The sequence below is a fragment of the Anolis sagrei genome, chromosome 4 (genome assembly GCF_037176765.1).
Source record: "Anolis sagrei isolate rAnoSag1 chromosome 4, rAnoSag1.mat, whole genome shotgun sequence".
In the NCBI taxonomy this organism is placed as follows: domain Eukaryota; kingdom Metazoa; phylum Chordata; class Lepidosauria; order Squamata; family Dactyloidae; genus Anolis; species Anolis sagrei.
Window position 1 is genome coordinate 121,821,117 of NC_090024.1, and position 288,358 is coordinate 122,109,474.

Genomic DNA, 288,358 nt, shown 5'->3' on the forward strand with positions numbered 1-288,358 from the left:
ATGTTATTAACACACTTTTTAATGCACCCATTTGCCTGGCTTTTTGTTCTGATTCTTTGTTTTGGGCATTACTTTTTGTTTGCTTCTCTTTTCTTCCATCCACAGAAAAAACTTAGATACAGGGAGAAAACAAATTTCCCTAATTCTGAAGCTGCAATGTCATTTGTTTCCTGAAAAATCTATAGATTTCAAGCTTTCACACAACACATAAACATGAGAAATTGCTGGATAAGACCATAAGCCTACTTATTCCCACATTTGCCCATAAATGCCAATGGGGACCCTACTATCTGACAGTGTCCACCTACTGATATTTCCCAGAATGTGGTAATCAGTCTGAAGTTCTCACTAAGTACCTGGAAATGGGAGATGCGTACCATGAAGCTAGAAATCTTTCCTCCTGACATCATATTGGGGTAATTTTGAGTAAGAAAAACCAAGAAAAGGGTGAATAAAATATCATTCTCGAGAAATCTCATACTATATAGCAGGAGTCCTCAAACTTTTTAAACAGAGGGCCAGCTCACAATCCCTCAAACTGTTGGAGGATCGAATTATAATTTGAAAAAAAATATGAATGAATTCCTATGCACACTGTACATATCTTATTTGTAGTGCAACAACACTTAAAAACAATACAATAATTAAAATGAAGAACGATTTTAACAAATATAAACTTATTAGTATTTCAATGGGAAGTGTGGGCCTGCTTTTGGCTGATGAGATAGGATTGTTGTTGTTGTGTGCTTTCAAGTCGTTTCAGACTTAGGTTGACCCTGAGCGAGGGCCGGGTAAATGGCCTTGGAGGGCTGTATTTGGCCCTCGGGCCTAAGTTTGAGGATCCCTGCTATATAGGAACAACATGGTTAGTCTGAATTTGGGAATCGGGTCCAAATCGTTTTAAACAGAACTTTTTTTCAAGTTTCTTTCCCTTCACTCTTTTGGAAAAGCTCTGTTACTCACTGAGTGTCTTCCTCCAGCCTGGCCAGATCATCAGCTATAGGAGCATATCATTTTGTTGCAGGTCCTCACTGATTCACCTGGTAAAAGCATATCAATTAGTATCTCCTTCATATAACCCCTTTGGATTGAGCAACTTACCTGCATGAGGCTTCCAAGAATTGCAGAAACTTTTCTAAATTGCAGTTTTAAAAAAGTAATGCATGCTACAAATTTAGTTTAGTTGTCTTGTTCAAAAAAGGCAACCCCTCAGGAAATAAAGTCAACACCAGATAGAAGAAAAGAAGCCTCCATTTTAATTCTAGAGGAAAATCAGAAGAAACTGGACTCTGAACACAAACAAATGAGACACAAGGACCCAGAAAAGAAGCTGTAACTTCTGATGAAGTTGGAGACAGTGGTAGTGAGGAGCCCGTACAAATGCCCAGAAATGTACTTCTTGGGTATATTTACTAGTATGTCACACATTGTAGTTCCTAAAAACTCCCAAATGATTGATGAGATGATACAAATGGAGAGCTCCAGGAAATTTAAACAAGCTATTGTATACAGCATCAATGTGATTTCTACTGTAAATTCTGTTCCCTGTGTATTTTCTGTAACTGGGTTCATGTAGGAAACAATTTCACACCATAGAGGTCAAATTCCTTTATGGTTGTTATTGGCTCTCTGAAGGGAGTAAGGAAATTTCCACAAGAAGGGGGCATAAAAAATGGCTGAAGATGTCAGCAAAGTCTTCATCTACTTCATATTCTCTCACACACATAGCCTTTAAAAAGAAAGGGCAAAGCAATTGTGGGTCCATGTAATCCCTTACAGCAATGTCTACATTGGTTACACTTTGGAACAGGTCAGTTCCTTAAAACTGGAGACTGAGAGGTTCGGTTATGATCATTCCTCGTTGTACTGATGGTGGGTGTTTAACTGGTAAAATCTAATTAAATGAGATGGACACATGAAGACCAAACAACAGACAAGAACACAACCCTTTCCAATGTGCAACATCTACCGTGATCCTGGGCAAAACTACATCACAAATTATACAAACTGATCTAAAATGTGCTTTTCCAATTTACACAGTTTTATTGATGAGCTGTCATCTTGATACCCTATTAAGGCAAACTGAGGGATAAAAAGGGATAAAAAGGTGTTTTAAAAAATAAATGCAAAAGTGTTTTTTTTTTCAAAACCTTAGGATTATTTTTACTCATGACAATATTCGTTAAAAATATTACATCTGCCTTTGAGAAGAGAGAGTCTCGTCTTTTTATAATATGGAAAAATAAACTCTACACGACATCCCAAATTGGCACACAGGTGCTTTAAAATAACATCCTCTCCTATTATAGTTCCTCGGGGTTACCTTGCCCCTCTCTCCCATCCCCCAATTTTGCTTAACACGCTGGACTGTATGAATGGGTATAAGACAAGAATACCTAAAAACAGTAAAATGTTTATTTCCTTAGAAAAAAAAGAGGGATTCAAACTGATTGCAATCACAACTTCCATCTGCGGTCAGCAAAGCCAATACTGAAAGCTTATTCCTCGATTGAAACAAGCAGCAAAAGAAGTGGTGTATTTTTTAAAAATACAGATTTCTGCTCCTGCATCACCATAGCCAGTATTTCCGTGACAACATGCTTTTAAATTGACAGCTTCTTCCTAGCAGAGAAACGAGGTCTGTCATGGCAAAGCATCCCATTTCCAAAGCTCAACATTGTCAGCGTTAACAGGAACTCCAGAGCCCATCACGGCTGGACTGACGGACTGGAAGAGGCTCAACTGCTCAGTTATGGAAGATTCTGTACAACACCAGCTCGGCCAACAGAAAACAGGCTAACAGCCCCAGGGAAATCCAAGGTGTCACTCAGATTTAATGTCAAAGATCCGCTGTGTTCCTGGACAAGGAAAGTGACAATCGGCAAAAAGTTTCAACCAGCAGCAGCCAAGGTAGTTCCACACAAGCCGTCCTTCCTTCCCATAGCCATGTTCATTGTATGGTCATTGAGAAACACTGTAACTGAATGGAGCATACAATGTGGAAATGATCTTTTGTTATGTAGTGCTGTTCACTTGAGAAGACTTCCAGAAAATATCTTCACTTGACCATAATCTATTTACACAGTAGTATTCCTGGTTGATCAGCAGAATTGGCACTATGTGATGTCCTCCTCTTCTGAACAGTAATCACGGCCCTTCAGAGGGAAAAAGAACATTTTTAAGATATGTTATATCTGCATTAAAATAATACACAGAAAATAAAAAATGGATATAGCTAGAGAAAACAATGGCTTCAGTTTATGCAAGCTCCATTAGGATTGTTCTGTTTGGAATACCTCCATGCAACAATGTTCTGTAAACTGCACAGCTGAAGTCACAGTATTTCCTAAGTAAACAAAGAGCAACATCTTTCAGCTTCAGCCTCACACTTTGCACCATTGGGACAATAATAACCACAGGGTTCTTGTAAGGATTCATGTGTGCAGATTTAAAGACAGCTACACATCCAATGCACTACAGGTAACCTCTATCTCAAACTCATACACAAGGCAAAGCTAAGGAAAAGTGTATTCTACAAATAAGGGCTGACCTAACTGCATTTCCCAAGTTGAACATTTGAGTCTTGCTGGGGAAGAGAGGAGATAATGCCATTGTATCCAGAAAATAGTGAATCCCACTCCCTAAGTCAATCAAGTATCCACTACCAATATAATGTGCCTTGTCCAAACTGGATGTCAGTTCATTGGCCTTCAACCAATTCATTTAACTCCAGAAACCATGTAAGCATCTCTAACGTCTAAATTGATTCTGCTAGTGATGAGACCAACGCCAATCTTCTGGTGACTACTCTCAGCACAAACACACAAGCTATATAGTGTTTTGAGAGGCTGCTGAACAAGACCATGAATCTGTTGTAGCCTCTGTGGGGCAGAGAAACAAACATTTGAAGCCATTTTCTGGAAATGGGCATTAGATAAGAGAGTTGATTCAAAACTATTTCATGATAAAATTGATGTAGTCCAAAAAACATGGTTGAAAATAGTTGTCTTCACAGGATAGTCCACAGAACATGGTTGAAAAACACTCTTCTTTGTATTGTCTGGGTTGTTGTAGGTTTTTTCGGGCTATACGGCCATGTTCTAGAGGCATTTTCTCCTGACGTTTCGCCTGCATCTATGGCAAGCATCCTCAGAGGTAGTGAGGTCTGTTGGAACTAGGAAAATGGGTTTATGTATCTGTGGAATGACCAGGGTGGGACAAAGGACTCTTGTCTGCTGGAGCTAGGTGTGAATGTTTCAACTGAGCACCTTGATTAGCATTTGATGGCCTGGCAGTGCCTGGGGCAATATCTGCTGTTTTGCTGTTGTAATTTTAGAGTTTTGGTGGTTTTTGGAGTGGTCCAGCATTTCTGTGTTCTCAAATAATATGCTGGACCACTCCAACAACCACCATATCAGACTACACAGAGAAGCCATTGAAATCCACAAGCATGTGGACAATTTCAACAGAAGGGGGGAAACCATGAACATGAACAAAATCTGGCTACCAGTATTAAAAAAACTCTAAAATTACAACAGAAAAACAACAGAGGAAACAATAAGGCACATCTAATCACCTCTCATCAAAAGATTGCCGCAGGCACTGCCAGACCATCAAATGCAAATCAAGGTGGTCAGTTGAAACATTCACACCTAGCTCCAGTAGACAAGAGTCCTTTGTCCCACCCTGCTCATTCCACAGATATATAAACCCACTTTCCTAGTTTCAATAGACCTCACTGAGGATGCTTGCCATAGATGCAGGTGAAATGTCAGGAGAAAATGCCTCTAGAACATGGCCATATAGCCCGAAAAAAACTCCAACAAGCCAACACTCGTCTTGTCTTTCTCTGAGCACAAGTTATGCCCTGGATAAACTGAGCCATCTTGCTGCCAAACCCAGACTGGAAGAAGTCTAGATATCTGTGATAACTAGGAACAGCTACACATAAAACAGCTACCACAGTTTGGAGCTTTGCCTATCTGCCAGGCTTCAAAAAGGGTATGCATTTGTGAATAGATGGTTGTTGACGCAATCCTAGGTATCCCAAAAAGAATTCCTCACTGCTTTCTCTAAGGAGGTAAGAGGGAGCCCCCGCCTACCAACTACAACACATAAGGGAGGAGAAGACACCTGTTTCCTGACCTCTTCAGTAACCTAACCTAACTTCTAGGGGATTTTTTAAAAAATTCCTTGATTTGAAATTCAGCTCTTGCTCTACTTTTTAGGCATTTTGTCAGTTTTCAGATTATTTTGTGTAGGCAGGAACAGCACTTGAAAAAGAGAGAGGCAAGAAAGAGAGCACACAGACATTGGTTAAGAAATGGAGGATACAGCCCACGCCTTCCTGAAGCATGACAAGCAGATCTTCAGCACAGCCTGTCTCTGAAAATGCAGCTACCACAGAGAAAATGGATCATGGCTGAATGCATTAATTGAATGAAGAAGCTAACATAATGTCATCTTTGAATATAGGTCACTATCATACCCCTTCATACCAATCTGTTCCACTTTGAAGTATTCCAAGGTGCAAAGTAGATTCATTTTTCACCTTTGCATCCTTGCACATGCAGAAGAAACGGGACTGAAGTAAATACTGGGACAAGAAGGAGTGAGGGGACATCTTTTAGAGGGAAGACTGATCTTTCTCCCACAGTTTGAGGTAAGTAAAGTTCCAACTTGGAACAAAGTTCCAAAGTCAAGAGTTGGATGGAGGGAGAGAAGGAGGTTTGTGGAGAAGCTATACACAGAATACTTCTCTCAAATATGAGCAGCCAATTGGGAGCCAGATAAATACTTTTATGTATCCTAAAGTCATCACAGTCAAATTTGAGTCATTATTATGTCCTGGTTTGGAATTCACCTTGAGCTTTTGGAATTCATCTTGAGCTTTTACTCTTCCTTCCAGCTTGTATATTACTTTCTTTGTGTAGGATGTACTGTACTTTGTTTAGTGTTTAATTCTGAAAACCACAGACTGCCATCAACAGCTGGCGTTAAAACTAGGGAGTGGTGATAAAAGTGGTACTGGTAGGCAAAATCCAATGTATACCCAATGAAATTGTAAGGTGTGATAAATACATCTCAGTTATTTGCATAGGTCTGCTCTAGTTGGGGATAGTAGTGAATTTAACCTATTTTTGTTTGACTAGATCTAATTTTAGGTACCAAGTAGAGAGTACCAATTGAAATGAATGGGATTTGTTAGTCACCATTTATGTAAATAAATCTCACTGATTTCAAAGTTTTGAAATCTTAGTTCACACTAAGATTTGATTTGGCCTAACCATCATCACTATCACCTAAACAACTGAAATTCAACTGCAGACTGCAGTTTAATTGCAGACTCAAACTGACTCCAGAATCTTTCCTATTTGAAAAGAAACATTTCAGGACAGGAATACTGTACACTAAGCAAGAAATGAATCATCAGCTATAAGTTAGTTCTGGTCAGGGCCATGGAAATGATGCCCACATTATGTCAATTATATAAGACTGAAACACAAATTAGATTAAGCTCTTTAAGTGTAAGCAAGTCATGATGTATTTCCTAAATGGCATATGAATAATATGAAAGAAATGGCTTGCATCTCAGACAGCATCAGACCGGCACTTGTCAGACTATTGTGCGTGATTAATATCGTCTTTGTTATTTGACATTCCGATAAGATAAATATAATCTATTTTTAAATAAATCTAAGTCCCCATATATCATTTTATTAAGTAAGTTAGTGTTTCCTCCTTTCTGTTGAAATGCTTATGGATTTCAATGGCTTTTCTGTGTAGTCTGACATGGTGGTTGTTAGAGTGGTCCAGCATATTATTTGAGAATACAGAAATGCTGGACCACTCCAACAACCACCATGTCAGACTACACAGAGAAGCCATTGAACTTACTTAATGCCATGAATGTATGGTGTAGCTGTTGGAGTGCAGAATTAAGGTGGGAAGACCTAAGTTCAAATCTCGACTCAAAGGTCCTTGGTCCTCTTTGGGCCAATCAGCTTCTCTAAAATTTATTTCACAGTTATTTCAAAAATAATTAAGGGAGTGGGAACTCTGCCATCTTAGCCTCTTAGAAGAAAGGTGAAATATAAAGAACTACAACAACAAAAAGTCCAAATATTTTCCAAAGTTATTTCCCAAACTAGATCCTATGGCTTGTTTGGACAAAAAATTCCAACCTATCAAACTAGCAAGGCATCACGCCTGGTGTGATGGGAGTTGTCATCTATAATATGTAGAGGGAACTGGTGATGGAAGTCTGTGCCTAAGCATGCAATGAAACTGGAATGTTTTCTCTTACTACCCACTCTAATTTCAGGCAACACACGTATTTTTAAAAGCTACTCAAAGAATCCTTGTAATTTGACAGATATTATGTCTTAAATAGCAAAGCTATGATCTTGAAAAGTTCCGTCTTGAAAGCTCAAAGAAACACCTAAATGCATCAGTAAATACAGACACAGTTGTCACATATTTGGTCATGACAGCAGGACACATATAGGGATCTATTGGAGGTTCAACACAGCAGCCTCTTTTGCTTCCACTCAACACAATTTTCAGAAGTTAAGAATGGTAAAAGTTCTACTGGCATACCCTTTTATTAGTTGCATCATTGTTTTAAAATGACAGATTAATAAACAAACTGACACTACAGGAATTCTCTGGGCTAAATGACTTTTTTTGTACTGTTGTAAAGCCTTCCATGGTGTGAGGCTAGAGAGGGCAAATGTCTCTAAGGCAACACAGCATCCTCAACAACAGGATCCCACTTTCTAGCTGTCACTCTAAAGGAAGCAAAAGAGGAGGACAAGGGGCTGGTTGCCATGAGTGCCACTGTTTCAAACAGTCTTGCCTTGCGCTATGGCGGAAAGCACTGAAAGACAGAGTGACTCTTTTCATGAACACATCTCCAAGGCAATGATGAAATGGCTGGTTCCTAGAGGAGTTCCAACTTCTGTTTTTCTTCCGTTCCCAGAATGGGTGGAATAAATATGTACATGTATGTGCAACCAAACATGTAACTCAAAACCCATATGCAAAGTGTTATCTTCTTTCATTTGTGCCAGATAAATAATGGATCCATCTAGACGTCTCCCACACTAGCCAAGTAGTGGCATGATGTAGAAAAAGGTCAAACTGTCCCTTTACGTCACATCCCTTACACTGGTTTATCATGTGATCACCTGTGCTGACATAGTCCTCTGAGATCAAGTATGTATTTCAACAGTGATATTCAATTTCAGTATTTGCATTTTTGAAAATAATCAGGCACCATTCTTTGGATAGGCAATCCCTCGCATCAAAGAGGCAATCCTTCAACTGGCATATACATCAACATCACAAATGGAGAGGACACAAATCAGTGTCCTCTCCTTATTGCTCACTACTCCATGCTCTTAAAGCTTACTCCAGGGAGCTGGGGAATCCTGCTTAGCATTTCACACAGGTGGCAGGGGCAAGAAGAAGACGAGTACAGGCAGTTCCCAAGTTACAAACAAGATAGGTTATGTAGGTTTGTTCTTATGTTGATTTGTAAGTTGGAACAGGTACATTTTAAAGTATAACTCCAGCCAGAAGTATGATAGATAGACAGACAGTGGTCCACGCCCTTGTTACATCCCGAATAGATTACTGCAACGCACTCTACGCGGGGTTGCCTTTGAAGACTGTTCAGAAACTTCAACTAGTCCAATGGGCGGCAGCCAGATTAATCACCGGAGCGTCATACAGGGAGCACACCACTCCTCTGCTACGTCAGCTCCACTGGCTGCCGATCCAGTTCCGAGCACAATTCAAAGTGCTGGTTTTGACCTTTAAAACCCTCTACGGCACCGGCCCAGTGTACTTATCCGAACGTATCTCCTTCTATGTCCCACCATGGAGTTTAAGATCTTCTGGGGAGGCCCTGCTCTCGGCCCCACCTTTATCACAAGTGAGGCTGGTGGGGACGAGAGACAGGGCCTTCTCAGTGGTGGCCCCTCGCCTGTGGAATTCACTCTCCGGGGAAATTAGGTAGTCAACATCCCTCCTCTCCTTCAGGAGAAATCTGAAGACATGGATATGGGACCAGGCATTTGGGTAGTCTGGCAGGGTAACAAGGTAATGATGACTAGAGTTGGAAAGGACTATGGCAATGCTAAACGGATTGACGGATTTTAGAACACGATGAACGCAGGCTATAGAGCGGTTTTAGTTGATATTGTATTGTGTTATATTGTACTGTATTAATTGTCTGTTTTTAATCTATTGTGTTATTGCTATTGCATTTTATTGTAATTGTGGGCATCGAATTGTGCCGGATGTAAGCCGCCTTGAGTCCCCGCTAGGGGGTGAGAAAGGCGGGGTAGAAATGACCGAAATAAATAATAAATAGATAGATAGATATATAGATAGGGCTAGCTTTGGATAGCATAGTGGTGTTTGTTTTGCTGTCTGTGCTCCTGTTCAGAAGATTTCACCTTATTTTCTATCCCTGTGATAATCGGATTTTGAAATTTGGCTTGTTGTGGAAACAAGAATTAGCAAAAAGCTTTTGAGGAGACACCTTTCCTCCAATGATCACTCTTCCAGGAGTGAATTTCCCTTCCGAGGGGTAGATTTTTCCCACTTTCTGTTGTCTCATCCCTGTTTGTAAATTTGTAAAGTTGTTTGTAAGCTGGATGTTTGTAACTCAGGAATTGCCTGTATAGGCTTGGATTTAAGCCTGTGAACAGACATGGGGTGGGCAGACTGCAAGTCTTGAGATCACAGAGAGGCAAAGTCTGGCCAGCAAGAAGCCAGAAGTACGATAGATAGATAGATAGATAGATAGATAGATAGATAGGGCTAGCTTTGGATAGCATAGTGGTGTTTGTTTTGCTGTCTGTGCTCCTGTTCAGAAGATTTCACCTTACTTTCTATCCCTGTGATAATTGGATTGTGAAATTTGGCTTGTTGTGCCAAACATTCATTGCACATGAATCCTCCTGCTAGTGCTCTAACCTTAATTTCAAAACTGCAGTGATTTCCAGACTGATTTTTAATGGTCTTACTGTAGATATTTTAGAGCCAGGGATGGAAAATCCACAGACAATCTTTAATCTCCCTGATTAACATGGCTCATCATATATGTGGAGATTTTTAAAGATGAATAGGAGCTGGGTTCCAATTACTTTCATCGAAGTTTGCACAAATGACTCTCCTGTGGGATCTGGTCAGATTTGTCTCTTGCTCTACCTTCCGCAGTAGCACCCAAAATCTGCTACCCGATGCAGCAGGGCTCCCTTCGGTCTCCACACATCAAAGAGCAAATTCCAGATTGTGCAGCCTGAATTCAGCCGCATTCTTTCGGAGGCTAATTAATTCACTTCAGAGAATTGTCGCCTGTAGCAACTCTCCAAGAATCCTCAATGTTTTACTCCTGTGGTTTTCTTGCATCTCATACTCAAAGTTTCTGAGGATAATATCCATGCCTTGATTTCTAAGGTCAAGCTAATTACTTGTCCTTCTGACCCAATCCCCTCTAATTGACTCTGGGGACTCTTTCCCCAAGCCTAATTGATACCATTAGAAATTCTCCATTCTCCACAGAGAATCTGCCCATGTGATTTTGGTTATGCTTTGGTGAGTCTTGTCTAAAACAAATCTATATGCTTATTAATTTTTCCTTAAATATTTATCTCCTTGATTATCTCTGAAACTCTTGCCCCCTTCTAATTTGTATAGCCTGTTACTTATTTTCTATTATATATTAACAGTGGGGTGATATTACCATGCAAAGGCCAGGACTCTAATCCTGTGGTAAGGTATTGGATCCTATCTCTTCTGTCACGCATGGTCAGAAAATAGGAGTGAATGTGTGGTATCAGATATATCTGACAGAAGCCAACTTAAGAAACTAAATTAATGACCTGAGAATTCAAATTCCCTTTCCTTTTCTCCAACACTCCTCCCTCCCTTTCTTTCCTTCCCTCCCTTCCCTTCTTCCCTTCCTTTTGCTCCTCCCCTTGCCAGCTTCATCCTCCTTTCTTAAATCTACAGTGTAGATGCACCCAAAATCACCCCTTCCACACTGCCATGTAAAATCCAGATTATCTGCTTAGGACTGGATTATATGGCTGTGTAGACACACACGGATGGATATTGGATCACTGGTTGATTATATATAATATATAATTACAATGCTTTATATATTATTATTATTATTATGTATATTGCTATATATTATATTATATTATATTATGATATTATATATATATATTATTGTTATATATATTACTATATAATATAATGTTACTACTATATATTACTATATTAAATAGACTCACAGAATAGAGTTAGAAGGGACTCTACTATGGTACTGGGGGAGAGCAGACAGGAAGGAAGGAGACAAGAAAGGAGGGAGGGAAAAGGGAAGGAACGAAGGAGGGAAAGGGGGAAGGAAGGAAAGAGAGAAGGAGGGAGGGAAGGAAGGAAGGAAGGACGGAAGGAGAGAAGGAAAGAAAGAGGTACCGAAGGAAGAAGATAAAGTAGAAAGGGGAAAAGGGGGGAAGGAAAGGCAGGAAAGAGGTAAAGAAGGAAGGAAGGAGAAAAGGAAATAAAAAATGAAAGAAGGAAGGAAACAGGGAGGGAAGAAAGGAGACAAAGGAAGAAGTAGAGAAAGGGGGAGGTAAGGAAGGAAAGAGAGAAGGAAGGATGAAACCAAAGAGCAAAATAAGGAATGAAAGAAAGAGATAGAGAAGGGAGAAAGGAGAGAAAGGGGAAAGGGAAGGGGAAGAAAAAGCGGGGAAGGAATAGGTAGGTACCTCTCTTTCATAATTGTCCAGATATCTACCTCTACTTCAAAAAGTCTTACTATAGGCCATAGCAACGTGTGGCAGGGCACAGCTAGTATATTATGTTATATTATATTATATTACATGATATTATATTATTAGAATAGCACAGGAGACAAGATGGAACTATCCTCTGTCCCCACCCGCCTTCACTCTGGCCCAGAGCGACAGTTGGTGCTGGGGGGGTGGGGAGCCCCCAACTGATGCCATATGCAGGAGACAAGATGAAACTGTCCCCTGGTCTCCCCTCTCTTCACTCTGGCCCAGAACTGGGTCTATGTACCTGGTACCATATACAGTGGTAGCTTTTATCCTTGAGCTGTAACTATATTGAATTCAATGATTTCACATTGATGTGGCATTGGGGGCTATGTGATGATGGTTGGAACATGGAGGGATGGGTGTTTTGTTTTTGTAGTGTGTCCTGGGGAGGGCATTTAATTTTGTTGTACAGTGTACAATGACAATAAAGTTATTCTATTCTATTCCATTCAGTGGGGTGTGAACCTAGTATCAAACATAACTGCTTGTTCCCAAATAAATCATAGCCATGTGTATGTGGTCTAACTTGCCATCTATGTAGATACCTTTTATACAACATGCAAAAATCTACAGATACTGTGACTTCTGTTGGGCGAGTGGGCTTATCAACAAAATGCCCTCCTCATAAATGCACAGCAGAGTAACTTATTAGCAGCAGCGTGACCTAGCACCAGTAGCCCACAGTGATAAAACGAACAAAACCACACAGACCAATGTTACATCTTCCTTAAGAGGTTTTTCTTTATAACAAAATAATATGGTTGCACTATTTACAAGAACGAGGTTTCCATGACACAAATAAAGTTCAATCTTCACACAGGAACTTCACACACAAGGCCTTTTCATACAGAGGCCTACTAACCCTGAGACCTATTCTCCCACCGAGGCATCCTCTCACACAGGCTTCTCTCAGACTGAGGTGTTATTTCAAACAGGCTTCTCGTAGACTACATAGGGACCACCAAACGCAGCATTGCCCAAACACGAACCAAGGAACATGAAAGGCACTGCAGACTACTTCAACCAGAGAAGTCAGCCATAGCAGAGCACCTTATGAACCAGCCTGGACACAGCATATTATTTGAGGACACAGAAATGCTGGACCACTCTCACAACCACCATGTCAGACTACACAGAGAAGCCATTGAAATCCACAAGCATGTGGACAATTTCAACAGAAAGGAGGAGACCATGAAAAAGAACAAAATCTGGCTACCAGTATTTAAAAACTTTCATTTCTAATTATATATACACAAATATTCCAAAATAAACATCTAACAATAATAGCAACAAAGTATTGTTTACATTAAAAGATTTTCTAAATGAAAGACATGCCTACTGTAAATCAAAAAGGTTCACATGTCCCAATAAGTGAGCGATACTGTTAAGCAAGATGGCGCAGAGTGAAACACCCTGATAACGTCGATCCGTGGGTTGCTTACTATGATCTTCTAAAAACTAAGAATCCTAAACAGTTTGAAGGTCAAGGCATGTTAACAAGATAATTTTGCTGACTTCTACGAAAGGGAGTGACATTTTATCTAAGCTAACTTGAAACCCTGTTTAATTATTTTATCAGAAGACTTGGCGTTTCTCTTGAGTTGTTTTTCTATGTCCCAATAAGTCACATTACATAGCTATTGCATTTCTTCTAAAGCAGTGTTTCTCAAACTCTGCTCCTCCAGGTGTTTTGAACTTCAAGCTCCCACAATTCGTACCAGCTGGTAAGATGGCTGGGATTTCTGGGAGTTGAAGTCCAAAACACCTAAGAGGAGTAGAGTTTGAGAAATACTCTTCTAAAGCAGGTTCTCAACCTTTGGCTCTTCTCCAGGTGTTTTGGACTTCAACTTCCAGAAATCCCAGCCATCTTACCAGTTGTTAGGAATTGTGGGAACTGAAGTCTAAAACACATGTAGGACCAAATATTGAGAACCACTGTTCTAAAGGATTTATACATCACCTTTAATCCTGTTTAAGATTTTGGGGTAGTATATCACTGGCTCCATCACAGTATAAATATTATTCATTACAACTCATAAAATATTTTCTTATTAATTCTTACCTTTTCAATTTTCTCATCCAGCATTCTGAAGAATTCTTGTTGGCTTTCAGAGATGTGCATGCTAAAACAGAGAGAGAAGTGATTTTTAAAATTTGACACAATAGAATACAAAAACACACCTATGTCAAGCTTTAGTAGGACAGGCAACTGTCAGGTGCCAGGGGCTTAAGTGTTTTTATTTTTTTATTTTTTTACAGTTATTAAGCTTTATCTGAAATAAATTTGTTTTGGAAAGCTGAGGACAAATGTTTGGGGATCGATGGTTCCGAGGACTAACTGTGTTATAAGTCCTATACTTTTTCCATCCATGATTAGCCTACCATTTATGAAAAAAAAGGAAATACAGATTGTTGTAGGTTTTTTCCGGCTATGTGGCCATGTTCTAGAGGCATTCTCTCCTGACGTTTCGCCTCTATCTATGGCAAGCATCCTCAGAGGTAGTGAGGTCTGTTGGAACTAGGAAAAAGGGTTTATATATCTGTAGAATGACAAAGGTGGGACAAAGACTCTTGTCTGCTGGAGCTAGGTGTGAATGTTTCAACTGAGCACCTTGACTAGCATTTGATGGCCTGGCGAAACGTCAGGGGAGAATGCCTCTAGAATATGGCCATATAGCCCGAAAAAACCTACAACAACCCAGTGATTCTGGCCATGAAAATCTTCAACAATACATCGATGTACAGATTCTGGTGCAGTGCTGGTTATGAAAAGATCAGCAAACTATTCCCATATCACAGTTAATATCTCTCCTTAGAATGATAAATGAGCAAAAAAGAATGCCAAATTAATTATCCCCCACCCCTTTCAGCTTCTCTTGAAAACCAGTAGTTTTCTTATCTAACTTAAGAGGAGAGTATCACTCTTAAATTTGAAAAACATTATTTGATGGAAGCGAGAATTAAGGTTTTATTTACATTTTATACTGTTTTAGTATGTTTCATTAATAGATTTCAAAAGTGCTTATTACAGTGTTTGCAAAACAAAGTGATTGATTATTAGAAAAAAGTATTCACAGCTGAAAGCATTTAATCATTCATTACTGCTGTTTAAACAGAGGGGCAGAAGGAGACATCGCTCTCTCAGTTCCTATTCCCTTGGTGAAAGATATCAGCAGTGAAGATATAAAAGCATAGGAGAGAGAGAAGCAACAAACCAGGGGTCCTCAAACTACGGCCCGTGGGCCAGATCCGCCCCCCCGAGGGCATTTATCCGGCCCGCAGGGTGTGGAGAAGCTGCAGGCAATGCGGCCCCAAAGCTGCACCACCTGCTGCCTCCCCGCCTTCTCCTGGCTTCAGGACGAGGGGAGACCCTGTCCTGAAGCTGGGAGAAGGCAAGGCCGGCCTGGGGAGAAGGCAGGCGGTGCGGGCCCAAAGCCGTGCTGTCTGCAGCCTCTCCCGCCTTCTCCTGGCTTCAGGACGAGGGGAGACCCCATCCCGAAGCCGGGAGAAGGCAGGGCCGGCCTAGGGAGAAGGCAGGCGGCATGGGTCATGGGCGTTCTGTGTGGGTCATGGGCATTCTGTGTGGGAAGTTTGGCCCAGTTCTATCACTGGTGGGGTTCAGAATGCTCTGATTGTTGGTGAACTATAAATCCCAATAACTACAACTCCCAAATGTGAATGTCTATTTTCCCCAAACTCTACTTGTGCTCACAATTGAGCATATTGAGTATTTGTGCCAAGTTTAGTCCAGATCCATCATTGTTTGAGTCCACAGTGCTCTCTGGATGTAGGTGAACTACAACTCCAAAACTCAAGGTCAATGCCTATCAAACCCTTCCAGTATTTTCTGTTGGACATGGGAGTTTGTGTGCCAAGTTTAGTTGAATTCCATAATTAATGGAGTTCAGAATGCTCTTTGATTGTAGGTGAACTATAAATCCCATCTCCTAAATGACAAAATCAACCCTCCCCCAACCCCACCATCATTCACATGTCGGCGTATCAGATATTTGTGCCAAATTGGTCCAGTGAATGAAATACCTTCTGTATTTAAGATATTTACATTACAGTTCATAACAGGAGCAGAACTACAGTTCTGAAGTAGCAACAAAAATAATTTTATGGTTGGGGGTCATCACAACATGAGTAACTGTATTAAGGGGAAGGTTGAGAACCACTGATCTATGGCAAGCATCCTCAGAGGTTGTTAGGTGACAACAATCCTATCTCTACAGCCAAAAGCAGGCCCACACTTCCCATTGAAATACTAATAAGCTTATATCTGTTAAAATTGTTCTTTATTTATTGTATTGTTTTAAAGGGTTTTTTTGCACTACAAATAAGATACGTGCAGTGTGCATAGGTATTCATTCATGTTTTTTTTTCACATTATAATCTGGCCCTCCAACAGTTTGAGGGACCGTGACTTGGCCCTCTGTTTAAAAAGTTTGAGGACCCCTGGTGTAGTGCATTATCCATGCTCCCAAATGTGTTTGTGGGCCTTTCTACGTACTCCAGTGCATTCTATGGTATACTTCCGGCCCAAGAGTAGTCAAAATAAAGAGTTCAGTATTATCTACACCAGGGGTCCTCAAACTAAGGCCCGAGGGCCAGATACGGCCCTCTAAGGTCATTTACCCAGCCCTCGCTCGGGGTCAGCCTAAGTCTGAAATGACTTAAAAGCTCACAACAACAACAACAACAACAACAATCCTTTCTCATCAGCCCACACTTCCCATCAAAATACTAATAAGTTATATTGGTTAAAATTGTTCTTCATTTTAATTATTGTATTGTTTTTAAGTGTTTTTTTTTGCATGCAAAGAAGCATGTGCAGTGTGCATAGGAATTCATTCATGCTTTTTTCAAATTATAATCTGGCCCTCCAACAGTTTGAGGGACTGTGACCTGGCCCTCTGTTGAAAAAGTTTGAGGACCCCCTGCAACAAACAGTACTACCATTTAAAGCCACATTACCTTACCCCACCGATGGATGACATTTAAGTTTGCTCTGGAGCAAACTTCAACACTTTTTATGCTGGCTATACTGCAACTGCAAACTCGAAACGATTTCCCAACCCCAAAGTGTGGGGTGTGTCTAGAAGCCAGCAGCAGTCAACATCTACTCAAATCCATTTAAGAAACATATTCCAGTCATTAGTACTTATAACAGAACTTATGCATTCTGAAAATGGTAGAAAAGGCTAGTCAGTCTAGAGGTAGGTTGGAAGTATGGCTTCTACGTGTTGTTAATTTGTATGAGATGATGCTTCATTCTTACCACAACTTTTAGATTTGCAACTTGAACATTGGGCTAGATTCACTGGGAGGGAAATGATATTCCTTTGGGGAGATCACTGGGGGAAGTGGGGGGGTCAAAGTACTTGGGGTAGGGCCAGCTCATGGACCTACTATACTGCCTCACCTCCCTGGAAGAAATGGGTGTCACACAGTGGGGATGTGCTGTCATCCTGTTAGTCTTTCCCCCAGCAGATTATGGGTGGATGTCACTGGAGGGCAGGCAAGTCAGTTGATGTTTAGATCCATGCCCTATGCTGTGCCAAGGCTCTACCAGCTGCAACCAATAAAGCTGAAGCTGTTTTAACTATGTTATCTCTTATGTGTGCCCTTTCATACAAAGCCTCCTTTGCATGGCAAACCCAGCAATAACATCTATATTAATAATCAACTCCTTCATGGAAAAGTATTTGGAATATAAATTAAGAAGAAAACAGATTTGGCTGGCATCTTCAGTTTGAGAAATAGTCATCTGCAAACACTCCAGTTGCAACTGCTGAGTTGGATGGTGAAAAATTATGCAGGAAAGTGTACAAAACGTATGCTAGGCAGCACCCATTTTAAAGTTATCTGTTTGTCTTTCTGCAACCAGGTTTTTTATTTGTCTTTTAAAAATAAGCCCTATGCACTGATGAAGCTGTTGAAGTTGGGGAAAGGACGATATGATGGATGCCAGCCCATAGCACAGGTGCCACAACTGCGAAAAATGAGACCTTGTGGAAAGCCTGGGCAGGACCAGGAACCTGGTGTGAAACCTATGGCAGCATCAGATTTCCAATGCTGCAACCTCTTTAATGCTTGCTGCTTGACCCCCAGTCTAGCTGACTAAAACCACCCTAAGACACGGGCAGGTTGCCCCTGTGGCACAGTGCAGCACTATTTCATATTTTAGTCTTGAATCCTGCCATTCTTGGCACTTCAACATGTTAGAAATGAAAATAAAGACTCTACTGTGCTTTTAAGAGCTCTATTTCCCAAGTACTACGACTATTACTACACTTTTCTGAAAGAAAGCCAGAAGTAATATTTATTTTACAGTTATCTGTCACTGGTCTGAAAGCCAAAGTGTCTTCTCTTTTGGCCCAAGGCACAGTAAAAAAAATCAAGCTCCAAATGAAGTGTCAATGGGAGCCTGTGGACTGGCAGGCTACACACGTCAATGAATGCTCTTTTTCATGTATTTGTATTTATCTAGATGCACAATTGACAAAGTTAATTAGTACAAACTACAGTTTGGAGGTTCTCCCCTTTCCAGGGATTGTTTTATTGCACTTGTTTTGACTGGTCAATTGTCTTTTATTTAATCTCCCTCCCCCCCCCCCCCCCCCCAACAAAATTTTTTTAACCCATCAAGTTGCCTAAAAGGGATCCTTAACACCAAGACTTCAAACTACAATACAAAACACCAAGAATACAATATCTGGCAATTTGGAAACACTAGGTGACTGGGCCAAACACCAGTATTTAAGAGTGCAAAGCTGACATGATTTACATTACAACGAAAAGCAAAGGTAGCCATGTTGTCTGAAAGACTTAAGATTTACAGTTTTATCCTTAAAGGTGCTTCTGTAGAGTTCAGTCTTTGCAGAATACCTCTTTACACTACACTACCCATTAGTTTCTCCTTCCCCTCCTTGCCTTGCCTGTACTTTTTCTTTCCAGACAGAAGGTCAGATCATTTCTTTCCATTAACAACACGATGCTATGAGGCCCAGGTCAGTGAGACTGTGTTTCACTGTAGTGTGCAGGATTGGAAAAATACTATTATTAGTAGCTGGCAAAGTGCTGGCAGTGCATTATGTGTAGTACAGGATGAAGGCAGCAGACCCTGCCACAGGGCGGAAAGGGGGAACATGAAAGCTGAACATGCAGAGCAAGGTCAGATGTTTCTACAAAGTCAGAGGATACAGAAGATGTTCTCACTATTTTATGTGTATACATTTATTGGGTTAGTTGTTTCTTTCTTCTTTATTCAAGTTATACTCTCCCTTTCTCTCAAAATAAGACCCAAATCTACTTTTTAGGAGGGCTGTTGTGGAACGTTAAATAGAGTTAATCACACTGCAACATAACACAGGTTATTCGTATACGATCATATAGTGTATGTTTAACTGCTTACTTTTCTCACCATGATTCAGAGTTGACAATAATTAGTTTAATTAACAGAATGTACTGCTGAAGTTCTTTGTGGGAATCAAATAGGTGCAAAGTGTGACATTGTTCACAGATTTCACGCTCCTGAATATCTTAGTATTCTTTTTTTTTTAAAGTAATTTATAAGACTGAAAATATGCTCAAATTGATCAATGTGCTTTTGTCTAAGAAACATTGATTTCCAGTTGTTGTGGGCAGCTCATATCTTGGATTCTTCTAATGGTTAACAGAGTAGAATAAATTATGCAAAAGTTATGCATAGTGTAGTGGTTTGAATGCTGGACTATGATTTAGGAGACCTTGAGTGAGTCACACACTTTCAGCTTCTGCAAATTCCATAATAGGTTCACCTTAGGGTCATGATAAATCTTAAAATAAATTAGAAACCAAAGTGGAATATACTACAAAGTGATGCAATGTAGAGCACTCATGCTCAGAGTTCTAGCTAATGATGCTTTCTTCAATCATACATACTACTTTTTCTCTGTTCCCCGCCCTACAATGAACACAGTTGCTGAAATTCCTCAAATCACATTGCATTGTTTATAAGGCTTCTGTCATTGATTTTGTTTCTTAATATCCATTTCTGAAAACCTGAGGGTTGCCCCTAAGTTTATGGTCACTTCTGTACTTGTTTCTAAGTATTTCCACTAAGTATTAGCACTCACAGTCTAATTTCAATATTAGATATAGTGATGATAAAGAAGACAACACAAATATTGGAATATTTGACAAATCTTGTGAAATAACTGATTTTTGAGACATTAGCAAATACAGGGTGAGGCAGCATAACTTCCTTTATTTAAATGTGCGCCATTCAGTCGGTTGAAGATGTAGAAGAGCGCTAGTGGTCTCGTTCGAGAGGTGGGAGTATAAAGTTTTGTCCTGACACAGTTCAGTCGCCGCCATCATGTGTTGGAACAGTGAGGAGCATGCTTTTGCTGCTGAGGCCTACTTTTCGAACGGATTTGGAGTGGCTGGCCTGCTCACCGGACTTGGCCCCTTGTGATTTTTTTCTATGGGGTTTTTTGAAATCCCGTGTTTATGTGAACCGTCCAAGGACCCTACAAGATTTGAAGACCAACATCCAGGAAAAATCTGCCAACATAAAGCCTGCTATGCTGGCACGAGTCATGACAAACGCCAGAAATCGGTTTACTCAGTGTATGGAGAATGGAGAACATCACCTACCTAATTTGATCTTTAAAACCACGTAAAACAAAACTTTAGGTATGTGCCTACATTATATAAAAAAAATCTGATTCATACAATGGGTTTTATTAAGTTTCGGAAAAAGGAAGTTATGCTGCCTCACCCTGTATTAGTGTGGCTTGTTTCTCAGTGGCATGTTAGCAACCAAACAGACTGAGAGAATGAAACCTTTGACACGAAACTTTTATTTTAGATTAAATAAAAATCATAGTCAAATACTCATAAGGGAGGAAGAATTTCCAAGGTATTTGTTTTTAGGCAGTCATCTCAATTAATGGAGAGCCTGAATTCTCATCCAGTTATTAGTACTGTCATGTTTACACATGTAGAGCACATTTTTTTGGTGGGACTGTATACTCTTTCAAACACAAACTTCTTCACAGAGAAGAGAACAGTGGAAGCAAAGGGAAAGGGGATCAGGGAATGAATGTGGATAATTCCAGTTATACATACTCAAGCTTCCTCCCATAAATTCCACTGCATAACTCTGCAAGGGCCATGCAGAGAATGGTTAATGTGAAAGACTGTGGACTAGCAGTGCCTTCCATGATCACAGCAACACTTTTGTCATTTACTCCTAACCCTTCTCCATGAGGACTGAATTCTCTTCCAGGGAAAAAATCACCAATATTTTGGACTTGCCTGGAGGCAGCTGATCATTTTTACAGGAAAGCTCTTTCTTTTTAAAGAAATGATCATAATAACCTGGCTAGCACAGTCCAGCTGGGCAGACCTTGTGCCCCAACATCTCCTTTTCAGATCTTACAAAATGCAGAGCAACAGAGATATATGTTTTTGATATGCCATTTATACAAGGTGATGTAGCACTTTCACAGCAGCTGATATACTTCTTGACATGCAGACTATGACAGGCACAGCCAAAATACCCACCAGACAGCCTGCTTGTCCGATCATGTCATCTAAGGCAACAGCAATAAAACCTCTCAAATTCATGTCTGCATCCACATCTCTCTAGGGGCCAGTACAAATCAGCTTTGTACACAAAACATAGCTTCATTTTTAGGAAGATTAATTATGGGAAGGCAGTAAATAATTAGCAAGGGATGTTTGAAAATGATAAACCTGTGATACTAAATATCAGCCAAGTACCATTATTCTAGTTCATTAAATCGTTATCATTATTATAATTCTTTGGAAGGCGAGGGACAGCAGTAAATAGAAATACAGAGAAGAGGAAAGATATGCACTACAAAACCACTATAATTAGCTTATATGCTAATAATATTTGGTTCCTGGACAAAGGGTGAGCTTCAATAAAATCTTGAGGATTTAAAAATAATGAAATGCATTGTAACAAGATGCAGGATTGCTTAAAATAAGCCTCTTGGGATCCTTTCCATTCCTGTCATTCTGTACTTTAGGGTCTCTGTAAGCGGGTGATCAGTTGTGGGATGCCCTGAGGCAATGCTTTTTTAAGGTTTGACAAAAGACTGCTGACAGCCAGCAGTGTTCAGGTGAATGTGCCCCACTGGGAACTCAGCTGGGTCAAGAAGGCAAGGGGACTGGATGAAATGACTCATGCTTATTCCGCCCAGCAATTGAGTTGTGGGAGCAGCTAGGTCTGTATATAGGAGGAAACAAAAGGATAAAACCACAGCTTTTGGGAAGACAGAAGTGCAAACAAGACTAGAGTGAGAAGAGGTAAGAAAGGTGGATTTGGGGAGCTCTGAAAGTACCAAACATCCCCTTTCCCCACTGCCCCAACCAATCTGATGCGGGAGCATAAGAGGGATGTTTACAACATGAACCTCCAACCTGAAGGCAGCCTGAGGTAACTGGGGTGTTGTAAGTTTTTCAGGCTGTATGGCCATGATTCAGAAGGATTCTCTCCTGACATTTCACCTGCATCTAGGGCAGGCATCCCCAGAGGTGGTGAAGTGTAAGTAAGCCACAAATCACAACATGCCAATCAACCTCCCCATAACCTTAGACAAAGGAGGACAAAAAAGGAGTAACTACTTGAAACCCTGGAGTTCTCAGTATTCAGAGAAACAGCATGTGGAAGGTATAACAGTTTCATCAGCATTCTCCCCTGGTGCCAAGGTAGCCAAAGATCTGTAACCCTTTTGACATCAATAGTTGTTAGAAAAAGGAGCCATGTAGACCCAAAGCCCTATTATGTTTAGTATTCAGTTAAAAGGACACACCACAAAGCTCTGCCAGAAGCATGTCCAAGGTCCAGTTTGAGAACTCTACCTTCTTACATAGTTTTGGCAAGCAGTCATTCCTGTAACTTACCTAAAGGTAGAATCAGCGCTGGAAAAATATACACATGCTGAACTTCTGCACAATAGGATAATTGTGAGATACAAATCAGCTCATTTCAAAATATGAAAGTTATATACTGAAAGGGAATGCAGAATATCAATTGGCTTTACCATTCATTCTGCTATGGAGCAAAAAATATCTTGGGGCTGGGGTAGAAGGAAAAATTGTTCCTCTCTCTGATGGTTTTTCATCATCACAGTATGTCTTCCTAGGAAATCAAACTCAGCATACAATTTTGTCCACTTGGACTCAGAAGTACACATGCATAAAAATCACACTGTGTTCAAATATACAAAGGATCGCAGCCTACACTGCATAGGGCAAAAACTTCAAATGTTTTATAGGTGAAGGGAAGTAAACTGCCTCCCCTTTCAGCTAAATAGCTCAGTTGCAACAGCTCACATATTCTAAACCTATATTTTAGAGTTAATCCACTAAACCTCATACTGTGGGATACATTCTATCCATGTCCATCTGTGGGTATAATGTTGCAGAAAACACAAAAGCACAAAACACATAATATGTAATATTATAATACACTCTGGGTTTTAACATGCTGGGAATTTATTTGTACAAACCCAGTGCAAACATTGCATCTAAACACAGAAGTCTGGCTGGGCCGGAACATTATCTGGGCATAATATCTACAGCTAGTTATGCTATCATGCTGTTCTGTTACTTTGGTTGTTACTGAAAGGTTAAGCGGGTAGATAACTATTGGCTAACATGTCAACTAGATGAATCACCATCTACTTTCAGAACATGAAACAGCTTCCATTCAGCTGTCATCACACTTGAGGTTTTAAACAGCCGTTCAAACAGATCTCAGGAACTAGCAGATATAACGCAAAGTCATGATCTTAATCACTGATGATTTAGTACACAAACTGCTGCCTAAGCTTGCAAACAGAATTTACAGACAATTCTCTGATTTCTGACCCCACCTCAAGTTACAGAAACAGATGTAACTGATTATTATCAATTCAAACATCATGAAAGCATAGTTAGCACACATCCTGGTTTGCAATCCTTCATCAGACCATGGGCCATTCATACTACATAATTATAACACTATGGTTTCACTTTAACTGCCATGATTCTGTCCTGTGGAATCCTAGGGTTTGTAGTTTGATCGGAGGAACCGCATCCCTAAACTGTCAGTCCCAGAATTCCAGTTGAAGTTGAATCTGGCACGATAGTTCTTTGTGGGCCCCATGACTTTTAATTGGTGATTATTTATCTGAAAGGCTTCTTTCATACTTTACTTGAAAGAAATCAGTCAAAGTGGCCAACAAACTAAACAGTACAATAACCATTTACTATAATAACTATAGAAAATATAATGGCTAATTTTAAATGAGACAAAATAAATGGGAAACAATCATAAGGGTTGTTAAAACCAGCATTTTTAGCATGGCATAATGTCAGTGAGTTTATGGGTGAAAGGAGAAGAAAAAGGAAAACTGAAGGGAAATGCCTCTTTTGGGGTAGAGAGACCTATGAAAAATATTTTTAAAAGAGGAGACTTACTTTGCTCTAGGTTGATGTACTAATCCCGGAAGCTCTTTATTATTCTTAAGTCTTACATGGGTACTGGCACTTTTTTCCTGGGGAAGTAAAAGAGAACACGTCAGAGGACAGAAAGACAGATACAATTTATCAGAGTGTTTAAAAATTGAACATTAATTTCTCATTACAATTTCTCAGTAAAGAAGCTATATATAAGTAAAATCTTTAAAACACTGTTTAAGTGCGTCATGCTGAACACAAATAGAGTGCTGTACTGTTGGAAAATTTTGTTTGAACATATTGTAAAAAGGGCTACATTAAACATAGTCTCTCTTTCATAAAATCTAAAATTACTACAATTCTCTATCTCTTAAGAAAGACTAACACTGGTTGGTATCTTGCTGGCAACTGCTGAGAAGATTGGTTCCCCCTTCCTCCTTCCCACAGCCAACAAAACTCTGGGAATCATGGAATTGGAAGAGACCATATGGGCCTTCACATCCAATCTCCCGCCACGCAGCAAAAGCACAATTAAAACATCCCGACAGAGGGCCATCCAGCCTCTGTTTAAAAGCCTCCAAAGTAGGAGCTTGCACCAGACTCTGAGGTAGAGAGTTCCACTGTTGAACAGCTTTTACAGTCAGGAAGTTCTTCCTAGTGTTTATGTGAAATCTCCTTTCCTGTAACTTGAACCCATTGGTCTCCAAATCCTTGTCTCCGGGGACACAGAAAATGAGATCCTTTAAGATACTGATAACAAGAAATTCAAGTAAATAATATTAGGTGCAGGAATTAAAAATTCTATTCCTACACCCCAAACTATCCACTACACAGGCTCAGTTGGCTTTAAATACCAAGTAACATGGAGACACCTCTTCCAAGGTAACAAATGAACAAACTTGTAGATTTTTAACAAAAGTTATGCCTAGAATCATTTTTTTTACTTGTACCCCTACTTTGTGAGAATCTTTCTTAGGTTGGGTCATGGAAGATAGCCAACCTTCACATAGTCCTGTACCTAAAACACTTTCTGTTGTTATTGTTGCTATTACTGCACGGCAAAGCAATATCTCATGTGAAACCCCCACTGTTTGTGTACTACAGACAGACTGACCATGTCAGCAAAAATTACGGTGTTCTTTTTATTTTTATTTTTACATTTACAAGTTCAAAATCTGGGTAGTCTCACAGCTAATGGAGAATTACAATTAATCATTGTAATTATTGGCTTCCTGTCAGTGGCCAACACCTTCAGGGGATTCAAAACCACAGGTTGAGTATCAGCAAGCCTGGCTTTAGTTCAAAGCTATCAGTCTTGCCAGGCCTTTCCACTCATTCTTCAATAGTACTATAAAAAACCTCTGAATAAGGGATGCAGCCCATCTGCTGAGTTCTCTTTATCCCATGGGGCAACTTTTAATTTTGCTTTGTCATATGTATTTCTGGGTAGAGTTTTGTTTTGTTTTTGCCTACACGCACGATAAGCAGATACCACTGTCAAATTGAGAGGAGAGGACAGAGAGGCACACTGAATGTTAATGAGACTTGAAGGGGCAGACTGTAGCGTGAGGGTAGAGAACCGGAGGTATCCAGTCAGCATCTATTCACACATGCCTCTGTCGTGTCTTTTGATTGCCTCTATTGTGCATTTTGATTTCAATTATATTTGCACTGTTATCCAACTGGGAGTGGGCTGCATGCTCCCTGTCTACTCCCCTTTAAATGTAGTCTCATTAAATGTAGTCCCATTAAAAGCTAACCTGTGTTTCTTCTTAAACTAAAATCTGAAAACTGCATAAAACCAAATTCTAGATTATAAGATTCCTGGGTAGCTTTAATTACATTTAAGATTGATGCAAATGAAATGATTTGCCATGGCTGGACACATTGTGTTTATACCTCAATAAAAGCTATATCTTTTAATGAGTACACTCATTAAAAAGTCCACAATAAACGTTGAGCCTGCAAACATTTTACAGGATGCAAATAGGTATTTGCAGACCTCTGCCTTTTTTCCAGCAGCCTCTCCTACTTTTCTGTGTGGACATAATTTTCCATCCCTGTTCTTGTAGGCCATTCACCAGCCTATATTCAATCCCTTCATATCTACTAACTATAGGTTTAGTGCTTAAATACAAGGCTCCTCCACACAAATCCTACGTCTATACTGGCCTTCACGAATCCAAATTGGTCTGTCTTACTTATCTCCACAGTTTACCTGCTAGATAAGTTAAACTGAAAGACGTCACTGAACTGGACAAAGTCTCCAAGCGAATTTTATGATTAAGCAGTGGGTTAACTGGGATTAATAAGATGCAGATAATTCAGTGCAAGCATCAATACAAAACAAGGCTAAGGAAACTTGTCCATGGCTTGACTGGACATAAACAATGATTTATACTCCACCAGTAAATGTAAGTAAAAGAATGAATTCTGCTATGATACGATGTGATGTCAAAATTGGGTGGTGGTTGGATATTAAATGTCATAACAGAGTAACAGGAGTGATTGAATATGGAAATACCATTCATCTTAAATCATCATTTGCCTATTTTGAAAATTCAAATCATGGTTTATATCTAAACACTGGGTAGCACAAATTACGGTTTGGCATGAGGCTTTGCAAAATATCTGAATTGGATGTGCACAGCACTATCCATAGGCTGCTATAGACAGAATTAAGAAAAACAAATAAAAATTTAACTGAGCAACTTACAATTGTGCTGTTTAGGAGCATATAAGCCAACCTTTCATTTATTTTCCATCTATTACTCAGCAGGAGTAATAAGAAGCAAGAGAAGAATTTAATGACACAAATAAAGCTCCACCTAATAAAGTTTAAGTCCACTAATTTTTAAGCTGACAGGTCACACTGTTTATGCAGTCATAATTTACCACAAGTGTGCATTCATATAAAGTTCGAAGGCTCACTCTCATAAAAATGACTTTTCCCTCTCTCCAGACAGTATTCCTAAGTATAAAAAATATGGTGAATTCATTACAACTTCTGTCTAGTTTCAGCTCTCAAAAGGATTTGTCCTTCCTTCAAAAATGTTTTAGAGAATATAAACAAGAATTCTTCCAAAGGTTCCTGACTTGTAGAATTTCAATCTCAAGCCTCAAAATATTACAAATTTTCAAAAACAAAGAATGAGATGTGAGATATGAAAGCAATGCTGTTTTGAAAAATTGAAAGACAAATGGAAAGTATTGAATTTCTTTAACTCTCATCATTGGTTCTAAGCATCTGTGATAAATGTGACCGACAGTGGTATAAGGTTTGAGATGCCATACTTTTTACATTCCTTGCTTCAGAAGTGTATGAAATTTTACTGTCTTCTATTGGATGCAAGGATCATTGGAGAACATTGGCTAGAGCACTGGACATCCAGATCAATATCTGTACTTTAGTATGAAAGCCATTCTGTAGTTTTAATCTGGCAACAATCCTTCACTCTAACCTATCTCTCAGAAGATAAAGGACAGTACAGTGTTAAACCAAACGAATAACAAAAAATAGGTCTAAACTGGTTTTCCCAGAAACGCTTTCTAGAAAAATGACTGGATTTCTTGTTCACATCATCTATGCCATAATTATTTTCTACTAAACCTGATGGAACATCTGGGAATCCTAATACAGATTGATTTCATGCATAAATTAAACAAACTTTTAAAAGCCAACAAATGTGTGTGTGGGGGGGGAGGTGGAACACTGCTTGGTCACCATCTTCCATGTTTGGTTAATTTAACACATCATAAATCTGTCCAGAGAACTACACCACACAGTGGGCGCATTTAGCAACAACATGCAGCTGCTGCGTGTATACATATACACATAATGATGCAAATAATTTTGAACGTGTCATTGACATTTAGTCACACTGAAATGCATCAAGCAGAAATAACGGATTCTCTCCCAGGCCACTCCAGTAAAATGACATTTTCCTCTATTCTACAGGTGAGCAAGCTGTTGCTGAATCACAACTTCCATCAACCCTGCCAGGAAAAGGAATGCTGGAAGCTGCAATCCAAAAGTATCTGGAGAACCACATTTTACCCAAACTTGCTCTGTCAATGGACTATACTTATTTCCAATCTCAACCACAAAAGAGATTAGTCAAGCTTCAAAAGATTGCTCAGGCATATCCAGGGAGATATGATGCCAGAAATTTGGGCTATCTCCATTGAAGCTGTGGAGATCCGCTGGGGCAGACCAGCTCAAGCTGAATAACTGAACCGGGTGTGTGTGCCCATGTGCTCAGGAATGTGGGCTGCTGGTGGTCCTTTGGAGGTTCAAGGGAGGTCATGGGGATGAAGTCCGTTTCAGTTCATCTGGCCTTCTGTCCTTGGGAAAAGGGTGGGGTTGGGAGTCCTCAACAACAGGTATGCCCTCTTGATTTCAACAGGGTAAAGACAAGTCCACAGTTGCTGAGTGTTAACACTCTGGTTCATACAACATGCAGAATGAAGTTAAAGAAGCCACACACTCATCATGTTTACAATAAACATCCAAGACTCTGCTGTGATATTAAAACCATAGATAAGCACTGCATGCATGAAACTTGGGTTCCTTCTCTCCTCCTCCCAGGTGACTACAAAGAAGACTGCTTAGATTTCAAATTCATTATATTCCACACAAAAATATAGGTAGCAGTAATGATGATTTAAAGGGGAAATGGCAAGTTTATTAACTACATTTACAGATTGCCTTATTTCATTAAACCATAGTTAACACCTATCACAGTTTTTCTTAATTTAGATATAACAAGTAGCTGTGATTAGTTAAAATTATCTGAAAAAGCTGCCAGCCTTTTGTTCATAGCCATACCAAAAGAGGAGATAGAATATTGGACTGGATGGCCCATGAGGTCTCTTCCAACTTTATTTATTTATTTATTTATTTATTTATTATTCAAACTTATATGCCGCCACTCCCCTGGGGCTTGGAGTGGCTTACAAAAACAGGCTAAAATTGAACACAATTTAAAAACAATTTAAAACCATTTAAAACCAGCAATATCAAGACAGAGTGCATAAACCAGAGCTTCGTTGCTCAATAAGATCTGAGTTCCTGTTATGTATAAATACAACCGTATTCCAAACTTAACTAGGTTTCTTTTGAAGTAAGTTCCAGTGGGTTCACCAGGGCTGTGTATACTCACAATTGCAGCCACTGTGGCATGACGTAACATAATAAGCAAAAGATTTAAACAATTCTCACTTTAACCTTTATTCTTAGAATAGTGAGCTTGAAAAACATGCACATTATTATTATTATTATTTATGCGCTTGTATACCGCTAATATCTCAGCCTAAGTCGGCGACTCATTGCGGTTTACAACAACTAAAAAGTTTAAAACAATTAAAAAACAGTATTCAATTTAAAACATGAAACACATATACAATACAAATTATTGGGCCACCAATAATAATCCCATGCATCTCGTAACTAAAATCACAATCCAAAATTCGTCGTCCATGATTACCAGTCCTTTAGTCATCAAAATTCGTTGCAACGGATTAACCAAATGCTTGTTTAAACATCCATGTCTTCAGTCTCTTCCGAAACACCATCAGCGAGGAGGCTGATCGTACCTCTATAGGGAGAGTGTTCCAAAGCCAAGGGGCCACCACAGAGAAGGCCCTGTCTCTCATTCCCGCCAGCTGCACTTGTGAAGCCGGCGGGATAGAGAGCAGGGACTCTCCAGAAGATCTTAGGGTCCTGGTGGGCTGATAGGCTGAGATACGTTCGGATAGATAAGTTGGGCCAGAACCGTTTAGGGAACTGTTCCTGACATTTTAGTTAGGAGAAAGGTTCAACAACAACAACAACAACAACAACACTTTATTTGTACCCCGCTACCATCTCCCCAAGGGACTCTGTGCGGCTTACATGAGGCCGAGCCCAAACACACAATACAAGCAATAATCACAACAATACAAGCAATTAAAATAAAACATAAACATATAACATTATCAATAAGACAACATACAATTAAAACTATGGGAAGGCCAAATGTAAAATTAAAATTGGAAATAGTGCTGAACATGGATGAACAGGTGATTGTGGTGTTTGTGGAGAGACATATGGGCAGACCTAAAAAGTATGAAGTGCTTTAGAGGCACAAAGTGCTATGGGATCATTAATTTGTCCCTAGAGATGAACTCTGCCCAATAAGATGTATGGGCGAGTGGTACTCAGGATTCATAAGAAATATGTTTCCTTGAAGATTCAGAGCAAGGTCCATATAGTCTAGCAACAAAACTAATGCCTCTGGAAAGTTAAACAAACAAATAAAGGCCTAAAACTATTGAATAGTCACTCTTTATTTTCAGGGTTGAGATTCACAACTGGCATATTTTCATGAAGGTTAAACTGGATTATTTCTAATTTTTAAAATAAAGTTTTAAACAAATAAACAAAAAAGTATGACCTGTGGGGTCTCAACAGTGAGTGGGTTCACAATGAAAAAAAATTACTTCCACGGTTCCCATCTCCACTGCTGCTTCTGTTATATCTATCTGTTCAGATCATCATTTTCTTTTACTATGATGTCCCACCGACTATCCAAAGAGACCAAACACAAAACAAACATAACTCCTGCACAGTCTATAAAACTTGCTATGAGACATTAAAACCAAAGACAACTTTTAAAAAGGCCAGTGTTTTCTGACTGTCATGCTTACAATCCCTAGCAAACTGGCATTTATATAAAAAGGCAGATAAAATAAGATACTACCTAACACAAATGAAGGCAGTTGAAGTCAATTTGTAGTAAGGGCAATGTTTCTTGTACTGTGAATATTTCAAAGCAATCATCATAAAATGATCAGTATTTTTTATGATGCTGAAGCTATTCATTAAAAGCAGTAAATTAGGCTCAACCATATTGCAAATCAACGTAATACTTCACAAACTTGTCTAATCCTCAGGTGGGTTTTAAAACTATCACCTCATCTTGACAATCAAATTCATAAGCAAAATGTACTCCTTTCACCTGTCCTAGACTCACTGCCAATCTCCTTCATTAAAATGGCTGGAGATAATTCACAACATGGCTTTAAAAGATTTAATTAAGTTCAGATACATGCTGTTCAAGGAAGCTATAATTCTGGGCTCAATATTTGTATATTATGATTAAATACATAGTGTTTCCTGTGATCTTTTCAGAACATTTTAACACACATATACACACACCTCTGTTATTTGAAGATTACTCGTATACGAGCTAAAGCCAACATCAAAGCCAAAGTGATTATATTTGCAGGATGTGTTAATTATCCTTTCCCTGCACCAGGGCAGCTTCACGCTGTAAGAATTTCAAAGAATTAACAGGCAGCGGCAACTGTGTGGCCAGGTGCTACAAGCAGAATAGCAGCCATCAGTTTTGCTATAATTAAGTATCCACTGGTGCATTCCCTACCAGTGGATTTCAAAGAAGCTTTTATGAACACCGTTCCAAACAATTCTTTTTCTTCTATTATAAGATATCGTGCAATTGACTAAATGATTTACAATGATCTTACTAAATGTCACTCGCGTCACCAAAGTACTGCACTGATAGTCCCTGATATTAAAAAGCCCTCCACAGATGATGACATTTGTGATTTTCCATTAGGGATTTCTCCTATAGATATCTACGACAGCAATCATTTTGTTTTCCTAAGTGTCTTGCAACAAGTATTGTTACACACCACCTAGTTGTTTACAACTTTTGGGGACCGTAAGGTAACCCTATCCCAGGGTTTATCAGCAAAATGTTTGGCTTGCCCATGTCACTCAGTGTAAATTTGAACACTGGTGCTCAAAAAATCACTACACCATGCTACTTTCAACATCAGATATAGACAACAAAATTTGTGTGGAAAATTGTTGTCCATTTGAGAATCAAGCTAACTACAAAATTCTCACCGAGTGTCTGAGCTCCACTTCACTTTACTTCATTTCTTAATTAGTCGCTCTCCACCAAGGTGCTCCGAGCGACTTGCAATTTAAAATAGCATTTACACAATATAAAAACATTCAACATAAAAACATACAGTGACTATTTGGCAAATTAGATCTGATCACTTTACTTAAATGCACAACCAAATAGCCTATTATACTCCAGTTATTCCATTTCCAAATATATTTTTGTAAAGAACTTTCTACAGATCCCTTTTTTACCCTGTAGTTTTTGTATTGACAGTATGTAACTTCAGGTGCTGAACACAATGATGGTGGGTCCTTGGTATCTGCTGGAGCATGTTTTCAGGCTCTTTCATGGATACCAACACCCATGGAAGCTCAAGTACAGTTATTACATTCTAACAGATGACCAACCAGTGTCTGTTAAAAAGCCTACGGGGAAGTAGACTCCTCCACACCACTGAAATAAAGTATTCCACTATCGAACAGCTCTAATGTTTAAGTGGAATCTCTGTTCCTGTAGCTTGAATCCATTGCTCTGCGTCCGATTTTGGTACATCATTATATACAATGACATAGTAAAATCATGTCCCTTTGTAAAAGGTTTGCTTTTTGGATTCTCTAAATATATTTCCAAGTTGTGGACGGTTGAATCTGTGGATACAGAACTTATGGATATGGGTGGGGGCTGACTGTAGTCTCTAAGAATATAATAACAATCACGGATGAATGTGCTAACGTTCAGCAACAAAGCAAGTCAGGCTCAGCTTGACCCACAACTGTTCCTTTGCTCCCTCAAAGGTGATGACCTATCAGGTGTCCTGTATAAATATTTCAACAGCTATAAAAGTTTTATCAATAATTTACACACTATATTGTGGCAGGAGTCTTCAAACAAACATTACACCAGGGAATTTTGTTCACTCTAAAAACATAGCCTTTCTTTACTGCAGAAAATTAGGTCCCCCTCATGTTACACTCTCAAAGGTCAACTGCAGAGCAAAGGACGTATGAAGCCAGATCATTCGTTCACCCTGCCGGGCACTCTCTTCGCACTTAAAGGGAACGGCACTCTCAAACACAGGCAAAAAGGGGCACTTTGCCAGACCTTCACTTTTCAGTGATGCAGAGACGCAGTGTGTGCCCCGTCTGAATGCAAAACACTTTCACAGAGCTCCAGACTCTCCCTCTCTAATACAAATTACTTATTTATTTAAATATTCATATCCCACCTGATATCAAAAGATCTCAGGCAGAGAAAATTTGCTCAACAATCTTCAGCATGGCAGGCCAAACTCTCAGTTATTTTCCTTGTAGCTTTAGCATTACATAAATATTTTTTTAAAAAAAACCTATTAATAACAGGATTATCCAAATATAGATATACTGCCCCATTTACCACTACAGCCCTTTCTTAATTTGTACAGAAACAGTCATTTTGTGCTAGTAATGAAATCACCAAATGGCAGAAACATATCTATTGTATGCAGGCCGCATCCTTCTTTTCCTGCCGGTGCAGGCAGTACAATGCAGCCAGAGAACATTGATTATGCTGCAAGCATAAAACAAACAGGATGTAGAGGCATTTGGGAGTGGGAGAATGCATGTAGATTATCATGTGGCTCGACAATTTGACTGGAATTAGACATTGTTTCTCTAACTGACAGGCACATAAATATGTGCGCACAGGCATCATCACAGCTATTATTAAAATATTTCAATGTCCTTCTATAAACAAGGCCACTGGGAAAGATTGATACTTTGACAAGAGTTCAAACCCTTTTCAATACAATCGTGGTAGGCAGTGATTATTTTACGGTATGGATGGCGTCACATAGATGCCAGTACACAAAACCCTGACACAAGTCAATAGGCTTTGGCACTGCTCCATTATTGATGCACATTTCCCCTAGGCTCCTAAAAAATACATTTCATGATCTGCCATGAGCAGGGCTCTACTCTCCCGCTCCTTTTTTTCTTAAAAAAGAAGAATACCACCTAATTGAGGCACTTCAGGCAATAATGAAAGCCTGGACAGTTCATTTTACTAGGTGCTTCAAAACGATTGCCTAGAGCATCAGAGTCCTGCAACACAAAAACCAGTTGAAAATATGGTTTATGGTTGCATTCAAACAACTGGGAAATAAGCAATTCCACAGCTCTCTTTGCCCTCTGATCAGACCATGGTTTCAATTACAAGCGAAATAAAGAATGGTTTACTCGTTTCAAAAACAGGAAACAGATTGGTAGTGTTCATAAGACAAATGGTTTGTGTGCCTTTTGTGTGCTGAAAATATTAGAAGGCCTAATGAAAAGGAAAACAATAACAATAGAAGCACTCCTAAATAAAGGAATAAAAAAATCCCTATCAATTCCCATTCACCAACCTTTTGAGGAAAATGACACTATCTGCTATTATTTACAGACAAACAGCAGTGCTTTAAGTTAAATCTTTCACATGAATCTTTTAAAACCACTTAATATTTATCAGATCCTTTGGGTGAATAATACATGATGAAGGAAGCCAAACCATTTGTGTCCTTGAGTCAGATTCTCTTCAGAGGGAAGAAGTCCAAAGACAATGGGGGCTCCACAGGGAATTTCCCTGAGCAAGGAATGAACAATTTGTGTTCCACAACACTTTACACTTCATTAGCACATTTTCCTTCATAGTCTCAGAGGAATTTACAAACGATAATGAATTGAGCCTCTTAGATCGAGGAAGATTTAAGTCATGATTGTTCATCACTTACAGCAGGCACTAACTCTAGTTCAGAGCTGCAGTTAACATTTGGAACCACCTTTTGGAATAAAATACTAGCAATTTCACAATCCGTTGAACTCCTGGGGTAACAGCAGAAGAAACAGCAACAACAACCCTTGCTTCATGGACCTTTCCCAAAGCATCCCAACTAAAACCTTCATGAAATATTGTAATCTTCTGGGATCTGTAGGAGGAAAGGGAGCAATAGACAAACAAACAATTATCCCCTGTATTCTGTCCAGTAAAGTACTCATTTGGTGGCTATATACCCTATATATTAATATTTAAGTGTAGAAAATTTATCCCAAAAAATCAACCCCCAGAGCCTGGGATTATTTATCCATGGATCACTGTGAATACAGTACTGTAGTTCTTATTTTAAAAAGCTTGGTCCATCCCAGGCTTTTTGAAAAGCTGAGTGAAAAAAATGGGAACACTAGGGATGGCTGGCCCCATAAGAGAGCACTGGTGCTCTCCCCACTCCATGGGTCTTATAAAAATCCATACTTTTGGCCCAAAAACCTGCCCTTGACTTTTACATGAGGTTGACTTATATAAAAGTGTAAGTCCCAAGGCTTTACACCTGATCATATCAAAACTGCAGCGTCTGTCCTCAGCCAAATATAAAACTTGAGTTCAAGTGTTACAAAGAGACAACCACATCAAGAAGAAGAGCAGTGGAGACTGGTAGCACTGTAAAGTATAACCCATTTCTAACCATATCAAGTGTTTTTGTGACCTACAGAACACTTCAGGTGCACAACATGGTACTGTATTTTCCGGTGTATAACACAACTTTTAAACCCTGGAATATCCTCTCAGAAGTTGGGGGTCATCTTATACACCGAGTATGGATCTTCCCTCCTTCTCTTCCTCCCTTCGCAGGGCGGGAGAAGTAGGCAGAGGAGGCAGCGGCTTTTCCTCCTCCTCTCTGTTGCCCAGTGGCTCCCAGCCTCGCGTCGTCTCCTCCTCCTCTGCCACATTGCCAGCAGAGGTGGGCATGGAGCGGAGGACCCCCTCAGCCTGGGAGCCTGGGGAGCCAAGCAGCACCAGAGGGGCGCAGCACCAGCAGGCAGCTGCCCTGCTCCAGCGGGAGGGCAGCTGCCCGCCTCTCTCACCCCCACTTCCCTGAGTGGTGCGGCCTGAGGAGGAAGAGGGAGGGAGGAGGGAGGGGTGGAGGAGGAGGTGTAGGAAGGGAGGGCTTAGGGAGGAGTGGCAGGCTGCATTACGAAGGAGACAATGGTGGCCCGCTGAGCTGTCCCCGCTGCCAGAAGCCTGGTGTTGGCTCTGCCTCGCCATGAGCCTCCCACAGGAGATGGCCCTCAAGCCCGGAGCGAAGACAGCTTTGTGGAAAGGACGTTGGAAGAGGGATAGTCTTATACGGCAAATATATCCCAAACTCTACATTTTAAATGGAAAAGTTGGGGATCGTCTTACACATCTAGTCATCTAATATATCGGAAAAATATGGTATCAGGAATTTCAGGTATATATAATATATAGAAAGATGATTGCAGGGGAGTGGGGTGTGGGATTGTCGGCCTTTAGGTCAAGAGGGAAATTAAGTGCAAAAGTACTAACAATGGCAATTAGATTATTAACACTGGCTGTTCAGAAAACTGTTACTGACAATAGAAACACTAGACACTAGATAAGCCAATTAACATATATAGTGTGAACCATCTTGCTCCAAAGGTCAACAGACTGGGAACTTCCTAATGTATTTTATCTCTGCAGGCTCTTTATCTCTCCTATTTTTCTTTAACGCCCCCTCCCCCACCCCCCGTTTTCTCCTTCTCCTTCTTCTTCCCCTTCCCAATGGCTACTTTAAGGTAAGTGCCAGAATCAAATAATGGATGAAAAGTTGAATTTAGAGTACAACACTGTTATTTACCAGATGAAGCCTCCTTTGCTTAATTTCATAAAACCTCTCTTTTAATTCTGAAATTAGAATTTACTTTTTACCATGCTGTTTGTAATTTATAGCTTTTACATGGCAAACAGCCAGCTGAATGAAAACAAACAAAGTACAGACAATGTGGGAACTTTTTAGCAAGGCTCTCCTACCTAACTGCCAATCATTTGCAAATAAAAAGAAGCAGACATACATTTGTAAAACTTAATCTACAACCATCATCAATACATCAGCCCTGTCCTCTACTGTACAATGATCAAAATAATCTTGGCTCTAAAAATTACTACTACTATATATGCAAAGCCTATCTACCTGCAAATAAGTTAACCTTTTTTGATATCTGCATGAGCCACATGTGAAGATGAAACACACCCCATGACACTCTCCATATATTGCTGTCCTCAAACTAGGGCCCTCTGCTAAAGAGGTACCTTAAAAAACCCAGCTAAACCAGACAGACCCTGCCCTTGTCTAAGAAAGATATTTTTTATTTCATGTAAATTCTATAATGACAAGTTCATGATTACAAACCTCTAGGAAAAACCGGATAGAGGTGATATACGTCACATTAGTTAAATCAGATTAACTCTATCAGACTATATATGGCCTACCAATGTCAACACACTGAAATGATTTATCTCTTCAATTATATAAACATTTGGATGGGCAAAGATTAAAGGCTGATTTCAGATGTAGGTTTAAAAATGTTAGACTGTCTCTCAGAACAACATTTTACGCTTTCAAAGCCTTTAAAGGGAACTGATGAACACCAGACATGAGATCTTATTTCTAGATCCTCACTCTGCCTTTTCATTCTACACACACTGGAAAATAATTAGTGTGTTTTCCTTCAGTGCTTCTTCTCATCTCTCTCTCTCTCTCTCTCTGCTTCTACACCAAACTTCCAATGAATTCTTATATTAGTCTTGAATGCCTCTCAAACTAAAATTAGCACCACAAACATCTAGTAACCTATTTAAACATGACACTCAACATGAAAAATCATTATTATTGGGAACCATTACAGAAATGCATTCAGGCGTAACCAAGCCTGCATCATAACCAGGCTATCAAGAAGGGAAGCTGCAAATATTGATTACTTTTTGTGTATATGTTTGTACGGCTTAGTATGTGCATCACAAAATAATCTGAAAACAACATGCTGTCCATTAGAACCATGAGACTGTTTACACCTACCATCCCTCGCTACTGACTCTGTTGGCTAGGGCTGACAGGTGCCAACAAACACCAGAGGACCTAATGTTTTTCAGTAATACTTGTTTGAGTTGTGCTCTAATCGTAAAGAGAAAAGACATGGCAGGGTACAAAGTCCCACCAAAACTGCAGCCATAGGAGTATGCAAAAGAAATATTTTATCTTACAAACCCCTGCATACAGAAAAAAAATGAGGAAAATATTTTATGTTAAAAAAAAGTTTCTAAATACAAACGCATATTATATAAATATACAAACACATATTATATAAAGCCTTGTGGATACTCTGATGTCTGACACAAGGAGACAACTGGGGTATCCTTTCACACTAAAATCGGCCCTTCACATTTGCAGTTTTGACATTTATGGATTTGATTAAAATGCTCTCTCTAGGAATCTCTAAGTCCTCCAATGTAATTCTATACTTTCTAGGAGAAGAGCTGTACAGGACAGCCAGGAAATTCCTAAAGAGGTGCTCTCTTTCAGGTAAAAAAATTAAATGTAATTCATGTATTTGTGGTTTTTCACTTTCACAGGGGTCCTGTGGCCCTAACCCCAGCAAATGTGAGGTCTGAGCATACATTAAATTATAATACTGTGATTCCAGTTTAACTATCCTCATTTCATCCAATAGAATCTTGGGATTTGCCATTTATAGAGGAATATTTAGAATTCTCAGTCAGAGGGCTCATGCTGAGAGTTCACCATATTACAAAAGCTAGTATTTCATAGGACATTGCCATTGCAGTTTAAATGAAATGATAGTGTGTTCATAAGCATAATCAGATAGATATCTTTGCCCCTCACTGCAACATCGTGTTCTTTAATACGTTCATGTTTCTTTGCTGATAAAATCATTTGCCTTTTATCTAGGACTGATTCTACTTGTACTTACAATTCTACCTTGACAAGAGTGGACTTTATTTTTAAATTCTGGCATGTTAAAATGTAGGGTGGTAAGACAAAAAAGAGATTGTGGACAAGCATTCTGGGGTAATCCATATACCTCATTCACAAGGAACCTTTGATTTTCCTGATGATTTTGAGCTGCAACCCTAAATGTCTCATTCAAAAGCAGGGATGGGGAACTTTTTGTCTTCTAGATAATTTTGAGTTTCAACTCCGAAAAGCTCCAGCCAGTAAAACCAATAGTAACCGATTACGGGAGTTGTAGTCTAAATCATCAGAAAGGCCAGAGGTTTCCACCGTCCATTCCATACTCAGCCAGCACAGGGGATTCTTGGAACTGTAGGTTTTTTTTTTAAAGCAATACACAATCCGTGCACCCCATTCTTCATAGCACTACTAGTTGTGGCATTCTTAGTATTCCCATGACTAACAAAGCCTCATATAACATGAATATAACTTCCACCCTAGACAGTGCCTGGGAAGACAGAAAAAACTTCATGAATCAGAAAATGAGCTACACAGATTTAGAAATGTCTATTTGAATAACCAAAGAGAACATAAATCAAAGCAAAGCTTCTGAGACTTTTTTGCTCAGGAAAATCACAAGCAGCCATGAAAAAAGGATGGTGAGGCGTCAGAAGAAGCTGACAGCATTTTATACATCACCACGAATCCAGTCATTTTGCTGGAAGGCTTGGGTCATTTATTTCCTGGAGATATAAAATTAAGTGTTAAAAATGACACTGACAAAACGGCTTAAAATGATGGTGGGGAGATTTAAAGGATCTTCCCTTTGCATCTGGGAATTATTCAAACAATGTGTCCATAGTTCTAAAGTATTTGCTTTATAATATTTGTTTCACCATGTAGGCTGTAATTGCTCCCCCAGTTGGTTCCTCACAAATTATTTTGATTTCCCAGATTCTCCTGCCAGCAGTTGCAAGGGAACGTGCTATAGCTGCATACTTTTGAAAGCGAAATGCTGCCCCACTTAGGAATGGTTATGGTTTAGATTAAGCTTTTAACCTATATTTGGATTCAGCTTATTAGATTGATACAAAAAAGTACATCAATATGTTTTTGAAAACACACGACTACCCAGTTCAGGATTAGATTTGCTTTAGAACACAAAGGACAAATTGCAATCTTTTTATTCCTAGTCAGGAATGACAAAAACATTACCTCTGAAAATTCAGGAGTGTTGCACATTTATCAGACATGTTTAAGATTACATTTTTAATTTATGTTGTATTTCACTTGCCTAAAATTTATCATTTCCATTCAATATCAAAAGATATCACTAAAGTAATAAAACAGAATCTGGTTTACAAAAAAATAATTTTTCCTCACTCCTGCAGACTTTAAATCAACAACAAGGTAAATCACTGGCAACAAGATTCAGTACTATAGCTGGAATATATTTTTGTCCCATTCTTAATTGTAACTCAAAATGAAATTTCATATTCCATCCATAGAACTAGAATTAGTAGAAACAGGGGCTGCTCCATTTCTTGGTGCCACAAGAGCAGAGGTTCCCAAACTTATTTGGCCTATTCTTCCCTTTCAGGAAAAAAAACCAACTAGAAATCTAACTTCTTTAAGCAAACAAACAGAAATATACAGTAGCAATTTTGCATTTTTATGTATCTATATTTCTACTTGCATCCTAAACGTATTAAATAAAGATATCACAGTAACTAAGACACCTTGAAACTTGAAATCCTACAGTTATCTATTAAAACCAACCATAGTAATTGAGCCCTTGGTGGCATAATGGGTTAAACCCTTGTGCCAGCAGGACTGCTGACCGAAAGGGCAGTGGTTCAAATCCAGGGAGTAGGGAGAGCGCCCGTCTGTCAGCTCCAGCTTCTCATGCAGAACATGTGATGGTAAAACTGCGACCGTACCTTGGGAAGTCTGATCTGGCAACAGTGGTCCATGCTCTTGTTACATCCCAAATAGATTACTGCAATGCACTCTTCGTGGGGCCTGCCTTTGAAGACTGTTCAGAAACTTCAACTAGTCCAACGAGCTGCAGCCAGATTACTAACTGGAGCACACCATCCCCTTGTTGTGTCAGCTCCACTGGCTGCCGATCCACTTCTGAACTCAATTCAAAGTGCTAGTTTTGACCTATAAAACTCTATATGGTTCTGGCCCAGTTTACTTGTCCGAACGCGTCTCCCACTACATCCCGAATTGCAGTTTAAGATTAGCCGGGGAGACCCTGCTCTCACTCCCGCCAGCATTGCAAATACGTCTGGCGGGGATGAAAGAAAGGGTCTTCTCGGCTGTAGCCCCCTGCCTGTGGAACTTGCTTCCCAACGAGGTAAGATCGGCTTCATTCCTCCTGTTTGTTTTTTTTTTTGAAGAAGAAGAAACTGAATTTGTGGTTCTGGGACTTTTGGACAGCAGGCATAAATAGCGCTTTGGATATGGAATTTGACTGGAATGGTGATATGGCGGTTAATACTGTTTTTATTGATTTAATTAATGTTCTATTTATTGTTTTAATTGTTGTTACATTGCTTTTTTATATTTAATGGCATCAAATTGTGCCAAATGTAAGCCGTCCTGAGTCCCCCTTCGAGGGTTGAGAAGGACGGGGTAGAAATGCTGGAAATAAATGAATAAAGCATCTGGGTGTCCTTGGGCAACGTCCTTGCAATTCTCTCACACCAGAAGTGACTTGCAGTTTCTGAAATCACTCCTGTCACAAAAAAACAAAACAAAAAAAAACCATAGTAATATTCACATTACACACACAAAAGGAGAAGACCAAAAGGAGAAGACACACAAAAGGAGAAGACAAAATAGGAAACAGAGGGAGGATAAACTGTATGAGTTTGCTTGTTGATCAGGTGGAAAAAAATTTCTTCTCCTGAACCATGCTTCTATTTTCCAGAAAGACTCCAACACAGACATAAGAAAATGAAGGCCCATGCCCATTTCTGCTACGTGCAGATAACAGGAAAGTACCTGATGCATAAAAAAGGACTATTTCTATTACAGAGAAATTTCAACTTACATCTGGAACACAATGAAAATGAATCCTAAAAGATTAGGGGATCATCTGCAGAGCTAAAATTACCCTGAGGCTTACAGTTTAATATCAGTAAATTCAAGGCTCTCCTGAATCCTTTTTCCACCCCTCGAGCAGTTCTCCCATCCAAGAACACACCCTTAAATACCGGGCTTTGTTTCAGATGTTTCAGAACCAGATTAGATCAGGCACACTCAAGACCAGAAAAGGCCCATGGTTTTGATCTCTTTTGTCTCCTGCCTGTTCATGTTCCTGTCTTCAAGGGATAAACTTTTTTTCTGCTCCTGAAAATAACTGCCTGTACTTGCTGCATACCATGAAGCATGCTCAACATCCATGGGTATGTGAAAAGGAGGAGACAACTTCCATATTGTAGAAGGAAGAACCATTAAAAATGAATTAAAGCTTTTTACTGAGCAAAGCAATTTAGAGTGGAATAACTATGCCACTTCAATTAGGATCACAAAAACACTTCAGGTTACACATCCAGTGAAGTGGGGAGAATGTTGCACTTGATTCATCTGGCTTCATTTCCCAGCTTAAGCAGAGTCCTAACCTCGATCAACAGTCTCTGCTTTCCCTTTATTAAAATGGGGATAAAATGTGATTTGACTGACAGGGTACTTGAACAAGACAAAGCATAAACAACATCTACCCTGTTGATTAATTCAATCATCCTCTGCCTTACCCTGTTGAGACATACTTCCCTTTAGTCAAGGTCATATGAAATAATCAAAATCATGCATCATGAGCTCTGGGGGCAATGCTGCCCATTCTTCCATTAAAAACTCAAGAATATCCTAGAATCACATTTCCCCCTGCACATACAACTTTCCCTGCTCTTTCATTTATGGAGGTAATTGTGTTTAACATTCATAGGCTCTCACTTGTGGCCAAGGATGATTGTCTTCCAAGGGTAGAGTCTTGGAGGTGGGCTACCCTTGAAGACAGCCCGGAAACTACAACTTGTCCAATGTTCGGCAGCCAGATTAATAACTGGGGCGACCTACAGGGAGCGCTCTACTCCTCTGTTTAAGAAGCTCCACTGGCTGCCGTTTATTTTCCGGTCCCAATTCAAGGTGCAGGTTATCACCTATAAAGCCCTAAACAGTTTGGGACCCGCATACCTTTGTGACTGCATCTCCCTCCATGAACCACCTCGAGCCTTCCGATCTTCCGAGGAGGCCCTTCTCTCGCCCCTGCCAGTTTCTCAAGCTCACCTAGTGAGTACAAGGGAGAGAGCCTTTTCCGCTGTGACTCCCTGATTCTGGAACTCACTGCCTGGAGAAATTAGGAAAGCCCCTTCCCTAGAAATTATTAAGAAGAACCTTAAAACCTGGCTCTTCCGCTGTGCCTTTGATGAGTAGGTATATAATCCCATATGACTGCTCAGCTGCAAAGTTCTGTTATTGGAGTATACGTCCCCACCTCATGGGAAAGCTTGATGAGCTATCATGAGCCCGCTATAATGAGCCCGCCTCCGTAAATTATCTGCTTCTCTCTTTTATTCTATGATTCCTGTTATTAGAGGTTTGTTAATGTCCAGTTTCATTTCATAGAATCATAGAATCAAAGAGTTGGAAGAAACCTCATGGGCCATCCAGTCCAACCCCCTGCCAAGAAGCAGGAATATTGCATTCAAATCACCCCTGACAGATGGCCATCCAGCCTCTGTTTAAAAGCTTCCAAAGAAGAAGCCTCCACCACACTCCGGGGCAGAGAGTTCCACTGCTGAACGGCTCTCACAGTCAGGAAGTTCTTCCTCATGTTCAGGTGGAATCTCCTTTCTAGTAGTTTGAAGCCATTGTTTCGCGTCCTAGTCTCCAGAGAAGCAGAAAACAAGCTTGCTCCCTCCTCCCTGTGGCTTCCTTTCACATATTTATACATGGCTATCATATCTCCTTCTCTTCTTCAGGCTAAATATGCCCAGCTCCTTAAGCCACTCCTCATAGGGCTTGTTCTCCAGACCCTTGATCATTTTAGTCGCCCTCCTCTGGACATATTCCAAGTTGTCAATATCTCTCTTGAACTGTGGTGCCCAGAATTGGACAAAATATTCCAGGTGTGGTCTAACCAAAGCGGAATAGAGGGGTAGCATTACTTCCCTAGATCTAGACACTATGCTCCTACTGATGCAGGCCAAAATCCCATTGGCTTTTTTTTTTGCTGCCACATCACATTGTTGGCTCATGTTTAACTTGTTGTCCACGAGGACTCCAAGATCTTTTTCACATGTACTGCTCTCGAGCCAGGCATTGTCCCCCATTCCTTATCTTCGCATTTCGTTTTTCCTGCCAAAGTGGAGTATCTTGCATTTGTCACTGTTGAACTTCATTTTGTTAGTTTGAGCTTCCCCAGAAACATAACAAATGTGTGTATGCACTTGAAGTCTAAACATGGTATGCTGTGTATCAAAGGATGTGGATTATAATTCACAAATACTTCAACCAGAAGGCATATCAATCATAAAGGTGCTGCAAGGTTCTTTGTTGTTTTGCAGATGAGTAAATAAAACAAAAATATTTGAAAACCCTAAAGGATATGCAATCTGGTCTGTGGCTGGTTCCATTCCTCAGAACATTTTCTTTGTGCCTTTTTTACATTCTAGATAAGATAGTGTTAAAGGAAGGGCCAAAATACCTTTAATGGGGGCTCATATGTAAGGAGGAAAGAGTCTTTTTTTCAATAAGCCTCACTACACTTTTATGCAAAAGAGACCTGAAAAACTGAGTTCTCATTGGCTAAGCCATCAACTATTAGCAGAAACATGTGCTTCTTAGAGTAGCCAATGCGCTGCCAATCCCCATAAGCACTATATATTCCCCACTGATGAGAAATGAGGTCAACCTAACGATTTAGTTAGGTTGACCTCATTCGAGAAGACAGGGCTCTGAAGGACACTGAGGATTCTGCAGGCTGATACTTTCTCTTTCAGTACTGCAGTATTAAAGAGGGAAAGTAGCTGCTCAAAGGTGCTCTCATCCACAGAATCCCTAGCCTGTTTGGGAACACAGTTTTCCTAAACCTTACAGTTATCAGAGGAGCATTCCTGATGTCTGTAATCATGTTTTCCTACACAGCATACTCTTTATACCTATGTTGATCCCACAGAAAAAATAGCAAGTTGCCTCTATAACAGCCTTCCCCACCCAGCATCCTTTAAGAAGCATAGTCCAATGCACATAGCAGATGCTGGGATTGGGAAGGTTGCTCTGTACGATAAATTAATGCTCAAAGCAAACCTTTCGGTTATATGGATGTCTTTTTCAAAAATAAGAAGAAAATGTTATAGGTTGGCTCTCTCTCTCCAATCAATTATTTCACCTTCAGAAGTTGGAGCTGCCTGAAGTTGAGGCAACCTATCATGCAGGGGCATGCCTTGTACTTCTGGAAGCACAGAAAGATGCACTGAATCCATGAAGATTGGTACCAAGGTCTTTACAGATTCAATACAAATAGATTGACCTGCCTGAGCCAAAAGATGTGGCCGAAGAGATGGGAACTTGGAGTGAGGGCGATTCATAATCTGTCAACTTCTTTTTCTTATGACACTTCAAAAACAAATAAAAGACATTTTATGACACAAAGTTTCTGAGATCTGCCCTTTTGAAGGAGCTTACAAAACCCTAGAAGGCACAGCCAAAAGGTTTATTATCTTGAGAGATACAGTCCAGCTCTCAGAGGGATGCATCAATAGGGTGAGCTGGAGGAGAGGAAAATGAATACTGAAAAGCTGCTAAATGGATTGAAGTAAGCATTGTCTTCTGCCTACATCATCAGTTGGGAGGCCCCTCCTCGCTCTGGCACCAACTGCTGCTCTGGCCAGAGTGAAGACAGAGGGGAGCAGAAGACATTTCCATCTTGTCTTTACTAATAATATAATATAACATATTGTATATACATATAATATTTATAATATTATAATGTAATACAATATAATACTAGTGATAATAATACAATATTATAATTATAATTATATATTTACATTACATGTAATATTACTAATAATATTACAATATAATGGTATAGTGCAATATTATCAGTATTATATATCTCTCTATATATAATGGTTCCTGTCGTAATGAGTGGCTTAAAAACAAAAGAACTACTGGGCCAATACCCACCAAATTTGGCAACAAAACTCCTCACCATACAAGGTGTGACCATCAATAATAAAAAACAAAAGAAAGAACTTACAAATCTTAAAAAAGGAGAAGATGCCACTGGGCATGCGTACAGGGAGGGGGAGTGTGCGCGCTCGCACACACAGGGCAGCTCCATGTGGTGGAGCCTGTGCTGGCAACGGCCTGGAGTCAGCCTTGGCTCCTCGAGGTTCTGCAGCAGGAAGGCATTCACCAGCCTGACCAAGGCAGCTGGAGGCAGAGAAACCTCTTCTTCCTCCTTCTCCCTCCTGCCTCGGGGGTAGGGATTGGAAATAAGTATGCCGAAGAAAGAGGAGGAGGAGGAGGAGGTCCGATTTAGCAGCAGGCTGCTGAAAAATCTTCTCTGATAATTTTTGGCTATTCAATTATTCCACATTTGACACCAGCCTTCCTTTGAATCCCTTGTTAATACTTGGTTGAGAGACAATGTTAACTCTTTGTATTCCTTACCACAGACAACCCGGTGAAATTAATGGGATTCCTATAAGTCAATAGGTGACCTGAAGGCACACACACACAGTGTTAATTATGAAACTTTAAAATTATGGTTTCACTGCAGATTTGATTTGTATTTTATTGCAAAGTAATGGAGTGGTTAGTTCATCTTTTGGTGTAATGAGAAGAAATGTGACATAAAAATGCCCTATTTCTTCAATTTTAAGGCACACTTTTTCAAATATAAACATCTCTAAAAATGGGGCGTGTTTTAGAATTATGGGTATGTGCACACACACACATATATTCTGTTGGTAGTACGGAAAGTAGTGCAAGCCTTACAATCAATGACATCTTAGAACTGACATTTCTTGGTTCTCATCTACAGACCACTGCAAATAGAGAAATGTTCAAAGAAACAAAATAACAGGGTTATTTTTGCATAGTACTTAGCTTGATATATTGTTACACACTTCTTATAGAGGGTTCATCAACTTTATTTTGGATTCATCTTATTGATTGTTTATAAGTATATAGTGTAATATCAGATAATATGACAAAGTTCCTGCAAAATCAATATGTGCTGCCTATTTTAAAATGCTTCCCTATAGCAGAAAACAAAGTTTATCTGTCAAGTAGCGTGAAATTAGCAAGCGAAAAGAACAAAAGGTGCATCTACTGACAACACTGTTGACATATAGACCCTTTTAACTGTCTGGCATTCACAACAGGTCACAGGAGCTCCCAGCTATAGAAAGATTTTTGACTGCAATGTAACTACCTAACAAAACATTTTTCCAAGAACAGGATGTTTTAAAGACAAAGTTAGACATGACAGAAAATCATGACTTCAAAAACAACATCCCTATGTTGTGCTTCTCCAATTCTTCTTCTTACAGTACATATACACTGTAAGATATGCCACACAACAGATATCACATGACACATCTGCTTTATGACGTTTTGAAGGGAGAGAAAGGGAACTGTAATAGAAAGCTGTTGCATTTGAGCATCACTCAGTGATAGTCATAACACATAACATCTGGCTCCGAATTAAGTAGATGGATTTTGTAGAACATATGGCCCAAAACCATAATCTTTATCCTAATCCTAGCTACAGAACAATATCACCTAAAAATAGTTCTAACACCAATTCATTTTTGTGTGTGCTCTATTTGTTTATGTGTGTTCATTATATTGCTGTGGTGAAGTGATTCAATCAGGGAACTCGTAGCCCCGAGTTTACAGGATCTCAGTAGGGTTGTTGATGACCAGGTCTCTTGAAGGGCTCTGATTTATAGAATCATCAAAAGTCAAAGTTGACTTGATGGTAAAAAAACAACAACAAAAATCTTGTAACAACAACTATAATGTTATTACTACTTCACAAAGAAATTAAAGACATGTGAAAATGGGGTGCTGGAAGCTCAGGTTGAGGGAACAGCATTCTTAAGGTTACACTGGGGAGGGATTTGGACCATACAAATTAGAATCATAGAATCACAGAGTTCGATTGCCATTAGTCTTTCAGTCACTAGAGTGAAAGACGCAGTTAAATTTTATTTTGGAGTGTTATGTGGCTTCCAGGCTGTATGGCCCTGTTCTAGCAGCATTTTCTCCTAACACTTCATCTGCATCTGTGGCTGGCATCTTCAGAGAATCTGAAGATACCAGCCACAGATGCAGGCAAAATGTTAGGAGAAAATGCTGCTAGAACAGGGCCATACAGCCTGGAAGCCACACAATATTCCAGTGATTCCGGCAGTGAATGCATTCGACAATTATTTTAGTTTATTGATTGGTATCAGGAGTGTCAAACCCACTTTCACCAAGGGCCACATCAGTTTTATGGTTGCCTTCAAAGGGCTGTTTATAACTAAAACTCTATAAATGTAACTATGTTGTCCAGGCATTGAAAGCCTTGTGGACCTCATGCTTGTCATCCACCACAAAATAATATGTTAAAAACATAAAACAAAGATGAAAACACCAATACTAACAAAATGTAAAAAGAAAAGTATTGCTTAAAATTGACCAAGAAGCGTGCCAGAGGTAGGTTTTTAATTATATTTTGTATTCTGACCATTTGTTTAGCTGTCAAATCTCTTCCAGCAGGCCATTTCACAGTCTAGGAGAGGCCAAAGCGAATAAGCTTGATATACCTCTAACTCCAGAGGAAAGCACCTCTGTCTTACCTGGATCCAGCTTCAAGTTATTTTTCTTCATTCTTTATCTCCTCCAGGCATTCATTTAGAGGAGACATACTATCCTTAGCTAAGTCATTTTTGAAAGCTTGAAATGATAGCATGCCTTGACCTCTGAACAAGAATGACATGCAGATTTGTGAAGTGTTTCACACACACACATAGCCTTTATTGGCATACAACAACAAAATCATAACACATGTATATACAACAAGAGGAAGTCACATTACAACAAGAGGAGGTCACAAATCTGCTCAATTCCACTCAAATGTGATGTCCAGTAAAGGATTTCCCAAGAAAAATTACTATAATCCAGAGATTCCTGAGCCTGTCATCACCTGCCTTGCTGTGAGAATTCCCATGTGTTGGTTCTCCATATGTGCCTTCTCAGATCTGTGATCTTCAGATTCCCCTATAACAATTTCCAGTGGAATCTGAAAATGTTAGCATCTGAGAAGGCGAGCATGGAGAACAAATAAACATTAATATTGGGAAATATCAAGATAAGTTATCACATCAAGCACATTTTCTGCCTACACATATATACAATGTAGGCAGAAAATTTTCCTGATAATCTATCTTGATATTTTAACATTATTCCAACATTGCTTAACAATCCTGCTGTGGCAGAACATCTACTACTGAGCTTGAACTGCTAAGGGAGAAGAATAGTTTGCCCCTGAACAAGGATGACATGCAGATTCACAGAGTGTTTCATGTTTACAAGGACAACAAATGAAACAATATTAAAGGCCCCAACTATGATATAAAATGTATAACAATGTTCTAACTAGAGTAGGCTTGTCATATCTGTGTACTCAGGATCCACAGATTCAATCCACTGTGGATTTAAAGTAGAAGAAGCCAGAAGTCCCTACATCAGTCTCTTCTTGTATTTAGTATTGACAAACTGGAACGTGTCCAGAGGAGGGCGACTAAAATGATCAAAGGTCTGGAGCTGCTTAAAGAACTGGGTCTGCTTAGCCTGAAGAAGAGAAGGTTGAGAGGAGACATGATAGCCATGTATAAATATGTGAAAGGATGTCATAAGGAGGAGAGAGCAAGCTTGTTGTCTGCTGCCTTGGAGAGTAGGACTCAGAGCAATGACTTCAAATTACAGGAAAGGAGATTCCACTTGGACAAGAACTTCCTGACTGTAAGAACTGTTCAGCAGTGGAAGTCTCTGCCTTAGAGTGTGGTGGGAACTCCTTCCTTGGAGACTTTTAAGCAGAAGGTGGATGGCCATCTTTCGGGGGTGCTTTGAGTGTGCTTTTCCTGTATAGCAGGGGGTTCAACTAGAAATGTATTTTTCCATTATTTTATGATTCTAATAAATACTAATAAATATTATCTCCCCATTTAACTGTTTGCTCATTTCTTTGCAAGACAGAAGCAGACTGTTGGCATGCTCACTGCAGGTGGAAGAGCGTGGAATTGGTAGCCAGGTTTGCTACTGCCAAGCCTTTCACTCTGCAGGGATGGGTCGCATCCCAATGCAAACTATTTTCTCCTGCTGCTTCATCACAATTCTGCGTCAGCTATGACAGAAAACAGTGTTTTACCTTCAGGAGAAACACTGCAGCTGTGGGGATGTCTTTCCCCACAAGCTCTGAGATTTCCCCCCCCCCCCCATCTCCCTATATCCCACGAAGAGGGGAGCAGGTACGTAGCATGCAATCCCAACTTAAATCCATCTCTCCCACACATGATATTCTCTCCCAACATCCCATCTCCAAGAATGAACACTTGACACTCAGAACATGCTGCTTTCTCCACTGCTACCCTATGCTATTTGATTAACAGGGACTTGAGCATTCCATTTTTTTCTATCTGTGCAGGGTCCTGAAATTGAATCCCAGTGGATCTCAAACCAATGAGTTTTAGTAGTTATTGGTAATAAGTTACCTTTTTGGTAATGCGAACCTAATGGAGCTATAATTCAGGAATGGAGCAACAAGAAAGGAATGATGTGACTTAAATGACACAATCAAGCACATTTTCTAGCTACTTTTGAAAGTAGCTTTTTAAGGCACTTTCAAAGGAATATTTTTAGGTTTTGTGCCATTTGCTTATCAATTTTCAAGTTATTTTATTTGAAAAGTAACAAAAGAACAAGACAAGACGCACAAGACATAACACAACGGGTTCCTCTCCAGTGACTGTGTATTGATAGCAAATTGTTTAAAAATTTTCTATACTTTTTTTACTAGATCAGCTGGTGGAATTTAAGACACAAGTGAAGACCTATCTCTTCTGGCAGACTTACCTAGATAGTTTTAATGATGAATTTTAAACTTCAGTTCTATATCTAATTTTTGTTTTGCTATTATTAAATCAGTATGTATGCATACTCAAGTATACATATGTATGCAGCAACGGGGCCAAGAAGGCAGGCTTTTATTTGTGTGTGCTGTGGATTACACATTCTCCATCCTCGTTATTCCTTGGAGCATTTTTTTTATTTCCTCTTTAACTGTTCATTAAGCATCATGTCATCACTAACATTAACTCCCATTAGAACTATCAAGGGTTAAAGAAAACTGAAAACAACCCTTCAAACCATAGCATCAAATACTTAGCAGAATGAAATCCCTAGCTAGTTTACTCTGTAGCCAATATTGGGGTGGACATCATGCTTTAAAATGGTTAAAGCAAAAAGATGGGAATACATTATCCAAACAAGGTGGGATTTGGCAATGGAACACAAGGGTTTGAATGCCGCTCATTACCTAATATATATTTAAATATATATTTAAAAATTTGTCAGGATTGATGGTGATTTCCAGCTGTGTTTTAATTAGAAACAAATATAATATCAGATTAGGGTGCAGTGTAGGGGAGACGAGGATAGTTGATGCATATATCTATGGCTGAGCTACGTTGGTTTTAATTTGATAAATTCCTATATATTTGTATTCTATTTTAATAGGACCAGACATATGTTGTATGTTGTGTTTGCACTGTCTGTTTTTGATAAGGCCAACTGGCTAATCAATAAAATTGTTGTTGTTGTTTAGAAACAAATATAGGGGGCATAGAAGGACAATTGACAATTCCCAGCAAGTAACCCAATACTTCTGCACACACCTACAAATTATCTCATTTTGAAGCTATCTGCAAAAAAAATTTTTTTTAAAAAAAGCCCTATTGCTACCACTCTCCGTCACAAAGATATCTCAGAATCCAGAGAAAGTATATGGAAAGCAGTGCTTTGCTAGGCTTATAAAAAGTCCATCACGTTCTCTAACATCAATCTGATCTCCAAGTCCTGATTAAACATTTGATATATAATCAACTAGCTGGACAGGGTTAATATTTGCTCTGCCTGTATAAAGGAATAAAAATCACTCTTCATTGATTTTTGCTTAAAACATGATGAACATGTTAAAACATTTACCTTGAAATAATGGATCAATTCACATTTGCTTTACCAAATTTCTACTCCTAACAAGCAATCATTTGTGCTGCAAGGTAAGTTATCAGCGCCACCCACAATTCTGTAGCACAGAGATTTTTTCCATTACAAGTCCTGCTCAGGAAAGGAACTATGATATATGGGGGTGGTAAAATACGTTTATAGTACTTGGAAATACAACTTGCTTATATAAGAATGAAATTCAGCGACTGAGGACTCTGAAGAACAGTTTACACAAAGCCAGGTCATGGCATGACTGATGGTTAAAGGCCCTTTCTTGGAACTTGAATTGGGGAATCTCACAGTCACAAAACAACATTTAGGCAAGCAAGTTCTACAACTCCGACGGGAAATCATCCAAATCAACCCAACAAGTTATGACAAAAAAATGGTGGCTGGGCTGTGAGTGAAGAAGGCCCTGTATTTTCATTCTGGTTTTATTCCCCACTTTGAAAATGCTTTGAGCCCAATCAGTATGTTTACAGTGAGGATTTCCTGAACTAGAGTAGTTAGCATTAAAGCACCGAGGCTTTTAACTCAAGAGTAAAATGAGGCATGATAGAAGTGCATAAAAGTATCCATTTAGGCAAGGTGTAGAATCAAACTGTCTCTTGGCCAAGGTGGCTAGGGCTGCTGGGACCTACACTTCAACACCACTAGGGAGTTGTGCCTACCTCTGATGTAGAGAAAAATTCTTCCTTTGCACAATACATAAGAATGTGAAGTCATCCAGTAAAGTGTAGTATTCAAGGACAGAAAAAGAAAACTCACACAATTAGACTTCTTACCACAAAAATGTATCACTTGTCAACTTGGACAACTTTGAAAGGGGAATTGGAAAAGATTTCATGCAATACTTTTTAGTCACAATGGGTATACATTTTCTCCAGTACTGGAGGCACAGGAGCACTGCAATCAGTTGTTCAAGATCAGGAATAGGAATGTGCAATTGTCATACTAATCACATGCTTGTAAGTTCTATGAAGGCAACTGGTTAGCTGCTGTGCCAGGACCTGCCTTTGTCCTGCTTCAGCTTGGCTCAGGGCCCTTCCACATAGCCTTATATCCCAGAATATCAAAGCAGAAAATCCCACAATATCTGCTTTGAACTGGGTTACCTGAGTCCACACTCAGATAATGTGGGATTTTCCACCTTGATATATATTCTGCAATATAAGGCTGTGTGGAAGGGCCCTCATTCTTATGTTTGTAATGGTTCTTGGGTCAATACCATGAAAATCAAGGAAGCTGGAGCAGAGATTAGCAGGTTGTCCCACTCAGTGTACTCAAACACTTGCCAGCTAATGTGAGAGGTGGGTAAAGGGGGAAAGATTTGTAGTTGACCTGGCAGAGGTGGCAGATGAACAATGACAGCAAAAACAACTGAAATGTTTCATAATATCTTTTTACAGCGAGACTACCAGGCTCACGATAAGTGTGTGCATATATATGTGAGCCAATAAGACAGAGCAAGCATGCAACCTAGTCCCATTCGCCCCAGAAGCGAATGGTTTGTGAAGTAGTCAAATAATAATGCTCGAGCCATGAGGAGAGGCAGGTAAAATAATAATAATAATAATAATAATAATAATAATAATAATATGTTCTTACACCATCAGATGCATTATAATTGTATACTAGAATTCTATGAGTACTAAGACATGTCCTAAGCTATTTGGAAAGTGAGTTTATTTATTTGTGCATCTTCTGGTAAACCTGAACTGGCTGGGAATCTAATGCTATTATTCTTTTCTTGCCAGTGATATTTTGCTTCAAAGCATCAAAAAGAAGGATCTGAGAAGGGGAGTTCCCATTACAGCTTCTCTTACCACCTTATCCTGGTTCCTCAAAGGAAGTTCTTCATCTTGGGGTTCAGAATGCGTGGATAAGGATGGAATCAGATCCATTTAAGCAACCCACTGAAACATCATGGACAACTTAGAAGTACCTGAGAATAGCCTTTTGCAAGACCATTGAGGGATGCCATGTTAAACACAGCATAACTGAGAATGATAAGGCAACCAAATCATGTTGTTGTTGTTCATGCTGTTGTTGTTCAGTCATTTCTGACTCTTCGTGACCTCATGGACCAGTCCACACCAGAGCTCCCTGTTGGCTGTCACCACCCCAGCTCCTTCAAGGTCAATCCAGTTACTTCAAGGATACCATCCATCCATCTTGCCCTTGGTCAGCCCCCCTTCCCCTTTCCTTCCATTTCCCACAGCATCATTGTCTTCTCTAACCTTTCCTGTCTTCTCATGAGGTGGCCAAAGTACTTCATCTTGGCCTCTACTATCCTTCCCTCCAATGAGTAGTCGGGCTTTATTTCCTGAAGTATGGAATGGTTGGATCTTCTCGTGGTCCAAGGCACTCTCAGAACTTTCCTCCAGCACCACAGTTCAAAAGCATCTATCTTCCTTCGCTCAGCCTTCCCTAAGGCCCAGCTCTCACATCCGTAGGTGACTATGGGGAATACCATTGCTTTAACTATGTGGATCTTCATTGCCAGTGTGATGTCTCTACTCTTCACTATTTTATCGAGATTGGCCATTGCTCTCCTCCCAAGAAGTAAGCATTTCCTGATTTCCTGGCTGCAGTCTGCGTCTGCAGTAATCTTTGCACCTAGAAATACAAAGTCTGACACGGTCTCCATGTTTTCTCCCTCTATTTCCCAGTTCTCAATCATAATAGACTGCAATTTCACAAACGGGAGACAAACAAAGAGCTCAGTGTAAACAGGTACAAATATTAGATTTTTACCTCTCTAAAATGAGAAATACACTAAAAACAGAAGCTAATTACAAATGTGGTGTGTTCAACATCACTTAAAAGCACCACTGGTAAGTGTTTACAAATAAGGAGTGTCCTGGCTGCAATACAACACACCTCTTTTGTCCCTCCTGAAAATATCATGTCTTCTCTATCACACTGTCTTCTCTATCGCACTGAAAGTGCAATAGAGAAGAAGCAACTGTTCTTTGTCTCTAATGGGTTTCCCTTCCCACCTGACTGGTTTTCTTGGTTTCAACTACTGCCACCATCCCTACACTGCATATATGTCCACTCCATGTGCATAAAAGATAAAAGCCTCCATGTTAAATGGGGGGAACCCCTAAAACAACAATTACACTTAATTGAAAAAAGAAAGAGAATCTGTTTTCATTCTACAGCTCAATAATGTTTTCAACTTTAGAACAACAATTTAGTCCACATACTTCTGCCAAGCAAATAGAATAATGATTCTGGAAAAGAATCCTAGGTCCTCTGTCTACCATCACTGTGGTTTCAGGAATTTAAAGAAATGGTCCATGTTGAACACACCATGTGCGAAGCAGTGAAGTGCTGAAGTTCCCTACAAAAACACTTTGCTATGGTGGGGACAGCTGCACAATGCATATTGTAATGCCCAGAAACCTAGCCACCATTTTGTCCCTTCCCTTCATGGATTGAGGAAGCTTACAAAGAGGTGCTGGGATGCTGTTCAGCAAAAGCTACAACAGCTGGTGTTAAGGAAAACCTTCTGTTAACCCCCTCTCCATACTGAGCCCTGAGCAATTCCTTCTGCTACGTAAATGGAAATATATAATTAGTAACACTGTCAGTTTGTGACAATCAAACGTCATGGAAAAAATGATGAGAAATCTAGACATATGGACCTCAGAGAATGTCAACAGCAGCAGATGCCTCAGCTCATAAACAGATGCCCATCACACTGCCTTAAAAAAAAGGGGGGGGGGCAAAACAACAATGCTACTTAATTTGAGAGAAAGAGAAGCTGGTCACTTCTTTTTTCCCTTGTCATCAACTCTCACTCCAATTTCCCAATCTTTCCTTTTTGTCATGATACACCCATTTTCCTCTCCCTGAAATGTCCTCAATTCATTTAAAACTTAAGAGGAAACAAAGAGTAATATTAACAAGTACTAAAAAAAATACCAGCAACCAATAATTATATTGCCACAAAGAATCAAGCCTTCTTCATCTTATGGCTCTTTCCTCTTTACCATTGCAAGGAAGAGTAAGGTGGATGAAAGAATCAAGAGACTATTTCACTTGATTCCACTGAGCCACCTTGAATTGGCACAATCCAGTCCTTGGTGCTGAATGGATGGTAGATTTCAGGCAACATGTGCTAATGGTAGCAATGGCTATCTCTGGCTTTCAGGAGAAGGCAAAATTGTACATGACATAACATTTGTCCTAAGTTAACCTGCTACCAATCCAGTCAGCAAGTTTACAGAGGAGTGGGAAGGAGTGCTATCAAGCAGCAACATTAGACACCCAGGTCAACCTTGCACACATTGCTGTCCATAAAAAAATCTTATTCCTCAGCAAGCAATCCACCTGAGGTCTTGGAAGAATTCTGAAAAGCTAGGAACTCCAACAGTCTAAATAAACTGCTTAAAAAGTGGCCACCAAGATCAGCAGCTAATGTCTTTCCTAGCATTTGTGGCAGGAGAACTGAAATATAAAAACAGACCAGGAGTCTGCTAGAAAATCAAGAACATAAAAAAATATTTAATATGATATTGATAAAGCCATGGAACTGATTTTTAACACCACACAAAACAAAATGTATACATTATGGAGAAATACGTCAAAATTTGAAAAATCCATTCTAGAACTTACACAATTATTTGCACGTGGATTGACTATAAAATTTATTAAAATAACCTTATTTGTAGAAATGGAAAATGAGTAATTTTTAGGCTTTAATTTTAAGGTGTCTGTTACAACACACTGAAGGCAATGACAGGAAAGGATATGACCTGGAGATGTTTTTGGATTTATTCTAGCAGAAGAAATTAGGAGGCAGCAACTGTTTAAAAATACAGCATCAGTTTCTATCCCCTGTGACCTTTGATGTCCTCATTTTAAATTCTATTCAGGAACCTAGTTCAATGTCAGTCTCTGTGATAATGATCTCCCTATGGCAAACATAAATGTACTAAGTACTATATGAATGGCAACCCACATGAGATGAGCTATTTATTTGTATGTATGTGCAATTTGTTCAATGATGGCCCCTCCAAAAAGGAGGTGGCTATATCTTTTGGAACTTTTTCAGAGCACTGTGGACTTGCTCGCAAACTCCCAAAGTGAAGATCTTTAACTCAGACTGAATGCCTAAGCAAAACACAACTATTGTAATATGTCTATTATGTTCCTTTCTGTTTTCATTATCAGCTGCATCCTATCTGTGTAATGGTGATGAAGGGGTTTAAAGTGGCACTATATTATGTTGTTGTTGTTCATTCGTTCAGTCGTCTCCGACTCTTCGTGACCTCATGGACCAGCCCACGCCAGAGCTCCCTGTCGGCCGTCACCACCCCCAGCTCCTTCAAGGTCAGTCCAGTCACTTCAAGGATGCCATCCATCCATCTTGCCCTTGGTCGGCCCCTCTTCCTTTTGCCTTCCACTTTCCCCAGCATAATTGTCTTCTCTAGGCTTTGCTGTCTCCTCATGATGTGGCCAAAGTACTTCAACTTTGTCTCTAGTATCCTTCCCTCCAGTGAGCAGTTGGGCTTTATTTCCTGGAGGATGGACTGGTTGGATCTTCTCGCAGTCCAAGGCACTCTCAGAACTTTCCTCCAACACCACAGCTCAAAAGCATCGATCTTCCTTTGCTCAGCCTTCCCTAAGGTCCAGCTTTCACATCCGTAGGTTACTACAGGCAATACCATGGCTTTGACTAGGCGGATCTTTGTTGCCAGTCTGATGTCTCTACTCTTTACTCTTTTATCGAGACCGGACATTGCTCTCCTCCCAAGAAGTAAGCGTCTTCTGATTTCCTGGCTACAGTCTGCATCTGCAGTAATCTTTGTGCACTATATTATAGAGAATTGTAATTCATAAACCATTTCTCAAAGAAAGCCCAATTGAAGCTCTCAGACAGACTGTTTATACTATCATTGTAGGTTTGAAAAACAAAATCTATACGGTAATACAAAGAACACACAACTAACCAATCTAGCCTCTATAGGAAAGACAAATGTCAAGCTATATAAATACTATATCAATCTCATTTTATCTTTCTCAGAGGTAACATTTTATGCAGAAATACCATTTGTACTCCAATTAAACTAGCACTGGTTTCAGAATGTTAAATAAGATGTTATGGTGACATTTCTGTGAATGTACTACACTATTGTCGAACTAAAACAGTGAGTTCTTTCAAAAGTGGTGATAAATGGGTCTTTATAACTGGATAAATACCTTATTTACACCAAGCTTGTGCCCACAGGTTAAAAGAAGAGAAAGAGACATTTCCAGCCAGAGTTCTGCTAGGTCCTTCCAGAAGTGATTCATCTAGCCATGACCTTCACTTGTTTCCAGACACAGGAGAAACACAACAAGGGCCTGTAGCTACAGTGGGAATGAAATGAAAGCACTGCCCCTTAAATAGAATTATGTACCTCCAAAGGAATGTTTTAGTTAGTCCCCAAATATCTTGCATGGCCCATGACGTAAAACCTCAAATGAACATATATAAATACAGTTAAAGCAGCCAAAGAAAAAGAGACAGCACAGTTACTAGTTGACTATGGACACAGAAAATATAGGCACTCTAGCTGTAAATTGTGTTCAATATCTCATTATCTGCAATGCTAGACACTGGGGGACTAAAGGGAAATTCTGGGGGGGGGGGGGGGGAGGGTATTTAAAAGGCAATGCCCTTGTTCTCTATGTTTGTTATACCATGAGGCAAAAATGTATGTGTGAGAAGACAATCTTGAAAGACAAGCATAGATTTATTCTAACTGTGTTTAGGCTCAGATGTTTCAAAAGAAAGAAGTCTTCTGGCATGTTTCTGAGACCCAAGACAGCATCAAGGAAACTGTCCGCCATTTCTCTGCATGCCTTAAAGCAGCATGTCATCCAAAATAGACCTCATGTTTCCCCAGGCTTGAACAGAGGGCTGAGTTTCCCTGAATTTCTGTTCTTTATGTTCTTTCCAGTGGTAACTCAACAATGAGAGAACAGCAGTAGCCATAGGTGAAAAGCAAAAGCCTATGCTACTATTCTACAAGAAACATAGAAACATATTCTCAAAAGCAACATATGCCCCCAAATGAAATGGAAATAACGATTGTTTTTCTTCCTGTGTGCCTTATTTTAGCATGAACACTCAGGAGAAGGAGTGTGTTCAACCACCAGTGTTCAACATCCCATTGTGAATTAATTCTGATGAATCTGAATTTTACTGTTATAGAAGAGGGAGGAAAGCTTCTCTAATTCACTTCTACTAAAAATACACAATTTTATAAATCTCTGTAGTCTCTCTCCACAATCACTGCTTTTCTGCATTAAAATGTCCTGGAAAATGCAACCTTTTCTCAAGGAAAAGTTCTCCAGTGGATTTGAATATAATTTTCTCCACATTTTCCAGATAGGATGAGCAGATTACTACCCATTATTTCAAATGCGGCTGCTCTCTAAGTATACACAAACTGAAACTAGCAAGTTTTTTCATTCACTTTCTAAGTAAATCTCTAGCAGCCTGATACACTTTCTTATTAGAAATCTGAATCTTCACAAATAACTTACCACTGCAGTAATTTCTTGCTCCATTACCTGGGTACATTTTTAGAAGTGTGCCCATCTACAAAAACTGCCTTCCACATACATATCAATACAAGTCCAACAATGCATTAAGATCGGGGTGGACAACTGTGGAAGGCTAGGGGGGCATATAATGCCCCCCCCCCAAGAGAACTTGCAGTGCTGCACCCCTACTGCACCTGCTTTCCTAAAAGAAATCAAACCGTTTCCGTCTTCAAATGCCCTTTAAGGGCTATGGGGACATTTTGGGTCTTCCTGGTCTATATATGTCCTGGGCATGCTTTTTTTGTTCTTTTAACAAAAGAGCATGTGAAAACTTCCAGTGCTTTAAAACGGTCTCTCCTGGGCCACTTTAAATAGGCTTGGGAGCTCAAAACATAGTGGCTGGAAATGCCCTGTGCATTGAGGGTGGCAGCAAGTTGGACAAACTTCAGTCATTCTTCATATAGAATTGCTGCTCAAGAAATATATTCAATAACAACATGCCCAACAACAAAACACTGGTGCAGCCATCACTCAAAGCCTCATCTACAGGTTGAAAAAACAAGTTTCCCAGAGTTTTCATATAGCAGGTTCCCAAATGACTTAAAGCTACAAAACTGTTCTGATTTATTTGAATGTGATAGAAGGAAGGCTAAAAGAAGAATCATTTTAACCACATCCCCAGGCTCTACCTTTTAAAAATCTGATTGATCTTAACATTTTCCTATGTTCTAATTACAGAACAACACACACCTTTTTCCTGCAAAACATAAATTAACTCAGATTCCCAGAGGGAAAATGAGTCCTCTCCTGTCCTTTTTGAGTTGGCAAAGAGAAACTAGAAAAGTTGAATCAAAACCACTTTCTTCTTACAGTAGTATTTTTCAAGCTGTCATTTGAAGAAACCTGGGACTTTTTATCAAAGCTCTCCCTCCAAGGTTCCTTAATAAGACAACTAGTAAATGTGGTCAAACTCTCCGGAAATATAGTCAATATTATCCACAATCCAATTTCCTACTATAGAGAGGTTCGGGTGCATTCAATATTGCATACCTTCGTAACACAAGACAATTGTAAAGTCAGGTGATAGGTTACTACCTTGCATGAAATACTATTTTAAAGAAGCAATCTGTCAACTGCATGTAATGCATTAGCTGCTACTATGCGAAGGCAAATATTTTCGTAACATATTACTAGGGGGGAGTAACACTTGGAAAATACAAATATGACCCAAATGCCTCCCAAATGCTCTCTAAAATAAATGTTTCAGGAATGATGGGTAAGCATTATTGATTAGGTTCAAAAAGTACTATTATCCAGTCATAACATTTCTTTCTTGAATGGCTATGGATACCCACATTACAGACTTAAACTGGCATAACAGTTTAAACCCAGGATCCTGGGACCTATAGCTCTCTGTGTTGTGTTACAGATCTCTGATAGAAAAATCTCAGTAACTATAATTCTTAGCATTCTTTGGGCATAGTTATTACAGACTGGCATAAAACCAATTGGAGAGTTTCTGTACTTTAATGGTTGTATAGAGGCAGGAATTCCAGCAGGTTGCAACAGTATTTCACTCTAACAACCCTAAATATAAATCATCATCATCATCATCATCATCATCATCATCATCATTATCCTTTAATTACTTATTAATCGCTCTCCATCCGAGATGCTCTAGGTGATTTACAAGCTAAATTGTAAAAGACAAAAATACATACATACAGAAATTAATGATTAATATAGATCAAATGTTCTAGTAAAAAGCCAGGTCTTAAGTGCTAGAGTAAAAGGCCCTAAGTCACACATGGCTCTCATATAGGGAAGCAAGGAATTCCATAAGGCAGGGGCAGAAATAGAAAAAGCCCTGCGTCTGGTACTTTCCAAGTGCACTTCTCTAGGACCCAGTATATAGAGTAAGTTGCGTTGGGCTGGTCGTTGCGACCTCCAATGAAGGGAGAAGGAGTGACGTTCCCTAAGGTACGATGGACCCTGGCCGTAAAGAATTTTAAAGGTCAGAACTAGCATCTTATACAGACCACGGTAATCAGTTGGAAGCCAATGTAAATGCTGTAGCACTGGTGCTATATGGCATTTCATGAGCGTTCTTGTGAGTTACCTGGCTGCCGCATTCCGAACAATACGGAGATTTCGGGTTGTAGACATCGGAAGGCCAACATACAAGGTGTTGCAATAGTCTAGCCTAGATGTGACCGTGGCATAGATGACTGTTGCCAGAGCCTCATCAGATAGGTAGAGTGCCAATTGCCTCGTTTGTTGTAGATGGAAAAAGGCCTGTTTGCTGGCAGCAGCGACCTGAGTTTCCATTGTCAACTGCAAATCCAAAACGACACCTAAGCTCTTAACAGTGGATGATGGAGATAGGGCGGCACAATCGAAGGTGGGTAACGGATGAGTCAGACCTGTTGGGCGGCCATGCCAGAGAATGTCAGTCTTTGCCAGGTTCACCTTCAGTTTACTAGCACGTAGCCAGTTCGACAGAGCTTCCAGACATAAGGTGAAGTTGTCTGGTATTGATGTTGCTCCAGGCTCCAAGTGCAGAAGGAGTTGAGTGTCATCCGCATATTGGTAGCAGTTCAGGCCGAAACTCCGGACCAAACTAGCAAGAGGTCTAACGTAGATGTTGAAGAGAAGAAGGGGGGAGAATTGTCCCTTGAGTTGAACCAATTAAGGGCCTGACGGCGAACTCCGGACATGGCAAGATGGTGAATCATTAGATCGTAGTTAACGGTGTCAAACACTGCGGTAAGGTCGAGAAGTACCAGTAGCATAAATACAATACATCTCTTGTATCCACAAGACCAATATCTGTGATATCCATTTCCAACAAAATATGTTTTCTTTAGCCATTTTCTAGTTCCTCCAGAGCAACCCTATGGTATTTTTGGGCTAGAAGCTCTTCGTTTCAATAGGTTTCATTATAATCCGTAGTTTCCTTGTGATATTAAGGAACATAGTCCCAGCAGATATTGGCGTCAACCTGTATGCAATGCAGGTATATCCTGGGTGATATTAACCATGGAAAATAATACTGAAAGCACATGCTGAACTAGTTTTAATTAGTGTTACATGGTTTAATTTGTACATTTTGGCATTTGTATACACTTACATTTTATAATTTTTTGAATTCAAGTTTCCGCTTTCAAAATTTCAGAAAATATGGCCCATTTGCTTTCAAAGAATCTTTATAAAAAATTAAAAAAACTGGAAGTCATGAGTCATGGCAAGCTTAATTTTGCATTCTTTCTGTTGGACAGAAAACTGCAGGACAGCCAGAGCCCTGTCAGTATGCAACTCAGGATAAAAAGAGGATAACACAAGGCATAAAACCCAAATAACAACAACAACAAAAATTGTTTAAACATTGCCACATACAATTCTCCACTGTAACCACAAGATACATCTTTAAGTTTCCAATTTTGCACTCTTTAAAATGCAGTGTGGGAACTCAGAGAGTAAATAATGACAGACATCTACTTAAAAGTAGGTAGTTTCCCTCTCAAAAGGCAGTAAATGTTGCTAACAGCTCCTTTGAGCACAAACACATTCATCATGAGCCAAGCAGCATTACCACTTGCAAAGGGGCTGAATACAAATGCCCATTCTACTGGAGCACACTCCACGGTGCCAAGAGTGGGATAATTCATCGAGACAAGCAGGCAAGGTAACATTTTGCACTTTCCCTCTGAGCTATAAATAGTGGTGGCATTTTCAAGACAGCTCTTCTCCGGTACACTAAGTGTTCTACCTACTTTAAATTTCATTACAGACGCAAAAAATGAAGTTGTTACATTAGTAATAACATTCATCCCTTACCAAGTTTTCCTGGTTTCTGGCAGCAATTTTCTGATCATCCTCCCCTCCGTTTTTCATGTATTTGACTTCTTCCACAGGTTTGATTCTATACTCATCTGAGGATCAAGTAGAAAACAAGATACATGTAAGAACACTTAGGATACATGCATGGCCTAGCAAATAAAAGTGCAAATGGCTAATTTTTTAAAAAACTTTTTAAAGTGCAAAAATATTTTAATAATATTTTGTAGTATTGGAGGGATGTTGCCTGGGTGTCTGATGAGCTGCTACCCCCTGCTTTTATCCCTTCTTTCTCGTTCCCTCCCCTCAACTCTTTTCCCCTCTCCTTTCTCTTCTTCCTTTTGCTTTCTTCTCCCTCTATTCCTTCTCCACTCCTTTCTTTCTCTTCTTCCTTCCCCTCCCATCCCCTTTTCCCCTTCTCCAGCTATGAGAGAGCCCACCTCCGTTCCTCTGCATATCACATTTCTTTCCCAGTGATGTAACAAAAGCCAAAAGATAATCCAGTGACATCACAGAGGGATACTTCACCTAGCAACAGCCTTTGTAGTAAAGACAGACAGGTAGACAGGCATACTTTGATATTTATATATACAGATTGTTGCAGAAGTGAATCACAATTAGTGCTAGAATATCTAAAGCCTACTTACAAAATTACACAGATCACAGAAATGTGTGTTAAGGAGCTGCCAACACAAGGTCTCCACTTTGGAATGTACAAGAGTAATAGGAGGAAAAATCTATAACACAGTAACTTTAAAGAAAAAGGAGAGTTAAGGTCAGCCACTACAAGCAATGTGTTTACATCTAAAACAGAACCCACCACTCTGCTTCCCCCTAGGTAGGAAGAGCCTAAAGCCCAAGTTTAGTGACTTATAAAAACTTAACTTAAAGTGACTGGAGTGACCAAATCAATAATAGCCTTTGAGTAAACATTTATTGGGTTGACTACATGGCAAGTGGACTTCATGCCAACCTACTCCCCCAACTAATCATATTATGAATATAATACACTTCATGTTGCTAAATTATCAAAATACTTTTCTATCTTCTATGTTACCCTGTTTTTCTTAAAATTTCCACTTTTTCTACACACAAACCCTCCCGAATAACTCATTCAATCTCTGTTTAGAGACTCATATGGGGCTCTCTCTTTTTTGTCCTTTCATGATCAAGTAGACATTTTTGTTTATGCAGGCCTTTGGCAGGCAACTAATTTGGGGCAAAATTGAAAATAAGAAAGTGAAGGAAGTGACCGAGGATTAATGCATCAGAATTAATGCAGCTTGAAACCAGTGCGATGGGAATCATACAAGTTGTCATTTCACTAGGACTTTAGCTTTCTTTGCAAAATAGTGCACCTGATCTGCCAAACTACAAATCCCTGACTCTATAGCACTAGACAAAGCAGTCCAACCAATCCAATCCAATAAGCCTTTATTGGCATATACATAGCAAAGAGGTATAAAATACAGTACAAATCATAGAAAAGGGAACTTCACATTTGCTACACATTCAGTTTACAGACTTCATTCAGGAATCTTGCCACTGAAAGGCAGCCGTTAAAATCTTGACAATTTAAAAGCATAATTACTTTGTCTGAGTCGCTGTAGTTTTTCAAGGAATCTATAATGTGTGGTAGTAAGCTAAATCTTAGATCCTGCTAAAGTGGGCAGTGCAGAAGAATATGCAGGATGGAATCCAGCTGTCTTGTGCTACATGGACAAAACCTCTTATTGCTTGATAGGCCGTTGAGTCTTCATCTATGGAGCGAAGATGGCATGATATTAAATCTAGCCAGCATGTAGGCTCTCCTGTAAGAGGCGTTAGTGAGCACTGCAATATAAAAGGCTGGGGTTCCCTGTATGAATGGAATTGCCATGTTCATAGGTGAACAGGATTTATTGGCCAAGTATAGTAGACAAAGCAGTCAAAATGGAGCAATGTGCATTAATTCTACAGTGTAGATACATCCTCGAAGATGAAACAGCTGCTTTCACAGCATGATGATTTCACCAGCATTTTGTGACAATTACATGACCTTCTAATGCATTAATGGATGGCATTGTCTATACCAGGGGTCCTCAAACTTTTTAAACAGAGGGCCAGGTCATAGTCCCTCAAATTGTTGGAGGGCAGGATTATAATTTGGGGAAAAAATGAATGAATTCCTATGCACACTGTACATATCTTATTTGTAGTGCCAAAAGCACTTGAAAACAATACAATAATTAAAATAAAGAACAATTTTAACAAATATAAACTCATTAGTATTTAAATGGGAAGTGTGGGCCTGCTTTTGCCTGATGAGATAGGATTGTTGTTGTTGTTGTGTGCTTTCAAGTTATTTCAGACTTAGGTTGACCCTGAGTGAGGGCCATATCTGGCCCCCGGGCCTTAGTTTGAGGACCCCTAGTCTATACCTTTATGAAATTTCTCTTGTACTGAAAAGATTTTTGTTGGTCAGACTGTGAAAATAAGTTTAATGTGCAATCAAAATGAAGAATCACTTGTCAGAGGTATCTGAGTTCCTGGCTGAGAAAACAGAAGTGTCTCCCAGGTAATTTAACTGTCAATGTTAAGAGAAATATCTGACTAATTATGACCTTACAGTAGTGTTAAGACGAATCATAGCATGGATAAAATATCTCTCTTGGAACTGGCACATTGCCTTTTAGATTCAAGAACTGAGCTTTTATGAGCCCAAAAAAACATTGTTGCAGTTTAAGTTCAGACATGCACAACTCACAGTTGGTCCAATTATTCAAATGCCTTTCAATGTGGATCTCATTGTCTGTCTATGAGAGTGGCTGCCCACCTGAGATACGCATATTGAATGTGATATTAAATAACTGTATGTTAGAGAAAAGACATGTAAAGTTTGTATTGCAAGCTACACTTCTGACATAATTAGCACCTCTATTATAATGTGATGCAATAAAATAAAGATTGCTCTCAATTGATACAGTCAGGGCCCACACAGTCTAGAACTTAATTTTTCACAATTTTTAGCCACCTGCCACCAAAAAGAACAGAAGGAGAGTCTAAATGGAATTTACAATCTCCACTATTTGTCTTCAATGACTCTGAAGGGAAAATGTGATGAAATGACAGCAATGCCATATAGCTGGTAATTTAATGGTGGACAGTAATTTAAAGCACGGTATTGCCCAGTGAACGTGCTTTGCTGAAACTGCCTCCCAACTTTGGTTACAAAGAATGCTTCAGCTGGATAAATTGTCTATCTCTAAGAAAGCATATGTGGAAGCAGGGTATATGTGACAATAATGCTGCAAACAAGACATCACTGTGATAGTTATGGGGGGAGGGGGGGAAAGAAAGACAGGACACTCTATTTGCGTAATGCCTTCCCACTGGAGCTCCAATTGGTCCTAATTCTGGCACTAGGTTGAAAGGAGGCTACTTCATAAAATAGCATAATTTCTTCCAAAATGTACATACATGCAGTTTTGAACTCTTCTAATCTTGTTAGCCTGTTTTAATTTGTTAAATTGCCTAATATGCATTGTCGAAGGTTTTCAAGGCCGGAATCATTGGGTTGTTGTACATTATTCGAGCTATGTCCTAGAAGCATCCTCTCCATATTGTAGAAGCATTCTCTCCTAACGTTTCGCCATAGATGCAGGCGAAACGTCAGGAGATAATGCTTCTATTATATGGCCATATAGCCTGAAAAATCTACAACAACCCATTGCCTAATGTAGTTTGAGATTGTTTAAATAACTTGGTTTTCAATTTTAAAGACTTTTTATAGTCTTTAATGGATTTTAATTGAGATTGCCTTGACATCATGTGATATGGGGCACTTTAAAATAACCCTAATGCCACCCGAAGACTGGCATTACTGTACAGGTTTTGGTGGACATCTGGCATGAAGGTCCTGCTTTGACATTTACTAGAACCCTGGAAACCACTTACCAGGATGGTAGAAAACAGAGGCTAATATAGTCTAAGCCAGTAGTTCTCAACCTGTGGGTACCCAGATGTTTTGGCTTTCAACTCGCAGAAATCCTAACAGCTGGTAAACTGGCTTGGATTTCTGGGAGTTGTAGGCCAAAACACCTGGGACCTACAGATAGAGAACCACTGGCCTAAGTAATATGTGAAGTGTTGGGCATCATTGTTTTTCCCTTAAGCTCTGCAACATCCTGGTTGGAAATTAAACAAATTATTTTCCTATCATCATCATGTTTTCATTTGTTCAGCTTTCTTTTCAAATTATCTGTTTCCCTTTCCATCACATGGGAGACATTCTCCTCCCCTATTTTCTTTTACTTGAAGAAATCCTTTGAGTTTGTTCTTGCGAAAATACTTTTTAATACAAGATCATTAAATAGGATTTCTTCTATTTTATATTATTCTATAATACAATTTATAAGTACAGATACCTCTCAATTCAAAAGTTAATTCTGAACATTGTTTTAAATTTTTTTACCGTTCTTTCCTTCTTGGTTCTAAAGATCGTGGATTTTACACTGGCCATCTCAGTTCCTCCCTCCAAAATGACATAATTCTTATCTTTGCAAGAAGACAATGTGGAACCCCCCATGTTAAATATCATGGTTTTATACATCTCTACATGGGGAACTAAAAAAAGAAGTTAATTACCAATCGACTTAAGAAGTGAGGGAAAACCCACACTTTATAAACGGCAAAATACCTGGAACCTACCATATGAGCTTGCATCATGTGATGGGCTCCATAGGTAGCTGTTTCTTAAATGTGTAGAAACACTTATTTTATTGCATGTGATCAAGTCCTAAGACTGATGGAAATATGCTAAGAAAATGTTCCTATGCAATTGTTCAACTCAAAAAATTGTGATCAGAACCACTTCTGAGTATTCCTCTCCTAATACATTTTTATAAAATCCATGGGCTTGTCATGAATTGACAGGCAACTTGAAGACACATAGACCCAGGCACTCCAAAACAAATCTAACAAATCCTTTCTGTTTCATTCACATACACAATTCATATTGGTTCCCCCTCTTCTATAGCAAGGGGAGTGGAAGAATCGTCCTGACAAGCGGAGTGCCGCAGGGTTCCGTCCTGGGCCCGGTCCTGTTCAACATCTTTATTAATGACTTAGATGAAGGGCTAGAAGGCATGATCATCAAGTTTGCAGACGACACCAAATTGGGAGGGATAGCCAATAGTCCAGAGGACAGGAGCAGAATTCAAAACGATCTTGACAGATTAGAGAGATGGGCCAAAACTAACAAAATGAAGTTCAACAGTGACAAATGCAAGATACTCCACTTTGGCAGAAAAAATGAAATGCAAAGATACAGAATGGGGGACGCCTGGCTCGAGAGCAGTACGTGTGAAAAAGATCTTGGAGTCCTCGTGGACAACAAGTTAAACATGAGCCAACAATGTGATGTGGCGGCAAAAAAAGCCAATGGGATTTTGGCCTGCATCAATAGGAGCATAGTGTCTAGATCTAAGGAAGTAATGCTACCCCTCTATTCTGCTTTGGTTAGACCACATCTGGAATATTGTGTCCAATTCTGGGCACCACAATTCAAGAGAGATATTGACAAGCTGGAATGTGTCCAGAGGAGGGCGACCAAAATGATCAAGGGTCTGGAGAACAAGCCCTATGAGGAGCGGCTTAGGGAACTGGGCATGTTTAGCCTGAAGAAGAGAAGGCTGAGAGGAGATATGATAGCCATGTATAAATATGTGAGAGGAAGCCACAGGGAGGAGGGAGCAAGCTTGTTTTCTGCTTCCTTGGAGACTAGGACGCGGAACAATGGCTTCAAACTACAAGAGAGGAGATTCCATCTGAACATTAGGAAGAACTTCCTGACTGTGAGAGCCGTTCAGCAGTGGAACTCTCTGCCCCGGAGTGTGGTGGAGGCTCCTTCTTTGGAAGCTTTTAAGCAGAGGCTGGATGGCCATCTGTCAGGGGTGATTTGAATACAATATTCCTGCTTCTTGGCAGGGGGTTGGACTGGATGGCCCATGAGGTCTCTTCCAACTCTTTGATTCTATGATTCTATGATTCCTTAGGACTTTTGCAGAACTTCAATTTACCCAGAGACCTACCAGTTTAGATTTGTATTTACTTTCATTCCTGTTCTAATTCCAAAGTCTTTCAGTATCAGACCTGATCAGATGGACCTCCAATATAGGGATTTATATCACCTCTGAACATGAAGGAAGGTCCCAATAAACCTAGTCCTCAAGAATTTAAAAACAATCTGAGCTACCAGGAAATTGAATTGCAATTTTCCTGCTTCTTAGCAGGGGGTTGGACTGAATGGCCCATGAGGTCTCTTCCAACTCGATGATTCGATGATTCTACATGCATTTTTCAATGGACTACACAACATATGCATTCTTCAATGGACTACACAACAACTGGGGGTTTGTTTATAACGTAATAATTGTTTACATGCTATAGTTGCTGGCTAATGCAGAAAATGCCATGCATGGTTTTGAAGGTGACATTCGAACATGTTCTTATCCTCATAAATTTAAACAAAACATGTGCTGAACTGTTCCAACTCAATTTTCAACCATATTTCGGCATGCATTAATTTTACATTTCTTTCCTGTTTATACATTTATTTTCCATCTTTCTCATTTAATTCAAGGTGCGCAGAATATATCACACTCGGTTTCTGACTTACAACCAATTATTCAAATGCAATTAAAAAAAATACATTTAGACCTTTCTTTAATGAGAAAAAACTGAAACCATAACAAATGTTCAGCACCTTTTTTCTAATATTATTATTCACCATTTAGAACAGCTACAAGCTGCAATTCAAAACATAAAGCAATCTGTTTGATATCAAACACATACTTTATTGCAAGATAGACTGAAATAGCCACAACATTTAACATAAAAATGTATCATATGGTGTATCAAAGGAAAACTAAACACTTTCCCTTTGCTGGATAAGGCCAAAAATCTGCTTAGCTTTGTGTTCTACCCCTAGCGGTCAGTGATCTTTTAGACTTTAATAATCTCACAAGAAAAGCAGAGTGTGAGTGCGATTGTGATTCTTAACAGAAGTTATACATTGGATACACACAAGCACCCAAGTGAAGTCTCAATTCTGCCACACACCAAATGGGCAGTCTTCAACTAGAGTTGAGCAAAATCAACACCCATGAATCACCTTCCTGTAAATCAGAATATCTCACCCCTACATCTGCACCTACTGAAGCAGAAAAACTCTTATTTTGATCTACTTCCAGGGTTGTGCATACAGCAGGTGAGGTTGCAGAAAATTGCACCTTTACTTTTGCTAGCGGTGACATCATCTCTATTTGTCTAGTTTAGGCTTATCCCTGGACCTGCAATCTAGGGTCAGCAACAGTGGACACAAAAGCAAAAAAGATCAGATATTATTAGTATGTGCATCCAAATTCTAAGTGCTAAATGTGGAAACTGGAGAGGGGTGAATGGATGCCAATTTGAAAAAAAAGTTTGGAAGTAAAGAAGAAGAGCTATAGACCTCCCTTTTGTATTTATGAAAGTAATCCCACAATTATCACACCAGCAAATACTGTTGACTAGAGAGACATTCCAAGTTCAAATTTTATTTCAGACTAGCCGTCCCCTGCCACACGTTGCTGTGGCCCAGTCTGTGTATGCGCATATATGTGTGTGTGTGTGTGTGGTTTTGTACATGCGTTGTAATGTAATTTTTGTTTTTTGGGCCTTTAAGTCTCTTCTGCTGTGTTTTTCAGTATTTTTATGAGTGATGGTCACTCGTTGGCCTGATAGGTATATTGTGTCCAAATTTGGTCTCAATTCATCCAGTGGTTTTTGAGTTATGTTAATCCCATAAATGAACATTACATTTTTATTTATAGATGAGAGCTTCTTAGGGTCCTTCCACACAGCCATATAACCCAGACATCAAGGTAAAAATCCCACAATATCTGCTTTGAACTGGGTTATCTGAGACCACACTGCCATATATTCCAGTTCAAAGCAGAAAATGTGCAATTTTATTCAGCTGTGTGGAAGGGCCCTTGGATGGTCTTACAGGACTGCTTTAAGCCCTGAAGTGCAATCCTATGGCCACAGAAGAGTATTCCAAACTTACAGGTAAGTTCACCCATGACATGTGATGATGAAGAGGCATGGTGGAGATTGGAGATGGGTCACTGATCCACTAGATCAGAGCTTTCCAAACATTTTGGGAGGGTGACACATTGTTTAGACATGCATCACTTCACAACACAGTAATTCAATTTTACTAGAAAACCAGAGGTTGAATGAAACCCCTTATAATTATAATGTTTATTTATACCCTACTTTTTCTCTCTACAAGGAGACTCGAAGCAGCTTACATTAAAAGCATTTCAATACAATTTAAAATCTTGGAGCGCTGTTATCTTCCTGCAGAAGCGGTACCTATTGATCTACTCATATTTGCATGTTTCTGAACTGCTATGTTGGCAGAAGCTGGGGATAACAGCAGGAGCTCGCCCTGCTCCCCGGATTTGAACTGGTCAGCAAGTTCAGCAGCTCAGTGATTTAACCCACTGTACCACCAGGGATTAAACATAATTGGTATTTTAAAATTCAGTTAAAATTCATAAAAATGTATTCAAAACTAAAAACCACAGCACCCCCTGACTTGATCATAGAAACCTTCTTCTTTAAAAGTTGGCCTGAACAAAAAGCTTTTAATCTACTGTCAGAAGGACAGCAAAGAGTGAACCATTCTTGAAATACAGATAGATAAATAAATTGTAGTAATAAAATGTATGGGGACTCAACATATCTCATGAAAATTTTTCATTTACATTTTTAAAAATATATGATGTATTGCTTATTTCACACAGACTGAGAGGTTTCTCGTTACATTCATGTGACACACCTACACACTGCAGCTGACACACTTGTGTGTCATGACATACTGGAAAGCTCTGCACTAGATCTTCAACCTCCAACCATGTTCACAACAAAAAGAATGATTCAAATCAGTTTTGGTCTAAATTAATTCATGCCCACTTTGGAAGATGTTTTTGGAGAAATGCTATGGGAAGGGTTTTGTTTTTTTTACAACACCATAGGATAGAGTGGGGGAAGGGTAGTAACACATAGCTCAGCTGTTATTGCCATCCTTCCTGGAATAGTACAGCACAACTCTTTCTGGACTGTGCTCTTACACAGGCCAAAATGTGTGAAGTGCCTTGAATGCTCTAAAGTCCTTCTTATATTCTTAGCACTATTTATTCCGATGTACTGGATAAACAAGGCAGTCAATTAAAAAGGGCTACCGGTATTTGCAAGATATTGTACAATTTTCTGCTCTATTTAGTTAACTGATGGGCAAAACACAGAACATAGGACAATATCTTTATACAGAAACGACACCAAGAAGCATTTTTAAAACAAGAAGAAAAGGGCACTTTGCTGACTCCACTTTACTGTTTCTGCCATAAAACAAAACAGCCGTAGAGTGACACAATGAACCCAAGTATAGAAAAGCAATAAAGGTACCAGATGTATTATGACTGCATACAAAATGTATCTCCCCAACATTATTTCATAAAACAGATAATAATCTTAAAAGTAAACAATGATTAAGGAAGTAAAGTTTGTAAAAAAGATAGTCCAGCCACATTATATGCAAGTGTGTGTAGGTGCTAGACAAAGGTCTCACAACAATACTACAGGTAAATAAAGTTTCCCATCTGGGAACAGCCATTCGACCACACAAAGCTACCATGGCAACATAATGAAGAAGCACAGCATTCATTAATAATAGTCTCTGTGATAAATGAGCATATCAGCATGAACCACTGAAATAATTACAAGGGAAGGAAACATGGCAAGAAAGCAATGTGAGGAACAGTTACAGCACAATGTGGATTGCTAAAGAAAGGCATAGACAATGAATAAAGAAAGGAAGACCTTGAATACACCTACTGAGTCTTAATAATCCACCAAAATGCACCTGAAAGTAGTAACTTTTTCACAGACACAGAATTAGCTAAATGTTATAAAACTAGAAGTCAAAGAGTTAAAGAATTAATCTATTAGGACACCCAGAGAATTCCAGCAATTGTAAATTTTAGAAAAAAGAATGCAGGGTCTATTCTATGGTGGTAGCCTAAATGTTTTTCAATACCAATTTCCATAATCCCTCATCACAGGCAAAAAAATCACATAGGCTATCACAAGACATAGGGGCTAATGGGAACTTCAAGTTAAAATTATCTGAATGGCATCAGTTTAGAGGAAATGTTGGTCTCGTCTCTACCAGAAGCTTTATAGACCACCGTGTCAGATTTCTTGGTCCCCCTTGGACTTCATAGTAATCCCAGCACATTATTTTAGTTTAACTAAACCACACATGCTACTTAAGTATGTGCTTTCACTTTGTGGTCCTTTCAAAACATGAAATTGCACAATCAATTATATTTCTTGATTACATGCATGGCCCTGAAAATCATGCACTACTAATATGATTCCTACCTTCAGGGCATTGCTCCTGAAACAGCTGCCTTGTTGGAAAACTATTACAGGTTCCACAACGAAGACCCATTTATTGAGCAAACTCTTCAGGCAGCACAGAGCATTGTGTCCTCCATCTCTGAAGCCAAGAAAGAACGGTGGATCAAGCTGATAACAGAAGTCAACATGGGCAGGAGCAGCCAGAAGGCTTGAAGGCTGCTAAGACGGTTGAGCAATTACCCCTCACAAACTAATACCCATGCCAACACAAAGGCAGATCAGATAGTACACCAACTCTTGAAGAATGGGAAACCCAACCTTGCCACCAAAGTAGGAAAGAAACCAATAGCCAGACAAACCAGAGATTGAGAACAACAACCTTCATGAACCCTTTACATCTACTGAATTGGACATAGCTCTCAATAAATGTAAAAATGGCAAAGCAGCTGGCCTGGATGATCTACGGATGGAACAAATCAAGAACTTTGGTCCAAAAGCAAGGTGCTGGCTGCTGGAACTGATAAACAACTGCACTGCATCCTGCCAGATCCCCAAAATCTGGAGGAATGCAAGAATCATAGCCATTTTGAAGCCAGGCAAAGACCGTAATGATCCAAAAAGCTATAGACCAATCTCCCTGTTGTGCCACCTCTACAAAGTTCTGGAGAGACTTATTTGGCATAGAATCATGAAAAAATAGACCCATGTCTGATACCACAGCAAGCTGGCTTCAGGAAAGGCAAAAGCTGCACATCGCAAGTGCTGAACCTGACTCAGCACCTAGAAAGGCAGCAGATCACAGGAGCTGTCTTCATAGATCTGTCAGCAGCTTATGATACTGTAAACCACCGCTTCCTCCTGAGAAAAATGTATAATATCACAAAGGACTACAATCTCACCCACCTCATAGGAAACCTGCTACAAATCAGGAGGTTTTTTGTTGAGTTCCAGGGCCAGAGAAGCAGATGGCGGAAACAGAAGAACGGCCTGCCTCAGGGGAGCGTGCTTGCTCCATCCATGTCTTAATCATCTTAATCGTCTTAATCGTAAATGATCGTCTTAATCATTTACACAAATGACCAGCCACTGCCAGAAGGGACAGAGAGCTTTATCTATGCTGATGATCATGCCATTACTGCTCAAGCAGGGAGCTTTGAGATGGTTGAACAGAAGCTCTCCGAAGCTCTAGGTGCCCTTACCGCCTACTACAGGGAAAACCAGCTGATCCCCAACCCATCTAAAACACAGATATGTGCTTTTCACCTTAAGAACAGACAAGAATCCCGAGCTCTGAGGATTACCTGGGAAGGAATCCCACTGGAGCATTGCAGAGCACCCAAATACCTGAGAGTCACTCTGGACTGTGCTCTGACCTACAAGAAGCACTGCCTAAATATCAAGCAAAAAGTGGGTGCTAGAAACAATATCATACAAACTGGCACAACCTGGGGATCAAAACCAGACACAGTGAAGACATCTGCCCTTGCGCTATGCTACTCTGCTGCTGAGTATGCATGCCCAGTGTGGAACACATCTCACCACGCTAAAACAGTGGATGTGGCTCTTAATGAGACATGCCACATTATTATGGGGTGTCTGCGCCCTACACCACTGGAGAAATTACACTGTCTAGCCGGTATTGCACCACCTGACATCTGCTGAGAAGTAGCAGCCAATAGTGAAAGGACCAAGGCAGCGACATCTACAACTCATCCCTTGTTTGGGTATCAGCCAGAACGTCAACGACTTAAATCAAGAAATAGTTTTCTAAGATCTACAGAGACACTCGCTGGAACACCCCAGCAAGCAAAAGTCCAAATGTGGCAGGCTCAAACCCAGAACCTTAATCAATGGCTGATACCAAATGAGAGACCCCCTCCTGGGCACACAGAAAACTGGGCGACTTGGAAGGCGCTGAACAGACTGCACTCTGGCACCACGAGATGCAGAGCCAATCTTAAGAAATGGGGCTACAAAGTGGAATCCATGACATGCGAGTGTGGAGAAGAGCAAACCACTGACCACCTGCTGCAATGCAACTTGAGCCCTGCTACATGCACAATGGAGGACGTCCTTGCGGCAACACCAGAGGCACTCCAAGTGGCCAGATACTGGTCAAAGGACATTTAATTACCAAACTTGCAAACCTTGTGTTTTGTCAGTTTGTTTGTTTTGTTTAAAATATAATACAACCGTCTGGTTGCTCCTGACATGATAAATAAAAAAATAAAAGTAAATCAGACCCCTCTCTGGCAGTTATGTGGAGATCGTCTTAATCAATTACTTACACATTGCAGCATTACATATAAATCTAAAATATGGCAATCTTGACTATGGAGAAATTCCAAGGACCAGAAATGTATTGAGAAGGACCACAGTCCAGACTTACCTAGGAGAAAAATCTACTTTAAAATAAACAGTGTACAGTTTTTTCTATAAAGATGCTGCCCAAACCAAGGCTATTTTAGGAAACCATAAAAGCTCAGACTATTTTCCTATCACATTATACAGTATTTCCTCAATCATTATTGATTCTTCCAATTGTGTTTGTTCACCGAATGTACAATCGAAGGGCCCATGTTAATGACATTGGCTGGTTTCCCAGACATTCCTCTGCATAACAGTTTTCTATCCTGCCTTTTACACAGATAAGCAACTTTTAGATTTCTGACTTCTAACATGCAGAATTCAAAATGGCAAATCATACTGTATTTTCCAGGGCCCCCTGGTAGTGCAGTGGGCTAAACTGCTGAGCTGCTGAACATGCTCACTGAAAGGTTAGTGGTTTGAATCCAGGAAGCGGGGTAAGCTCCCGTGGTTACGCCAAGCTTCTGCCAACCTAGCAGTTTAAAAACATGCAAATTCTGCGGAAAGGTAACTGTGCTCCATGCAGTCATGCTGGCCACATGACCTTGGAGGTGTGAACGGACAATGCAGGCTCTTCAGCTTAGAAATGAGGGTGAACACCACCACCTCAGAGTTGGACACAATTAGACTTAATGTCAGGGGAAACCCTTACCTTTACTTTAATGTATTTTCCATAATATCTTGCTCTTTATTAGGGCCAAATAAACAAAACTTTAGGAGATATTTCATCATTTATTAAGCAATAACAAGGGGAAGTATATTTTATTGTGCACCTTACAATGCATTTTCATACAACAAATGTACAGAATAGGGGAAAAGGTTTCACAGAGGATAGACTTTGCTCTCTATTAATCACAAGTTGCAGAACTCATAAGCAAGGAATCCACCTCTATTGGAGCATGCAAGTAATCAGTGAGTGTATGTGTGTCAAGTGTAAAATAAGATGCATGAAGCTGATTGGTCAGGCCATGGCTGGGGAGATGGCAGATTCTGGGACTTTTGGATATTGTTACATTTTTACTCAGGCTTGAGCTATGCAGGTGCAAGGAGAGACAGATTGAAGAGTGAAGCAGAGAGAGACAGAGTTTGGAGTGTACTCTCGCTCCATGAACTGCTGAAGGTGTTTATCCACATGGACAGTGAAAGATCATTTTAAACCTCTCATAAAAGGGCATTATGTGAGTTGATGCAACTGATCACATTGTACATATGTTGTTCTGAACTAAGAAGAGTAAACTACTTGTTCTTTACTGTTCACCTGCGTGGCATATTTTCTTTCTCTGGCAAGGCAATGTGTGGGCTGATAAAACGTGAACTACACGTGGTTTATTTTACATTATGCCACAATCTCTGGCAAGCCTCTTCCAATGTTTCTGGCAATGCGTGTTTACAGAATTCCTTGCTTCCTCTAGTGCATGTTGCAGAACATGCTTCCTCTAGTGCATGTTGCAGTTCTCAACTGTTTTGGCCTACAACTCCTTGAAATCCCAGCCAGTTTACCAGCTGTTAGGATTTCTGGGAGTTGAAGGCCAAAACATCTGGGGACCCACAGGTTGAGAACCACTGCTCTGTTGTGTACATCAACCACTGTTGATGTACATCTGAACTTAATGTACATGTATATTGTTTAATAGCTCATACTGTGTTCAGAAGGCAATTTTTTCTTAATATAAAACCAGGAAATGGTAAAGCTGGTCAACCTATTTTGTGGCTGCCTCACTTACCAAAGGGCTGACAGGCATGGCTACCTTGATTTTCACCTGGCTGTGATGATTTTTGTGGTGAGCTGGGCTAATGTCAGTCTTAGAAAAAAATGGATGTAGCATGAAACCACAATGGGTGGAGCTAGAGAAGAACATACTTACTGTACAAGCTTTTAAAAATAATTTCAGATAGTTAAACTAAAAACCAAATAACAGACCTTCCAAACAATCAAAACCGAACATTATAATAGTGCTCTAAGCCATGATGTGCAAACAAAAGAACAGCCACAGAATCATACTGTTGCTATAAATCCCCCATCTTCCATTGAACAGAGAAGACAGCCTACTTGTTTATAGTGAAAAAGAAAAGATGGACAGATAACTAATGTGGCTGTAAAACCATCTGACTTCTTTTTCCTCAGGTATTAAAACCAGTCAAATGCTTGTTTTCATAAACTAAACAGGAAATCATTTTCATTTTGATGAATATCATAAAAAAAGATTTTGCAGCATAGCAGCTTCTTGTGTAGAAAGAAGGCAATTGTGACCAAAAATTGATAGATAACACAAGAGCCAGCTGTGGCTTTCTTTTTACCTATGAGATCTGCTGACTTGAACTGACTTGCCTGAAACATAATGCCTAGTGAGTGGTTGGGAACAGTGTGCATGCCCTCAATCTGGAGGAAGTGTGCCGCTGGAGTCTTGTGAGTGTACTCCAGGCTGGGCTACACATCAGACACAATGTTGGAGGCAACTAACTTTTACTGAATTTCACATAACTTCAATCAGTCTTTCTTTATTACTGCCATAGAGCAGCATAAGGAGATTGGGGTGCAGTCTGATTTAGCCTAGATTTTAATTAGTTAAAATCTAGGCTAAAAACTAAAATGTAAAGGTATATTAAAAAGCTAAAACACAAAAGGGAAATCTAGAGGGAAAAACTGGAGGGAGAGGTAGGAGCATTTAGGGAATATGATGGAGCATAAGAAGGGGGGTTACAGTCAGACACAGGCCTAGGAAACTAAGGGATGGAAGCAATATACAAACACACACACAATTCTCTGATAAGTTAGAATGCTAGTTTATGGTATCAGTCATCACCTGGCAGATTTTAATTGCTGCTGCGCCAAACTTGACAACGTTATGATTGTAACCGTTGGTATCTAACAGTAACAGGGGGGTGTAAAATTGTCCTAACTTCAATGTGGTCTCTGCCTCATCCCCCTTTCTGCCTCTCTATTAGTCTACAGTCAGAGGAAAGATTTGGCATAATGGGATTTCAGGATACTGAGGATCTTTGAATCCTTGTGTACAACAACTGTGATCATTCATCATGGCTAGCTTCACTTCTGAGTTTGGCTTGCTTACTTATCCCTTTTAATGGCAAATCCAAATAATTACATGAAGTACAGGTTGAATATCCTGTATCCAAAGTACTTAAGAGCAGAAGTGTTTTGGTTTTAGATTTTGTATTATTCTGTTTAAAATACTGGAATATATGTATTTGCATGTATGCACATAATTAGGTATTCTAAACACAAATTTATTCCAAGTATCATATATAGATAAGCCGAAGGCAATTTTATAGAGGACTTTAAATAAATTTGTGAATTAAATAAACATGGAACCACCAGGAAGAAAAGGTATCACGAACTCAGCCATCTATTGTTTCAAATTCTGCAGCACTTCAGAATTTTAGATAACGGATGCTCAATCAGGACAAACTGGACTAAGTGTAAATGTTTATTTTGGATCAAAGTATTCTTTCTTTCTTTTATATACAGAGTGTTCAAAATCTTTGTTAAGGTATGTAGAAAACTGGGTGAGTTTTTGTGAAGATCGGCACCAAGTTTACTGCAGATATATGTGTGTGAAAAAAGAAAGAATCCACATGCAGGTACATTGCATGTGTTAATAAAGGCAAGGGAGGTGGATCCAAAATTATGTTTCAGACAGCATTTAATTAATTAATTAATTAATTAATTAATTAATGATACCAAGTATGGATCGTCGATGTTGCAATCCCAAGCGACAGCAGGATTGTAGAAAAACAACTGGAAAAGCTGACACGATACAAGGATTTAAAGATCGAACTGCAAAGACTCTGGCACAAGCCAGTAAGGGGGTCCCAGTGGTGATCGGTACACTGGGTGCAGTGCCTAAAGACATTGGCCTTCACTTAAACACAATCGGCACTGACAAAATTATCATCTGTCAGCTGCAAAAGGCCACTCTACTGGGATCTGCACACATTATTCGCCGATACATTACATAGTTCTAGACACTTGGGAAGTGTCCGACGTATAATCCAACACAACAGCCAGCAGAGTGATCTTGTTTGCTGTGTTTCAAATAATAATAAACTGTATTTGTATAGCACTCATATCTCCCTGAAGGGACTCAGAGTGTTTTCCAACATGTAAGGCAAATATTAAGTTGCCAAAAAAGAAAACCATACAGACAAATTATATCAAGACAAGCACATCAGACAATATAAAACAACCAAATTTAACTTAAACAACATTTGGGACTCCAGAGATAAGGCAGATAAAGTTCATTTGCACCAGCATACCTAGCAGCACCAATGTAATACTACAATTTCCATGCAATAATAATAATAATAATAATAATAATAATAATACTTATTATTATTATTTGTAAAACTGAAAAATTAAAGGAACTAATTTCCTGAAGCAGATGAACTCAGTGAAGCAATCCAAATTATTTCTTTAATTACAACATACACATTGGTAAGGGAGAATTTAACATCAGCAGTTTACATCTTCCAGGTGAAGAGTCAAACCACTGAACACATGAGCCTGTTTGCAAATTTATAAAACTGTGAACAATGGAAATATAATTTCAGACAATTGAATAAAGGATAGCTCTAATCTAGGCTGCTGTCCATACGAAGTGTTCCAAGTCTTTGCTTCAAGGGCAAAGCTCTACCAATAACACAGACTTTGCCAGAGGCTGAGGCTTTATCACTAGTGGTCAGATTTGTTTAGAGAGAAGCTGGATATTGTTGGATTAACTGCTGTTGCTCCAATCTCACAATGCCTGCTTTTGAAACACACTCCCAGATCAGCACGTGTTTCATATGTTGACTTTCGACAAAAGCCCTAGGACTTTCAGTACACTTAGCATTTTTGTCCTAGTTGGAACAGGACTACAGAGCAAAAGTTTCTCCTTGAAACAGTAAATTTGTGCAAATCTCTCTCTCTGTGTACTTCACAAACTCCAGGTAACAGCAACATCTATAACAGGAATGGCAAACATTTTTGAAAGAGGGCCACATGCCAGGCTGGGCTGGGCATGGGCAGGCGGGTGGGCAGGCTGGGCCAGGAGGGGGGATGAGGCCAAAGGCTGCAGTGGGGGGGGGGGCACCTGGAGATGTTGGCCTGAGAGGGAAGTTTCACATGTGGCCGTATTGGGCTCTCAGAAGAGCCCTGCACAGTAGCATCTGCCTGCAGGGTGCTCCTCTTTACAAGATGAAACGGCGGACCTCAGGAGAGTTCTGTATTACATTTATTCTGTTCTGTATTACATTTGGCCCTGCCACAGGTTTTAATGTGTTATTGTAAATGTTTTTTGCTTTGTTTATGAGTTTTTTTAATTGTATTGTTGTTGTTGTGTTTTACTGATGTATTTGGGCTCGGCCTCTTGTAAGCCACATCGAGTCCTTCGGAAGATGGTAGCGGGGTATAAATAAAGGATGATTATTATTATTATTATTATTATTATTATTATTATGCACATCAGAGTGTCAGGGAGGGCTGGGGCCAGGGCTATGCCACATGGCTGGGGCCCAGGCTGGGGAGTGAGGCAAGAGCCCAAGGGGCCATATCTGGCCCATAGGCCTGGGATTGCCCATGCCTGTTCTATAAGATATACCTGATATGCTTCTCTGTTATAGTTTGCTTTGCATTTATTGGGTAAAAAAGCAAACTCCAAAATGCTTGCAAAGGGAGTGTCTAGTATTTGGTTAATTAATAACCTTTCTTTGTTCTGCAACACTGGAGGAAAGGGCACACACATTTTATGGGCAGTAAACATCCCTTCTTTTTTAGGCACTTCTAAAGTTCTACTATATAGGGCAAGAAAAAAATGTGATAATCTGGAAATTGTTATTGAGTACATGGGAGCAACTACAGAGCAGTCATACAGGCAGTACTTGAGTTACAAACAACTCATAGTTAAGAACAGTGGTGAGACAACAGAAAGTGAGAAAAATCTACCCTTCGGAAGGGAATCACTCCTGAAAGAGTTATCATGGGGGAAATGTGTCTCAACTGAAGCTTTATCACCAACAAGCCAAATTTTTCAAAATCCAATTATCACAGGGACAGAAAATGAAGTGAAATCTTCTGAACAGAAAAACAAACACAATAGGGGTGTTAACCCTTCCCTGTGCTATCCAAAACAAACTATCTATCCATCTATCTATATATCGGGCTGGAGTTACACTTAAAATTTACATGTTCTGTTCTGACTTACATGCAAATTCAACTTGAAAACAAACCTACAGAACCTATCTTATTCATAACTTGGGGGCTGTCTGTAAATATGGAAATGGTAGGGTGAATCCTCTCTTTTGCCAAGAAACTCAGAATGGAATGAATTAGTCTACCATCCAAGTTATAGCAAGATATCAATCGGTTTAAATTCAGATGTAGATATAGACTAAGTATAGATAGAACTATAGAAGTGAACTGTTCATTTTCCTTAAAAATGAAGAAAGCTGTAGGGTGTCAAGTGCAGTTTTATGTACTATTATTCTAACTACTATTCTAACAACTATTAACTAGTATAGAGGCCATATCTTAAAATCTGGTCAGCAAAGCTGAAACAAATTTATGCAAACAAAATAGAGTTTTTTCAGCACAACGCTCATGTTGCGTTGTGAAATTGTTTCAGACCATTGCAAAGCCTGCAAGCTCTAAATTTAACACCCAAACTATCCTTATTTTAAGAATAATGATGGTTGCGGGGGGAGGAGATATGAATGGCAGATATACAAGACAATTCTTCGCTCACAGTTTGTCCCCATCTATTTACTACTGACAGACAACCTTCTGTGCCTTATATCATTTTCTCCTAGAAAACATTAGACACCACCACCCAGTTCTGGGTTTTGCTGTAACTCAATAGCTATTTTCAAAGACTATTTTTTTTAATTTAGAGAAGGCGGGGCTTCCAACTTAAAGGAAATGCAGCAAGTTCTATTCACTGTTCTAAGAATTTCAATAAAGAGTTAATGACATTTGGGGCCTATGTAGCTGCCCTCATCTCACCTTTTCCACAACTCATTTTGAGATCTATTTTGGTTCAAGTAGAAGACTGCCAACTAAAATAATTTAGAGCAGAAAGAGTTATTTCAGTTGAATGCAGCACAAGTAGCTTCAACCTCTTTTACAGAAAGGGTACTCTATAACAGTTTTAAGCAATAGACTTTCTTTCTTCCATATATGCATCCATTAAGCAATATTTGCCCTCACTGCCAATGTTTCCAGAAATTATGTAACACTCTTTACCTCTGCAGCACAGGAGAAGGGGAGCCACACATTGCCAATTTAAAAGAGGCCAATGGCTGGAACTTATCTTTTTTCATCTATTTCTATTCACACTTCTAAACACCAGGATCTCCCCCTTTCAAATTCTGGGATAATTCTAACAGGAAAAAGCTCTAGACCTCAATAATTCTGCAAAGCTGACTTTCACACAGGTTTTTCAGCGTCAGAAACATTCCAATTAATGTTACTTTATGATGGACACAAAGCTCTATAACATAACTTTCTTGTAACGTAAATCTTTAGGATGTACAATTCACTATACCAAACACTGTTCTGTATGTCAGAAAACCAGTCACTTTTGCTGAACAAAACCTAGTGTTTAAGATGCTTTATTTTTTTTTTTCCTGACAGGGACTGTAGAAGCCAATTACATACAATTCCATTGATATGAAAACTCATTCAAAATACACATTCACCTTCAGATTCAATAATACACATTCACCTTTGGACAATATATGCTACTGCCTGTCTTCATGAAAACTTCTTGCCTCAAAACTGCCCCATGACTCCATGATGTTTAGAGCCAAGATCTTCAAAAATAGCCATGACAAAGTTATTGTACTTAATACCAATTAGAGAATTTGGATGGTAGGAAAAAATAAAAACCTGTGATATGAAGTACGTCAAAATTGTATTGCCTTTTCAGTAACAAATTATTTGATCCTGCTAATTTGTAGTATCATATTCTCTCAAACTAATGTGGTAGCCACACTCTGTGTACACAAAACCATGGAATGTCTCTTAAATAAATAACTGTTATTTGAGAAAGCTGATCTATTATTTATTCATTTAAATAATATCAGCACCAAAAATAGATTCCTGCCTCTGCAAAGTTATCCATTTGTGGGATAAGCACAGCTCTTCTAGGAGCCAATATTTACATGTTTATGGAGAAATGCTCTGTATTAATATAAATTTCTGTTTTCCTAATCTGAGAATAAATACATTCCAAAATAATAATAATAAACCATATAGTATCTGAAAATTTAAATCTTGCATTATTCCATTTTCCCACGTCATAAAATACTTCCAACAGGAAAGAAAAGCAACCTGCATCGGATTTGATGATGTAACTCTACACACCAACCCCTGCCTTCCAGATTAAGGAGAACCACACCTGATGCCAACAATTTACATTCTGCATTAAGGAGTAACTAGAACTTGCTATCTCTTGATAGTTCCTAAAATTTTAAAATGTGTATGAATATTTATGATAAAAATCATGATGTATGAGGATAGTCAATGCAGCCGCTAAGGCTGGAAACTTGGGGGGGGGGGGTCAGAGGAAGGATATTCCTGCATACCATCATCCCCATTTTCTGCTGCTCCCTTTTATTTATAACCCACCTTGCTTCCAGGCTGGAACTCAAGGTGACTTACAAAAATATAGAATACAATAAAGCATATATAGAAACATAGAAAATAAATTAAAATCTTAATCTGACACATATTAAAAACAGGACAACATCATAAAAGTCCTATTTGTTAACATCAATTTCTGAAAGTTTCAAAATGAAAGATCTTAATCTGTCACTAAAAGGAAAACAAAGCAAGAAACCTTCTCACATTCCTGATCAGGAAATTCCAAAGCGAAGTGTGGAAGCAAACACAGAGAAAGCTGAATGGACAGAGAGCTGTGCATCCCCTGTGGATATTAGAGCTAGAGCAGGCTCATAAAGGAAGATTCAGTTCTTCAAATAACTTGGGCCTGAAAACTATAGGGTTTTTTATTCCATGGTACGTATCTAAACCTGTGCAAAGAATGACAATGTGGGGGAAGATACACTTTTGATGGCCTCCATGGTTGAAGGCCAGAAGGGGCTACGTGGAGATGCACAGCATCCTGATACTACATGTAATGGACCCATAGGCTATTTAATGCCTTGACCACTCACTCTCATGCCTTTGTTGGTTTTTGCAGTGCAGCCCACCCTCCCGCTTCTCAGTGCAGCGTAGGTTTTATTGGTTGCTTTGGGGCCAGTTAGGATTTTCTCCCTTTCATTTTTTCCCCTTTTTGCCTTCCCTATACTGTATCTAGGAGACTGAGAAGATCAGTGATGAGGGTGGTGTCTATAAATAGGCTAGCAATGACAAGTCACAGGAGAAGAATTTATACTACAGTATTTTGCTTTTTTATTTTGAATCTCAACAAATTCCTTCAACATAACTATGCATTTTCAGCACTCTAGTGGATTTATTAATCACCCCAAAAGTAATGCCTGCACTATTATCTTGTTGAATGTTTCTATTAATGAGGACAATGGGCATCCTAGTTTAGTTCTTTTCTGTATCTTACATGGATTAGACAACTCTCTTTTTATTATAATTCAGGCAGATGGAGTAGAAGAAATTGACTTAAACCATATCATACAGTTATTCCCAAATGATGTCTCCTCCATTACTATAAAAAGGAAAGTCCAGTTTAAAATGTCAAACACATTCTCTGCATCCAAGAAAATAAGTGTGGCTTGCTTCTTGTTAAGAGTAGACTGTCAGTTACCAGCACCCATCGGGATTGGTAAATGCTGGATAGATGTAGTTTCTGGTTGCTTGAGAGCTACTACTAAAAATAGACCTAACTAATACAATCCCCCATACTATACCAAACCATAAGCTCTGTATTGACTTTGTACTAATATAGAAATATAATAATTAAAAACAAATGATAAATAAAGACAAATTTAATATAATGGAACATGGTTTTACTGTATTATAAAAACAGTTTTGTGACTGCAGTATGCAACTTTAGTTAACTATTTTTGCCAGCTGCTTGAGAATTCTGGTGGCTTGAATTAACTAATAGTCTACTGTATTTCCTGTAAGTACTCCCAAACATTTAATACATTTCTGATATTGTCTTTCAATTAACTCTTTTGTAAAAATCCGCACTGATCTCCATAGAAAAAATCCAGAAGAATGATTTTCAATCTACCTAAATTATTGTAAATAGTTTATAATCATTACAATCATTATTCGACAGTGATAATTGTTGTATTTGTAAGAGTCAAACGTTGGTCTCATTTGAGAAATAGGTTGCATTAGCCTCTTTATAACTGTCAGGGTACCTCCCTAGCTTGTAGAATTCAGTTCATTATCTGTTGTAGTGGGGTTAAGAGCTCTTAAAATATTGAAAACATAACAGAGGTAGTGTGCTGTATTGACATCATGCAATCAAAAGCCATTGACTTCCTCAAATATATTAAACATCTATATAAGGTAATATGTAGAAACAAGATAAGAATATAAACAATGTATGAATAAGTCAGATTCTTGAAGAACGAGCAGGGTTCAAAGAAGACAAACCTGAGTAGAGACGTTCTATGAAATGGTTAAAAACTACAAACAATGACACTCACCACCAAATACATCTCCATTCTGGTAGTTTTTCCCCTTCTGAGCTTCCTCTTCATTTTGTACAGCAGAAACATGCTTGGCTGATGCACAGCCCATACTTTCATTTAGTCAGCTCCAGCTTGACTGAGCCGCAAACCATTTCTACAGACTTGCAAACATGGTCTCTTCCCTTTTTAAAAAGAAATAATCCACCTTCCAATCTTGTTGTCCAGATACTTTTCTTCTAGCCTGTTGATATAATACAAGAGAAAATGAAAAGTCAATAGGTGTGTAAGTCAAATCACTATCACAAATGCTCTCTAAATGATATATCTGGAAAGAGCAAGCAGTCAAGAACTGCCTTTATATATAAGATCTCTTTCCCATTACATAATGACAGCATCTTGATATCATTTTAAGTTCCATGGGTGCATCCTGCAGAATTCCAGGATATGTAGTTTGGTGAGACATTTGAAATTTCTGCCAAATTATCAGACTTTTGAACACTGGGTGATTTCTAACAATTCTGTCTATATAGAATTCTCTTTGTGTTCTTGACTTGTTTGAACATACTTCAACTTTGTACAGTTTTTTTAGTCTTTGAAAAGCTTGCTGTTTATCACAGCAGTAATTACCATCCTGAGGTTTATTATCATACTTGTCGTTCTTAGAATGGCCGTGTGAGTTCCAAGAACGAAATAATGGCGGGAAAGGTTCTTTAATTATAACATGGTACAACAAACTCTGCAATCCTGAATGGACAACTTTCCTGTTATCATCATCCTTGCAAAATCAAAGGAAGAATTAGATGTATTCTAGCATGTTCTCTCAGTTCACAGAGAATGAGGGAAATGTCTTTGGGGACTAGTCGCTTCTTCACAGGAAAATGTGTAGGATAATATCCTAGAAAGTCTCCCAAAATCTTCTGCAAGGGTTTTGTGGCTCTCTGGTGGTAAATTTAGAATGGATTTTTCTAAAACTATAACTTTAAAAAAGTAGTGCTATGATGGATTTTCATAGCAGCGTATACAGAAACGAGTAGAATAAAAACTATGAGTCTGCATGACAACAATTCCAAAGCATAAATGCAGGCAAATAAAGGCATTATTTTTCAGTGAAGCAGCATTAAACAAAAGCAATGCATTTGCTAAATAAGTCACTGTTTCAATAATTGATTCTCAATTTCCAATTTCCTGTTCACTTCTCTGTGCTGTTCTGAAATACCATCTGGTTTCTAAGAAGCCATTTTTACATCAAAATAAACCAAGGAGTGGGAGAGAGATTCTCAAACCCTCATTTAACTTAAACACTAGCTTTGCACTTTTGTAACTAGGCACTTAGTAAGTAGGTGTTACGAACAGCCATGAAATAAATATAGATCAAATAAAATGTTGAATTACATAGGTCATTCTTTAAACAAGTGGCCAATTGATTTTTTTTATTTCTATCATTCATGACTAGCAGCATTTTTCTTTTCTTATTGTTGTAGGTGTAAAACTTCGATAGAAATCTCTACCACCAGCGCTATGATGTGAAATTAAAGGAAAACAAACGTTTCCACTATATGCATTCTTGATAAGAAACGGTATTCTCTAAATATCAGACAGCTGCTAATTACCAGTTTTTTTAAATAACCATCTTTGTTTTAACAGAAGCAAAGAAGCAATCTTACTGAAGAAGGATCACCACAATGAGGACTACAACCATCTTTAGAAAGAAAGAAAGAAAGAAAGAAAGAAAGAAAGAAAGAAAGAAGAATGGGAATAATGCAACACGATGCAAGCATTTCATCATATAACATATGGTGTTTGCTGTTCTCAAAAATAATTTAATACATTTCTTTCTCAACACAGATACCAACAAGCTAAACAACTGCCAACTGCTCCAACAACCACCCCATAAATTCCATGTCCAAGAAGGGATTTGAATAATCACCTTAATCCAAACCAAGGATCCTATTCACTATACCACACTGCTGAACACCAATCCTTAAGAGCAGAGGTTCTTTTAGTGTGCTCCACAGAGCCCTTGGGGCTCTGGGAAGCATATTGAGGGGCTCCGTATTTTCCTCCCCCTCCAAGTGCGTATCTCCTTTTTCCTGTTCCTCCTCCTCCAAGCTCACACAGCAGCTTTCCCGTTGCTAGCAAGGGAGGGAATGAATGTAGCCCCAGAAAGGAAGGCCTTGCACAAAAGGAGGAAGGTCCTGCTGGTGGAAAGCAAGGCCTCGCTCTGGGCTCTGTGGCCGAGCCTCCTTCCCACTCCTACCAGCAGCCACAGCAGCATTCTCTCCCATGCCTTCCTTGCTTCCAGAACCCCATTTCCCTCCCACAACTCTGGAGGCGCTTTGATTGTGCTTTTACTGCATGGAACAAGGGGGTTGGACTGGATGGCCACTGAGTTTGCTCCTATTACCACTACTACCATCATCATAATCATAATCATAATCATCATCATCATCATCACCACTACTACAAAGGCTGGATTAGATGGCCCTCTGTTGGAGGAGGTTTGAATGTGCTTTTACTGCAAGTTTATGTGTGTTGAAATTGTTCTTCATTTTAAATGTTGTATTGTTCTTTCCTTTTTTTTTTTTTTTTTGCACTGCAAAAATTGCATGGGAATTAGTTTGTGTTTTCCCCCCCAATTAGTACCATCTGCCACTGGCCAAGCCCCTCTGTCAAATTTTAAAATGCAATGCATCAAAAAGGTTGGCCATGCTTGATATATATACATTATATATAATACAAAAACATTTATTAGGGCTCCACGAGAAACTTTTGCTTCTAGCAGTGGTCTGCAAAACCCCTTTTTAAGAGTATTAAAGGAAAAACCACCTATACTATTTTCTCTGTCCTGTACATGTTCTCTTTCTCATCCACTCTCTCATTCACACACCCTTGTTCCAGTAATGTATGGCCCATAAAGAGAAGACATTTTAAAACTACAATCTTTATATTGCTGTAGTTTACAAAGACTGAATACCTAGAAGCAATACTTCCTCAGAGGAGCGTAGATGAATAAGTAATTACAAGCCCTGTGTATTTTCTCTTGTATTGTGGTCTGCTCTTGTTTTGTTTTAGATGGGCTGGACCGTTATTTTTTTCAGAATAATGGTGAATCTTTCTGGATGAAGTGTCTGAGGCAAAAATGTATTAAATATACACATGCTTCCTTCTGATGGTGTCACCCTCCAATCAAGTCTCCTCCCAAACAATACTGCAATCTAATAATTTACATTATTTATTATTATAATATTATTATTGTATGTGTTTATATCCTGCTTTATCTCTCCTGAAGGAGACTTAAAGTGGCTTGTCATAAAAGCATTAGTATACAATTTAAAATATACAAATATGCAAACTTTAAAATGGATTTAAACATAGACAATACTAAAAAAAATCTGTTTAAATCCATCAAAACATATTCAAAATTAAAAATCACAGCCCCCCTGACTTGATCTTAAAAACCTTCTTCTTTAAAAGCCTGGGCTCCAGCTTCAGTGCCAAGTCCAAACTGTGAACCTGTGCCTTCAGGGGAAGTGTAACCCCATCCAGCACAAGCTGGATCCCTATTTCCTGTTCTACCTTCTGACTAACCAGGAGTACCTCTGTCTTGTCTGGATTGTTTCAATTTGGTTGCCCTCATCCAGTCCATTACTGATGACAGGCACTGGTTTAGGGTCAGGACAGTTTCCTTGGCTGTAGTTGGAAAGGAATAGCAGAGTTGGGTGTCATCTGCATATAGGTGGCACCAAACTAGAAAATGAACTAGAATTTTTTTCATTAGTGGAACAGTGTGGCATTGTTTGAAAAAGCCCATCCTGTTTTTCTTCTTTTTATTAATATATATTAAACAAATGAATATATCAATGCTACTGGCAGAAAACAGTAACTGTGTAAAATGCAATTTCATTTCTTAAACAAGTAGTCTCTCAATACAAGTATGAAGGTAAAATTGAAGTGGTAAAGTGTATAGGTTGTTAAGGGCACCCAGAAAGCAAAAATGAACCATTTAAAACTCAAATATACATTTTGCTTAATGAAATGACCACTCTCTGTAATCCATCAGACATCAACAACTGCTTGCTTTCAGCATTTATTAAAACAAAAGAATTTACCTGTTTATCCTGGCTTTTCCCAACCATTAACTGATTAGACTGCTTCAAGCCTTGTCTTACAGGGGATTAATCTGTAATATTATTGTGTTTTTATGGTATTATAAACTGTTTCTGCATTTTGAAAAAGGAAGCAACATAGTACTTGCCATGCTAGTTTTGGATAAGTGGCTTTGCTTGGCCTACAGTAAATGCAGATATTACATTTGGAAAGGAGAAGATCACAACTTTACTGGTCTTTCCAGAAGCCCACTAAAAGTACATGGGCCAAGGGTTGGGTGGGGGGGGGGGGGGGAGCAGGGACATCTCTGGGGAGAATGCACTGGAGGAATATCAAAGGAAGAGGAATCAGATTCAGGATCTTCTGATGAAAAGGTTTATAGAGTGAATGACTCAAGAAGGCAAGAAGGAACTCTGAAAGATCTAAATTATGCACTGCATGGGTGAAAATAACACATTTGTGAGGTCACAAAGGACCATGAAGAAAAATCCAATCTTCATTTGCAAATACTGACCTTAAACCTCTATGATTTTTTAAAAAAATTCTATGAAATTGCAACCTAAATATTTTGTCATAAAACATTCAAATCAAGGTTTCTATTTCTCACTTCTCTACTAAATTACTTCCATTCCCATATATAGAGACCATGAACCAATGAGTAAAATGAATCAATTCAGCTTCTTCACTGAGCATATCATACAATTCAACAAAACCTAAAGCAGCTATTTTATCTGCCTGTGATGCACAATCATAACAAATACTACCAAATACCCCAGCCATGCTTTGAAGAGCGTATATTCAAAACAAGATGCATCTACTCTGTCAGCACAGTCCACAATAACAGTTCATTAATGTAATAATCAATACAAGCACCGATTTTCCAATCTGTTTACTGTTCTTTGTCAAAACAAATATCAATATCAATATGTTAATAATTTCATGCTAATTTTTCTACTTTATAAAAGCAAGGGCTTCCATTACACGTTTTGATAATTTACATCTAGAATATAATTTAACCATGTCTTGATGAGTCCAGGTAGTGTAAAACTTACACAACAATGACAACATAAAGGGCATAAAAAGGAAGGATGTTACCACCACAGTAAACATCACTAGAAAGATGTAAATAAATTTTACAAAGACATGGTACAATTCATATATTTTACCAAAAAAAGAGACTATTGCATTTTATCATGGTTACTAACAAACTCTTCCTGTACCTATTTAAGTACTTATACATCTACATTATTATGTGTGCTAAGGGCAACATTGTACCCTTTTAAAAAATAGATTCTAGCCCATAAATATTATGCCATAATAAAACGGATAACCCTTAAATTGGTTCTCACCCATCAGTGAAGCTGTTATTTCAGAATTTTATTCCTCAAAGAACATATCAGTCTCTAAATTTATAACAATGACAATATACTACACGCCTGCACACACACAGCTGAGCACAGTGATTGCCTTGATTTACTGCCATGAAGACACTGCTATTCATGACTGTAGTCTGTGCGTAAAATTCCACTGTACCTCCAGCACACACTGCTGCAAGGTCCTCAAACACAGATCAATGCATTGCCAGTATTCTTAAATTACTAATAAATTGCTAATATTTGTGTTATTAATTGAATGTCTAAATATCTAAAAAGCAACTCAACACCAGCAATATAATAATAATAATAATAATAATAATAATAATAATATAAGTTGTATATACCCCACCACATTATAAGCCTTTTAAATGCTAATTAGTTTTCCTACTAGGACTGCATTATGTTCACAATACCAAACATTTGAGTAAAAGACAAGCAGAGGTGAACAGAGGAGGGTACAAGTTAACTACTCACTGACTGAACCAAACTTGTGCTAATGCAATGTGCCTTATACAACCTTCAGGAGAAAAAACTGTAAGGGAGGATGAATACAGAACATAAATTAGAGCCCCTCCTCTAAATCATGCTTTTTTAAAATCATCTAGGGGCTATTAGAAAAAGGATGACTTGCAATCTAGATAAAATTTGGACAAGAAGGATTTGTAAGCTCAAAATAAATAGAAATCAGAGGAATATGCAAGCTGAGTCAGAGAGCTGGAGCAAAACCATGTGCATAATTACATACTGATGTAGCTCATGCCTAAGCCTCACCTTCTCTATTTTAAGCTCCTTTACAGGAAATGAACCAAGGGTGACAACGCTGCAATTCATTCCTCAACTATCTATGAAATAGCATATTTATGCAGGTGGTTTTCAAACTTTTTGCCTTCGGAATATCCTTTCTGCATAGATTTCTCCTTATAAGCCCTGAATGTCTGCCCTATATGCTTTCTGAGGACTAATACATTTACTTTACTGGATTAAAAAACATTTTTTCAACAGTAACCTGACCTGCTTTATAATCAATGTGAATTTTAGCTTAAAATACAGATCTCAAGCCAAAAATTTTTTCTTTTGTTAACACTGAGCCAGGAAGTTGTATTCCACATGTAGAGGGCAACGGAATGGCAACTGATGATGGAAGGGCTAATGGGTCTCATTCTCCCATCCTACATTTACACCAATCATTTTAAAATGATCTGGATACCACTATTTTTGTTAATCCAAGACAAAAAGGTATATATGAAATAAATTCAATAACAGCCTATATACTTGCAAAAGAATATATGCCCTATGCGAAAGAATGAATATGTTTAAGTCACACACTTGCGATTTTTTAAAGAAAAGAAGAACATATTCTATTGTTCTTCTGGAACTTTTATAGTAATAAGTTATTAGGAGGCATGTCACTCAACACAGTAACTGAAAACGACAGGTGCCCATGTTCAAAAAGGTTTCCGAGATGTTTGTAATGAGCTGGTTTTAAAATATGCATAATCTTTCTGTATATCATTGTCAACTATCAAGCAAAGCATTAATCTAAAATAGGGATAAAGGAGTGGCTGATCATAATGTCAGCCCAGGTCACTAAACATGTCAAGCAAGAGTTGCCTCCAAACAAAATAAAAATCTAGAGACAGGATATGTCAGCTTTAGATCCTGCAGTTTCCAAAGATACAAGCACATGTGGGCTGGATGACACAAAAGAGAACGGGCAAATTGTCTGTGCCAGCTTCTCCAAAAGCAAAAATACTGTTATAAAACAAAACGTAAAGTGCTATGATATGCAGATTGTTGTGGAACATTAAAATTGCTAGCCCCTTTGTGAAAAAAACTGAGATACAAAAACCTTATAACTCACCAGAGGAATATCTAGTCAGATTCTTGCACCCTATATTTTTTCACTTGACATGACACTCGTACTGTATGAGGCCAATTCATCCACCCTGTTATTTGCTTCTGCAACAAAATAATCCAAAATTTGTTTATTCTGGAAATAAATTGTATGCACATAATGGTGCTCACTCCCATAAATTATGTTCAGCATTGCAGCTTAGGTGTCATCTGCAGCTGTCCACATCTCTTTTGCTCTCTGAAGTATGTGCAGAGTTTTTTTTCTTTATTGTTAGCTACACCTTGCCCATTTGCAGAACCACCATGTGGTGCCATTTTCCCCATAGCAATCTTTCCCATATAAGGTTGAGTTAATCTCTCAGTCATCCTCCTTAAGGAAAATGAAGTCCAAGAATATATACATCTACATTTTCTCAATTAATCCATTAGTCCAATCTAATCAAATCTCATTCCTTCTCTCCCTCCATTTCTTCCCTCAGTATTGAAACCTGCCCTTTTCTATGAAGCATGGGAGATGGTGTCCTGAAAACTGTAATACTGTTCCATAACACACATACATGGATGGCTCTTCACTCAAATTTATGAGATGGAAAAAAAATCAGGCACATTCCACATAAAGTGGATGTCCATCTGGAAATATTTCATAGGTTGAAATGGGGCAGTTTCTTAGTTTAAAATTGGAAGCGGTCTAAAAGTACTTGGCAATTATGTTTTAATTTTGTTTTTGTAGTTTTGGTCCACAAATGTGCATTACTAAGAAATGTGTGCTTCTTCCAAAATTCAGCTCTGAGACAAAATTCATATGTACATTTCTATCGATATACATTGGAATACAGATTTTCAAAGACATAAATTAGACATAAATTAGTAGTTGGGGAAAAAAACAGAGAACATGAAACATGCCCAAGACTACATGAAACTCAAACTAAAATTGTTTGTTTCTGCATTAGAACATGTATTAACAAATCTGACTGAGATCCTGCTTCACACAGGATGTTGCATATGACTGCCACTAAATACAATTCAAAGCGTAGGAGAAAGACAGTGCTGAGAAGAGTCACTTTAATGTTCACAGATAGATAAGAATCAAGGCACCACTAATACTGTCTTCACTGTAGTTCCATTTAGCGTCAGATGTTTGCTGAGAAGAAGAACAAGAACTGCAGCCTAAGCACTAGTGCCATTTATGATATCTGAATGATGCAACTTAAGAAAGCTGGTAAATGCAGTCCAACAAAAACCAGTTTAAAGTGACAGTTCCTCCCACACATCATTCTTCAATGGAGGGTTCATCCCAGTTGACAACTATGATGCTGCTACTGATTCTAAAAACTCCTGTAAGTCCACAGGAGCAACCTGGACCTGGAAAAACCCCTAGCTGATATGAATGAGGCAAGGAGAGGCTTAATTTTTTTAAAAAGGCGCCAGTGGGAACCTCCCCCCACCCCTCCCTTGCCCTTAACTCCCAGCTTGCTGCCATGAAATAGCAAGAAGTCTGGAAGAGGCTGGTGGCCCCACAGTTCACATTTCCTTCCACCTGACCCAATTAGGATTGTCCTTTAAACCACAAATTTACCAGGAAGGAGAAGCCAAACTATCCTCTCTTCCTCTCTGCCACCATCTGCAATAGTCAAATGTTGTATATGTTATATATTTTGCATATATTTTAAATATTTGTATCCTACTTTTTCTGTTTATCTTTTAAATGGCGTATACATCACCCCAAGACTTCTACTGAAAGGCAGGCATCACAATATCTGCAACACACTGAAGTTCTTTTACTATTAAAGATGTCTCTCACCAATTACTACTATGGTCATGCCTTCCCAGAATAGGAAACCCCAAAGCACTTTGGCCCAAATGTACTTTACTAGAAATCTAGGATTGTCTGCACGCCCTATCTTCTCCAAAAATACTTATCCATTTCACCCGGTCATGCCCAGTTTTTAATTTTTTTAATCCATTACAACTGGCCCTGACACTGATTTTAAATTGTGTCATGCTGTTTAATGTCTATTGCTTGAGTTATTTATTGATGTATTGTTGTTGTGTTGTTTATTGAGGTTTTGGGTCTCGGTCTCTTGTACGCCGCACTGAGTCCTTCGGGAGATGGTAGCGGGTGATAAAGGATTATTATTATTAATAATATGTAATAATACTGAGACCTATTTGAGAAGTGACCTCAGGATACTGCTCAAGAAATTACTAAACACAATACTTTATAATACAAGAGTTATAATACAAGAGTTATTTTAGAGTTTTATAATACAAGAGTTATTGTGCAACAGAATAAATTCAACATCTCAAATTACTCAAATTACTCCTTAACTTTTAAGTCCTTCCTGTAGGCAGTAGAGGTTTAAACTACTTCTGGGGACACAGGACTATATTTCTTTTAATAAGCAAAATTGGTCAAGACATGTTGCTTTTATTTTTTCAAATATTATCGTATCATTAAAGGCAAAATGTGTAAGAAATATGGAGAGGAAAACTTGTCTACCTTCTCTCTGGCAAACTACCCAGAACCCAGTTATACGTTGAGAAGGCTCCTCGCAATTGGTAGGACAGCAAAAGCAGCTTTGCTTCAGTATTGGCAGAGAAGTACGGGAAGAAGTACCATAGCAACAACAAGAAGAGAGAGGGGAAACGTCACTTAGCAACTAGATGCGACTGACAGCAATCTGGTAGAAGACTTTCAAAATCACGTGAAGGAGGAAAGAGGATATTAACATCACCACTTTCATGTGCACATCAGAATGGGTGCTGGTTTGAATATCTAAAGGAAGAGCAAAAAATAATATGTGAGCAATGGATGTATTTGCACTTGCACACATACAAAACAGGCTATAGTCACAGAATCATCATACCAAAAAGGTGTTACAACTGGTGGTGGATTTGTTAAAGTACTAATTCCCATGCACACACTTAATTTCAAACAATTTCAGTTACTATATTCCTGTAAAATCACCATTCCTTTTCGGTTACGATCTCTACTGAAGTATCCAAAAACATGTTTCAATAAGTTCTGTAATTGTGTGTTCTCTAAATTCTGCTATTCTTAATCCTGTATAGGTTTATGCAAAATAAAATGTCTGCAGTCTGCCATCCTGCAATTCTATTATATCAAAACCCCAAAAACTTTTTTAAATCTGACTTTCATCTAGATTTATAAAAAGTTTAAAAGCCTTACTGCACTAGATTATGATTCCACTTTAACTGTCCATCATTCTATTATATGGAATTTGAAGTTTATGAAGAGAAATTTAGATTTTTCAGTCAGAGAGCATTACCACCTTCTTCAAACTACACAAGATGATGCAGAGGAAGTTGTAGAATCATAGTACTATAATTCTGTAGAGTGAAAGAACTACCACCACAGAAAATCAACACTTACGATGTTTCAATGGGATATGGCATGTTCATGAAGATTTTGGTATGCAGACTGTAGTCTTAAGGGACAAAGTAAACAATGACATGTCATTCAAACCAGTCTACCTCCTTGAGTTGACAACCATGAATAAATGTTTTTCTTCAGGGTCTGTGGATCCCAAGAAGGTCCTGAAAGATTAGACTAAACAGTGCCTTAATATTTACAAAATGTTTGCACTGGAGGAGTTATGTTGTCCAGAATTAGTAAATTAATGCACGACTTTGCAACATCTTGATCGTATTTAGTCTAGAGATTTTTCCTCCATTTTGAAAAGACAAACGAACTAAAGCAGAAAGTAAACACATCTGCATAGGAAGTGAGCAATGGAATGAACTTTCAGTGGCTAGAAATTCCAATCATAACAAGATTTCTACGGTGGGCATTGTCTTCCTTAATTGGCAGAAAAATGAACAAATTACTGGACGAGAAAAGAAGATGGAAGAACTTCACAAATACTGCAGATATGCTGCAGGACTGAAGCAAAGTGCTTTGAGTTGGAGCACACATAAATATTTAAGGATCGTACAAACTATTTTTAGGATTTTCTGATAAAACAGCAGTGCTTAAGGTTGGAAAACATCTAGAATTTAATAACTCAACAGTTCATTGTACAGGTACAAGCTAAAATAAATGCATCGATTGATAACACAGGCTTGTAAAATTTCACTTATCTGATAACCAGTGGCAAGTAAGAACTAACTTTTGGCAACCAAAACAATAAATATAAAGACCTAGTGCACTTTTTAAAAATCTCCTTTCTATTGTGAATGTGTACAAAAATAATTTGCATGGGAATTATACGCCTGTAATGTACTAAAAATAGTTATGACATAGTAATTTCTGGGTAAAATAATGCGAAACTAGTAGAAAATAAATGTGCACACACACACACACATCTCACTCCCTAAGGCTTAATTTGTTATGTTGCCTGCTTTCTCAACAGAGCTGTGATACCCAACTATGTGATTCAGTGACAGCAAAGCAAACACAAATTTGCAAAGACTTTCCAGTTACTATCTACACAAATGACTGGTCAGATTCATGTTTACTTACTCAGGAAAGGTAAAGTATCAGATTGCCCCAAACATGAAAGCTGACTAGAGGAAGACTTAAATGTAACAGTTGGTGGAAAGGAACTGTTGTTGTTAACCACTCTAAAGTTTACAATGGTTAACAGGATGACCTCCAAAGTAATCCTGTCAACAATAGCCTTCCTCTTGTCTTGCAGACTCAAGCTCATGAATGAACCACATTATGGAAGATTTTGAATATGTGTCCCTCCTCAGGAAAAACAGGAATATAGGGGGTTGTGTCTCATGGAAGATGCAGGGAAGAACCATCACTTTGGCAGAATAGGAGTGCAAACATTTCAGAAATTTTGAAGCCATGAGGTAAAGGGGTTTTAATAAAATTGAGGAAAAACAGAAATATTCAGAAAAAAATGAAAAATATAACGTTAGTACTCTTTACAGATTAAAAGACATTCTGCTACTTTAATTGCATGAAATACAATGTATATAACCCAATTTCAAATACAATTATCATGTCTGATATATTAAAAGAATGGTTTTAGTTACAAATGTTTTTTTTTAAAAAAAACATTTTTCATTACAAATTGATCTACAATGCCCTAAATTGTTTGCCTGCTTATAATGAACAGATGAAAAATCCCCAAATGAAATAGAAAAAACCATCAGCTTTAGTTGATGGCACTCCATGGTAGCAAGCAGACACAATAACCTTATTTTTACAAAAAGAGCAGAGAAAAGAAACTTGTAATGCTCTGATGATGTGCAAATTATTAAATGAAAGTCTTCATCTTACTTCGTTTTTAGAAATGATTTTCAGGAAGTGAACATGTTTTAAATATTTTATTCATCCTTTTAAAAGAAAATATTCCATGGCTCTGTAATTCCACAAAATTTCTGTTTTTGCAGAAAACTGAGAACTAGTGCTGGCTATGTTTTAAATGCGTATTTCAAAAATTGCAGTAATTTATACCATTTCCCTAAATCTCTCTAAACCTATGTTAAAATACTGTTTTAAGTTTCGTATAGTTATGTTGAAGCATTTTTTTCTTTTTAAGTGTCTATTTTTAGGATTTTTTCTCTCATCATGCATCATGTAAGAAGTCTTGGAATTATTATCCTTGACTCTTCATCTTACTCCATTCTGTTGACAAGTCATGTCAGCTCTCCCTTTGTAACACAGCAAAACCAAAAGCAAGTTCCTTTCGCTTCACTGCTACCTTGGCCCAATCTTTCTGGGCTAAAATGTTGCTTAGCCCTAATTCTAACCTTTATGTCTCTTATGATATTAACTCCTTCCTGGAGCACGTTTGGGAGGGGGGGGGGCAGACATTGTCAGACATGTGTATGGCCATTGTCTTTAGCCAATTCCATCTTATCCCACATCCAACCAGGTACACTGTGAATGCCTAAGATGTAACTGAGTTTTTATACTGCATATTCCATGAAGCTTAGGAAGTATCTTTTTATCTATGCAGCCTGAACATAATCCAAATCACCTTTCAAATCCTGAACCACACCACCACTTTGGCTCTTCAGAACTATGCCAAGGATGCCTCTATCCCTCATTTGTCAAATTCCTCCACAAATAACTTTCTGTGAAGCCTTGTAAGTAAACTTTCAGTTATCATCTCATGTTGAGACTAAGCATATTTAAACTGAAATAAACATATATTTCCCCCTAACCCTTTCTTCCAAATTTTGCCTTCTCCTGTGTAAAATCTCCAATTATGCACTTATTAGGCCAGGAACCTTCTATTTTGTTTGTTTGCATATCATGTCACAGAGTTCATACAAATGAGAAACCCTCATCTCCTTTTCCTCTGCAAATGAACAAGATACAATGAGCTTGGTATCTAATAAAGATATAGCAATGGCATTAAAGAGACAACGAAGTCCTGTTCCCACATTGTATTGTTATGATCCAATATATAGCTTCTGCTTCTGTATTTGCTTTTGTTCTCAGATATGCAAATATGTCCATAATGATGTCAATAAAAATGCTTGTGCTGGAACAAGTCATTTATTCACACATTAAAAGGCATGAAACACTGAGGATGTGGCTGCATTTTTAAGATGTTCATCACAGAGATCATAATTTAACTGCAACATATCCAGTGCCATGGAATATTATACCACTGAAATCCTCATTTAGTAAAAAGTTATAGTTTACATTTTTCAGATATATGCTCAGAGTAGGCATGCCAGTTTCACAAATAAAGTTTTAAAAACACACAAAATACTTGGAAAGGAAAAGGAAGTATTTGGTGAAAAAGTCTGGTCAATTATGTATTATATTTTGCTTACCCAAGTTTAACCATTCTGACAGTTTTAGCTATTTGGGTTTTCAAAGGTTTTCCATTTTTGGGACTGAAGAACAAAGGTCAAAAAATGACCTTATTGTATGAAATCACAGTTTTGGGGACCCATTCCTTTTTTGGACAACAACCAGAATCCACACCTGGCATGGTCACTGGACAGTCAAGAGTAAAATTTTCAAGCTCTAATCAGATATCTCCATCAGCCCTTGCAATATCTAGCAAAGCAGAAACCATACTGAACTGATAAATGCTTCTTCCAACCCAAAACAATACTGTCACTAAGTTTCCTAAACATTACGGGGGGGGGGGGGGGGGGAGAGAGAGACAAAGCTGCCACTTTTGACAGCAGCCATGAAATCTCCATTAACAGCTAATTGGAACATTAATATACTTGAAGAACATAGTTAAACTGTACACAGCGTCTTTTGTTTTGAACACAGTATTAGAACAGAAATATAGGGAAATGACTCCATAATGTTAGTTCATCACTGTTCTATTAGAGTAAAATATCACCAAATCTTATCGAAAGGAAATATAAGAAGAGAACTGGAAAAAGCTACTATTCCCTGCAAAAAGGAAGGATTAGAGACACCAATTCCCAGTTTAGAGACACCAATTCCCAGTGTTCCATGATTCTCCAATATAAACCAAAAAACCAAGAACCAAGATAGAGCTGTACAGAAACTTCACATAAAGTGTCTGTGTGAAATCCATCTAGAAGAAAAAGTGAGGAGGAAATGTGGCCAAGCTCCTCCTCCAATGTCTGTTGAGATTTCCATGCACTTCTTTGCTTTCCTTGTGTTGCAGGAAATTGCTGCAAAGGGCAGTTAAAGGGCTTGAAAGGCTGGGGGGAACCAAAGAAAGAGATTTAGCCAGCCATTTGAACGCTAGCCCTAAATGTATCATATTTAATTTTTCCATATCATGGACAAATACTAGTCACTTATTCCTAAGTGAAGAAACAAAATCTACTCTTTGTTGGGAGAATATTGCATCAGAAGTCATCTTTCCAAGCACACTCCACCCATCAAAACAAGAATTTACTTGTATTTATAAAAAATACCATGCATGCATTCAGGCACATACACAGTTTCTAACATGATTCCCACTGCCTAAGCATTCCCTCGTACTCCAATACAACCACAAAAGACAGCCCACAATGTGACTACACAAAAAGAAATATGCTTGTGTTTCAGCACTAGAAATCATTCCAAGGTTGATCCACCATTTATTCGGTAACAAAAAAGCACAGCTGATTTGCTAAGATTTTCCCCACTTTAAGGCTCAAGGAGAGTCTCAAAGAACAACTTAATCAACATGACACCTGCATGATGTTTTATGTTTAGCAGAGTAGTTATTATAAAAGGAAAACGAGTATCCATAAATATAGTGAGAAGACTGAGGGACAAGGACTCTGGTCAGCACTTTTATCACTATAAAAAAGATCCTGTTAGATAGATCTTTCATGGGGAAAAATCCTCAATGGCTCCAGGGATATTCAACCACAACCAGATGATGCTGCAGAAAACATCTTTATCTCCAGAGTACGTCCTATGTTCCTAGAAAAGGGCTGCTGCTCACTCTTTTGGCAGAAGAACTGCTGTGAGTTGCTTTGGCAGAAAGATGGGATATCAAATATATTGGGAGAAAAGATGGGATATAAAATAGAGAATCTGATGCCCTTGATGTAGTAAATTCAAAATCTTCTGCACATCCCTAACTATAAGAAGTTTAGCATACAAATTACATTCAAGATGCTTTTCTAAAAACTTACTCCTTGCTACAATGGGCAGGATATTTTTGTTCGTGTCGTATTTTGTTTCACTTGCTATTACAGTACTTCACCAAGACAACACTGCTCTCCAGTTTGAACAGCTTCAAACATAAAAAGAGGGTTTTCTTAAATAACAGTCATATTGAGTAAAATCGATCAATCAACCAAGGAGCAGGGCCTTCTCGGTGGTGGCCCCTAGCCTGTGGAATTCTCTTCCTGGGGAAATTAGGTCATCAACATCCCTCCTCTCTTTTAGAAGGAAACTAAAAACATGGATATGGGACCAGGCCTTTGGGTAATCTGGCAGACAGACAAAGGACAATGACGACTAGAATTGGATAGGATTATGACAATGTGGAATGAATTTACTAGATTGGTTTTATTAGTTAGAACATTGTATAACTGGATTGTTTTAATTATTTTATAATTATTGCTGCTATGTATTTTATCTTACTATGTGTATTGCTGGCATCAAATTGTGCCTTTTGTAAGCTGCCCTGAGTCCCCCCTCGGGGGTTGAGAAGGGCGGAGCAGAAATGCTCGAAATAATAAATAATAATATTTGTTTCACATTTCGCTATTATAGAAAACAATGGAAATATAATCCTAAATAAAAGTAAAGTAGTGGATTGAGCAATATTTCCCTTCCAAAGCATAAAACTTCCTAAAAATAAATGTTAACAGGAAAAACACAGGCTGTTTTATGTGTACACATATAAGTTATTTTTAAGGTATGTATACTGGAAGCATTCATAAATCATACTGTGTGAATACCACTACTCAAAGTACAGACAAACATATACAGTGTCCAGCACAACTGCTGGGGAATAGGGCGAGGAATGTGTGACCAAAATGTTGCTTTTTCTCTCTCAAGGAATTATACATACACCTTTCATAGTTCATCTACCAAGCCAATTAAAGTAAAACAGTTGTAAAATTGCAAATACTGCATAGTAAGATTAGGACATCATTTACAAAACCATTTTCACAGGAAAAAGTGGGGGAGAGAAAGGGGAAATCTGTGAAGGTCAGCACAGTGAAACAAGCAGATCCACAATTTAAAATCTGGCCAAAATGTTAATGAACATTTTTGAGGCAAGAGGGTCCAGAGAGAAGCAAATTTTGGGGGGGAAAAAATAGGTAACTATTTCTATTCTGGGTTGTTGTAAGCTTTTCAGGCTGTATGGCCATGTTCTGGAACATGACCACACATACCGAAAAACTTACAACAACCCAGCGATTCCAGCCATGAAAGCCTTCAACAATATATTGTTGAAATATATTTCAACAATATATTTCCACTACACTTCAGATCCAAGTGGTGACAGAAGAATCATTCCCCTGGGTCCTGCAGGCATTTTGGACTTCAGTTCCCACAATTCCTAACAGCCAGAACAGCATGGCTGTTCAGAATTGTGGGAGTTGAAGTCCAAGAACCCTCTGTCCCTCCGTCTATCTTTCTCCCTCTCTCCCTCCCTCCTCCCTCACCCCTCTCTCTCAGAAGGCTCTCAAGGCTGCTTTTCAGAGCAGCTTTGGTGGGATGTTCCTTCTGGGCTTGGCTGCCGAAGGAGGGAGAGGGAGCTGCTTTGCTACGGATGGGTGGGGCTAGGTTTTGCACATGCGTGGTAGGGTATTTTTGATTTTTTAAGAATTGTAAAGCTGTTTTCATGGTTTTGGGGATTTTTTTTCATTGTTGGTCATACCTTGCGGTATGAGAAGTTTGGAGGCCAAATTTGATGTCAGTTGGCCCCATTGTTTGTTTGTTTTTAGGCCACTAACAACGACCATTAGGTTTATATATATATAGATAAAGATTATCATTTCAAAACAAAGTTTGGCAGAAGAGTGGGGAATAATTTAAAACCCAAGACCGTATTTAACTGTGGGTGGCAGGAAAGCATTAGCAAGTAGACTAAAAGCAATATAGAAAGAGCCAATAATTGGCAGTACCAACATACTACTACTTTATAATCCTTTGTCAAAAACTCCTGTCATTCAGAAACAACAACTTAAGTCTCACTTACACCACATTCCTCCACTAGACTGCCCATAAGAAAGTCTCAATCAAGTTTCTTTCCACCGCATGCACACCTCCTCCAACATTCAGCTTGTGAGTAGGTTGCATCATAAAACTAGATGGAGTGGGAAATCAAACTACACACCAGCAAACTCCCATTCACAATCATTAAGCTTCACTGAATTAATACAGTAGAAATTACTTTGGTTGTGACTGAGAAAGCATCTGAATTCCAAAAAAACAAAAACAAATAGTACCACGAAGCTTCAAGGAATCTCAGAGAAGGGAGAGATTTTGAAAATGAGCCCAAATACTTTGATGTGCAGCACAGATTAGTAAAAAAATACCAACCTCCTCATCCTGCTCCAGAATTAATCCAGAAGGTCAGGTGACGTCAAAAGGAAAATCAACAAGTAAGAGAAAAGCCAGAAAGCTGGAAGACATGGAAATAATCCACAGGATGAGCATTCACATTGCAGAAATGTCTCTAGCAAAAAATGGGGGAAACTGGGTAGAAGAAAGAATTAAGGGGGGGGGGAGAAAAGACCCTGTGCATGTCACAAAGAGGCATATCTCCTAGGAGAACCTCACACGACAGATTCAGATCTCCAAAAATATCAGATCAGGTTTCTGGCTGGCGGTTGCCTAAATCTCGTTAATAGCCAACTTCACAGTTAATGCACATGGGGAGAACAAAAAACAAAACATGCATCTTCTCCCTTTCAATTTGGTTTAACAGAAACATGTTTTTTCTATCTGCTATTTTTTTTTAGCTTTGGGGAAGATGTTGTTATATTCCTAATTTTATTTTTGGGCACCCTCATCCAATGAGACATCATTACACCAAAGCAGCAAAACGTGTCCCTCCTAATTGCCAGGTCGGATGACTGGATCAAAGAAGGAACCAATCAAAGCCCCAGCAGCTGTCCTCCCCAGTCCAGCCAGTAGCACCACCATCCAATTTTCATTTAACCAACAGGTGCCCTTTGGGTATAATGCCTGTACAAGCCTGTCTTGAACACATTCAAAACCCATAAACAACACTGGCAGCAGCAGAGTTGCTGAAAGAAGAAACAAAGAGGTCCTGAGCTTCAACCAAAGTACATTGATTTTCAGAGTTTCTGTTTACAGCAGAAACATTTAATTCATAATATTATATGTACTTTAAGCCGTTCTAAGTTTTTGTATTGTGAGGAACATCGTTTTAAAAAGATCTAAGTACCGTAAGTATTGCCTACTTAGAACATTTCAAAACTATATGATGTAACCTAAATATTTTGGAATCGCTCATCTTCCTAATGAATGCTCAAGGCAATTTAAAGAAAAACCACAATACGTAAAAACTAAACAACATAAAAATGTGCAACACTATCTTCAGTTAGGAATTTATAGCTAGGTTATGGTTGTTTTTAGGAGATAACATTACATTTTAAATGGCTAACATTGCTTTGCAGGTACTTTTAATTAAAAATCTACAACAACCCCCCCCCCCCTCATCCCAAAGATTACTCATTAGACTAAAAAAGGGGGATTAATATTACTCACTGTTTCATTACTTCACAAAAACAACATTATTGTCCTCCTTGTTGCCCTAAATATAGTATGCTGCAAGTAAAATTCTTTGCAATGCATTATTTTCATACTGTAGACAAAACTAACAAAACGTCACAATAAAATTTTTATATTTAATATCCAAGAACGGAATCAGTCAGCAAAGGCTAATAGATTGATATGCCTTTTCTTAACCAGATAATAATGAAAGAGCAAATCTAACTTCCCCACGAAAGGAGGTTCTGTAACCACCAAATAGGTGGTCTGTCAGATGTTCTTGTCCCTTATCTTTGGTGCAACGGGATTAAAAATCAACAAGCAGCTAGGGAAGCTGTTTCTAGACAGCCTGATATGTGGCATGTCACACATTTGTCCTAGTCACACTTTTGAATGGGTGGTCCACCTGGTGGACTGATGGAGAATCAGCTAAAGATAAATACATCAATTCACCACAACCACTTAACCAAAATTCTCCCCTCCCCAGTAGCTGTACTAGATCTTTCAAAGGCAGCACACACTTCTATCTAGAGCACTCTACTATAGTCCAGTGTTGCTCTTTATACTAACTGGAAATCTGCTGGAGGTGTTTTGTTGTGGAGCTTGTGTTTTTAAACTTGTTCATAAGTGATTTGGAGACATAGGTAAATAGAGAAGTGACCAATGCACAAAGTTACTAGCATTTAAAATGTTGAGAACAAAATCAAAAAAGAAAAATATCTTCAAACCAAGGAATGTCAGTTTAAAATGGCAAATGAAGCTGAACATAATAATGTCTGCAGTGATTCACATGAGGCTATAAAAATCAATGCCACGTGATGAAATTTGGTGGTAGCAATGGCTGACCCAGAAACGGATCTTGGGAGTATGGGGAGATAAGTTTGATGAAAATGTCTACTGAGTGTGAAGGATTTTTTAAAGGAGAATTCTGCACTGGGCATAAAATGGGATTAGTTAACATTGACAAAATATTAAATCTGTGGTCTGAAAACATGGTTGCTTCACCTCCGTTTAATTCTTCAGACCAAGCACAGTAAAATACAGATGTCCTCTTTGAATTCCAGAGTTTAGAGATATCTTATGTGTTTTATAAAAATATTTTTATTAGTTCTTCCAGATATCTTTTAACTCACAGGATTAGGTAATACTGATACCCATCTTATACTGTTTAATTTTAATATAGGAAATGATTTTATTATTTTCTTTTAATGTTGTCTTATTTCTAACATGTTTTGCTATAGGCAATTTACTTTGGATTTATACAATAGCATGGTTACTTATGACACCTACAGGTTACTAGACAGGGCAATTTCTGCTAATTGAGAGAGTAGAGATCTACGTGTAGACTTCTGTTTTGCTTTGTTTGCTTTTCAGAATACTTATGTGCCATAAATGACAACTGTATGTAACTAACAGAGAGACAACTTAGTGAAATTTGCATCCATACTAGCAACTTTCATGGGCTTATCTTTTGGGTTAGCTGAAATCTTTTTGAAGAGGACTACCATAGCAATAAATATTTAAAATTTCACGTATGAATTTTCCTAAATTTGATGTACTACAATACATTTCTATTTTAGGCAAATACACCTGGAAGTACAGCATGCATCAACAAACCTAAACAGGAAGTGTGTATATAAAATACATCTCAAAACATGGAGGTGTCCAACTGATGTCTAGTTTTCTTGAATATTTTACATACTCACACATCTATGCTCACTGTTGAAAAATAACAGGCCTGATTACATGGCAAATCTATTGCACCCAATAGGCTTACTCCAAGCCATTCAATCTGCTCCACTCATGTGGACAGAGTGAGGTCTCTTTAGGCTTCTCTCAGAATTCAAGCAGCCCGTTCAAAAGGTATTCATGTATCTCTGGGTTAGAAAACTCACCAACTCACTTGTAATAACATGTTAGTGATGAGGTATCACATCAAGTAGAAGAAAGAGAAGTGCTTGCCTACTTGTCTGGAAATGTTTTCTTTTTCCAATATAGAATAATAATAATAATAATCATCATCATCATCATCTTAATTCAGAGTGCCTAGGGGGAACATTTTGGACCAAAGCAAGCGGAAAAGCCATGACCAATTCCTCCTCTACACCAGGTCAGCAATCAGGGTGGGCTGGTGTGGAGAAGGGAAAAAAGAGCATGAAGGAACAACAACCAACTTTTTTTTTCCATGATAAAATTTGACTGGTTTCAGTGGAATTTCTTTAAGGAAGATAAGAGGTGTCTCATATTGACAGTGCGGGACAATTATAAGGGTCCATTTCATCCAGCAGCATATAAGAGCTACTCTGCTCACGCTGGTGCTTTAGTCTGGGATCCTTCATTACACATCAAGGTGGCCCAACACCTCACAAGTAACGGAACAGGGAAATGAAGTGGAAGAGAATGAAAGATAGCAGAATGCCTTTAACAACTAAGAAAGGGAAAATAAATGTGCTAATCTGTAAATAAACCAGGAGTCTCAAAGAATGGTAGAATCAACATTTATCTGTGATATGACTACTTGAAAGTACTTTAAACTTATATCTGAACTTCACATGCTAACTTCAAGTTATTCATTTTCTCAAAACTTTATATGGTATACTAACACAAATGCCAATACCAGATTTATTCACCTTTTGACTTCCACAATTTCAAACTTCTTTATGCTCTTCCTAGTAAAACTGCAAGATATACTTCTCAAACAGTATAAAATACTGCACCAGAGACACAGCAGATAAGCTTTGGTACAAGCTGCAAATATACTGACATTAGTATAGGGTAGCTAAAATTAAAGTCTGTAATATTTTCTTTCTCTAGCTCAAAATTTAGTTAATTCAGAATTAGCTAGAGAAAGAAAATATTACAGGCTTTAATTTTAACGACCCTGTACTAATGTCAGTATACATATACTATCCAATGTCTTCCCGTGTGTGTGCACTGTTTCTGATTTTTAAAGTTTTTGTATTTGATTTTTGTTCTAAGTAAGAAAAGGGCCTAAATACTCAAAGGAAAAGTGCCGTCAACTATTGTTGAGTCGTATAGAAACGGTTAATTCATCTGCAGACATTCATATCAACGCAGCCTTATTTAAAACCCATACACACAGGGACAGTTTATCTATATGGTGCTTATTTGAACAATTTATTACATCTACTGGCCAACCACCAGGAATGTTGCTTTGGTAATTCTTGCACAACTGAAGAAACACTTGTGTACGTGAGAATTTCCTCACCAAAACCAATCTAATCAACATGTTTGATATATAAACCCAATGACACATCCACAAGAGCAGGAAAAAAAAAAGATTTCTCCAAGACTTTGGATATTTCTTTCAGAAATTCCTCCCATGACCTATAGCCTTATATACAGAGGGAACAGATATTAGGTGACAGTTTTCACTGATATGAAGCAGTTTGCTGATATCAAATATCTATTCTACAATGAGGCATTTGATCACCATAAAAAGATGTAAACCATAGTTTAATCTATAAATTTTATGCTCTTGTTTTCACATTTTAATGAAAACAAACTTCAGGTAACTTGAGATGTGAAGCAAGAAACTGTTGGTTCTACCATACATTTACCATCTCATGTCTTATAAATATATTGCCTTCAACCATTCTCCATTTTTGCCCTATAATTTCCTAAAAATTGGCCTGTTTTGAAAAGAAAGATAATCCATTCCTTGAACACGTTAGGTTTTTTTTCGTTTACTGTGAAGATGTTTTAAAGGCAAACGTATATTTTTTGCCCTGAACATACAGTGACAACTTGAACAAGCTACCCTTTGGACTATACTATCATTTAAGTATTGCTTGCAGTTTCTCAAGTCACGAAAGAAAAGAAAAACGTATTGCTTGCACTATTTGATTAAAAGCTTTGTTTAAATGACATTACTACACCAACTACAATGTAATGTTTTCTGACCTATATAAAAGCCAGTTATTTGCAACTGGAAGAACTATTACACGTACTGCAGAAGAGGCATAATGGCACAAAACATGCACAGATGCATGAATGTACATTATGTGAATTAATAATTTAGCAACTCTCAGCAGTACTGTTTTCCTCCACCATTAGCTGTTTATAAACTTTAATATAAGAAAGCACGGCTATCAACACGTAAGTCTTCGCAATTTTTAAAGAAAAGGCTGGAGCATTTCTAAATCAGAACATAACTCAATCACTTATGGAGTGCTTCTGCTTTTCACAGGTTTCTCCACCCATCTTATCATTGTGGCTGGAGCTGTCTCTGATGCAGTGACAACCAAGTGCTCTAAAGTCACTATGGGACTTACAGAAAAGCATACATTTTCATAAGGATGCCTGGGCATACCAGTTTGCAAGAGAATGTAATATGTGCAGACCCACAGAAACTGCATATCTGTGCTAGAGAGAGGTGAACCTTACACTCTCATTGCTTATATTGCTAAGCCTCTACTCCAAAGTACCTCTCAGCTGAAACTAGAATTATTTCTCAAGTAAAATCTCATCTTTACTGTCCTAGATTCTGTTATTTTCAATGTTAGATGCATTCATAAGTGATTTCTTGTTGTTTCTTTGCAAAAGAGTCCAGTTAATGGACACAAAGACACCGCATTTTAAGGAGCTATCTGCCTATAGAACCACAAACCTCAATTATAAAGGGTTTAAATCTGTCCACCCAGTTTATCCTCTCATTTTACAGTCCGATTTCTACTATTGTACTAAAGGATCACATGCATTTTTAATATATTAGATACAGATTGTGTCCCCATTATCTGAAACCTGGAAATTTTTTGATATGAGATTTTATTTGAATTTTGGATATCTGTATTGCATATAAAGAATGCATAAAGGATAGGGGGAAAGAGGGTTTGGTCATACACCCAGCGCATGGTGAAGTTTTTATTTTATTAATGAGTCCTGATGGAAGAAAGAGAAGTGGCGGGGGGGGGGGGGGCTCTGCTTACACAAGACTTCTCAGATGCTTCCCTGGTTATCAGCACACTTTCCACGCTTTTAAGCTAAGTAGCTAGCTGGCTTCTATGCCACCATAAGTCAGGTAGAAGGCAAGAACAGAATCATCAATCTATATGTGCTTCCAAAGAGAGCCATGTTACTCTATATTACATCTGTACATATCCATGAGGATAGAGTACTAATAGAGTTATGTCTTTAGCAGCACATGGTAACCTGAAAGCACATTAAAATGTATATGGACTTCTGTGTGCAGACTTAAAATAATATCGCAAACTCCTGTAACCCTGTACATACTATGATGAATGGATTAATATCCATTAAATATTAATATTGTGGATTAATATCCACATAAATCCATGCCAAAAATAAATTAGTCTCAAAAGGATTATTAGATTCCTTCTTCCTACCACCATCTTTTCTTTTTTTCCAAATGCTAGCTTGGGTTCCCGGTGTTGCCTGGGTTATTTGAAGAAATCATTTTTTAAAATTTTACCAAATGTATAAGGTTGTGGGTGAACTACAAGTCACATCATGCCAGGTTAACTCCCTGAAACTCCATGAGTACTTAGTTTGTCATGTTGAGAAAGTTTGCTTTAGATGCATCATCGGCAAGGTCCGTGTGCACTCTGGCTGCAGGGTAAACTACAACTCTCACTATGGTGAGACAGTCCCCTCAAACCTCTGCAGTAGCTTGAGTTACTCATGGGGGTTTCACTGTACCAAGTTTACTCCAGGGTCCATCATTGGTGGAGGTCCAAGTTTCTCTGGTTGTGAGTGGACTACAATTCCCAGAAAAGGTCAGCCCATCCCCCAACCCCTCCAGTAATCAAATTTCTGCATATCAGGTCTGTGTGCCTAGTTTGGTCCAAATCCATCGTGTTTGGGTTCAGAGTGCTCTCTGGATGTAGGTGAACTACGACTTCCCCAAATCAAGGTGAGTTTTCCCCAAAGACCGCCAGTATTTTTGCTGGTCATGGGGGGGGGGTCTGTGTGCCAAGTTAGTTCCAGGTCCATCGTTGGTCAAGTTCAGAGTGCTCTTACATTGCAGGTGAACTATACATCTAAGTACCTACAACTACTATAAATCAACGTGCATTCTCCCCAAACCTCTCAGTTCAGTTGCTGATCAATTCCTCTGTTTACTGTGTGCCATAGAAAAGAATAGGAAAGAGTTGAGCGTGAGGCAGTGGATGGGTACATGCAAATTCCACATCAATTGAGAGAGTAAGAAATACTGGGATGTCTGTGGTGGAGGAAATGCAAACTCTGGGATGAAATTGTCCCCATATGAAAGCCTTCACTTGGGTGGTGCGCAGTATCCTGTTTGTAGAGGACATTGGCAGGGCTCTTGTACATGTTCATGGCACTCACTATAACCTACAATGTTGTTGGAGGGAGAAGCCAGTGGTATCTCCTGAGCAGTGGAAGCTATAGCTGTTTGTGGAGGCAGGAGCTTGTATGTGTAAGTGGGCACTCCAGCCACATACACACATACAGTACTGATGTATGCAGTTTTGTCTAATACAAACCTTTATGAAAAGTTTCTCCTAATGCATTTTATATGTAATCTTCACATTACAAAATTCAGAGAAGTGGAAATATCAATGTAAATATAAATATCAATTCTTCAGTTTGTTTACTGTTTCAGAAAGTGCAAATTAGGTAAATGTACATGAAACTGCACAAACAATTTCTCCCTTATCTCTAACTTCAATAAATCGGTTTTTTTGGCTGCCTTGTCATTCTATACTGTGGGAAGTCAGCCTTACATAGCTTCACAAGTGATCTCTTGTATTTTCAGTTCTCTCCTAAGTAACTTTGCCTTGTTAAAAAGTCATCACGCCACCAAGCAATGCACATATCTAGGACTCCACTCTTTTTAAAAAACCCTATGGCAGGCTCTTTGTAGTCCAGATGTTGTATTACAGATCCCATTGACTCTCCATATTGATTAAGTTAGTTATGGCTGCTGGCCAATACAGTCTATAAAGACATGGAGAGCCACAAATTCCCCACCAGTGTTCTGTACTATGGCTGGAATCCCCAAAGACACAAAGATTTCGAAGCCATGGAGTGAAAGATGCCAAGCATTATGAATAAAGCTAAGAGATTTTTTACCACTGAAATTTGGACCATTTTTTTACTTTAAAAATAGGTTAAAATTATAAGTAACAATATTAAAATTCATAAAATTTAGCAGGGTCACAAAAGGAAGTAAAATAGCCACCAGTCACTTGTCTTTGAAAAAGTTTTCGGATACTTTTCAGCGATCATAAAACACCTGGATATTATATATTAACAGGCAGCTGATAACACTAAATTTTGGGAGTAAGTCTGGCATTAACTACAATAACAAAGCATTAATTGGGATTTAGGCAATGTATGCTGAAGGAAATATGCACTCATTACAGCAATGGTTTTCAAATGTTTTGTGCTTACAAAACACTTTTCATTTTTACAGACATGTCAGGAAACCCCTGCTTGCTTGCCATCAACTTCTGTCCAATGTATGTTGGCATCAGGCATTTAATTGGCAAAAAAGATTTAGTTAATAAATGGCAAACACTGCCTAATAACAATCAACTGTTTTATTTATTCACATTACTGGAACAACAGCACCAAAAATCAACCAACTGGTTTAGCACATATGCTAATTTTCAAAAATGCAGTAGATGTTATTTTAAAATACTGTATGATTATAGTATTTTAAGAAAACTTAACAGAGTTTTCCATAAAATAAAGAATGCACTGAACAATAAGTTAATCAAACAATGTAAACACAGACTAAACAAAAAAAAAGAATAAAGACAGTTGTAAAAGTAAGCTCCAACTTATCTTCAGTTCATGGAACATTTGACTGTGTTCAGATCACAAGGAACTAACAATATGTGACTGGTGAATGGTCTGGCATGCTGACCTTTGTATGCAGAAAAATTCCAAGGTATGCTAGGTCTAAGGTGTACAATATATTCCCAGATAGCACTGGCAAGAATAACTGGTCCTCAGTGTTGCCATTTTTGAGCTAAAAGTCCCACCTGAAACAGATATTTCAGATACGGTACTCCCCCACACACTACAGGAAAGAGCCAGCAAACTATTGTTTAGAGAAGCCTGTATGCCAATTCTTATCTTCTGAGAACACTCTGATAAACATCCAAAGACTCCCAAGATTTCTTGCCACTCAATGTGAGAATCACTGCTCTACAAAAATAAATTTACGGGATAGATTACATATATTTTAGTGATCCTACAGGATGTTCATGTTTTAATTTGAAATTAGGTCAATAATCTGTAGTAGCAGTTTTGAAGTATAATATGTAAAATCTTGTAGATCGAGGTGGATGAATATGACAGCAAAGAAGTACAAATTTTAAATCACCAGTCATCACAGTCTTGTCCGTCAGCCATACATTTGTCTTCATTCTGCCAATGATGATGTATAGCTGTTTGTGCTGGATGCAACAGATATCCAGCTGGCACCATGAAGGAAAGCTACAGCTTTCTCCTGAGTAGATAATTACAAAAGAGCCTAATACTACTGTCCTAAATCTCGGTGGTGGTCAGGGGAGCTTTTGCACAATTAAAACTTGTGCACCACCTGCGCCCGTACCTTGGGAAGTCTGACTTGGCCACGGTGGTCCACGTTCTGGTTACATCCCGTATAGACTACTGCAACGCTCTCTACGTGGGGTTGCCTCTGAAGACTGCCCGGAAGCTGCAACTAGTCCAACGTGCGGCAGCAAGATTACTAAAAGGTACAGGGAGCACACTACTCCTTTGCTGCATCAGCTCCACTGGCTGCCAATTAGCTTCTGAACACAATTCAAAGTGCTGGTGTTGACCTACAAAACCCTAAACGGTTCCGGCCCAGTTTACCTGTCTGAACGGATTCTCCCCTATGAACCATCAAGGTTGTTAAGATCTTCTGGAGAGGCCCTGCTCTCGGTCCCACCACTTTCGCAAACGAGAGACAGGGCCTTCTCGGTGGTGGCCCCTCGGTTGTGGAACTCTCTCCTGATGAAGATTAGATCTGCCCCTTTCCTCCTGACCTTCAGAAAGCTAGTGAAATCCTGGCTCTGGGACGTTCAGCAATTAGCTAATAACTACTGACCACACTGGCGGATTGAGATGAACATGATTTTATCTTGGCGACTTGGTTTGTGTGTTTATTCTCTTGTATTTAACTTTTTGATGTGATTATGTTTTTAACTGTATTTGTGTACTAATTTATGCTGTAAGCCGGCCTGAGTCCCTCCATAGAGGTTGAGAAGAGCGGGGTATAAAAGTTTTAAATAAATAAATAATAAAATAAATAAAACTCTTTCAGAATATATTTTTGGCAAAGTAAAATTTATAAAATTCAGAAACTCATCATGCTAGATTAAACACCTTTTTATGTGGACCCATCCATGCATTTTCCCCTAGACAGAAAAGAATAAATAAATAAATCTACAACCTAAATCTCCTAGCCACCAGATCCTGTTTGATCTTGGAAGCTAAGGGGGATCAGCTGTGGTTAGTACTTGGATGGGATACCATCAATAAAAGCCAGGTGCTGTAGGCTATATTTCAGAAGGAGGAATTGGCAAAATAATCTCTAAGGCAGTGGTTTTCAACCTGTGGGTCCCCAGATGTTTTGGCCTTCAACTCCCAGAAATCCTAACAGCTGGTGAACTGACTGAGATTTCTGGGAGTTGTAGGCCAAAACACCTGGGGACCCACAGGTTGAGAACCACTGCTCTAAGGATTCCTTGCCTAAGAAACCCCTATAAAATTAGTAAGATCCCCCTAAACTAATGGAGAACTTGAAGGCAGAAAATTAAGATTTGATTACATTCACTGCTCTCAAATTTTTCTCAGTTAACTCCAACAACTATTCATTCAAGATCATAAATACATAGACAAGATTGTGATCAATTGTCACTTTTTCTAAGAATGTCTCGGAATGGAAATTTATAAAAGGAGTTGGAAATGGGGAGGGGGAGAGGCTGAGAGAGAGAAAGGTACATACTGGTTCTATGGGATGAACATCTAACCTGAGCTTAGAGATGGAAAGGCATCTTCGGAGTACAGAAGTGCACTACAATACTTTGGTACTATTTTTTCATCACTTATAAACTTCAAACTCTCAAACTATTTTATCTTACAGAAATTATGCAGAAGGTGGAAGAACCATATGCAAACTTTGGGGGAAATACTTAAACAGAAAAACACATGGATGCCTCGTTATAAAATGCTATATTGATTCTCATGTGCTATAATAGTCCTTTAAGGTCAGATTTTCTACATAACCCTAAAGCCAAAGCAAACTCAAATCTCCTTACAGCCCCAAATATTGTACTATAATTACAGCCATTCTGACAGGTTAATGCAGACATATACTGGAAAACATGAAAAGGTTTACTGGTAGTATATCCAAGAGTAAAGGGAACATAAGACTTTTTCCTAGAATGGCTTGACAATGTTTACTTCTTTCCATTTTTTCTGATACAATCTCCAAGCAAAGTGATTAATTCATCTTCTTGTGTACTCAAGCTGCTTCCAAATGAGTATCTCATTCTCTGAACAGTTTGTCTTTTTAATTGCATAGCCAATCCAGACAATGTAAAACTTTAGTATAATCCATGTTTTGCCCAGTACTTCTATTTTTTCCATGTCTATGAAGCAATCTTAAAGTTGGGAAGACATCAATAGGAGCATAGTGTCTAGATCTAGGGAAGTAATGCTACCCACCCCTCTATTCCGCCTTGGTTAGACCACATCTGGAATGTTGTTTTCTGGGCACCACAATTTAAGAGAGATGTTGAGAAGTTGGAATGTGTCCATAGGAGGGTGTCTAAAATGATCAAGGGTCTGGACCATGTCCTATGAGGAGTAGCTTAAAGACCTGGGCATGTTTAGCCTTCAGAAGAGAAGACTGAGAGGAGACATGATGGCCATGTATAAATATGTGAGGGGAAGTCATAGAGAGGAGGGAGCAAGTTTGTTTTTTCTGCCCTGGAGACTAGAAAACGGAACAATGGCTTCAAACTAAAGCAAAGGAGATTCCACTTGAACATGAGGAAGAACTTCCTGATTATGAGAGCCGTTCAGCAGTGGAACTCTCTGCCCCGGAGTGTGGGTGGAGGCTCCTTCTTTGGAAGCTTTTAAACAGAGGCTGGATGGCCATCTGTTAGGGGTGATTTGAATGCAATATTCCTGCTTCTTGGTAGGGGGTTGGACTGGATGGCCCATGAGGTCTCTCTTCCAACTCTTTGATTCTAAGACAAAATAGTCTTGTATAGACCAATAATTGAGAGAACAGTATGTTTTGCAGTAGTTACAAACATTCAGTGATGTCCAGTCAAATGAGTTCCTTTACCATAATTGCAAATGGATATTCTGACACCAGCATACTATCTTTGCTTAGTTCCAGAAAATACCCGAGGCATAGGTTGACGTGACATTTGGCAGTAAATATTATCTTCTAATACAACTCACCAAACAGCTGCTGAGTCAGCAGGTAAAACTGAGATTTGTGGTGGCAAAGAGGGAGACAGCAGGTCAAACAGGTAAAACCCTTACAATAGCGGTACACAGCAACAATGGCTCCAGGGATCAATTTTCTGCCCCTGGGATGTTCCAGAGACTACAGTTATTACAAAAATGCCCTATAATCCCAGAACGTCTAGAAATCCTAGTTTTCAAAACTGGTGGGAGATAATCAACAGTGAATAATAGTTCAGCAACATGTTTATAAGAAGAACTGCATCTTCTAGAAGGTCTATAATGGGCAATTTATCATTTTGTTTGAACAGAAAAAGAACCATCTGGGAAATCCTGAAGGGGTCAATGGTTGCAGGAGATGACCTAGGGCAGTTTCTGCCTATTCCTGTCCTACAACCTAACCTCTTCATAGAAGCAGCAACATGCCTAAAACATTCCCAGAAACACAAGGACAGAAAAGCATTAGGAGGCAAGTGACAGAAGGGAGCAAAATTAAGTACTTTGAGTGCTTCCTAACCAGCCATTTGCTACTATAATTTATTTCCCTCCACTGCTTTCCAATTGTTCAGTGGCAGCCTAGATTACCAGACCAGTGGCCCATTCACACAGTGCTATATTCTACACTAACTACCATGGCAACATCCCACAAAATGTTGATACTTGCAATGTAGGAAGATAAATTTAGGATTCTTAGCAAAAGACCTTGAGTGACTCAGCAAACTCCAAAACCCAGAATTCCATAGATGGAATCATGGCAGTTAAAAGTGGAATAGCAGTGCTGTAATTGTACAGTGTGAATGAACCTCGGTCCTGATCTATAAGTTCATATTGCCAGTCCAAATACTGTTCATGGGAAAACTTGGAACTTGGAAATTATGATTCAGCACTTTGTTATGTTTTAATCTGTTTTATTGTTTTATATGTTTTAACAATTTATATATTTTAATTGTTTGACAATTTAATATGGTATGTTATTTGTATGATGCGGCATTGAATTTTTACCATAATTTGTAAAGCCACTCTGAGACCCCCTTGGGGTAAGAAGGGCAGGGGATAAAGTTTTTGATCACCCCACAGAATCAATAGCCTCTTCAGTTAATCCAATTTTATATTGCAAAAAATCAAGAATATGGGACTGGCAAACTTTGTCTGTTGTAAAATGTCTTAGCTTCCAATGGTCAGACATACTGCTCCTGCCACTCGCAACCCAATCAAACAGTGATGAAGTAAATAAATAAATACGTTTTCCACCATTTGCACTTTAGTCATCATCCTTCCCTTTTCAGTTCCCTGAAATCTACTCTGAATCAAAGAGCCCAGTGAGTAACAGCCCAGAGGGAGTGTTTTGGTGCAATTGTGTCAATAACCTTTATTAAAGCACCTTAATGCAGTGTTTAAATTCTTTTCCCAGCTCCAGATAAGTTAAACTAGCCATGAAGAAGAGGGTATGGATAGAAATGACCATTAAAATTGCTGATGCTATTCATACAGAGATAGGTGTGGGACGAAGGAAGAAAGTAAACAACTGTATTTCATGTTATATTCACATATTTCCAACTTTTAAAAAATCTATAGTACTCATATTTGAATACATCTTGGGAATTCAATTTCCATATATCTGTACCTTGCACAGACTTCCAAAACATAAATTGCAGGAGTTATGCTTCTCAAGCATCATAAGCTAGTCAGTCCAACATGACAAGGAACATCTCATGACCTAGATATCAGCCATTTAAGATTTCAATAGCAAATAGTGGGAAATGCACTTGTGGTTCATATCACTGTTATTCTCTTGCATTAATGTCATTGGCCATTTGGGTGCCTTCTGCATCTAAAGGTTTTGACATTAAAGTTATTATAGGATGGTACAATTACATAAGTATGTTTTCAGCACAAGGAACAGCAAAATCTGTTAGTGCTCTTTCTCAACTTTCTTTTGGCTTTAACAAACAACACTGTCTTATACATTTTTGAAACATCAAAGTTAGCAAGGAGATTTGCCAATGGATTTCTCTAACCTCCGTAAAATGTTATCTTGGAAGACTGACAATAAAAAAATGCTAGAGCAGTAAACTGTACTACCACAAACACAAAAAACTAGGAAAAAAGGACAGTGCTCACCAAAATTTTAAAAAAAACAAACGATCCTTGAATATATTTCAGGATTCAATGTTTGTTTTAAAAAAAAGCAAAAACTATTTTTGTTAACATTCATCCAGACTTCGTTACATCAGTATCTCTGTAAGAGCATTATCAATATAAGTCCTTCTTCTTTGTAGGATTTTTGGCTTTCACGTGCATAGTCAGCCTAATTAAGATGTATCAATAGCCACAATAAAAATTTATATAAAAAAAGATGTATCAATAGCCACTCACTGCACAGAATCAAAGAGCTAACAAAAAATACTCTGATACACAATCAACACACAAGGAGAATAACTGCCCTCATGCTCACCCAAATCCCCAACCCTCATCCCACAGCAAACCTTTGCTATTTTACCCATAGTGTCAAGTGACACAGTTATACCATAATCTCAATAACTCATCACACCAAGCTTCAATTACAATAAGCAATCCAAATGCACCAACAAAGTGTAACTAGAACAGCAACAAACAACTTCATGTTTAACCCATGCGTAAAATCTCAATTTCCTAAACACAGTAACAATATTCCAGCCCCTACATATAACTCCCATCAGCTGCAGCCAGCAAGGATAAGCATTGGCGGAAGCTATGATTCAGAACAACTGGAAGGCTAAAAAAGTTCCTACTTGCTCCATCACTGATGCCACAACAATTAAATCTAGCATATGTCAGTGCAACATAGATATTGTGATATCACATTAAAAATCTCATCCAAACCAAGAACCAGTTCTAGGAGTGTATGGTTGAAAAAAATGTAAACGTGTCTCTCTTTAAACAGAACACTATAGCACTGCTTAGGCTGAACGAAAGTTTCTTATAAATATCTCTGAATAGTTTGAGACCTCTTTAACATCTAACTGAAACTTAAAAGAGCCCTAAAAACTCAGTTACTATGAACAAATCCCTCCAGTTAATATTTTGCATCTTCCCTGCATTCACATATGCAGAGAGACCCTGAAAAGAAAGGAAAAGCAGGTGCAATAGTAAAAAGAAATAGAATCAAGTCCAAGAAGGGCGAAAATAGCCACACAGAGTTCTAAGTAAGAATGGACTATTGGGAGAATGAATGAACAGAGGGGCGACTCATGTGCCAGAACTGCAGAGATGAGGAAAGCTGAAAATCACGTTTAGGTTTTGAAATAATCAAGCTAGCATTTTAGGCAGGAGGCCTCCACACAACAACCAATCCTCTCTTTTCACAGACATTGCCCAGCATCCAATATGCCCATTCTTTCCGATCCACTGTGTATCAGAAAAGGCTCTCAACTCAACAAAAACAAACTTTGAACGCATCTGCCTTGGTTCTGACGTTTTGGAGCACTACATGTTGCAAAATGGTACAGCACACAGATGCTGTCTAACACCACCAAACCCCACAGTCTGTCACAAGACAGAAAGTGGAGAAGAATGGTTTCCAGCCCCTGAACATTATTGCACAATAAAACATACACCCTGCTGTGCATTGCTGCTACTACATCATGGGCTATTAAGCAAGGAACATAACATGGATTTTCAAAATAAATAATTGCATGGAGACAAACAGAAGTCATAATCTTTGTGTCACGTCACCCAGCAGCCTGTTATTCAGACACTTGCCAACACACCTATAAATTACAACTTTTAACAATACTAGTGTTTAAATCTTCTTCCCTGCCAGATTCAAAATGGAAATGTGATTTCTGACAGTTCACCCATGCCTGACTTTTCCACAAAACTAATCACAATAATTAACACACACCCCAAGGGAGATATTCTCAAATGTGGAGTCCAAAAAAAATGTGTCAACCTTATTTATGTTACTATAAAAATCCTGATGTCAGTACATATTTTTAAAGGGTAAAGTAGAAATTATGTGTGACTGGAATGGTGTGGATGGATAGGTCTTGGGCCCCATCTATACTGCAATGTAAACTCCATATTACCTGCTTTGAACTGAATTATATGGCAGTGTAGACTCATATAATCCAGTTCAAATAAAATAATCCAGATTTTATATGGTTGTGTAGATGGGGCCTGGGTTACTTTCTTCATATCACACCCTCTAAAATGCCCTCTGTGTTATTACAAACACATACAACAGACAGAAATATATGAATATCCCAAGTAATGTTTAGATTGTCTTTGGTAAACATTATCCAATCATTTATCTGTATTCTCCCTGTATTATTGCTTATACAACACTGAAATAGTACAATTATACAGCCATGGATAACTGTAATAAAATCTGATGTCGTCTCAAAAAGAAGGTTTGCAAAGAGCTACCTGTCTGGTAGTCTGTGGCAAGTATGCTTACCCTTATACCACCAGGCTAGCTTTTCAGAAACGGTTAAACATAATGGCTTTCAACTGGTAGCTTTCAAACCATTTCCCAAAAATATACTACAGGTGTCTAAATATTTCTCTTTCTACCCTGCCCTCCACCAGCTGTGTTTAAGAAATCAAATTTGACATCCAATTAATTGATTCTTACATACTTAGCCTTAGCAATAACAACCAGTATTGAAGGGTAAGGGCAGGTGACTTGAAGACACATACACACCAGGAATTGTGACCATGTTAGAATAATAACAGTACTGAACACAAAGAGCTCCCTCCACCCAAAACAGAACAGCATTTTAAATTACAGAAAGGAAGATTTAGATGAAAAAAAAAAGTAAAACCCTCACACATTGTAAGAAACTGCTCTGAACTGGGGCAAGCTCTCAAAAGTGACAGAACCTCTTCCTGGGAAGAGTTGGGATTTTCTTTTTAAAAGACAAATATGTTTTTGGGAATAATTAGGAGTACATTTCCAGCCCTAGGGGAATGGAATATATAAAAGATCCTTTCTTTTTCAGTTCTGTAGGGCTACTCCATACCTGCGTACATAATGCTAAACTGAATGTATGACCTGATTCCACCAAAAGGGTCTGCATTTCAGTCCATGTTGTGAGCCATTTCTGATCTGGAATGACTCATTTTCAAGTCACGTCCTGGAGTAGTGAAGACGGCATAAGTGAAAGAGCCCTTCCGTTAGTGTTTACTCCAAGCCGTGCACAATGGCTTTCAATTATTTGAGCAAGAGGAGAGCTCAGGCTGCCTGAGCCTCTGAGAGAAACACAAACGTCTATTATTAATTTCTAACCTCATTTTGTGGTTTTAAGAAAATGTTACACTGCCACCAGCCTGTGGGCTGGAATATCCCAATTAACTGCAGCTCATGCTTTAAGGACCAAAAAAAATTACTGGCCTTATTGGGAAAGAAAAGGGCAGAACAGACCTCTGAATACAGTGCCATCCTTTGCAAAGCAGAGGCCCATTACAAACAGCTGCAAAAAAACCCACATTGATCTGGATTATATGGCAGTGTGGACTCAGATAATCCAGTTCAAAGCAGATATTGTGGGATTTTCTGCCTTGGGTTATATTATCTGTCTTCATATTCTGGGTTATCTGGCTGTATGGCAGGGCCCTCAGAAACCACTTTTTCCTCCAATGGTACAGATAACTGGCGCAGAAAAAAAAACATCCAATCCCCCATTCTTCTTTGCCTCCAAGGCCATGCTAGACAGACTCCAAGGACTGGAGGGTTTGTACCTCTCAATGTGCGTGACTGAGGTGAGAAGCCTCCATTGCGTTTTGTAAATAAACAGAAAATCCTATTTTCTTCAGAGAGGCGAGTGGAACCTTGCAATCCACCTCATACATTTTAGTCTTCTGGGGGCAGTCTGCTCCAACCAGCCAGAACCCAACTGCCACCCAGAGGACTGTGGAATAACCTGCCGGAATATCTCCTTCAGTTAAATGAACTGTCGGAATTTAAAAACCATGTAAAAAGCTATCTCTTCCGGCAGGCCTACCCAAACAGAATTTAAACATTAATTTTAAGTTTCCTTTGTTTGATCTGTTTTGTGTGCTTTAGTATGTATTTTGTAGAGATATGTTTTGGAGTGTAATTGGTATGGACGTACGTTTTAGTGTGTGTATTTGCAGTATTTTTGCTGTGCTTTTAAACAGAGGCTGGATGGCCATCTGTCAGGGGTGCTTTGAATGCAATATTCCTGCTTCTTGGCAGGGGGTTGGACTGGATGGCCCATGAGGTCTCTTCCAACTCTTTGATTCTATGATTATGTATTTTAATTGCTTTGCAACCCACCTCAAGCCACGAGAAGAGGTGGGTAAGAAATATTATTATTATTATTATACTTGGAAGGCGCTGAACAGACTGCGCTCTGGCACCACGAGATGCAGAGCCAATCTTAAGAAATGGGGCTACAGGGTGGAATCCACGGCATGCGAGTGCGGAGAAGAACAAACCACTGACCACCTGCTGCAATGCACCCTGAGCCCTGCCACATGCACAATGGAGGACCTTCTTGCAGCAACACCAGAGGCACTCCTAGTGGCCAGATACTGGTCAAAGGTCATTTAACCAACTACCAAGTTTGCAAAATCTGTGTTGTTTTTTTAATCTCTGTGTTTGTTTTGTTCTGTTAGAAATATAATACAATGGTATGGTTGCTGATGACACGATAAATAAAAAATATTATTATTGTTATTATTATTATTATTATTAATATTTCTGCAATGGCTGGGATTATTCACCCAGCATCACAGTCAAGGGGGCAAGCTTTCTCTGACAGCCTCATTTGAGGCAGTATGGAGCGACATACAGGGAACACACCACCCCCTTGTTGTGTCAGCTTCACTGGCTACTGATCCACTTCTGAATTCAATTCAAAGTGCTGGCTTTGACCTATAAAACTCTGTATCAGTGGTTCTCAACGTAGGGTCCCCAGATGTTTTTGGCCTACAACTCCCAGAATTCCTAACAGCTGGTAAACTAGCTGGGATTTCTGGGAGTTGTAGGCCAAAAACATCTGGGGACCCCAGGTTGACACCACTTCTCTATATGGTTCTGGCCCAGCTTACTTGTCGGAGCGCATCTCCCACTACCTTGCAGTTTAGGATTATCCAGGGAAACCCTGCTCTCGCTCCCTCCAGCGTCTGGTGGGAACGAGAGACAGGGCCTTCCTGGCTGTAGCCCCCCCCCCCTCCTGCTTCCCAACGAGATAAGATCGGCTTCATCCCTCCTGTCTTTTAGGAAGAAAATGAAGTTGTGGTTCTGAGACCAGGTTTTTGTACAGCAGGCATATGGAATAGGATTTGGATATAGAATTTGACTGGAATGGTGATCCGGCGGTTAATACTGTTTTTATTGTTTTAATTAATGTTCTATTTATTGCCTTAATTGTTATACTGCTTTGTTATATTTAATGGCATCAAATTGTGCCAAATGTAAGCCATCCTGAGCTGAGAAGGACGGGTTAGAAATGCTGGAAATAAATAAAATAAATAAATATAAGCTTGGCTGCCTTTTTGCTCCTGAAAGGCATTAGGAGGAAAGGCTGAAAGGAAACGCTGATAAGCACTGGGAGGAAAGGCGGGGGTCCAATTCACCACATAAGTTCTCCTCTCCAGCCCCCCTCCCTCCCTCCCCATAAGGGACGCCTGCATGCAAACTGCCTGCATTGTTTACCTTCCCAGGCCAAACATAGCAGTGCTATATGAATGCCTAAGCCCCCCAAGATACAAATGGTGTAATTCAGGCCATTGAGATTGACGACGTAACACCAAGGGAGGGGGCAATGTAACAGGGAAATAGAAAACATCCACAGCATAGGAGAAGCCCCCCATGGCCCCTCCCCCTCCCTTTCCGGATCAGGAAAGCTGCAGCGCCCTGCTTGCGGGCTCAGCCAGGAAGGCTGCTGCTGCTGCTACTCCCCTCGGGAAGAAGGCCCTGGGAGGCCTGGCCTCGGCTCCCCTCAGCAACAGACCCCTCCCCCCCATTACACACACACACACACACAGCCCAGCGCCTCCCCTCCGTCTCCCCTTCCCGCTCACCTTCGCCAGCAGCGGGCCTGGCCCCCCGGCAGGGTTAGCCTTCCTGCCTTTCTTCCTCCTTTCCTTCCTTCCTTCCTTCCTTCCCTCTCAGGCTCCGCTTTGGTGAGGGCGGTGGGCGCGCGACTGACTGACTGACTGGCTGACTGACTGAAGAGGTGGACGGCTGGCAGGCGGGCTCTGAGGGAATCAATAGCGGGAGGAGGGAGGCAGGAGCCGCTCGCGCCGCGACCTGAGCAGAAGCTGAGCCTTCCGGAGCCAAGCCCCGCCCCCTCCCCGCCGAGGAGAAGCCACGCCCCCCTCGCGTGCGAGAGGCCCCGCCCACAACCGTTGACAGCAACCCTCCCTCCGCCCTCTTTGCCAAAATGAAAGGCGCACAACCCCAACCCCCCCCTGGATTTGAGCGAAGTGGTAGAATCCTAAGGAGGAGACACTGGACTGCACCACGGGGAGAGGGGAGGGGAATCAAGATTTGGGCGCCACCAATAAAAGGAGGCAGCCTGGACTGGGCTACGTTGCTGTGAGCTTTTCGGGCTGTATGACTATGTTTACAGTAGCATTCTCTCCTGACGTTTCGCCTGTATCTATGGCAGGCATCCACATATGTTACATATGTGGATGCTTGCCATAGATACAGGCGAAACATCAGTTGTATGTTGTATGTTATATGTTGTATGTACTTATAATATGCATGTATAACAACTTCCGTACAGTGGCCCTTATTTCTCATGCCAGTAAGGTAATGCTCAAGATCCTGCAAGGAAGACTCCAGCAATACATGGAGCGAGAGTTGCCAGATGTTCAAGCTGGGTTTAGAAAAGGCAGAGGAACGAGAGACCAAATGGCCAATATCCGCTGGATAATGGAGAAAGGCAGGGAGTTTCAGAAAAACATCTACTTCTGCTTCATTGACTATTCTAAAGCCTTTGACTGTGTGGATCATAATAAATTGTGGCAAGTTCTTGGTGGGATGGGCATACCAAGCCACCTTGTCTCTCTCCTGAGGAATCTGTACAAGGACCAAGTAGCAACAGTCAGAACTGACCACGGAACAACAGACTGGTTCAAGATTGGGAAAGGAGTACGGCAAGGCTGCATCCTCTCACCCAACCTTTTTAACTTGTATGCAGAACACATCATGTGATGTGCGGGGCTGGATGAATGCAAAGCTGGGGTGAAAATTGCTGGAAGAAACATTAACAACCTCAGATATGCAGATGACACCACCCTGATGGCCGAAAGCGAGGAGGAGCTGAGGAGCCTTCTAATCAAGGTGAAAGAGGAAAGCGCAAAAGCTGGGCTGCAGCTAAACGTCAAAAAAACCAAGATTATGGCAACAAGAATGATTGACAACTGGGAAATAGAGGGAGAAAATGTGGAGGCCGTGACAGACTTTGTATTTCTAGGGGCAAAGATTACTGCAGATGCAGACTGTGGCCAGGAAATCAGAAGACGCTTACTTCTTGGGAGGAGAGCAATGTCCAATCTCGATAAAATAGTAAAGAGTAGAGACGTCATACTGGCAACAAAGATCCGCCTAGTCAAAGCCATGGTATTCCCTGTAGTAACCTACGGATGTGAGAGCTGGACCTTAGGGAAGGCTGAGCGAAGGAAGATCGATGCTTTTGAGCTGTGGTGTTGGAGGAAAGTGCTGAGAGTGCCTTGGACTGCGAGAAGATCCAACCAGTCCATCCTCCAGGAAATAAAGCCCGACTGCTCATTGGAGGGAAGGATACTAGAGACAAAGCTGAAGTACTTTGGCCACATCATGAGGAGACAGCAAAGCTTAGAGAAGACAATTCTGCTGGGGAAAGTAGAAGGCAAAAGGAAGAGGGGTCGACCAAGGGCAAGATGGATGGATGGCATCCTTGAAGTGACTGGACTGACCTTGAAGGAGCTGGGGATGGTGACGGCCGACAGGGAGCTCTGGCATGGGCTGGTCCATGAGGTCACGAAGAGTCGGAGATGACTGAATGAATGAACAACAACATACATATCTATATAAATAAAAATGTAATGTCAAAAATAGTGTCACCTTCAAAATATTATTTTTGAAGGATAAAAGGGGTATTTATTGATGATGAAGATTTTCCCGATTTCTTGTGTGAAAAGTGTTGGAATATAATACTAATAATAATATATTATAATTATATATTTTATATTGCATGTAATATTACTAATAATATTCCAATATAATCTTATAGTTCAATATAGTAATATATAATACTGATATGGTACGTAAAAGGTAGTCCCCTGACATTAAGTCCAGTCATGTCTGACTCTGGGGTGTGGTGCTCATCTCCATTTCTAAGCCGAAGAGCCAGCGTTGTCCGTAGACACCTCCAAGGTCATGTGGCCGGCATGACTGCATGGAGCGCCGTTACCTTCCTGCCAGAGCGGTACCTATTGATCTACTCACATTTGCATGTTTTCGAACTGCTAGGTTGGCAAAAGCTAGGGCTGACAGCAGAAGCTCACGCCGCTCCCCGGAATCGAACCTGTGACCTTTCGATCAACAAGCTCAGCAGCTCAGTGCTTTAACCCACTTCGCCACCGGGGGCTCTGCTGATATGGTACTATGCTAATAATATATTGAGTTGCCTGCGGGCTGATATGGGCAGGATATGAATAATGTAGATATGTATATATCTTGTAAGCCGCATTGAGCCCCCTTTGGGGTGAGAAGGGTGGCATATAAATGTCGTAAATAAATAAATGAATAAATAAATTTTGTTGGCAATGAGGCAAGTAGGATGTATATAAACCTGTGGCCCTATATCCCAGGATTTGATCCCACGTTTTTTGTTTATCCCAGATAATCTGGCCACGTGGACTCATATAATCCAGTTTAAAGCAGAAAATTTAATTTGAATTACATGAGTTCACTCTGACCATAATGCATAACTCTCTAGTTGAGAATGTGGGTTAGGCTTTCCTAAACTGCAAATCTAGAGCACCCTACCACATCCTGTCTGATTTTGGAAGCTAAGCAAGGTCAACCTGGTTAGTACCTGGAAGAGAGACCACCATTGAGCAGGCATTCTTGGAGGTTGTAAGGTCTGTCGGAAACTAGGAAAGTGGAGTTTATATATCTGGGGAATGTGCAAGGTGGGAAATAGAACTCTTGTCTGTCTGATAGCAACACCTGTGTGGGGCCATAGCAGCACCTCTTCAGCCCTGCTGCCTTACAGTTTTTGAGCAAGGCACCTCCATGGCCCCACAGCCTTGCGACAAGAGTACTTCAACAGCCTAGCTGCCCAGCCATAGCAACACCTATTGAATGAAATCCAAAGAAAATAGCACACAAATCTGAAACAATTATATCTTGTAAACCACTCTAGGTCCCTTTCGGGGTGAGAAGGGCGGCATATAAATGTAGTAAATAAATAAATGTTAGGATATAAATATTTTAACAAATGCACAAAAGTAAACTGTAAAATGAATTAATTTTCCTAGTCAGGCCCCTTCTGCACTGCCATATAATCTAGATTATCAAAGCAAATAAATCACATTACTGGGATTGTGGCGTAGCTGGCTGAGTGTCAGCTGCATTAAGATCACTCTGACCAAAAGGTCATGAGTTCGAAACCAGCCCGGGTTGGAGTGGGTTTCCAACCAATTGTGTAGCCTGTGGTCGACCTTGGCAACCCGAAAGACAGTTGCATCTGTCAAGTAGGAAAATTAGGTACCACCTTAAAGTGTGGGGAGGCTAAATTAACTGATTTATGAGGCCATAAAGAAGACTCCAGCAAAGCATTCCAGCGGGGAAGCATGCGAGGAATGCGGAAGTGCTTCATCAGCATTGCAGATGGACGATGAAAGTGACGGCTCCCCTGGCGGCCTGAAAAAGTTAAATAGCCTCTGTGTATGTCTGTATATGTTTGTATGTCAAAAATTGGCATTGAATGTTTGCCATATATGTGTACACTGTAATCCGCCCTGAGTCCCCTGTGGAGTGAGAAGGGCAGAATATAAAAACTGTAAATAAATAAATAATAATAAATTTGCTTTGAACTGGATTATACAAGTCCCCACTGCCATATAATCCAGTTCAAAGCAGATAATTTGAGTTTTATATGGCTGTGTAGAAAGGGACTTAGAAAAGTCTTAGGCATGATTGATATCAGTGGATTCATCTGTTGGGGCTATTTCTTTTTTAAATGGAATTTCAAATATAATGCAAATATAATGTAACATCAATTCAGGTCTATGATGCAGATATATAGGAGCAAAAAGACCACATGAATTTGCCTTCTAAGTATATTGACTCCAGTTCAATAATAACTGTGTTCCTGTAACACAAGTCATAGTATGGTTTGTTGAAATTGAGCTTATTCAGATTCCATGCTACCATTGCTGTGGTTTGTTAAGTAGTCCAAAATGCAATTTGCTGTTGCTTATGACTGGGTAGTTTAAAGCACTTTGTTGTGATGTCTGAATGCACAACTCTGGCTTGTCCCTTGATTTTCTTCCCATCTATTTACTTTCAAATAGCTGTTGACATACGCGGCAGGAGAGAAACAAACAAAAATGGAAGACACAGTCCATGTTTGGTCAAGTATTATGCATTTGGTAGCTCAAGCAATAAGGCTTGGTTTATGACTTATGTAACACAAAATTGTGTCTACTGTGTTATGGGCATCGTAGAAAAGAGAAAGGTTGTCACCATTTTGCTACTGCAGGAACTGTCCAATTTTGACAGGGGCCTCCATGTATCTCTACATTGTTCAGCAAACCTGTCAAAAATGATAACACTTGCCCTGAGTCCTAAATTGGCTCTGCACCCATGCTGCTTTAATTTAGCAGTGGCATCATCCAAATTCTAATATTCTTCTCTTCAAAGCTTTAACTTTAATGGCTTTTTAAATATTCAGTGGCACCATGCATGCATATCATTCATGCGTGCACAAAAGTTTATTTTCCATTAGAACAGTGGTTCATAAATATCTTCATTCAGATGTTGGGATTTTCAGCTCCTAACGTTCCTGGGCATTGGCCATGATCAGAGCCGGCCCTAGGTAATTTTCAAGTGTAAGCAAACAGTATTTTGGCACCCCCGCTTCCTCAAGAGCTTTGCGCCCCAAAGAGAAGCATCCTCTTTGCTAAAGCAGCTGGGGGGGGGGGGGGGGGATCTGAGGCTGTTAGGAATGGTGGGAGTTGGTGTCCAAAACACTTGGAGGGAAGGTCCAAGTTGGCCCATGTCTGCTTTACCGAGAGACAACATGTACCAAAGTCAGTAGTGAAGGCCAGGGAACGTGGCCTTCCAATGTTCATCCCTCGCATGCGTGCGTGACCTCAACCACCTATGATGCCTGGATGTCAGCCGTGCGTCCAGCACGAGGTGCTAAGCCCTCACAACACACGCATGTGCACTGACCTTTTTTCCACACTTGAAATGAAGCCTGTTAGGAGTGGGGTGGTATCACTTCTCGCCAGGGGGTGGGGGTGGAGATGCTGTGTTGGCCGCCCATTTCTCTCCCCGTTGAAAGAAAGGCACCGAGGCCTTGTTACTACATAGTGGTGGGAGCCCCCGGTGGCGCAGTGGGTTAAACCCCTGTGCCGGCAGGACTGAAGAACAACAGGTCGCAGGTTCGAATCCGGGGAGAGGCGGATGAGCTCCCTCTGTCAGTTCCAGCTCCCCAAGCGGGGACATGAGAGAAGCCTCCCACAAGGATGATAAAAATATCAAATCATCCGAGCATCCCCTGAGCAACGTCCTTGCAGACGGCCAATTCTCTCACACCAGAAGCGACTTGCAGTTTCTCAAGTCTCTCCTGACACGACAAAAAAAAACAAAAACAATACATAGTGGTTATTTCTCTAAAGCACTTCTCCTGGTGTTCTTTGCGTCTTTTTTGGTGCAACAAAAGAGGGGGAACATTAGGACACGTGCCCCCCCCCCCCCCCCCATCCTTGGCAGTGGGAAGCACTGTCAATCTCTCTCTCCCTCCCTGGTGAGAAGCGTGGCAGCCATGCCCTGGCCTCTGTTTCTGGAGTCTGAAGGAGGAAAGGCCTGAAGGATGATGGCTCTCTGGGAAGAAGAACTCTGTTACTGGATTGGCTGTTGCTAGGTGAAGCGGCCCTGTGTGGAAGGGCCCACTGAATCACAGAGTTGGAAGAGACCTCGTGGGCCATCCAGTCCAACCCCTTGCCAAGAAGCAAGAAAATTGCATTCATATCACCCCTGACAGATGGCCATCCAGCCTCCCTACGCCCCTTTTTCTGATTTATGTTTTGGGCAGCATTCAGATGACAAAATACAAAGGCTAATATTTCTAGGCTGAGGGGGCCCTGCTCTCGGCCCCACCTTTATCACAAGCGAGACTGGTGGGGATGAGGGACAGGGCCTTCTCAGTGGTGGCCCCTCACCTGTGGCATGCACTCCCTGGGGAAATTAGGACATCAACATCCCTCCTCTCCTTCAGGAAGAAGCTAAAAACCTGGATGTGGGATCAGACTTTCGGGTAAGCTGGCAGATGGACAAAGACAACCAATAATGACCAAAGTAGGAAAGGACAATGACAATGCTAAATGGTTTACGGACTGGATTTGGTGAACACTGACCACAAGATGTTTTACTGCTGCTAGTATATTGTTGATTGTTTTAATTAGTGATAACTGTGATTTTATATGGTAAATTTGTGTACTGTATATTCCATTGTCTGTTGTAATTGTTAGGCATCGAATTGTGCCTTTTGTAAGCCGCCCTGAGTCCCCCCTAGGGGGTTGAGAAGGGCGGGGTATAAGCACCCCAAATAATAAATAATAATAAATAGGCTGGCCAACAAAAACACAGCCTGCAGGTAAAACTTGAGAGACGAGAAGGAACGGAAGGAAGGAAGGAAGGAAGGAAGGAAGGAAGGAAGGAAGGAAGGAGAAATGGGGGGAGGGATCAGGGATTTACTTTCAGGGCTTTCATGGGTGAAGAAAGAGAAAGCAAGCCCTGTGGTGCAAGAGAAGGAAGGAAGGAAGGGGCCGCGCTTGTCCTCCACCTCCTCCTCCTCCTCCTGAAGACATCATAGGAGAGAGCTTATCCCAGGACGGAGGCAAGGCTGCGCCGGGTATGGTAAGCCCTTACCTGTTGCTGTCCCTTTGGGGGCTGTTGCTCCTGCTCCTCCTGTGTGCCTGGAGCCCCTCAAGAGCGCCCTCAGAGTTGCGGTGCCCTACGCAAATGCGTAATTTGCCTAATGGTTCAGCCGCCTCTGGCTATGCTGACCGAGACTTTGGAGGAACTGAAGTTCAAGACACCTCAAACTCCAGAATTTGAGAACCACTGCATTAGAATGCAATGAGAAAGGGTGTCAGAAGCAACTTCTGTTCCTTTTCAATGACATTTTTAGGTAAAACCCAGCCCACACTGGTTCCATAGAGACAGGCTGCTGAGCAGCGCCATAGCTTATCGCCACTTATTATCCCTTCTCTCCTACTTCTTTTCTGCTTCCTTTCTGCACATACTGTTGGAGTGGATCTTCCTAGTAATTTATTTATTTATTTATTTATTTATTTATTTACGACATTTATATAAATATTCTTTATTGAAATTTTCATACATAAAATAAAAATAGAACGAGAAAAGGGAAAGAAAAAAAGGGAAAGGAAAAAAAAAAAAAAGGAAAAGAAAAATAAAAAATGTAAAAAAAAAAAAAAGGAAAATAAAAATAAAAAATGTTGACCTCCTGGTATCGTCGTGGAATCTTCCTTGTCAGTTCCTTTCCTACACTTTTCTTCAGATATCTTTCTTTCCCTCTTTTTATCGTATTTCAGTCTTTCTCTATCTAGTTCATATTATTATTTCTTTATTCTTGTTTTTCAAGTATTCTGTAACTTCGCTCCAGTCAGTCTCTTTCCTTTTAGTTTCCTTATTCTTTAGCAGTAAAAAGGTGAGTTTGTCTAGATTCCTGATGTCTAGCATTTTCGCTATCCATTCCTTGTCGCCCGGAATTTCTTCTTGTCTCCACATTTTAGCGTAACACATTCTCGCCGCTGTCAGTGCCAGGAAAAGGATTTTGTCTTTATCCTTATCTAGTGTTTTGTCATACATTCCTAGTAGAAGTATCTCCGGTTTTAGGGGAAGTTGTATTTTTAACATATTTTGGATTTCCTTATGTATCGCTCTCCAGTACCTTTTTGCTTTCTCGCACGTCCACCATAGGTGGAAAAAGGACCCCTCTTTACTTTTACACTTCCAGCACGTAGTGCTTGAATTGTTGTAAATCCTCCCCAATTTTTTGGGTGTCAAGTACCACCTTTGTGATATTTTGACCCAGTTCTCTCTGAGCTCCACTGCATATGTAAACTTCAACCTTTTTTTCCATATTTTTTCCCATTCTTCTCTTCTGATGTTTCTGTGTATATTTTCATTCCATCTTCTCATATAGTTTTTCTCCTCCTTCTGGTCCAGGTACCAGTCTAACAGTTTTTTGTATATTTTGGTGATTAATTTTTTGTCCGTATTCATTATACTATCCCAAAATTCATTACCCTGTGCAAATCCTAGTTTTTGGTCTAATTTAAATTTCTCCTTAATCTGCCAATAGTGAAACCATGATATATTCTTGTCCATTAAGATAAGCTCCTGTTGTTCTTTTAATTCTTTCTTACCAAGTTTATCTTTTAGAATTTCTTTATATATGGGCCAATCAGACCATCCCAGGCATCTTCTCTGTGCGGCCTCCAACGGGGAGACCCAGAGGGGTGTTTTATTGTACAGTTTAGTTTTATATTTATCCCAGACTTTTAAAATTGCGGACCTCGTGAAATGATTCCCAAAATTTTTTTCCTTTTCTTTCCCCTTGTACCAAATATATTGATGCCACCCTGCTCTTAGGTCTATCCCCTCCAGGGTTAGTAGCTTTTTTTTCCTTAACATAGTCCAATCTCTGGCCCATGTTAGTGCCGCCGCTTCGAAGTATGTTTTCAAGTCTGGGGCTGCCAGGCCGCCTTTTTCTTTTTGTTCTATTAAATTTTTGTAGTGAATTCTTGGTTTTTTGTTGTTCCAAATGTATTTCGTAATATCCCTATTCCAATTTTTAATCAGTCCCACATTCCTAATTATAGGTAAGTTCTGAAATAAAAATATCATTTTAGGTAAAATTTTCATTTTCACAGAGGCGATCCTTCCTAGTAGAGATAAGTTTGAATTTTTCCATCTGTCCAAATCTTTTTTGATTTCTTTCCATTTGTTTATATAATTATTTTGTAAAAGTTGCAGATTTTTCGCCGATATCTGAATCCCTAAGTATTTAATTTTTGGGACAATTTGAATCTTCCATTTATTTTGTATTTCTTCTTTTTCCCTTTCTCCAATATTTTTAACTATTGCTTTTGTTTTTTCCAAATTCATTTTGAATCCAGCCACCTCCCCGTAATTTTTTATTTCTTCCAGCCAGATTCCTGTCTTTTCTTTTGGATTCTCTATAACGCAGATAACATCATCTGCGAAGGCTTTATATTTGTAATCAAATCCCTGTATTCTAGCCCCCTCCAGAGTCTTTTCCTCTCTTATCCTTTTTAACAGCACTTCTAATGATAGCACAAATAATAGGGGTGATAAAGGGCATCCCTGCCTGGTTCCCTTTTCTATTTGGATCGTTTCTGTTTCATGTCCATTAATTATAATTTTGGCCTCCTGCTTATCATAAATTGCTTCCACCGCATTTTGAAAGTAGTATCCTACATCGATCTCCCTCATTAAAAATTTGAAAAAATCCCAATTGACATTATCAAATGCCTTCTCGGCATCGATCGCCATAAACATAACTTTTTTTTGATGATAAATTTCATAGTATTCAATCAGATCTATTACCGTCCTTACGTTATCTTTCTGATGCCTATTTGGTAAGAAGCCCGCTTGATCTTCATCTATATATGTTACCAAAATCTTTTTTAATCTTTCCGCCATAATACTACTAAAAATTTTATAATCCACATTAAGTAACGATATCGGACGGTAATTTTTAACATCCTCCGGGTCCGAATTTTCTTTATGAATTACTGTTATATTGGCCTGTCTCCACGAGTTTGGTATTTCTTTGTTTATTCTTGCATTGTTCATTATTTTCATCAAGTATGGTATGAGTTCTTGTTGGAATACTTTGTAGTAACCTGCTGACAGCCCGTCCGGGCCCGGTGCTTTGTTTGGTTTTAGGTTTTTTATTATTGTCTTTATCTCTGATTCTGTTATTTCTTTATTTAGTATTTCCCTTTGTTTGTCTGAGATCTTATAGATTTTTTGCTTTCCTAAGTATTGGTATATCCTTTCCCTATCAATCTTCTCGTCCTGATATAATTTCCTATAGAAGTTAAAGAATTGATTTCTAATCTCTTTTTCTTCTGTGTATATTGTATTTTTATTTTTTATCCTTGTAATATGGGCTTTCTCTCTTTTTTTCCTTAATTTATTCGCTAACCATTTTCCCGATTTATTTGCGTTCATGAAATAATTTTGCCTTATATATTTAATATGTTTTTCTTTTTCTTCCAATTCCAAATATTCTATTTGTTTGTAAATGTTTTCTAATCTATTTTTAATTTCTTTATTTTTAGAATTCTTTTTGAGATTATCTTCCTCCCTTTCTAGCTCTCTCATAATTTCCTCTCTCTTTTTCCCTTTTTGTTTATTTTTATATATTTTCTGTTGTATGAAATGGCCCCTCATTACAGCTTTACTTGCTTCCCACAGAATTGTTATATTTGTCTCTCTATTATCGTTTAGTTCGAAATACTCTTTTAATTTGTTTCTAATTCTCTCTATATCTTCCTCTCTTTTTATCAGATTCTCGTCTAGTCTCCATCTTTTTATTTTTTCTCCCAATTCTATCCTTAGCTCTAGGGGACAGTGGTCTGAGTCAATCCTTGGTCGGATTCTTAAGCTCTTAACTTTTCCTAATATTACAGTTGTTGCCCACATCATATCGATCCTCGACCAATTTTGGAATCTTGCCGAATAAAATGTGTAATCCTTTTTGTTTCCGTTTTTTAATCTCCAAATGTCTCTCAGATGTAATTTTTCCATCATTTTTACCATTGTGATCGGGAGGTTCCCTTTATCTTTAGATTTCTTTGTAATGTAGTCTGTCTTACTTCTGTCTAGATCCCTATCTATGACCCCATTGAAGTCTCCCATAATTATTAAGTGATCATATTTTTGGTCCTCTATCTTCTTTTTTAATTTCTCAGCAAATTTTATCTTGGAGTCATTGGGTGCATATATATTGCAGATTAATAGTTTCTGGTCTTGTATTTTTATAATTATCCCCAAAAATCTTCCCTCTTCATCTTTAAATACTAGCTCAGCTGGGATATCTTTGTCAACATAAGTTACCACCCCTTTCTTCTTTTCCTGTGCTGAGGCTATGAATGCTTGTCCCAAATTTTTGTTTTCTAAATATTTTATATGATCTTTCTTTATATGTGTCTCCTGTAGTGCTATAATATGAAACTTTTTCTTTTTCAGATTATAAAAAACTTTATTTCTTTTATTTGGGGAATTTAACCCATTGATGTTGTTAGAATATAGTTTTAGTTCCTTCATTGCTTATTCTCTTCTTCCCTTCTCTCTTCTTCCTTTTCTCCTCCTCCTTCTTCTTCTGGTTCTTCTCTTTCTTCCTCTATCTCTTCCTCGTTCTCCTCTATTTCTCCTTCTGCTGTCATTTCTTGTTGGGGTTCCTCTTGTTCTATGTTATTTAAATTTCGTCCATCACTATTTCTTTTTGCGGCCCTCTCCTGCTCCTCTTTCTCTCTCTCGCTCTCCTCCTTCCCTGTTTCTTCTTCTGGGTTTTTTATTTTCGGTTTACCTTTAGTTGTGTATTTGTTCTTTTCCTTTTCTTCTCTCTTTATCTTTTCTAGAAATTCTTTTGCTCTTTCTGTATTCTTGATCCAGTATCTCTGGTCTCCATAGGACGCCATCAGGCCTTCCTCTCGTTCCCATCTATATCTTATCCTTCTCTTCTTTAGCTCTTCTGTCAAAAAATTGTATTTTCTTCTTTTCGTTAGGACCGTGGTTGGGTATTCCTTTAGAATGATGATTTTTTTCCCTCTGAAGTAGACCGTTCTTCTGTTATTTGTTCTTAGTATTTCGTCTCTTGTGGATTTCTTCGCAAAATGTACCACAACATCTCGTGCCACTCTGTTTCTCGTCGCAAAGTTTGTGTTCACTCTATAAACTCTGTCTGTCTGTTCCTGCATTTCCTGATCCGTATATTCTAGGAATTCAGCTAAGATTTCGATTACCTTCTCTCTTATGTTCTCTTTTGGGTCTTCATCTACATTTCTTAATCTCAGTTGAAACTCCAATTCCTTCGCCTCCATCCTTTCGCATTTTTCTTCCAGCCTCGCCGCTTTCTGTTCTAGAGTTTTGACTTTAACTTGTAGAACTTCCTGCGTTTTCTTAATTTCTGTCTTTTCCATCTTTAGCTCTTTGAATTCTTGCTGCATTGAAGTCAATTCCTTTTTAACTCCTCCAATTTCTTCTTTTATTTCTCTTTTCAGGTCAGCTATCTGCTCTTGGGATGCTTTTTGTGCCGCATCTTGTTTCTCTTTAACTGACTTCAGTTCCGTCATCATCTTTTCTGTCATCTTCTCCAGCATGTCTTTTATTGTTTGTTCCTCTACTAAAGAGAGTCTCCTTGTATTACTTTTTACTTCCTTCTGTTCTTTCTCGCTCTTCTCGTTCCTCTCCCCTTTCTCCATTTTCTCCGCCTTGTTTCTTGTATTATACATCTTCCCAGTATTTACCTGGCACTTTGTCTTCACTGTTCCTCCTTGCTTCCTCTTCCTTAGCCTTCTTGTGTATTCTTTATCTAGTTTTTTTTTTTTTTGGGATAATAATCACAATTATTTTAGTAGCACTCCTTCTGCAAGCCTGCTTCTCTTTGGGTACCTGTTTCCCTTCTCACCTTTTACTCCTTAAGTGAGTGGGATAGATGGTTTTTTTTTTTAATTAATTAGTATATATATATATATATATATATATATTATTAGAAATCCCCGTTACTCTTCCTTGTTAATTATTATTATTGCTGGTAATTTTCACTTTTCAATTGTCCCTTTTGTTATTATTATTATTTTCTTAATAAAGTTATTATTGTTGACCCACCTTCTCTTATCCACCGCTTGTATTTTCCCAGTTCTTCTGCCGTTCTATTCTCTGTTTCTCTGTTTCCTTACACTTTGTAGTTCTTCTCTCTGTTCCTTTGGCTCCCCCTTGCTGTATCGGGGGGGTTGCGCCCCTTCCTCAGTCTATTTTAGTACTGAGTTTATTTAATTAGGCTTTCCTGGCTCCCTCCCTCTTCTTCTTGTCTCTTCTCACGATGTTTCCTGTTCACTTCCTGGTTTTCTTCCCGTTGTGGCTCTTGCAATCTCTCCAATTCTCGCGGTATTTTTTGTATCTCCTTCTCTTCCTCTTCTCGATGGCCCCCACCCTTTTCTCTCTCGTCCCTTCTCGTGATGCCTTTACGACATTTATATGCCGCCCTTCTCACCCCGAAGGGGACTCAGAGCGGCTTACAAGGTATATTATTATTATTATTATTATTAACTTTATTTGTACCCCGCGAGCATCTCCCGAAGGACTCGATGCGGCTTACACAGGCCGAAGCCACAGACACAATACAATAGAAAACATAACAAGCAATAACCAAAGCAAATTAAAACAAAACAAATCAAATCAAATCAAAATTAGCAAACGACAGTAACTATACATCAGGACATTAAAAACTGGTTCGGCCAGTGAGAGGTACAAGGTTAAAAGTGCTGAAAAGGTAGGAGGGGCGTCGGGATTAAAGTACGGTGTGCAGCAATATTAACTGTGCTAAAGTGCTATTAGGACTTAGGATGGGGTTCCTAATCCGGGAAGGCACAACGGAACAGCCAAGTTTTCAGGTTCTTTCTGAAAACTGCTAGTATAGGGGCCTGTCGGAGATCTTTTGGGAGGGCGTTCCAGAGTCGGGGGGTCGCCACGGAGAAGGCCCTGTCCCGCGTCCCCACCAACCGCGCTTGCGACGTAGGCGGGATCACGAGCAGGGCCTCCCCCGATGATCGAAGCGAGCGTGTAGGTTCGTAAATGGAGATACGGTCACGCAGGTAGGATGGTCCCAAACCGTTTAGGGCTTTATAGGTGAGCACCTGCACCTTGAATTGGGCTCGGAAGATGAAAGGCAGCCAGTGGAGCTCCTTAAACAGAGGGGTAGACCTCTCTTGATAATGAGCTCCAGTTAGCATTCTGGCTGCTGCACGTTGGACCAGCTGCAGTTTCCGAGCCGTCTTCAAGGGTAGCCCCACGTAGAGCGCATTACAGTAATCCATTCTAGAGGTGACCAAGGCGTGGACCACCCCGGCCAGATCAGCCTTCACGAGGTATGGTCGCAGTTGGCGCACGAGTCTCAGTTGCGCAAAAGCCCTCCCGGATACCGCCGACACCTGAGCCTCAAGTGTAAGCGAGGAATCCAGGAGGACACCCAAACTGCGGACCTGAGGTTTCAGGGGGAGTGTAACCCCGTCCAACACAGGTAACCACCCTATACCCCGATCCGGCTTACGATCGACCAAGAGGACCTCTGTCTTATCGGGATTGATCTTCAGCTTGTTCTTCCTCATCCAGATCGACACAGCGGCCAGGCACTTGTCTAGCACCTGAGAAGCCTCCTTGGAGTTAGGTGGAAAGGAGTAGTAGAGTTGTGTGTCATCTGCATAGAGATGGCACCCAACTCCAAAACTCCGGATGACCTCTCCCAGCGGTTTCATATAGATGTTAAAAAGCATGGGAGACAGAATAGAGCCTATTATATTAGTACAATATCAGTTTTAAATATTGCTATATTGCACTATATCAATTATACTGTAATATTATTAGTAATATTACATGTAATATAAATATATAATTATAATATCATATTATTATTAGTATTATTATTATATTGCATTATATTACAATATTATAAATATTATATGTATATACAATATATTATATATTATATTATAACATATTATTAGAATAGCACAGGAGGCAAGGTGGAACTGTCCCCTGGCCCCTCTTTCTTCACTCCGGCCCAGAGTGACAGTTGGTGCTGGGGGGAGGGATCCCCAACGGATGGCAAATGCAGGAGACAAGATGGTAAGGAAGAAAAGCAGCAGTGCAGTTTTGAACCTGCAGATTTTCCTGCTCCTACATACTCCTAGTCTTTGGGGCTGGCTACACTAGATCTAAGCAGCAAGGACCAAGTTAGAGACAGATATTGTAAGAACACAGGTGGGAGAGATTGTAAGCAGTGAGGGCTGCTTTCTTTATTTAATTCTATGCTGTATATATGAACCATAATTTTACTTCAGGCACCCCCAAGTCAAAAACTTCCAACTTGCGTATAACTCCTAGTTACAAATCGGTGACGGCACCAGCCAGCAGTGTGTGCCGGGTCTTTTGTTCAGTCATGTACATACACAGGTAATATAAATAATAGGTTAAGGCAAATATCTATCCAAGTTGCATTTAAAGTAGAACTTTAAGTGCTGTCTGGAGTTACACTTAAAAATGTACCTTAAAAATCTGGATTTTATATGGCAGTGTAGAAGGGGCCTAGGTTGTGGTGGGGGGTGGATGCACTAAGCATGTACAGTACCACCAAACCACATGGTGTTTGGTAGAATCCCTTCTTCCTCTACAAATAGCTTTCATAAGTGTACCCGAGGCCTCTTCTACACTGCCATAAAAATCCAGATCATCTTCTTTGAAATGGATCGTATGGCAGTGTAAACTCATGTAATCCAGTTCAAAGCAGATAATGTAGGTTATCTGCTTTAATAATCTGGATTATATAGAAGTGTAGAAGGGGCCTTAGTTCTACCACCTAGCAAGATGTTAGGTAAAGGTAAAGGTAGTCCCCTGACATTAAGTCCAGCCATGTCTGACTCTGGGCTGTGGTGCTCATCTCCATTTCTAAGCCGAAGAGCCAGCGTTTTCCTAGACACCTCCAAGGTCATGTGGCCGGCATGATTTCATGGGGCGCCGTTACCTTCCCGCCGGAGCGGTACCTATTGATCTACTCACATTTGCATGTTTTCGAACTGCTAGGTTGGCAGAAGCTAGGGCTGACAGCGGAAGCTCACACTGCTCCCCGGAATTGAACCTGCGACCTTTCGATCAACAAGCTCAGCAGCTCAGTGCTTTAACCCACTGCGCCACCTGGGGCGAGATGTTAGGAAGCTGAATTACTGTTGAGCTCTCTGCTGATTCTGTTCTTTTGCATTCACACATGATTTCATGACTCTGTTGAACATCAGTCCTATCCTCATTTGAGACTGGATCTACACTGCCCCATATCCCAGGATATCATCACAGATTATCTGTTTTGTACTGGATTATATGAGCCTACATTGCCAAATAATCCAAGACAAACAGATACTCTGGAATGGGATCCTGGAATATAGGGCAGTGTAGAACCAGCTTCAGTCAGAGTAAGTTTATTGAACTCAGTGGGACATATCAGTAAACAACCTTCAAAGGCTCCTTCTACACTTCCATATAATCCAGATTATGAAAGCAAATAATCCACATTATCTGCTTTGAACAGGATTATCTAAGGGTGAATCTAGACAGGCCTTTATCCCAGGAGAATCTGTGTTTAAAAATGCAGATTTTCCTGGAAGCCTATTCACACACATCCCAGAAAGTGTGCACTTTCTGGGGTGGGTGTCCATACGTTCTCCTGGGACTAGCCTGGGAGAATGCCTGAAACTTCCCTCCCTCTCCTGAAGCCCCCAGACCCCTTTGAAAAGTAATGGAAACTTACCCGGCCTCCATTACAGACTTCAAGCAGCTCTCCCAGCACATAGAAATGATGCGCCAGGAAAGAGGAGGGGAGGAACAATTTTCCTCCCTCTTCCCCCGCCCCCCAAGCTCTGCTAGCGTGTCATTTCTACGTGCCGGGAGAGCTGATTGAAGCCTGTAATGGAGGCCAGAATGGTGTCTGGACTGTAATCCAGACACCGGAAGTAGTGGATTTATCCCACACCTTCTAAGACGGCATGGAATAAATCCACTATCTAATTAATTCACAATAAATAAACCGCAATAAAGGTACTGTCTGGATGGGCCCTGTGTCTACACTGTCATATAATCCAGTTCAAAGCAGATAATCTAGATTTTATATGGCAGCGTAGAAGGGGTCTTAGGGCCCTTTCACATAGCCATATAACCCAGAATATCAAGGCAGATAATCCACAATATCTGCTTTGAACTGGATTGTCTTAGTCCACATTGTCATATAATCCAGTTCAGTGTGGATTTTATACAGCTGTGTGGAAAGGGCCTTTGGCTCAGGGAAACATTGGAGGCCTGAATCCTCCAGCAGCGCTCTAATGTGAGTAGAAAGAAAATGCTACCAAAACATAGTTAAGACATGTTGTGACTACAGCTCATTGGGATTTGCTTCTGTCCATAGATTACTGGAACTGTGGAAGTGTTAAAAGAATTGATTAGCTGCACAGCCTAAGGCTATATAATTTGCTGGAAAGAATTCAGCATCCACAGGAGGGCCTTTTGCCCACACAGTGCCTCATAGGAAAAGGAATGTTCCCTTCTGGAGTCCCAGTGAAATTAATCAACCTGGAACATCATGCTACAGAAGGCAATGGTGCATTAATGGGTTTTCCTAGCTGTTATTGAATAGGGGAGGGAATCGGGAGAACAACACGGTGCAGTGGAGAAGGAATATAATGAATGGTATGAGCACAAAATCTTATTAGTAACTAGCTGTCCCCTGCCACACGTTGCTGTGGCCCAGTCTGTTGATCTGGAAAATAAAGAGAGAAAATGTTGGTTTCTAATATATGTAATGTCTTTATGCTTGTAGGTAAACAGTATTTCTTGCTGTTTCTTTGTCAGTGTTGATGTGAAGAGTGTCTGGTTTGCCCACTCTGGAACATGCAGCATATCATTGTCCTTCTGTAAGGGTCCCTTTCAAGTCTATGATACTATATCTCTCTGTGTGAATCATATCTATCTATCTATCTATCTATCTATGGCTGGATGGCTCTTTGTCAGGAGGACTTTGATTACATTTTCTTGCCCTGATGAAGGGAGTTGGACTGGATGGCATTAAGTATTTTCTGTTGGTCATGGGGGTTCTGTGTGGGAAGTTTGCCCTGATTCTGTCATTCATGGGGTTCAGAATGCTCTTTGATTGTAGGTGAACTGTGAATCACAGTGACTACAACTCCGAAATGTCAAGGTCCATTTCTCCCAAACTCCATCTGTGTTCATATTTGGGCGCATTGAGTGCTTGTGCCAAGTTTGGTCCAGAGCCATCATTGTTTGAGTTCACAGTGCTCTCTGGATGTAGGTGAACTACAACTCCCAAACTCAAGGATATTGCCCACCAAACCCTTCCAGTATTTTCTGTTGGTCATGGAAGTTCTGTGTGCCAAGTTTGGTTCAATTCCATCGCTGATGAAGTTCAGAATGCTCTTTGATTGTAGATGAACTATAAATCCCAGCAACTACAACTCCCAAATGACAAAATCATAATTTTTTGAGTGATGGTCACTCCTTGTGTTGTGAGATGTTTTGTTGCCAAATTTGGTGTGATTTCGTTCATCAGTTCTTTTGTTTTTAAGGTATTCATTATGCACAGAGCATTTAGATAGATAGATGATAGATAGATAGATAGATAGATAGATAGATAGATGATAGATGATAGATAGATAGATAGATAGATAGATAGATAGATAGATGAAGTCAACTACATTCAGAATAAATGTCTGAATAACTGGGATAATCTATATCAGAGAACTGTTACAGATTCTCTGATATGATACACTTCAAAGGATCATGCCCAGTAATATCTCAGATTATTTTGATTCCTTTCAAATGAACTCATTTCGAACATGGAAGTGCCATTTGTAGTGTTGTTTTGCTGGCAACAGAAATTAGGTCATGTTTTCATCCTTCAGATTTCCCAGCAACTCCTTCCATCTTTTCCAAACTTTTCTGCCTTTCACTTGTTTGCTTTCCAGTCTGGCTTGGAATGTGCTGTTCTGACTATTCACACCAGTTTCTGAAAATACACATCCAAACCAATTATTTGGAATAAAGTTTGGAGTGTTTGTTTGAAAATGTATTTGTAATTTTTTTTACCTTTTCTGCCATGTTGGTACAATATGATGGTGCATTACCCAAAATGTATGGTATAGGTCTATGAATGCATATTATAGTTGTGTTGGGATATCTTCCTGATAGCACGCAATACGAAGAGGCTTTCTGCAGCAGTCAAACAAGTGAGATAAAATCTTGACATTCAGCATAGAATCCTAGAATCATAGAATCAAAGAGTTGGAAGAGACCTCATGGGCCATCCAGTCCAACCCCCTGCCAAGAAGCAGGAATATTGCATTCAAATCACCCCTGACAAATGGCCATCCAGCCTCTGCTTAAAAGCTTCCAAAGAAGGAGCCTCCACCACACTCCGGGGCAGAGAGTTCCACTGCTGAACGGCTCTCACAGTCAGGAAGTTCTTCCTAATGTTCAGATGGAATCTCCTCTCCTGTAGTTTGAAGCCATTGTTCCACGTCCTAGTCTCCAAGGAAGCAGAAAACAAGCTTGCTCCCTCCTCCCTGTGGCTTCCTCTCACATATTTATACATGGCTATCATATCTCCTCTCAGCCTTCTCTTCTTCAGGCTAAACATACATAAGGCACACAGAGGCAGAGGAAAACCTATGGAACCACCAGAAGTCACCTTCTATATCCCACTGCTTCTGGTTGGCAAAACTGGCCCAAAAAGCTTTGATCTTATTTCGTCTTCACCTATTTTTTCTCCCATCTGCTTCCAGTCTTCCAAAGCTTTGCCTCAGATCAACACACCGTTTCCTTCAAAAGATACACAAACTATTTCCCTTTCCCCCACATGTTTTTGTTGATATTTCATTGCTCACTACAGCTTTGCACCTATAACCCTGCGATTGTGGTTATGAAGGAGGGCATGTCAGTGCTGCTTGATGTGTACTTACTTACTTAGGTGATCCCTCGTAGTCCGAGGATGATGGTCCTCCAAGGTCGGTGTACTGGCGGTGGGATTGGCTGGTGACTGCTGGAAGAGCACTTTGGTTTTTTCGATGTTCAGTGACAGGCCAAGCTTCTCGTATGCTTCTGTGAGGGTGTTTAGAGCGGCTTGTTGGTCTTCTTCCGAATGCGCACAGATGACGTTGTCATCAGCATACTGGAGTTCTGTAATAGATGTTGTAACCTTGGTTTTGGCTTTAAGTCTGCTGAGGTTAAATAGCTTGCCATCTGTCCGATAGGTGATTTCCACTCTGGTGGGAAGCTTCCCATCAACAAGATGAAGTATCATAGCGATGAAGATGGATAATAAAGTTGGGGTGATAACACATCCCTGTTTGACACCTGATTCCACCTTACATGGGTCACTTTGGGAGCCATCGCTGTCTAAGACTGTTGCCATTGTGTCATCATGGAGGAGCCGCAGGATGTTCACAAATTTGTTAGGGCACCCGATTATTATTTTTTTGAGGATGGTCCAGAAAGCTGTGACGAATGCCTTTGCAAAGTCAATGAATGCCATGTACATGTTGATTTTGTTCCCTGCATTTTTCTTGGAGCTCTCATGCAGTGAAGATCATGTCCACTATTCCGTTCTGGGATTCTGGGAGGGTGTCTTCTGAGAGGGGGAGAAGGCGGTTTGCAGGGATACTTGCAAGGATTTTCCCAGCAGAGGTTAGAAGGGAGATGGTTATGAAGGAGGGCATGTCAGTGCTACTTGATGTGTATGCCATTGGGAACAGGCTTGGAAAGATAACAGAGAAGGCACAGCCATGTTTTCTAGTTAGGAAGCTCCTACTTTTCTTTATAATGATTGTGTTGGTACGGCTGTACCAGGAGCTCCAACTTTATTTTCTTTCTGTTATCTGTTTGCAGTCATAGGGCTGGCCTCCTGTCCATCATAATTAAGCTTTGGTTCTGCCCCTTGTTCAAGGCTCTAGGAGGGAAAGGAGCCATTTTTTTGGGCAGTCTTACATAAGGAAGCTAAACTATAGGACATAGACCAGCTCGTCCCGTGGAAATCCTTCTTTTCTCAAGAACATCCGGGGAAACAGAAACAGAAATTCCAGGGAAAAGGTTCCAAGGCTCTGGCTGAGAGCTCACAGCCTCTCAGCCTCACAGCAATCAGAGGGAAAACAGCCCTGAAGTTTTCAAAGAATTCTCTGAGGGAGGACAGCACTACAGATCCACGGAACTCCATCTGAAATATCTACAGGCCTCGGCTGGTAGGTCTACTTGATACCCAGATGCATTTGGAATCGGTAGTAGGGCCCACACCGATGAGGCATAGATAGTAAACAGCCTGGGAGAGGTTAAATAGTGGGGTTTTTTCCTACAGAGAAAGTACAGTTAATCAAAGTCAGGTACCAGTCCATTGAGGACTAGACTAAGAAAGCCTTGAAGTGTTGTTTGAACCATTGAAGATTTGTTGTTTGATCCATAATAAAGACTTTGTTTGATGTATTGTCGAAGGCTTTCATGGCTGGAATCACTAGGTTCTTGTGGGCTTTTTCGGGCTATAGAGCCATGTTCTAGAGGCATTTCTCCTGACGTTTTTGTATCATTTGTTGTATCATTAAAGACTCTAAAGACTATCACTTCAGAAAAATCCTTGAGAACCTCTCTTTGGGGCGCCCTGGCTTCCCGCTGGGCTTAAAGTATACGTCCTATAGAAAAGACAGCTGTTATAGGCCCAGCGCGCAACAGAACAATGATGAATAGAAAGCAGTCATTGCCCTATGGGTGGGAATAGACGAGGGTGGTGATGAGGGCATGGGTTTGTGATTGACTGAAAAGAGGTGGAGTGGGGATCAGGAAAAGAGTTGGGCTGTCAGAGTCAACAAAGTCTGCCCTAATAAAAAGTAGCATTAGCCTGCAAGCTACAGATGAAATGTGTGAATTATTGATAGAGATGCATAGTAAAAGCAATGGAAATATTTGGAGAAGCTAGTCTGAAGGGGAAGTTGAAACAAAACATTACAGAATGGAATCAGGCAGCTGGACTATCAAATATGTCCCGGAAAAATCATATTTCCAAGTGATCCACCTGGATTCCTTCACCAAGTTATCAACTAGAAAATCCCTCCTGGATCAGAACTCATTCTTGTCAAAAATCCACTAGGTGGTCTTAGAAAAACAAACAATCCCTCTCAGGCTCAGCCATCAAATCTGCAATACGTGGGTAATTTTACTGACTTTGCCGACTCATTTTACTGGGTTTTTCCAAAGCTTGCAGAGATAATGTATGCAAAGCACTCTGGAGACACTAAAAAGCCCTGTGTAAATGCTAAGTATGATAGGAATAATTTCCATTTGTTATAGAAGTTTTTAGGGCAGTCTTCCCCAAGGCAGACTACTTGCTTTGGACTACTCATAATTCCTCACTATAGTCAATGCTATCTAGGGGCTGCTTGGGGCTGTAGGTAAAAGTATCTGGAGATCACCAGCTTAGGAAAGAAGATGTTATTCCTTTGTTACTCTAATTACACTCCTTCCACTCTCATGCAAAGCTTTTGGCAAACAGGGCATAGCTAAATGGAATTATGGAACTACTTGACAACGCAATGGAATAATGATTTGACATGGAGATACTCATGACACGGTTTGTACGGTTTTATATATTTTATATTTTTATTCTATATGTTATTGTTTTTAATAGAATTTCTTGATTGTTTTTACTGTTTAATTGTTATGGCATCGAATTGTTGCCAATTTGTGAACCGCTCCAAGTCGCCTCTGTGCTGAGAGGGGCGGTATATAAATATAGCAAATAAATAAATAAATAAATGATAATCAAATCCTGTTTACTATTTTGCAGTACAATCCTAACATTTCGGAAGAGAGCTAAAACTTGGCTTTTTGAGCAGGCATTTGCAAATACAGTGTTACAGACATAGGAAAATGGAATGGTTTGATGATGTGATTAGATGATGTTTTTAACGAGAAGACCCTAATGATACATGATTTTACTGATTATGTTATGGTTTTATTATTTGATTGTTTTATTATATTGAATTTGTATTTTATGGTCTTGGTACCAACTGTAAACCGTCCTGAGTCGCCTGCGGGCTGAGAGGGACGGTATATAAATGCAGTAAATAAATAAATCCTGGGCCTGTAAATAGTTGTCTTTAAAACAGGACTTGCAACCTTTGCCCAACGGGGAAGCCAGAGGGCCTAAAGAGAAGTTCTCAGAGGTTTCCACTAGAGTCTTTTGATGACTTGAGAAGTACAACAAAGTACTTTATTAATGAACAATCAAACAGAAACTTCTCTTGTCTTCAGTAAAGTTGAGTAAATGATTCCAAGCTTTTGGGCAACTGGTGAATTCCTAAACTTGCCCACAAAGGACAGGCAACTGTCTTCAATAACTTATTCTTTACTTTAAAGGAAAATCCCCTTTTTAACTTCTCCCAGGCTGACTGTAAACTTAAACCTAACTGATATGGGCACCACTACCGGGTTGAACTGCGTCTCAAAGCACCGAGTGGACCTACCAGCAAGGCCTGTAGTCTCTTCAGCTGGAGTTCTTTGATCTTTAGGGCTGTTCTCCCCCGGAAAGTCTTCAAACCTTTGAGGATGCTTCCCTGGAAATTCTTTCCCTTCTGTTGCTGTTGGAATTTCTGTAATCCTGGAAATTCTTAAAGGTTGAAGCTTTTGTATAGGGGAAGCTTTACACATGTCCTGTACATAGCTTTCCTTGCTGAGACTAACTAAAAAATGGCTCCCTTCCCTTCCCAATTGCCCTGAGCAAGGGGCGGGACCAAACTTAATGATGATGGACAGGCGGCTTGCCCTATAACTGCAACCAAAGAAGCCACCTATCTGCAGAGTCCCTGAAACTTAGGACTGCAAACAAACATTCAATGCAAAGCAAACAAAATGGGAACTCCTGGTACAGCTGTACCAGAACAAATCCTATGCATGTTAATATGTCCCATATTCCATTCAAGAGGTCTTACTATTAAGCAAAGTGTGGTGGCTTCCTCTCTGCATATGTGTTTGTTGTAAATGAGAGGAAATAGCTATTTATGGATTCCGGTAGCTCAGTGGGTCAAACCACTAGCTGCAGAAAAATTTGCTGACTGGAAGATAGGCAGTTTGAAGCTTTGGGTCAGGGTGAGCTCCTGCTGTCAGCCCTAACTTCTGCCAACCTAGCAGTTTGAAAACATGTAATGTGAGTAGATCAATAGGTACCGCGTCGGCAGGAAGGTAAAAGCCACTGTGCAGCCATGCCGGCAAAAACATGACCAGAAGGGTCTACGGACAACAGGCTCCTCGGCATGGAAAATGGAACAAGAGCACCTCCCCATAGCCAGACTTGAGCATCGACTTCAGATGCCAGAGATGGAAAGGGAAACCTTTCCCCGGGAGCAGGGGCGGGCTCTAAGAGCTGCTCCCTTGGCCAATCATTGCAAAGAGTTTGCAGACTGGTTTTTCCCGCCTTTGGCTGTTAAACTCCTGGCTTTGCAAGGCTGCAGCAGCTCCTGAGAGAAAGACAAGGGGCAGCCACTCCAAGCAACTAAAAAAGCAATGCAAACCAGTTTCCTGGGAGACGGAACAGTTTGAACCCTTGAAGATTTGTTGTTTGTTCCATGATAAAGACTTTGTTGTATCATTAAAGACTCTAAAGACCATCACTTCAGAGAAATCCCTGACAACCTCTCTTTGAGGCGCCCCTGGCTTCCCGTTGGGCTTAAAGCATACATCCTATAGAAAAGTACAGCTATTACAGGCCCAGTGCACGACAGAACAACACCCGACTCCTGTTGCACTTGGAGCCTGGAATCAATACCAGACAATTTCACCTTATGCCTGGAGGCGCTATCGAACTGGCTACATGCTAGTAGACTGAAGGTGAATCTAGTGAAGACTGAGATGCTTTGGCATTGCTGATAGGTCCGACCCATCCGTTACCTACCTTTGATGGTGCTGGTCTATCTCTATCGCCAACTATTAAGAGCCTAGGCGTCGTTTTGGATTCGCAACTGACAATGGAAGCTCAGGTCGCTGCTGCCAGCAAACAGGCCTTTTTCCATCTACGACAAGCGAGGCAATTGGTACCTTGCCTGTCGGATGAGGCTCTGGCAACAGTCATCCATGTCACGGTCACGTCTAGGCTAGACTATTGCAACGCCTTATATGTTGGCCTTCCGATGTCTATGACACGAAAGCTCCGTATTGTTCAGAATGCTGCAGCCAGGTTACTCACAAAAACGCCTATGAAATGCCATATAACACCAGTGCAGCGGCATCTACACTGGCTCCTATTGAGTATCGTGGTTTGTATAAGATGCTGGTCCTGACCTTTAAAACTTTATATGGCCAGGGTCCACTGTATCTTAGAGACCATCTCTCCTTCTCCCATCATTGGAGGTCGCCACAACAACCTCAACGTGATTTGCTCTATATACTGGGTCCTAGAGCAGGGTCCTCAAACTTTTTAAACAGAGGGCCAGGTCACAGTTCCTCAAACTGTTGGAGGGCCGGATTATAATTTGGAAAAAAAAAAAAGAATTCCTATGCACACTGCACACATCATATTTGTAGTGCAAAAAACACTTAAAAACAATACAATAATTAAAATGAAGAACAATTTTAACAAATATAAACTTATTAGTATTTCAGTGGAAAGTGTGGGCCTGCTTTTGGTTGATGAGATAGGATTGTTGTTGTTGTTGTGTGCTTTCAAGTCGTTTCAGGCTTAGGTTGACCCTGAGCAAGGGCCGGGTAAATGACCTTGGAGGGCCGCATCCGGCCCCTGGGCCTTAGTTTGAGGACCCCTGTCCTAGAGAAGCAACAGACGCAGGGCTTTTTCTATTTCTGCCCCTGCCTTATGGAATTCCTTGCTGCCCTACTTGAGAACCATGCGTGACTTAGGGGCTTTTATTCTAGCACTTAAGACCTGGCTTTTTACTAGCGCATTTGACTCATGTTAATTTATTAATATTTCTATTATGTGTTTTATCCTGTATAATTTCTGCTATGTAAATCGCCTAGAGCATCTCGGATGGAGGGCGATTAATAAGTAATTCAAGATGATGATGATGATTTATTCACATGTTTTATGTTATTAGGATGTTGTGCTTTGTTTGCATTTTCGGTTTGTGTTTTCGGTCTTATTTTATTGTAATTTTGTTGTTTCGGCTTGGCCTCAAGGGGAGATGGTGGTGGGGTATAAATAAAGATGATGATGATGATGATGATGATGATGATGATGATATGTGTATATTGTAATCCACCCTGAGTCCCCTGCGGGGTGAAAAGGGCAGAATATAAATACTGTAAATAAATAAATAAATACCCCAAAATAAGAACTGTCCGTAGTAAATCAGAACGCTTGGAGCCTAACATGATTGTTAATAGGATCCTTCCAGAAAGCCAAAGCAGTGGGGAAGATGATAGGAAATCAGGACAGACAGACATGAATTGCTAATTCTCCTTTGGGGGTGATGTTGGGCTTCGGGTTAAAAACAAAAGGCTGATATCTCAGTTTCTTCCACAAGAACCAAAACACTGTGATGGGAAAAGAAACCAATTTCATTACAGAGCTGAATTTGGCGGTGGTGGGGGCGGGAGGGCGGCAAAGTGAGATGAGACAAAACAGATTGTTTGATTGGCAAGCTGGACCTGACTTGGATAATGGGCAGCAAAGGCACAGCTGTGTGATCCTGGAGCTGCCTCTGGCCATTGCCCAAGCATTCGGAAATGAGAGCCTCCCCCACCCCCCACCCCCTTCTTACTAGCCTGCGAAGTCAGGAATGAATCATTGAGGAAAGAGAAGAAAATAGAGAAAACATTTTTATTCCCACAACCAAGGCAAACCTGGTGAAGGATGCACAACGCTGTCAGTAGAGGAGTGTATTCTCATCTAAAGTCTGAATATAAAATAAATTATAGGGATGTTTTTTGTCAAAAGGGAAAGAAACAATCAGTCCCCTTCCACTCGTATAAATTATCCATCATCCGGTCATGTGTTGACACTTGAGCCCCTGATCCTCCCCACCCCCAGATAGAAAGGATGTATTGCCCCTGACCCATTTTCTCCATATATTAGGCTTCATTTTAACATTGGCTAAATATATTATGGCACTTTATTTATGGTGGCACACAGCCGCAAGGCGTCTTTCATTCCCATTTTTTCCTTCTCTAGAAAACGCACGCATATATCACATAGATGAAGGCTCTTTGTTGCATGACATAATAATGATACCAATAATAATAATACATTTTCACCCGAGTCATTTTAACCAAAGGGCATAGCTTCTTGATAGCACACATGTATAACGTTGACAAAGGTACATCCATCAGGATATTGGAAGAGAGACTTTAATTATATAGTCTTAATTAATAATGAGAAGCCCCAATAAAATCTCCATTAAATAGTGGGAAAGCTGCCTTAAGAAGCTGAGTGTCATACTGCTTTTTCTGCGAAGAAGTAATTTTAAAAGGATAAACTCATTTGTTTAGGCTTTTAATAATGGTTTCTGAAAGGCCTCTTTGGTATGTGTGAATTTTCGCTCAATTCCCTTTTCTCTTGAGCAAATTTAAAATCAAAACTGGGACAAACCCCTGTTCTCTATCAAAAGAGTTATGAAGGGAGAGGAAAAATGAGCTCAAAGCTGGTCCTGCTATTATGCACAATGAGACAAATGCCTCATTTTCAGCAATACTGCAGCCGGGGGGGGGGGGGGCAGGATATTTCTTCCTTTTCTACAGAAAAAAAGCAGAAATGTTTGAGAGAGAAAAATGAAAAAAATTGCATTAATCCTTTTTATAGATTAGCATAGATCTATGGCAACTATAGCAATGGTATTTCCCATAGTCACCTACGGATGTGAGAGCTGGACCATAGGGAAGGCTGAGCGAAGGAAGATAGATGCTTTTGAATTGTGGTGTTGGAGGAAAGTTCTGAGAGTGCCTTGGACTGCGAGAAGATCCAACCAGTCCATACTTCAGGAAATAAAGCCCGACTGCTCATTGGAGGGAAGGATAGTAGAGGCAAAGATGAAGTACTTTGGCCACATCATGAGAAGAAAGGAAAGCTTAGAGAAGACAATTATGCTGGGAAAAAATGGAAGGAAAAAAGAAGAGGGGTCGAACAAAGGCAAGATGGATGGATGGGACCCTTGAAGTGACTGGATTGACTTTGAAGGAGCTGGGGGTGGTGACGGCCAACAGGGAGCTCTGGCTTGGGCTGGTCCATGAGATCACGAAGAGTCGGAGATGACTGAACGAATGAACAACAAAATGGCAACTTCATGAAATTCATAGGGTGTTCTTGGTTACAGAATCCTCAGAGCTGATTTTGTCAATTCCATCCTCTGAGTTCCTCCAAATACTAACCAGGGCTGACTTTGCTTGGCCTCTAAGAACTGATGGGATCTGGAGCCTTTAGGTTATTTAGGTCCTTTGTTACTTTAGGAACATAAACTTTGTTGTATCTAACTTTGCCATCTTTTCCTCATGTTTTATACATTAAAGTTTACTTTGTTAAGAACGTAATTACAAATCTAATGAACTTTTGAAATGCATACATATATTTGCTACAAGGTCATGGACTGTAACAAAAACATTTGAGCTATCAGTAACCTCTTGTTTATATATTTATTTTATGTATATCCCAACTTTCTTCTAGGATGGAATTTTGCCAGTCTGAGATGCAGAAAATTATTTCATCGCCACTGGTTTTTAAAGTGTCAAGCAGACTATCTAGCGCACTTGTTCCCACAAATTGTATTGACAAAATGAAGCCAACACTAGGGATTAAAGTTTATTTTATTTATTGTGTCATCAGCATTTGTATTACATTTTTAACAAAAACAAACAAACAAACAGACAAACAGACAAAACACAGAATTTGCAAGCTTGGTGGTTGATTAAATGTCCTTTGACCAGTATCTGGCCACTTGGAGTGCCTCTGGTGTTGCCGCAAGAAAGTCCTCCATTGTGCATGTGGCCGGGCTCAGGTTGCATTGCAGCAGGTGGTCAGTGGTTTGCTCTTCTCCGCACTCGCATGTCGTGGATTCCACTTTGTAGCCCCATTTCTTAAGGTTGGCTCTACATCTCGTGGTGCCAAAGCGCAGTCTGTTCAGCACCTTCCAAGTCGCCCAGTTTTCTGTGTGCCCAGGGGGGAGTCTCTCATTGGGTATCAGCCATTGATTGAGGTTCTGGGTTTGAGCCTGCCACTTTTGGACTCTCGCTTGCTGAGGTGTTCCAGCGAGTGTCTCTGTAGATCTTAGAAAACTATTTCTTGATTTAAGTAGTTGACATGCTGGCTGATACCCAAACAGGGGATGGGCTGGAGATGTCTCTGCCTTGGTCCTTTCACTATTGGTTGCTTCATCCCGGCGGATGTCAGGTGGTGCAATACCGGCTAAGCAGTGTAATTTCTCCAGTGGTGTAGGGCAGACACCCTGTGATAATGCGGCATGTGTCATTAAGAGCCACATCCACTGTTTTAGCGTGGTGAGATGTGTTCCACACCGGGCATGTATACTCAGCAGCAGAGTAGCATAGCGCAAGGGCAGATGTCTTCACTGTGTTTCGTTGTGATCCCCAGGTTGTGCCAGTCAGCTTTCGTATGATATTGTTTCTAGCACCCACTTTTTGCTTGATGCTCAGGCAGTGCTTCTTGTAGGTCAGGGCACTTGCAACATGCGAGCAAGCAAGCAAAACAACCAACGGACCTTTTCAGGACCAGCCATGACAATAATCTCAATTAACATTGAAGGCATGTCAGCTACCAAAGAACAACTGCTCTATGAACTGTGCCAAGATAAGAAATGCAATGTGCTGTGTGTCCAAGAAACACACAGGGATGAACAACAGAAATGACCAAAAGTTCCAGAAATGGTCTTAGTAGCGGAAAGACCACATGCGCAGTATGGAAGCGATGTCTTTGTAAAACCAGGGATTAAAGTTGATCTGATGCTATATGTAATCTCATGTAATAATAATAATAATAATAATAATAATAATAACAATAGTTTATTTATACCCCGCCACCATCTCCCCAAGGGGACTCGGAGTAGCTTACATGAGGCCAAGCCCAACAACACATCAATAAAAACAACAAGCAATAAGCAAAGAAAACAATATAATTAATATAACATATAGACAATAACACAGAGAGATTTAAAAACCTATGGCCGGGCCAGATGTAATAGTGAAAAATTTAAAAATAAACGCTGGGCATGAACAGAGGTAGGATGTATCTAGTAGGAGGGTTTTAAAAGAAATGTAGGGAGAGCAACCCAACGGGTAATTAAAGTGCTTCTGAGGACATTTTGCAGGCAATTATTTCCTTTATTCAGGGAAAGCTACGTTTTCAGGCTACTCCTAAAGACTGCCAATGTGGGGGCTTGCCTGATATCCTTGGGAAGTGAGTTCCAGAGTCGGGGGGCCACCATAGAGAAGGCCCCCTTCCTCATCCCCACCACTTGCGCCTGTGAAAGGGGCGGGAGTGCGAGCAGGGCCTCTCCAGATGATTGAAGAGATCGCGTGGGTTCGTACACAGAAATGCGGTCACGCAGGTAGGCGGGTCCCAAACCATTCAGGTCTTTGTAGGTAAGAACCTACACTTTGAACTGGGACTGGAAAATGTCTTTCTCTTATGTAGCTTTTGGAAATGATTTTAGGGCCATAGAATAACAGCATCTTAGAATTGGAAAGGATCCCAAGGGCACAACCACCTGATGTGCAGGAATACACAATTAATAGAATTCCTACAAGATCCAGTTCTACCACCATATAAAAACTTAAAAATAAATCTCCTCTTGCCACCACAACAGAAACATGCATACCCTGAATGTATGTTATAGATAGGTCTTAATTATAAATGACAAAATGTGCAATTGTTTTAGGCATTTGCAGAGATAGTGTTCAGAGGTGCTTTGTTCCATAAATTGCCCCACGTTGTTGGTTCTGCCTCAGTGCCCAGGACTGGGGAATGTGTTGCCCTCCAGGTATTGTTTGATCTCTGCTTCTATTTTCCCAAGGCAATATGGCAAGGGATTGTTATCAAGAAATAACAAATTATAAATAATATAAAATATATAAATCTATAGCTACGGCTCAATTTCAGCTCGCAGCAAGCACACGCCTTTCCCCTGCAGTAATCCTCTTTATGAATTGACTTTGAAATGTTGTCTAACACCCTGCCAGACCCCCAGAAACAATCCTTTAAAATCTCCATAATCCCTTCACAAAGGACTGGGAGATGTGAGGAGAGCACATAATGAAACTTGCGCCAGAACTCCTGGGTCCCTTTTCCTATTTCCTCTGTTATGATCGGGGCTATTAGTGGGAATGATCCATCTCTCCAGCCTCAAGTCAACCTCACCCTCACAACACCCATTGAAATGGTCATCGCCTTCAAGCATCCATTGTGTCCTTTTACTAACCCTATTGTGTTCACTGGAGCCCAACTATTAAGCCCATCATGGAATTATTGGCGATTGATACACCACATTGCTTAACAACAACAACAACAACAATCTTTATTTCTACCCCGCCACCATCTCCCCAATGGGGACTCGGAGCGGCTTACATGTGGCCAAGCCCGGACAACATAATACAGCAATAAAATCAAAGCATATACAACAAACAACAACATTATCATAATGACATTAAAAGAAAAAATCATAAAATAAACATTCCAACAAACACAATCACGGTAGTAATTTCTTTCTGATCACACTCCTCTTGGAGGCAGATTAATAAACGAATTCAGGGCTCTTCTAGACAGGTCCTATATCCCAGGATCTGATCCTAAATTTTCTGCATTAAACTGGATTATATGAGTACACACTGTTTGTTCTGGTACAGCTGTACCAGGAGCTCCAACTTTATTTGCTTTGTATTAAATGTTTGATTGCAGTCCTAGGTTTCAGGGACTCTGCAGATAGGTGGCTTTTTTCGGTTGCAGTCATAGGGCAAGTCACCTGTCCATCATCGTTAAGTTTTGGTCCCGCCCCTTGCTCAGGGCAACTGGGAAGGGAAGGGAGCCATTTTTAGTTAGTCTCAGCAAGGAAAGCTAATGTACAGGACGTGTGCAAGCTTCCCCTGTACAAAAGCTTCAACCCTCAAGATTTTCCGGGGGAGAACAGTCTTAAGAGCAAACCAGAGAACTCCAGGGAAGCCTCCCCAAAGCTTTGAGGACATTCCGAAGGAAAACAGTCTTAAGAGTCTCCAAAGATTTCCAGGAAAACAGCCCTAAAGACCAAAGAACTCCAGCTGGAGAGTCTACTGCCTTACTGGTAGGTCCACTCGGCGTTCGAGACACAGTTCGACCCGGTAGCAGAGCCCACATCAGTAAGGGTTAGATTACAGTCAGCCTGGGACAAGTTAAAAAGGGGATTTTCCTTTAAAGAAGAAGTTTGAAGACAGTTGCCTGTCCTTCGTGGGCAAGATTAGGAATTCACCAGTTGCCTAAAAGCTTGGAATCATTTGCTTAACTTTACTGAAGACAAGAGAAGTTTCTGTTTGATTGTTCATTAATAAAAGACTTTGTTATACTTCACAAGCCATCTAAAGATCATTTGTGGTGGAAAACCTCTGAGAGCTTCTCTTTGGGCTTCCCGCTGAGCAAAGGTTGCACGTCCTGTCTTAAAAGCAATTCTTTACAGGCCCAGCGCAGAACACTGCTATATAATCTGGGATAAACAGAAACCTGGGATCAGATTCTGGGATATAGTGCCTGTCTGGAAGGGTCCTTACACTTCAAATGCTTTAATGACAGTTTATAAAATGTCCTGATACCACAAGCAAGCCAACCAACAATGATGCTAGACCTGAGCCACTCAGGTCGCAGATGCTAGCCAGACAGTTTTTTTAATGCATCATTAATGCAGCTTTCTTGAATAGCTGTAAAATAAATCAAAATGTTCTGTGTTTGTGATTGCGGCATGTCTCTGCTGACATCCTCACTGGCCATTGAGAGTATACCTCTGATGTTGCCATCTGTGTCTCATCTGACCTTCTCGAAAACTGGACACACCTGGCCTCTGAACATGCGGTTCTTGCAATAGCTGAAATCACTTGACAAGATAATGAGGGAGAGTTGCATTTCAGCAACCTCTGAAGGGCCACACCTTGGTTGTCCTTGGCTTAAGCAATCCTCAATTGACCCACCTTGCATTCCACTTAGGTGACAGCCTACCCTGTTTTAAAAACAAGAAGAAACAGATAATTCCATGTAAAAGATATTGATTGAGGTTTAGCTGTTGGGGGAAGTATATACATTTATCTTTGAATATGTTTGAACTGATTAAACAAGCCAGATAGGGCACTGACTTGTTTCATCATCACAATTATTATTATTATTATTATTATTATTATTATTATTATTATTATTATTATTATCATTATTTGTACCCCGCTAGCATCTCCCAAGGGATTTGATGCAGCTTACATAGGCCGAAGCCCCAAAACACAATACAACGATATAATACCTAAAGCAAATTAAAACAGTTAAGCAGAAAAAAACAATAACAGTAACAATACAACAAGACACTATTAAAACTGGGCCGGCCAGAGTAGTGGGTACAGGATTAAAAATGCTGATGTGGCGGGAGGAATGTAGGATTATAAAGTAAGTGCAGTGTGCAGTGTGCAGTGATCTTGGTTCTACTAAAGTGCTTCTAGGATTTGGTGCTGGAGGTTCCTAATCTGAAAAGGCACATCGGAACAGCCAGGTTTTCAAATTCTTTCTGAAGACCGCCAATGTAGGGGCTTGTCTGAGATCTTTCGGGAGGGCGTTCCAAAGTCGGGGGCCACCACAGAAAAGGCCCTGTCTCGCGTCCCCACCAAGCGCGCTTGCAACACGGGTGGGATCACGCGCAGGGCCTCTCCAGATGAGCGTGTGGATTCGTAGACAGCGATATGGTCACGCAAGTAGGGTGGTCCCAAACCGTTCAGGGCTCTGTAGGTAAGCACCTGCACCTTAAATTGGGCTCGGAAAATAAACGGCAGCCAGTGGAGCTCCTTAAACAGGAGGGTTGACCTCTCTCTGTAATGAGCCCCGGTTAACATCCTGGCTGCTGCTCGTTGGACCAGTTGGAATTTCCGAGCCATTTTCAAGGGCAGCCCCACGTAGAGCACATTGCAGTAATCCAATCTAGGGATGACCAAGGAATGGACCACCCCGGCCAGATCAGCCTTCGCGAGGTACGGACGCAGCTGGCGCACAAGTCTCAGTTGTGCAAAAACCCTCCCAGACACCGCCGACGCCTCAGCCTCAAGCGTGAGCGATGAGTCCAAGAGGACTCCCAAGCTACGGACCTGTGGCTTCAGGGGGAGTGTAACCCCGTCCAACACAGGTAGCCACCCTATACCCCGATCCAGTTTGCGATCGACCAGGAGGACCTCTGTCTTGTCGGGATTGATCTTCAGCTTGTTCGTCCTCGTCCAGATAGACACAGCGGCCAGGCACTCGTCCAGCACCCGAGGGGCTTCCTTGGAATTAGGTGGAAAAGAGTAGTAGAGTTGTGTGTCATCTGCGTAGAGATGGCACCCAACTCCAAAACTCCGGATGACCTCTCCCAGCGGTTTCATGTAGATGTTAAAGAGCATGGGAGACAGAATAGAGCCTTGCAGGACCCCACAGGTCAAAGGCCAGGGATCCGAGCAGGCATCTCCCAGCTTCACCATCTGGGTTCGTCCCTCCAGGAAGGACCGGAGCCACGACAGGACCGTGCCCCTGAGGCCCATCCCAGAGAGGCGACCCAGAAGGATACCATGATCGATGGTATCGAAAGCCGCTGAGATGTCCAAGAGAACCAACAGGGTCACACTCCCCCTGTCCAGCTTTCTACGGAGGTCATCCACCAAGGCGACCAAGGCTGTCTCGGTGCTGTGACCAGGCCTGAAACCAGACTGTGACTGATCTAGATAATTGATGTCATCCAAGAAGCCCTGGAGCTGGGAGGCGACCACCCGCTCCAGTACCTTACCCAAAAAAGGGAGATTGGAGATTGGCCTGTAATTGTTCAGCACAGTGGAGTCAAGGGAGGCCTTTTTAAGGAGTGGGCGAACCACAGCCTGTTTCAAATTAGATGGAAAAATCCCTTGCTCCAGCGATGCGTTAATAATCAACACAAAATTTTTTTTTTAAATTACTCAAAGAGTGAAGATCAGAATGTCTTCCGATGAGTCTATTAGTATATGAAATAAAATTATTATTATTAATTGTAATGTTTTATTCTGTCTTAATATTTCTATTTTGTAGATTTTAAATTGTGTTGTTTTTAACGTTGTGAGAGCTGTTTTCGGTCTTGATTAAGAGAGGGAAGCAGAGTATAAGTAAATATAACAACAACAGTGGTCATGGAGTTGGAAAGGGATACGCCCCCTGTTCAGTGTAGGAAATCCAGCTAAAGAATCTTACCTATCTGTATAGATCCTTTTTGAAGATAGCCAGAAAAGACCCCATTGACTCTAGGTTATTGGCTTCAATTGCTGGGCCACTTTCTCTGTAGCAGAAACAGTTTCCAGCCTTACAAAGACAACAGAGACATCTGGAAATGAAGTGGGGGTGGATGCTACCAGCAGACTGGGTTCCCCCTAATAGAATCTGATATATAAATAAACTAAAAATGTAAGATGACATATGATATTATTTTTATAACAACTCTGGCCTTTATACGTGAGATCAGTTACACCACATGTGGGCTCCCTTACTGTCAGTATGCCAGGCAATCAGCCCTGGAATGGTGTATGAATTTACATTCCTGGAACAATTATCTCAGCATCAAGTTTGCTAATGTTTAAATGATTTTTAAAATACTGGGTGTCTGATTGCTTTGTGTTGCCTGGCCTTGTGTGCAGCTTTCACAATAACTGTATTACAATGCTGCTGATCTGAAATTTCATATATATTCCACTGGAAATGTCCATAATAGTGTATTATATCAAAATCATTAGGGATATCAAGACTTGGTACTGCCCTGAAGTTGCTGAATAAGTCTAGTTGAAGTGAAAAGAGCAATGCCCAAAGCTATGTATCTATACACTTAGATGTATAATTATCTCTTATATGTATAATTAAAATATGGATCTCCCACTTAGGTTAATGGAAGTGGATTAGCAATATATTTGGAATATTAAAACTGATTTCTGTGTTTTCCTATGTTAGTGCTTAAGATAGAAGTGCAGACCTTCATATACTACTAGACTCATATTTCTATCATCCGCCATTTATTTGCTATTAGCTGGAGGAAAGTTCTGAGAGTGCCTTGGACTGCGAGAAGATCCAACCAGCCAATCCTCCAGGAAATAAAGCCCGACTGCTCATTGGAGGGAAGGATACTAGAGACAAAGTTGAAGTTCTTTGGCCACATCATGAGGAGACAGCAAAGCCTAGAGAAGACAATTATGCTGGGGAAAGTGGAAGGCAAAAGGAAGAGGGGCCGACCAAGGACAAGATGGATGGATGGCATCCTTGAAGTGACTGGACTGACCTTGAAGGAGCTGGGGGTTGTGACGGCTGACAGGGAGCTCTGGCGTGGGCTGGTCCATGAGGTCACGAAGAGTCGGAGACGACTGAACGAATGAACAACAAAGCTGTACCCGCCACGCATTGCTATGGTCAACCTTCTCTCCCTCTTTCTCTCCCTTCCTTCCTTCCTTCCTTCCTTCCTTCCTTCCTTCCTTCCTTCTCTCTTTCCTTCTTTCTTTCCCTCCCTCTTTACTTCCCTTTTTTCTGTATCATCATCTAGCTTTTCATCATTTAGCTTTTTGGGGTTTTTAAGTCTTTTCTGCTCTTTTGGGGGGAGGTTATGAGTGATGGTCATTCGTTGGTCTGTTAGGCATGTAGTGTCCAAATTTCGTGCCAATTCATCCAGTAGTTTTTTTAGTTATATTAATCCCACAAACAAACATTACATTTTTATTTATATAGATCAGGGGTCCACAAGCTTTTTAAACAGAGGGCCAGGTCACAGTCCCTCAAACTGTTGGAGGGCCGGATTATAATTTGAAAAAAAAAACATGAATGGATTCCTATGCACACTGCACATATCTTATTTTTAGTGCAAAAAGAAAACCACTTTAAAATAATACAATAATTTAAAATGAAGAACAATTTTAACAAATATAAACTTATTAGTATTTCAATGGGAAGCGTGGGCCTGCTTTTGGCTGATGAGATAGAATTGTTGTTGTTGCTGTGTGCCTTCAAGTCGTTTTAGACTCAGGTTGACCCTGAGCGAGGGCCGGGTAAATGGCCTTGGAGGGCTGTATCCGGGCCCCGCGCTTTAGTTTGAGGACCCCTGCTATTGATGCTGGCTTTAGTTGATGAGAGTTGCAATCTATCAGAATCTGAAAGGTTACACAATTTCTTGTCCCTGATTCAAGAAAATAAAAAGTATTTATTTTCTCACTTTATTTCCCCTATTATTATTAACTAGCTGTGCCCTGCCACGCGTTGCTGTGGCCTATAGTAAAACTTATCAAAGTTGAGGTAGATATCTGGACTATTATGAAAGAGAGGTCCCTACCTATTCCTTCCCCCTTTTCCTCCCCCTTTCTCTCCTTTCTTCCTTCTCTACCTCTTTCTTTCTTTCCTTCTTTCACTACTTGGTTTCATCCTTCTCTCTTTCCTTCATTCCCTCCCCCTTCCTTCCTTTGCCTTTCTTCCCTCCCTGTTTGCTTCCTTCTTTCACTTTTTATTTCCTTTTATTTCACCACCATCATAACAATAATGCAATGCATTGCCTCTGGGACCTGACACCTCTCCCGTTCCCCCTAAAAGGGTCTCATAGGAATAATAGCATAATAATAATAATAGAAATAACAACCTTTACCCGCCACGCGTTGCTGTGGCCAACCTTCCCTCTTTCTCTCCTTCTTTCCCTCCTTCCTTCCTTCCTTCCCTCCCTCCCATCTTTCCTTCTCCTCTTCCTTCTCTATCTCTTTCCTTCCTTCCCCCTTTTTCTTTCTCTTCTGGTCTCTTTTCTTCCTTCTCTCTTTCCTTCTTTCCTTCCCTCACTCTTTCTCTACATCTTCGCCCTTCCTTCACTCCGTTTCCTTCCTTCATTCCCTTTTTTCTTTCCTTCTCTCTCCTTCTTTCCCCCTTTTTCTTTCCCTCCCTCTGTCTCTCATTTCTTCCTTCTCTACCTCTTTCCTTCCTTCCCCCTTTTTCTTTCTCTTCTGCTGTCTCTCTTTTCTTTCCTTCCATCTTTCCTTTTCTTTCCTTTTCTTCTTCCTCTAACTTTCCTTCCTTCCCCCTTTTTCTTTACCTCCCTTTCTCTTTCTTCCTTCTTTCCTTCCTTCCTGTCTTTCCTAGATTTTGACAGGGCGGGAAGGGGCGGGGTGGGGTTTGGAGGTGGCGTGAAGTAAAAGGAGGTAAGAGGGGAGTGATGGAGCGTGGGGTTGCGTGTGTGTGTGCGGCAGCGGGGGGAGTGATGGAGCGTGGGGTTGCGTGTGTGTGTGCGGCGGCGGGGGGAGTGGGGTTGTGTGTGTGTGTGCGGCGGCAGGGGGAGTGGGGTTGCGTGTGTGTGTGCGGCGGTGGGGGGAGTGATGGAGCATGGGGTTGCGTGTGTGTGTGTGGCGGCGGGGGGAGTGGGGTTGCGTGTGTGTATGCGGTGGCGGGGGGAGTGATGGAGCGTGGGGTTGCGTGTGTGTGTGCGGCAGGGGGTGTGTGTGTGCGGGAAGCGGCGCGGCGGGGCTTGGAGTGGGCATGGTTTCCGCAGAGGGAACGTTAGCCAGAAGGCCATGTGCGCGCGCCAGGGAACTTGCGGCTGGGCGCCAATGCGCATGCTCAGTTGTTTTGCCGTTTTGCGAGTGTGTTGTTGTGTTGTTTTTCATTTTGAGTAGATATGTTTGTGCCTTGTGGGTTGTGTTATGGGTATGGGAATTTTGGTTAAGTTTCGTTGGGTTTTTTTTTAGTTTTGTTCTTTTGCTGTTTTGTGAGTGTGTTGCTGTGTTGTTTTTCATTTTGAGTAGATATGTTTGTACCTTGTGGGTTGTGTTATGGGCACGGGGATTTTAGTTAAGTTTCGTTGGGGGATTTTTGAGTTTTGTTGTTTTGCTGTTTTGTGAGTGTGTTGTTGTGTTGTTTTTCATTTTGAATAGATATGTTTGTACCTTGTGGGTTGTGTTATGGGCACAGGGATTTTGGTTAAGTTTCGTTGGGGGATTTTTGAGTTTTGTTGTTTTGCCGTTTTGTGAGTGTGTTGTTGTGTTGTTTTTCATTTTGAGTAGATATGTTTGTACCTTGTGGGTTGTGTTATGGGCATGGGAATTTTAGTTAAGTTTCGTTGGGGGATTTTTGAGTTTTGTTGTTTTGCCGTTTTGTGAGTGTGTTGTTGTGTTGTTTTTCATTTTGAGTAGATATGTTTGTACCTTGTGGGTTGTGTTATGGGCATGGGAATTTTGGTTAAGTTTCGTTGGGGGATTTTTGAGTTTTGTTGTTTTGCCGTTTTGTGAGTGTGTTGTTGTGTTGTTTTTCATTTTGAGTAGATATGTTTGTACCTTGTGGGTTGTGTTATGGGCATGGGAATTTTGGTTAAGTTTTGTTGGGGGGTTTTTGAGTTTTGTTTCCTCGTTGGATGCCCCTAACAAATTTATATATATAGATTAATGCTATGCAAATTAAGACTTAAATTGAGGTATAGCCATTATTTTTTTTATTAAGCCTAAACTAAAATAATTCTCTGCAACCTAGTGAATTCTAGACTTTTGTGTAACTGTCAGTACTGTTGTGGTGATATGAACACACAAAGCCACACATTCCAAACACCTAGCCTAGCCGTGTCCATAGAGAAAAATGTCTAGTAGAGAGATTTCAAGAAATGTAGTTCAACACATCTGGAGGGCATGAAGTTGGGGAAGATAGCTATATTCTAAACCAGGATTGAAATGGGAACCCAACTAATCCACAGAGGTAATGCCTGTGGTGTTGGAGGAAAATTCTGAGAGTGCCGTGGACTGCGAGAAGATCCAACCAGTCCATCCTCCAGGAAATAAAGCCCGACTGCTCATTGGAGGGAAGGATACTAGAGACAAAGTTGAAGTACTTTGGCCACATCATGAGGAGACAGCAAAGCCTAGAGAAGACAATGATGCTGGGGAAAATGGAAGGTAAAAGGAAGAGGGGCCGACCAAGGGCAAGACGGATGGATGGCATCCTTGAAGTGACTGGACTGACCTGGAAGGAGCTGGGGATGGTGACGGCCGACAGGGAGCTCTGGCGTGGGCTGGTCCATGAAGTCACAAAGAGTCGGAGATGACTGAACGAATGAACAACAAATGCCTGCTCAAGAAAGCTCAGAAAGAAAAAAGTCAAATAAAATATTGACACTCAAAACAGTCAGGGATTTGGGGGGTGGGGCAGGGGTTGATGTCTGAGACACATTGTGAAAACTGTGCATGTTGCCAAGACCCTTAATGGGTTTCATTGCAATTTAGGAACAAAAGGTCTGGGTGTAGCTGAAAAGCAATTTGGGCAGATGTTATGCAAAGCGTGACAGCTGTGCCTAGCTCTGCCTACACATGCAGCAAGTCTGTTTCTTTCCTCGGGGGCTTTTTTGTTATCTGTCCAGAAAACAAAATAAAAATAAAAGCCTGATCAGCTTTTTTGAACACTTCAGAAAGTTGTAATAAAGATCGAGTTATAGACACAGGAAGATGCCGTGTCCGTAATAGAATAGATTCAAGACTGGATCTATTGTAATAGGCATCAGAAGACATGTACTGTAGTTGATAATAAAATGTCACACTTCTAATGGCTTTGAGTAAATGTAAACTACATCTATGTTGAGAATGCTCTTATCATATGTATTGTCGAAGGCTTTCATGGCCGGAATCACTCAGTTCTTGTGGGTTTTTTCGGGCTATATGGCCATGTTCTAGAGGCATTTCTCCTGACGTTTCGCCTGCATCTATGGCCAGCATGTCAACGACTTAAATCAAGACATAGTTTTCTTAGATCTACAGAGACACTTGCTGGAACACCCCAGCAAGCGAGAGTCCAAAAGTGGCAGGCCCAAACCCAGCACCTCAATTCATGGGTGATACCAGATGAGAGACTCCCCCCTGGGCACTCAGAAGACTGGGCGACTTGGAAGGCGCTGAACAGATTGCGCTCTGGCACCACGAGATGCAGAGCCAATCTTAAGAAATGGGGCTACAGGGTGGAATCCTCGGCATGCGAGTGTGGAGAAGAACAAACCACTGACCACCTGCTGCGATGCACGCTGAGCCCTGCCACATGCACGATGGAGGACCTTCTTGCGGCAACCCCAGAGGCACTCCAAGTGGCCAGATACTGGTCAAAGGACATTTAACCAAATACCAAATTTACAAAATCTGTGTGGTTTTTTTTCTTTTTCTTTTTAATCTCTGTGTTTGTTTTGCTCTGTTAGAATTGTAATACAATGGTTGCTGATGACACGATAAATAAATGGCAAGCATCCTCAGAGGTGAGGTCTGCTGGAGCTGGGGAAAAAGGGGGTTTATATATCTGTGGAATGACCAGGGTGAGACAAAGGGCTTTTGTAAGTTGGGCTAGGTGTGAATCTTTCAACTGACCACCTTGATTAGCATACAATGGGCTGACTGTGCCTGGAGCAAACTCTTCTTGAAGGGTGATTAGATGTCCCTGCCTGTTTTCCTCTCTGCTGTTTTTGCTGTTACAATTTTAGAATTTTTTAATATTGGTAGCCAGATTTTGTTCATTTTCATGGTTTCTTCCTTTCTGTTGAAATTGTCCATATGTTTGTGGATTTCAATGGCTTCTCTGTGTAGCCTGACATGGTGGTTGTGAAAGTGGTCCAGCATTTTTGTGTTCTCAAATAAAATGCTGTGTCCAGGTTGGTTCATCAGGTGCTCTGCTATGGCTGACTTCTCTGGTTGGAGTAGTCTGCAGTGCCTTTCATGTTCCTGGATTCTTGTTTGGGCGCTGCCCAATATCTCTTGTCAATATCTCTTCAGCTTGTCGATATCTCTCTTGAATTGTGGTGCCCAGAATTGGACACATAGAATCATAGAATCAAAGAGTTGGAAGAGACCTCATGGGCCATCCAGTCCAACCCCCTGCCAAAGAAGCAGGAATATTGCATTCAAATCACCCCCGACAGATGGCCATCCAGCCTCTGTTTAAAAGCTTCCAAAGAAGGAGCCTCCACCACACTCTGGGGCAGGGAGTTCCACTGCTGAACGGCTCTCACAGTCAGGAAGTTCTTCCTCATGTTCAGATGGAATCTCCTCTCTTGAAGTTTGAAGCCATTGTTCTGTGTCCTAGTCTCCAATGAAGCAGAAAACAAGCTTGCTCCCTCCTCCCCGTGGCTTCCTCTCACATATGTATACATGGCTATCATATCTCCTCTCAGCCTTCTCTTCTTCAGGCTAAACATGCCCAGCTCCTTAAGCCTCTCCTCATAGGGCTTGTTCTCCAGACCCTTGATCATTTGAGTCGCCCTCCTCTGGACACATTCCAGCTTGTCAATATCTCTCTTAAATTGTGGTGCCCAGAATTGGACACAATATTCCAGGTGTGGTCTAACCAAAGCGGAATAGAGGGGTAGCATGACTTCCCTAGATCTAGACACTTTACTCCTATTGATGCAGGCCAAAATCCCATTGGCTTTTTTTGCCGCCACATCACATTGTTGGCTCATGTTTAACTTGTTGTCCACGAGGACTCCAAGATCTTTTTCACACGTACTGCTCTCAAGCCAAGCATTGTCCCCCATTCTGTATCTTTGCATTTCGTTTTTTCTGCCTAAGTGGAGTATCTTGCATTTGTCCCTGCTGAACTTCATTTTGTTAGTTTTGGTCCATCTCTCCAATCTGTCAAGATCATTTTGAATCCTGCTCCTGTCCTCTGGAGTATTGGCTATCCCTCCCAATTTGGTGTCAGGAAGAATCCTTCAAATGTTGAGAGGTTTTTCAGAGTAGAAAAGTAAGTTATGTAGAACATATAGATGTTCACAGCACTCCATATTTAGTTAGAGTTGCAGGACCCCTGTGAAAATGTAAAAAAACATGAACCCCTATTTTTTTAATCCGAGAGAACACTTCTTTTGGAACTTCTAGGTCCTCCACCATGACTATGGTCAACTTTCAGTAGAAGTTAACGAGAGACTTCTTTTGGAACTTCTAGGCCCTCCACCATGACTATGGTCAACTTTCAGTAGAAGTTAACGAGAGACTTCTTTTGGAACTTCTAGGCCCTCCACCATGACTATGGTCAACTTTCAGTAGAAGTTAACGAGAGACTTCTTTTGGAACTTCTAGGCCCTCCACCATGGCTATGGTCAACTTTCAGTAGAAGTTAACGAGAGACTTCTTTTGGAACTTCTAGGCCCTCCACCATGACTATGGTCAACTTTCAGTAGAAGTTAACGAGAGACTCACCTTGGAGGTTGTACAAATATCTAGACAAGTGTCCACTCTAGGAGTTTCTAGGTCCTTCCACCAGAATTTGACCATAGAATTACACTAGAGGCCTTAGAAATATCTAGAAAAATATATTTATCAAATCCGCGAATCAAATCTACAGAAGCAAAACCTACAAATGTGGAGGGCTGACTGTATTCAGGTCTCTTATCCCCTGGTCAAAATGTCTCTCCATTGATATGGGTCTGTAAGAGATTGAAGACAGAGAAATTGCTTCTTCAAATAATCCGTACTTAACAAAGAATTTGTAGCCATAAATAGTCACTAGCTAGGAAAGGATGGGAGATTCCAGGGCTGGACTGTGCATTAGCAAGAGTGAGGTGGCCTATGAATGGAAACTGGTGGAAGGGAGGAGATGGGGAGGCAACGCGAAAGAGGAGTGATGAGACTGAGAGGATGAGAGTCAGCCAGGATTAGGATTTGGTTAAAGAGACAGCAAGAAAAGTCTGAGAGTGGGAGGCTGCGGGAGGGTAGATTGGCTTGTCAGTTCTTAAAATATCAGCAATAGCAGCTGGTAGAGTTTCTCTGCTGGAGAATAAAGAATTAAGTATGATCCTTGAAACATATTACATAGTTTTCAACATAATTCTTTTATTAGTTTGACAGATCTGCCTATCACTTTATCAGCATTATGTCAGTGCAAGAGCATAAGGACCGAAAGAAAAGCCATCATACATAGTACTGCCTCATACAGATCTTCAAGGAGATGGATCATGGATGGTATTGCCAAAGGTGGTGGTTACAAATGTTTAGCTACGTTAAAAAAATGACTAGAACAGCACAGAACACCGTGAACTGCGTGAGATCCTTCTCCTGCCATTTAGTAAAGAAACCTCACACTAACATTGAGGGCTCTTCCACACACCCATATAATCCATAACATCAAGGCAGAAAATCCCACAATATCCGCTTTGAACTGGGTTATCTGAGTCCACACTGCTATATATTCCAGTTCAAAGCAGAAAACTTGGGATTTTCTACCTTGATGGATATTCTGGGTTATATGGCTGTGTGGAAGGGCCCAAAGTCCACACATATATTCCAGTTCAAAGCAGATAATGTTGGGTTTTGTTGAGCAGTGTGGAAGGGACCTGAGTGATTTCAGCACTGCTAAAAGTTGGCTGAGAGTGCCCAGCGTGCCAATCTTTCCAGAAGGCCAATCCAGACACAGACAGGTAAGATACAGAATGGGTGACGCCTGGCTCGAGAGCAGTACGTGTGAAAAAGATCTTGGAGTCCTCGTGGACAACAAGTTAAACATGAGCCAACAATGTGATGTGGCGGCAAAAAAAGCCAATGGGATTTTGGCTTGCATCAATAGGAGCATAGTGTCTAGATCTAAGGAAGTAATGCTACCCCTCAATTCTGCTTTGGTTAGACCACATCTGGAATATTGTGTCCAATTCTGGGCACCACAATTCAAGAGAGATATTGACAAGCTGGAATGTGTTCAGAGGAGGGTGACTAAAATGATCAAGGGTCTGGAGAACAAGCCCTATGAGGAGCGGCTTAGGGAACTGGGCATGTTTAGCCTGAAGAAGAGAAGACTGAGAGGAGATATGATAGCCATGTATAAATATGTGAGAGGAAGCCACAGGGAGGATGGAGCAAGCTTGTTTTCTGCTTCCTTGGAGACTAGGACACGGAACAATGGCTTCAAACTACAAGAGAGGAGATTCCATCTGAACATTAGGAAGAACTTCCTGACTGTGAGAGCCGTTCAGCAGTGGAACTCTCTGCCCCGGAGTGTGGTGGAGGCTCCTTCTTTGGAAGCTTTTAAGCAGAGGCTGGATGGCCATTTGTCAGGGGTGATTTGAATGCAATATTCCTGCTTCTTGGCAGGGGGTTGGACTGGATGGCCCATGAGGTCTCTTCCAACTCTTTGATTCTATGATTCTATGAAGGCAAAATGAGAGTTTTATTCTCAAAGGCTGGAGAAGATATCAGCAGAGATAGCCCTCCAAAGAACTGACATACAGCATTTATATTTCATTTAACAGTTACTCAAGAAGCCCGCATCAGCTCCTGATTGGTCCAGAAACTATCCAGCTATTTATTCATTATTTATTTATTTCGCATATTTCTACCCCGCCCTTCTCAACCCCTGAGGGGGGACTCAGGGCGGCTTACAAAAGGCACAATTCGATGCCTACACAATAGTACAAATAAACATATATAAACAGAAATTAAAACAGTTATAACAGTTAAAACAATCAATTATATATCACATCAATAAAGCCAATCGCATGCTCAACATTCGCCAGCTCAGAATCCATAAATTCATTCCACATTGTCAATTCCTATCAGTCGTCGTTGTCCTTTATTTATCTGCCAGATTACCCAAACGCCTGGTCCCAAATCCATGTTTTTAATTTCCTTCTAAAGGAAAGGAGGGATGTCGATGACCTAATTTCCCCGGGGAGTGAATTCCACAGGTGAGGGGCCACCACCGAGAAGGCCCTGCTCCTCGTCCCCGCCAACCTCACTTGTGATCAGGCCCGTAGCCAGGATTTTGATTCGGGGGGAGGGGCTGAGTTTGATTGGGGGGGCTGAGTCTGAGCAAAAGAGGCTCTATCCTAGCAAACCTTTTGTATCGTTACCCCAATACCCCCATGCATATGGGATATATTGAGTATGGTCATCAGATCATGATATGAATAAACATATAGTTTAAATAATGCACCAGTAAGGCCTTCTCGCGGACCACCATCAGAATTTGGGGGGGGGGGGCTGAATCCCCCTAAGCCCCCCCCCCCCCGGCTACATGCCTGCTTGTGATAGAGGCAGGGGCGAGAGCAGGGCCTCCCCAGAAGATCTTAAATTCCGATGTAGAGGGAGATGCGTTTGGACAGATACGCTGGGCCGGAAGTGTATAGGGTTTTGTAAGTCAAAACCAGCACTTTGAATTGTGCTCGGAACTGGATTGGCAGCCAGTGGAGCTGACATAACAGAGGGGTGGTATGTTCCCTGTATGACGCTCTGGTGAGTAACCTGGCTGCCGCCCGCTGGATCCATGTCCTGAGTGGCTCAGGATTCCTTCACTTCTTTAATGACATTTTCTTGAAAAGACCTTCCTTTTCAAGAAAGTGTTTAATTAAGCCAAATAAGTGGTAGTGGTATAGAAATATGGTAAATAAATAAACAAATAAATAGTGGAAACTTTGGGTTTTTATCTCAGTTTTAATAATCACATGGTTTTAATTGTGTTTGCTGCTTCAGATATTTATGTTTAATGGGTTGTTTTAACTTTGTATTAAATGTTTTTTTTATCCTCTTGTAACCGCCTTGGGTCTGTGCTCAGAGAAAGACAGGATATACATTTCTCAAATAAATAAAATTTCTCAAATCTATATAAATAAAAATGTAATGTTAGTTCGTGCTACCATCAGAACTCAAAAACCACTGGGGGAATTGACACCAAATTTGGACACAAGACACCTAACAGTCCAATTTATGTCCTCCACTCAAAAACAATTGATTTTGTCATTTGGGAATTGTCGTTGCTGGGATTTATAATTTACCTACAATCAAAGAGCATTCTGAATTCCACCAATGACGGAATTTGGCCAAACTTAGCACACAGGGCTCGCATGACCAACAGAAAAAACTGGAAAGGTTTGGTGGACATGGACCTTGAGTTTGGGAATTATAGTTCACCCACATCCAGAGAGCACTGTGGACTCAAACAATGATGGATCTGGACCAAACCTGGCACAAATATTCCATATGCCCATATATGAACACAGATGGAGTTTAAGGGAAATAGACCTTGACATTTGGGAGTTGTAGTTGCTGGGATTTATAGTTCACCTACAATCAAAGAGCATTCTGAACTCCACCAATGATGGAATTGTACTAAACATGGCATACAGGACTTCCATGACCAACAGAACACACTGGAAGGGTTTGGTGGGCATTGACCTTGAGTATGGGAGTTGTAGTTCACCTACATCCAGAGAGCACTGTGGACTCAAACAATGATGGATCTGGACCAAACTTGACACAAAAATTCTATATGCCTAAATATGAACACAGATGGAGTTTGGAGGAAATAGATCTTGACATTTGGGATTTGTAGTTACTGGGATTTATAGTTCACTACAATTAAAGAGCATTCTGAAACCCACAAATGACAGAAATGGGGCAAACTTCCCACACAGAACCCCCATGACCAACAGAAAATACTTAAGGCCATCCAGTCCAACTCTCTTCACCAGGGCAAGAAAATGTTATCAGAGCCCTCCTGACAAAGAGCCATCCAGTCATAAATATAGATAGATAGATATGATTCTCTCTCACACACACAGATATAGTATCATAGATTTGAAAGAGACCCTTAAAGAAGGACTATGATATGTTGCATATTCCAGAGTAGGCAAACCAGACACTCTCCACATCAACACTGACAAAGAAACAACAAGAAATACTGTTTACCCACTAGCATAAAGAAATCACATATATTAGAAACCAACACTTTCTCATTACTTTATTTTCCAGATCACCAGACTGGGCCACAGCAATGCGTGGCAGAGGACAGCTAGTAAACAAATATTTGGCTCTTTGTATGGTGGGAAATTCAGTAAACTGGCCTTAGAGTGTTTGAGGTGTCCGTTCATTTACTGATCCACCTCTGAGAGGGGTGCAATCAGAAGGAATAAGGGAAAATGAGACCATGATAGAATTAATGGGTTGGCTCTGGTGAACACATTGGATGCTTGAAAATGACGATTGTTTCAGTGGGTTAGGCTGGCTTGGGGTATGGATGACAGATCTTTCCCAAATATCCCCAATCTTATCAAAGGGCACAGGAAATGCACCCAGAAACTCTTGACTCAAATTCATTGAGTTCTTTCCCGCCACCCCCCAAATCTCCTAGTTCATTGTATTATGGAAATTAAGGGAAGGGGTCTGGGTACGTTTGGACAGCATCCCAGAGGCAATTTTATAATAAAGGTTAATGGGAAGCAAGGGTGCATGATCACTATGTCCCTGATGGAGCCACATCCTATATTTTATATAGCTTTATATATTTCATAATTCAATTTCTCAATAACAATAAATAAAATCAATAAAAAGTTTCAGTTGCACTATAAAGGTAATGAAGTTGTTCCTCAAAAAGGATGGATCTTGAGAGTTGTACGAGGGTTGAATGAAAAGCAATGCCTCCACCTTCGTTACTTGGGTTTGGATGGGAATATTTTAATAAATCAAACACAGAAAGAATCTTTAGAATGTACTCTTTAACTACCACTATTCACTTTTTCACATAATCACCAGACAATGGGATACATATCTGCCAACAATGAACAACTTTTCTGAAGCCGTCATGGAAGAAGTGGACACTCTGTTTCCGCAACCAGTGTCTCACAGTTCTCTCAACGTCTTCATCAGTAGCACAAAGATGTCCCCGCAGATCTTCTTTCATTATCGGGAACAGATGGAAGTCAGACAGTGCTAAATCTGTACTGGATGGAGGATGTTGTACAGTGGTGAAATCCAGTTTCTGAAGTTTCAAGTCTGTGCGCTTTCATTTCAGGCGTCAGCATCCTGGGTACCCATCGTGCACAGATCTCCCGATAGTCAAGCAAAGCAATAATGTGACCCACATGTTCTTGTGAAATGCCAATTATGCTTGAAATTTCTCTTTGAGTGATACGACGATTGTCCTGAATCAATGTATTGTCGAAGGCTTTCATGGCCGGGATCACTGGGTTGTTGTAGGTTTTTCCGGGCTATATGGCCATGTTCTGGAGGCAATTTTTCTCCTGACGTTTTGCCTGCATCTATGGCAAGCATCCTCAGAGGTAGTGAGGTCCTGAATCAATCTGTCAATGTTTTGCTTGTGAAACTCAGTCACAGGACATCCAACTCTTTGTTTGTCACGCAAGTTAGATGTTCCCACCTCAACATCTTTAAACTTACTTTGGGGGGAGGGGTGTTTGGGTTCCCTGCCAGAAGGTCTGGCAGGGCATCTGGACACCCCCCCCCCCCCACCATCCCAGAAAAGCATGAGCTCTCTGGGATTTGTATGTACTCTAATGCAATCAGACTTTTAAAACCTGGCTGGGTGTGAATTAAAGCTCTGTCTGGAAGCGCCCTGGGTTATATGGCTGTGTGGAAGGGCCCAAGGGAGGAGGGAGCAAGCTTGTTTTCTGCTTCCTTGGAGACTAGGACGCGGAACAATGGCTTCAAACTACAAGAGAGGAGATTCCATCTGAACATTAGGAAGAACTTCCTGACTGTGAGAGCCATTCAGCAGTGGAACTCTCTGCCCCGGAGTGTGGTGGAGGCTCCTTCTTTGGAAGCTTTTAAGCAGAGGCTGGATGGCCATCTGTCAAGGGTGATTTGAATGCAATATTCCTGCTTCTTGGCAGGGGGTTGGACTGGATGGCCCATGAGGTCTCTTCCAACTCTTTAATTCTATGATTCTATGAATAGCAAAAGAAAGAAAACCTTGCTTTCCTTTACTCCCTCCCCAACAATTCACCTTGAACTGAATTATCTGGCAGTATGGACTCAGAAAATCCAGTTCAAAGCAGATATTGTGAATTATCTGCTTTGATATTCTGGATTATATGGTTGTGTGGAGGGGGCCCTAGACACACCTACCTGGCACACAGTATGAAATCCACAGGGGGTTACTGGAAAAGTAATAATTAAAATAATAATAAATACAGTTAAATTGCAAAAGGAATGCAATTATTCCTCATTAACTTATCACCATAATGTAGCTTAATTATACCTTGGTTCTTGAGTGAGATGAATTAATTGCAAGTAATTCATTATTTGTAAATGTTACTTTTGGGCTGTGTTTCTACACTGAATGATGAACAGATATGCTAATATATAGCCCTTTCTTATTGCCTCTCAGGAAACTAAATTCATCCCACAATTTTTATCCCCACAGTTAAATAAGAAAAAACACATGCAAATTGTGTGCTGGAAATGAAATGTTGGACATATAGTTGCTTTGGTTCTTCTCCCCGACCCCATTCTGAGGACTGAATGAACAAGTCGATTTCCATATATATTACAAATGGAAAATGTAGCTACACTGCTTTCTATAGGAAGTCACTGCAGATTTCAAAAGAAATGAACAATGGTTTGGTACTTTCTAGTGTCAATGTTTAAAGGATTTTCAACAGTGGGTTCCACATGTGGTTCTGAGTGTGGTTTTCACATTTGAATTAGTGAAGAGTTTATTATACCTTTTTGGCAGTTTATCTTGTTTTGAACACCATATTGTTTTGTTTTTGAATAGACCTTTATGCATTGCAATAAATAAATGGACATAGTAGAATTCATGGTTTTATTACTTTATTATTATGCCATTTTAATATTTGCTGTTATTTATTGTTGTTGTTATTTTGTTATTGGGTGATAAATGTAGGTTTTTTATATTTATTGCACTAGTTTTTGTATTTCTTTCAGGAAAGTTTGTGTTATCATTTTCTTTGCTCCTTCCTTTTCTTATATCTGGGAGTATCATGTCTGACTGTGTATACTATATCAGTACATCTTTGGAAGCGCTGTTTTCTGTTGTTCTTTTGCTATGTGCATAGATAGATATCTATATAAATAAAAATGTAATGTTCGTTTGTGCTATTCACAGAACTCAGAAACCACTAGGGCAATTGACACCAAATTTGGACACTATGTCCCTAACAACTCAATGTATGTTCTCCACTCAAAAACACAACGAAAACCAAAAGCAGAAAGGACTTCTAAACTGCATGTCCACAAAGGAGAAACTGCATGTCTACAGAGACCCATGGCCACGCCCCCTCCTCCTCCTCGCGGGGAAACAGCCGGTCGTTAAAGCCAGGCGCATGTGCACAGCCACACACACACACACAAGCGAGTGGAGTGGAGGAGGTGTAGGCAGTCTCCTCCTCCTTTCCCTGTTGGAAGAGGAAAGGGTGGATGAGTGCTAGCAGCAGCAACGGAGCAAGGAAGAAGGGGAGGAGAAGGGGGAGGAGGAGGGGGAGGAGGCGAGGAAGGTCCACGGTGCTTGAATAAAGGACCTTCCTTCTCTCCCTCCCTTCTCTCCTTTCCTCCCTTTCCTTCCTTCCTTCCTTCCTTCCTTCCTTTCCTTTCCTTTCCTTCCTTCCTTCCTTCCTTCCTTCCTTCCTTCCCTCTTCTTCCTTTCATTCTTTCCCTCCTTCCCTTCCTTCCTGTCCCTCCTTCCTTCTTCCTTTCCTTCTTTTCCTTCCTCCCTCCCTTTCCTTCTTCTTTCCCTTTCTTCATTTCCTTCCCCTTCATTTCCTTCCCTCCCTCCTTTCTTCACCCCCTCCTTTCTTTCCCTCCTTCCTTCCTCCTTCCTTCCTTCTCCTTCTTCCCTCCCTGTCCCTCCTTCTTTCCTTTCCTTCCTTCCATTCTTTCCCTCCCTCCCTTCCTTTTTCCTTCCTTCCTGTCCCTCCTTCCTTCCTTCTTCCTTTTCTTCTTTCTATCTAAGATATAAATACAATATTAAATGGAAGGGACAGTCAAGAAGTAACAAGAGAAGGAGGGAAAGAGGGACGGAAGGAAGGAGAGAAGCAGGGAGGGAAAGAAAGAAAGAAAGAGAAGCAAGGAAAGAGAGAAGGAAATAGAAAAAGTGAAAGGAAAAAGAGAGGAAAGGAAGGAGAGAAGGAACAAAAGATAGGGAAAGAAGGAAGTATGTAACCAAAGAGCAAAGAAAGGGAGGAAAGAAACAGGTAGAGATGGAAGAAAGAAGAGAGATAGGGAAAGAAAAAGAGGAAAGGAAGGAAAGAGGGAAGGAAGGAGAGAAAGAGGGAGGGAAGGTTGGCCACAGCAACGCGTGGCGGATACAGCTAGTACAAAATAAGAATCATAATCATAGTGATAGAATGAGTGGGTTTTATCTCATTTAGGTGATCATAAGTTGGATGTGTCCTGCAGCCACTGTCAGCATACAAAGATATGAACTGTTGAATAAAGAGGCAGAGAACACCAGTGAATTTCTGTGTTCCAATGCTAATCAGCCTCTATTACCAAATATCCGTATTAGTGCTAAATACCTGTGTGTAATCATTTAAAGAAATATAGTTCACTAATGTTAAACCACTGAGAATATATTATGAAATTTATCAAGTCATTAAGACAATAAAATTGAAAGGTATTAGGTGTAATGACATTTAACAAATTACTTCTGCGCTCCAATTACAATATTGCACTGAGGAAGCTCACCATGCTAAGTTAGGCTGGGAGGGGGGGGGGGGGGGGGGAGGTTGAATAAGACAAAGGAGGGAGGGAGGCAGGCTGGCAATAGTAAACAATTCCTTTGTTTTGATACCCATCTTCAAGTCATCCCTTTGTAGTTATGGTGAGTCACCAGAATCTGCCACACAAACACACCTGCTAAATCCTGGATTTCATTCTATCCTATAGGCAGAAAAGGTTAGAGGAATCCCTGGGATTCTTGCTAAACAGTCTGCTAAACCATCCAAAGCAGAATTTTCTATTTTCCTTCAGTATATTAAATTTTCTGATTCCTGTGTATTAAATATTCTTGAATCATTTGTTTGATACCCCAACTATATTGGCACTGATGTTTAAAAATAACATACCATACCAAGATGTGTTATTCCATGTTTACCCCCTCTATCAGCGAGCAGTAGTTTATCTATAGATGCCAATACTGCTTGGCTAACATACTGCAACCATTCATTTACTCTACCTTAGTTCTATAGCATAGGGATTTTTTGTCTATTCCTGTTGCCTCTTCAAACGTACGTTGCCAAAATTGTTCCTCTTGACCTCCCTCCTTTCTATTTTCCTGTAGGTTCACAATAATCGTTTAATGCTTTAAAAACACCTATAAGAGGACCTAAATTATAGGTTTTAGTTACATGTTTCCATTCCAGTTCTTTATCCCCTCTGCATAACATGTTTACTCCCCCAGTTTCCCAACTGCAGGGGTTTTCCATCTGCAAATGTTATACCCAAATTGCACACTTTAAAAGCGCTAAATTTCTAAACTTTCACATAATATGATACATGGTACTGTTGCTATTAGATATGCAGATGATACCACTTTGATGGCCGAAAGCAAGGAGGAGCCGAGGAGCCTTCTAATCAAGGTGAAAGAAGAAAGTATAAAAACTGGGTTGCAGCTAAACATCAAAAAAACCAAGATTATGGCAACAAGAATACTTGACAACTGGGAAACAGAGGGAGAAAACATGGACGCAGTGACAGACCTTGTATTTCTAGGTGCAAAGCTTACTGCAGACGCAGGCTGCAGCCAGGAAATTAGGAGACGCTTACTTCTTGGGAGGAGAGCAATGACCAATCTTGATAAAATAGTGAAGACATCAATTGGCAACAAAGATCCACATAGTCAAAGCAATGATATTCCCCGTAGTAACCTACGGATGTGAGAGCTGGACCATAGGGAAGGCTGAGCGAAGGAAGATAGATGCTTTTGAATTGTGGTGCTGGAGAAAAGTTCTGAGAGTGCCTTGGACAGCGAGAAGATCCAACCAGTCCATACTTCAGGAAATAAAGCCTGCTCACTGGAAGGAAGGATATTAGAGGCAAATACAAAAAAGAAGCACCATTAAAGCCTTGGCAGACCATGCAAAAAGAATCTGCGAACCCCTCCTCCTCCAAGATGAACTGAACCACCTCATCGGGGCTCTCCAGGCCAATGGATACTCCACCTCAGACATCAGAAGAGCTGCAAGATCAAGAACAAGCCATGAGAGTAAAGATGAAGATCCACCCAGAGGAAAAGTGTTCCTGCCATACATCAAGGGAACCACTGACTGCATAGGGAAGCTGATGAGGAAACACAACATACAAACAATCTACAAACCCACCAAGAAAATCCAACAAATGCTACGTTCAGCAAAGGACAAGAGGGATCCTCTCACATCTGCAGGAGTCTACTGTATACCATGCAGCTGTGGACAAGTCTACATAGGGACCACCAAACGCAGCATTGCCCAAACACGAATCAAGGAACATGAAAGGCACTGCAGACTACTTCAACCAGAGAAGTCAGCCATAGCAGAGCACCTGATGAACCAGCCTGGACACAGCATATTATTTGAGATCACAGAAATGCTGGACCACACCAACAACCACCATGTCAGACTACACAGAAAAGCCATTGAAATCCACAAGAATCGGGACAATTTCAACAGAAAGGAAGAGACCATGAAAATGAACAAAATCTGGCTACCAGTATTAAAAAACTCTAAAATTACAACAGCAAAACAGCAGAGAGGAAACAACCAGGCACATCTTAACGCCACTCAACAGGGGATTTTCCCAGGCTCAGCTAGGCCTTCAAATGCTAATGAAGGTAGTCAGTTGAAACATTCACACCTAGCTCCAGCAGGGAAGAGCTCCTTACCCCACCCCAGCTATTCCACAGATATATAAACCCATTGTCCTAATTCCAACAGACCTCACTACCTCTGAGGATGCTTGCCATAGATGCAGGCGAAACGTCAGGAGAAATGCCTCTAGAACCCTATAGCCCGAAAAAACCCACAAGAACCTAAATGTGAAGTACTTTGGCCACATCATGAGAAGAAAGGAAAGCTTAGAGAAGACAATTCTGCTGGGGAAAGTGGAAGGAAAAGGGAAGAGGGGCCGACCAAGGGCAAGATGGATGGATCGGATCCTTGAAGTGACTGGATTGACCTTGAAGGTGCTGGGGGTGGTGACGGCCAACAGGGATCTCTGGCGTGGGCTGGTCCATGAGGTCACAAAGAGTCAGAAACGATTGAACGAATGAACAACAACAACTGTTTCTATTGTATTAGTAGGGCCTCCATAAGTTTCTGTCTTATGAAGACCCAAAGGAAAACCTATCATGGGTGTTTCTAATGCCACCCTGCGACTAGAGACGGCTTTATGAGAGTGGAGGCCAGGGTGTGGGTGGCCATACTCAACCTCTGGCACAGACTATCCCGTGCACCCTTTGGTCTCGCCCCACTAACCATCAAGGATAACTTCCAATCCACATGGAAGCAGGCGGTAACATCAAAAATCTCATTGTGATTTTCTCCAGGTCTACTATTCGCTATGGATTACAATCAAGCCAAAGCACTTATTAAACAACGTATCACAGACACAGAGCCAGAGGCGGCCCTAGGTAATTTTCAACAGTAAGCAAACAGTATTTTGGCGCCCCCCCCCCCCCAACCAATCATTGATATATATTTTCTGTTCGTCATGGGAATTGTGTGTGCCATATTTGGTTCAATTCCATCATTGGTGGAGTTCAGAATGCTCTTTGATTTTAGGTGAACTATACATCCCAGTAACTACAACTCGCATATGTCAAGGTCTGTTTTCCCCCAAGAGCGCCCCTGGGCAAAATCAACTATACTGCAAATGCTTACTTTGCGTAATGGGTTGAGCCGCCCCTGCACAGAGCGACAACTAGATCTGGCCTCGGTTCCAACCTTCCTTATCAATGAAGACAGCAGATATCTTGCCTCCCCTATGGCATATTTAACACACTTAGAGGTTCCTATTCATCGAAGGGCTTTCACCCTGGCTCGATGCCACGCTCTCCCATCAGCTGTACTCGAAGAGCACTACCGGAAGATCCCTTTCCCAGAGAGACTCTGCCCCTGTGGCTCGGGTCATGTAGAAACAATAGAACGTGCTCCTTCAGTGCCCGTTCTACAGGGATATCCGTGCCAGGCTTATCTTATCTCTGATATACAAGTACCCAGGCCATTCGGGACAATTTTATACCTCCATGCTACTTGCAGATATTAATTCAGCTACAACCTACAATATTGCAAAGTTCTGTGCAGCAGCATACAAAATCCGTCAGGGAATGGCTAGCCCCAAAAGTTAACTGTGTGTACAGTAATCTTCTTCTCTGAATCTACAATTTGGTGATGGATCTGGGCATTGTATGTTTTTACCCTGTTTCCCCTTCCCTTCTGCTCCCTCACCCATATTGTGCTTCAGTATTATATTTATATTTTTAATGTACCAAACATACCAAGTTTGTATGAAAATGTGACTCTATTTCCTGTGCTGGTCAATGACCGAAATAAATGATTTGATTTGACTCATGGGCTTTTCTTGGTATGATTTATTCAGAGGAGGCTTATCATTGCTTGTCTCACTTGGCCATGGAAACCATTGTAACTTGCCCATGAGTTTCCATGGCCAAGTGAGGATTTGAACCCAGGTGTCCAAACGCTGTAGTCTAGCACTCAAACCAATTCACCACGCTGATTCTCTGTACTAGTCATACTGAATGGATTGTAAGTGGTACCAATGAAACCTTTCAGTAGATGTGTTCTCAATATGTCAAATAAGAATAAGTGTAAGAATTCAAACCAAATGGAGACTAGGTTCTTGTGGGTTTTTTCGGGCTATAGGGCCATGTTCTAGAGGCATTTCTCCTGACGTTTCACCTGCATCTATGGCAAGCATCCTCAGAGGTAGTGAGGTCTGTTGGAAATAGGACAATGGGTTTATATATCTGTGGAATGGCTGGGGTGGGGCAAAGAGCTCTTCTCTGCTGGAGCTAGGTGTGAATGTTTCAACTGACCACCTTCATTAGCATTTGAAGGCCTGGCTGAGCCTGGAGCAATCTTTTGTTGAGAGGTGTTAAGATGTGCCTGGTTGTTTCCTCTCTGCTGTTTTGCTGTTGTAATTTTAGAGTTTTTTTTAATACTGGTAGCTAGATTTTGTTTATTTTCATGGTCTCTTCCTTTCTGTTGAAATTGTCCACATGCTTGTGGATTTCAATGGCTTCTCTGTGTAGTCTGACATGGTGGTTGTTGGTGTGGTCCAGCATTTCTGTGCAGGCGAAATGTCAGAAGAAATGCCTCTAGAACATGGCTCTATAGCCCGAAAAAACCCACAAGAACCTAGTGATTCCAGCCATGAAAGCCTTCAACAATACATTTTTTAATACTGGTAGCCAGATTTTGTTCATTTTCATGGTCTCTTCCTTTCTGTTGAAATTGTCCACATGCTTGTGGATTTCAGTGGCTTCTCTGTGTAGTCTGACATGGTAGTTGTTGGTGTGGTCCAGCAAAACAGCAGAGAGGAAACAACCAGGCACATCTTAACACCTCTCAACAATTTTTTCCCCAGGCACAGGCAGGCCTTCAAATGCTACTGAAGGTGGTCAGCTGAAACATTCACACCTAGCTCTAGCAGAGAAGAGCTCTTTGCCCCACCCCAGCCATTCCACAGATATATAAACCCATTGTCCTAATTCCAACAGACCTCACTACCTCTGAGGATGCTTGCCATAGATGCAGGCGAAACGTCAGGAGAAATGCCTCTAGAACATGGCCCTATAGCCCGAAAAAACCCACAAGAACCTAGTGATTCCAGCCATGAAAGCCTTCGACAATACAAATGGGGACTTTTCATCATCAAGCAAAAGGGATGGTAAATGCAAAATTAAAATGTGGTGTAAGGGTTAGAACCCCCTTCCCCTCCAAACCCACAGCCAGGCAGATGATCTATTATTTGGCTGCGCCAAGCACATAATATGTTTCTGGGCAGACTGATGTTAATTGAATCACAGTTCAATTCTCTTTGCCCAGAGAAGCAATCACTCTTGCACACTGCCTAAGGAACAGGCATGTAGCCAGGGGGGGGGCTCGGGGGGCTTCAGCCCCCCCCCGAAATTCTCATGGTGGTTCGCGAAAAGGCCTTACTGGTGCATTATTTAAACTGTTATGTTTATTAATATCATGATTTGATCACCATTCTCAATATATCCCATATGTATGGGGGTATTGGGGTAATGATACAAAAGGTTTGCTAGGCTAGACCCTCTTTCACTCAGACTCAGCCCCCCCCCCGAAACTCAGCCCCCCCGCAAAACCCCCCCTGAAAATTTTTTAGCCCCCCCCGAAACGAAATCCTGGCTACGGGCCTGCTAAGGAATATATATTAGAGCATCAAGCTTTAATTGTTTTAGCTCAGGCGTGGAAAGGGATACTTAGCTGTTCACTTGTGGCAAGCAAGTGTCTCCTTCAGACAACCTGACTGGGGAAGCTAGTGTGAAAAGAAGATTTCTTTCAAGCTGCTTATGGATCACAGTTAATCAATGCCAAGGATCTTTCAGATGCCACTGTTTGGTTGATGTAGAGCAGTGGTTCTCAACCTGTGGGTCCCCAGATGTTTTGGCCTTCAACTCCCAAAAATCCCAACAACTGGTAAATTGGCTGGGGTTTCTGGGAGTTGTAGGCCAAAAACACCTGGGGACCCACAGGTTGAGAACCACTGATGTAGACAGTGGTTTCTGAGATTTTTTAAAACCATAAAATGATTTTTCTTTCATCCCAGAATGTTTTCTGCTAATACTCAGTGCCAATTGCATATTTTATCCCCACACTTGAGTTGGTTTCTTCTTAATTAGTAGTCATAGAATCATAGAATCATAGAATCATAGAGTTGGAAGAGACCTCATGGGCCATCCAGTCCAACCCCCTGCCAAGAAGCAGGAATATTGCATTCAAATCACCCCTGACAAATGGCCATCCGGCCTCTGCTTAAAAGCTTCCAAAGAAGGAGCCTCTACCACACTCCGGGGCAGAGAGTTCCACTGCTGAACGGCTCTCACAGTCAGGAAGTTCTTCCTAATGTTCAGATGGAATCTCCTCTCTTGTAGTTTGAAGCCATTGTTCCGTGTCCTAGTCTCCAAGGAAGCAGAAAACAAGCTTGCTCCCTCCTCCCTGTGGCTTCCTCTCACATGTTTATACATGGCTATCATATCTCCTCTCAGCCTTCTCATATCATAACAATACTGTATCCTTTTTATTTATATCTATATTTATATTATTTATATTTTATTTTTATTTATATCTATATAAATAAAAATGTAATGTTCGTTTGTGCTATTCACAGAACTCAAAAACCACTGGGGCAATTGGCACCAAATTTAGACACGATACACCTAACAACCCAATGTATGTCCTTCACTCAAAAAATTGATTTTGTCATTTGGTAGTTGTAGTTGCTGGGATTTATAGTTCACCTACAATCAAAGAGCGTTTTGAACCCCATCAACAATGGAATTAAACCAAACTTGGCACACAGGACTCCCATGACCAACAGAAAATACTGGAAGGGTTTGGTGGGCAGTGTCCTTTGGTTTTGGAGTTGTAGTTCACCTACATCCAGAGATCACTGTGGACTCAAACAATGATGGATCTGGACCAAACTCTACATGAATACTCAATATGCCCAAATGTGAACACTGGTGGAGTTTGGGGAAAATAGAATCTTGTCATTTGGGAGTTGTAGTTGCTGGGATTTATAGTTCACCTACAATCAAAGAGCATTCTGAACCCCACCAACGATGGAATTGAACCAAACTTGGCACACAGAACTCCCATGACCAAGAGAAAATATTGGAAGGGTTTGGTGGGCAGTCTCCTTTTGTTTTGGAGTTGTAGTTCACCTACATCCAGAGATCACTGTGGACTCAAACAGTGATGGATCTGGACCAAACTCTACACAAATACTCAATATGCCCAAATGTGAACACTGGTGGAGTTTGGGGAAAATAGAATCTTGACATTTGGGAGTTGTAGTTGCTGGGATTTATAGTTCACCTAGAGTCACAGAGCATTCTGAACCCCACCAACGACAGAATTGGGCCAAACCTCCCACACAGAACCCCCATGTGGGTCACAGCAGCGCGTGGCAGGGGACGGCTAGTGGGGATATATATATATATATATATATATATATATATACTAGCTGTACCCGCCACGCTTTGCTGTGGCCAACCTTCCCTCTTTCCCTCCTTCCTTCCCTCCTTCCTTCCTTCTTTCCTTCCTTCCTTCCTTCCTTCCTTCCTTCCTTCCTTCCTTCCTGTCTTTACTGCTCTTCTTCCTTCTTTATCTCTTTCCTTCCTTCCCCCTTTTTCTTTCTCTTCTGCTCTTTTCTTCCTTCTCTCTTTCCTTCCCTCTCTCTTTCTCTACATCTTCCCCCTTCCTTCGCTCCCACTTCCCTTCCTTCTTTCCCTTTTTTCTTTCCTTCTCCCCATCTTTTCTTCTCTAACTTTCCTTCCTTTCCCTTTTTCTTTCCCTCCCTCCTTCTCTACATCTTTCCTTCCTTCCTTCTCTCTTTGCTTCTATGCTTCCTTCTCCCTTTCCTTCTTTCTTTCCCTCCCTCTTTCTTCCCTTTTTTCTGTATTGTCATTTACCTTTTTGTCATTTAGCTTTTGGGGGGCTTTTTAAGTCCCTTCTGCTGTGTTTTTCAGGTTTTTATGAGTGGAGAACATACATTGGGTTGTTAGGTGTATCGTGTCCAAATTTGGTGCCAATTGCCCCAGTGGTTTTTGAGTTCTGTGAATACCACAAATGAACATTACATTTTTATTTATATAGATAGAAATATAGTAGATTTGTGCATTAGTGAAATGGATCAAAAAGGAAATGTGCTCATGACACCATTGGACAACCTCAGCAAACTTTACACTATTAAAAAAAACATTGGGAGAGTCTTTGATTCGTCTTATTGTTGACTCACCTATGAATATCTGACCTCTCAGACAGATTAAGCAACTGCCACTTTAGTTTATTCACTGGCTGGAGCCAGTTTTAATTCATATCCTGGGTGTAAACTATTTACATTGTATTATGTTTTGGATTTAACATTCTGCAATAAACATATGGATGTTTCTGATTATGTATTATACAGATACGACTCCCGAGGAAACCATGATTGGTCGCCACTCCCAAATGGGTGGTGGCAATTCTAGGTTTGCTGCTTTGCAGTGCATGAAATTGTCCCTGGATAACCTCTCTGGAATGCTTGCTCTCCTCCTGGTTGGTGTCTCACCAAACTACAGATCACAAAATTCCATTGCATTGAGTCATGACAGTTAATTTATTTTATTTATTTATTTATTTCATCTACTTATACCCCGCCCTTCTCACCCCGGGGGGGACTCAGGGCGGCTTACAAAGGGGCACAATTAGATGCCCAAATCACACAACAAACAATACAAAATATAACAGTTCAACAATTAAAATGAAACATCAATACCTATTAAAATCATAAAAACTATCTCATGTCAGAGTCCATATATCAGAGTCCATATATCCATTCCATTCAATTGTCCTTGTCTATCGATAGGTCCTTTAATCAGTTGTCAGCATGGCCAAAAGCTTGGTCCCACATCCAGGTCTTTAGTTTTTTCCTAAACGCTAGAAGGGAAGTCGTCGATCTGATCTCCCCGGGGAGTGAGTTCCACAGGTGGGGGGCCACCACTGAGAAGGCCCTGCTCCTCGTCCCCGCCAGTCTCACTTGTGCCACTGGCGGGGTCGAGAGCAGGGCCTCCCCAGATGATCTTAAACTTCGAGGTGGGATGTAGAGGGAGATCCGTTGGGACAGATACACTGGGCCGGAACCGTATAGGGTTTTGTAGGTCAAAACCAGCACTTTGAATTGTGCTCGGAATTGGATCGGCAGCCAGTGGAGCTGACGCAACAGGGGGGTGGTGTGCTCCCTGTACGCCGCTCCGGTGAGCAATCTAGCTGCTTCTCGCTGGACTAGTTGAAGTTTCCAAGCAGTCTTCAAAGGCAACCCCACGTAGAGTGTGTTGCAGTAATCCAACCGGGATGTGACAAGAGCGTGGACCACCGTGGCCAGATCCGACTTCCCAAGGTACGGGCGCAGCTGGCGCACAAGTTTTAATTGTGCAAAAGCTCTCCCGGCCACCGCTGAGACCTGGGGCTCCAGGCTCAGCGATGAGTCCAGGATCACTCCCAAGCTGCGAACCTGTGTCTTCAGGGGGAGTGTAACCCCGTCTAACACAGGCTGTAACCCTATACCCTGTTCGGCCTTCCGACTGACCAGTAGGACCTCTGTCTTGTCTGGATTCAATTTCAATTTGTTAGGTCTCATCCAGTCCGATACAGCGGTTAAACACCGGTTCAAGGTCTGGACAGCCTCCTTGGTGACAGGTGAGAAGGAGTGACAGATTTGGACGTCATCTGCATAGAGATAGCATCTTAGTCCGAAACTCCGAATGATCTCTCCCAGCGGCTTCATGTAGATGTTAAATAACATCGGGGACAAGATAGAACCCTGTGGGACTCCACACAGTTAAAGTGGTGTCAAACCGCATTAATTCTACAGTGTAGAGCTACCTTTTCCTCCTCTGAAATGTGCTTCTGACATTGTCAGGCATTTTCATTAATAAATGGAATGAAAGCCTATGTGACCGTCTTTCGGGCCTCAGGATGGCTGTGGAAAATTACAAGTTTAAATTACTTCACACTATGCCAGTTTTTAAAAACATCTTGATTGATGCTAAGTGTCTCTTTGAATTTTGCAGTCCCTCGCTAGACAACCTTGAATTAAGCATAAGTATGTCACAGAATGCATGTCTCTTGCTTTAATTCAGTTTAGAGTATGCATTCCTTAAAATATCTTCCGAGTCATTGTTTCCCTAGTGTATTCCCTGTGGGCTGAATCCTTATAAGCAATTATGTTTATGTGAATGCTGAAAAAAGGAGGCAGCTAGTCTTGGTATAAGATGCTAGAAGCAAGCATTTGCAATAAAGTATGGATGTAAAGGAGGCAGATAGATGCAGGCAGTCTCTCTGCTGAAGTGCTTCAAGGGTCCCATTGCTCTCTGGGAAAATCTCAATGGGTTAAATCCAATGTCATGGAAGTGGGCTTCCATACACACAGATGAACCTTGGCCTTTTCTCTGGTTCCCCATTCCCCACCATCTGTTGGCGTTCAGCCTGTGATTATGTTTCAAGATCAAGGTGCTTTGGATGTGGAGAATGATGTCAATGAGGTTCAAGATGGCAATGGTTTGGTCAATGATATTGATGCAGAGAATGACATAGAGATATCTGTTCAAAGTGTAGTTTCCCATGAGAATGTTCCTACAGGGTATAGGGATGATGGATTACTCACTGAATTGCTCCCAGAGAGTTCCCAGGATTTGGGGCTTGAAAACAACTTGGCACCTGCAGAAACTTGGCACCTGCAGAAACTAATGCTCATTAGTTTCTGCAGGTGCCAAGTGTTTACAAGCCCCAAATCCTGGGAACTCTCTGTGGCTGCCATCTTTAGAGGTTCTGTTGGCAGTGAGGCAAGTGGAGTGTGAAATGTCCCGCGTAGGAGAAATAACTTGTCTGTTTAATGCAAATATGAATGTTGCAGTTAGCAAGCTTGAATACCATTGAGTAACCATGAAGCTGCAAAGTCAGTCAGTGAGGGTATCTGCATAGAGTAGTCTGGTCTTTGTTTCTTGGAGGCATCCTCTATTTGGGAGGTGTTAAGTGGTCCTTGATTGCTTGCTGTCTCATGTTTCATAGAATCATAGAATCAAAGAGTTGGAAGAGACCTCATGGGCCATCCAGTCCAACCCCCTGCCAAGAAGCAGGAACATTGCATTCAAATCACCCCTGACAGATGGCCATCCAGCCTCTGTTTAAAAGCTTCCAAAGAAGGAGCCTCCACCACACTCCGGGGCAGAGAGTTCCACTGCTGAATGGCTCTCACAGTCAGGAAGTTCTTCCTTATGTTCAGATGGAATCTCCTCTCTTGTAGTTTGAAGCCGTTGTTCCGCGTCCTAGTCTCCAGGGAAGCAAAAAACAAGCTTGCTCCTTCCTCCCTGTGGCTTCCTCTCACATATTTATACATGGCTATCATATCCCCTCTCAGCCTTCTCTTCTTCAGGCTAAACATGCCCAGCTCCCCAAGCCGCTCCTCATAGGGCTTGTTCTCCAGACCCTTGATCATTTTAGTCGCTCTCCTCTGGACACATTCCAGCTTGTCAATATCTCTCTTGAATTGTGGTGCACAGAATTGGACACATTCTGGGTGGTGTACATTATTTACTGTCTTGCATTTTTTTAATATATTGGTAGCCAGATTTTGTTCATTTTTATGGTGTCCTTTTTGTTGAAATTGTCATCTTGATAGCATTCAAGGTATTAAATTATGGTAGGTAAGCCAATATTTTAGATGAGGAGCTGAGGCCAAGAGAAAAAGTAGAGGAGACAGTTGGCTCTCCAATTCTAAAATGTGCTCTTTGTGGACTGTGTGTCCCATTGAATTGGTTGTGCCTTATAGTCACTATGCTACACTATATTGGTTTAGGAACCCTTAATATGCCAACCAAATTCAATATGGTTGTTGAGACAGTTTTAACTAGTGGATTTTAACGTCAAGATAAGTGATTTTAATGGTTTTGTATGTGTATGGTCTAATATGTTTCGGCATTGAATGTTTGCCGTTTATATATTGTGCTCTGCCCTGAGTCCCCTTTGGAGTGAGAAGGGCGGAATATAAATGCTTTAAATAAATAAAAATAGCCTTTGTGAGTCTTCGTTGTGTTTTCCAAAGGCCATGAATGTAATAGAGAATTGGCAAAAGGTATTTTACAGATGGCACCTAACACCGCTACAGCTTTCTAAATTCAATAAAAATCATGATGGAACTTGCTGGAAATGCAAGAAAGAGATCGGAACCTATTTTCACCAATTTTGGGAATGTAGGAAGATCAAAAAATTTTGGCAACTGATACACAAACATGCTCAAAATATAATCTGAACAAAGTTCGATTTGAAACCGGAATACTACCTATTAAACATAATGGACTTAAATTTAAAGAAAAATGAAGAAAAGATATTTTTCTATATATCATCAGCGGCGAGAATCTTAATAGCGCAAAAGTGGAAGAATGAGGAAGCTCCAACCAATGAGGATTGGATTAAAAAGATAATAGAATTCAGAGACCTAGATAAGCTTTCACAAATGCTAGAAGAGCATGCTAAGAGTAAACAAACAAACTGGAAACATTTTGGGAATTATATAAGAGAACAAATTAAATTGGATATCTAAGATGCTACGCAAAAAAATGAATATAGACTAACACAAAGACAAGAAGAATCGCAAAAACTGTCTGAAATTACCCTGTGGAATGAACGGGAGTCAAATCATAGAATCATAGAATCATAGAATCAAAGAGTTGGAAGAGACCTCATGGGCCATCCAGTCCAACCCCCTGCCAAGAAGCAGGAATATTGCATTCAAATCACCCCTGACAAATGGCCATCCAGCCTCTGCTTAAAAGCTTCCAAAGAAGGAGCCTCCACCACACTCCGGGGCAGAGAGTTCCACTGTTGAACGGCTCTCACAGTCAGGAAGTTCTTCCTCATGTTCAGATGGAATCTCCTCTCTTGTAGTTTGAAGCCATTGCTCCGCGTCCTAGTCTCCAAGGAAGCAGAAAACAAGCTTGCTCCCTCCTCCCTGTGGCTTCCTCTCACATATTTATACATGGCTATCATATCTCCTCTCAGCCTTCTCTTCTTCAGGCTAAACATGCCCAGTTCCCTAAGCCGCACCTCATAGGGCTTGTTCTCCAGACCCTTGATCATTTTAGTCGCCCTCCTCTGGACACATTCCAGCTTGTCAATATCTGTCTTGAATTGTGGTGCCCAGAATTGGACACAATATTCCAGATGTGGTCTAACCAAAGCAGAATAGAGGGGTAGCATTACTTCCTTAGATCTAGACACTATGCTCCTCTTGATGCAGGCCAAAATCCCATTGGCCTTTTTTGCCGCCACATCACATTGTTGGCTCATGTTTAACTTGTTGTCCACGAGGACTCCAAGATCTTTTTCACACGTACTGCTCTCGAGCCAGGCGTCCCCCATTCTGTATCTTTGCATTTCATTTTTCCTGCCAAAGTGGAGTATCTTGCATTTGTCACTGTTGAACTTCATTTTGTTAGTTTTGGCCCCTTCCTCCCCTTACTTCCCCTACTACCCTCCCGCTCCAACCCTAACCCACCCTTCCTCCCCCCACACACTCCTATCTCTTCATTTCCCACCCTTTCTATCCTCAGTCGTGTTCCCCCTCTTTCACTGTATAACTCAAAAAGGATTAATAAAAATGATTAATAAAAATAAATAAATAAATAAATTTAGCACTAGAGCGATTATGCAAAATCTCAACACCGGAATTGTGGCACAGCTGGCTGAGTGTCAGCTGCATTAAAGATCACTCTTACCAAAAGGTCATGAGTTCGAAGCCAGCCCGGGTTGGAGGGGGTTTCCAACTAACTGTGTGTAGCCTGTTGTCGACCTTTGCAACCTGAAAGACAGTTGCATTTGTCAAGTAGGAAAATTAGGTACCACTTTAAAGTGTGGGAGGCTAAATTAACCTTCCAGCGGGGAAGCATGCGGGGAATGCGGAAGTACTTCATCAGTGTCACAGATGGATGATGAAAGCGACAGCTCCCCTGGTGGCCAGAAAAAGTTAAATAGCCTCTGTGTATGTCTGTATATGTTTGTATGTCAAAAATTGGCATTGAATGTTTGCCATATATGTGTACACTGTAATCTGCCCTGAGTCCCCTGCGGGGTGAGAAGGGTGGAATATAAAAGCTGTAAATAAATAAATAAATAAATAAACAAGGATTCCTGCCTGTATCCAAGAACAGAAATGTTGATCTTGGTGGATCTCCTCTTTCCCTGAAACCGTTTTTCACACTATGTTGAAATTATTATACTTTCCTGTCAACCTACAGAGCCACACATTAAAACTGTATAACAAGATATCAGAAAGGTTGGAGAAAGAGACAGCATTACAAACACTGCAGCTTTATTTGCAAGATTGGAGGCAGTCAATAGCTCTTCCATCTGTGCCCGTCTTGAGGATAGGCAGCCTCCATAAAGGATTATTGCTTGTGGCATGTACATTCATCCCACTTTTGCCTTTGGCAAATATCTTATCTTCTTTTTCAAAGACTTACAAAATCTCTTGGACCAAAGGCAACTGTAAAGCAAAAGAAAATGTTGACGGTTCTGGAAGTGAAGTCTTTCTATAGCTGCTTTTTGTTTTGTTTTTTTAAAAAATGACTGTCAATCCTCGTCTCAAATGTAGGTGCCAGGGTTTGAGTTCCCGTTTATTACTGAGTAAGATACACACAACTTTGCATGCAACTCTACTATATTCAATGTGTTGTCAAAGGCTTTCGTGGCCAGAATCACTGGGTTGCTGTGAGTTTTCCTGAAGCCTCTCTCACATCTATGGCAGGCATCCTCAGAGGTTGCGAGGTCTGTTGGAAAGTGAGATTTATATATCTGTGGAATGTCCAAGGTGGGAGAAAGAACAAGCCCTATGAGGAGCGGCTTAAGGAGCTGGGCATGTTTAGCCTGAAGAAGAGAAGGCTGAGAGGGGATATGATAGCCATGTATAAATATGTGAGAGGAAGCCACAGGGAGGAGGGAGCAAGCTTGTTTTCTGCTTCCCTGAAGACTAGGACGTGGAACAATGGCTTCAAACTACAAGAGAGGAGATTCCATCTGAACATGAGGAAGAACTTCCTGACTGTGAGAGCCATTCAGCAGTGGAACTCTCTGCCCCGGAGTGTGGTGGAGGCTCCTTCTTTGGAAGTTTTTAAACAGAGGCTGGATGGCCATCTGTCAGGGGTGATCTGAATGCAATGTTCCTGCTTCTTGGCAGGGGGTTGGACTGGATGGCCCATGAGGTCTCTTCCAACTCTTTGATTCTATGATTCTTGTCTGTTGGAGGCAACATGAAGAGAGAATGCTTCTGGAACATGGCCATACAGCCTGGAAAACCCACAGCAACTCAACTATATTCCATTTTATCCCTTCAAACCAAGTGGTCTAAATATTCACTTGCAAGTCCAACCCCATCACTGAGCAATGGGAAGTATTTTGCTAGGGTAGCGGATTTGGGGCGTCACAAAAGTACACGTTGCCAGTTATTATTTTTATTGTTTATGGATTTGTACTTTTGCCATTTCATACTTTATGTACCCAAATAATTTGTCTTTGTGCACTTTACAGCTTGAGTAGGAAAGCAAAACTTTTGAGTAGTCTTACGAGGATTAATAATTTTAATCATTTTCTTCTCACTGAGGGAGAAAATGTGGATTTTTTTCTCAAGTCCTCACACATTCCAAAATTATTCCGTACAGAATGCAAATAAATTTTGTACAAAGCTACACTTTTTCTAAAAACAGACTTATTTGCAGAAAATATGTATTTCTCCCTCAAATACCATTTTTGCACAGAAATACGTTTCTAGAAACTGTGGGGAGTTTTTTGTGCATGAAATGTATTTTTCCACATAATGTACATTTTTCACAAAAATGTCCTTGTGTGTTTTTGCACAGCATAATTTCTTAAAACATTTTATGATAGGAAAATGTACAATTTTTTGCTTCTGTGTTTCTCTTCTCAACTGAGTTTCCTGAGTGTCAGGAACCCATTTTTCAGCCTGGGAATAAATAATGGCAAACATTATTTCTGTTCCTAATCTGAACAAGGAAGCAGGGGCATTTACTACTTTGCTATGTGGCTTAACATAACACAAATTGCTAATTTGGGAAAAAAAATATTTATTGTGTAGTACATGTGTCCTTTTTGTAAAACAATGCTTCACACATTAGATGTTAAAATTACTATACAACATACAAGCATACTTATTACCAGAGAGCCAGGAGTGGCTGTTATACTTTCTCATTGAGTATACACTCAGATAACTATGACTTAATTTGTGAACTGACCCTCAGTGCACAGGAAACAATATGTGAAAGAATTTGCATTGCTAGTGAAAGAGTGACTCTTGAGGAAGACAAATCTCTCAAGAAAAAGCAAATTATGGTTGCAAAAAGGCAATTAAATCTTACTGCTACCTCGATTCCATACCATATACAAAACAATGATTTCTTATTAAAGTAAGTGGCTACACTATGAGTTTTTTTTGAATAGAGGATTTTTTTTTATTTTCTAGGAACTGGATTTCAACTTGTGTTGGTCCCACAGAGCTCACTGGGGCTTCTCCTTCCACTTGTAATGAGATACTTTTATTATTATTATTATTATTATTATTATTATTATTTTACTGACATAAAAACACAGTATGTCACAGCAAACGAGATATATATGCTGGATTTTGTATCACAAAATCACAAGTTGAACACTTTCCAAGTGTGCTGGTACAGCTGTACCAAAAGCTCCCACCTTATTTGCCTTGTATTAAGTGTTTGCTTGCAGCCCAAGGCTTGGGATTCTGCAGAAGGGTGGCTTCCTGTTAAAGTTTGCAGTTATAGGGCAGGCCCCCTGTCCATCATCGTTAAGTTTGGTTCCGCCCCCTGTTCAGGACAATTGAGAAGGGAAGGGAGCCATGTTCAGTCAGTCTTAGCAAGGAAAGTCAATGTACAGAATGTGTACAGACTTTCTCCTGTACAAAGGCTTCAACCCTTAAGACTTCCCAGGGGAGAACAGTCTTAAGAGCATCTAAAGATTCCCAAAGGTTCCCAGGGAAACAGCCTTACAACCCCAAGGAATTTCGGAGGGAATAACAGCTTTAAACATCAAGAACTCCAGCTAAGTGACTACAGGCCTACTGGTAGGTCCACTCGGTTTTGATACGCAGTTCAGCCCGGTAGTGGATCCACATCAGTTAGGTTTAGGATCACAGTTAGCCTGGAAGAAGTTTGGAAAGGGATTTTCCTTTAGAGTAAAAGTAACAGTTAGAAGCCATCAGTTGCTTAAAGTCCGGAAGCATTTGTTTATCCTTTTGAAGACAAAAGAAGTTTCTGTTTGATTGTTCACCAATAAAGACTTTGTTATATTTTTCAAGCCCTCTAGAGACTGTTTATGGTGAAAATCCTTAAGAATTTCTCTTCAGGCCCCTGGCTTCCTGCTGGGCTAAAATTGCATGTCCTGTTTTAAAGGCAATTTGTTTCAAGCCCAGCGCGCGACAGAACACCAAGCATCTAGGATTGTGTGATGTATATTATAATTATTATTTCTTTACCTCCTCATGGCTCGAGGCAGGCCACACACAACATAGTTAAAACACATCCACTAAAGAACCTATTAAAATATACACATAGTAAAATACATGAAACAAATGTTAAAACATCATAAACATAGCATGTGGTTTTAAAATTCATAGTCAAAGCTGGCTGGGTAGGTCTGCTGAAAGAGACAGTTCTTCAACTGTGTTTGAAATTTCAACAGCTCATTTAGCTGGCAGGTCCTTCCACTGTCGTGGGGCGGCTGATGAAAAGATTCTCAGGGTAACAGTTGCCAGGTTGGTTCTTGTTGTTGATCCTAACTTACCTCTCCCATCAGTTAAAAAGCCTGCATATTAAAACAACAAATTCATAATTTTAAAGCGCATAATTTAAAAACCACCTGGATACACCTGCCAAAAGTCCATTGTTGATGCACTCTCTCAAGATTATGATGAAATATTTGGATTTTCAATTTACAGTCTATCCAAAATTATAAAATGGACTTTTAAAAAAGCATGAGAGATATTTTAATTTTAAAATATCCACATGTATGCAAGAACTATATGTTGTTGTTGTTCATTTGTTCCGTCGCTTCCGACTCTTTGTGACCTCATGGATTAGCCCACACCAGAGCTCCCTGTTGGCCGTCACCACCCCCAGCTCCTTCAAGGTCAAGCCAGTCACTTCAAGGATCCCATCCATCCATCTCTTGCCCTTGGTCGGCCCCTCTTTCTTTTTCCTTCCATTTTCCCTAGCATCATTGTCTTCTCTAAGCTTTCCTGTCTTCTCATGATGTGGCCAAATACTTCATCTTATTTATTTATTATTTATTTACTTCACTTGTATACCGCCATTCTCAGCCCTAAGGCGACTCATAGCGGTTTACAACAGTCAAGCACAAACAAAGCGAACAATCAATGCAAAAATTCAATGCGGTATCAACAGGTAATTAAAAACAGATTAACACAGAAACAAGTTAAGCAATAAACAATCATAGACAATCAATCAATTGGTGTCTCATAACTAGAATCATGATCCAAACTCGTCAGTCGTAGTTCCATTCCTAAAATTCATTGCACTTTTTATTCAAACGCCTGTTCGAATAACCAAGTCTTCACTCTTCTCCTGAATACCATCAATGAGGGAGCCAATCTGATGTCCGTGGGCAGGGCGTTCCACAGCCGAGGGGCCACCACCGAGAAGGCCCTGTCTCTCGTCCCCGCCAGCCGCGCCTGTGATGCAGGCGGGATCGAGAGCAGGGCCTCCCCGGAAGATCTCAAAGTCCTGGTGGGTTCATAGGTGGAGATGCGGTCGGATAAGTAACTTGGGCCAGAACCGTTTAGGGCTTTATAGGCCAACGCCAGCACCTTGAATTGAGCCCGGTAGCAAATCGGCAGCCAGTGGAGCTGGTACAACAAGGGGGTTGTATGCTCCCTGAGACCTGCTCCTGTTAGTATCATGGCTGCCACACGTTGGACTAGTTGAAGCTTCCGGGCCGTCTTCAAAGGCAACCCCACGTAGAGAGCATTGCAGTAGTCTAAACGGGATGTAACCAGTGCGTGGACTACCGTGGCCAAGTCAGACTTCCCAAGATACGGGCGCAGCTGGCGCACGAGCCTCTAATATCCTTCCCTCCAATGAGCAGTCTGGCTTTATTTCCTGAAGTATGGACTGGTTGGATCTTCTTGCGGTCCAAGGCACTCTCAGAACTTTCCTCCAACACCACATCAAAAGCACCTATCTTTCTTTGCTCAGCCTTCTCTATGGTCCAGCTCTCACATCCATAGGTGACTAAGGAGAATACCATTGCTTTTACTAAGCGGATCTTCATTGCTGGTGTGATGTATCTACTCTTAACTATTTTATTGAGATTGGTCATTGCAAGATCTGTACAACATGTTTTTCTTTTAAAAAAACCAAACTTACCCATATACGGCTATGATTTCCTGGCTGCAGTCTGCATCTGCACTAATCTTTGCACCTAGAAATACAAGGTCTGTCACTGTCTCCATGTTTTCTCCCTCTATTTGTGGCGCATCGGGACTGTGGCGCAGCTGGCTGAGTGTCAGCTGCATTAAGATCACTCTGACCAAAAGGTCATGAGTTCAAAGCCATTGTGTAGCCTGTTGTCAACCTTTGCAACCCGAAAGACAGTTCCATCTGTCAAGTAGGTCAATAAGGTACCACCTTGTGTGGGAGGCTAAATTAACTAATTTATGAGGCCATAAAGAAAACTCCGGGGAATGTGGAATACGGAAGAACTTCATTGGTGTCGCTGATGGACGATGAAAGAAGCAGCTCCCCTGGCGGCCAGAAAAAAGTTAAATAGCCTCTGTGTATTGTCTGTATTCATTGTCTGTCAACTGGCATTGAATGTTTGCCATGTATGTGTATACTGTAATCCGCCCTGAGTCCCCTGCGGGGTGAGAAGGGCGGAATATAAAAGCTGTAAATAAATAAATAAATAAATAATTTTCCAGTTATCAAACAGTCCGGTTGCCATAATGTTTTTTTTTTATGTTTAGCTGCAACTCAGCTTTTGAGCTTCCTTCTTTCATCTTGATTAGAAGGCTCCTCAGCTCCTCCTCGCTTTCGGCCATCGAAGTGGTATCATCTGCATATCTAAGGTTGTTTTTCTACAGATATACCAAAAGAAGATATAAGCAGGTCTAGCTCACTTTTGTGAGCCATACTGAATGTGCCTGGCTTCCTGAAGGGAATGCAGATATTACAACAAACACACATTAAAGTTCCTCACAACTTGCAATTTCTACATTATTATTATTATTATTATTATTATTATTATTATACTTTATTTGTACCCCGCTAGCATCTCCCGAAGGACTCGATGCGGCTTACAAAGGCCAAGGCCTCAAAACGCAACATAACAATACACCTAAAGCAAATTAAAACAATTAAAGCAGTATTAAAACAACAAACAACAAGCAGTAAACAGTACATCAAAACACGATAAAACTGGGCCGGGCCAGAGTAAGGGGTACAGGGTTAAAAAGTGCTGATGTGACAGGTGATATGTAAGGATTATAGGGCAAGTGCAGTGTGCAGTGTGCGGCAATCTTAATTCTAATAAAGTGCTTCTGGGACTTGGTATTGGAGATTTCCTAATCGGGAAAGGCACATCGGAACAGCCAGGTCTTCAAGTTCTTTCTGAAGACTGCCAATGTAGGGGCCTGTCTAAGATCTTTGGGGAGGGTGTTCCAGAGACGGGGGGCCACCACGGAAAAGGCCCTGTCTCATGTCCCCACTTGCGATGCAGGCGGGATCATGAGCAGGGTCTCTCCAGATGAACGTAGTGAGCGCGTGGGTTCGTAGACGGAGATGCGGTCACGCAGGTAGGCTGGTCCCTTTAAACCTGAGTAAGTCAACTATATATTATATTATAGATGGTGATTGTTTTAAACGGAGGGAGACCAGAAACTAATATTTCATTTTCCTTTGATGCAGAGAAAAAACATTGAACCAAACAACTGGACTTCTTGAGTGGATGCTCATTCTCTTGGCAATGGCACTAAAATTACTAGTTGCACTTCAGAGCCAAGTTTATTACTAGAATATTTACAAGGAACTGTCAGAAAAAGAGATGGATTTTGAGTGTTGTTAATGTATTAGCTGTGGCAAAGACAATATGTCAAAATATTGGAAACAAAATCTCATGTAAGCAGTGACTGCTTAAAATTTTCTTCATAGTTGGAAAGGAGACACTAATAATTTGTTATAAAGCTGGATGGTGGCCTACTCACTGTTTAATAAGAATTGGATTATAGTAAGTATATACTGGAATGAACTGCAGACATGGGCTTTGGATAAATGATCAAGATATTATGTAATCGTATTTAAGAAAATAAGAGGATTCGTATGCTATGTATTTTTGAGATTATATATATATTATATATATATATATATATTTGAACCTGTACTCAAGAATTATTTCAGTTCTTTATTTATCGTGTCATCAGCAACCATACCATTGTATTACATTTCTAACAGAGCAAGACAAACAAACAGATAAAAAAACACAAATTTTGCGAACTTGGTAGTTGATTAAATGTCCTTTGACCAGTATCTGGCCACTTGGAGTGCCTCTGGTGTTGCCGCAAGGAGGTCCTCCATGGTGCATGTGGCAGGGCTCAGGTTGCATTGCAGCAGGTGGTCTGTGGTTTGCTCTTCTCCACACTCGCATGTCGTGGATTCAACTTTGTAGTCCCATTTCTTAAAATTGGCTCTGCATCTCGTGGTGTCAGAGCGCAGTCTGTTCAGCGCCTACCAAGTCGCCCAAGTCTTCTGTGTGCCCAGGGGAGAGTCTCTCATCTGGTGTCACCCGCGGATTGAGGTGCTGGGTTTGAGCCTGCCACTTTTGGACTCTTGCTTGCTGAGGTGTTCCAGCGAGTGTCTCTGTAGATCTAAGAAAACTATTTCTTTATTTAAGTCGTTGACATGCTGGCTGATACCCAAACAAGGGATGACCTGGAGATGTCGCTGCCTTGGTCCTTTCACTATTGGCTGCTACTTCCTGGCGGATGTCAGGTGGTGTGATACCGGCTAGACAGTGTAATTTCTCCAGTGGTGTAGAGCGCAGACACCCTGTGATAATGCGGCATGTCTCATTAAGAGTCACATCCACTGTTTTAGTGTGGTGAGATGTGTTCCACACTGGGCATGCGTACTCAGCAGCAGAATAGCATAGAGCAAGGGCAGATGTCTTCACTGTGTCTGGTTGTGATCCCCAGGTTGTGCCACTCAGCTTTTGTATGATATTGTTTCTAGTGCCCACTTTTTGCTTGATGTTCAGGCAGTGCTTCTTGTAGGTCAGAGAACGGTCCAGAGTGACGCCCAGTTATTTGGGTGTGCTGCATCTCCAGTGGGATTCCTTCCCAGGTGATCCTCAGAGCTCAGGATGCTTGTCTGTTCTTAACGTGAAAGGCACATGTCTGTGTTTTAGATGGATTAGGGATCAGTTGGTTTTCCCTGTAATAGGCAGTAAGAGCACCTAGAGCTTCGGAGAGCTTCTGTTCAACCATCTCAAAGCTCCCTGCTTGAGCGGTGATGGCACGATCATCAGCATAGATGAAGCTCTCTGTCCCTTCTGGTAGTGGCTGCTCATTTGTGTAGATGTTGAACACTGATGGGGCGAGCACGCTCCCCTGAGGCAGGCCGTTCTTCTGTTTCCGCCATCTGCTTCTCTGGCCCTGGAACTCAACAAAAAAGCTCCTGTTTGTTGCAGGTTTCCTATGAGGTGGGTGAGGTGGTAGTCCTTTGTGATATTATACATTTTTCTCAGGAGGGGGCGATAGTTCACAGTATCCTAAGCAGTTCAAACAAATTAAATGTAACCTGCCCTGCTTTCAGCACCTCCTCAGTCTCTGATGCTGCTCAGCAGGGATCCCAAAGCCATATTCCCCATGCTCTTCATATGGTGTCAAGATGCGATTGTGATTTGGAGGGCAGAGTCCAGAAATATCTCACTTTGCAGGATTTGTAGTAGGCTTGCGTAAAGTGCAGCCTTTTGAGAGGTTGTTCACCTGCAGCTCTCAGCATTCCTCACCATTTGCATTGCTGTGGGAATTAATGGGTGTTGTGGTTCCAGAAAATCTGAAGAGCCATTCTCTGTCTACCCCTCACTAATAGGTATACAGTAGTTTCTTAAGATCTTCCAGGTATCTGCTAGTGGGATGAATCCATCAACAAGAGTTTAGGAAGTACAGACAGCAGATAACAGAAGGTCAGTTTATGGCAACTCTGTGAATTTCATAGGGCTTTCTTAAGCAAGGAATAGTAGAGGTGGTTTGTCGTTTCCTTGCTCTGAAATATAGCCTACAGCACTTGGTATTCATCTGTGATCTTAGTTTCCAATACCACAGAGGATCTGGTGCTTTTAGGATATTAGGTACTCTTGTTCTTAGTCACAGATGACCACAGTCCCAGTAATATACAGTAGTATTAGTCTTTTAGAGTATTAAAATGCATCTATCAGCTTTGGGTCCAACAGTGTTGCTGCAAGAATTGTCAGCTGCATCCTGCATCCTTTTTGTAGTACAGCTGCAGGAATCACTGGAACTAAATAAAACTGCTTTTCATCACCAAATTTTTAATGATTTCCCCCATTACATAAATCCTGTCAATTCTGGTTCAGGGCACAGTGCCATTACACTTCAGGGATCATGCTAATGTATCTTCAGTCACTACCTTGGTGAGAACGTCTCTTATTATGCCTTGTACACTGTACAGAACTCACGGTTATAACCAGGGGGTTGGGTTGTCACTCAGCTCTTCGTTTATATTCTCAAATAGTTTAAAGGAATACCATTTTTGTTCCTCGGTGTTCTTGTTTTCCTGCTGATCTCTTTCTTTTGTCAGTCTCTTTTATTCATTCTAATTTCTCTTTGTCATAGTTTTCTCCTCCACCTCCACCCACCTCTATTTTTATTTTATTTTTTGTATTTATTTATTGCATTATTTATTTATTTATTGCTTTAGAAGTTAGAAAGCACTCAGAAGACGGAGGATAGCTCCTTGCACTGGGGTCTTATTGAGGACCCTTACATCTCATTCTTACAGCATATATTATTTTGCAAGGTTACACTTAAGGTGGTTCTATACAGCCACTTAAACTAAGTTAGGAATTGGATTTAAAGGAACTAGGGGCTATCTAGACAGGCCCATATCCTGGGACTTGTCTGGGGTTTTACCCAGTTGTCCCCGGTAAAAATAAATTATTTCAAAATAACGTTGGTTATTTCAAATTAATTAAATACCGCATTAGATCCAGGCCTTCTTGAAAGGTCCAGGTCTAATGGGATATTGGGCCTGTGGGGACTCACTCCCAACTACTACCAGGACCAACCAGAACTACCCAGGAATGAATTCCCATTTGCCCTCCCAAAACTTCTGGGATCCTAGGAACCTCCCCCCACCCCAAATCAACCCTTACAATTTTTTAAAAAAACTTACTGGGCCGTCATTAAGGCTCCACATTTTTCAGTCTCAAATTCGAGCCTCACACAGGACATAATCTCATCAGTTGCAGTGGATATTGTGACTTGATCTGGGCTTTCTGGTGAGTTTTTTAACACCTTGTTTTGGGCTTCATGCATGCTGCAGCACACATTAGGAGTGTATGTTTTGTAAACACCTCAATCTTCAGTCACCCACAAGCAGAGGCGGCCCTAGGTAATTTTCAATGGTAAGCAAACAGTATTTTGCCCCCCCTCCCAAACCAATCATTGATATATATTTTCTATTCGTCGTTGGAGTTCTGTGTGCCATATTTGGTTCAATTCCATCCTTGGTGAAGTTCAGAATGCTCTTTGATTGTAGGAGAACTATACATCCCAGTAACTACACTTGCTGCACTTGCTCCCTTGCCTGGCCTGCTTTGGGTGCCTGGAGACCCCGGCGTGTGCACCAAAAGTCACCTCTTCTCCTGACTTTCTCCTCAGCCATTGGGACCAAGAGAGAGAGAGAGAGAGAGAGAGGTGGAGATGCCCACCTTTCCTGAAGGTAGGCGCAAAAACAAAGGAGGGAGCGGAGGTGGGAGATACCTCCAACCGGAGGGGCTCTCTCTCTCTCTCTCTCTCTTGATCGGGAAAGGGAGCCGGTCATGGGGAAGGGATCGAACGCGGAGAATGATTGAGCGCAGGCTCTGCTCACGCACCCGGTGGCCGGGTGGATCAGGAACGAGAGGGGCTAGGCGAGGCTCAAGGGCCCGGCCCCTTTGGGAAGAGGATCGCCGGGCAGCGAGGCAAGAAAGCCGAGGCTCCCCCCGGACTGCTAGGGCTGTTGTGAGCTGAGGGGGTGCTCCTCAAGTGGTGGGCGAGGGGCACTTACAGAGGCACCTCCGCGCCCCTGGCAAAAAAAAGTGTTCTGCGACCGCTTACTTTGCATAATGGATGAGCTGCCCCTGCCCACAAGCTACATTATAGTGTCTGTGTAGAAGCACTCTTAGCCTTAGGAGTTGTCTATACCAGCAAAATAGTCCAGATGCAATCCAGAATATGCTACCCCAAATTCCCTCCTCCCCAGTGCCACACTTACTCATAATATGCAGCACAAACATTGTAGTGATAGCCACAAATTTCACCTGCCCAAATTCAGATTGGGACCGCTTCCACCACCCCCATTCTTCTTGGGACACCCCAGCCAAACCCAGCTCTGAATGAGACCAATGGCGAGGGGATAGGTCAGGGCTCTCACTGCATCTTTCTCCTTATAGCCACTGAAGCACCACCACTGACTTCTCTGCCAAGCACCTCCCTAGCAGAACCCAGCTTGCAGTGTCGCTTGCTGTGAGGTTAGAATGAGACAGATGTGGAGTGAGGGCATTGATAACCAGTTTGCCCATGATTAACTTGTACCAGTGGTGTTGCTATGGAGACTAGGTGAATGGCTGTTAGTACGTACATTCTCTATTACACCATTGTTTCCTTTTTTGTGAAGACGAAAATAGGATCTTGACAAAGCTACACTGGCATTTTGTTGGTGCAAACTGGCTGCTGCCCATAGTGGGATGGCGGAATTGCTCTGCCTCTCCATGGAAAGCTTCACCTGTGCCGTCACACCCAGACACTATAAAAAATAAAACTAAGATGTGCTTCTCTCTATATCTGGGCAAACTGCGGATGTCTCTCTTAGAAGCTTGAGATTCCCAGCAACTGAGGCTACTACAGGTTTTGAACATCAAAACAGAATATTTATTTCTCAAAGTCCTTGCAGATTTGGCACAGCTTGTCAAAGTTAAAAACAAAACAGTCAATTGGTGAAACCATAGAGATATTCTTTCTTTCCTTTTTCCTCTAGCCGCGGAATTGCGACCTTTTGTAAAGGCGCTCAAGACTTGGCTGTTTGGTTGTGCATTTAAGTAATCGGATCAAATTTTGCCATAGTCACTGCTGAATGTTTTTTTGTTGAATGTTTTTATATTGAATGTTTTATATTGTGTATAAGCTATTTTAAATTGTAAGTCGCTCGGAGCACTTTGGTGGAGAGCGACTAATTAAGAAATAAAGTGATGATGGTGATGAGTTGCCTTCATCCAAATGGTAGAAAAAATCCTGAGATCTTTTTACCCCAACCCTGAGCTACTATCTTTAGAAAGTGTAGACCTTCCCCTATTCCAGCCCAAGGTTAGTTTTGGAGATGAAGCAAACAGTGTTCAATAACTATCTCAATAGCCCTCAATAACTATCTCAAAAGTCCTTTATACTAAATAGCTCAAAATCTCAATATGTTTCTGTATAGCTCAATAGAATCTCAATTCCTATCTATCTATAACTCAATTAAGACTCAATAAGCTTATTTATTTATTTATTTAGAGTTTTTATAACCCGGTCTTCTCGACCTCCGAGGAGGGACTCAGGCCGGCTAACAACATGGGATTCAATACAATAAGAAAAGCATTATAAATCATCAACATAAAATACATTAAAATACAATTCATACAAGTTACAGCAAAGGTCAGTTCGTCAGAATGAATCACAAATTCATCGCCATCTGTGATGATCCTTACCTCATAGGCCGCAGTAAGAGCCTAAGATGTCAGTAAGCCGGCCTCCATTTTGTGAAGGTAATCCTAGGAGGCAGACATCTTGGGAGTGTTAGAGCAGCAGAGGGGTGGAGCTGCAGCTAATTCTGGATTGGCTAAGGCAGGCTGGAAGGAGTTTTACCCCAGGGAGAAAAAAAGGCTGTCAGATTTTCAAAGGGGGAGAAGGATTTCTGACAGGGAGAGAGAAGGATTTCTGACAGGGAGAAAGGAGGGTTGAGAGAGAGAGAGAGAGAGAAAGAAAGAGAGAGAGAGAGAAAGGTGGATTTTCTGAGTGAGCTCAGGGTTTTCCTGTGAGAGAATATTTTGAGGCAGGTGCTTCTACAGAGTTTGACTAGGAGAGTCAAAGTGGAGACCTGTGAACTTGTGTTGAGTTAGGACACAAATTGGTTTATTCTCTAAGGGGCAGGGTATTTTAGCTAGTAGAGATCTCTTGTGAAGAGAAAAGTTATCTTACTCTGGGAGACAACCAGGTTTGGTTTGTCTGTGGAACTGGCTCAAGTAACCTATAGAGGGAAACCACCAAGATTATTAAGACCCTGAAACCACTTAAGAATTATATGCTTCAGTAACCATTTAAGATTGTGTACCTCATCATAGAAGTCAGTTGTTTGTTCAAATACTCAATAAACTTTTCTCTAGTTCACCTTTTAAGAAAGCCTCAATATCGATTCATTCCAATAAGATTAGTTCCAGTGATTTTCAACATCTTTACAATTCAGTCATTTGAAGGGAGCCAAAAGGAAGAGCTGGCGGATTTACCTCAGAGACAATAATATCTTTAGTTTCCCAAATTCCCTTGGGTGGTGGCAGCTTCGACAATCAGTACATACACGTTACCTCATCAATCATTTACACCTCTCCGTACTAAGTAACATATCCCACCAGATTGGTAGTTGTGGGATCTGTAGTATTTTGGAGATCTCTTTTCCCGTATGTGTGATCCTTTGTCGTTTTACAGTGGTGGCAGCGGTGGGATAAAAAGGAAAGGTCTCCCCTGCCACCTGCAAAACCATCGTTTATCTTGTTACACCAGGGGTCCTCAAACCTTTTAAACAGAGGGCCAGGTCACAGTCCCTCAAACTGTTGGAGGGCTGGATTATAATTTGAAAAAAACATGAATGAATTCCTGTGCACACTGCACATACCTAATTTGTAGTGTAAAAAACATTTAGTAATGCAATAATGAAAACGAAGAACAATTTTAACAAATATAAAATTAATAATATTTCAGTGGGAAGTGTGGGCCTGCTTTTGGCTGATGAGATAGAATTGTTGTTGTTTTTGTGTACTTTCAAGTCATTTCAGACTTAGGTTGACCCTGAGTGAGGGCCGGGCAAATGACCTTGGAGGGCCGTATCCGGCCCTCGGGCCTTAGTTTGAGGACCCCTGTGTTACACCATCCATCAGAAAGGTCAGCAGTTATTGACTCCGTCATCACTCTGCAAATGCAGTATCCCAGAGCCATGTCTTTACCAGCTTTCTAAATGTCATGAGGGAAGAGGCAGATCTAATCTCCAACAGGAGGGAGTTCCAAAGCCGAGGGGCCACCACCGAGAAGGCCCCATCCCTCGTCCCCACCAAACACTATTGCGAAGGCGGTGGGACCGAGAGCAGGGCCCCTCCAGAAGATCTTAACAACCTTGATGGTTCATAGGGGAGAATCCGTTCGGACAGATATCTATCTTAATGACTCAATTACTATCTATCAATCTATAACTCAATTAACTCAATTAAAACTCAATTGTACTTACAGTGGTTTTTTCAGAGCTATCTGGCTGGCCTAACAGCATATCTGAGGCTTTTTCTCTAAACTAAAGGAGGCAGGGAAGATTCCAAAATGGAGACCTCAAACCCTAGGAAAAAAGTCGGTCTCTAAACCCAAAGAGATCCTTTCTAAACCAATAGCTGCAAAAAGGGCCTGCAGGCTGGCTTTCTAGCCTCTAATACTGTTAACTTTCAGGGTGCAGCTGAGATTGTAGCAACCCTGGGGAAATGCAAGAGAATGCTATCCCATGCAGCTAAAAGGCAATGTAAACCACGCTCCTGGAAGACGGAACATCACCACTCGGACCTCCGAGCTTTTACACAAGTAGCTGATGTTTATTTTATCCCTGGAATTACAAAGAGTTGCCTCAAAGCTTTTGCTGGCAAACTGCCATTGACCGAGGTGAATACAAGTTCAAGATTTCCAAGGGTGTAAATTTATGTGATTAACATTTCTCTTGTCTAATCTGGTCTATCATGTGAACTCTCTACCTGAATTCCAGTTGGCCGTTCACTCTTATTACCTATAAGGCAGTTTCTACATACCACACAACCTCTGAGGATGATTGCCATAGATGCAGGTGAAACGTCAGGAGAGAATGCCTCTAGAACAGTGTTTCTCAACCTTCCTAATGCCGTGACCTCTTAATACAGTTCCTCATGTTGTGGTGACCCCCAACCATAAAATTGTTTTCATTACCTCTTCACAACTGTAATTTTGCTACTGTTATGAATTGTAATGCAAATATCTGATATGCAGGACGTATTTTCATTCACTGGACCAAATTTGGCACAAATACCCAATGTATCCACATTTGAATACTGGTGGGGTTGGGGAGGATTGATTTTGTCCTTTGGGAGTTGTAGTTTCTGGGATTTATAGTTCAGCTACAATCAAAGAGCATTCTGAACTCTACCAACGATGGAATTGAATCAAACTTGGGACACAGAACTTCCACAACCAACACAAAATACTGGAAGTTTTGGTGGCAGTGACCTTGAGTTTTGGAGTTGTAGTTCATCTACATCCCGAGAGCATTATGAACTCAAAACAATGATGGATCTGGACCAAACTTGGCATGAATACTCAATATGTGCAAATGTGAATTCTGATGGAGTTTGGGGAAAATAGAGTTGACATTTGGGTGTTGTAGTTGCTGGGATTTATAGTTCACCTGCAATCAAAGAGCATTCTGAACTTCACCAACGATAGAATTGAACCAAACTTGGCACACAGAACCCCCATGACCAACAGAAAATACTGTGTTTTCTGATGGTCTTTGGCAACCCCTCTGATACCCCCTTGTGACCCCTCTAGGGATCCCGACCCCCAGGTTGAGAAACACTGCTCTAGAACATGGCCATATAGCCTGAAAAACCCTACAACAACTCACTGTTTCTACATATCTTTAATAAGAAGTTGCACAAGTGCTCAAAGTAGGTTAGACCTTATAAAAGAAACCTCCAGGGGGACAAATTCTAGAGACAACAAAATCTGAGATTCAACCATCTGTGGCTTGAAAATATTAAAAAAAATTGGGGGTGGGGGGGTGGGGGTCCAAAGGAAAACTTTAATTTTGCCATTTTGTATAAGAGACACCATTTTGGCATTGTATATAATGGGATTTGAGCATCCAAAGTTTTTTGTATCCACAGGGATCCTGGAACCAAACCACAACAAATACCAATTGTCTAGATAGTTCTTTTTCCAAGACTGGGAAAGGCGTTCAAGATTGGGAAAGGAGTACGGCAGGGTTGTATACTCTCACCCAACCTATTCAACTTGTATGCAGAACACATCATGCGATATGTGGGGCTTGACTAATGCAAGGCTGGGTGAAAATTGCTGGAAGAAACATTAACAACCTTAGATATGCAGATGACAGCACTTTGATGGCCAAAAGCGAGGAGGAGCCGAGGAGCCTTCTAATCAAGGTGAAAGAAGAAAGCACAAAAGCTGGGTTGCAGTTAAACCTCAAAAAAACCAAGATTATGGCAACAAGAATGACTGGGAAATAGAGGGAGAAAATGTGGAGGCAGTGACAGACTTTGTATTTCTAGGTGCAAAGATTACTGCAGACACAGACTGCAGCCAGGAAATCAGGAGACACTTACTTCTTGGGAGGAGAGCAATGACCAATCTCGATAAAAAAGTGAAGAGTAGAGACATCACACTGGCAACAAAGACCCGCATAATTAAAGCAATGGTATTCCCTATAGTCACCTACGGATGTGCGAGCTGGACCATAGGGAAGGCTGAGCGAAGGAAGATAGATGCTTTTGAACTGTGGTGTTGGAGGAATGTTCTGAGAGTGCCTTGGACTGCGAGAAGATCCAACCAGTCCATACTTCAAGAAATAAAGCCTGCCGTACACCTTTCCCAATCTTGAACCAGTCTGTTGTTCCATGGTCAGTTCTGACTGTTGCTACTTGGTCCTTGTACAGATTCCTCAGGAGAGAGATAAGGTGATTTGGTATGCCCATACCACCAAGAACTTGCCACAATTTATTATGATCCACACAGTCAAAGGCTTTAGAATAGTCAATAAAACAAAAATAGATGTTTTTCTGAAACTCCCTGCCTTTCTCCATTATCCAGTGGATATTGGCAATCTGGTCTCTTGTTCCTCTGCCTTTTCTAAACCCAGCTTGTACATTTGGCAACTCTCGCTCCATGTATTGCTGGAGTTTTCCTTGCAGGATCTTGAGCATTACCTTACTGGCATGAGAAATAAGGGCAATGAACGAACATTTCAAAATGGTCCAAGGCCCTTGAGGATCAATTTGTCAAGTGAATTTTTCCAACCACAGCAGAACCGCTGTGTTACAATTGGATGATAATATTTGAGGATGCTAACAGGGTAGTATATAAAAGAGATTCTTTTGCCACACTTGCTATGCAAAGTGATAACATTTTAGTCCCAGTGAGACCATTGCTTGGAAGATATGTCTCAGAAGGACAGCAACTTATTGGAATAATAGCTCTGTTGTTCAATTTAAAAGTACTATCATTGCATTAAACCAGAATTTGGAAAATCATTTCTTCAACAAAAACTCCTCAGTCTGAATGACCAGTTTTTCAAAGCTCAACATTAAGCATTATATATTGTACTAGCTGTGCCCTGCCACACGTTGCTGTGGCCTATAGTAAAACTTATCAAAGTTGAGGTAGATATCTGGACTATTATGAAAGAGAGGTACCTACCTATTCCTTCCCCCTCTTCCTCCCCCTTTCTCTCCTTTCTTCCTTCTCTATCTCTTTCTTTCCTCCTTTCCCTACTTGGTTTCATCCTTCTCTCTTTCCTTCATTCCCTCCCCCTTTCTTCCTTTGCCTTTCTTCCCTCCCTGCTTGCTTCCTTCTTTCACATTTTATTTCCTTTTATTTCACCACCATCATAACAATAACAATTTTTTTAGTTTTGTTGTTTTGCAAGTGTGTTGTTGTGTTGTTTTTCATTTTGAGTAGATATGTTTGTACCTTGTGGGTTGTGTTATGGGCACGGGAATTTTGGTGAAGTTTCGTTGGTTTTTTTTTAGTTTTGTTGTTTTGCCGTTTTGTGAGTGTGTTGTTGTGTTGTTTTTCATTTTGAGTAGATATGTTTGTACCTTGTGGGTTGTGTTATGGGCATGGGAATTTTGATTACGTTTCGTTGGGGGGTTGTGGAGTTTTGCTGTCCCGTTGAACCAACCTAACAGATTTATATATATAGATTTAAAATACATTTTACAAAATCTTTCTGTGATGTTTACTATCCGAGAACTTGAAAAACAACAACAGCCTCCTCTCAAAAAAATCTTAGGCAAGGAATTGGATTTAAAGCTGGTTTCTCGGGGAGCTTTACTCATTACTGATAGACAGGTGTAGACGAATAGGGAGTATGTGTGTTGAATAATTCAGGAATGCTTGTGTGGCACTGCTCAGAAGGAAATGCACAAAATCCACCTTGGTTTGGACAAAATGTCACTTAATCTGTAAAAAAACTATATTTGTTTTATCCAATAAACCAAATCTTCGTTTTAGTTTAACGTTGGTTTGGTTAAATAAACAACATTAATAACATGCACAAGCTTTAATATCCCCTTTTATGTGCCATGTCTGTCATTCAGTAATGGTGAATTATTTATTTGTCATTGTGTTTGTATCCTACCTTTTCCCCAAGGAGCTCAAGAGGAGCAGATGTGGGGTTATCAGATTTTCTCCTCCACACCACAAATCTGTGATATGTAGCTTGAGAAAGTGGACACGATGGATGAGGGACTCTGGCAACTGTGTTTCAAAAAGTAACTTTTCCAAGCTCTGCCTCGCAGAAAAAAATCAACCCCACATCTGCCGTTCTGAGTTCCTTGGGGAGTAGATAAGATAAAATCACATGAAGTAGATTGAGCTAGCGATGGTTACCCAATCTTAGCTCAAAGGGATTTTCCCATCGTCACTAATCTTCACCGCTCCTCGCCAACATAAGATATGAATGCTGAATGCCCAGGAGAAATGGTGCAGCCATTTAAAACTACAATGTACTGAGATTCAACCTTCGAAAGAGATTTTTATTTCTTAACTGCATTTCAACACTAGAATACATAGATAAAGACAGCATATATAATGCTATATACTCACCTTCAGTGTTTTAAAAATGTTTGTTTAGATAGATAGATAAATTTTATTATGGTTCGGAGACCCTTATGACACTGTAGCATACAAGTTATACGGGTAATGTTTGTTAAGGTATTCAAATGCCCAAGGCAGGCTGTTTTAGCACAGAAAAAGAGATCAATAATCTCTCTTATGCAATTCATTCATTCTGTGATTTAGTCATTTTTTTCACATAGAATCATAGAGTTGGAAGAGACCTCATGGGCCATCCAGTCCAACCCCCTGCCAAGAAGCAGGAATATTGCATTCAAAGCACCCCTGACAGATGGCCATCCAGCCTCTATTAAAAAGCTTCCAAAAAAGGAGCCTCCACCACACGCCGGGGCAGAGGGTTCCACTGCTGAACGTATCTAATAATAATAATAATAATAATAATAATAATAATCCTTTATTTGTACCCCGCTACCATCTCCCGAAGGACTCGGTGCGGCTTACAAGAGGCTGAGCGCAAATACAACAATAAAAACAGCAGCAGCAACAACACAATAACTCAAAAAACAAAACAATAACAATTAACAACACCCAATGACGCAATTAAAAACAATGGCCGGGCCAAATGTAATAATTAAAATTAAAAGTGCTGGGCATGACACGGTGGGGTGTTTGGAGGGAGATGGGCATGCAGATATCCTAGGTCTCTGATAAAGTGCGTTGGGACATAGTGCTAGAAGTTTCCTTATTCTGGAAAGGCACACTGGAACAGCCACGTTTTCAAGCTCCTCCTAAAGATTGCTAGCGACGGGGCCTGCCTGATGTCCTTAGGGAGAGAGTTCCAGAGTCGAGGGGCCACCACCGAGAAAGCCCTCTCCGTCGTCCCCACCAATCGCGCTTGCGATGCAGGTGGGATCGTGAGCAGGGCCTCTCCAGATGAACGAAGAGATCATGTGGGTTCGTACACAGAGATGCGGTCATGCAGGTGGGCAGGTCCCAAACCGTTTAGGGCTTTGTAGGTAAGCACCTGCACCTTGAATTGGGACCGGAAAATGATTGGCAGCCAGTGGAGCTCCTAAAACAGGAGGGTTGACCTCTCCCTGTAAGGAGCATGTTTAGCCTGGAAGTTCTTCCTCATGTTCAGATGGAATCTCCTTTCTTGTAGTTTGTGTCCTAGTCTCCAGGGAAAAAGAAAACAAGCTTGTTCCCTCCTCCCTGTGACTTCCTCTCACATATTTATACATGGCCATCATATCTCCTCTCAGCCTTCTCTACTTCAGGCTAAACATGCTCAGCTCCTTAAGCCGCTCCTCATCGGGCTTGTTCTCCAGACCCTTGACCATTTTAGTCGCCCTCCTCTGGACACATTCCAGCTTGTCAATATCTCTCTTCAATTGTGGTGCCCAGAGTTGGACACAATATTCCAGGGGTAGCATGATTTCCCTGGATCTAGACACTATGCTCCTATTGATGCAGGCCATAGGCTTTTTTTTTGCCACCACATCACATCGTTGGCTCATGTTTAACTTGTTGTCCACGAGGACTCCAAGATCTTTTTCACACGTACTGCTCTCGAGCCAGGCATTGTCCCCCATTCTGTATCTTTGCATTTCATTTTTTCTGCCTAAGTGGAGTATCTTGCATTTGTCCCTGTTGAATTTACGTAGTTCCATGTCTCATCACTAATTTAAAGCAAATATTTCGATTCACAATGGATTAAAATGTTCCAGTCATTTCAATGGGCCAACTTTAAGTAGAAAAAATCTTGTTTGGAGCCCTTTATAGCTGCTTCTTGGCAAGGAAAATTAGAACTTTGTCACAAAGATGAGGTCCAGTGCCGTGATTCGCCAGTCTCTGTGATGAATCAGCATTCCGTGGACACAGATACTAAAAGACAAGGGAGTTACGGATGGATGGGAATTTCTCAAGAGTGAAATACTCAAGGCGCAATTGCAAACTGTGCCAACAAAGAGAAAAAAATAGGACAAGTGCAAAGAAGCCAGAATGGATGTCCAAAGAACTTCTAACTGTGCTAAGACACAAAAGAGACATGCACAAGAAGTGGAAAAAGGGAGAAATCACCAAAGAAGAATTCAAACAAATAGCCAACACCTGTAGGGAAAAGGTCCGCAAGGCTAAAGCAAAAAACGAGCTCAGACTTGCCAGGGACATTAAAAACAATAAAAAGGGCTTCTATTCTTATGTCAGTAGAAAAAGGAAAAACAAGGAGGCGATAGGACCTCTTCGAGGAGAAGATGGGGCAATGCTGACAGGGGATAGGGAAAAGGCAGAACTACTTAATGCCTTCTTTGCCTCGGTCTTCTCACAAAAAGAGAGTCTTCAACCTCAGCAAGATGGAGTGGATGAGGGTTTGGAGGACATCCAACCCCAAATTGGGAAAGAAGTCGTCCAGGAATACCTGGCCGCTCTTAATGAGTTCAAGTCCCCAGGGCCAGATCAACTACACCCCAGAGTATTGAAGGAACTAGCGGAAGTCATTTCGGAACCATTGGCAACCATCTTTGAGAGTTCTTGGAGAACGGGAGAAGTTCCAGCAGATTGGAGGAGGGCCAATGTGGTCCCAATCTTCAAGAAGGGAAAAAAGGATGACCGTCCGGTCAGCCTCACGTCGATACCGGGCAAGATTCTGGAAAAGATTGTTAAGGAAGTGGTCTGCAAACACTTAGAAACAAATGCAGTCATCGCTAATAGTCAACATGGATTTATCAAAAACAAGTCATGTCAGACTAATCTGATCTCTTTCTTCGATAGAGCTACAAGCTGGGTAGATGCAGGGAATGCCGTGGATGCAGCATACCTGGATTTCAGTAAGGCCTTCGACAAGGTCCCCCATGACCTTCTGGCAAGGAAACTTGTCCAATGTGGGCTAGGCAAAACTACGGTGAGGTGGATCTGTAATTGGTTAAGTGGACGAACACAGAGAGTGCTCACTAATGCTTCCTCTTCATCTTGGAAAGAAGTGACAAGTGGAGTGCCGCAGGGTTCCGTCCTGGGCCCGGTCCTGTTCAACATCTTTATTAATGACTTAGATGAAGGGCTAGAAGGCATGATCATCGTTTGCAGACGACACCAAATTGGGAGGGATAGCCAATAGTCCAGAGGACAGGAGCAGAATTCAAAACGATCTTGACAGATTAGAGAGATGGGCCAAAACTAACAAAATGAAGTTCAACAGTGACAAATGCAAGATACTCCACTTTGGCAGAAAAAACGAAATGCAAAGATACAGAATGGGTGATGCCTGGCTCGAGAGCAGTACGTGTGAAAAAGATCTTGGAGTCCTCGTGGACAACAAGTTAAACATGAGCCAACAATGTGACGTGGCGGCAAAAAAAGCCAATGGGATTTTGGCCTGCATCAATAGGAGCATATTGTCTAGATCTAAGGAAGTAATGCTACCCCTCTATTCTGCTTTGGTTAGACCACACCTGGAATATTGTGTCCAATTCTGGGCGCCACAATTCAAGAGAGATATTGACAAGCTGGAATGTGTCCAGAGGAGGGCGACTAAAATGATCAAGGGTCTGGAGAACAAACCCTATGAGGAGCGGCTTAGGGAACTGGGCATGTTTAGCCTGAAGAAGAGAAGGCTGAGAGGAGATATGATAGCCATGTATAAATATGTGAAAGGACGCCACAGGGAGGAGGGAGCAAGCTTGTTTTCTGCTTCCTTGGAGACTAGGACGCGGAACAATGGCTTCAAACTACAAGAGAGGAGATTCCATCTGAACATTAGGAAGAACTTCCTGACTGTGAGAGCCGTTCAGCAGTGGAACTCTCTGCCCCGGAGTGTGGTGGAGGCTCCTTCTTTGGAAGCTTTTAAGCAGAGGCTGGATGGCCATTTGTCAGGGGTGATTTGAATGCAATATTCCTGCTTCTTGGCAGGGGGTTGGACTGGATGGCCCATGAGGTCTCTTCCAACTCTTTGATTCTATGATTCTATGCCGAATGTCAAGATTTTATCTCACTTGTTTGACTGCTGCAGAAAGCCTCTTCGTATTGTGTGCTATCAGGAAGATATCCCAACACAACTATAATATGCTGTCATAGACCTATACCATACATTTTGGGTAATGCACCATGATATTGTACCAACATGGCAGAAAACGAAGAAAAAAAAGATTACAAATACATTTTCAAACAAACACTCCAAACTTTATTCCCAATAATTGGTTTGGATGTGTATTTTCAGAAACTGGTGTGAATAGTCAGAACAGCACATTCCAAGCCAGACTGGAAAGCAAACAAGTGAAAGGCAGAAAAGTTTGAAAAAGACGGAAGGAGTTGCTGGGAAATCTGAAGGATGAGAACATGACCTAATTTCTGTTGCCAGAAAAACAACACTACAAATGGCACTTCCATGTTCAAAATGAGTTCATTTGAAAGGAATCAAAATAATCTGAGATATTACTGGGCATGATCCTTTGAAGTGTATCATATCAGAGAATCTGTAACAGTTCTCTGATATAGATTATCCCAGTTATTCAGACATTTATTCTGAATGTAGTTGACTTCATCTATCTATCTATCTATCTATCTATCTATCTATCTATCTATCTATCTATCTATCTATCTAAATGCTCTGTGCATAATGAGTACCTTAAAAACAAAAGAACCGACGAACGAAATCACACCAAATTTGGCAACAAAGCGTCTCACAACACAAGGAGTGACCATCACTCAAAAAATTATGATTTTGTCATTTGGGAGTTGTAGTTGCTGGGATTTATAGTTCATCTACAATCAAAGAGCATTCTGAACTTCATCAGCGATGGAATTGAACCAGTGTGGTGGAGGCTCCTTCTTTGGAAGCTTTTAAACAGAGGCTGGATGGCCATTTGTCAGGGGTGATTTGAATGCAATATTCCTGCTTCTTGGCAGGGGGTTGGACTGGATGGCCCATGAGGTCTCTTCCAACTCTTTGATTCTATGATTCTATGATTCTATGAATCATGGCGACAGCAGGGCGGCAGCGGAGCAATCCCAGTGCCCTGGCTGCCATCTGACGCTTTTCCATCTCGCGTGGGGAAGCGTCGCTGTTCCTCCAAAGCCCCATTGTTCCTTATGGAACATGGGGCAGCTTGTGTGTTGCAGCATCCCATCATGCTTCTGCCCCAGTTCGCCCACAGAGCCTCACCAAAAGCCACCCTACATCATTTATAAGTGCCTTGGAAAGTGTAATAACAAAGGGACACACATTAGAGCAGGGATTTTAAACCATTTTTTGTTCTGCGGACCCTTTTGCTAGTCAGGTGAAAACCATAGACACTTTCTCGGATGTAGCAGCGGATAGTTTTATGACACTCAACATCAGCATGTTTTTAAATGAAATTTTGAGATTATTCAGAATGATGTTTTACAACTTTCCCACAGTTCCAGTACTTGATAACCTAGCATGGTGCATCATTTGTCCAAACAAATTATTGAGCTTTGGAGAGGAGAAGGGGGAAATTCCCCTCTAAAGCTCCTGGCACCATTTTGATGTGCCAGGAGCTTTGGAGAAGAATTGTGTCTTCATACTGAGACTTTTCCAGTATGTTTTGGTGCAAAATGGGGGGGGGGGGGAGAGGCTGTGTCCATACCCCTCATGGGTGAAAGGACGGCCACGGCCCAAATTACCTGTCCGAATGCATCTCCCCCTATGAACCATCGCGGAGATTAAGATCCTCTGGGGAGGCCCTGCTTTCCATCCTGCCATTGTCACAGGCACGATTGGTGGGGACAAGAGATAGGGCCTTCTCGGTGATTGCTCCCCGGCTATGGAACTCCCTTCCTGTTGAGATCAGGTCGGCCCCCTCCCTCCTGTCCTTTGGAAGGATGGTAAAAACTTGGCTATCAGACCAAGCTTTTGGGACAGGGCAATAAAGGGGCAATAGGAAAGATGACCAGGCCAATTAGATTTGACGCTGATGACTAGGATGTAGTTCCATGTCTCATCACTAATTTAAAGCAAATTTGATAGAACCTAAACCTAAACCTGAAACTAAACCAATATCTGGTTGTGAAATCAGTAAATGAAACAGAGGTTGGATAAGTTACTTTGAGGGGAGAGGGACTACAGTGTGCGGTTTTAAATGGTGTATTTTAATATTTTGATAATTTTTTTTAATGTTTATGTATTGTATGTGAATTTGTGTCCCGGCATTGAATGTTTGCCGTGTATATGCTGTGCTCTGCCTTGAGTCCCCTTTGGAGTGAGAAGGGCGGAATAGAAATGTTTTAAATAAATACGAGGGGTATTTTTTAAGTAAGGTCCGTTTTGTTGTAGACACTAGTAGTTCGTGCGCATACCGCAACGAGCGCGTGCGTCGTGTACTGGCATGCCTCGGGAACAACTGTGCTCAGTTTCCGCTCTGTAGCTAACCTGTACGGTTCTGTTCTGTGCTTTAAAAATGTTTAAGACTATCAACTCACCCTCCGCATGTGAGGTTCGCTCAGTGATACGGTTTTTGTCAGCAAGGGATCTGCCTGCTGCAGAAATTCATCGACAGATTTGTGAAGTGTACGGTGATACTGTTATGAGTGAAAGCAAAGTGCGTAAGTGGGTACGACAATTCAAAGATGGCCATGACAACGTCCATGATGAGGACCACTCCGGTCGCCCTTCTTTGATTACAGACGATTTGGTTATCGGAGCAGACGGCAATTTTTATGAAGAGGGTATTTTAAAATTGGTTCAGAGGTATGATAAGTGTTTGAACAAACTTAGCAACTATGTCGAAAAATAGAGTGAAGTATGTACTTTCTGAAAATAAATTTACTTTTTTGAAATAAACTTTTATTGTGTACTTATGTTCAAACGGACCTTACTTAAAAAATACCCCTCGTAAATAAATAAGGACCCCCATATTTAGTTCTATGTGTAGATGATCCACAGGTTAGTAGAAACTTTGAAGTTGACTTCACAATAATCTATACTGTGACCAGCTTTTCCTCAATGCAGGGTGCTTTAAAAGACAAAATTCCAGTAATAAATTATACTATATGATCTTTCTGATGACATAGAAGTTACATCACTTTCTAAAGACCTGACTCCCTAAATTATTAAACCTTGAAGATTTGTTTTTAGGAAGGCAGTACAAGAAACAACACAAATCTCATATGGTGGGGCACAGCAATTTATTGGATAGTTGATTGTAGTCCTCAAGTCCCCTTTAACTCAGTGATACTTCGACAGGGAGTCTGTCTCTTTCAAATTCCTTTGGGGCTTGCATTGCGTTTCCATGTCTATTTACAGCCTAGGAAAATTCATTGAGATGCATGAACCGTATTGCTGGGTTTTTCCACTGACCCAGGATGCCCGGGGCCTTGCAGAAAGGGTTCAGTGTGACGTTGATTTTCTCCAAAGCCAAAACTGTATTTCACTCAAAATTTATACATGCCTGGAAAAAGAGTCGTATTCATCTTGACTTGTGTGGAGAGAAAACCAGGTAAATCATAAGTATGTTTAACTTTTTGTAGCACTTCAGAAACCCTTGCAAAGAGCACTGTTCTCAAGAATGGGATATAGGCAGCATGTGCCGTTGCGTCAGAAGACATATAAAGTTTTTGGATTGGCTCAGCTAGATACAAATAGCTTTATGCTCAGAAAAAAATATTGTTGGAGGTGGGAAAGTAGCAATGCTGACAAGAGGTTTCTGCACACTGTAGTCCCTCTCCCCTCAAAGTAACTTATCCAACCTCTGTTTCATTTACTGATTTCACAGCCAGATATTGGTTTTAGTTTCAGGTTTAGGTTCTTTCAAAACGCAGTAGAAACTCTGGGTTGTGAAACATCCATGTATGGCTGTACCAGGGGCTCCAACTTTATTTGCTTTGTATTAAATGTTTGCTTGCAATCCTAGACTTGGGATTCTGCAGAAGGGTGGCTTCCTGTTAAAGTTTGCAGTTATAGGGCAGACCACCTGTCCATCATCCTTAGGTTCTCTAGTCCTGCCCCTTTTGGGTTTAGAGAAGGGAAGGGAGCCATTTTTTAGTTAGCTAATGTACAGGATGTGTCCAGGTTCTCCTGTGCAAAAGCTTCAACCCTTAAGACTTCCCGGGAGAGAACAGTCTTAAGAGCATCTAAAGATTCCCAAAGGTTCCCAGGGAAACAGACTTACAGCCCTGAGGAATTTCGGAAGGAATAACAGCTTTAAACATCAAGAACTCCAGCTAAGTGACTACAGGCCTACTGGTAGGTCCACTCGGTTTTGAGACGCAGTTCAGCCCGGTAGTGGATCCACATCAGTCAGATCTAGGTTCACAGTTAGCCTGGGAGGAGTAGAAAGGGATTTTCCTTTAAAGTAAAGCAAAGAAACAGTTAGAAGCCACCAGTTGCTTAAAGCCTGGAAGTATTTGTTTAACCTTTGAAGACAAAAGAAGTTTATGTTTGATTGTTCATCAATAAAGACTTTGTTGTATTTCTCAAACCCTCTAAATACTATGTATTGTCGAAGGCTTTCATGGCCGGAATCACTCAGTTCTTGTGGGTTTTTTCGGGCTATATGGCCATGTTCTAGAGGCATTTCTCCTGACGTTTCGCCTGCATCTATTGTGCCCATTGGTTCACAGTCAGGCACAGTCAGCCCATTGTATGCTAATCAAGGTGGTCAATTGAAAGATTCACACCTAGCCCAACTTACAAAAGCCTTTTGTCTCACCCTGGTCATTCCACAGATATATAAACCCCTTTTTTTCCCAGCTCCAGCAGACCTCACCTCTGAGGAAGCTTGCCATAGATGCAGGCGAAACGTCAGGAGAAATGCCTCTAAAGACTGTTTATGGGGGGGAAATCTCTAAGAGCTTCTCTTCGGGCCCCCTGGCTTCCCATTGGGCTCAAGTTGCACATCCTGTTTTAAAAGCACTTCATTACAGGCCCAGCGGCGACAGAACAATCCATCTTGAGTCCAGACTGAAGTACGTGTGTCCACAGCCATGGCCTGAATAGACACTGATACTTCTAAATATTCAGCCTTTGTTGTATGGAGCAGGTAGTTTAGCCTTCCCTTTGAAAGTTGACTTCCTCCAATCATTTCTATTTGTACAGCATAACTTCCTTTTTTTCAAAACTTAATAAAACCCATTGTATGAATCAGAATTTTTTTTATTATAATGTAGGCACATACCTAAAGTTTTGTTTTACGTAGTTTTGAAGATCAAATTAGGTAGGTGACATTTCCCATTCTCCGTACACTGAGTAAACTGATTTCTGGCATTTGTTATGACTCTTGCCAGCATAGTAGGCATTATGTTGGCAATTTCTTCCTGGATGTTGGTCTTCAAATCTTGTAGGGTTCTTGGACGGTTCACGGAAACATAGGATTTCAAAAAACCCCATAGAAAAAAATCACAAGGGGCCAAAACTAACAAAATGAAGTTCAACAGTGACAAATGCAAGATACTCCACTTAGGCAGAAAAAACGAAATGCAAAGATATAGAATGGGGGACAATGCCTGGCTCGAGAGCAGTACGTGTGAAAAAGATCTTGGAGTCCTTGTGGACAACAAGTTAAACATGAGCCAACAATGTGATGTGGCGGCAAAAAAGGCCAATGGGATGTTGGCCTACATCAATAGGAGCATAGTATCTAGATGTAGGGAAGTAATGCTACCCCTCTATTCCGCCTTGGTTAGACCACACCTGAAATATTGTGTCCAATTCTGGGCACCACAATTCAAGAGAGATATTGACAAGCTGGAATGTGTCCAGAGGAGGGCGACTAAAATGATCAAGGGTCTGCAGAACAAGCCCTATGAGGAGCGGCTTAAGGAGCTGGGCATGTTTAGCCTGAAGAAGAGAAGGCTGAGAGGAAATATGATAGCCATGTATAAATATGTGAGAGGAAGCCACAGGGAGGAGGGAGCAAGCTTGTTTTCTGCTTCCTTGGAGACTAGGACGCGGAACAATGGCTTCAAACTACAAGAGAGGAGATTCCATCTGAACATGAGGAAGAACTTCCTGACTGTGAGAGCCGTTCGGCCGTGGAACTTTCTGCCCCGGAGTGTGGTGGAGGCTTCTTCTTTGGAAGCTTTTAAACAGAGGCTGGATGGCCATCTGTCAGGGGTGATTTGAATGCAATATTCCTGCATCTTGGCAGGGGGTTGGATTGGATGGCCCATGAGGTCTCTTCCAACTATTTGATTCTATGATTCTATGAAATCTGGAGAGTGGGTCGGCCATTCCAAATCCACTCGAAAAGTAGGCCTCAACGGCAAAAGCATGTTCCTCACTGTTCTAACGCATGATGACGACTGAACTGTGTCAGGACAAAACTTTATGCTCCCGCCTCTCGAACGAGACCACAAGTGCTCCGCTACATCTTCAACCGACTGAATGGCGTGCATTTTAAAAAAGGAAGTTATGCTGCCTAACCCTGTATATACATTTTGAAAATGTATCTGTGTTTTGCAAGCACTCCCTATGTTGGACAACCTACCACCCATTTCAAGGTCACTATAGATATTATATTTTAATTTTGTGTATTGTTTATATTGCAGACTTGCTTCATCATTATTGTTCTTGGCTGTGGAGTCTTCCGATTTAAGCGGTGAATGAAAAATTGTAAATGAATTAAAAATAAAACTGAAGGTCAAATGCTCCATTTAACACTTCAATTCTGAATGTGAACATTTACGGCATGATTCAGTTATCACTGCTTTGTTTTAGCTTTGCTGGCATCTCTTAATTGTTTTGTTCCTGGCAGGCATCAAATATGAATTGTCATATGTTGGGAACAATCAAATGTTGTCAAATGAACAAAGCGTTATGTCACATCAGTTGCCAAACTGTGTGAAACAGTAAAGACAACTGCAGTGTCAACTATCAACAAAACAAAATAAAACCAAGTACTTGTTAAATATCACACAGCAAGCAAGGACTGGATTGATTTCAGGATTTTCAGCTTGAAGAGTATAAGTCAATGAAGCCCTTTCATACTCCATATTTATAATGCAACATTCTTAGGACTTCTAATGCTTGTTGCCTCTCCAACCATTTCTATACACTTGAAATACGGGGCCCAAACAGAGCCGCACAGAACCCATCAGATGATGCAAGGTCATTCTATGGGTTCTCCTGAGTATGCCTGCCCTGTTTGGCATAGGTCTGCCCATACAAAGAAGGAAAAGAGATTTAAAGATGAGCTCAAAGCCAACCTTAAAAACTCTGGCATAGACACTGAGAACTGGGAAGCCCTGGCCCTTGACCGCTCTAGTTGGAGGTCAGCTGTGACCAGCAGTGCTGCAGAATTTGAAGAGGCATGAATGGAGGGCGAAAGGGAGAAGCGTGCCAAGAGGAAGGCGCATCAACCCAACCCCGACCGAGACAGCCTTCCACCTGGAAACCAATGCCCTCACTGCGGACGAAGATGCAGAGCAAGAATAGGGCTCCACAGCCACATACGGACCCACAAGAATACTGGAAGACAATCATCCTCGGAAAACAAGGGATCGCCTAAGTAAGTAAGGTTTTAGGTTTCACCCCGAGTAACCTCTAGAAGTGCTAAGAGCAAGAAAAGCAGGAAGATTTGACCATCCATTTTTGAAATCCAGCTGTGAACTTAGAATTGTCTCCTTCCTAGGAAAGCTAGATCAAAGTTGCACAGATGAGTGTAGAGATGGATGTGCCCAGGTATGATACAAAGCAATGAAACAAAACATTTCAGGGAGCTGGTTCTGACCTTTCTTATCAATCCGAGACTGCTTACATCCTGAAACACATTTCCCCCTCCAAGGGGACTAGTAAAACCGTAGTTAGCAACTCTAATCAAAACATATCCCAGGGAGAATTAGCCTTCCGGAAGACTCAAAGCACCTATTAATGTTCAAAATAGATCCCATGATTGAAATTGTTCCCATTGTAGGTGAAACAAATTATAGTTCATACTGGAGGCTAATGCAGTGCCAAATTAGGTATTTTGAAGAACGTGACAAGCCCTGTTTTGCAGAAGTCTGACTCATTTCCTGGTTTCATTTCTTTTTCATAAGCTTCACAAACTGTGGAATATTTTGGAAATTTTACCCCCTCTTCCTTCCTGATGTTTCTCAGCCCTTAAATACCAGAATAGCACTACAGCAGGGGCTGAGATTTTAATTGGAAGACATCTGTCTAGAAGAGAAAGGGGAGATATCTGATGAACATACTTTCCAAGTCTACTCAGCCCAGTATTTTGAATTTATATGTCTGCCAACATTTTGAGGGTGATTATTTGTACTCCGAAGAGCAGCTAATATGGCAAGATGCCTTCTGGTCTTGCCAGACTAAGATATGACCTTGACCTTATGTTCTAGACTGAGAGCAACAGAGCTCTATTTATATATTTTCTGCTTCTTTGTTAAACTGAATGACCAATATAACCAGTGACAATAGCTGAACGCTTCCATGGGAGTCCACCTCAGGATAGGAAATTAGCACAACATGGACCCTGAAAGCTATTGAAATAATTTCCAAGGGCTCCCAAGGGTTTTCGGTCAATCCTCTCAGAAGACCAAAAGTAAAAAATGTCAGCTGTGTGGGAGAGGACATTTTTTGCATTTGCCCCATGATGTAGAATACTTTCTTTTAAGATGAGAGTTTTTCTCATTCCCACAGTTTTAAAAGCGACATAAAGCTTGTTTATATTGGGTTGTTGTAGGTTTTTTCGGGCTATATGGCCATGGTCTAGAGGCATTCCCTCCTGACGTTTTGCCTGCATCTATGGCAAGCATCCTTAGAGGTAGTGAGGTCTGTTGGAACTAGGAAAAAGGGTTTATATATCTGTGGAATGACCAAGGTGAGACAAAGGACTCTTGTCTGCTGGAGCTAGGTGTGAATGTTTCAACTGACCACCTTGATTATTATATTTATTTATTTATTTGCTTTATTTCTATACCGCATTTTTCAGCCCTTAACAGGCGACTCAATGCGGTTTACATGGTACAATTATCAAACAGTGTCAATGCATTTAAAACATAACAATGCAACAAACAGGATCAACAGCATCAATCCACAACAGTTAACAATCAATAAGACAGATCAACAAAACAGACATAACATAACGCCTCAGTTGAAATCAGATCTGTTCTCATAATCCTTGTGCCATTCCTATGTTCCATTTACCGTCTTCCTATGATTGGTTGCACTGCTTAACCAAATGCTTGTTCATAAAGCCAGGTCTTAACCATTCTCCGAAACGTCAGCAGTGAAGGTGCCTGTCTGATGTCTGCCGGTAGGGCATTCCATAGCCGAGGGGCCACCACTGAGAAGGCCCTGTCTCTCGTCCCCGCCAAGCGTGCCTGTGACGCAGGCAGGATCTAGAGCAGGGCCTCCCCAGACGATCTTAATGTTCTGGTCAATTAGCATATAATGGCCTGACATTGCCTAGAGCAAACTTTGTTGAGAAGTGATTAGATGTTGAAACATTCACACCTAGCTCCAGCAGACAATTATTTATTTATTTATTTATTTACTTTGCTTATATACCGCTGTACTCAGCCCGGGGGCGACTCACAGCGGTGTACAACATAGGAAGAACAAAATTCAAGACACAGTATAAAAGCAATTCACAATCCAGCATTATACAAAAACATCGTCATTACTACAAAAACCATTCAGCGTCGTCTCATCGTCCAAACCACAATCCAGTATCATTTTCCGTTGTTCCATTCCTATAAAGGTAAAGGTAAAGGTAGTCCCCTGACATTAAGTCCAGTCATGTCTGACTCTGGGGTGTGGTGCTCATCTCCATTTCTAAGCCGAAGAGCCAGCGTTGTCCGTAGACACCTCCAAAGTCATGTGGCCGGCATGACTGCATGGAGCGCTGTTACCTTCCCGCCGGAGCGGTACCTATTGATCTACTCACATTTGCATGTTTTCGAACTGCTAGGTTGGCAGAAGCTAGGGCTGACAGCGGAAGCTCACGCCGCTCCCCGGAATCGAACCTGCGACCTTTCGATCAACAAGCTCAGCAGCTCAGTGCTTTAACCCACTGCACCACCGGGGGTTAATAGTCATTACCAATCATTGCACTTCTTGTTCGAATGCCTTCTTGAACAACCAAGTCTTTAATTTCCTGCGGAATATCATCAGGGAAGGAGTCTGTCTAATGTCCACGGGAAGGGTGTTCCACAGCCGAGGAGCCACCACCGAGAAGGCCCTATCTCTCATCCCCGCCAGCCGTGCCTGTGAAGCAGGCGGAATCAAGAGCAGGGCCTCCCCGGAAGATCTCAAAGTCCTGGTGGGCTCGTAGGTCGAGATGCGGTCGGATAGGTATCTTGGGCCCTTTGTCCCACGCTGGTCATTCCACAGATATATAAACCCTTTTCCCTAGTTCCAACAGACCTCACTACCTCTGAGGATGCTTGCCATAGATGCATGCTGAGTACAGGTGCCATTTGCAGGATACATTGAGTCCAGTAACAGCCCAACCATTAAATATAATGGTTTCGTTCCAGTTCAGCTTCAGCTGTGATTCAAATTTAGTACTGATTTCCAAAGCAGTATAGAATGTTAGCCGTAACCTAGAAACACTCCTGGGAATGCATGAAATAAATTATTTCTTAACAACCTAAGAACAGTTAGAATAAAATTAGTTACACTTTTTCATGTGTGCTCTTTAATTACAGTAAACAGCATTTGTACTTTACGGAGCTGCAAGACTTCATCTTGCCTTGAGCGTTCAAGCTCATCAAGAGAAGCCGACAAGCCCTAAATGTGTAGAAATTCTCACAGATATACTTGATGTGTTTATCGTTTATCCTGGATGGACTGATTAGAAACACTTTCGTAAGCAGAAAAACATGGGCACATTTTTTATTTTTATTTTGCTTGGTGGTGGGCATGCAGCAGGTTAAGCCTTATTGTGAACCAGTAAACAGACTTCAAAAATAGTTTTGCCCCCATTTCTATTCAGCAGAAATGACAACATAATTGCTTTCCTCCAGTTAGGAAAAAAAATCTTCAATTTTGTTGCCTCTATTTGTTGTCTAGGTTGTAAAAGCTAGGGAGATGGTACACTGACTAACAATTTGGGGCTGATCTGGTGTCTTGAATACTGGAATGACTGGTGACCCAGTTGGGACACCCCAAACCGCTTCAGAGGCAGCAGGGAGTCCCAAGTGCCCAGCAGCAACTAATACGGTTTGGTGTCTCTGGGCAGCCACCTTACGGGCTCTCCCTCTGCAGAGACCGTCACCAGCAGTGTTTCCTTCACCTTCCTTAGAATCATAAGAGTTGGAAGAGACCTTGTGGGCCATCTAGTCCAACCCCCTGCCAAGAAGCAAGAAAATCACATTCAAAGAACTCCCGACAGATGGCCATCCAACCTCAGTTTTTGATGTTTTAATGTTTTTTTTAAAAAAATATTATACATTTATCAAACAACATGTATAAGCATTCATTCTTCCGTCTTTTTACATCTTAGAAGAATTTGTCATATTATATACAATCTAACAGTAAAAATAATCAAATACATCTTTAAGCATATTTCTTATCATTCCGTTACAACTTATACTATGTATATCTCTACCACACACTTTTTATCTACTTATACATGTTTTATTTCTTTATAATTAGTATTATACCATTTCCCCCCTCTTCCCTTTACCCTTAGTTTGTGCCCCCTTCACCAGGACCAACCTACTCATGCTATTTCACAGTTCCAAAATGTCATTGTTTCTGTTGCTGGCTTGTACCCCTTTCCCTCATTAAAAATATATTTTATTTATTTATTTTATTGCAGTTACTTATACCCCGCCCTTCTCACCCCCGAGGGGGGACTCAGGGCGGCTTACAAACAAAGGCACAAATTCGATGCCTGTCAAAATATACAGCATATATAAAACAGTATAAACATTTAGCAGCATTAAAACACATCACTACATAATATAATAAAAACAATTTCATGCACAGTGAAATTCAGAGTTCCGAAATGTCCATTCATTCCAACAATTCCTGCTCATCAATGGGTCCTTATTTTAGCTGCCAGAATGTCCAAAAGCTTGGTCCCAGATCCAGGTCTTCAGTTTTTTTCTGAACGACAGAAGGGAGGTCGCTGATCTGATCTCCCCGGGGAGTGAGTTCCATAGGTGAGGGGCCACCACCGAGAAGGCCCTGCTCCTCATCCCCGCCAGCCTCGCTTGAGATAGAGGCGGGGTCGAGAGCAGGGCCTCCCTAGATGATCTTAAACTCCGAGGTGGGACGTAGAGGGAGATCCGTTTGGACAAATACACTGGGCCGGAACCGTATAGGGTTTTGTAGGTTAAAACCAGCACTTTGAATTGTGCTCGGAATTGGATCGGCAGCCAGTGGAGCTGATGTAGCAGGGGGGTGGTGTGCTCCCTGTACATCGCTCCAGTGAGCAATCTGGCTGCTTCTCGCTGGACTAATTGTAGTTTCCGAGCAGTCTTCAAAGGCAACCCCACGTAGAGTGCGTTGCAGTAATCCAACCGGGATGTGACAAGAGCGTGGACCACCGTGGCCAGATCTGACTTCCCAAGGTACTCAATAAATTTTCCCCATATTTTCCAGAAATCTGTTTATTTCCATATTCCCCTTTTAATTTTGATATTGCAGGTTAGCTTATCATTAATAGCTATATTCCAAATTTCCCTATACCATTCTATTCTTCTAATTGAATTTCTTTTCTTTCCAGTATTTTGCTATTAGCAATTTAGCTGCTATTATCAAATTAGAAACCAATTCTTTCTCCTCTTGTGATGGAATTGTATTGTCATGTATAAGTAATAAAGCTAATTTTGGTGTAGTCTTAATCTCTATTTTTATTATTGCTCTTATTTCTTTGAATATGCTTTCCCAAAAATTTTGTATAATTTTACATGACCACCACATATGAAGGTACGTCCCTATTTCCTGACAACTTCTCCAACACTGATTTGAGTATTTTTTATCAATCTGATTTAATCTAATGGGAGTTAGATACCACCTCCATATCGTTTTATAGTAATTTTCCTTGATTCTTACAGACATATTTTTTAGTAATCTCATACTCCATATCTTTACCCATTCCTGATTATTCACTTTTCCCCCCAAGTCTGTTTCCCATACTTCCTTCAAATAATCTTGTTCCTGTTCATTCTTTAATAACAGTTGATAGATATCACTTACCGTACCTTTTAATGTTATATTCTCCAACCTCGGTTTAAAAGCCTCCAAAGAAAGAGCCTTCTTCTTGTTGGTTAACCAGAGTACAGTTAGCTAAAGAAGCTGAGAGAGGAGAAAGCCCTCCTATCCCATTCTCTCTCTTATCCCACTCAGTGAGCATGCACTCTGACTGATATCAGCAAGAGCATCCACGAGAAGGTGGGTGGGAGTGTCACGACTGTTCGCTGTGACACAGAGGAAGAAGATGTGTGGTCACCTCAAGGTCACTCGAGCCCAGGAACATAAGACGGTAGTCAAGATAGCTGTTGCCAGTTCTGATTAGGAACTAGCCCAGCGGTCTGGCCTGCACTAACTCAGAGAAGACTGGCCTTACCCTGGATTAAGGCCGTCTTGCCAGATCAGCCCTGTGCATTTAGCTGCAGTGGGATTGATCCATACACACACAACAACCTAAGTAGTCTATGTAGATGTGGCCCTAGTCAAAAGGATCCAGAGCACCAACAGCTTTGTGATGCATTATCTCAGTCAGTATGGTGGAGTTTGCACCCCCCCCCCCAAATGTTTTGGATTTTAACTCCTGGAAATTCTAGCTGGTACGGCCAACAATAGCAGATTTCCTACATGACAGGGGTTTGGACTAGATGGCCCATGTCTCTTCCAACTCTATCATTTTATTATTCTACTAGCTGTCCCCTGCCACGTGTTGCTGTGGCCCACATGGGGGTTCTGTGTGGGAGGTTTGGCCCAATTTTATCGTTGATGGGGTTCAGAATGCTCTGTGATTGTAGGTGAACTATAAATCCCAGCAACTACAACTCCCTAATGTCAAGATTCTATTTTCCCCAAACTCTACCAGTGTTCACATTTACGCATATCGAGTATTCGTGTAGAGTTTGGTCCAGATACATCATTGTTCGAGTCCACAGTGATCTCTGGATGTAGGTGAACTACAACTCCAAAACCAAAGGACACTGCCCACCAAACCCTTCCAGTATTTTCTCTTGGTCATGGGAGAACTGTGTGCCAAGTTTGGTTCAATTCCATTATTGGTGGGGTTCAGAATGCTCTTTGACTGTGGGTGAACCATAAATCCCAGCAACTACAACTCCCAAATGACAAAATTAATTTTTTTTGAGTAAAGGACATACATTGGGTTGTTAGGTGTCTTGTGTCCAAATTTGGTGTGAATTCGTCCAGTGGTTTTTGAGTTCTGTTTATCCCACAAACAAACATTACATTTTTATTTATATAGTTGATTCTATGAAGTTAGTTAAATGTTGCTGGAAAGTCAAAGATTCCCCATCGCTACTGTGTGTCATTTGTGTGTGCCTCATTTGTGCCCCAAGAATTAGGAGCAACCACTTGCATGCTCCTAAATATAGCATATATGTGTCTGTTTGTGTGTGTGTATAAACCAGTCACACATTCCTAAATGCTCACAGAGGAGACATCATTTAGTTTCATTATTGTGGCTTATTGCATTATGAAGTAAAATTTTTGTGCATGTTGCCGCCTTGCCACTAAAATGTGCATTTCCTGTGGCCTCTACACAACTGCCTGCCCAGATAATGTCACACCTCAGAGAACATTGTCTTGCCATCATACATTTATTACATGTTTCCTGTTTCTTTGGCACACACTGCCCAAATTCTGAATTCAAGCTAGAACTGATCAGCTGTTAAATTAATTGTATGCACCATGCTTAGAGTTTCTCAACATAGTCCACATGCACCCTAAGGCAACAAGTTTACTAGTGACTCTCCACATTGCTTTTGCTTTCCATTTCCCTTCAAGTGCTAAAAATCTCTTCAGACTTCTTGTTGCTCCGACATGCGGGATGCTATAGTTCTGCCAAAGCATTTCATTGTTCATGAGTTGAGCCTGCTATGGTTGCCTTAAGTAAAGGTAAAGGTAGTCCCCTGGCATTAAGTCCAGTCATGTCTGACTCTGGGGTGTGGTGCTCATCTCCATTTCTAAGCCGAAGGGCCAGCGTTGTCCGTAGACACCTCCAAGGTCATGTGGCCGGCATGACTGCATGGAGCGCCGTTACCTTCCCGCTGGAGTGGTACCTATTGAGCTACTCACATTTGCATGTTTTCGAACTGCTAGGTTGGCAGAAGCTAGGGCTGACAGCGGAAGCTCACGCCGCTCCCCGGAATCAAACCTGCGACTTTTCGATCAACAAGCTCAGCAGCTCAGTGCTTTAACCCACTGCGCCACCGGACTTTATTGAACAATAAATGTGTGTCTCTGTTGGTGCTTCTCGGCCTTTCAGTGGGTTTTGATATTATCGACCATGGTATTTTTCTGGTATGCCTTGAGGGGCTGGGAACTGGAGGCACTGTGTTGTACTGGTTCTGGTCATACCCGTCAGGCAAGTTCCAGATGGTGGTGCTTGGGGATAGCTGCTCCTAAAAAAAAAAAGCTCTTACGTGACATCCTACAAAATGCCATTCTATTTACATGAAACTGCTGGGAGAGATCATTTATAGACATGGGGTGGTATGTTATCACTATGCTAATGACACCCAAATATATTTCTCCATGCCTTCGGAAACAACATCAGCTAAGGATAGTGCATCTCCTCTTAATATATGTCTGGAGGAGGTATTGGGTTTGATGAGGAAAAACAAATTGAAACTGAATCTGAACAAAACAGAAATACTTGTCATTAAGGGCAGAGGCTGTCGATAGGCTCACAGCTGCAGCTAGACCGACCACTTGCTACCTCGATCCGTGTCCTTCTTGGTTAGTGAAATCCTGCTTGGAGGGATTACGTGACCCTCTGTTGAAGATCATAAACAGCTCCCTTGAGCAAGGAGTTTTTCCAGAGGGTTTAAAAGAGGCGGTGGTCTCTCCCCTGCTGAAGAAACCAGAATTAGATCCCTCGGTTCCCTCCAGTTACCACCCAGTTTCGAATTTCTTATTCCTGGGCAAGGTGATTGAGAGGGCAGCAGCGGAGCAGTTGCAGCAATTCCTAGACGACACAGCCGGACTAGATCCCTTCCAGTCCGTCTTCCGTGCAGGGCACAGGACAGAGACTGTGCTGGTCTCCATCACGGATCACCTTCGATGCCAGCTTGACCAGGGCGGGTTGGCGCTGCTTGTGTTATTGGATCTCACAGCAGAATTTGACACAGTCGACCACAATCTTTGACCCACCGCCTTGCTGCTGTTGGAGTTAGGGGGACAGCTTTAAATTGGCTGTCCTCCTTTCTTCACAACCATGGACAGCGAGCGGAGAGGGGAGGCCTGGCCTCTGAGAGGTCCCCTCTATCTTGTGTGGTTCCTCAGGGGGCCATTCTCTCCCCTCTGTTGTTTAACATCTATATGCGACCACTTGCTCAGCTGGTTCGAGGTTTTGGGCTTGAGTGTTACCAGTACGCTGATGACACTCAGCTTGTGCTGAAGATGGAAGGCCGACTGGACTCTGTACCCGATTGTTTCCATCAGTGCCTCGAGGCCGTTACTGGATGGCTGCGTGCCAGCAGGTTGAGGGTGAATCCAGCAAAGACGGAGATCCTATGGCTGGGTCAACCGGGCAGTGGTTCAATTCATTCCTCCGGAACCGGAGTCAGTGTGTGGAATATATGGACCAAGTCTCCGAAAGTTTCCCCCTCCTATGCGGGGTACCCCAAGGTGCATTCTCTCCCCTCTTCTTTTCAACATCTACGTTAGACCCCTTGCCAGTTTGGTTCAGAGATTCGGCCTGGACTGCTATCAATATGCGGACGACACCCAACTCCTGTTGCGCTTGGAGCCTGGAGTAACATCAATACCTGACAATTTCACCTTATGCCTGGAGGCTCTGTCGAACTGGCTACGTGCTAGCAGACTGAAGGTGAATCCGGTGAAGACTGAGATCCTATGGCATGGCCGCCCGATAGGTCCGACCCATCCGTTACCTACCTTTGATGGCGCTGCACTATCCCCATTGCCTACCGTTAAGAGCCTAGGTATCGTTTTGGATTCACAGCTGACAATGGAAGCTCAGGTCGCTTCTGCCAGCAAACAGGCCTTTTTCCATCTACAACAAGCGAGGCAACTGGCACCTTACCTGTCGGATGAGACTCTGGCAACAGTCATCCATGCCATGGTCACATCTAGGCTGGACTATTGTAACGCCTTGTATGTTGGCCTTCCTATTTCTACAACCCGAAAGCTCCGTATTGTCCAGAATGCTGCAGCCAGGTTACTCACAAGAACGCCCGTGAAATGCCATATAACACCAGTGCTGCGGCATCTACACTGGCTCCCAATTGAGTATCGTGGTTTGTATAGATGCTGGTCCTGACCTTTAAAACTTTATATGGCCAGGGTCCATTGTATCTTAGAGACCGTCTCTCCTTCTACCATCATCGGAGGTCGCCACGACCATCCCAATGCGATTTGCTCTATATACCGGGTCCTAGGGAAGTGCATTTGGAAAGCACCAGATGCAGTTCCTTCTCTATTTCTGCCCCTGTCTTATGGAACTCCTTGCCTCCCTATTTGAGAGCCATGCGTGACTTACGGCATTTTACCCTAGCACTTAAGACCTGGCTTTTTACTAGAGCATTTGACCCATGTTAATTTTAATATTTGTATGTATGTGTTTTATCCTGTATAATTTATGCAATGTCAATCGCCTGGAGCATCTCGGATGGAGGGCGATTAATAAGTAATTAAAGATGATGAGATGATGATGATGAATATGAAAGAAAGCAAACTGAACATACATCCCCATTCCTATATTGCAGCCATTCTCCCTATTAATTTTCATGGTTTTTCCAGTCCAGGTCATTAAGTAGCGTGTGAAATGATCCTTAGAGGTGGCATGTGAGGCGAACAAAGAAAGGAAAGGCACTGTTTACGATTTCAAGCAGTTTCTGTCTCAAGCAGCTTCTATCTAAAGGAACAGCAAGAGAATTAATGAGGTTATGTAAATTGTCAAAGCATATTAATAGCCACCGAAGCCTGGAGTGTCTGACCAGGTAGTTATTTTGCAGTAGTTATTTTGAGATGAGTACCCAATGCCAGGTCAAATCTGGAAAGAGAGGATGATGTAAACGAACAGGATCTGTCCACGAGCTGTCTGCTTTTTAAAAGAGGGAGGGAGACAAGGATTTCTCGCCCATCCTGCCGACAGAACATCATGGCTACGTGGGCAAAATCTTCTCTTTCCAGTGGACAAGATAATCTCTTTCATCCTCAATTTGAACTGCAGCAAAATTAACTTTCTAAAACAAGTTGAGTTAAAGTTAATATTTATTTACCTTATTTATTTACTTACCTTACTTATATACCGCTGTTCTCAGCCCGAAGGCGACTCACAGCGGTTCACAACAAATACGAACAGCAAAAATTCAGTGCTACAGTATAGAAACAGTTAACAACCTAACACATTACACAATTAATAAACAGTTACTACAATACCCATTCACTGTCGTCTCGTCATCAAAAACATGTTCCAGATTCGTCATCCATTGTTCCATTCCAGTGTTCATTAACCAATCATTGCACTAATTAGTCGAACGCCTGCTCAAACAGCCAGGTCTTCACCTTTTTGCGGAATACCATTAGAGATGGTGCTAGTCTAATGTCCGTAGGAAGAGCGTTCCACAGCCGAGGAGCCACCACCGAGAAGGCCCTATCTCTCGTCCCCGCCAGCCAAGCTTGAGAAGCAGGCGGGATCGAGAGCAGGGTCTCCCCGGAAGATCTCAAAGTCCTGGTGGGTTCATAGGCAGAGATGCGGTCGGATAGGTAGCTTGGGCCGGAACCGTTTAGGGCTTTAAAGGCCAACGCCAGCACTTTGAATTCAGCCCGGTAGCAGATCAGTAGCCAGTGGAGTTGGCGCAACAGGGGGGTTGTATGCTCCCTGCGCTCCGCTCCTGTTAAAATCATGGCTGCCGAGCGTTGGACTAGTTGGAGCTTCCGAGCTGTCTTCAAAGGCAACCCCACGTAGAGAGCGTTGCAGTAGTCTAAACGGGATGTAACCAGAGCGTGGACTACCGTGGCCAAGTCAGACTTCCCAAGGTACGGGCACAGCTGGCGCACAAGCTTTAGCTGTGCAAATGCTCCCCTGGTCACCGCCGAAACCTGGGGTTCCAGGCTCAGCGATGAGTCCAGGGTCACACCCAAGCTGCGAACCTGCGTCTTCAGGTGGAGTGCGGCCCCATCCAACACAGGCTGTAACCCTATGCCCTGTTCGGCCTTGCGACTGACCAGGAGTACCTCTGTCTTGTCTGGATTCAATTTCAATTTGTTAAGCATATTAAATTGGGCCAAAGCTGCATGTATTCTTTGTTTATTTGTTTTTGTTTTATTTATTCTTTGTTTATTCTAACACATTTGTACCTTGTCTCTAAAGCAGCTTGCAATCTATATTTTCTTTAAAAAGTTGTTTATTGCAAAGGAGAAACAACTGAGGGATGCATCCATATGTCTTCCATACATCTGAGTTTGGAATGCAAAAATATAGTAATTAATCAAATGGAGCAGGCATTTTTGACAATGGTTATTAGCTTGTCTTTCAATGAGCAGAACTCAGGAGAGAGGGTGACAGTGCATTCAGGATAAAGGAGCCTCCGCATGATGCACTAGGCTTCTAAACATCTCCAGTCCCTCTCTTGGGCCCAGGGCTTCTATTCTACGGCTTCCTTTCACAATTGTTGATATCATGAAAGAACAGCAAATTATCAGCTATTTAATTAGTAGTATTAAATATTAAATGATATAAAACATTAATATAATGTTAATGTAACATTATTGGTGTAATAGAATAATATAGATTATAGAGTAATATTACCAGAGTAATGATGGTATTGTCATTTAATATTACCATGAAATTAAACATTACTATCGCGACTCTTTTATTATTAATATTATTAATTATATTTTGATAACAATTTGCATATTTTTAGCTGTATCATAATTGTTTTAGTTCATAAGTCACTGTGAGTCCCATTATTGTGGGGAAAATAGTGTACAAATAAAGATAATAATAACAGCAGCAGCAGTAGTAACAACACTGGGTTGTTGAAGGTTTTTTTGGGCTATATGGCCATGTTCTAGAGGCATTCTCTCCTGACGTTTCGCCTGCATCTATGGCAAGCATCCTCAGAGGTAGTGAGGTCTGTTGGAACTAGGAAAAGGGGGTTTATATATCTGTGGAATGACCAGGGTGAGACAAAGGACTCTTGTCTGCTAGAACTAGGTGTGCAATTTGATTGCCTGGAAGTGCCTGGAGCAATCTTTTGTTGAGAGGTGATTAGATGTTCTTGTTTGTTTCCTCTCTGTTGTTGTGCTGTTCTAATTTTAGAGTTTTTTTTAATACTGGTAGCCAGATTTTGTTCATTTTCATGGTTTCCTCCTTTCTGTTGAAATTGTCCATATGCTTGTGGATATATCTGTGGAATGACGCCTCAAAGGGCACCTCAAAGAGAGGTTCTCAGGGATTTTTCTGAAGTGATGGTCTTTACAACAAAGTCTTTATTATGAAACAAACAACAAATCTTCAATGGTTCAAACAACACTTCAAGGCTTTCTTAGTCTAGTCCTCAATGGACTGGTACCTGACTTTGATTAACTCTACTTTCTCTGTAGGAAAAAACCCTATTTAACCTCTCCCAAGCTGTTTATTATCTATGCCTCATCGGTGTGGGTCCTACTACCGATTCCAAATGCGTCTGGGTATTGAATAGACCTACCAGCCGAGGCTTGTAGATAGTTTAGATGGAGTTCCGTGGATCTGTAATGTTGTCCTCCCTCAGAGAATTCTTTGAAAACTTCAGGGCTGTTTTCCCTCTGATTGCTGTGAGGCTGAGAGGCTGTGAGCTCTCAGCCAGAGCCTTGGGACCTTTTCCCTGGAATTTCTGTTTCTGTTTCCCCAGATGTTCTTGAGAAAAGAAGCTTTTCTACGGGACGAGCTAGTCTACATCCTATAGTTTAGCTTCCTTATGTGAGACTGCCCAAAAATGGCTCCTTTCCCTCCCTGAGCCCAGAACAAGGGGCGGAACCAAAGCTTAATTATGATGGACAGGAGGCCTGCCCTATGACTGCAAACAGATAACAGAAAGAAAATAAAGTTGGAGCTCCTGGTACAGCCGTACCAGCACACTGACTTTTTACTCTGTAGAAAGCCACTGTTGGCAATGGGTTACAATGAGCAAACATGTGACCATTGTGTCAACCTCTTGAATCACAGATGCAGACTCTGCTGCAGCAAAAAACAAAAACAAAAAGCCCCCAAAATATAATCTGTGAAAACACTCATAAACACAGCTCCCTGTACTTGAATTTTTCACATCTGGATTTAAAAACAGCATATTAAGCACAGGGGGCTGTGCTTGTACCCATCTTGCCTGAAAGAGTAGCAACTGTCACTGAATTTTTTTAGCTTGTATTTTGCATTTTAATTTAAATAAAACTGAAAACCAAGTAGCTTTTGTTGTGGTTTCAGTTTCCACAGGAAACATTTTGGACAGCTTAGCTCAGCAGCCCTTTTATCCTAGCACCTAATCTCTAACATTGGCAACGGTTCCTGTTTGTCATCCTGAGCAAATGCCAATTCCAGGTCTATCTTGCTACAACAACACTGTCTTTACCCACAGCCCATCTACTGGCAGCTAAGGTGTGCAATAAACATTGAACAGTTCGTCATGACATGTTCTTGCTTAACATTTGGAAAATGTACTTTAAAAGTATATTTCTTGCACCTTTCAGGAGACATCTTTGGAACCACACTGCTATAAAACCAAGAATATCAAGGCAGATAATCTACAATATCTGCTTTGAACTGGGTTATCTGAATTCACACTGCCATATAATTCAGTTCAATGTGGATTTTATGCAGCTGTGTGGAAGGGGCCTTCATGGTAACTCTGGAACTCTCACTGTAAGGAGCACCAGTTAACAACCTGGCCACCGCCTGTTGGACCAGTTGGAATTTCCGGAATTTTCAAGGGCAGCCCCACGTAGAGCGCATTACAGTAGTCCAATCTGGAGGTGACTAAGGCATGGACCACCCTGGCCAGATCCACCTTCACGAGGTACGGTCGCAGTTGGCGCACGAGTCTCAATTGTGCAAAAGCCCTCCCGGCCACCGCCGACGCCTGAGCTTCAAGCGCAAGTGATGAGTCCAAAAGGACACCCAAACTGCGGACCTGTGACTTCAGGGGGAGTGTAACATTACATTACATTACATTACATTACATTACATTACATTACATTACTATGGTGGACATTACTTCTCACACCAAGACCCTCCATTTGCCTCTCTTCCTTGGCTGTAGGAGTGTAATTTTGATTAGTTTAATTCTCAAAGGACATTCAGCAATTTACATCCCTCTGTGAGAAAAACTTTGAAAAGTGCACAAACTTTGAAAAGTCTTCAAAGATTATTTGTGGTTTAAGAATTGTTTTGTGGAGCATTTGCATATGGTATTTTTGCACAGAAAATGCTTCCACCACAAGAAGTAGTATCAGGATACTATTCTGCATATAATTTTTATATCACTTTTGTGCACAGAAAAAGGCACTCCACGGGAAATGGTTTTCTGTGCATAAAGTGCTCTTTCCAGCACAAAAATATTATGTTGTATTTTTTGGAGAATAAGTCTTGAACTAAAAAAGTTCTTGCCTCGCACAGGAATTTCCTCATCAGGACTTTCCAGCATTCAATACATGTCGGGATTTTTTGTGTGTCCTGTTTTTCAATTTTTATAATGTTCTTTTAACTCTTCTTCACTGTCTGCTTGCTTTCTCGGCTGTGAGTTGACTAGCAAAATAAGGATCAGATGAACCAGCTGCTATTGAAGTTTTCTCACAAAATATAGGAGGTGATTTTACATTAAGTAATCTGGGACATTGTGGGAAAATAAAAATGGTGGACAAGGTGTTTGGGACTTGTCAGCTGCACAAGAATGCCATATATTGCTGCTGGCCTTAGGTGGGTAGATTGAGGGCCCTTCCACACAGCCATATAACCCAAGGCAGAAAATTCCACAATTTCTGCTTTGAACTGGGTTATCTGAGTCCACCCTGCCATATAGTCCAATTCAAAGCATAAAATGTGGAATTTTATTCAACTGTGTGAAAATCCCATAGTCAGACACCTTCCCCGCCACAAAAATCCTTTGCTTCAAATGCCCTCTTGACTGTTTAGAAAAGAACACACAATTGTTCCTCTAGGAGGTCTTCAAAAATAGATGAATTTTGGCTGTGGTGGGGAGGAGTGAGAGGACCAATAGAAATGTGAGCAATAAACTTGTCATTGATCATAATTCCGCTATATGTGCCCTGACATTCCTTCTGTTGAAGGTAGATTGACGAAAACATGTCTTTAGGAAACACGTATTTACTTCTCTCATAGAACCCCCAATCAAAACACCCCTGAGAGATAGCCATCTAGCCTTGCTTAAGAAGAAGGACAAGGAATCTCTAAGGCAGCATATTTCACTGCTGAACAGCTCTTTCTATCAGGAGGTTCTTCCCAATGTTTAGCAGGAATCTTTTTTCTGCATCTTTTTAAAACATGGCTATCATGTCCCTCCCAACCTTGTTTTCTCCAAACTAAACATACTCAGCTTCCCGGGCCATTCCTAAGCCAAGTTCATGATCATTTTGGTCATCTTTCTCTGGACACTTTCCAGTTCATCAATATCATTCTTGAATTGTGGTGCCCAGAACTGGAGACAGTATTCTAAGGTGAGGTCTGACCAAACCCGATTTAAGTGGTACTATTACTTCCCTTGATCTCTAGACACTATACTACTATTGATGCAGCCTAGAATCGCATTGTTTTTTTTTTTACCTGCTTCAGTACACTTGTTTAGCTTCTACTAAGACTCCTAGATCCTTTTCACATGTACTGTTTTCAAGCCAGGTGACACCCAACCTATTATTGTGCATTTCACTATTACTGTATAAGTGTAGTCCCATATATTTCTCCCTGGGGAAATTAATTTTGTTAGCTTTGGCTTAGCTATCTAACATGTTAAGGTTATTTTGGATTCTTATCCAGTCCATCAATCCAAAACTGAACCAGTCAACAAAATTATTTTCAAGACCAAGTACACTAAATGGAGAAATAAATCTGCCATCACTGTGACACACTTGAAATCTTTAACAGAATAAACCAGAACTACTGAGGAAGAGTAGAGACATCAGACTGGCAACAAAGATCCGCCTAGTCAAAGCCATGGTATTCCCTGTAGTAACCTACGGATGTGAGAGCTGGACCTTAGGGAAGGCTGAGCGAAGGAAGATCGATGCTTTTGAACTGTGGTGTTGGAGGAAAGTTCTGAGAGTGCCTTGGACTGCAAGAAGATCCAACCAGTCCATCCTCCAGGAAATAAAGCCCGGCTGCTCATTGGAGGGAAGGATACTAGAGACAAAGTTGAAGTACTTTGGCCATATCATGAGGAGACAGCAAAGCCTAGAGAAGACAATTATGCTGGGGAAAGTGGAAGGTAAAAGGAAGAGAAGGGCAAGATGGATGGATGGCATCCTTGAAGTGACTGGACTGACCTTGAAGGAGCTGGGAGTGGTGACGGCCGACAGGGAGCTCTGGCGTGGGCTGGTCCATGAGGTCACGAAGAGTCGGAGACGACTGAACGAATGAACAACAACAACAACTGAGGAAGAAAACTTGTAGGTAGTCTGGAGCTGCTTCCAAAAACAAGATTCCAAAATGGGATTCCCCGTCTCCCAGGAGTCATCAGCCTAACTTCCACTATGAAAGGGAACCCCAGTATGGCTTCACTCCAAGATCTTGTCACAGTACAATGTTCTTACAGGAATATCTGCTTTGAAAGGATCTTGCCTGAAACCGTAGTAGGCCAATGTCCATCAGAGCGAGCAGACAACGGAAATAAGCAAACTATTGGTCTGTCAGGATATAAGGCAGCCTCATTTGTACTGCAAAGTTTCTGACAAATGCCTGCAGCATACAGAGTGCCATGTTATTATACAGTTGAGACACATTTCTGCCAAAGCAAACAATGCCACCTAATTATCCAGACTTGATCATTCAATAGGCCCTACTGAAGATGACTTCTACTAGCTTTAGAGGGCTTTTCAATCCACCCAGTTGTTGTGCCAAGAGAAACAGAGACTACCAGCCTTCTATTCTTGATGACTGTCTTAAGACTTCCCCCCCCCCCCCCCCCAAGAATTCAATCAAAGCCACAAATTACTTACACATTCCTTTCAGGGCATAAAGAAAGCCATTGCATACCATAAGATAAAATGCACCATATTAAGATCTGCATTTCTAAAGACAAAATCCCCTCTGCACACATCATAGAAAGCCCAGCTAGCAATTACTTTACAGAAAAACCAAGCGCCTGGCATTCTGTTATATATATATATATATATATATATATATATATTAAAAACTGTTATTTAAAAACAGCTGAATGCTTGTCAGATTTCATAAAGAGGGGAGAGGAAAGGAGAAGGATGTAGAGCTCCAATCCTTTCCTCAGCCCACCCCCCACACACCCACACATCACAAAGAATATATAGATGCACTCCCTTAGCTTACAAGTATTTTCTCCCACAGAGAAATGAATGGCATCCATTCATTTCTAGGAAATAGCAATGTGAAATACATTCCCAGTTGAACAGCGTTTCCCTGAAATGACCTGACTTCCAATCCCAGTAAACCTAGTTGCACCTAGAGATTTCTAGGGAAGTTTTCTGTCTAAGAATTTGCTGGGTCCTCCATCATGAAGTGCATCATAGAATTACCTGGAAGATCTAGCCAATTATTAGAAAGACTATTTCACCCCTGGGCATGAAAACATGAAATGGGGATTTATTTATTTATTTACTTTATTTATATACCGCTTTTCTCAGACCTCAGGCGACTCAAAGCGGTTAACAACAGCAAAATTCAATGCAAAACATCATAAAACAATTAGGTAAAGGTAAAGGTAGTCCCCTGGCATTAAGTCCAGTCATGTCTGACTCTGGGGTGTGGTGCTCATCTCCATTTCTAAGCCGAAGAACCAGCGTTGTCCGTAGACACCTCCAAGGTCATGTGGCCAGCATGACTGCATGGAGCGCCGTTACCTTCCCGCCGGAGCGGTACCTATTGATCTACTCACATTTGCATGTTTTCGAACTGCTAGGTTGGCAGAAGCTAGGGCTGACAGCGGAAGCTCACGCCGCTCCCCGGAATCGAACCTGCGACCTTTCGATCAACAAGCTCAGCAGCTCAGTGCTTTAACCCACTGCGCCACCGGGGCCTCCCCAAAAAACAATTATGGGACAGTTAAAACAATAGCATCATCAACAATTAAACATCAATATAACAATCATTAGCGTCTCATCAGTAAAATCAGAATCCAATCTCATCATCTGTTAATCCGTGTTCCTATATTCATTATACTGCTTAATCGAATGCTTGTTCGAACAGCCAGGTCTTCACGTTCCTCCGAATCGCCAATAGGGATGAGGCCAATCTGAAATCTATAGGAAGGGCGTTCCACAGCCGAGGGGCCACCACTGAGAAGGCTCTGTCTCTCGTTCCCACCAGGCGTGCCTGTGATGCAGGCGGGACTGAGAGCAGGGCCTCCCCAGATGATCTTAGTGTCCTAGTTGGTTCATAGGAGGAGATGTGTTCGGAGAGGTAAGTAGGGCCAGAACCGTTTAGGGCTTTATAGGCTAATGCCAGCACTTTCAATTGTGCCTGGTAGCAGATTGGCAGCCAGTGGAGCTGGCGCAACAGGGGAGTGGTGTGCTCCCTGAGTGCCGCTCCTGTTAGTATCATGGCTGCCGAGCGTTGGACTAGCTGGAGCTTCCGAGCCGTCTTCAAAGGCAACCCCACCTAGAGAGCGTTGCAGTAGTCTAGACGGAATGTAACCAGAGCGTGGACTACCGTGGCCAAGTCAAACTTCCCAAGGTACGGGCGCCAACCTGGCTGCCAAACGTTGGACCCTCCTCCCTGTGGCTTCCTCTCACATATTTATACATGGCTATCATATCTCCTCTCAGCCTTCTCTTCTTCAGGCTAAACATGCCCAGCTCCTTAAGCAGCTCCTCATAGGGCTTGTTCTCCAGACCCTTGATCATTTTAGTTGCCCTCCTTTGGACACATTCCAGCTTGTCAATATCTCTCTCGAATTGTGGTGCCCAGAATCGGACACAATATTCCAGGTGTGGTCTAACCAAAGCGGAATAGAGGGGTAGCATGACTTCCCTAGATCTAGACACTATGCTCCTATTGATGCAGGCCAAAATCCCATTGGCTTTTTTTTGCTGCCTGAGGAAGAGAAGGCTGAGAGGAGATATGATAGCCATGTATAAATATGTGAGAGGAAGCCACAGGGAGGAGGGAGCAAGCTTGTTTTCTGCTGCCCTGGAGACTAGGACGCGAAACAATGGCTTCAAAGAGAGGAGATTCCATCTAACATGAGGAAGAACTTCGTGACTGTGAGAGCCGTTCAGCAGTGGAACTCTCTGCCCCGGAGTGTGGTGGAGGCTCCTTCTTTGGAAGCTTTTAAACAGAGGCTGGATGGCCATCTGTCAGGGGTGATTTGAATGCAATATTCCTGCTTCTTGGCAAGGGGTTGGACTGGATGGCCCATGAGGTCTCTTCCAACTCTTTGATTCTATGATTCTATGATTCTAAGTGAGTGTGATGGGGAGGCAGAATTCGAAACAGGATAGCTGATGATAGAAGAGTTGTGATTCTCTACATTAAAAGGATAGTCACTCACACTTTCCCCTCTCAATGTGATGAGGTCGTAAGAGAGTCCTTCCCATCAAACTTGGGCCTCATATCCACTGAGGAAAGGGATCTGTTCTTTAAAAACAAAACAACACAAAATGCTAAATATACTCTCAGAATTTATTTCTAAAAAGCTATGGATTTAGAACAGAAGTCGCTTACATTCTAGTGAGATTTCAGCATATTTGAGTATTTTCTTTTCTCTTCCTCCCTTTCTTTACTGATAGATCTTGAATACGATGCCTCAAGTGAGGTCAGTTTTCAGCTTAATTATATTCCACTAAGCCTCAAAATGGATCAGATAAAAACCCATTGCTTTCTTTTTATAACTTAAAGCAATTGCCACTGTTGTCCAATCCTCTAATAATATGTTGTACATGAAGAAAATTAAAGGCTTTCCCCATTTCTACCTTCCCACCTGGATTTTATTTCAAAGGCAAGCTGATGCTTATTAAAACCCTGTGAAATCACAGTTCTTCAAATGGAAATCATTTAGAGCATTCATGGTTTCTCAAGCGGACTGCAAATACCAAACACAGTTGGATTCACTCGTCAGGCACTTTGTCAGAGAGATTCTGCACATTTTTCAGAGTGATTATTGTATGTCTTTCTCTAAAATGTGCATAACTAAAAAATTAATTGTCACTTCGTTGCATGAAAGTCATTGGACTAGTAGTTTGTGTCTTTTTTATCAATTGGCTTGTCATTTTGTCTGTACACTTAGTTTCTCAAAGTAAAAGGCACCAATTTTCCATGAAGATATGTTTGCACAAAATAGAGGAAACAAAATGAAAAACTGTTGTTTTGGTCTTGCACTGGAAACAAGATTTTATGAGAAAGTTGGTGAATTCTCTGCAGCAGAGCTTTCCAAACTTTGTGTTGTAACACACTGGTGTGCTGGCTGCAGTGTGTAGGTGTGTCGTGCAAACATAACGAGAAACCTCTGAGTATGTGGATGATGTTGCATTACCATTCTAAAGCAGGTACTCCAAATGCTGTCTTGGTGTGCCAAGGCAACCAAAATATTGCTAACAGTTATATTTTTCACTTCTGCAGTTGGGCATTGCGTGCATAGCTATAGGATGTGCAGATTCCAGTGTGAAATTCATGTATATACACTGTTCTGTCACACGCTGGGCTTGAAACGTATTGCTTTTAAAAAGGACGTGCAACTTTAGCCCAGTGGGAAGCCAGGGCCCCCGAAGAGAAGTTCTCAGGATTTTCACCACAAACAGTCTTTAGAGGGCTTGTGAAATATAATAAGGTCTTTACTGGTGAACAATCAACAGAAACTTCTTTTGTCTTCAAAGGGTTAAACAAATGCTTCCAGGCTTTGTGCAACTGGTGGCTTCTAACTGTTACTTTTACTCTAAAGGAAAATCCCTTTCCAAACTTCTCCCAGGCTAACTGTGATCCTAAACCTAACTGATGTGGATCCACTACCGGGCTGAACTGCGTCTCAAAACCAAGTGGACTTACCAGTAGGCCTGTAGTCACTTACCTGTAGTTCTTGATGTTTAAAACTGTTATTCCCTCCGAAATTCCTCGGGGATGTAAGGCTGTTTCCCTGGGAACCTTTGGGAATCCTTTTGCTCTTAAGACTGTTCTCCCTCGGGAGGTCTTAAGGGTTGAATCCTTTGTACAGGAGAAAATCTGTAAATGTCCTGTACATTGATGTTCTTTGCTGAGACTGACTGAAAATGGCTCCCTTCCCATCACAATTGTCCTGAACAGGGGGTGGAACCAAACTTAACGATGATGGACAGGGGGCCTGCCCTATAACTGCAAACTTTAACAGGAAGCCACCCTTCTGCAGAATCCCAAGCCTTGGGCTGCAAGCAAACACTAAGAGCCGCCACAAACTAGCGTCTTGGGAGAGGAAACTGTGCCAGCACGACCGATGACGTCGAAGACTCTGCCTCTTTCTCCGCCTATTTCTCCGCGGCCGCGTGGTTTTCCCTTTGCTAGGGCAGCGATGCAAGCGTACTCTTGCTGTTGAATTCTGTCAACAGCAAGAGTACGCTCGCATCGCTGCCCTAGCAAAGGGAAAACCACGCGGCCGCGGAAAAATAGGCGGAGAAATAGGTGGAGAAAGAGGCGGAGTCTTCAACATCATCGGTCGTGCTGGCACAGTTTGCTCTCCCAAGACGCTAGTTTGCGGCGGCTCTTAATACAAGGCAAATAAAGTGAGAGCTTCTGGTACAGCTGTACCAGCACATACACCACCTACCATATGTAAATCCTCAACATATTTGTACTTAATGAAGTATCAGGGCTTTGTTTTGAAAGCATTTTAACCTTCTTTCTGGAGAGTGTTGGTCTCAATTGTATGAAAATTACGAATTATTGAAAGCTTATCCTTAGTTTTGTAGCCTCAAAAGCAGCTGGGAGATTGCAAGTGAAGTTGGAAACTCCTTGAAGAGGAATTTTTGTGGTGCCTTTCAATAAATATTGTTAAATCCTAAAGCTGCAATTCTGCATACTTAAGAAGATATATTCGTTCGGTAGAATCATCCAAACGTAGTCTTAACTGGGCACTGTCTAATAGATTATGTTTTAATAAATAACACGTTAGGTTGTTTGATGCGTCCCAATTAGCCCAGAATTCACATATTCGGAAAGAGATGGTTGCTGATAAGCAGGGTTTTGGTGTTGAAGTGAAGAGATCTTGACAACTCAGGGATCTTGAGAAAAGGGGGGGGGGGCAGTTCAGCCTACTCACTAGCATGTTTACTCAGTGTATCTTAAGTGAATGAAACATGTTTTCCATAAACTGAGAGGATTGCAGTAGCTGCCACCTGGACAAGGAAAATGGTTGATTCTTCAAGCCATTATCTGCTTTGAACTAGATGATATGGCAGTGTAGACTCACATCATCATCATCATCATCACTTTATTTCTTAATTAGTCGCTCTCCACCAAAGTGCTCCGAGCAACTTACAATTTAAAATAGCTTATACACAATATAAAACATTCAATATAAAAACATTCAACATAAAACATTCAACGTAAAAACATTCAGCAGTGACTATGGCAAAATTTGATCCGATTACTCAAATGCACAACCAAACAGCCAAGTCTTGAGCGCCTTTACAAAAGGTCGCAACTCCGACATTGCTCTAATATATGGAGGCAATGAGTTCCACAAAATTGGGGCATAGATCGAAAAAGCTCTACGCCTTGTAGCTTCCAAATGTGCCTCCCTAGGACCCGGTATGTATAGGAGATTTTCCTGGGTGGATCGAGGTGACCACTGATGGGTAAAAGGAATGAGGCGATCCCTAAGATATAAAGGTCCTTGGCCATTTTGAGCTCTAAATGTCAGGATCAGTATCTTCTAAGAGATCCGATGTTCTATTGGTAGCCAATGCAGTTGTTGCAGAATCGGTGTAATATGGGATCTTATAGATGATCCCGCTAGCAGCCTGGCCGCCGCATTTTGGACCATCCGAATCTTCTGGGTCGTTGACTTTGGAAGGCCGGCATATAAGGCACTGCAATAGTCCAACTTAGTGGTGACAGTTGCGTAGATTACTGTTGCCAATGCTTCTACCGAAAGGTAGGATGCCAATTTCCTTGCCTGGCGAAGATGAAAAAAGGCCTGCTTACTTATGGCAGTGATCTGGGCCTCCATCGTCAGCGATGAGTCCAACACAACCCCAAGGCTTTTAACAGTGGCAGACGGAACCAGAACTTCCCCATCGAAATCAGGCAGAGACTGGGTTAATTCTGGTGGCTGGCCGGGCCAGAGTATCACAGTTTTTGCAGGATTAACTTTTAGTCTGCTCACTCGCAGCCAACTCATCACTGCTTCCAAACACAGCTTAAAGTTCTCAGGAATCACGGTTGTCCCAGGTTCAAGATGCAAGAGTAGCTGGGTATCATCTGCATACTGGTAGCACTCTATGCCAAAGCTCCGCACCAGTCCAGCAAGTGGTCGGACGTAGATGTTAAATAACAGAGGTGAGAGGAAAGCACCCTGGGGAACTCCACAGCAAAGGCAGGAGCTCCAGTTCAAAGTAGATAATCTGGGATCAGATACTGGATTATATGGTAGTGTAGTTCCAGTTTAAGTATCCTACATCAACTTTCACAGAATTTGACTACTATGGTAGTTAAAGTGATATCAAACTGCTCTGTCTATAAATTCAGGTTTAGAACACCCACAATTTCTTTTGTAACACTGCCAAGAATGTTGTTCCAAATGACTGCTTGGATCTGCCCGTGCACTTGGTCCAGCCTGGAAATACAACTGCAGCTTGGGACAGTGGGAGCGATTTCTTGCTACCCGGAAACTCTTAAATGTATACAGATAAAACACTTGTTTGGAAGTGGCAGTTACTATCTAAACTACATAATTTGTTTTGTAATTGGACACATCATTTAGCAAGACTGCTGCTTAAAAAACAGCAGCTGGATGTAGCTGTCCTTGTTTATGTTTAGTTCAGCCTAAGTAAAAAGAAAGCTTTTAAGACATGAGCCTTTGGGGTGACCTCCATAATTCAATTACAGTGGTTTACCACTTGTGCACAATTTGGGTGATGGTTGCTGTGGAGAAAAGTGCACTGAATATCTTGTAAAATGCTTTGTTATTGCTAACAGATTGATATGTTTCTTGCCAAGTAGATCATAGGATCTTTTTTCCTAATTCTCAGTCATCTGAAATTTAAACATACAGTGTGTGTGTGGGGGGGGGGGGGTGCTCCATGGATAATCACAGAGCTGGATAGGAGTCCACAGTTATCTCCATTGCATGCCCGCTCTATGTATTCACCTAGAAAATGAATTCCTTTGGTGTTTGAAGAGAGAAAAGGCACATAATAATAATAATAATAATAATAATAATAATAATAATAATAATCACACAGTCCTAGACACTTGGGAAGTGTTCGACTTGTGATTTAGTGATACAAAACCCAGCATACAGATCTCATTTCTTGTGACATACTGTGTTTTTTGAGTCAGTAAAATAATAATAATAATAATGTATTGTCGAAAGCTTTCATGACTGGAATCACTAGGTTCTTGTAGGTTTTTTCGGGCTATAGGGCCATGTTCTAGAGGCATTTCTCCTGACGTTTCGCCTGCATCTATGGCAAGCATCCTCGGAGGTAGTGAGGTCTGTTGGAATTAGGACAATGGGTTCTAATTCCACAGATATATAAACCCATTGTCCTAATTCCAACAGACCTCTGAGGATGCTTGCCATAGATGCAGGCGAAACGTCAGGAGAAATGCCTCTAGAACATGGCCCTATAGCCCGAAAAAACCCACAAGAACCTAATAATAATAATGTATGGATCATTGATGTTGCAATCCCGGGTGACAGCAGGATTGAAGAGAAACAACTGGAAAAGCTGACACAATATGAGGATTTAAAGATCAAACTGCAAAGACTCTGACACAAGCCAGTAAAGGTGGTCCCAGTGGTGCAGTGCCTAAAGACCTTGGCCTGCACTTAAACACAATCGGAGCTGACAAAATTACCACCTGCCAGTTGCAAAACGCCACCTCTGGGATTAACACCCATTATTCACCGATACATCACAGTCTTAGACACTTGGGAAGTGTCCAATGTGTGATCCAATACAACAGCCAGCAGAGTGATCATGTTTGCTGTGGGCTCATCTCGTTGTGTTTCTAATAATAATAATAATAATAATAATAATAATAATAATAATAATAATCTATATAAATAAAAATGTAATGTTTGTTTGTAGGATTAACATAACTCAAAAACCACTGGATGAATTGACACCAAATTTGGACACAATACACCTATCAGGCCAATGAGTGACCATCACACATAAAAACACTGAAAAACACAGTGGAAGAGACTTAAAAACCAAAAATTAAAAATTAAAAAAGAAAGTCAGAAAGTCAGAGGTCTCACTTTTATTTAATCCATAATTGACCTAAAAAGAGGAAAATTCAGGACTTGAACATTGCCAAGACTTGCCCATGGTTTTCATTAAAATAGGCAATTTGGGATAATTCGATGTACAGTCTTGGCAACTCTGCAAAGTAGCCCTGCCTTCCAAAGAGACAGCAATGCATTAATTAAAAAATCCCAGCAATTTCCTTGCACATTGCTCCTTTTTAAATCCATATTTGTCAGGTCAGAGGCTAGATGATAACATGGGTGTTTATAATTTGTAGATTATACCATCCATCAAACAACAGCTTGCAAGTACAAATCACGTACTGACACAAACGGAAATTATCTGGTGCCTCTACAAATATGATGAAGTCAGATTTGAATGCATAAATTATTGTATTAAATATCATCCTGCATGTTCACATCATTATGTGACAAACATGAATGCATGAATCAGCCCTTCAAGAAACATCATTTGGAAATTGGGTACAAACTTTGCTGAACTGCATCGCTAATTCACTTTGCTCATTTCCACAGATTATCAGTCTATATACCTGAGGTTGATTGCATTATCCTTTGCCCATTAATGGAAGGCATTTGATAAAATACTGTTTGCTTACCATTGAAAATTACTTAGGGCCACCTCTGGGTGTGTCAGCCACTTCTGACACACTCCCCTCAAATATTGTGTTTGCAGCTTGGGAGTGCTCCTGGATCTGTCTCTCCAAATATCACCCCATGTAGATGCAATGGTCAGCTGCTCCCCTTCCTAGATTTGGAGGACCTGAAGATGGTAGTGCATGCACTGGTAACCTCAAGGTTGGACTTCTGCAATGTGCTTTACATTGGGGTATCTTTGTACCAAGTTTGAAAAGTCCAGCCTAGTTCTAGTAGGCAATAACCCATGATGCCACTTTGTTAAGGATCAGAAACTTAGCTGAGGTGCTAGACTGACAGATCCTCATCGACTGGATGACAAAAAAAGGCATACTCCCATGTTATAATTACCAGCTAAGGAATAAATAAGGACAAACAGAGCTTGGGTGCGTTGTTCAGTCAACAAGGTTGTTTCTGCACTCAACATAATTCTTCAAAGTGGTATCTAATATTTAATAATTTCAATCCTTCTCACTAAGCTAAAGCTCACTCAGTGCCTAATAAACAAACAAACAAACAAACAAGCGAAACAAGCAAACCCCACCTCCTTCAAGATGAACTGAACCACCTCAACTGGGCTCTCCAGGCCAATGGATACTCCACCTCAGACATCAGAAGAGCTGCAAGACCACCGAGAACAAGCCACGAGAATAAAGACAAGGATCCACCCAGAGGAAAAGTGTTCTTGCCATACATCAAGGGAACCACTGACCGCATAGGGAAGCTGATGAGGAAACACAACATACAAACTATCTACAGACCCACCAAGAAAATCCAACAAATGCTACGTTCAGCAAAGGACAAGAGGGATCCTCTCACTTCTGCAGAAGTCTACCGTGTACCATGCAGCTGTGGACAAGTCTACATAGGGACCACCAAACGCAGCATGGCCCAAACACGAATCAAGGAACATGAAAGACACTGCAGACTACTTTGATCAGAGAAATCAGCCATAGCAGAGCACCTGATGAACCAACATGGACACAGCATTTTATTTGAGAACACAGAAATTCTGGACAACTCTCACAACCACCATGTCAGACTACACAGAGAAGCCATTGAAATCCACAAGCATGTGGACAATTTCAACAGAAAGGAGGAAACCATGAAAATGAACAAAATCTGGCTTTGTTGTTGTTCATTCGTTCAGTCGTCTCCGACTCTTCGTGACCTCATGGACCAGCCCACGCCAGAGCTCCCTGTCGGCCGTCACCACCCCCAGCTCCTTCAAGGTCAGTCCAGTCACTTCAAGGATGCCATCCATCCATCTTGCCCTTGGTCGGCCCCTCTTCCTTTTACCTTCCACTTTCCCCAGCATAATTGTCTTCTCTAGGCTTTGCTGTCTCCTCATGATGTGACCAAAGTACTTCAACTTTGTCTCTAGTATCCTTGTCTCCAATGAGCAGCCGGGCTCTATTTCCTGGAGGATGGACTGGTTGGATCTTCTCACAGTCCAAGGCACTCTCAGCACTTTCCTCCAACACCACAGCTCAAAAGCATCGATCTTCCTTCGCTCGGCCTTCCCTAAGGTTCAGCTCTCACATCCGTAGGTTACTACAGGGAATACCATGGCTTTGACTAGGCGGATCTTTGTTGCCAGTCTGATGTCTCTACTCTTTACTATTTTATCGAGACTGGACATTGCTCTCCTCCCAAGAAGTAAGCGTCTTCTGATTTCCTGGCCACAGTCTGCATCTGCAGTAATCTTTGCGCCTAGAAATACAAAGTCTGTCACGGCCTCCACATTTTCTCCCTCTATTTTCCAGTTGTCAATCATTCTTGTTGCCGTAATCTTGGTTTTTTTTTTTACGTTTAGCTGCAACCCAGCTTTTGCGCTTTCTTCTTTCACCTTGATTATAAGGCTCCTCAGCTCCTCCTCGCTTTCGGCCATCAGAGTGGTGTCATCTGCATATCTGGCTACCAGTATTAAAAAAACTCTAAAATTGCAACAGCACAACAACAGAGAGGAAGCAGGCAGGGACATCTAATTACCTCTCAACAAAAGTTTGCTCCAGGCACAGTCAGCCCATTGTATGCTAATCAAGGTGGTCAGTTGAAACATTCACACCTAGCTCCAGCAGACAAGAGCCCTTTGTCTCACCCTGGTCATTCCACAGATATATAAACCCTTTTTCCTAGTTCCAACAGACCTCACTACCTCTGAGGATGCTTGCCATAGATGCAGGCGAAACGTCAGGAGAGAATGCCTCTAGACCATGGACATACAGCCCGAAAAAACCTACAACAACCCAAACATACAAACAAACAAAAAACAAAACCCAACAACAACAACAAAAGGAAAAGGATAGATTTAAACCAAGAGAACATGGGAAAGCAAAGCAAAGCAAAGTTTATTGAATAGTCTATTGACCGCATCAACATTAAAAACAAAAACAGAAACGTAGAACATGGGAAACTGTTTTTCCAAGCAGACAATATCAGGTTGGAATACTAGTATTCCATAAACTCTTAATCAGAGCTTGGAAAAGTGATTTTTGGACTATACAGCTCAGTTCTCCCATAGCCAGCATGCAGTTGTCCAGAAGTAATATTTCAAGTTTACATTACAGAACCCAAAGAATTCTGGGAGACATTTCCATTTGACAGTCATCTTCTAAATCCAACAATTACAGATCTTTCTGGCTCTTTGATGAGTGCAGCAAAGCTAATTCCATGGTCAGTAAACACTGTCATTGCAATTAGCAGTACGCCACTAATCTGGATATGTCTTGCCTGTGGTTAGTTGGTAAACAATCATTCTTTTCAGAGACTAAGCTGACAGAATGGAAAAGAGCTTACAGCCCACAGTTGTAAAATGAGATGCTATCAGGATGGGATCTGCATGAGTATTCATCTACAAGGATAAGGGGGAAAAATCCAGTGTCTTTTCCTTGGTCAAATAGAGATTAGGGTTAGCCTAAGATGAACAAAATTCCTGCTCCCACCTTCAGGTTGCGTTTTGCCTTATCAGATGCTCTGGCCAATGTTCAAGCAAAAATTCTCAGGTTGGAAAATGACACATCTTTGTATCATTTGTTCTAGGAGAGCAGTCAAGCAGGCTTCTTAGGTGAGGCCCACTGTGTGCCATTGTGTAACTGTTGAATATTGACTACTCTATCTTGTCTGTTGGGTTCTTCCAGGGTTAAGAAAATAATTGTACAAGATGTCTTCCTGTCTTGCTCCACAGACAGCTTGTGAAGTAGCAATCCATTATGACGCCAAAGTCTCTGAAAGCAGCAGATTAGGAAACTGCTTTTGGAAAGTGGAGGGGGGGGGGGACTATTCAGCCACTGTTTGACAAAGTGCCTTTTGGCTTGCATATGCTTTATAACAGGCAGAAGCAAAATATAAATATAAAGGAAGGCATTTATATTGGTATCCCAATAATTTAAGATTGTGACTTTGATTAGAAGAAGAAGAAGAAGAAGAACTTCATTTTTCTACCCCCCTTTTGGCTGATGAGATAGGATTGCTGTTGTTGTTGTTGTTGTTGTTGTTGTTGTTGTTGTTGTTGTGTGCTTTCAAGTCATTTCAGTCTTAGGTTGACCCTGAGTGAGGGCCAGGTAAATTTGGAGGGCCGTATTTATTTATTTATTTATTTAGAGGATTTCTATACCGGCCTTCTCAACCTCGACGAGGGACTCAGGTCGGTTTACAGTACATATCAAATACAATCAGATAAAACAGCAAATACAACTCATTACATATTAAAATAGTACAACTCAGTACAATAAAACCTCATCATTACATCATTACAGTTTCCTACGCCAAATCGTCAATCCAGTCATGGTCATAATCATATTCATAGTCGCAGTTCATCATAATCCATCACAGGGAAGGTTCCAGGTTCAGTCTTTGAATGCCGCATTCCAGAGCCATGTTTTTAACGATTTCCTGAACGTCAGGAGGGAGGGGGCAGATCTAACCTCTAGTGGGAGGGAGTTCCAAAGCCGGGGAGCCACCACCAAGAAGGCCCTGTCTCTTGTCCCCACCAACCGTGATTGTGAGGGTGGTGGGACCGAGAGCAGCCCCCCCCCCCGGAAGATCTTAGTAGCCTTGATGGCTCATAGGGGAGAATCCGTTCGGACAGGTAAACTGGGCCAGAGCCGTTTAGGGCTTTATAGGTCAACACCAGCACTTTGAATTGTGCCCGGAAGCTGATCGGCAGCCAGTGGAGCTGGCGTAACAGGGGTCGTGTGGTCTCTGTACCCTGCTCCTGTTAACAATCTGGCTGCCGCGCGTTGGACTGATTGAAGCTTCCGGGCAGTCTTCAGAGGCAACCCCACGTAGAGAGCGTTGCAGTAGTCTAAACGGGATGTAACCAGAGCGTGGACTACCGTGGCCAAGTCAGACTTCCCAAGGTACGGGCGCAGCTGGCGCACGAGTTTTAATTGTGCAAAAGCTCCCCTGACCACCGCCGAGACCTAGGGTTCCAGGCTCAGCGATGAGTCCAGGGTCACTCCCAAGCTGCGAACCTGCGCCTTCAGGGGGAGTGTAACCCCGTCCAGCACAGGCTGTAACCCTATACCCTGTTCGGCCTTTCGACTGACCAGGAGTACCTCTGTCTTGTCTGGATTTAGTTTCAATCTGTTGTCCCTCATCCAGTCCGTTACAGCGGCCAAGCACCGGTTCAGGACTTCAACAGCCTCCTTAGTAGCAGGTGGAAAGGAGTGACAGAGTTGGGCATCATCTGCGTACAGGTGACACCGTACCCCGAAACTCCGGATGATCTCTCCCAACGGCTTCATGTATATGTTGAATAACATAGGGGACAGTACAGAGCCCTGCGGGACCCCACAGTACAACGGCCGCGGAGTCGAGCAGGTGTCCCCTAATGACACCATCTGGGAACGCCCCTCGAGAAAGGACTGGAGCCACTGCAGAGCAGTACCCCCAAGGCCCATTCCTGCAAGACGTCCCGTATCTGGCTCCCGGGCCTTTTTCTCCCCGAAGGGACTCCGGAAAGCTTACATGGGGCCAAGCCTAAAACAACATACAATTAAAAACAGAACAATAACAAATTAAAATAGCATAAAACAGCATAAACAATAATAAAGAAACATCAAAAGCAACAGCAGACTAATTTTGGAGGGGGGGGGAGGTGGCCACTATGTAAACTGCTTAAAGCAGGGGTCCTCAAACTAAGGTCCGGGGGCCAGATACGGCCCTCCAAGGTCATTTACCCGGCCCTCGCTCAGAGTCAACCTAAGACTGAAACGACTTGAAAGCACACAACAACAACAACAATCCTATCTCATCAGCCAAAAGCAGACCCATATTTCCCACTGAAATACAAGGGTTATTTTTTAAGTAAGGTCCGTTGGAACATAAGTACACAACAAAAGTTTATTTCAAAAAAGTAAATTTATTTTCAGAAAGTACATACTTCAATCTATTTTTCGACATAGTTGCCAAGTTTGTTCAAACACTTATCATACCTCTGAACCAATTTTAAAATACCCTCTTCATAAAAACTTGCCGCCTGCTCCGATAATCGTCTGTAATCAAAGAAGGGCGACCAGAGCGGTCCTCATCATGGATGTTGTCACGGCCATCTTTGAATTGTTGTACCCACTTACGCACTTTGCTTTCACTCATAACAGTATCACCGTACACTTCACAAATCTGTCGATGAATTTCTGCAGCAGGCAGGTTCCTTGCTGACAAAACCCATATCACTGAGCGAATCTCACATGCTGAGCGTGAGTTGATAGTCTTAAACATTTTTAAAGCATAGAACAGAACCGTACAGGTTAGCTACAGAGCGGAAACTGAGCACAGTTGTTCCCGAGGCATGCCGGTACACAACACACACGCTCGTTGCGGTATGTGCGCAAACTACTAGTGTCTACAACAAAATGGACCTTACTTAAAAAATACCCCCGTATTAATAAGTTTATATTTGTTAAAAAATGTTCTTCCTTTTAATTATTGTATTCAAAGATGGCCGTGACAACATCCATGATGAGGACCGCTCCGGTCGCCCTTCTTTGATTTATTTATTTATTTACAGTATTTATATACGGTTTTTAAAATCCTTTTTTTTCTTATATTGTATGTTAAATGTTTTTAACACTATTTTATGATTGTTTTAATTGTTATAATTGTTGTATCAACAAATTGTTGCCAATTGTGAACCGTCCTGAGTCGCCCCTGGGCTGAGAGAGGCGGTATATAAATGTCGTAAATAAATAAAATAAATAAATAAATAATAAATAATAAAAATTAAAATCGTGGTTCTGGGACGACAATAGATGTATGCAGCTTTTAGTGGGACAAGGACTGGAACAGCGACTCGACTGATGAGATTGTTTTATAGTTTTAATAACTGTTTTTATATTTGGTAACGTACTGTTTTTAATATGATTTAGGTGTGGTTTTACAATTGTAATTATAAGGCATCGAATTTTTGCCATTATCTATGTGTGTCCCCCTAGGGGCGAGAAAAACGGTATATAAATACTGCAAATAAATAAATAAATAATTTTTTTTTTTTGGTCGTGTCAGGAGAAACCGCTCCTGACACGTTAAATGTTAAAAACATTTAACATACAATATAAGAAAAAAAAAAGTATTTTAAAAACCGTATATAAATACTGTAAATAAATAATCAAAGAAGGGCGACCGGAGCCATCTTGTCCTGTTGTGAGAGAATTGGCCGTCTGCAAGGACGTTGCCCAGGGGACGCCTGGATGATTTTTGATGTTTTTATCATCCTTGTGGGAGGCTTCTCTCATGTCCCCGCATGAGGAGCTGGAGCTAATAGAGGGAGCTCATCCGCCTCTCCCCGGATTCGAACCTGCGACCTGTCGGTCTTCAGTATGAAATAGAAGCTGCTGCTCCGCCAGACCTAACGAGTGCGCGCCCGTGCCTCACCTAAATTTTTGTTATGAATTGCCTTTGAAAAGTTGTCTGGTCACACCCCAAAACCCTTCCTTTATTTTCCATAATCCCTTCACAATGAACTCAGAGACAGGGAAATTACTCAATGAATGTACATCAGAGCTCCCTACATTTGTTTCCTACTCCCATTGATAAGATTGGGGCCATCTGTGGAAAATATAGGGCACCTATGCCTCGAGCCAGTTACATCTATTGAGATGGTCATCATCTCTGAGTATCCATTGTGTACATTTGGCTAACTCTATTGTGCTAACCAAAGCTAACCCATTAAGCACATTAAGCGCATCAAGGACTCCTTTTGGATCATGCCTCTCTCAGAGATGTACCATTAAACGGACCGACACTTCAAATGCTCAAATGACAGTTTACTGAATTTTCCACTACCACAAAGAATCAACCATCTATGACATCCAACTGAGTCTTGAGCCACTCAGAATGAGGCTCCTAGATGGGTAGTTTTTCAGACAATCAAGATCTGGCATGGTTTTTTAAATAATTGTCAAATGAAATAAAAATGCTCTGTATTTTCAGTTATGTTATGTCAGTACTTTGTAGAGTTTTCCACTCTGAAATCCTCTCTGGCCAAAGAGAATAAACCTCTGTGTTTGTCTTCTACCTGTCTGTATCTAATTTGGTCTTCTGGAAAGCGACATATGCCAGGATTCTGAACCCCCAGTTCTTGTGGTAGCTGAAATCACTCGTGCCCAAACTATTACGCCACATTGGGTCTCAGTAGTATGATACCTATAAGTGTGAAACTCCAACTTCTCCAGTATTAATTTCTGCATTTCCTCTAGACCAGGTAATGATTCTTACCTCGTAGGCCAAAGGAGAGGCCTGGAATGTCAGTGAGGCAGGCCTCCATTTTGGGAGTGTGGGCAAGGGAGGCAGACATCTTGGGAGTGTAAAGTGAGAAGAGGGGGAGGAGCTGGAGATCTCCTGGGATTGGTTAGGACAGATGGGAAGAGCCAAGTCCTGAGAGGGAAAAGTGTCAGCTTCTAAGAGAGCAGGGAGATGAGTTTTGGGAGAAGAAGAGAGGAGAGGTATTTTTTGAGCTAAGATTTTTCTGACAGAGGGCATTTATGGCAGGCAAGGCTGCATTATTGGCCAGAACGGTCAAGTAGTCACCTGGGTGCTTGTGGGTGTTTACACAAGTGGTTTGCTCTCTGGGTAGAGTAGATTAGCTATAGAGAACTCTGATTAGAGTGGGCTAATTGCTCTGAAGACAGCCTGAGTAGGTTAGTCTGGGGAACTCACTGCTAGTGCGTTACTGTAGAGTGAGGTATTTTGGTAGTGATTCAGTCAAGTAACCTGTTTAAAGAAACCATCAAGAATATTGTACTTTAGTAACCATTTAAGCTTTTGTGCCTCATCAAAGAAGACAGTTGTTTGTTTGATCTTATCAATAAATCTTTTCTCTATTTCAAGTTTTAAAGAAGCCGCAGTTGTAATTCATTTCTGTGGGGATAATTTTAGTTGCTTTAACATCTTAACATCACGGTCAACTCAGGGAGCTAAGGGAGAGCTGTATTGGGTTGGCAGGAAGAAGTTTACCTCAGAGAATCATCTTTAATATACTAAGGTGTCTTAGGTGGTGGCAGGTGGTGAGATTAATCCTTTAAACAGGGCTTCTTAAATTTTTTCAACTTGTGTCCCCTATCTGCTTAAGAAATTTTTACATGAACCCTGGTATGTAGATATATAAAATAGGTAAAAATATTGAACATTTTCTGGGCGTCCCCTGGGCAACGTCCTTGCAGACGGCCAGTTCTCTCATACCAGAAGTAACTTGGTGGTTTCTCAAGTCGCTCCTGACATTACCAAAAAACAAAACAAAAACAACTGACAAATATGACATAAAGTATGAACTGTATGACATAAAAATAACAACAGTATTTGCAAGGCTGGCTAAACAGGCTGATTTTTTTTTCTTTTTATGAAGTGCAGTTAAAGTATTTTCTAGAAAGTCCACAGTAAACACTGCACATTGTTGCTAAAAGATTCATGTAAATGTCTAGTTGGCATCCAGAAACCTTTTATTGTTGAGAATTTTTTCATGATTTCAATATTGAGCTAAGGGAACCTCACAGATTAAGAAGTAGTGCCCTAAACCAAGAACCAATGCACAACCAATGTCCCAGGGATTTCAGGTGGCCTTAAGAATGCCTCCAACATCCTGAAGCAGGCCCCTAGGCCAGGGTCTTTGGCAGGCCCACTTACCTACCACTAAGGTTAAGGGCATATGATGTTGTTGTTGTGTCAGGAGCGACCTGAGAAACTGCAAGTCACTTCTGTTGTGAGAGAATTGGCCGTCTGCAAGGATGTTGCCCAGGAGACGCCTGGATGGTTTGATGTTTTATCATCCTTGTGGGAGGCTTCTCTCATGTCCCCGCATGAGGAGCTGGAGCTGATAAAGGGAGCTCATCCACCTCTCCCCAGATTCGAACCTGCGACCTGTCGGTCTTCAGCCCTGCTGGCACAGGGGTTTAACCCACTGCGCCACCGGGGCCTCCCAGAGCATATGATGCATTTCAGTGTTTAGGATAAAATAAGTCAGTTTAAATGGTGATCCATTTAAATTATTATATTTATTTTTAAATATATATATATACATTTACATAATAAATTCTTACAATAATATATGATTCCTACTCTGTCATATGCCAGAACTGTTGGTTTCAACTGCCCATAGCCATGACTAGGCCAAAATTTCAATCCAATGACCATACAGTAATCTAAAGAAAATCAACAGGATGGTGTTAGTGGAAGCTCCTCGTAAGTAAGTGTAGACTCATATACAGGGGTGGCTCAACCCATTACGCAAAGTAAGCATTTGCAGTATAGTTGATTTTGCCCAGGGGCGCTTTTGAGGCGCTCTTGGGGGAAAATAGACCTTGACATATGCGAGTTGTAGTTACTGGGATGTATGGTTCACCTACAATCAAAGAGCATTCTGAACTCAACCAATGATGGAATTGAACCAAATATGGCACACAGAACTCCCATGACGAACAGAAAATATATATCAGTGATTGGTTGGTGGGGAGGGGCGCCAAAATACTGTTTGCTTACCATTGAAAATTACCTGGGGCCGCCTCTGCTCATATAATCCAGTTCAAAGCAGATGTGGATCATCTGCTTTGATAATCCTGATTTTATGGCAGTGTGGAAGAGGCCTCACTACTTATGCTTTTGTACCATCACCAGGTCACGTGGATGAGCTCCCTCTATCAGCTCCAGCTCCTCATGCGGGGACATGAGAGAAGCCTCCCACAAGGATGATAAAATATCAAAATCATCTGGGCGTCCCCTGGGTAATGTCCTTGCAGACGGCCAATTCTCTCACATCAGAAGCAACTTGCGGTTTCTCAAGTCGCTCCTGACATGACAAAAAAAAAAAAACAACAAAAAACAACTGGCAAAGTATGACATAAAGTATGAACTGTATGACATAAAGATAACGACAGTGGATATAAGTTACTTATTTATTTATTTATTTATTTATTTATTTATTTATTTATTTATTTGGGGTGCTTCTACCCTGCCCTTCTCAACCCCCTAGGGGGGACTCAGGGCGGCTTACAAAAGGCACAATTCGATGCCCAACAATTCACAAAATACAATATACAATTTACAATATAACGTCAAGAATTATAACTAGTTAAAACAATCAAAACAATACAATAGCAGCAATAAAATCATTTTGTGGTCAATGTTTGCCAATTCATAAATCCATAATCCATCTAGCATCGTCATTGTCCTTTCCTACTCTTGTCGTCATTGTCTTTTGTCCATCTGCCAGGTTACCCGAAGGCCTGGTGCCACATCCAGGTTTTTAACTTCCTTCTGAAATGACCTAATTTCTCCGGGGAGTGCATTCCAAAGGCGAGGGGTCACCACCGAGAAGGCCCTGTCCCTCGTCCCCACCAGTCTCACTTGTGATAAAGGTGGGGCCGAGAGCAGGGCCTTCCCAGAAGATCTTAAACTCCGAAGTGGGACGTAGAAGGAAATACGTTTGGACAGGTACGCTGGGCCGGAGCCGTAAAGGCTTATACAACCAGTCCTCTGTATCCACAGATACTGAATGCATGGATTCAACTATCTAAATCAGAGGTCCTCAAACTATGGCCCAGGGACTGGATACGACCCTCCAAGGTCATTTACCCGGCCCTCACTCAGGGTCAACCTATGTCTGAAACGACTTGAAAGCACACAACAACAACAACAATCCTATCTCATCAGCCAAAAGCAGGCCCACACTTCCCATTGAAATACTATTAAGTTTATATTTGTTAAAATTGTACTGCATTTTAATTATTGTATTGTTTTAAAGTTTTTTTTGCACTACAAATAAGGTATGTGCAGTGTGCATAGGAATTCATTCATGCTTTTTTCAAATTATAATCCAGACCTCCAACGGTTTGAGGGGCTGTGATGTAGCCCTCTGTTTAAAAAGTTTGTGGATCCCTGATCTAAAGAATAAAAATGTTCTGTCGCCGCTGGACCTGAAAGGAAGTGCCTTTAAGAGTGCCGTATCCATCCTAACATTTAGGAAACGGGTGAAGACGTGGCTGTGGAGTCAGGCCTTCGAGGAATGAGGCAACACCATAGGACTCTGGATGGAAGTGGATATAGATCCATCTTATTAGGACTGACCACTGTAGTTTTATATTTAGTGTTTTTAATGTTGTTTTGTAATTTGTGATATATGATATTTTAATGAAGGTATATGTTTTTATCGCTGTAAACCGGGCTGAGTCCCTCGACGAGGTTGAGAAGTTCGGTATACAAAACTGTGAAATACATAAATAATAAATAAATAAGAGAGGATGTATGGCTTGGATCCAGCGGGAAGCCAGGGGGCCCGAAAAGAAGCCTTTAGAGAAATTTCCCTTATTAAACAGTCTTTATGAGGCTTGAGCTTAAATATAACAGTCTTTTATTGATGAACAAACAGGAATTGTAAAGCTTTCTTAACAGTCTTGCAATCTTGTTCACAGGTAACAGGCACTATCTTCAAAAACCTTGTTTAAAGGAAAATTCCTCTTTCTAGCTCCTCCCAGGCTGCTGTGAACCTAAACTTGGCTGATTTGAATCCACTACCGGCTGAACTGCATCTCAGAACTTAGCAGACGTACCAGCAGGCCTGTAGTCACTTAGCTGGAGATCTTGACGATTAGAGCTGTTATAGAATCATAGAATCATAGAATCAAAGAGTTGGAAGAGACCACATGGGCCATCCAGTCCAACCCCCTGCCAAGAAGCAGGAATATTGCATTCAAATCACCCCTGACAGATGGCCATCCAGCCTCTGTTTAAAAGCTTCCAAAGAAGGAGCCTCCACCACACTCCGGGGCAGAGAGTTCCACTGCTGAACGGCTCTCACAGTCAGGAAGTTCTTCCTAATGTTCAGATGGAATCTCCTCTCTTGTAGTTTGAAGCCATTGTTCCGCGTCCTAGTCTCCAAGGAAGCAGAAAACAAGCTTGCTCCCTCCTCCCTGTGGCTTCCTCTCACATATTTATACATGGCTATCATATCTCCTCTCAGCCTTCTCTTCTTCAGGCTAAACATGCCCACCTCCTTAAGCCGCTCCTCATAGGGCTTGTTCTCCAGACCCTTGATCATTTTAGTCGCCCTCCTCTGGACACATTCCAACTTGTCAATATCTCTCTTGAATTGTGGTGCCTAGAATTGGACACAATATTCCAGGTGTGGTCTAACCAAGGGGTAACATGACTTCCCTAGATCTAGACACTATGCTCCTATTGATGTAGGCCAACATCCCATTGGCTTTTTTTGCCGCACATCACATCGTTGGCTCATGTTTAACTTGTTGTCCACAAGGACTCCACGATCTTTTTCATACATACTGCTCTCGAGCCAGGCATTGTCCCCCATTCTGTATCTTTACATTTCATTTTTTCTGCCTAAGTGGAGTATCTTGCATTTGTCACTGTTGAACTTCATTTTGTTAGTTTTGGCCCCTCCGGAACCTTTGGGAATCTTCAGAGGCTCTCAAGACTGTTCTCCCCCAGAAAGTCTTAAGGGACGAAGCCTTTGTACAGGAGGACGTCTGTATACATCCTCTGCATAGACTTCCTTTGCTGAGACTAACCGAAAAATGGCCCCTTCGCTCCAAAAAACCCAGAGAGGGGCAGGACCAGAGATCCTAACTATAATAGACAGGTAGCTTGCCCTATGATTGCAAACTATAACAGGAAGCCACCCTGCTGCAAAATCCCAAGCTTGGGATTGCAAACAAACCTTTAGTTCAAAGTAAACAAAATTGGAGCTCCTGGAACAGCTGTTCCAGAACAAAAAATATTTCTTTAAATCCCTAAAATCAATTTGATATTTCCATTTTATATAAGGGACACCATTTTACTACACCACTGTATATAAGGGGTTTTGAGCATCATGGATTTTGGTGTCAACTGAGGGACCGAGAACCAAACCCTAGTAGATAGTAGGCCTGGGTAACAACGGAAAAATTTGTTTCTAAAATGGATTTGTATTTGGGGGTTTTTTTTGTTTCGATATTTAAAATAATTACAAAATTTTCCTTTTAAAAAGTTCGATATTTACGAAATTTCGTAAATGGTAAAAAATTAACGAATCGATTTCCGAAACAATAATGAATCGATTCGTTAATGGCGAACGCGACCGCGAAATACGCTAAAAAACCTCCAAAACCTTCTGAAGCTTCCCTCTCCCTCTGTTGTTGACTGTTGGTGTGATATTATAATTTTTTTCACTAATTAAACCATAAAACTGGCCCAGACATGCGGAAATAATAACGAAACGACCTCAAAACAATAACGAAACGAATACAATATCGAAATACGAAGCATTTACAAAACGTTTTTGAAAATTCGTTTTTTTTAATAATTGCTCCAGAATGGTTCGTTATCGTTTTGTGATTGAAAAAATTAACGAATTATTAACGAATTACGAATTAACGAAACGAAACCGCCCAGCCCTAGTAGATAGTAAGAGTCCACACTTATATTTCCAGAAAAGATTGGCCATTTTTCTAAAGCAAATATTTCAACATCAGCATAGATTTTAAGGACCAAACAAAATACTACAAAAGATACAGGAGGGCCACAATAGATGTGTATGGTTCTGCCCTCCCAATTTTTACACCTCACAGAACCTGCCATTGTCATCATGTCACAACTTCAGTGCAGCTGAAGAAACATGGAAGGTTATGATACCAGGATGTGAAATTTCTGAAGCTATTACATTATGAAAGGAAGAGGAGGAGAAGGAGGAGAAAAGGAAAACAAAACAGAAAGGTTCGGAGGCACTGCCCATTCAATCTAGCGTCTTATTTATCCCTACATTCAAGGTTTATGTCACGGATTTTCTAAATTAAGGCTGTTACACAGATTGCTTTTCTACATAGCTTGCTTTAACACCTACACATTTACCAGCTGTTGCAAATTCCATCCCAGTTCCCTTTACAGAAGTAATTAGCTCACCAGGCATATTTTTGTTTGTTCTTTCAGAGGGGGTGATTATATACCTTCTTTCCTTCCCTTCATAGTGTCAATGTGGCCATTTTTATTGGGTAATTCAATATATATATATATTACGAGGGTTGAATGAAAAGTAATGCCTCCACCTTTGTAACTTCTCAACAGATGGCAGTACTGGTATGCGGCAGGTACTGAGTTGTTCAGTAGACTCTCCTCTACAGTTACATTTTGGCGGGAAGCCTTGGCATTGAACAGTTGTGTTGTTAAAGTGGAAATCATGGAACCTTGCGCAGACGGTTGGTCAATGCGACTTAAGCAACATGCAGTCATTAAATTCTTGACAACAGAAGGTGTCACCCCAAAGGAGATTCATCAAAGAATGCAAGCTGTTTATGGTGATTATGTTGATGTGAATACTGTGCATCGTTGGGCGAGTAAGTTTGAAGGTGTTGAGGTGTGAATATCAGACTTTCGTGACAAACAAAGAGTTCATAGAATCATAGAATCAAAGAGTTGGAAGAGACCTCATGGGCCATCCAGTCCAACCCCCTGCCAAGAAGCAGGAATACTGCATTCAAATCACCCCTGACAGATGGCCATCCAGCCTCTGTTTAAAAGCTTCCAAAGAAGGAGCCTCCACCACACTCCGGGGCAGAGAGTTCCACTGCTGAATGGCTCTCACAGTCAGGAAGTTCTTCCTCATGTTCAGATGGAATCTCCTTTCTTGTAGTTTGAAGCCATTGTTCTGCGTCCTAATCTCAATGGAAGCAGAAAACAAGCTTGCTCCCTCCTCCCTGTGGCTTCCTCTCACATATTTATACATGGCTATCATATCTCCTCTCAGCCTTCTCTTCTTCAGGCTAAACATGCCCAGCTCCTTAAGCCGCTCTTCATAGGGCTTGTTCTCCAAACACTTGATCATTTTAGTCACCCTCCTCTGGACACATTCCAGCTTATCAATATCTCTCTTGAATTGTGGTGCCCAGAATTGGACACAATATTCCAGGTGTGGTCTTACCAAAGCGGAATCGAGGGGTAGCATGACTTCCCTAGATCTAGACACTATGCTCCTATTGATTCAGGTTGACAGATAGATTCAGGATGATTGTCGTATCACTCGGAAAGAAATTTAAAGCATAATCGGCATTTCACAAGAACGTGTGGGTCATATTACTGCTTTGCTTGGCTATTGGAAGATCTGTGCATGATGGTTTGTGGAAACAGAGTGTCGACTTGTTCCGTGACGGCTTCAGAAAACTTATTCATTGTTGGCAGAAATGTATCCAAATGTCTGGTGATTATGTCCAAAAGTGAATAGTGGTAGTTAAAGAGCATATTCTAAGGATTATTTCTGCATTTCATTTATTAAAATATTCCCATCCAAACCCAAGTAACGAAGGTAGAAGCATTACTTTTCATTCAACCCTCGTATATTAATGCCTTGGAGAAAGTGGTGTTTTTTTTTAGTAAGAAGAAAAGCATGTAATCAGCATACTACTAAAAACATGGAGGATTTTACTGGAACTTTTGTGTGGCATGAACGGTTTTCAGCTATATCACAGTGATTTCACTGCAAACTTAAAAACAATCCATTTGCATAATAAAAAGAAACAATCGGGCAATTGCTTGGCCAACGATCATGAAGCCAGAAGTGATGCATTCTGAGTTTAAATGTCCAACTCGCCCTTGAAGGCTCCTTCCACACAGCTGTATAAAATACACATTGAACTGGATTCTATGGCAGTGTGGACTCAGTTCAAAGCAGGTATTGTGGATTATCTGCCTTGATATTCTGGATTATATGGCTATGTGGAAGGGCCCGTAGTGGGACATTGCTTCCATTTTAGATTGTAGTCCAAACTTTAAAGGAGTGGTCAAAGTGTGTGTTTGTGTATGTCTTCAAGTCATGGCAACTTCATGAGTTTCATGTCGTTTTGAAGTCGCTAGGAACTTTAGGAGGGTCATCCCCGGGAGGAGGGTCCCTGAGACCCCACCAAAGAGGGATCGCTACTTTGGCGAGCTGGAGAAGCCTGATTTCAGCCATTTTATTGAGTTTAAAATAATCCAAAATAATCCTCACCGAAGTTGAAGGAGCGAAACCGAGGTGTTTACTAGCGATTCAGCTGAAAAGGATGCAATGTGGCACTCATTCGCCTACAAAGCATGCCAGTACAAAGATCAGAGACATTCTTATAGGGTTTACAGGCTTAGAAGTTTCAAAATCCCCACCCTCCGCCCTCCGCTCGGCTCGCAGGTGATTGGCTGATGCGATAACAGCTGGGAGGAGGTTCGGCCATCCGCCCTGCGTTAGAGCCAATCACAGAGCTCTGCCGCTGTGCAGGAACCAATGGGAGAGCTCCTACCGCCCCAGCGCTCTGGCAAATCAGGAGAGGGGAGGTGGGACGAAGTAGAAACAATGAGTGTATTAATGGATTAAATGGATTTCATGCCTCGGGGATCCTGAGTCCAAAAAAATCAGCCTGCAAAGGATGCCCAGTCTATTGTCCTTAGATGGATGGGCGATAAATAGTGATTACTTAGTTATTGTGGGTTTTTTCGGGCTATATGGCCATGTTCTAGAGGCATTTTTCCTGACGTTTCGCCTGCATCTATGGCAAGCATCCTCAGAGGTGAGGAGACCTCACCTCTGAAGATGCTTGCCATAGATGCAGGCGAAACGTCAGGAGAAATGCCTCTAGAACATGGCCATATAGCCTAGCCCAAAAAAACCCACAAGAACTGAGTGATTCCAGCCATGAAAGCCTTCGACAATACAGTGATTACTTAATCCGGGTTTTCCTGTTGCCATCAGATAAGACACAATGAGAAAGGCTGGGGTGGATGTTTGTTGTATAGAATCTGGAATGTAAACAGTTTCAGAGGGGAAAAGCCCTTCTGAGGGTCTTTCCGCTCCCCAGAGTGATGTGATCAAAAGTGCCAAGCGAACCCTTTTCATTGAATGGGCCAACTCCAAGGTTCAATTTGAGGTTTCCAATTCTATGTTTTTCCATGCACAAGTTATCATGATAAGAGTTCTTTGTGATAGCTAATCGGCTGCTGGCCGCTTTCTTGATGAGTTTCCTCCAAGAGGGAGGAAAAAGGCGATGGGTTGGGTGCCAGGGCAAGAATTAAGGAAACAATATATGGGGAATATATGAATCCAAAGGAATTCATATCAGGCATCCCTTCCCACCCCCTGCCCGCCAGAGAAATTGATTGAAACAATACCTTTAATAAAACATGTGTCCATAGTTCATACTGGGGAAGTTCAGACACGAAAATGAGTTCTTTAGAGCCAAAAAGAATTGAAGAAAGTCCAACAGTCACAAAAGGAGCTGGGTGATTTCCACTGAGCCAAGAAATGGATTCCTGCAGCGCCAGGATCGAGACTTGTCCTTGGCCCTTGGAAAACTGTAACTCTTTCCAAGGGCTGGAGCCCAGGGACCAATCTGCTCCCTGAAAACCTCCTGGGGTCCTTGCTGTTGTTAGTGTCTTGGTAAATTGACCAAGACTTAACCCCTATTGTGCAGTCTGGTGCTCTTGCCCTTTGCAGAACTATAAGTTACCATCCCTTATTTGGGGGGGATGGGACATGCTCGACTTCAGTTTTATTACGCGAGAAATACTCAGGGCTCTTTTGGCGCTTCCCTCCCACTTTGGGAGGAATGTGGGCAGTGCCTGCTGAGCATTGTGTGATGGTGCACGGCAGGCCACATCGAAGCCGCAAAACAAAGCGGCAAAACGGGGCATATGCCCCATGTGGAGAGGACCTAAGTGAGAGAACAAAGCTGGTAGCATAGGCTTTCATGTTTTATTGACACCAAGGTAAAGAGCATATTTGTATCTGAATTTTATTTCAACACACTGAAAACAAATCTCAATACTCTGCAGTAAAATAAAATATTATGTTATGAATGCTATCATACTAAGTGCAAACATATAACATGATGGTTGATACTTAGGATGTGTTCTGTCTTGTTTGCAAGCAAATGTGTCTGCCATTCCACTGTGCATTCATTAAAAAATCAAATTGAAAATGTAATAAAGGTTCCTATAACCCAAATAATACTGTTACAAAGGGGTGCAATATATGGAAAGATGTTTTATTTCTCTGTTGGGCAACTAGAACCATCGAGAGATAATATTGAGTCAATATACTATAGTGGAATTGCAATTTAATAATACCATATTTTTCACTAGAGAAAAAGCTGGATTTAATATGACTGGCTCTGTAATTCTTTACCTGTAATGTCCTGGTTCCTTGTTTTTCCTGCAGGCATTTAGCTGAAAGCAGAGCAACATCTCCTGGTAAGGTCTGGCTATGGCAACTCAATTCCACATATATTTGGAAAAGCTCGAGCAGGAGCTTTACTTTATATAGAAAGAACAGCTTAAATTTGATAGATGTCAGTAGAAATTTGTGAATTCTAACAATCCAAACCTCCCTGGTCCCCTCACAGCAAACGATATCTATATGCTGGATTTTGTATCACAAAATCACAAGTCGAACACTTCCCAAGAGTCTAGGACTGTGTGATATATTTTGAATGATGTGTGCAGATCCAAGTAAAATGGCTTTTTGAGATTGACAGATTATGATTTTGTCAATGTTTATTGTTTCCAAATGCCGTCTGAGATCTTTTGGCATGGCACCCAGTGTGCCAATAACCACTGGGACCACCTGTACTGGTTTATGCCAGAGCCTTTGCAGTTTGACTTTGAGGTCTTGATAATGGCTCTGTTTTTCCTGTTGTTTTTCCTCAATGCAACTGTCACCCGGTATGGCAACATCAATAATCCAAACTTTTTTCTTCTCCACAATTGTGATGTCTGGTGTATTGTGTTCCAAAACGTTGTCAGTCTGGATTCGAAAGTCCCACAGTGTTTTTGCGTGTTCATTTTCCACTACCTTTGCAGGTTTATGATCCCACCAATTTTATAATTTTTATTATTCCTTGCTTTTATGGTTTTTAAATGTATTGTGATGTTTTTGCTTTTTATTCTTATATGCATTTTTTATACATGGCATCTAATTGTTGCCGACTTGTACGCCACCCTAAGTCGCCTTCGGGCTGATATGGGCAGAATATAAATGTTGTAAATAAATAAATAAATAAATAAATAAATAAATAAATAAATGTGTGCATATGAGGTTCAGCACATCTCAGAGGGAATTTAAACAAAAACAAAAATTCTGCTTGGTGCACCCTGTCTGCCCTCCATCTTGATGTGCTTCAAAGGAAGATGTAAGGATGGTGGAGGAGTATTTCCCAGGATTGACAGGTCTGTGTGCGGTCCTTCTGTCAGGGCCTGGGATTTTTTGCCCTAGTTTCAACCTGAATTTTGGCACTGTCTGGAAGTGCCCTAAATTTAATCTGCAGTCTTGGCCATAATGTTACTAGCTTAATCCACAGATTGAAGATGGTAACTTAACCTCACAAATGATGAAAACTAGGGCTGGGCGGTTTCGTTCGTTAATTTCGTAATTCGTTAATAATTCGTTATTTTTCTTGATAACGAAGCGATAACAAACCATCCAGGAGCAACTAAAAAACGATACGAATTTTTAAAGCTATTTTGTAATTGTTTTGTAATTGTTTCGTTATTATTTCAGCTCCTGGCTGCAAAGAGGCCCGAGCAGGGGCAAGGAGAAGGGAAGGCAGGCGAGAGAGAGAGACTGAGCGAGCAAGCTCCCTTCCCGGCCTGGCTTCCTCCCCTCGCTCCCCTGGCTCCCCCCGCCCCCTTCTTCCCCCTTTCCCCGGCTCACCTGGGCATGCACACCCCACTGACATCTTCACATGCCCGGCCCGGCGCAGGGGTGGTCCGGCGTGCCCGCTCGGCAGGGCCCTGGCATCCGCCGCCCTGGGAAAGACCCCCGCCCAGCAGCAGCGGCAAGGCTGACGACGCTGCGGTTGCTGACTCCCCCGATCGCCTCCCCCACCGGGAAAAGGAAACGCAGGAGGAGGCGCAGCAACAGCAGCGGAGCAACCCGATTCTTCTCTCTCCCTCTCTCTCTCTCCCTCTTTGCTCAGGGTTGGGCTAAAGGAGCAGCTCAGTGCGTGTGCGTGTGTGTTTATGTGTGCCTCTATCTCTGGCTGTGCGCGCGCTGCGTGTGCGAGACGGAGGCGACCGCGTGGGTGGGAGGGAGGGAGAGGGAGGGAGGGATAGAGAGGGGGCGGGTGCGCGCGCGCTCTCTCTAGGTCTCTCTCGCTCTCTGTCTTTCCCCGACTGTCTCCCAATCCGATCCCGGGGCTGATGAATATGCAAATTTCTCGGCAGTGTCTATGTTGGTAGGGAGGAGGGAAAAGAGGGAGGAGAGCGAGCGCGAGCTTGTCAAAGTGACCTGAGCCGAGTGCAAGTTTTATGTCTGGTGCAAGTTTTATAGTTGTTTCCCTCCCCTCTACCTGGTTGCAAGCGGTCGGCATTTACCCCACTTCCGGGTAAACTATTATTTAAAACTATTATTTAAAACTAATATTTTCATAATATTTTCATTTAAAACTATTATTTAAAACTAATATTTTCATGTTGCGCAACCGTGTCCACCATTTTAACGAATTGATTCGTTAATATTAACGAAATTTCGTAAATATCAAACTTTTTAAAAGGAAAATTTCGGAATTCTTTTAAATATCGAAACGCAAAAAAACCCAAAAAACGAATCGATTTTAGAAACAAATTTTTGCGTTGTTACCCAGGCCTAATGAAAACACACCTGCCCTTGTAAAAACTTTCTTCCTAAGCAACTTTGCATCACATTAACTCACCTGGAACTCCAATTTGGCTTTGACTGCATTCCTGTTTCTGACCTTTTTGTTCTTGTCTGCCCAACCAATATCCAATTGATTCTGGTCCTAATATTTTCGTGGTTTTCCCCCCAGTTTTTGCTCCACAGAGGTTGTGGGATGGGGAAAGGTAAGGTGAATGGCTGCAAAGCACCAAGGTGGATAATACATTCACATATTAAATGGTGAGCTGGAGCAAACTCAGATTCCTGGCTAATTGGTATGTGTGTATGTGTATGCCAAATTCAAGGTGCAGGTAATGACCTATAAAGCCCTAATCGGTTCAGGCCCCGCCTATCTTCGCAATCGCATCTCCATCTGTGAATCAGCGCGAACTCTAAGATCCTCCGGGGAGCCCCCCCTCTCGCTTCCCCCTCTGTCACAAACATGGTTAGTGGGGACGAGAGAGAGGGCCTTCTCAGTGGTGGCTCCCCGCCTCTGGGACGCCCTTTCAAGGGAAATAAGACAGGCCCCATCCCTCCCCTCTTTTCGTAAGAGTTTGAAGACTTGGTGGTTTCAACAAATCTTCGAGAGTGACCAGTGCTAGCTCTGTCCAGACACTGTCCAGTCATGACCTAACCCCCTATATATTATGCTGGTCATTCTCCTAACAGGCCCCTGGAAATAGCCCGTCCTCGCTTTTGTCATTTACCTATTACAGTACTGTACCCAAATGCCAGTCCCATCTTATTTCAATTTGTATCAGTCTTGACCCAGCCTTTTTAATTGTCCTGTCCCATTCCTTTTCCATGCCCTAACAAATAGACATGCAGAGCAGGGTGTGTGTGTGTGTGTGTTGTTGGGTAACTCCATGCTTCTGTTGTTACTTTTATTTTTTATTTTTCTTTATGTTGTGACTCTGCATGTTTTGATGTTTTTGCTTGGAAATCGCCCTGAGTCCCCCCGGGGAGATAGAGCAGTATATAAATAAAGTTATAATTATTATTATTATTATTATTATTATTATTATTATTATTATTATTATGTAAGTTGTGCTTCAGAGACGGTGCTGCTAACTTTCACTCCAGGTTTTCCAGCTTCACACTCACTGTGAAGTAATTCTGATAGCTAGATCAGAGGACCAAAAACTCTTCTATCCTAATCAGCTGAGATTACTAATTAGGGCATGCTTTATCATGGAAAGATGAAAGGGGCAAATCTCTCAAACCAGCTCCCCTATTTATTTCTCGTGTCAGGGCAGCCAGTCAATTATATTACATTTCTAACAGAACAGAGCAAACAAACAGAGAAAATACAAAATGTGTGAGTTTGGTAGTTGATTAAATGTCCTTTGACCAGTATCTGGCCATTTGGAGTGCTTCTGGTGTTGCTGCAAGAAGGTCCTCCATTGTGCATGTGGCTGGGCTCAAGTTGCATTGCAGCAGGTGGTCTGTAGTTTGCTCCTCTCCACACTCGCATGTCGAGGATTCCACTTTGTAGCCCCATTTCTGAAGGTTGGCTCTGCATCTTGTGGGGCCAGAGCACAGTCTGTTCAGCGCCTTCCAAGTCGCCCAGTCCTCTGTGTGCCCAGGGGGGAGTCTCTCATTTGGTATCAGCCATTGGTTGAGGTTCTGGGTTTGAGCCTGCCACTTTTGGACTATCGCTTGCTGAGGTGTTCCAGAGAGTGTCTCTGTATATCTTAGAAAACTATGTCTGGATTTAAGTCGTTGACGTGCTGGCTGATACCCAAACAGGGGATGAGCTGGAGATGTCTCTGCCTTGGTCCTTTCACTATTGGCTGCCACTTCCCAGCGGATGTCAGGTGGTGCGATACCAGCTCCCCTGAGGAAATAGGTTACACATTCTAGAATCACTGTTGTTCTTTCATAATATAGGAGGACGGCTTTCCGAACATTTTATATCCATTTGCTCCAACTTGGTACAATCTAGATGTAAGGTAAAAGGTAAAGGTTTTCCCCTGACATTAAGTCAAGTCGTGTCCAACTCTGGGGTGTGGTGCTCATCTCCATTTCTAAGCCAAAGAGCCAGCGTTGTCCGTAGACACCTCCAAGGTCAGGCGGCCGGCATGACTACATGGAGCGACGTTACCTTCTCTAGATGTATGGGACTACAAATCATAGAATCATAGAATCATAGAATCAAAGAGTTGGAAGAGACCTCATGGGCCATCCAGTCCAACCCCCTGCCAAGAAGCAGGAATATTGCATTCAAATCACCCCTGACAGATGGCCATTCAGCCTCTGCTTAAAAGCTTCCAAAGAAGGAGCCTCCACCACACTCCGGGGCAGAGAGTTCCACTGCTGAACGGCTCTCACAGTCAGGAATCCCATAATTCATTCTGAGAATGATCATCCAACACCAACACATCTGGATGGTATCAGGCCAGAAAAGGCTGCTTTACACCCCCTCTTTTATTGATTGCTTTCTTTAGAGATGGATGTTTGGGCTTAAATAAGACTTGACATCTATTGCTGCAGTTCCTTGGGTCATAACTTGAAATAAATAACAGGGGAGGAAATCTGTTTCTTCCCACTTGCACAATTGGCCCTTTCCTAGTACAAGCAATCAATAGTAATTCTTCTGGACATAACTGCCATTAACATGCTAGCTGGCTTTGCTACACTTTGAACTTCATTGATCCCCTAGCTGTGACCTGAAACAGAGGAGCAGAATATTAAACCATCCAGGTTACACATAATTCATTTTAGAATGTATTGTACAAGCCTTTAACGATTAAAGTTTAACCCCATCATAAGGCAAGTGTATAGAATTTGTCATGTGGCTGGTGATGTGGCCAAACTCATAACATTCACAAACATTTTGTGCCAAGCTGGAATAAAAAATTCTCAGTTTCCATATCCTTCCAGTGTTTCTCAACCTTCCTAATGCTCCGGCCCCTTAATACATTTCCTCATGTTGTGATGACCCCCAAACATAACATCATTTTGCTACTTAATAACTGTAATTTTGCTCTTGTTATTAATTTTAATGGAATTATCTGATAAGCAGAATGTATTTCCATTCACTGGACCAAATTTGGCACAAATACCTGATATACCCAAATTTGAATAGTGGTGGGGTTGGGGGGGGGGGGGTTGATTGATTTAGTCATTTGGGAGTTGTAGTTGCTGGGATTTATAGTTCACCTACAATCAAAGAGCATTCTGAACTCCAACAACGACGGAATTGAACCAAATTTGGCACACAAAACTACCATGGCCAACAGAAAACACGGGAAGCATTTGGTGGGCATTGACCTTGAGTTTGGAGTTGTAGTTCGCCTAAATCCAGAGAGCATTGTGGACTCAAACAATGATGGATATGGGCCAAACTTGACATGAATACTCAACATGCCCAAATGTGAACACTGGTGGAGTTTGGGGGAAATAGACCTTGACATCTGTGAGTTGTAGTTGCTGAGATTTATAGTTCACCTACACTCAAAGAGCATTCTGAACCCCACCAACAACTGAATTGGACCAAACTTCCCACACAGAACCCTCTTGACCAACAGAAAATACTGTGTTTTCTGACACTCCCTGACAACCCTCGCAGGGGTCCCGACCCCCAGGTTGAGAACCACTGCTTTATACAAAGTGCTTTTGCTAGTTCTTTCTTCTGAATTAAAGCCTTCTTTTCATTTGGTGGTCTCCTATCCAAGTACCAACCAGCGCTGAACCTGCTTAGTGAAGCTAAGACAAGATCTGTTGTTCATTCATTCAGTTGCTTCTGACTCTTTGTGATCTCATGGACCAGCCCACATCAGAGCTCCCTGTCAGCCGCCACCACCCCCACCTCCTTCAAGATCAAGCCAGTCACTTCAAGGATCCCATCTATCCATCTTGCCCTTGGTCGGCCCCTTTATCCTTCCATTTTCCCCAGCATCATTGTCTTCTCTAAGCTTTCCTGCCTTCTCATGATGTGGCCAAAATACTTCATCTTGGCCTCTACTATCCATTCCTCCAATGAGCGACTGCTTTATTTCCTGGAGTATGGACTGGTTGGATCTTCTCGCGGTCCAAGGCACTCTCAGAACTTCCCTCCAACACCACAGTTCAAAACCATCTATATTCCTTCGCTCAGCCTTCCCTATGGTCCAGCTCTCACATCCATAGGTGACTACGGGGAATACCATTGCTTTTTCTATGCAGATCTTCATTGCCAGTGTGATGTCCCTACTCTTCACTATTTTATCGAAATTGGTCATTGCAAGATCTGTACAACATGTTTTTCTTTTTTAAAAAAACAAACTTACACATATACGGCTACGATTTTCCACTGTATGTTAAACATGAGCCAACAATGTGATGTGGCAGCAAAAAAAGCCAATGGGATTTTGGCCTGCATCAATAGGAGCATAGTGTCTAGATCTAAGGAAGTAATGCTACCCCTCTATTCTGCTTTGGTTAGACCACATCTGGAATACTGTGTCCAATTCTGGGCACCACAATTCAAGAGAGATATTGACAAGCTGGAATGTGTCCAGAGGAGGGCAACTAAAATGATCAAGGGTCTGGAGAACAAGCCCTATGAGGAGCGGCTTAGGGAACTGGGCATGTTTAGCCTGAAGAAGAGAAGGCTGAGAGGAGATATGATAGCCATGTATAAATATGTGAGAGGAAGCCACAGGGAGGAGGGAGCAAGCTTGTTTTCTGCTTCCTTGGAGACTAGGATGCGGAACAATGGCTTCAAACTACAAGAGAGGAGATTCCATCTGAACATTAGGAAGAACTTCCTGACGGTGAGAGCCGTTCAGCAGTGGAACTCTCTGCCCCGGAGTGTGATGGAGGCTCCTTCTTTGGAAGCTTTTAAGCAGAGGCTGGATGGCCATTTGTCAGGGGTTATTTGAATGCAATATTCCTGCTTCTTGGCAGGGGGTTGGACTGGATGGCCCATGAGGTCTCTTCCAACTCTTTGATTCTATGATTCTATGATTCTATGTAATGAATTATTCCTATTTGGAGCTCTCTACATCATAAATGAAACAAATATATTTTATGCACGACATGATTTTTGTAAAGGCAAAATTATGTGTCGGAACGATCTGTACAATTCAGAAAAAGGTGTTCTTTAAGGGAAATACATTTTCACACACTAATTTACCCTTGAAGGGATGAATTGTTTATAGAAACAAATGCATAGTTTATAGAAATGCTGCTCCTACTGGGCCTAATGCTGTACCTATTATTCTTATTGAAATTCTACAGCTGTTTCATATAGAGCTGGAATGAGACGTCAAAATGTATTAGCATTTTATTCAATATGTACTCATATATATGTATTTCTTTATTGAACCTATTATCTGCCCCGGGTGAAAGAAAGCCACCCCAGCCTTATGTTTTTCAGCTCTTACAGGCTATGGTTCCATCATCTCCAGACAGCATGAGGAGTACAGGAATTGTAGCCCAAATATCTGGGCTACAATTCCTGTACTTCTCATGCTTCTGAGAGGTCTCCGCTAACATGCGGGGTCCCGCAGGGAGCTATCCTCTCTCCTCTGTTATTTAACATCTATATGCGACCACTTGCCCGACGGGTGCGAAGCTTTGGACTTGAGTGCCAGCAGTATGCCGATGACACTCAGCTCATTCTGAGGATGGAGGGCCGGCCGGACTCCGTACCCGAAATTTCCATCAGTGCCTTGAGGCCGTTACTGGATGGTTGCGTGCCAGCAGGTTGAGGGTGAATCCAGCGAATTTATTTATTCATCGTGTCAACCAGAACATTGTATTACATTTCTAACAGAACAAAACAGGCAAACAGATAAAAAAACCCACAATTTTTGCAAACTTGGTTGCTGATTAAATGTCCTTTGACCAGTATCTGGCCACTTGGAGTGCCTCTGGTGTTGCCGCAAGAAGGTCCTCCATCGTGCATGTGGCAGGGCTCAGGTTGCATTGCAGCAGGTGGTCAGTGGTTTGCTCTTCTCCACACTCGCATTTCGTGGATTCAACTTTGTAGCCCCATTTCTTAAGATTGGCTCTGCATCTCGTGGTGCCAGAGCGCAGTCTGTTCTGCGCCTTCCAAGTCGCCCAGTCTTCTGTGTGCCCAGGGGGGAGTCTCTCATTTGGTATCAGCCATTGGTTGGGGTGCTGGGTTTGAGCCTGCCACTTTTGAACTCTCGCTTGCTGAGGTGTTCCAGCGAGTGTCTCTGTAGATCTAAGAAAACTATTTCTTGATTTGAGTCGTTGACGTGCTGGCTGATACCCAAACAAGGGATGAGCTGGAGATGTCTCTGCCTTGGTCCTTTCACTATTGGCTGCAACTTCCCGGCGGATGTCAGGTGGTGCAATACCGGCTAAGCAGTGTAATTTCTCCAGTGGTGTAGTGCGCAGACACCCTGTGATAATGCGGCATGTCTCATTAAGAGCCACATCTACTGTTTTAGTGTGGTGAGATGTGTTCCACACTGGGCATGCGTACTCAGCAGCAGAGTAACATAGCGCAAGGGCAGATGTCTTCACTGTGTCTGGTTGTGAACCCCAGGTTGTGCCAGTCAGCTTTCGTATGATATTGTTTCTAGCACCCACTTTTTTTTTGATGTTCAGGCAGTGCTTCTTGTAGGTTAGAGAATGGTCCAGAGGGACTCCCGGGTATTTGGGTGCACTGCAATGCTCCAGTGGGATTCATTCCCCCTCAGAGCTTGGGATGCTTGTCTGTTGTTAAGGTGAAAGGCACATGTCTGTGTTTTAGATGGATTAGGAATCAGTTGGTTTTCCCTGTAATAGGCAGTTAGAGCACCTAGAGCTTCAGAGAGCTTCTGTTCAACCATCCCAAAGCTCCCTGCTTGAGCGGTAATGGCACGATCATCAGCATAGATGAAACGCTCTGTCCCTTCTGGCAGTGGCTGGTCATTTGTGTAGATGTTGAACATGGATGGAGCGATCATGCTCCCCTGAGGCAGGCCGTTCTTCTCTTTCCACCATCTGCTTCTCTGGCCCTGGAACTCAACAAAAAAGCTCCTGTTTTGTAGCAGGTTTCCTATGAGACAAGTAAGATGGTAGTCCTTTGTGATATTATACATTTTTCTCAGGAGGAGGCGGTGGTTCACAGTATCCAGCGAAGATGGAGATCCTTTGGCTGGGCCGTCCAGGTGGGAGGGAGATCCAGCTGCCCACCCTGGATGGTGAGACACTACATCCGTCATCTTCTGTAAGATGCCTTGGTGTCTTATTGGACCCGCTGCTCACAATGGAGGCCCAGGTCTCTGCTGTGAGCAGATCTGCGTTTTTCCATCTATGTTGGGCTAGGCAACTGGCTCCCTTCCTATCTAGGAACGACCTGGCTACGGTGATCCAGGCGACGGTCATCTCGAGGCTTGACTACTGTATCGCCCTCTACATTGGCCTTCCTTTATCAGTGATCCGGAAACTGAAGCTGGTGCAAAATGCGGCGGCTCGTCTTCTCGCCGGGGTACCGGCGAGGTGTCGTATCACCCCAATTTCCCAACAGCTGCACTGGCTTCCGATTGAGTACCAGATTACTTTCAAGGTGCTGGTACTAACCTTTAAGGCCTTACATGGCCTGGGGCCGGCGTACCTGAGGGCCCGCTTATCCCCCTACCAACCCCAGAGATTACTCCGGTCTGAAGACCAAAATTTGCTTGAAATCCCTACCATCCGGATTTATCACTTGTCATCTACTAGGCAGAGAGCCTTCTCGATGTAGGCCCCTTATTTATGGAATGCCTTGCCGGTTGAAACTCGAACCATTCGAGACCTACTTGCTTTTCGGAAAGCCTGTAAAACTTTTCTTTTCCAACAAGCTTTTGATGGGTGAACAACTCAGGGCTATGTCTGTCCTCGCTGCTTTTTGTTGTTTTAAAGCTAATTGTATTGTTTTAATCTGCTTCTGTAAATCGCTCCGAGCCAAATTGGGAGTAGCAGTATACAAGTTAAATAAGTAAATAAGTAAATAAACACCATTCATACATCCTTCCATTCCTCCATTCATTCCCTCACATATATTAAATCCCCATTATTAAATTTTTGTGACATCTACACTACCATATAATCCAGATCATCAAAATGGATAATCCACATTGTCTCCTTTGAACTGGATTATATGAGTCTGTTGTTGTTGTTCATTCGTTCAGTCGTCTCCGACTCTTCGTGACCTCATGGACCAGCCCATGCCAGAGCTCCCTGTCGGCCGTCACCACCCCCAGCTCCTTCAAGGTCAGTCCAGTCACTTCAAGGATGCCATCCATCCATCTTGCCCTTGGTCGGCCCCTCTTCCTTTTACCTTCCACTTTCCCCAGCATCATTGTCTTCTCTAGGCTTTGCTGTCTCCTCATGATGTGGCCAAAGTACTTCAACTTTGTCTCTAGTATCCTTCCCTCCAGTGAGCAGTCGGGCTTTATTTCCTGGAGGATGGACTGGTTGGATCTTCTCGCAGTCCAAGGGACTCTCAGCACTTTCCTCCAACACCACAGCTCAAAAGCATCTATCTTCCTTCGCTCAGCCTTCCCTAAGGTCCGGCTCTCACATCCGTAGGTGACTACAGGGAATACCATGGCTTTGACTATGCGGATCTTTGTTGCCAGTCTGATGTCTCTACTCTTTACTATTTTATCGAGACTGGACATTGCTCTCCTCCCAAGAAGTAAGCGTCTTCTGATTTCCTGGCCACAGTCTGCATCTGCAGTCATCTTTGCACCTAGAAATACAAAGTCTGTCATGGCCTCCACATTTTCTCCCTCTATTTTCCAGTTGTCAATCATTCTTGTTGCCATAATCTTGGTGTTTTTTTTGACGTTTAGCTGCAACCCGGCTTTTGCGCTTTCTTCTTTCACCTTGATTAGAAGGCTCCTCAGCTCCTCCTTGCTTTTGGCCATCAGAGTGGTGTCATCTGCATATCTGAGTCTAGAGTCTGAGTCTAGAGTGCCATATAATCCAGATCAAAGCAGATAATTTGGATATTATACGGCTGTGCAGAAGGAGTCCAAAGTTAACTCTACAGTTAATGTTGTTATAATAGAAAGCTGGCAAACAGTGCCAAGGTAAAATGTAGTTCAGCCAAATCTACTGTGTCCAGAAAAAAAACAAAACACCTTGCTGTAATGCTGACATAGATATATATCTAGGGGAAAGTCATCGAACAGGATTAAAAAAAAACATATAAAAATACCAGAAAGAGAGAAATGACTAGTAAACCCCTGAGAGAAATTACCACGTAATGCCAGCTAAGCAAGCACTTGCCAGATGAGCCAGAAAACCAATGTCCGACTGACTGGAGTTCAAAGAAACATCTGGATTACACATATTCAAATGTGACTTTGTGTGATCCAAAGGAACACTATTAATAAGGATATTTCAGAAACTGCCAACAAGCAAGGAATACTCAACCTTAAAGGTCTTAGTGGGGTTTAGCAATAACAACGTCTTATATGAAGGCTCAGCAAGAGAGATAAAATTACAGTTTTCTTAACTGGAAAACGTCGTAGGGTCTATGATATTCATAAACCACAAACACCTGAAAATTTCCAAGCACGGTGTTGCAATAATAAAACATGCAGTACAAACGTAAAATCAAATCAAGAGATAATAAAATCAAGATACAAAACATAGCTGGTAGGCTGAGGCCCCTTCTACATTGACATATGAAATCCAGACTATCTGCTTTGAACTGGATTATATGGAAGTGCAGATTCATATAATCCAGTTCAAAGCAGATAATCTGGATTATCTGCTTCGATAATATGGATTGTGTGGTAGTGTAAAAGGGGCCTGACATAGATTGCCATATAATGCGGTTCCATAATGGAGTTTAACTGCATTATATGAATCTACACTACCATATTATGCAGTGCAATGCAATTAAACTGCATTATATGGCAGTGTGGATGGGGCCATGCGCTGGAAAGAATTGCAGGAAGAATCTTCAGCATGATTTAAAAATAAGAATTCTTGGAACAAGTCTAACAGCTAAAGGGATGGACAAGGAAGAGGTGAGCATTAGTGGAAGAGGCCACTAATGATGCGATTAGTAATTATTAAAAAGATTGCTTAATTGTCCAAAGTGCATTCTAAATTCAAACCGTGTTCTAAACGATTCTGGCCCAGATTACCTGTCCGAACGTATCTCCTGTTACGAACCATCACAAAGCTTAAGATCGTCAGGAGAGGTCCTGCTCTCAATCCCACCACTTTCGCAAACGCGGTTGGTGGGGACGAGAGACAGGGCCTTCTTGGCAGTGGCCCCCCTGCTGTGGAACTCTCTCCCTAAGGATATCAGGTTGGCCACCTCCCTCCTGCCCTTTAGAAGACAATTGAAGACTTGGCTTTGGGACCAGGCATTCGATTAGTAGACAGCGGCAATTGGAAAGAAACTTAGGATATCTGCGATATTGGATTTACCCCAATTTGGATTTGGTTTTAACTGGTATGTTTCATTAATTGTTTAATGAATTGTATAATGTGTTTTTAATGATTTTTAATGTTTTAAATGTAATTTTCGATTGTTTATATGCTGTTAGCATCATATGATGCTTGGGTGAGGCCGCCCTGCGTCCCCCTTTGGGGGGAGTAGGGCGGAGTAGAAATGCATGAAATGAATAATAAATAATAAATATGCTGTTAGCATCATATGATGCTTGTGTGAGGCCCCCCTGAGTCCCCCTTTGGGGGGAGAAGGGCAGAATAGAAATGGATGAAATAAATAATAAATATGTTGTTAGCAGCATATGATGCTTGTGTGAGGCCCCCCTGAGTCCCCCTTTGGGGGGAGAAGGGCAGAATAGAAATGGATGAAATAAATAATAAATATGTTGTTAGCAGCATATGATGCTTGTGTGAGGCCCCCCTGAGTCCCCCTTTGGGGGGAGAAGGGCAGAATAGAAATGGATGAAATAAATAATAAATAAATAATATTCTGTTAGCAGCATATGATGCTTGTGTGAGGCTGCCCTGAGTCCCCCTTTGGGGGGAGAAGGGCAGAATAGAAATGCATGAAATGAATAATAAACAATAAATATGCTGTTAGCAGCATATGATGCTTGTGTGAGGCCGCCCTGAGCCCCCCTTTGGGGGAGAAGGGCGGAGTAGAAATGCATGAAATAAATAATAAATAAATTTTTATCCTGATCATCCTTCACTGAGAATGATCTCAAATTAAAATTGTCACAACATTTGAGTTCTGCTTTTACTTGCACAACTGCTGGAGAGTGCAACCATTGTGCACTCTCTTTTTCTCGGGAACTGTGCAGGTACAGCTCTACCAGGAGCTCCAATTTTGTTTGCTTTGCATTGAATGTTTGTTGTAGTCCTAAGTTTCAGAGACTCTGCAGATAGGTGGCTTCTTTTGGCTGCAATCGTAGGGTAAGCCACCTGTTTGTTATCGTTAGGTTCCCTGGTCCCGCCCCCTTTTTGGGTTTTTGGAGGGAATAGGAGCCATTTTGGGTTCAGTCCACACAGAGAAGCCTTTCATGCAGGACATAATACCAAGAGCTCCTGTAGAAAGCTTTGTCTTCTACGGCTTGGCCGGGAGATATACAGCACTACAGCTTTGTCGGGGATATACAGCCCCACAGCTTGGCTGGGGAGATATACAGCCCTACAGCTTCTTTGCTGAGGGACATCAGCCAGCCATCACCGAAACCTGAATTCCTTCTTTTTTCCCTGGAAGTCTACAAAGCTCTGCTTGGTAAGGGTCACTCGCGGAAGCCCGAAGCAGTTGGTACCGGGTGCAGGGGCTCCATGCCAACAGAGGCAAAGACAGATTAGAAGTCAAGGATTTCCCCATTATCTAAAATACAGTTCTAAAATACTGTTATGAAGATAGTGCCTGTTCTCTGTGGACAAGATTGAGAGAGAGCCAATAGACTATTGAGAAAGCCTTAAAGTACCTGTTTGTTTTCAGTAATAAAGAACTTTGTTGAACCTTTGAGCAATCTAAAGACTCTGTTTTAAGGAAATCCAAGGGCCTTTAATCTGAGGCAGCCCTGGCGTCCTGTTGGGCACACAGAATTTATGTCCTGTCTACAGTCTTATGCAGAGGCCCAGCGTGTGACAGCACAGGAACAGATTTTCATATGAATAGGCCTTCACTTCCATTAATATCCCTGTTGTTGGATGGCCCAGTGCAATCTTGCTGAATAAGATGCAACAAAATACAACAAAAAGGAAGAGCAACCATTGTTAAAAGCCGTTGAAAGAAAAGCCTCTAGTTTGCTTATCTTGGCTGGGTCATGTGGAAAAATGGGACTCTCTGCAAATTAAACAACCGTGTGTGCACGCGTTTGTGTATTTGCCCACTGGAGAGATTTGCCCATAAGACAGAGAGAATCTGGCGAACTCTTCAGGAAAAAAATAACGACAGCAGATTTCCCACTTGGCCTATCAGTGGCACAAACTCTAGGCAGTTCTGCCAACACAAACCTTTTACTGAAAAGTCTGGGCTTCCATGTGCCACATGCAGCTTTCCGTCCCAGGGCTTTAATCATTTGAAGAGAGTGTGTGCCATACTGGTATAATGGGGCCATTGATTCTCATATAGACGTGCAGCAAATAAATCATCCCCTGTGCCATATATACTCACACAAGGAAGCTCATTTAAAGTACCCAGATATAATTACAAACAAAATGGCAACCCTGAAATGTTTGACTTAGATAAAGAATAGTGGTAGAATCAAAGGCAAGGATTTTACATCTCCTTTCTGAAGTGCTCCCAGTAGTAAATGGATGACGAAGACACAATTCCCCGCATCGGCAAAATGACTAGAATGTTAAATTGCCAATCTGCCGCTAGATAAGACTTTCATTTACTGTTGTAATGCGTTGAATAGGGTAGGAAGGGGGATCCACTACAAACATTGTATTCCAAAGGGGAAACTGAATCAAGACAAAGGGGATGATTGGGTTTAAAGAAAGGCGCACTGGAGACGGCTTCCTCGGTGTGTAAATTAATGCAGAATCTGCGAAAAGGGGTGTGCGATACTGATAATGTCCAGGGGAAACATGATCATGGCAAATGAAGCAAATATCAGTCATGAAAAATCCAAACAAGGGAGAGCCTGGGGATACGGCGCCAGTCTGATTCTCTTATACAGTTTGCACAAATAATTGCATGATTTAATCCTTGGAAATGAACAGGATTTGATTAGCAGAAGGGAAGGTATTGAACCGTAGATGTAGTTCATACACTGTCAGGGATTACTTAAGAAGCGAGCAGAATAGCTAATTGGAAATACTGGATGATTTAAAAGAAATGGTGCCAAGTTGGAAAAAAAAACACAAAATACTGGTGTTGTGTTTGGGGGACCATTTTAGTCAATGTGTAGGAAGGGGATTGCTGTCTGTGGAGGTGACTTTCAGCAAGATACAAAGCTCAACCTTTGGACATTCAAAATTAAATTACATAATCGCACTGTGCTGTCAGGAAATAAGATATAGTTGGGCCTCCATATCTATGATTTTTGCATCCGCAAATTCAGCTATCCAGGGCTTGAAAATATATATTTTAATAAAGAATGATTCTAAGTTCTTGTGGGTTTTTTCGGGCTATATGGCCATATTCTAGAGGCATTTCTCCTGACGTTTCGCCTGCATCTATGGCAAGCATCCTCAGAAGTGAGGTCTGTCAATGATTCTGTCATTTTATATAAGGGATATCCTTTTACTACACCACTGTGGTAAATCCATCGATTTTGGTACCCAAATGGTAGCAAGAGACCACTGTGCCGTTATTTTCTTTTGTTATATTTGTAGTTTTTTTTAACATCATTCAAATAATATTTTCTTTTTTTAAGAAAGAGGATTTGTTTCTTTAGTATGTATACATTAATGGGCTCACTGAATTTTTCTTTAAAGCAATAGCACTCAGGTCCCATCTACACTGCCATATAAAATCGAGATTATCTGCTTTGAACTGGATTATATAGCAGTGTAGATTCATATATATGATACTCTGCATCATCTGCTTTGATAATCTGGATTATATGGCAGTGGAGATCCAGGACCTTATCACATTGAGATATAATCTGTTTATGTCAGTATGCGTCCCATACAGGCATGTAGCCGGGGGGGGGGGGGCCTTTGGGGGCTTCATGGTGTTCTGCGAAAAGGCCTTACTGGTACATTATTTAAACTGTTATGTTTATTCATATCATGATCTGATATCAGCAAGGAACCTGCCTGCTGCAGAAATTCATCGACAGATTTGTGAAGTGTACGGTGATACTGTTATGAGTGAAAGCAAAGTGCGTAAGTGGGTACGACAATTCAAAGATGGCCAGTCGCCCTTCTTTGATTACAGATGATTTGGTGGCTTCAGTTGAAGCGAGGATTTGTGAGAACAGGCGCTTCACAATAACAGGTCTCTCAAACTAATTTCCTGACGTGTCGAGATCAGTGCTTTACAACATTGTTTCTGAACACCTAACGTTTAGGAAACTGTGCTCCCGTTGGGTCCCGAAACTCCTAACAGAGGACCACAAAAACCAAAGATTTGAGTGTGCAATCAAATTAAATCGTCTGTAATCAAAGAAGGGTGACTGGAGCAGTCCTCATCATGGACGTTGTCATGGCCATCTTTGAATTGTCGTACCCACTTACGCACTTTCCTTTCACTCAGAACAGTATCACCGTACACTTCACAAATCTGTCGATGAATTTCTGCAGCAGGCAGGTTCCTTGCTGACAAAAACCGTATCACTGAGCGAACCTCACATGCGGAGGGTGAGTTGATAGTCTTAAACATTTTTAAAGCACAGAACAGAACTGTACAGGTTAGCTACTGAGCGGAAACTGAGCATAGTTGTTCCCGAGGCATGCCGGTACACGACGCACATGCTTGTTGTGGTTTGCGCGCGAACAACTAGTGTCTACAACAAAACGGACCTTACTTAAAAAATACCCCTCGTATAATGAGGTAAAATGGCAATTGGCAATTTCAGTAATCTTGGAGATCTTTCCCCTTCGATGTCCGAAACAGAATTGGCAGCTACTTCTATCATGAAAAGTTTCTGGTCATGAGAATCTGCCCATGGATAACAAGTTGTATTGTTGCTAATAGGATGCATACAGATTTTCCTGTCACACACAAAAACAGAACTTCAGGAATCGAAGTATCTGTAGCATTTCAAAAAACACAATTAGAATACCAACTGCAAACAATCTGTCTCTGCGAAACTGTGCAGACGGATTCCAACGGAATACTGACGGGATGGGGCAAACATCATGTGATGGGACCCGCTCGATATCATTCTCAAACAGTCTCAGAAACAGAGAATTTCCTAATGCTGAGGAAGTCTACTGTTCAGAAACTTGAGTGCATTGGAAAAGTAATCATATGGTTACTCTTAATTATGTATAAAGTGCTCAAAACCACTGACACTGTGTAAAAGAAGCTGGTTTTTTTTTTTAAAGATTGATCCTTATTATAGATTTATAATCTGTTTTTAATCAAACAGGGCATATTAGGGCAGGGCAAGAAAATGGTTTTAAAAGGTAAGAAAAGGGTCAGCCAAAAAAACTCAGAAGAGATGCATCTAAAGATCAAACTGGAAGTGACAGAAGCATATGCTTTTAAAAAAGTTGTGTTTGCCATGCTCATATACACAGCAGAATACATTTAAACCAAGTAGTACATTGATATCACACACCGGGCAGCCTCAAATATCACATTCAACTGGAGATCTAGTTTCAGGACAGACATACCAAGATCCAGAGGGATCAGAAACAGATTCTATGATCAAAGATGAGCCATCAATCAATATTCAGAGCAGGACAGAAGGCAAGAAGGACAGGTCTTAAGCTTCAGAAGTTGAGAGCTTCATCGGTTTTATGGTTGCCTTCAAAGGGTCACGAATACATAGATACTAATCCATGGAAAAAGAGGACCAACGATCCCTTTTTTTACATAGTGGTTGGTGTTCTTTAGTTTTTATCCAATTTGGGTCCCCCAGATATTATTGAACAGCAACTCCACTTTTAATTATCTGCCATGCAGACTGGGTATAATGGGAATTGCAACCCCAAAGTCCTTGTGACTCTAAGATTGGGAAAAGATTAAAGAACGTTTTATAGTCAGACATCATATCCACAAACCTTGTATCTATCTATTTATTTATTTATTTATTTGCTTTATTTCTATACCGCATTTTTCAGCCCAAACAGGCGACTCAATGCGGTTTACAAGGTACAAATTATCATAACAGTGTCAGTGCAATTAAAAACACAACAAATGTAACAACAGGATCAACAACACCGATCCACAACAATTAACAAACAACATGAAACAAACATAGCGCCTCAATGAAATCAGATCCGAACTCATAATCCTTGTGCCATTCCTATGTTCCATTTACCGTCTTTCTATGTTCGATTGCACTGTTTAACCAAACGCTTGTTCATAAAGCCAGGTCTTGACCTTTCTCCGAAACGCCAGCAACGATGGTGCCTGTCTGATGTCTACCGGTAAGGCATTCCATAGCCGAGGGGCCACCACTGAGAAGGCCCTGTCTCTCGTCCCCGCCAAGCGCGCCTGAGACGCAGGTGGGACCGAGAGCAGGGCCTCCCCAGACGATCTTAATGTTCTAGTCGGTTCATAGGTGGAGATGCGTTCGGAGAGGTAAGTGGGGCCAGAACCGTTTAGGGCTTTATAGGCTAAAGCCAGCACCTTGAATTGTGCCCGGTAGCAGATTGGCAGCCAGTGGAGCTGGCTCAACAGAGGAGTGGTACGCTCCCTGAGTGCCGCTCCCGTTAGCA

General features: G+C 41.2%; 2 protein-coding genes across 3 annotated transcripts; both read right to left on the reverse strand.

The window, feature by feature from the left end:
* Positions 1-1,233: 1,233 nt before the first annotated feature.
* C4H1orf21 (chromosome 4 C1orf21 homolog) lies at positions 1,234-126,320 on the reverse strand. 2 transcript variants are annotated; one of them, XM_060774499.2, is made up of 7 exons: positions 126,048-126,320; positions 105,375-105,456; positions 87,132-87,357; positions 63,681-63,775; positions 24,345-24,421; positions 13,924-13,984; positions 1,234-3,155 (listed from the first exon to the last, which is right to left on the reverse strand). In XM_060774499.2, exons 3-7 carry the CDS (start codon positions 87,223-87,225, stop codon positions 3,117-3,119), a joined length of 366 nt encoding a protein of 121 aa, XP_060630482.1. In that variant the 5' UTR covers positions 87,226-87,357; positions 105,375-105,456; positions 126,048-126,320; the 3' UTR covers positions 1,234-3,116. The 2 variants fall into 2 exon arrangements, with proteins under 2 accessions (XP_060630482.1, XP_060630481.1); XM_060774498.2 differs by lacking the exon at positions 105,375-105,456.
* An 11,253-nt stretch (positions 126,321-137,573) lies between these two features.
* LOC137096854 (golgin subfamily A member 6-like protein 25) lies at positions 137,574-138,764 on the reverse strand. Its single transcript, XM_067467085.1, has one exon. The coding sequence runs from the start codon at positions 138,762-138,764 to the stop codon at positions 137,574-137,576; it is 1,191 nt and encodes a 396-aa protein (XP_067323186.1).
* Between the last annotated feature and the right edge of the window lie 149,594 nt (positions 138,765-288,358).

Coding starts and splice junctions, on each gene's coding strand:
- C4H1orf21 (XM_060774498.2), bottom strand. CDS start 87,225: ATGGGCTGTGCATCAGCCAAGCATGTTTCTGCTGTACAAAATGAAGAG. Junction 63,776..87,131: donor GAATGGAGATGTATTTGGTG/GTGAGTGTCATT, acceptor CTTGATCCTCAG/ATGAGTATAGAATCAAACCT. Junction 13,985..24,344: donor GTACATCAACCTAGAGCAAA/GTAAGTCTCCTC, acceptor TCTCTGTTTTAG/CATGCACATCTCTGAAAGCC.
- LOC137096854 (XM_067467085.1), bottom strand. CDS start 138,764: ATGTATAATACAAGAAACAAGGCGGAGAAAATGGAGAAAGGGGAGAGG.